The 280,733-nt window shown below is 30.8% G+C and overlaps 6 protein-coding genes across 6 annotated transcripts; 2 read left to right on the top strand and 4 right to left on the bottom strand.

The window, feature by feature from the left end:
• Nucleotides 1-26,125: 26,125 nt before the first annotated feature.
• Nucleotides 26,126-27,493, bottom strand: LOC129964164 (uncharacterized). Its single transcript, XM_056078872.1, has one exon. It carries the CDS (start codon nt 27,491-27,493, stop codon nt 26,126-26,128), a length of 1,368 nt encoding a protein of 455 aa, XP_055934847.1.
• A 14,886-nt stretch (nt 27,494-42,379) lies between these two features.
• LOC129962703 (39S ribosomal protein L15, mitochondrial-like) lies at nt 42,380-55,901 on the bottom strand. Its single transcript, XM_056076636.1, has 6 exons — nt 55,683-55,901; nt 54,174-54,325; nt 49,798-49,963; nt 47,216-47,375; nt 44,386-44,552; nt 42,380-42,574 (listed from the first exon to the last, which is right to left on the bottom strand). Exons 1-6 carry the CDS (start codon nt 55,785-55,787, stop codon nt 42,437-42,439), a joined length of 888 nt encoding a protein of 295 aa, XP_055932611.1. The 5' UTR covers nt 55,788-55,901; the 3' UTR covers nt 42,380-42,436.
• Nucleotides 55,902-56,137: 236 nt separating this feature from the next.
• Nucleotides 56,138-70,418, top strand: LOC129962704 (glucosamine-6-phosphate isomerase 2-like). Its single transcript, XM_056076637.1, has 5 exons — nt 56,138-56,439; nt 56,641-56,742; nt 65,632-65,814; nt 67,380-67,564; nt 68,339-70,418. Exons 1-5 carry the CDS (start codon nt 56,316-56,318, stop codon nt 68,558-68,560), a joined length of 816 nt encoding a protein of 271 aa, XP_055932612.1. The 5' UTR covers nt 56,138-56,315; the 3' UTR covers nt 68,561-70,418.
• Nucleotides 70,419-70,551: 133 nt separating this feature from the next.
• Nucleotides 70,552-179,775, bottom strand: LOC129962705 (vascular endothelial growth factor receptor 1-like). Its single transcript, XM_056076638.1, has 22 exons — nt 179,484-179,775; nt 123,663-123,796; nt 119,753-119,948; nt 114,385-114,684; nt 113,159-113,304; nt 111,293-111,485; nt 109,327-109,641; nt 107,395-107,745; nt 104,654-104,818; nt 103,641-103,796; nt 102,543-102,839; nt 101,387-101,511; nt 101,117-101,267; nt 98,627-98,731; nt 86,404-86,523; nt 86,026-86,249; nt 85,002-85,259; nt 83,769-83,891; nt 80,268-80,338; nt 79,734-79,874; nt 78,251-78,356; nt 70,552-73,633 (listed from the first exon to the last, which is right to left on the bottom strand). The coding sequence occupies exons 1-22, from the start codon at nt 179,542-179,544 to the stop codon at nt 73,157-73,159; spliced, it is 4,215 nt and encodes a 1,404-aa protein (XP_055932613.1). The 5' UTR covers nt 179,545-179,775; the 3' UTR covers nt 70,552-73,156.
• Nucleotides 179,776-204,523: 24,748 nt separating this feature from the next.
• On the top strand, nt 204,524-225,958 carry LOC129964279 (uncharacterized). Its single transcript, XM_056079033.1, has 8 exons — nt 204,524-204,881; nt 205,532-205,580; nt 210,170-210,336; nt 210,960-211,021; nt 211,815-211,928; nt 214,571-214,715; nt 219,416-219,556; nt 222,495-225,958. The coding sequence occupies exons 1-7, from the start codon at nt 204,841-204,843 to the stop codon at nt 219,519-219,521; spliced, it is 684 nt and encodes a 227-aa protein (XP_055935008.1). The 5' UTR covers nt 204,524-204,840; the 3' UTR covers nt 219,522-219,556; nt 222,495-225,958.
• A 159-nt stretch (nt 225,959-226,117) lies between these two features.
• LOC129964278 (SPARC-like) lies at nt 226,118-275,935 on the bottom strand. Its single transcript, XM_056079032.1, has 8 exons — nt 275,832-275,935; nt 247,641-247,712; nt 242,636-242,813; nt 240,846-240,961; nt 239,439-239,577; nt 232,799-233,009; nt 230,193-230,341; nt 226,118-226,451 (listed from the first exon to the last, which is right to left on the bottom strand). The coding sequence occupies exons 2-8, from the start codon at nt 247,698-247,700 to the stop codon at nt 226,411-226,413; spliced, it is 894 nt and encodes a 297-aa protein (XP_055935007.1). The 5' UTR covers nt 247,701-247,712; nt 275,832-275,935; the 3' UTR covers nt 226,118-226,410.
• Between the last annotated feature and the right edge of the window lie 4,798 nt (nt 275,936-280,733).

Below are 280,733 nucleotides of genomic sequence, written 5' to 3'. Positions count from 1 at the left end.
AAAATAATTTTTAAATCCTCTTAAAATTAAGAAAAAAATATTTTAAGGATACCAATTTAATTGTCATACAAATATTGTTTAAATTTTAGCAACTTTTTACAATATTTTTTTGTCCAATTTCCCCCCTTAGGGGCTTATCTACTATAGATGAGTACGGGTGTCCCAATCCCGAGGTTCCCAGGGATCTTTACTCCCTTTCAGTTCTCTCTCTCCTAAGCCTTCTGCTGTCTGTTTGGTCCTTCTATCCCTTGACGGCAAACGAGGGAGTTCTGCACGAAAAGCTGTTGCCGCTCTGTTCGCTTCTTGCTTCTCATGGACAGACAAAAACCCTACGTGTTGGCCATGCGTGGCGACTTATTAGATGGGTGGTGCACTGTTGGTACCCTGTGCATCAGTCGGCAGGTAACTAGCTACATGAGTGGTTGGTCTGCTAGGGATCAAGCGAAGGGGTCACCTTCTGGGGCTCTGCCTTAAGAGTGGTAGACGCTCCTGGAAGTGGCCCTTAGCGTATAAGTTCCGGTTAGCTCCAGAATGGATACTGAGGCTGGGAATTCCCAGAGCCAGCAATTGCCTTCCCTTGTTGGGCTCCGTGGTGGGCGGTGCCGTCGGGGCCCGAATTTGAATTCCTCCTTGCATGGTTTTTTTTCTAGCGTCACTGAAGCAACATCAAATTCTCGTTATTTTATCATGCATACAAATGAAACTTTTCATTCACTTTCTCCGTTCCTTGTTCATAAATTGATCCTGTCTACTATTGGTGAAGTATCGGATGTTAAAAAGATGCGTTCTGGTGATGTACTTATTCAAACGAAATCCAAAAAACAGGCAGATACTCTTAGTAAGCTAACTACTTTAGGCTCATACGCAGTAAAAATATCTCTTCATAAGACATTAAATTTTTCACGGGCGGTAATCTCAGAGCAATCTCTTGTACAACACTCTGATACAGAATTAGTGGAAGAATTACGATCCCAGGGGGTCTCGTCCTATTCACGTTCGACGGGACGGACGATTAATTTCCACAAACCATGTTGTTGTCACTTTTGAGACACCTGTTTTCCCAAGATTTATACGTGCTTGATATTTACGTTGTAACATTCTTCCATACATACCTAATCCTCTGAGATGTTATCAGTGTCAGAGGTATGGACACTCCCGACAAACATGTCGTGGTAAAATGGTATGTGGCAAATATTCCTCATTGGATCAGGATACTAATGCATGCGATTCAGAAACATTGAAATGCCCTAACTGCGCATGCGCTCATGCAGCATCGTCTAAATTTTGCCCTAAATGGCAAATGGAGAAAGAAATTCTGGCCATTAAAATTAAAAATAACATATCCTTTAGAGAAGCCCGCCAAATAGTTAATGATAGAACGCCCAAGTCCTGTGTATCGTATTCCTCTCTTTTAAAATCGAAACCGGAAAACACAAATGCCAGTTCAACTCAAACCGAAGAATTATTAACGAAGGTCGTTTGCCCTCCCCTCAAAAAATTACAACCTTTAAAAACCAATACAATACCGACGTAAAAAATATCAACTAAATATGCCTATTATGTGTCTAAACTTACAACGCCTGAAGATGCAACTTCCAGTCTTACTTTGTCTGTTGCAGCTACTGCCTCACATACAGACTCTGAGGCTTTTCATAATAACAAACCGACAAAAGAACTTCGAAAAAAATTGAAATCTGCTGATATTAGCAATCCACCAACTTTCGAAGAAATTCTGTCTATTAATCCATCCTCGACTGACCTATCTGAAATGGATACGGAGCCTTCTACGCAGCTTAGCGATATTACTGCAGGCAAAGTTAAGAAAAAATCGCTACGCAAACGTTAACTTTTATGGCCACACTTATTTCATGGAACTGTCGTGGCTTTCGCAATAAAATGCACCAAATTAAGGACTTTATTAACAGTTATCACCCTGTCTGCATGGCATTTCAAGAAACTTACTTGAAATCAAACGATCCAACAAAAATTAAACACTATAGTTTGATTCAAAGAGACGGTCACTCTGATAGAGCCTCAAGTGGTGTTGCGCTCCTCGTCTCTCATAACTATCCCTCATCTGTAGTTACACTTCACACACAATTGCAAGCTGTCGCGGTCCGTATTGCGATTCCGCGTTTAATTACAGTTTGTTCTCTTTACTTGCCTCCTAATTCCGCCATTGATAAACATGAACTTGATAGATTAGTTGCTGAATTTCCAGCAACGTTCATAATAATAGGTGATTTTAACTCTCACAGTCCTGTTTGGGGTAGTAATAGCACAAATCCTCGAGGAAGGCAAATTGAGGAATTTATTTCTGATCACTCTCTTTGTCTTTTGAATAATGGTGACCATACCCATCTTCATTTGGGTAGCAAAACTTTCCATTGTTTAGATCTTGATCTCTGCTCAGCGCCTATTGCTCCCTTTTTCACTTTTCGAGTGGGGAATGACTTGTGTGAAAGTGATCATTTCCCGATTTTCCTCGCCCAAGTTAATATACCTGTCACAGTTCCGCAACGACCTGAGCGTTATAGTTTTGATAAAGCTTATTGGAGGAGTTTCGCTAGCAAAGCCAAAATATCAAAGGATATGGTGGAACACCCAGACCTCGATGCTGTTGTTGATAATGTGACTTCTTCAATACTTAGAGTGGAAGATGAATTTATTCCGAAGTCTATTACTGCTTTCCCTAAATTTCGGAAACATTGGTGAAATAGCCAATGCACAGAAACGCGCAGGAATCAGCAAATTGCATGGAATAAGTTCTGAAGACGGCCCTCTACGACAAATTTTATTTTACTTCAGAGAGCTAAAGCTATAACTAAACATACTCGGCGTCAAGCTCATCGAAGCTCCTGGATTAAATTTACATCTAATATTAATTCTTCTGTGTCAGTGACAGACATGTAGGTTCTAATAAAAAAAGCCCGTGGAATTTATTCTGATTATCCTGTATCATATTTAAAGTGAATGATCAGGAAATTTGAGACTTTCAGGAAATGACTAATATTTTAGCAGAATCATTTTTATCTTTATGCGCAGCACATAACTATACAGAACAATTTCTATCATATAACAACAAAACAGAAAAAATTCCCCTTCGATTCCGCACAAAAAAAAATTCTTGCATATAATGTCGATCTAACTATGGAAGAATTACGTAAATAATTATCCACAACTAAGCAAACTTCACCAGGTCCTGATGGCATCACTTATTCCATGATCTCACCTTTGTCAGATGACTGTCTTGGCAATATTCTATATATGTTTAATAGAATATGGAAAGAGCATTATTTTCCATCGAAATGGAAATATGCCACCGTCATTACAATATTGAAGTCTAATAAAGATCTTTTAAATCCTCTCAATTGCCGTCCAATTGCATTGACAAGCTGCATGTGCAAACTCCTTGATAAGATTGTAAAGGCACGTTTGACCTATATCTTGGAAAAAATGGATGCATTTCACCATTTCAGAGCGGTTTCCGCAAAGGTTGCTGTACAACAGATGATTTGATTTTATTAGAAAGTGCCATTCGTACGCCACCATCTGGTCTCAATTTTTTTCGATATAGAGAAGGCTTATGATAGAGCATGGCGATATGGGATTTTGAAAGACCTCTTTGAGCTTTATTTTCGCGAACATTTACCTATTTTTATACAAAAGTTTTACAACATCGTTATTTTAGAGTTAGATTGGGAAATACTTATTCTGATGTTTACTGTCAAGAAGAGGGTGTTCCTCAGGGCTCTGTTTTAAGTGTAACACTATTTATTTTAAAAATTAGTAATATATTATCAGTTTTACCTTCCTGCATACAAAGATCACTTTATATGGACGATCTTCAGATTTCTTGTTCTGGTAGAGATATGAGATTTATTGAAAGACAGCTGCAAACAGCAATTAATAATATGATTAATAATATGATAGCTTGAGGAAAACAAATAAAAATGGTTTTACTTTTTCTGCTCAAAAAACTTTTGGTGTTTATTTCTGTCAAAGATTGTTACACCCAGATCCGGAATTATTTATTCAAGACCACCTTTAATCATGCAGAATTAATGCAAATTCCTGGGTGTAATTTTTGACAAAAAATTGACTTTCCTTCCCCATATTACATATTTGAGGAAAACTTGTCTCAAGTCTCTAAATATTTTAAGAGTTCTCTCAAACATTGCTTGGGGTGCTGATCGCATATGCTTACTACGCGTATATAGAAGCGTCATACGTTCAAAACTGGATTATGGGTGCATCGTTTACGGATCCACGCGACTTTCATACCTTTCACGGCTTAATTATATCCTCCATCAGGCTTTAAGACTATGCTCAGGTCTTTCCGCACCTCTCCAGTAATGAGTTTGTATGTGGAAATTTTTGAGCCATCTTTGACTCGCAGAATACATATGCTATCCTTTCGTTTTTATTTTAGAGTTTTATCGACCCAAAATAACCCTTTGAGGAAAAATTTTTTGGATCACAGTATGGACAGGTTATTCAATAACTGGTCTTCATGTATTCCTCCTTTGGGACTATGAATTCGCAAATTATTTCCAGATGAATTTCAGATTCTCGATGTCATCAGTAATAACTCCCCCTTGGATCTGCAATAATGAATCCTTTTAAGAATCTATATAAAGCAGAGATTTGCAGCTCTATTTTTCTTTTCCCACAGACAAATATTTCATGATTATCTACCCATTTATGCAGATGGCTCTAAATCTGATACAGATACTGGTTGCGCTTTTGTTTGTGAGAATGACATTATAAGTTATAGACTTCATGATTTTACCTCTGAATTGACAGCACTGTATATGGCACTAAAATATCTTTCAAAAAATATCTAGTAAAAGCTATTATTTACTCTGATTCTTTGAGTGCTTTGGAATCCTTGAATGGTAGTAAGAATTCCCATGGTCTTACACGGGAAATCAAACTTTTGTAATCCCCCCTGCATAGGAGGGGCTTTAGAATTTTGTTTTTGTGCATACCAGCTCATGTCAGCATAACAGGTAATGAACAGGCAGACACTGCAGCTAAATTTGCTACTACATATCGTCCTCGGCCTCTTCATTATACTGATATCAAGAGCGCACTAAGTAAGTGCATGCTGAAGACTTGGCAAAATGATTGGAATCAAGAAGTGAATAATAAACTCACGAAGTAAAACCCCGTATTACTACATGGACTTCATCTTTCAACAGGAAATTTGATGTCATTTTAACTCGACTGCGTATCGGCCATTCACGTATCACACACAGACACTTACTATTTGGTGAAGCTCCACCTGTGTGCGGTTCATGTAATGTTCCACTGACTATACGCCATATTTTAATTGAGTGTTCTGATTTTTACAGAGACCGTGTGAACTTTTTTAACTCCTCTAATTTTAACTTGTCTTTACTTATAGGAGAAAGACCTCACACAAATTTATTCCCGTTCTTGAGGAAAATCGGTATTTTTACTGAAATTTAAATTTACTATTATACTTTTACCTACTGTTTTACCAGCTTCTTTACGATGAATTTTATGGAACTAAATAGAAACTCGATGACTGAACTGTGTTTTCGGTGCAGCATATCCCAGAAAAGGATCTTGCGCCAGAAAATTATCACATCCAATCCAATTGTCCAATTTTCAACAATAGATTAGATTGTTATTCTGAAATTCAAACTGTTTTCATTATTTCATCAAATAATTAATCTCGTAATTTTCCACCATTGCTGAAAATTCAAGAAAGAAGATTTTGTTTAATATTTGTATCGCTTACAAGAACGAATAAAAATGCGGAATTACAATGTAGCGAAAATTGGCTGATAGATGATTAGAAGACAGATTAACAACTTGTTATGGGATTCTTCTCGATTCGCAAAATTCATAAATACAATAAATAGAACTTATGTAAGGCAATTAAATTTACAGGCTTTAATACTTGTCAATTTGGCAGAATCATGAAATCATTTAAACTACTTATTTGAAATTAAATATAATCAATATTCCTGATGAACCAGTTGGTCACCGGAAGCGATCTCCATTAATTGTAAAGATGGAGATGTAAAATGAAATGTGTACAGGCCAACTTTTTTAAATTTGAACTATTATTGACTATTTTGGAAAGTGGAATTATGCCCTTCAAAGCAAAATTTTTTTTTTGAAATTTTAATTAAAATTTTAATTATTGAAAAATTAATTAATGGAGTATTTCTTTAATAACTTCCGAATAACTTGGAGTTTCAATAACTCCGGAAAATATTATTATGCAAAAATGACTTTTACATCAACTTGGAATTTAAAAAATTATTTTTTCAAGTATGACTTTTTTTTTTTTTTTTTGCCTTATGCATATTTTTTTTTTTTGTATTTAACTAATTTTTTTAAAAAAAAAATAGTTTAAGCTTTTTTTCTTTTTTAACAAAAAAGGTAAGAATTTTTAGCAAATATTAAACGAAAGATAACACAAAACATAATAAATCTGGGAGATCACCAAAGTTATTGATAAAAGTTGCTATCAAATTTGTAGATATTTTTTTTCATTTTTATTTTAAACTTCGAATTACTATCCTGACATTTACATAAATTTTTATTGACAAAATAGGTTTCAAGAAAGCAATCAATAAATTTAGTTAATTCTGGGAAGAAGCTAAAAAATTATATTTATACTATTATTAACATGAAGAAAAATGCCAAATTTTATATTGTTTTAGGTTAGGAATTAGGTTATATTGTTAAAAGGCTACAAATAACAAAATGTTTCCTTTTTTAATGATTTTGGGGAAATAACAAAAAATTAGGGAAATGCATTGTAAAATGAGCAAAACAGCAGGTCTTCTAAAATAGTATGAATCACCCACCAAAATTTGAAGCTTAAAAATAATTTTCTGAAGAAGCCATTAAGACCAAGTTATATAAAATAATTAAACATTTTAGCGACAATTTAGCCTGGAAAACCATCAAAACTGGAACGATTAAATAACTAATGCATTTTAAAATTTAATATTTTAAATTTAAAATTTAAAAAATTACTTTTTAAATATTTTTAAAAAAGAAAATCCTCGTGTTTTGCTACTATTCTTTTAAATTTTCATCTTACATACGAGTGGCTTATAAGCACCTTTTAATTGTTTTATTTTGAGACATCATACATGAACGCTGTATAATTTTTATTTTTATTGTTTTTTCAACAAACATTGAGTATTTCAAAAATTAAAAGGTTATTGTTGATTGTCAAAAAATTAGCTACTATATTAAGTTTCCCGATTTAATTCGAATATTACGTCACTTTCTTAGATTTTTTTTTTTTTTTTTTTTTTTTTTTTTTTTTAGAATTTTTAGATTTTCTGAGACAGGAATTTTTCTTACATCAAAATTCACATTTCATTCAATGTTTTCGCCAGCCTACTTAAAGTTCGACGGCATTTGAAGCATATAAAAAATATTTTATACTTGCATTGAACGAATATAAACAGTCTCTTTTTCTACTTTTGTAACACCTCCCTTTCCCCTTGACCAAAGAACGCCCTCTTGTGGTGTTTTGCAGAAGACAACCAGTTGGACGGCAGACAAGCACCCTGAGGTCGACTTTTTCCCCATGCGCAACCCTTGCGCTAACGCCTAATGCTTTCGGCTGGAAACCGTGGAATCCCTCCACCATATTGTTTTTCAACCTAATTTTCTATGTGTGTCTGTAGTAATAAGTGTTTGTGAATTTTGTAGTGTAGCTGTGTTTGTGAAGATTAAAAATACTGTATTTAAAACCGGGCAGTTCCTTAGAAAACCACAACACACCACTATACTTTCTTTTATTCTGAAGTAATGCGAAAGATTTTCATAATGCTTCGCATTGACATCAAGTTTAAATATATTTGTGAAAATATTATTCGGAATATTTTTTTTTTTTTTTTTTTTTTTTTTTTGTTAATAAACTGAATTTGTTAAACCTTTGAAAGCTCAAACAGCTAAAGAAAAGAAAAAGGTTATTTAAAAATGCTGCTCCTTCAGATAAAATATTATTTGCAGGAATAAATTTTTATTTGTAAGAATACTATTTCAGCAACCAATTTTCATCTAATCGCAGTCAATGGATCAGCACTTGAGTTGACGATCACTAAGAATGTCATTCTCCAGAGCATGACGACGGACGCTAAATCAAGTGTGATAGTTTTCAAGAATAATTTCAAATAAATTACTATTTTCTAAATAAGATTTAATAAATAAGTTGTTATGAATTTTTTTTTCTACAAGTTTAATAAAAAAGAAACTTGCCACCTTAATTTTCATTGTTTTGCATAGATTCAAGTCCTTTTTATTGTTTTAAGATATATTTAATGAAATGCTTGAAATCCATCGTTCGAAACAAATAAAGAGAAATTGTTGGTTCTTTAATAATACTCTATGTAGATAATGAACATTCTGTTCTGCGTAATTTTTCTTCTCTCAAAGTACTTGAAAGGCTCTTAAAACAGATATTTATATTTTTTATTATTTCAAACGCTTGGGAGGATAAGGGTAAGAAAAAAGTCAATTTAAAAATTTTCTATCAGGAAAACCAGGTCCAGGAAAAAGTGTGAAATGGCATACAATATAGATTTTTGCATACTTAAATCTTAAAAACGCTATTTCAAAATCAAATTCTCGGAAAGTTCAGTTTCGCAGATGAAACACATCATAAATGAAGCACAAGACTTGTTAAAGCATTCAGAGCTACAAAAATCAAATAACTTATTTTTGGTATCTAGATCGTATGGAGATTGTTAGTTTTTATTTAGCTCTCTAATTTCTTTAAATACGATAGTTGATTCACCATATTTTTCAATACCAATGAATTAATAACGATTGAAGCTGTTTAATATTAAATAGTTCAGGAGAATACACGAGTTGGTTGATATTGATAGTATACACGAGTTGGTTGATATTTTAAAATTTAAGGAATGACAATAAAATTACGTTAATTATGATAAGTACAAATTGCAAAATTGCAGATTACTAATTTATAGAATGAGACTACGATAATAAAGTTCAGAGCTAATATGCAAGTTCGTCTTTTAAACAATACGTCGTAATATTTTGTCTCCTTCGTCTTTTTAAACACGTCGTTATCACCTCGCCTCGTCTAGGCGTCAACTCAGCGTCGCTCTCGTTTCCTCCACCAAAGGCGCTGCTTAGTGGCGGGAAGTGAGATCAGAAGCTGTTTTCAATGGCGGAAAGTGAAACACCTGACACCATGGAATTGAACTCATAACCCTCTGAGACCGTGCCATGAAGCGATAGTGGCTTCCTATTTCCTCTGTATATTTCTGATCTAAAATGAAACAAGCACTTTTGCTCAGAAAATAAGCAACAAACACAAAGAAACCAGATATACATGCAAAACGGTGAATTAAACATAACTTATACACAAGACATCGCCGTATGCAAATGGGTGACCAAAATTAGCATAAAACGCAATCCCGCAGTCATGCCATAGCACCTTAAAAAAGGACTTACCGAACGTATGCTTCAATTCACAGACAGCGATAATTCCGATAGCGTTGGAGGTCTATCGGTTTGTTGCAAACTGTGCAAGACAATCTGCTGTTGCCAGAGAGTTGAATGTGCCTCGTAATACCATCCACAGACCATGGAACCGTCACCAAAGGAATCAAAACGCCAGTAGAAGACATGGGTCTGGATGCCAGAGTATCACCAAATCGTCAGATGACCGCTACCTGTTGCAATTTACCAGATGCAGGAGGACACTAACAGCGCGACAGATGGTATCGCAGCTCTTATGCGTCGTATCTCGCCAAACTGTATCACACAGACTGCATAAAGGGGACTTGTTTGGGGCCTTTGTCCCCAGCGCACGTCAGAGCGCAGTTGCGTTGGGACCATGGACATCGCAATTAGACACTAGATCAAAGGAACCACGTACTCTTTAAGAAGGAGTCTCAATTTAATATCCAGAACGATTTCTGAAGGACAAGGATATGGCGAGTGCCAGGGACACAATATCAGGATTAAAATATTGTCTAAAGGGACCATTACAGAGGTGGCGGTTTACTTGTATAGGTAAGCATAGTAATGAACTACCGAACCGACTTCCACTTGTTCGCTGGGGGTTCCATCACAACTGTCCGATACCGCGACGAAATTCTACAGCTTCTTGTGCACCCTTTTATCGTTACAATAGATACTGATGCAATATTTATGGACGGTAAACAGATAACGATAGATCACTATTTGTGATGAGTTTTCTAGAGAGTGAAACCATTCACAGATGGAGTGGCCTCTGAATCACACAGAGCATGCGTGGAACGTATTGGGAAGACTGACTGCAGACCAAAGTGTACCATCCGGTACCTTCCATGAGCTCCAACAAACCTTATAACACAAATTGGCATTACTGATAAGAAGCGATCAGCGGCATTATTGCCAGCATGCCTCGCCATTGTCAAGCATGCATTTCAGCTACCGCTACAGCGTATCATGTCTGTAATGAACGTGGAGCTCCTATTGCACATTCTGCCTACCAATTGGGGCTGCCGCGCCACGACGATCGTAATATATGAATTTTTGTTTTATTAGTTGACATGTGGTCTAATAATACCACACCTACCTGGTGTACACTTTTCACTCGTATCCATTGAATAGTTTTGGTTTTACATTGATTGCTTATTTTTTGAGCAGAAGTATATATTATCATGCTTTTATTTGGGAGGTTATTTATTCTTAACTCCTGTAGCACATATCAAAAATACTTTTATTACAAAAGTTGCTTATTATTGCAATTATTCGCCTCATTTGTAAGGTCTTCCAATCATTAATTGTTAAAAGCTTTGAAGAAACAAAAATTTCAACCTCTCACCATTTGCCCCCCCCCTCCTCCTCCCTTTAAATATGCTAATTCGTCCGCGAACTTCATTCTCCATATAACATGCTATTTCGATCGAGATTGATTGGGTTCTACTACTGTTCACTTAATTTTCAGCAAGTAATTTCCTTAAAAAGAACCTGTCGAAAATGGAGACCAGTTTTCAATTTATTCAATGTTCAATTTAATTTTTTTAAAAACTATATAACTGGAAGACAGAAATGTAATTTACAAAATTAAAACAGGAAGCAAATTTATTTCCTATAGTTTAGGACCCATACTTGTATAGATTTAAATTATTAATTAGTATCAAATGACAATGAAATGAGTCAACAAAAAGATATTTGATTTAATATTTTTTGAGCTATTGTGTGAATGTACATCCATATCCCCATACTAACTACGTTGTGTAACTATATTGTGTACCTATACACATGTCGTTAATTAAGATGTTTCATTTTGAGTCTTGGAATATTTCTAACACAGCGATATTATTCAAAATTTTAAAATTAATAACGATTAAAGACACAATATTTTAGGAAGATTTTTACACGGACGAATTCGTGCGCGATGATATAACGTGTAATTTATGCCGATAATGTATTTCTATAGAGTGACCAATGTTTCATTTTGTCAGTGAGATGCATTTTCTTTCAAGTTTTGGAATGCAATATTGCAGTTATTACAATATAATTATTTGCTTCATTTAGACCATTTTAATGTATTTATTTCTATTATTAAAGGTTTACAAATAAGCCGTTGGGCCTCGAATTGAAAAATATTAAATCATGTTTGCTTTAAAGAAAGCTGATTTATTGAATTAATAATATAGATATTGTGAAAGAACACAGAAAACTTTTCTTTGCATTTACTTTTTAGAAAAAATTCATATATTATACTTATTTTATTTCATACAGACACGTGGTGAACGTTACATTTTTTATATGTTTAATTTCCAATAATAGTTGATTTATTTTTATAATTTCAGCTTTTATCAATGTGATGGCATCATATTAATAAAGGCTATTTTTTCCCTTTGACACGTAATGTGCTTGGGCAGGTAAAATTTCATTTTTATTTTGCGCGAAATAAACGGTTGAAAAATATGAATTTTTTTTTAATTTATTAAAAATAGAAATTTAATTTGTTAATTAAAAATTTAATATCATTAAAATGATAATTTTTTGATCTTCAATATGATGTAAAAATCAGTTTTGTGCTGTAATATTTTTGGAAGTTATAGCGGGAAAACGGCAAAATTTCACTTAATTTTTAATTAAGATTCTAAATAAAAATTCAAAAAAATCGCTCCGAGGTGCACATTCCTGATCTCCAAAGTATACATGTGCCAAATTTGGTAGCTGTGGGTCAAGCGGTGTCACCTGTAGAGTGCCAACACACACACATTCTGCACACTTAAGTATAGATGGATGTGTAAAGCAATGGTATTTATGGCACAAAACCGTGTCAACTCAATTATAATAAAAGGATAAATGTGTCGCAATTTTTAACGTCTTATTTGAAAGACGCTTTCCATAAAAAGGAAAAATAAAGCTATAGGATAAATTATTTTAATTGAGAATGAATTCTTCAGAAGTTGGCATTTTCTTCGATTTAAAATATTTTTTAGAAACTGAAAAAAAGTCTATTATTTTTGTAAGGGCATATTCATAACATGGGTTTCTCCAAATTAATTTTTTTTTTTTTACTGATCATTTTTAATTAGAGCAAAGTTCATAATCACGCCGATACAATTCCGCTTAATTACATCAGATAACACGGGGTAATAGGGAGTGAGTATTTGAGCTTCTAATCAATGAACTAATTAAAAGAGAATGTATGTATTATAAGAAACTAACTGCTTATTGCCTCAGAATTTAATTTACCACCCAAACCCAAATGCCCCAAAATATTACCATTTCACTGCTTTACAATGAAAACACATTCCAATTGATGGAATATAGCTTGTAAATTAGCATAACTTTTTAATACCTTCATTTCGAAGTCATTTATGAAAATTCCATCCTCAATTTTGAGGGAAAAGGCGGGAAATGAATCTTTATAAAAACAGAAATGGCCGAATATTATGAAGTGTGAGAAGAAAATATATAAAATGAAGAATTTATATTGATATGAATAAGAACTAGCAGTTCTATTTATTAGTATAAAATTAGGTTCCAGTTTCAAATAGACCCCTCAGGGGCTCACCTTCTTTAGGTGAGTACGGGTGTCCCAATCCCGAGGTACCCAGGGATATTCACTCCCTTTCAGTTCGCTCTCCTCTCCGCCTTCTGCTGTCTGCTATGTATTTCCTTCCCCTGACGGTAAGCGAGGGAGCTCTCCATGAGAAGCTGTCGCCACTCTGTTTGCTTCTTGCTTCTCATGGACAGCCAATGTCCCACGTGTTGGCCGTGCGTGGCGACCCATTTGAAAGACGGGTGGTGCACTGTGGTCCCCTGTGCATCGATCGGCTGGTAGTTAGTCACCTGAGTGGCTAGTCTGCTAGGGATCAAGCGAAGGGGTTACTCCTTGGGCTTGGCGTTAAGGGTGGTCACTGTCCCCGGGGGTAACTCCGAGCGTATAGGTTCCAGCTAGCACCAAGGTAAGCGCCGAGGCTGGGAATGGCCAGAGCCGGTGGCTGCCTTCCCTTGTTGGGCTCCGTGGTGGGCGGTGCCGTCGGGCCCGAATCACTCTCAATATCGTATGGCTCCTCCCAAGAAGGGTCCCTTTAGTGGGCGTCATTCTGTTCCAACTACATTTATTTCTGCACACCATTTTGATTCCTTTTTTGTCATTAAACGCATTTCGGAGAAAAATGAAACTTTCGCAACAGTGTCTCCTTTCCTTGTCCAAAAAGCTATTTCAGCAACAATCGGTGAAGTATCATCTATTAAGAAGATGCGTTCTGGAGATTTATTGGTAGAAGTAAATTCTCGGAAACAATCCCTGAATATTCAAAAACTGAAAGCCTTGGCTACAATAGCTGTTAGTGTAAGTCCTCACCAGTCGATGAATACCTGTAAAGGAGTAATTACATGCGGTGAATTACTGAATGTACCTCTAGAGGAAATAACATCACAGATGAAATCGCAAGGAGTTATACACGTCCGTCGTATTTCTATTAGACGTGATGGTGAACTTCTTGAGACTAAACATCATGTTTTAATATTTAAATCGCCAAAATTACCCGAAAATGTATATGCAGGTTACATACGATTACCCGTCAGGCCTTACATCCCTAATCCACTCCGATGTTTTCAGTGTCAGAGATTCGGCCATTCAAAAGTTAATTGCCGCGGGACACTCGCATGTGTCCGATGTTCTGAAAGAGGGCATGATAGCCAGCAATGTTCTGCGCTAGAAAAGTGCGTTAATTGTGGCGGCAAGCATCATTCTTATGCTCGATCCTGCCCGAGATGGATACTTGAAAAACAGGTTGTGACAGTTAAAATTAAAGAAAACTTGTCATATCCTGAAGCCCGACGTCGGGTACAAACTGAAACTCCTACTGCTGGTATTAGCTATGCATCCGCAGTTAAAAAATCATTTTGCAAAAATTGTTCATGCAATAATTGTAAAAAGAATTTATCAGAACCAAAAATTGATGACAAACAAGAGTCCGATACAAAAAATTCCACAACCAGTCCAGTTGAAACTTCTCGAACCGAAACAATCAAACCAAAACCAAAGAGAAAATTGCAATCTTCACTAACTTTGAAATTAGCTAAACGTGGACTTACACAAAAAGACCTTAGCTGAAAATTTAAAAAAATCAACAACAAAAAATTCCGTCGCCCTAGGGATGGCGAAGAAGGGTGTCGCCCATAAGGACTTGCCGTCCATTTTTAGTGGCACGATAAATAGTGCCGACATCAAATTGCACCCATCTGAGGATGAAGATGACCTGGAGATGAGTTGTGAATTTTCAGCAACTCGTACCAAAGCTTCTAATAATTCTCTTTTAAAATCTGTCTCTTAATGGGTACCTTCCTCTCTTGGAATTGTCGTGGCATTCGTTCCAAACTTCATGAAATTAAATCAATTTTAAACAAATTTCCTCCAATCTGTTTTGGTGTTCAAGAAACATTCTTGACACCCAACATTCCAATTAAATTGCGTGGATATAATTGTGTTCGGAAGGATACAGACACGGGATCTCACAGTTCTGGTGGCGTCTGTATCTTCACATCTAATTTGTATCCGAGCACACCTCTAAATTTGCATACCTCTCTTCAGGCTGTGGCTGTGCAAGTGCATACACAAGCGCTGGTCACAGTCTGCTGCATTTATCTTCCGCCAAATAATGTTATTTGTCAACGAGAACTCGACAATTTGATTGACCAACTTCCTTTGCCTTTTTTGCTCGTAGGTGATTTCAATGGCCATAGTGTTTTATGGGGTTCAAACAGTACAAACTCTCGTGGGCAGCAGATTGAACAGTTTATTTCTAATAACTGTCTCTGCTTGCTGAATAATGACGAAAAGACATACTTCCATGAGCCCACACGTACCTTCCATAGTCTAGACTTGGCCATATGTTCTCCTGAACTTCTGCCAATGCTAACCTTTGAGGTTAGCAACGATCTATATAATAGTGACCATTTTCCTATTATTGTCTGCCATGCTGATAGCGGCGGTGCGACTTTCTGTCCTCCGCGTTTTCTATTCCAGCGGGCAGACTGGATTGCTTTTAAGCAGCTGGCGGAAATCACCGAGTCTATGGTCAGTACTGCAGACATTACGGAAGCAATGCGTCTCACCGTTGAAGCCATTTTGAATGCTGCAAACACCTGTATCCCAAAGTCTTCCCCACGGCCCCGCAAATTTCGTAGACCTTGGTGGAACGAAGCCTGTCGCGACAGTCATAAGAACCAGAAACGACTTTGGAATATATTTCGAAGGTACCCTACGACAGAGAACTTAGTAGCTTTTAAAAGAGCAAAAGCCATTGCACGTTGCATCCGCCGTCGATGTCAGAGGGAATCGTGGATTAGTTTTGTTTCTTCCATCACATCAAACACTTCCAGTAGAACCTTGTGGAAGAAGGTAAAGGCTGCTAATGGTATCCATAGTGAATCCTCTATTCCTATTTTAAAAACAGAAAATATGACGCACTTCGCTCCATTAGACATAGCAAATATTCTCGGTCAAGCATTTGCACAAGTTTCCGCTATCGATTCTTACATCCCTGCCTTTCTGGCAACTAACAATCGTGTGGAACGGCTGCCATTGCGTTTTAATGACCGAAGTACTTTTCTTTACAACTGTAAGTTTAGTATGTATGAATTGGAAGCAGCATTATCGAAGACCCACGATACCAGCCCCGGGCCATATGGAATTACGTATAATATGCTTCGCCATTTAAATTCAATTTCCCTTTCCAATCTGTTATGGCTATTCAACAGAATTTGGACTGAGCAAATGTACCCAGCTCAATGGCACGAGGCTACTGTAATTCCTATCCTAAAACCTGGCAAAGATTCATCAAACCTTCTGAATTACCGACCAATTGCCCTGACGAATTGTATATGTAAAACTTTTGAGCGCATGGTCAATGCCCGCCTTATGTACGAATTGGAGAGACATGGATGCATCTCCCCGTTGCAGAGTGGTTTCCGCAGAGGCAGATCTACATTTGATAACCTCATTTTACTGGAAACCCAGATACGCAACACATTTGTTAGGAGGAATCACCTTGTCTCCATATTTTTCGATATTGAGAAGGCTTACGACCGAGCATGGCGCTATGGCATACTTTCGACACTTTATAATTTTGGTTTTAGGGGAAATCTTCCCACATTTTTACAGAACTTTTTATCACATCGGACTTTCAGAGTCCGTGTAGGCAACTTTTATTCTGATTCTTTTATTCAAGCTGAGGGAGTTCTGCAGGGAAGTGTCCTCAGTGTTACACTTTTTATTGTTCATATTAGTCAAGTTTTGTCTGTTTTACCTTCATCTGTTCATGGAACTCTTTACGTTGATGATCTGCAGATCTCTTGCCAAGGCTGCAGTATAAATCTCATTGAGCGTCAATTACAGAATGCAGTTAATAAAGTGGTAACTTGGTGCAACAACAATGGGCACGCGATCTCTCCCGAGAAGAGTAGGTGTATTCACTTCTGCCGAAAGCGAACCATTCATTCGGATCCAAATATCTATATTCAAAATGTACTCATTCCTGTGGTGAGTGAAGTGCGGTTTTTGGGAGTGATATTCGATAGAAAGCTTACATTTCTTCCGCATATTTTAAACCTGCGGAAGAGATGCGAGAAAACGTTAAATATATTGAAGGTGCTCTCCAGAACATCATGGGGTGCTGATCGAACCTCCCTACTCCGTATTTATCAAGCGATTATCCTCTCCCGCATTGACTACGGCTGTATGGTGTATGGTTCTGCACGCCCTACAGTTTTGCGGCGACTGGACACCATCCACCACACTGCTCTGAGGATCTGCTCCTGAGCATTTCGTACTTCTCCAGTTGAGAGTTTGTATGTCATTTGTCACCAGTTACCTCTAAATTTGAGGCGTAAAAAGATATCAGTTTCATTCTATTTCCGCACATAGTCCGTGCCTCATCACCCCATTTGTTGCAACAAGTTTCCAGTTGCTCTCCGTAGACTTTATGGTGCCCGTCCTGCTTGCATTCTGCCATTCTGTGAGAGAATCAAACCCATACTAAACGACTCGGACCTCAACGATGTAAGAATCAAAGTTAACGACCCATTTATGTTTCCACCTTGAGATATCCCTCAATTTTCTTTTTTGAATCCCTTCACTGGTTTCGACAAATCGTCAACAGCTCCTGTGGTTTTCCAACAGCTCTTTTTGCTTCATCGCTATCGGTATTCTTCGTTGGTTCCAATTTTCACGGACGGCTCAAAATCAGCTGGTTGTGGTATTGTACTGCCTTCTGATATACTGATCCACCGTCTTCATAATTGCTGCTCTGTTTTTACTGCTGAATTGATGGCAATTTTCTGTGCACTCCAGAAAATTTCTCCTTCTCTACAGCGTAATTTCCTCATTTACTCCGATAGCATGAGTGCTTCAGAAATGTTGTCTAACTATAATAATTGTATGCACCCAATTGCTAACCGCATTTTACTCATTTTGCTCTCTTTGAAAAATGATGGTTTTAATATTATATTTTGTTGGGTTCCGAGTCATGTTGACAATCCAGGAAATGAAAAAGCAGATTCGGTTGCAAAATCTGCTACAGCCTTTATGAGGACTGGACTTCCATTTTGTGACGTTAAGGTGGCATTCCCCCGTCATATAAATTCCTCTTGGCAGGAGGCATGGGGTCTGCAGATCCATAATAAGTTACACTCCGTGAAACATATCATTGGTTCTTGGCCTGTTCTTCCAATACGCGAGATCGATGTTAAATTGACTCGTCTCCGTATAGGACACATTAGATACACTCACAGGCATCTCATTTTTGGTGACAGGAAGCCAGTGTGCCCTACATGCCATGTTGATTTTAGTACAAAACACATTTTGATTGAATGCCCTGTATTTAACCATCAACGTATATATTACTTTCATACATCATAAATAACTTTACAGGACTTGGTGGGTGAAAAATTCCACCCAAATATTTTTAACTTTTTAAAAGCCATTCATTTTTATACTTGTATTTAGCACTTTTTACCTTTTGTGTTTTGCATTGTCTCATTGTTTTACATTTTCATATGTAAACACATATGTTTATTTTGTAATATCGTATATTTAATTTTTGCAATACTATCTTTTATAAAGTTCTATATTAATATAGATTTTAATATTTGGCTTTAATTTTACCGTTTGATTGGAGCAGTATAACCAAATATGGTTCTTGTGCCATAAAACAACAATCAAACAAACAAACAAACCAGTTTCAAATAGAATTTTCAGTCTTCAATTCAATTAAGTTCTCTTTTAATTTATATATGTATGTATATATATACCCACATATATACAGGGGGGTTATAATTAAAGTTACCCTGTTTAGACCTACGTAGTGTCCACTCTAGTGGAAGGATGTCGAAGAAACTTGATACTTAGGTTGTATGGATCATGGGGAAAAGAAATCTGCAATAAAAAAAATAGTTCAAATTTCGGCCAATAGATGGCGGTTTTCATGTACGATAAAGGCTGTTATGCAAATTTAGAGTAATTTAAAAAGCCAGTACTCACTGCTACAAAATCATTCTTCGCCATGCCGTTAGAGAAGAAAGGAGGAGCTTTACTGATAAAGTTGTTTTATCAGAACAGCATAATTTGTCCGCTGCACTGCGACAATATCGGCGCTTGAAAGACTTACGGAAAGGGCCTATGTCCAGGCAGGCTTTGAAAAAGATGATTATTAAATTTGAAGGGACTGGAGAGTTTGGTGTGGTACAAGGAAGCGAACGGAAACGTTTCAAATGAAACTGCGGAAGATGTCGTTCTTGCCGTGTCAAAAGAGTGTCTGATTCGTAATATTCTTCATCAAGTGTTCAAGCAGTGACACGTGATTTGTCCCTCCCTTGGTCTACAGTACGAAAAGTTCTTCGACCCATTGTAAAGTGGTATACATGCACATCCATCATGTGCAAGCCTTGAACCCTGAAGACCCGGAGAAACGAAATCAATTTGCTAGAATTTTTTAGCCAGAATAGCCATTGACAATTCATTGCCTTGGAACATTTTGTGGTCGGACGAGGCTCATTTTACCCTAGGTGGAGCAGTTAATACTCAAAACTGTCGCATATGGGATATTGCAAGTCCTAATGATGTTCATGAACAGTCTCTACATCCTGATTACATTACTGTATGGTGTGATTTTACTGCTGATTTCATTCTTTGTCCCTTTTTTTGAAGAGAGCACACGTCATGGCCCTCAAAGGTGTTCCGTTACGGGTGCCCGTTACCGCGACCTTCTTCAGAAGTAAGTAATTCTTGCGTTACAAGAACGAGAATGTTTAGAGACTACTGCCTTCATGAAAAATGGTGCACCACCTCACATTACACCACCAGTGACGAATTGCTTCGTGCCTATTTTAAAGATCGACGGGTAATTTCAAGTAGTTTTACAACTGACTGGCCTCCGCGTTTTCCGGACATGAATCCCTGTGATTTCTTTTTGTGGGGATTCCTGAAAGATCATGTCTATGGAGGAAACATACGGACTCTGCATGAATTGAAAGCAGGTATAACACGTCATGTTGCTGCAATTGATCGAGTGCCACTGTTGAACACGCCATAACATGCTTTGAACATGTGCTTGACGTAAATGGAATGCACATTGAACGTATATTGTAATTAAATAAAGTTTTTAAGTTCCAAATTGGGTTTTTTTTTTCATGCGCCGCTTCTCACCTGGCGGTTGAAATATGAACTAATTTTTTTTATTGCAGATCTTTGTCCCCCATGATCCATACAAATCCTTCCACTAGAGCGGACACTACGTAGGTCTAAACAGGGTAACTTTAATTATAACCACCCTCTCTCTCTCTCTCTCTCTATATATATATATATATATATATATATATATATATCGTAGTCTATTTTCTTGATTATCCCTGTTAGCACAAAATGCTAAACAATATTGTCACGATATCTCATAATATAGCCCGGCGTTTAGAATATCGAACACCGTGAAAATGTCGAGTAATATCTTGTGCTACCAACTCAACAAGTTACTATTACACTATATTAATGTTCTAAGGAAATCTTCAAAGATTTCATGTACTTTGCGATAAAAAGGAGTTCCAAGGGCATAATTGGAAAGATTACTATTACGTATTAGTCCACGTTCCAGACTAGTGTATCTCGTTCCGAATACCTACAAAAAATCCATATTTTTAAAGGCAATTTTTGATCGAATAATTTTGATTTAATATCGCAATGAGATTTCCGATATAAAATAATTCTCTAAATATGTCATTTCAAAACTCATTCAATTATTAAACTCATTCTTGGGAATGCAAATAACCCTTGAATATGTAACAAATAAATACTTCCCCTTGAATATATAGCCGTGCAAATGCACGCTACAAATATAAACTGCTTGGGGCGGTCGCAGCGCACGCTTCACCTTCTCCGCACCGTTAGCATTGTACATAAATAAAAATGTGGGTCAGCAAACCGAGAAAAAAAATTCAGAACAATCGTTTCCATAGGAATTATTTTTATAGAATCTGCATATAAAGAAACATAGCGGAAAAATCAAAAGTTCGAAAACATATAAAGCTAAATCTTCCATATATATATATATATATATATATATATATATATATATATATATATATATATATATATATATATATATATATATATATATATATATATATATATATATATATATATATATATATATATATATATATATATATATATATATATATTCTAAATTTATATTTAAAAAATTGATTTTGGTTTAAAGTAAATGTAAAAAAAGAAACTTTTCTTGGCCTAATTAATACGAAACAAACTGAAAAAAGTTGAATTTTAATCCAATCATTTATGACAGAGATAATAGCTATTCTGTAAATAGTGACAGAATTCTGTAATAGAGATATGCTTTGCCGACGAATTGCAGCCCATCAACCGCCTCCTACACGTCTACCGGAACTTCGGAGAGCATTGCTTGATGAGTGGTGCATCAGATCGATAATTTAATACTCAGCATGCTTGCGCGTTGTACGTACTGTATTGCATCGTCTGCGAGACATACAATGCATTAACTATTATACCAACCATGTAATATTTTTTTTATTTGTAATTTGCTCCAGCGAGCAAAAAATCGCAATTTTTATTAATGATATCAAACATATAGCATCTTTTTTGCTCTTTACCTTTTGTTTAATAAATAGGCTTTACAAATAAGTCACATTTGTTTTGCTTCTGACTCTTTCTTTTCCTGAACTTGCATTATCGCTAATTTATGGACATGAGTGAAGTAGTGAATATTGCAAAAATACAGCAGTATAATAAAAATGTTGTATATCTTTGAAGTTTTTGAGGTGTCTTTTCGATAAGTATTTTTAGACTATTCAGCTGAGTTTTTTTATCTTTTATTTTATTAATTTAAGAGCTTTCTGCTTAAATAAATTTTAAGGAATCAACGTTACCTGCTATACACGTTAACCAATTCTGAGAATTGCTATTTTTCTTTTCTTCCTTTTTTTCTTTTTGAGACATCGATCGAAAGTTTTATATATTTGTCAAAACATCTCTATTAAGTCTCTCATCTATCAGTGTTTAATAGCAAGAGAGTAACAAAAAGGAATATAAACATAAGTACTTATGCCTGTGCACATTTCTGAAGTTTTTTTGTATTTATTTGATTGAAATTTCTGATATTTATTGACAACAGGAATAATAATTTGTAGAGAACAATTTTTATGCGAATAATTTTTTTTAATTTTATAAATATTATCTTAATATAAGTTTGCTTGCCATAAATATAAATTACTAGCTGACCCGGCAAACGTTGTTCTGACTTATAAATTATTTCTATTGAATATTTTGGTTGTTAACGAATGTATTGTAAGTGTGTAGGGATGGGATCTATGACAGAAATAAGAATGCAGCACTGTAGACGATGATCGCCGATAAAAACTAAAAAACACCAACCATTCATTTTCTCAATACAATGTATTTCCTTAACGTAACGAACATATACATTTGTTCCGTTTTCGTACTTTGTACTTTACGAACCAGAAGTATATTAAAACTCGATGTTTTGTGTACTCATAAAATGGATGAAACTTCTCTTCTTCCACATTAACACAAACGTTTTTTATAGTTCAAATATATACTCTCTTTGTTTAACTTCCCAAATTTTGACTCAGAAATATATATTTATGGCGTAAATCATGCTTATTAATATCATCAAAGTAAGAAACTCTACTCAAAAGCCATTCTCAAAATACCATAACATTATTCCATTTTTATTACAGTTGCCATTCGGAACTTACAAAATATTAAAAAACAAAGATAATAATCAAGTAGAGCATCAACGTGACATCCTCCCACCTAAGTTAATTTTTATCTTAAAATTTAACTTACAACAAATTATAGTAACTATTACAATAACAAAATTATATAGAGTTCACAAATCCAGTTTATGAGGCATTTTAATGATACGACCACTTCTCGTTTTCCTTTCCTCCTCCGAAGGTTCAATATTGCAGTCCACTGAATGACTAACTATTGGTTGCTCACTTAATTTTGCACTTGGCAATTTCTCTCGAATTAGAACTGACTCTGTTGCTGACACTTCCAAAGGGTATAGGCGTTGTACCGGTCGAAACAATTCCCCTCTTGAAGTTTTCAGTTTTACAAGTCTTGTAATACCATCTTTCCCTGGCATTACATCTATTATTTTGCCAAGTGGCCAACTGATGCGCTTCGTATTGTCATTTCCAATTAATACAACATCACCCACTGCTACGGCAGAAGCTGTTTTACGTTCTGGTCTTTGAATCAGAGCTCCCAAATATTCCGACCGAAATCTGTTTCTTAAGGCTTTCTGTAAATTTTGCCGATACTTGACACGTTGATTAAGACTCTGGTGATCAGCTTTATCACAATCAGGAACACCACTCACTTTGATATCCTGCAGGAACATTGACGGGGTCAATGGAACCAACTCTGCATCATTATCCGTGACATACGTCATCGGTCGTGAATTGATTATGGCTTCGCTATCACACAACACCGTCGTCATCTGTTCATATGTTAAAGAAGATCGACCTAAGACTCTTCTTAATAATCTTTTAAGAATACCGATCAGTCGCTCCCACCATCCACCCCACCAAGAGGCAGTCGGTGGGTTAAACTTCCACTTAATAAGATGAAGAGCAGTTTCACTTACAATAAGGCTCCAATCCAGCTTACTCAGCAGATTAGAAGCACCCACAAAATTACAGCCATTGTCACAATAGATAATGCTGCATCGTCAACTACGGGCTATGAATCTGCGCAAAGCCAGTAAAAATGATTGCGTAGATAAAGAAGTTACTAATTCGATGTGTACAGCCCTATAGACAGCGCAGTAGAAGAGACATGCCCAAAACTTCTTATTATCTCTGAGAAATAGTGGCCCAGCCAGGTCAATGAAACAGATCTCAAACGCAGCAGCTTCTCGGATTCGGTCCTCCGGAAGAGATGCAGTAAGAATATCAAGCTTCTTTGCAGAATGTCTCTTACAGACAACACATTTTGATAAGATGGATCTCACTGTCTTTCTACCATGTAGAATCCAAAATCGCTCTCTCAAAATGTCAAGCAACATTTGAGTACCGGCATGAGCGTTTTTTACGTGATAGTATATCACTATAAGCTTTACAAGCTCATTTTTTGATGGTAAAATTGCAGGCGTCTTCAAGTCCTCGCTATCTGGTAGATATAAAATCTTTGTTTTCAAGCGGATGATGTCGTTTCCATCTTTGAAAGCACTCAGAGTTTTCAACTTTTCATCTTCTTCATTAACGAAGCTTTCCTTCTGTATTATTCTGATAACTGCATATTCAGCTACAGAAATTTCCTCGGAATCAAGGATTCCATATTTTCGATCATCCCTAGAAATACGACTGTTATTAATAAATCGAAGTATCCAGGCAACGATTCTTACAGTCTTGTGATAGTTCGAAAACTTGTAAATAAAGGAATTGTCAGTTTTTTGAAGGCTCACCATAGATGATACTATTTCCTTTCTCTTTTCCTTCAACACTTCTTCTTCATTTACGGAGAATTCAGATCTAGGCCATTTATCAGATGGGTAATAGAGCCAAGCAGGACCATGCCACCACTCTGTCTCCGAGAGCTGTCGAATGGAACAACCTCTGGATGGTAGATCCGCCGGATTGATCGATCCAGGCACATAATGCCAATTTTCGGGTTTACTCGCCAATCTAATTTCTCGTATCCTGTTATATACAAATGGTGTCCAGTTTTCGCTACCTTTTATCCAACACAAGGCGGTACTGGAGTCAGTCCAAAAGAAAATTGGAATATTTTCTAATTTTAAATTTTCAATAACTTTTTGCACCAGTCTGGTACCAATAGAGCAAGCTAACAGCTCTAGCCTAGGAATTGTAATAGCTTTCAGCGGAGCTACCTTACTCCGTGCTTGAACCAACTGACATGAAGTCAAGTTCTTACTTTCACTTCTTAAATATATGCAGGTAGCATAAGCTGTTTTGCTTGCGTCACAAAACACGTGTATACTTAAACTGCCAACATTATCAGGATCTCTTATTAAACATCTAGGGATAGCAATTTTCCTAAGTAGACTCAACTGATTTCTCTACCTTTTGAACTTCTTAGAGATTTCTGTTGGCAATTTGGAATCCCAATTTTTTTTCATTTGCCATAGTTTTTGTAACAACAATTTCGGGTATAAGGTAACTGGACAAGTATACCCAATAGGGTCGAAACTTTTATGGACTTCTGATAGTATTTTCCTTTTAGTAACAGGTCCATTATCTTCACAATCTTCTTTTAAATTTACAGAAAGTGTATCCGAGTTTAAAGACCATTGCAGGCCTAATACTGGGACAATTTTATTTGTCACACAGGAAACCTCTTCTGTTGAGGAGTGGGAATAATTATGCTCCCACCCTCTTAGGTCGAACTTTCTTTCTAGCATAACATCTTTAGCCACTTGAATGAACTCATGTAACTCAGTCTCAGTTTGTAAACTAGTTATACAATTGTCCACATAGAAACTATTTTTCAGCTTCTCTACAACACCAGCAGGATATTTTGAGTTACCCATTTGTGCTTCCTCCAAAATCTTTTCTAGATAGTACTGGATTACGGAATTAAGCAAGAACGGACTACTACAAATTCCGAAGAAGACACGGCGGTGTCTAAAGTATTTCAGCTCATTTTTTTTTTCGTTATACCAAAGAAATGTTTAAAAAAAATCTTTCTCGTTTTCTTTAAGGCGAATTTGTAAAAAAGCTTTACGGATGTCTGCAGTGACTCCAAACTTGTTCATCCGAAACCGTGTTAACAGAGTAGGAATCAATTCTACAAGATTTATTCCTTTCTCAAGACAATCATTTAAGCTGGGGGAGGCTTTCACTTTCGCCGAAGCATCGAACACAGATCTGATTCTCGTCGTGCTGTTTTCTTTCACGACATGTCTATGGGGTAAATAATGAGCCAGCAAATGAATCTCGTGCTTAGGAACTTCCTCAATTATACCCTCTTTTGCCCATTCTTCAAATATTTGATTATAATCATCATACAGATTTTCTTCTTTTAACTTTCGTACAGTATTGGCCAGTCTATTTAAAGCCAAATTAAAATTGTCAGGCAGTGGAGGATGATCTTCCAGCCATGGTAAATGTACCACAAAACCTGAACTGTTTTAAGAAAATGCTCTCTGGCGGATTCATGCAAGTCTTTTTTAGTTTTCCTATCCGATGGGTCAGTAATTCCAAGGGAGTCAAGAGTCCACAATTCTGTTATTGTTCTAGTAGTAGAAAGCATAGAATTAGCAATTGAGATTCCATTTTCTTTTGAAGAAATCTGGGGTATTCGTCCCATAATGGTCCATCCTAAACGTGTTTCCATTGCTGTTAAACAACAAGATAAAGATTTGCAACCACCGGTAATGAGTTTTCCAGCTACATCAGCTCCTATTAATATTTCGATAGGACCGTCATAATCATCGTTCACATGAATACCATAGTCATTAAGTTCCTTTAAATGAATTGCAGGAATTGTCGGTGGGACACTTTCACAGATAACAGGTTGACTCAGTACTTTGAAATGACAGTTATAAGATTCATCACAGCTTGTCAAATACAATGTAAACACATCGTGCTTGCACACTCCTGTATTTTCTCCACCAAACAGAGAATGTTGAAGATATTCCCAGCTTTCCCTTTTATATTTCATCTCTCTAGCAGTATTTTTTAAAACGTAAGAGCGCTGCGAAGCAGTGTCTATGATGGCTCTTGCCTTCCGTTTTCTCTCATCACCTCTGATGAAAACTGTTAAGGTTAGTAGCATAACACTAGGACTTTTGGATACATTTGCAAGCGCTTGATCACCATTCGGAAGACTATCTACTTCTGCAGTTTCTTTTCCAGTAGAGAAAGATGTTCGTTGGTTTACGTTGTGACAGAGTATAATGTGATGTCTTTTTCCACAGCCTAAACAAGTTACTTTTGAATAACATTTACGAACTTGGTGACCCGGTTTTAAGCACAGGAAACAACAACCTGATTTCTCAACAAGATTCTCTCTGTCCTTCATCGGCATTTTCCGTACCTTCAAACAGTCAGTGGAATTATGTAAATTGTGGCAAAATATACACTGTCTTTGTTCTTTCGACGAAGTTAAAAGATCAACTGCACTAGCTATTTGACGAGTGTCCCCATATTTGTGTTTATTATTTGCAGCCTTTTTCTCCTTGAATGATTTAAAATTAGGCTTGGTATCAAATCCAAAGTTTTGTGAGGCTAAAATTATACGTTCCTCTGCTTGTATTTCATCTTGAAGAAACTCAAGAATTGAATCTAGATCAGTTTTTGTAGTAGTTTTACTATTTTGATTTTCCTCATCCTGTGATCTACGATTTGTAGACCCATACCGTTCCCAGGCTAGAAGTGTTTCCTCAGGTAAAGCAGACTCAACAAGTGGGAAAAGCATCGCCGCATATTTATCCCTTGTTACTCCTAATATCTCAAGCGCACGGAGCTTTGTTTCCAATAAATCATAAAGATTTCTCAGAGATTTTTTTCGGCATATTCTGCTTTTGAAGAACCAATGATAAAAGATCTCTAACATACACTTGTATAAGTAATTCTTCTCGGCCGTAACGTAATTTCAATTGTTCTATAGCTTTCTCATAACTGTTTCCTCCTGGTGGAAAACTTTTAATTAATTCTTCAGCGACACTTCCTTTTTCCATACATTGGGATAGGTATGCAAATTTATCATGTAAATCTAAATTTTGGTCTTTATCAACTTTCTCAAATTGACCCCAAAAACTTGCCCAGCTTCTTATATCTCCATTAAACGTAGGTAACTGAATTTTAGGGTAACGTAATAATGTATTCTGCTGAGAAACACCACAATTCGACGAAACTTCTTCCATTCCTGCAATTGAAAGTTGTTGCAGTTTCAACTATAACAACCGCCAACGGTCTATATAGCTTTCAGATTCATCTATCTCTTTATTTATAACATCATCTTCAACGTTGTCAGAAAAAAGAAACTCTTTAACATTGTCTTCAGAATTTATCATTAACATAGCTTTCTCCTCGATAATTTTTAATTTGATTATTTTATCAGAAGTTTCTAAATTTGTTTCTTCAGCATCGAACTCATTACATGCTTTAGTAAACAATCTCCTCTGCTGAGTTCTATTTTTCTTTGCGGTTTCCATTTCAGCTCATAAATATTCAAATGCAAAGACCATAAATGCTCAGCTCAAAATAATATAAACAAATAAACGAAATAAAACTCACTCAGTAATGAGCAGACGAGTCCTGTCACGGACGCCAGATGTTCCGTTTTCGTACTTTGTACTACTTTACGAACCAGAAGTATATTAAAACTCGATGTTTTGTGTACTCATAAAATGGATGAAACTTCTCTTCTTCCACATTAACACAGACGTTTTTTATAGTTCAAATATATACTCTCTTTGTTTAACTTCCCAAATTTTCACTCAGAAATATATATTTATGGCGTAAATCATGCTTATTAATATCATCAAAGTAAGAAACTCTACTCAAAAGCCATTCTCAAAATACCATAACATTATTCCATTTTTATTACAGTTGCCATTCGGAACTTACAAAATATTAAAAAACAAAGATAATAATCAAGTAGAGCATCAACGTGACACATTGTTTGATCTCTTAAAAGTTAAACGTAAAGTGAAAAAAAAATTATATATATTTTTTGTCCTTTAGTATAAAAATGAAATAAAGAAAATCAATATTCATTTCGAAGAGCAATTGAGTGTACGATATTTTTTCTCAGTCCGTCTTTAGCCAACACAAATAAGCTCGATAGTTTGCCCAAGCGAGAACATGCCATGTGTGAAAAACATGGTGTAAGCGTCATACTAGTTGCAACTCAACTCCGCTCCAAAGTGTAATTAATTCAGATTTCGCTTTCTCGATGGAAATATGCTTTCGAAACTTTGCTATGTAAATAATCGCAAATAAAGTGTTCTCTCATATCACATCCATAGTAATTATTGAAGATATATTACAAATTGGCGTCCGCGACAGGACTACGGATTATCTAAAACGGGAGAGAACACAACTCAGGCGATTATTTACCAAATCGTTGAAAGAAGTTGAAAATGCTGTGAAAACGGAACCGGTAAGTAAAATTGAATTGATACCGGTATTTAATATTTTAAGTGATAAAGCTGAAAGGTTATTTGTATTAGATGAAAAAATAAGAGTAAAATGGTCCGAAATGGAAAATATTGACGAAGAAGAATTTTCTAATGACCTTGACATAGCGGAAAATTATCGCGATCAGTGGATTGCTTTGAAAACGAAAGTCGATTTTGTTTTGGCTACGAAAGAAGAAAATAGTGATACTTCCTGTGTATTAAATGAAACAAAACGAACTTTTCGCCTTCCCAAGTTGGAATTAAAACGTTTTGACGGCGATATAAAGAACTGGCTCGGATTCTGGGGACAATTCAAAAAAATTCACGATGATGATACTATTGATTCGGATGATAAATTTCAATATCTTTTGCAAGCGACGGAAATTGGTTCATCGGCAAGAGATTTAGTAGAAAGTTTTCCGCCGTCGGGTGCGAATTATACTAAAGCTATTGAACAATTGAAATCGCGTTTTGCTAAAGATGAGTTGTTGATCCAAATTTATGTTCGTGAACTTTTGAATCTTGTTTTAACGCAAGCAAAGAATGGAGAAAATTTCACTTTACGTGCTCTTTATGATAAATTAGAAACCCAGTTAAGAGCATTAGAGACATTAGGAGTGACATCTGAAAAGTACGAAGCAATGCTGTATCCATTAGTAGAGTCAGCTCTTCCAGAAGATCTTATAAAAGAGTGGGAACGAACACGTAGCAGAGTTGAAAAAAAAGTCAAGCCGAATATTTTGGGAAACTTGTTGGAATTTCTTCGATCGGAAGTCGAGAGTGATGAGAGATTACAACTTGCTCGATCCGGTTTTGCGAAGGATCAAGAGTTTCAAAGAATTAAACCGAAAGATAAAATTCCTACGGCAGCTTGTATTGTATCTAGTGAAAAGAAAAGAGCTGAAAAAAATGACAAGCAATGCATATTTTGTAATAAGTCATTTCATAATACAACAGAATGCTTTAAAGCTCCTGATATGTCACTGGAAGAGAAAAAAGAAATATTAAAGAAGAAAGGTGCGTGCTTTATTTGTTTGAAACCAGGTCATAATTCGAAGATTTGTAGGGCCTATTTGAAGTGCATTATATGCAAGAAAAAACATCATAGTATTATGTGTCCAAATATAAATCAAACAAAACAGAATCCATCACCTGAATTAGATGCCAAGATTCTCTTGTCACCAAGAAATTCATCTACATTATTGTTAACGGTATTGGTGAAAATCATCAATAAAGACAGATCTTTAATTATCCGAGGATTATTCGATACCGGTGCTCAGAGATCTTTCATAAAAAAAGATATTGTGGATAAACTAGGATTGGAACCAGTAGATCAAGAAATGTTAAGTCATGGACTTTTTGGGGGCAGTGAAACTAAACAAAAGGCCCATAATGTGTATAACATTACATTGCAAAGCTTGTGTTCAAATTTCAGGCACAACATTTCCGTTTTAGATGAAAAGAAAATATGTGGTGCTATTCCTCGTGTAAGTAATCCTGACATTTTCCCCATTTTGAAGAGAAAAAATATAGAATTAAGTGATATAGGGGAAGACACTCCTGAAATAGATTTATTAATAGGAGCAGATTACCTTGGTGTATTGCTGACGGGATCAATTGAACACATTGATAAAAATTTAGTAGTCATAAAAACAAAACTCCGATGGACACTTCAAGGTAAACAAACGAAACAGTCAAAATCTTTGGAGAATATTATTTATGTTGCCAATTTAGATTTGACGGAATTATGGAGTCTAGATGCCATCGGTATACGAGATCCTGTAGAAATTAAATCAAGGCAGGTAGCCGATGAAGAAACAGTTGAATTTTTCCGTAAAACTATTAAGAGAAATGAAGACAAGAGATATGAAGTATGTTTGCCATGGAAAAGTGGATATCCAGAGTTAGAAAGCAACAAAGAATTAGCTACTAAGCGTTTGATGTCAACTACAAAAAATCTTATTCGATCAGGACATTTAAGCGAATATGATGATGTGTTTAATGAATGGATTCGAGAGGGAATTATCGAAATTGTAAATGAAGATAAGAATAAAGGACATTATTTACCTCATCATCCTGTAATAAAGACTGGAGATACAACTACAAAGATTTGCCCTGTTTTCGATGCCTCAGCAAAAGACTCTAAAGGAAATTGCTTGAATAATTGCTTAGAAAAGGGTCCAAATTTATTAGAATTAGTACCAAAATTGATAATGCAATTTCGCAAAAATGCTATTGGAATAACATCAGATATTAAAAAGGCCTTCTTACAAATCAGTTTGAACCCAAAGGATAGAGATTATTTTAAGTTTTTATGGTGGAAAGATTTTTCAAGAAGAGAGGAATTGATCACCCTGAGACATTGTCGAGTGGTATTTGGTGCTTCTCCTAGTCCATTTTTACTTGAGGCGACGATAGCTCATCATCTAGAGAATGTCTCAGATGGAAGGAAGGAAACAGCTCGTCAACTTCAAAAATCCTTTTATGTAGATAACTGCATAACTAGTTTAGAAACTAGAGAAGAGGCAGCCAAATTTATTTCTGAAGCTAAAGAACTAATGTCTGCAGCCAAATTTGATTTGCGAGGTTGGGTTACTTCTGCAGAAATTGTAGAAGAAACAAAAAAGAGATATATTCCAATACTAGGACTTTCCTGGGATACTGAAAATGATGAACTTTCTTGTAACAGTGCTATTAAAATTTCAGAAGAAAATATAACCAAACGAACATTATTATCTATTGCTCAACGAATTTACGACCCAATAGGATTTACAAGTCCAACTACTCTAATTCCAAAGATCATTCTACAAAAAACATGGAAAAGAGAAATTAATTGGGATGATGTGCTTCCACCAGATATATGTAATGAATTTTTAGCCTGGTACAAACATGTAAATCTGCTAAAAGATTGCAAAGTTCCAAGAAGACTAATTTCAAATCCCTTTAAAGATTGTCAGATAAGTCTTCACTGTTTCAGTGACGCCAGTGAAGCCTCTTATGCTGCATGTATTTTTTTACGTGCTGAATATAACGGGAAAGTTTCAGTTCAATTAGTGGCAAGTAAGTCAAGAGTGTCACCAACAAAGGAAATTACAATTCCTCGATTAGAACTGTTGGGAGCTCTTATATTATCCCGATTATATTGCCAAGTGGCAGATGGACTTGAGGTAAATTTTAATGAAGTATACTTTTGGACTGACTCGACTGTTGTCTTAACTTGGATTAAACGGGATAGTTCTTGGAATACATTTGTAAGAAATAGGATAACTGAAATAAGAAAATATACCAATTCTGATAACTGGCATTTCGTGCCAGATCAAATGAATCCAGCAGACCTTCCTTCAAGAGGTTGTGATGCAAAGATTTTATTGAAGAGCAAGTGGTGGGAAGGTCCAGAATGGTTATCAAAGTCACAAGAATACTGGCCTTTGAATGAAAAACAAATTATTGATGAAAATTTAGTTGAATCAGAGAAAAGGAAAACAATAGTCAGTAATGTGGAGCATGAATCAGTTAACTTTACTGACAATCTACTTTATTTCTCGAAATATACAAAGATTTTAAGAATGCTGACTTGGATACTACGTTTTATTAAAACTGTCGTCTTAAAGAAAAATGTAAGGAAACCGAACTAACCTATGAAGAAGTCCAATCAGCTGAAAACTGTTTGCTAAAGCTAATTCAAAAGGAAAGTTTTGCAGGAAGCAAGATGAAAGCATTGAAAAATATGCAAACTTTCAAAGACGATTCCGACATTCTTAAAGTTAGAACTAAGCTCATACTGGGAGATGAAGAAGAGAATTTTAAGTGCCCTATATTGTTGCCAGGTAACCATGAAATAATTCGTCGATTGATACACCAGAAACATTGTGAGTTGCAGCATGCCGGACTTCGAACTCTCATTTCCAATTTGAGGGAAAATTACTGGATTATTTCTGTCAATAAAATAGCAAAACAAGTAAGCTCTCATTGTATTACTTGCAAAAAATTTAAAGCCAAACCTACGGAGCCACCTTTAGCACCTCTTCCTAAAAATAGAATAAAAGTTGCTGCAGCATTTGAAGTCACAGGGATTGATTTGGCAGGCCCATTGTTTTTGCGTTCTGGAGAAAAGACATGGATTGTCCTTTTTACCTGTGCTATTTATAGGGCTGTTCATCTTGAGTTAGTCAATTCCTTGTCCACGGAAGCCTTTATAATGGCTTTAAGAAGATTTTTTGCTAGGAGAGGTCGAGTTAATATAATCTACACTGATAACGGCACCAACTTCGTTGGTTCAAGTAATGCCTTGAAAAATCTAGATTGGGAGAAGATCATGTCGTTTTCCACTATCAAGAAAATTAAATGGAATTTCAACCCTCCAACTGCTGCATGGTGGGGTGGATGGTGGGAGCGGATGATTCGCATGCTAAAAGAAATGCTAAGGAGAATTTTGGGCCGAAAGAGTATTGATTATGAAGAATTGGAAACTCTTATATGTGACTGTGAAGATACAATAAATTCCAGACCTCTCACATATATTGAAGATAATTCAGAAGGTCTAAGGCCATTGACACCTGCTTGTTTCTTGCAAAGCATTCCTAGTAGTGATACAATTGATTTATACGAAATCGACAGTAAAAGCCTAAATAGAAGATTACGTTTTGTTCAAAAACTACGGCATGATTTAAGAACGAGATTTCGCAACGAATACTTAGCAATGTTAGTGCATAAAGGTCGTCACACCCGAGATAAATCTTTGAATGTTGGAGACATAATTCTCCTTGAAACTGATGGAAAACGCCTTCACTGGCCCTTAGGAATTGTAACTGAAGTCCTCCCTGGAGCAGATGTTCATTCAAGAGTCGCCAGAGTAAGAACAGCTCAAGGGGTAAAATTAGGACCATTTCAGAGACTTTATTCCTTGGAAATCAGAAGTTCTGAAAAATTACCATTCATTGCTCAGCAAAAGGATAAAGACACAAACACTCAACTTCCTGCAACTCCAGCTGTTTCAGATCAAGATTCCAGTGAAGATGATGATTATATAACCAAAGTAACTCCTGATGTCACTAAAGCTGGACGGCGTATTAAAATTCCCAATAGACTCGATTTATAACTTTTGTTGCAATTTCAGGTACTCCATAAAATTGCAAGGTGGGAGATTATGTAAGCGTCATACTAGTTGCAACTCAACTCCGCTCCAAAGTGTAATTAATTCAGATTTCGCTTTCTCGATGTAAATATGCTTTCGAAACTTTCTATGTAAATAATCGCAAATAAAGTGTTCTCTCATATCACATCCATAGTAATTATTGAAGATATTTTACACATGGTACGCCCAAATTTAAGCCGTAAACAGACATCGTTTGGCCTTGCGACTTATTGATTGTCACAGCGAATGCGAATCTAATAGGAAAATGAACGCGTTTGAATTCGGTTGGCTTTTCATCAATTGTTTTAATGACCAGTCGCGTTTCATTGTAAAGCCATGGTGGGTTCAAATTCCGAAGTAAAATAACCGGAGATCCAACTTTCAATCGTAGAAGGTGTGGTGACATGCCTGGCAAATCCAGTGAGTTAAAAAACTCTGTTGGATAATTTACAGCTTCGTTAGCATCGCAAACTGTATCGATCAATTTGTATGATACCAAGTCGCCTGGCAACGACTGCTGTATCTTGAAGTTTAAATCATCGAAGTCCACATTTTCTGCTGCCAAATTGGCTCTTTCTGCCAGCCGCGCATGATATATGTATTATGTGCGTACATCGGTATGCGGTAAATGAGAGCATTTTACGAATCAACGATAGTGCAGAAATTAATGGGCAATTTTATGCATCCAGTACTTTCATAGACAGCAACTTTTCCATCGCCGATATCTAACAATTGGTCCGAGAATGTGTCAGCAGATGGATCTTGTAGCATCTGGATATGCGTGCTTATTTTTAGCTGGACTTTTTCAACATTATGTCACAGTGGCGATGATTTCAAGGAATCGTTAATCTGCTCAGCGTACGGTGAACGTCGATAGGAACAGCCTAATTACCTAGCGTTGAGAAATATACTTTACGACCTATTCTCATACCTACGAAATACACATAAAAATTTTTATGAAAATCGGTCGAGCCGTTTCAGAGGAATTCGAACACAAACACCGTGACATGAGATTTTTATATATTATATAGATTAGCTGGACTATTTCAACATTACTCCACAGTGGCGATAATTTCAAGCAAGCTCTCTTGATCTCCTCAGTGTACGGTGAAGGTGGATAGGAACAGCCTAATTACCTAGCGTTGTGAAATATACTTTACGACCTATTCTCATACCTACCAAATACACATAAAAAATTTCATAAAAATCGGTCGAGCCATTTCGGAGGAGTTCGAACATAAACACTGTGACATGAGATTTTTATATATTAGATGTAACAATTGCAGCAAAGAAAATATACCAAAGTTACAGAATTGGAGTTGAATAGCTTTGCGAATAGTTTTTTTTAACTTTTGAGAATAGCTTTAATTTTTTTTTTCAAAGATAACACATCAAATTTCTGCTTTGTAGTGCCATCTGGAAGTCATCCTGGTAGTTAAACTTGCAACCACAATTAAAGGAATTTATTGAGAAACGTTATATTGTAATTTTAAAAACAGCAGGAGAAATATAAAACATTCATCAATAAAATTTTCCTTTAAGAATCAAATTTTAATTTAGATTTGGAGATTAATTGCTAATAATATTTATCAAAAAAATGTAAATGTCTTATAATTTAAAATTGTTTAAAGTTTTATTTTTTAGATAACCAAGAGATGCAATGTTCAGTTTTATGCTGCGAAAATTATTTGACTATTTTTAATTGTATAATAGTTTTACTGAAAAGCAAAGCACTGTTCCAAGAGTAGTCAGTAATCCACTAAGGGACTTCGGGCTCACCTCAGTTTTTATGTTTTTTTAATGTGTAAGTATGGCACGTGATTTATATAATTTTGCGCATAATATTAAAATTTATCAACAATCTAATGCGTTCCCCCCCCTTTTTAATGCTAAAACTCTTTATGGGATATACTGGAATAAAACTAATATTCCTAATTTCCTTTTCGGCGGAGGCGTTCTTGAAAATTTTCACTCATCCCTTTCGTTGCCAAATCGGCTTACGATGAGTGTGTTTACGACTCATTATCACCTGATCATTTTTACCGCCGAGGTTGTGCATTTGAAAGTGATGCGTAAGAGAGCAGTTTTGGCAAAATTAAAAACAATTTTTCAATATTTTTCTATCGAGAAGTAATTCGAGAGTGCAAAGTATAAAAGGAAATACAATTAAAAATGAGCAGAAATCGATTTCATATAGTTAAGGTAACTGCCTACATTAAGAACATTATTTTCGCCCAAATATTCGAAAACCTCGTGAAGGCCCGATGGATTGACTTTACTGAACGATCTGCATAGAAAAAATTTTAGCTGGATAATATTTTCGAACTCCGCAATATTCGCGACTCCGAAGTTTTTAAGCTGGTTCCTGCAGAGCCTTAATCGAAAAGGTTGTATCTCTAATCAAGATTACTGGACTAGTGGATAGCAAAGATATCGATAAGCCAGTGCACGAACGTTCTCAGAACTGATGGAGATCGCTACTGTATTCTGTAACTGATAAAACTGCCAAACGTAATCGCAGTAATAAAACAAAAATCTCCACGACATCATCTCTTAAAGCTTGTCAAGTAAATACAAAGCAAAGAACAAAAAAGAAAGCATTATTGAATCGACCCCTTGTGGCAGAGGATTTCTTGAAAACTTATACATTGTCTTCTGAGTTCTCCGATATGGAGTTAGACCCTTCTACTATCTCTAAAAATCAATCAGGTGGGGAAAAAAAGAAAAAACCTCCAGATAAATCTTAATCTTGATGGCCAAATTTGTTTCCTGGAACTGCCGTGGTTTCCGTAACAAAACAACTCATATTAAAGATTTAATTAATGAAACCCATCCGATTTGTATAGCTCTGCAAGAAACTTATTTGAAACCGTCAGACACTATGAAAATCAGACGTTATAGCTTTATCCGAAAGGATAATGAATCTGACCGAGCTGCTGGAGGTGTTGCTCTCCTTGTATCCCATAATGCACCCTCGTCTATCATTCCATTACGTACAAATTTGCAAGCTGTTGCTGTTCGAGTCTTGAACCCTTCTTTGACGACAATATGTTGTCTTTACTTGCCACCCAGTACTTCGGTAGAATTAAGAGATCTTAATGCCTTAGTGGATGAATTACCATCACCTTTCATCATAGTTGGTGATCTAAATGGTCATAACCCTCTCTGGGGAAGTGAAGATGTTAACCCTCGTGGGCGGCTGATTGAAGAATTTATTAATAACCATTCACTATGCCTGCTCAATAATGGAGAAGAAACATTTTTTCATCAAAGGAGCAAAACCTTTCATTCACTAGATCTCGCTATATGCTCACCTTTAGAGTAGGAACCGACCTGCTTGATAGCGACCATTTTCCCATTCTTTTAGATCATTTAACTGGAAGTGGTGTAAATATTTCACATCTACCACGATATATTTTTCAAAAAGCTGACTGGATAGACTTTACATCAAGGGCACTGATAACACGTAATATGGTAGAGGATGATGATTTAAATAGCGTTGTAAACTTAATAACCGATACTATTATAAACGCTGCAGATGCTGCTATCCCAAAATCGGGATCAGGAACAATCAAATATAAAAAATCATGGTGGAACCAAGATTGTACAAAGGCACAAAAAGATCTTCAAAAGGCCTGGAACACCTTTAGGCAGCGTCCAACAACGAATCATTTGATTCTTTTTCAAAAGGCCAAATCTATAGCACGACGAGTTAAGCGACGAAGTCAAAGGACTTATTGGATTAAATTTGTATCGAGCATCAATTCTGATGCAACTTCCAAATATATGTGGACCAGCATTCGAAAAGTATGCGGAATATATCCTGATCGTTCCATCTCTTGCCTGAAGAAGAATGGGGAAGTTATTTCCAGTGTTCAGGAAATGGCTGATGCTCTTGCAGAAGCTTTTGCCTCTGTATGTTCAGCGAGTAATTACACGGAACCTTTCCTCGCGCACAAAAAATACCAAGAAAACATCAAATTACGCTTTAAAACAAAAAACCGTTTGTCTTACAATGCTGATTTTACTATCTTGGAGTTGAGCAGAGCATTATCTGTCACAAAACAAACAGCACCGGGGCTGGATGGAATTACTTATTCAATGCTGCAGCATTTATCTGATAGATCCCTACAAAATCTTTTGTTCCTGTATAACAGAATTTGGACAGAGCATATGTTTCCTGATAAATGGAAATTCGCTATAATAATTCCCGTACCAAAGCCTGGAAAAGATCCATAAGAGCCATCTAACTATAGACTAATAGCTCTGACCAGTTGTTTGTGTAAAGTGTTTGAAAAAATGGTAAACGCACGCCTCGTTCATATACTGGAGGAAAATGAACTTATTTCCCCTTTTCAAAGAGGTTTTCGAAAGAATCGTTCAACAATTGATAATCTTTTGGCCTTGGAAACGGATATTCGAACGGCCTTTATGAAAAGGAATCATTTGGTGTCAGTATTTTTTGATATAAATAAAGCATATAATCGAGCATGGAGATACGGGATCATGAAAAATCTTTAAGACCTTAAATTTAGAGGGCATTTACATCTTTTTATTCAAAATTTTTTACACCAGAGTGCGGCTTGGGAATACCTATTCCGATGTTTATTGCCAGGAAGAAGGTGTCCCACAGGGCTGTATATTAAGTGTGACACTCTTTGTTTTAGCTCTTAATCCTATTTTATCTGTTGTACCAGCAACTGTTAGAAAAACGCTGTATGTAGATGATATGCAAATTTCTTGCTACGCCCGTGACATGCGATACATTGAGAGACAGCTTCAGACAGCGATAAATAATATTGTAGAGTGGTCAAATAAACATGGTTTCACATTCTCTCCTCAGAAAACAGTTGCAATGCACTGCTGCAAACGTCCTCTTCATCCAGAGCCAGAGTTATTCTTGAACGGTAATATAATTTCCATTCAGGATCAGCACAAATTTCTAGGAATTATACTTGATAAAAGATTTACTTTCCTTCCGCACATTACATACTTGCGGAGTAAATGCCTGAAGTCACTAAACATACTGAGGGTTTTATCCAATACTTCTTGGGGTGCTGATCGATCGTGCTTGTTAAGTCTACCGAAGTATCATTCGATCAACAATTGATTATGGATGTGTTATCTATGGCTCTGCTAAGCAATCTTACCTTAAACGTTTGAACGTTGTTCACCATCAAGCTCTCCGATTGCGCATTGGAGCATTCAGGACATCACCAGTAGCTAGTTTATATGCTGTAGCGTTTGAGCCTCCTTTGTCTAATAGGATATTGAAGCTATCATTGTTTTATTTCTATCGCATTCTATCCAATAAACGCCATCCTTTTCATGAGAAAATCCAGAATGACGTTAACGACCGTTTGTTTAATTCACGCAAATCCTACATACCTCATTTGGGATTGCGTATACGAAGAATATTACCAAATGATTTTACCGATATACAAATATATGCGGATGATAGCCCAAATTCAGCTCCATGGATAGAAAATAAATTACACTATGAAGACCCATTTAAACAATTTAGAAAATCAGACACTGATAGTTCGGTTTTTATTTCACTTTTTAAATATCATCGGTAATTTTATTGTTCTTATGAACCCATTTTTACGGATGGCTCTAAGTCACCTCATCATGTGGGTTGCGCATTTGTTCATGGTCATCGCATTATAAGTTATAAACTCCATCCTTTTACTTCTGTTTTTACCTCGGAATTAACTGCTATTTACTTAGCCCTCAAATATATTGATGAACAACAGATCCATAAGTCTATTATTAACATGGACTCTCTGAGTGTTCTGCAGGCTCTAAACTCTTCATCTCTCGGTCATCCACTTCTACAGGAAGTGAAGAAGATATACCGTCTTCTATACTTGAAAAATATTAGAATTTTGCTTTCCTGGATCCCTTTGCACATGGGTATTTCTGGAAATGAAATCGCAGATACAGCAGCTAAGTCAGCGAGCGTAATTTTGCTCCAACGTATTTCTTATAAAGATATGCGTACAGCTATTATCAGTTGGTGCTATCGCCAGTGGCAAAATCAATGGGACATGGAAACTAACAACAAGCTTCACTTTATTAAACCACAATTGGCCAACTGGTCTTCAAAACTAAGCAGGAAATATGATGTAATTTTATCCCGACTACGCATTGGTCACACTCGCTTGACACATAGATTTTTACTTTTTGGCGAGCCACCGCCAGTATGTTTTAATTGTGGAAATGTTTTAACAATCCGACACATTTTGATAGAATGCGCAAGTTTTACCGATCTTCGTTGGAAGCATTTTAAGTCCAACAATTTTACCTTAGATTTTTTTATTGGGTGAGTCGCATCATCCAAACGTTTTTTCGTACTTTAAAGATGTTGGTATCATCCATGAAATTTAACTTGCAGTTTTAATACCTTCTTTCCTTAATTTTTGACTAGTTTAAACACTGTCAGTTGCACTTCTCGTAACGATAAACTACTTGTTATCTTGCTGTGAAAATTTTAAGTTGGATTATTACATATAACAGTTATCCTGTTGCAGCATATTCTGCAACAGGATCTTGCGCCAGAAATCTAAACCTAAACCTAATCCAATAAGGTATAGAAATCAGGGAATTCATTTTTCCTATGTTACACAAAGAATCAATTTCACCTTATCTTCTATTGGGAACATCATTATTGTCTTTACCAACATGGGTAAAGACAAACAATGACAACGACGATAAATACTATATAAATATTTTTACTTCAGACACATTAGTAATCTTCCTTTATGTTTATATTCATATCTATTTCCATGTAAGTGTAAAAATTAGCATTCTTGTGTTTTTCAGCTAAATACAGGGTATTAAATGAAAAATCAAACCTTACATTAAATTATTTTAATAATTAACATATCCTCATCCAATTTTAAAATATTTAATAAATTTTTTGAAAAAACAAAATTTAGATTTTGATAATAAAAAAAGTTGTACATAAGTCTATATTCAAAGGAAACATAATAATACATATAATCTTTGTATATAAGCTTATATATCAAGGGAAATAGCATAACTAACAGAGCTCTTACAAATCTTTTCACCTTTTTAGATAAATTTTTATACACCTCTAATATATGCATGAAATTTGAAATTTTTCCAAATACATTTATAAATAGATCATTTATGACGAATTTCATAAAAATCCGAAACAGTGGAACAAATTTTATCTTACAATTGTAATGATTTTACCTATAACAGCACATTTTAGAATTTCCTTACGAAAAAAATGCGCCAAAACTTCATTTGCCAAATTTTTATAAAGCTTCCGTAAGCATTTCAAAGAAAATGCAAATGATGAATAACTTGATTCATGCATTCCTGTAAAAAGTAATTGCAGTTTCAATTAAAATGAAGCGCTTCATAAAATAATTTATATAGATATTCCTGATTATCATGTACATCAGCAATAACTTTTATAGCTTTTACAATTGATGAAATATTGCTTTCTATCATAGAATCTAAACCTTGTGGTGAATAACTGTTATATGTAATAATCCAGTTATATTCCAAATAACCACAAACAATAGCAGAAGCTCAAATCAGAATAAGATTTGATAATCAATGCCTTATGCTTTTAATGAAATCTCACTGTTTCTTTACTAAATACAGTTCTCTTATTGAGAAAGTATGGGTAACTTTTGAAATAAACTAGTTTTAAACAATAAGCATTAAGTTAATTATGAACTCTAAAGCCAGTCATAGTATAAAGTGTATGAATATTCAGAATTTTGAAAACTGAAAAAGTAAAATAGATAAGGGACAGAAAAAATACTTTTAGTATACATAATATTTTAGTATGCATATACTTTTATATTTAATCTACATAATATTTTAATAACATACACTTTTAGTGTACAAAATACTTTAGTATGCATATACTTTTAGTGTACATAATACTGCAGTATACACATACTTTTAATGTATATTTAATCTACATAATACTTTAATATACATATACTTTTAGTATATATATATATATATATATATATATATAAGAACAAAACATTAATAATAAAATTAGCTATCTTTTATTAAACTACTATACAAATGGATTAAAAATGATCAATGTTTAGGATAAATCATAATATTTTTTCCAAACATCATCTGTAGGTTTTAGGATAACTTTGTCTGCCAAGTTAACAACCCAACCTGGTTCTAATCCTATAAACACTTGTCTAGGATCCTTTTTGGTAATCAGCATTTCAAACTATAAAAAAAGAAAGAAATTTATAGTCATGATTTATGAAAATGGATTTTAGAAATATTTATTTGAGAACACAACTTTCAAAATTAAAAAAAAAAAAAGAGCGAAAAGAAATTATTAGTCGCATTTTAATAGTACATTATACGGCTATACACAATATACTTAAAATACAAGTAATATATTGAGAAAAAAAAAATTTAAGTCAATTTCTACTTAAGTCAACAATAACAACAACAACAAAAAAAAAGCTACTTTTTATTAAATAATTACAATTAATATAAATATGTAAATATATATGACAGAATTACAATATTAAGTGGCGAAATACATTATTAACATCAAGTGTCATTCACTACAAGTTTTATACAATACTTTTATATTACTGATTAAAATTTTTAGCTTGATGACCATTTGGCGACTCTATTTAAAGTATTAAAAATTAAATAAATTTAATTAATGAATAAATATTTGGAATTACATAATAAATGAAGAATCATGTCAAGCAATATATATATAAAATTTTTTATCGAATTCCTACTTATTTTCTTATATTATTTATAAATACCTTATATTATTATATTATTTATGATCGGGTGTTGCGCCAGTAATGTCAGAGCTTGGAGACCATTTGGCGACAGATTAAACTAAACAGATGACAACTAAATATAAATTACTGGACTAATTTAATTAATTAATTAATATTTGAAAAAAAAAACTGTATTAACATCAAGTGCCATCCACTACAAGTTTTAAAAAATGTATTTGAACTTGAGTAGATAAATAAAAAGTATTTTATTAACAATTAAAAATTTGCATATTATATATATATATAGGGAGAGTGTGAGCTAATAGTAGGAGAAAGAGATTCCAATCATTGTATATCGATTACATTTTTTATATTAAATACATTGATTAGATTTATGTATAATAAAATTTTATATACTAAACATATCAAAATACTTAGATATATATCAATAGCTTTACACTAAAAACTTTTAAAAATGAAATATGTTTCTTTTCTTTTTTTCTTGGATTATAACTAAAAATAATAACTTAATCAAGAAGATTAATAATAAGCATATATTTCAATTTTTCTCACAATTCTATTACATTATTCTATACATTGGAAACAAAACAATTTTTTAGAGATATATATAAGTTATAATATTTTCTCATGTCTTTTAAATAAAATAACTCATTCAGTCAAAATACATATATATATATTAATTCTTCATTTTTTAAAAATTACATGCCATACACTTCAATCTATAAAGAAGAATTAAAAAGAAAAAAAGAATTAAATCTAAAAAAAAAATTTAAAATCCATTAAATATTTGTTCATAGATTTTTCCTCCAACATTTAATGAGCTGGTAAAATTAATAAAGTTAGGTAAAATATGGAAATTTAAAATGCCATGTTCATTCTCTGAAATCCTAGCTTGTAAAAATGAAAATAAAGTTATCATTAAAAATGGAAGGAATTATTATTATGAAGAATTTTCTTTCTAGAAATAATTTCAGCATTATTCTAGTAAAATGAAATACAATATTATGCAATTCCAAGGAAAACAATTGGTACTGTACAATCGATTGATTTTAATTAGTTCAGAAAGAAATCAAAATTACTTGTATAATGCAAATGTAGATTGCATTGTAACTTCAATAGCAATATATATATATGTGTGTGTGAATACCAAATATTAAATATAAAAAATAAATAAAGAATGCAGAAACATAATATTTATTATTAAAATTTATAATTTAAGTTTATCCCATCTGAAAAGCAATGATGATTTACGAAATCTAAATCTTACCTCAGGATCTTTAGAAACATCAGGCAACTCATAACCGTATTTCTGTGCCAGAACAAGTCGCTCATCAGCAATTTTTTCAGGATCAGCCAAATAACCACGGCTTTTAGGGTCCATGTAATAAGAAATAGTATCTTCAGGAGGCAACTTTCGAAGAGGAATGGGTTTCCCTTTTATAAACAATAAAAATTAGAACCATTGATTCATGGACATATACTAATTTAATATACATTAGATTTTAATTAAATATGATTATTGAATTAAAAAATCAATGCAAATGAAAGGCAATATTTAAGAACAGACAGAAAAACAAGTAATATATATAAGAAAATTTTTTAAGTCAATTCCTACTTAAGTCAACAAATTTCTTTTTTATTTTAGTTACTTTTTATAATTTATATATATCATATATTATTTATGATTGGGTGTTGCATCAGTAATCTCAGAGCTTGGTGATCATTTGGCAGCATGGCAACAGATTTGGCGACTTAGGCGACCAAACAGAAATTACTGGACAAATTTAATTAATTAATTAATATTTGAAAAAAAAACTATATTAACATCAAGTGTCATCCATTACAAGTTTAAAAAAATGAATTTGAACTTGAGTGGATGAATAAAAAGTATTTTATTAACGACTGAAAATTTGAACAAGATATATAAATATATATAGGGAGAGTGTGAACTAATAGTAGGAATTGAATAAGACAAAAATTGATGTTGAAAAAAAATTCACACTAGCAGTGTGATTCTAAACATACAAAATGTAATTAAAAAAAACTAAATGATAATTATTTAATTTTGTAGCAGAATCAGTAGAACTACCACATGAATATTTAATACATAATATTTCTGATGGCGGTTTTAGAGAGATATATAATTCTCCACATGTTGCATATTTTTTCTTGCTATAATGCAGGTCAACAATATTTTTGTTTCTGTCTTTGGTGCCTGGAATACTTTTAATTGATTTTTACTTAATTTGGTGTGCCAGTTTCAAATATTAAGTGCATTTGGTTTTTGTGATTCCTAAATAGTGAAATTGCCAAATTTGCTAACAGTGAAGTATTTAAACAATTTTCAAAAACTCATATTCCTGCAAAAAAAAAAAAAAAATACAATATTACGATTTTTTTTTTTTTTTTTTGGTAGGAAATTATGTCATTTATGAAAGAAAAGTATACTTTATTTTGGCCAAGAAGAAAATAAAATTTCACCGTTTATTAAATTAAGGTTAAGTTTTCCTTGGTTAGTATGCATGTGAATGGAGGGGGTGGGGGTTACACTAACATCCTTGCTTGCATTGCCTTCATCCAAACAATGGTATTGTTTGTATCTGTGCCCATAGGATTGCAGATACAAACAACACCATTAGGTAAGAAAAAGTTGACCAAGAGCAAACATGTTTGCTAGAGAAAACAATGCCATTCTTGAGCTCTCGGCCAGATGAATCACCTTATCACTGCTGCATTTTTTCAACAGCTAATGCCTTGTATACAAAGGGAGGAGAAAAATGCTTATAATTTAGGCATTTTTGAATTATAGGTGTGTTGTGTTTTTTCTATTAATAAAAGTATTTTACAAAATTTATTAATTAGATGCTTATAGCTTATGCCTATTTTAAAGTGTAATGTATATAAAGCTATTGTCATATAACTTATACACAAGAGACGATGAATAAAAATTAATGTTGTATTTGTTTTCAACACATATTATATAAATAAAAAGTAGTTACAAAATCTATGACATTAAATCTGATTATTTGATTTTAAAAAATTAATGCAAATGAATTGCAATATTTAAGAATGTAAAAATGTATATATTGATCTGTATAACGATAATAAACAAGAAATAACTAAAAAAAATTAGGTTGTCCTTGTTTTCTTTATCTAACTGAATATATGAAAAAATAAAATAATACATAAGTTTAAAGAAAAACATTGCAAACTAATAAAAACTAAATTCCAGACCATATTTATTTCACGGTAATGTTTCCAATGTCTCACCAAGATATTATTTTATGCATTTTCTTTTGCAGTGAATTTAAGGCAGAACTATTAATTAGTTGCTCAAATCTTTCTACAAAGCAAAGTTTCTAAAAAACTTTATATTACACATATTTTCAATCTGAATGAGAATAAAATAAATCAAAATATATTATTTTGAATAAGAACACAAGTAAAAAAGGAACTTCTAAATTTAAGCTGGATATTAAAATACAAATTTTTAGACTGAAAATTTATCTTTTAAAAAACTGCTACATTTATCTGTATGTTAACAACTTACCAATTTTTATTATAAAATATTTTAAATAGTACTTCTAATGACCTCAACAACTGTCAAAATAAAAATTTTCATTTAAAAGGATCGAGAACAAATATTTTACAAATATGCATCATACAATAACTATGCCTCAAAAGGAATTGAAAAAAATCAGGTTATATAATAGGAAGACAACAATAAAGTACAAGTATTATATTTCAAAAGCATCATAAACTCTTTAGAAAAATGGACATTGATATATTAATAATTCAGAGATTTCATTATGAAATGCTTCCAAATTTTGGGCTGTATTGCAGGTTTCAAAGTAATAATCTGATATGAGAGGATATTATCATATATATCAAAATTTAAGCCATAAATAATCTTTATTACAAAAATTTCTTTCACTATATTTGTAAAACATTTATAACTTAAAAATAAAAAAATAGAAATAAAAGAAACCTAAATGATATAAGACAATTCTGAAGCAGTAATGAAAAACAAAGCAATAATGTAAAATAAAAAAATATTTTATTATAATTTTTTTTTTCTAATAAGAACTGCTTCTGACCTGTCTCAAAAAATTTTTGAGGATTGATCAAAGCTTTCACGCTATCAATGTCATAATAAGCAGTGGTGATAACACCTCCATTTCTCTCAACTGCTGCAATGACTGTCTCCTTGGCATGTTGCACTTCAATGTTTACTTTTGCTGTAAATCCATCTGCTCCCTAACCAAGAAAAATCCAGAAAATAAAAAATAACAATACATCATATCTGAAAAGCCATATGACTAACACAAAAATTACTTTCTTTTATGGTAAAATGAATTAGATTATTTTGAATTTTTCAGCAGTTGTTCTTTGTGAATGTTGTTTGAAAGACTGAACATATCTTGTATAATTTTTCACTAGAATGCATATATTAAGCTAAAGTACATTAAAAAATAAGTTTTCCGTTTTCTTTAAAATTAATCTACTAACTTTAATTTTAGTTAATAAATTGGTATTATGGAGAAATTTACAGATGATTTGTCAGCTTTGCAACCCTAAATTGTGAGTTTTGTCCTGAAATAACAATCGTACCTTCAAAATGAGATGCTAATTTAATTAAATGGGGAATTAATTAATGGGGAAACAAAATGAAATAAATTGCTGTCTTTGCACTTCTTGAGAAAATTAAGCTCTTTTAAGGTGTTTAAAAACAGATTTCAAATTTAAAAACTTTTCATGATGCTATGCACCCTGGTTAATATGAAACCAGTTCAAAATGAGAAAGACAACTCATACAGAGATTCTCTTAAAATTCCAAGATGGTACTTTTGCTTTGCTTTTAATTTAATTGTAGAAATGATTCAGGGTATAAAATAATTAGTATTAAATTGTAGAGCCTATTCAAGGTTTCTTGATTCAATGTAAAATAACATTAGTAATAATAAATTATTTCACATCATGTATTTGATCTGTAAATTAATCTAATGGAAGAATAGATGTATGGCAATCGCCAATAAAGTGAAATGAGCTTGAAACATATTTTAAAACATCTATCCTTATTACCTTATTTTTAACTAAAAAACTTTTAGTCTCATTCTCTAAGAAGTCAAGAGGTAACATTCAGAGCTAGACCTTTTTAAATACACTTTCATTCTAAAGTAATAAGTAAGGAAGATAAGTTTTGCTTTAAAAAATGAATATATCTCACGCTCTCAATGAAAACAGAAGTAATTACATTTAAAGTTGATTATAAGTTACAGAACATAAAATATATAATCAAAACAACTTAAGTTAAAAGCATATACAAAGGAAAAAGTCCTCTAAAGATTAATTTAATATATATTTTTAAGAATCAAAAGCTTATAGAAAAATCACAAAAAAAATAAAAGAATTATAAAGAAATAAAAGTTCAGTTTTAAATATAGTATTTTATTAACTAGAAAATAAAATTATGATGTTTAAAACTAAATCTGACTAACAATTTAATCATTTTTTTTATGCACATTGATTAATTTCACCTCTATTTATCTGGGTATAATGATTGAGTCCATTTCCTCACTTCAATTGTCACCAATGTATCATAAAAATATGCAGAGAAAGCCACATTTTATTCGAATTTTTATTATTTACAAATATAGACAAAAAGAAATTAAATTAGTTATCATAATCAGACATAAATAATTTAGTACTGGGTAACATATATGCTAGCTACTTTCAGTGACCAGCTTGATTGTCCAGATTATTGATTTTTTAGCTGTTGAACCTTGAATGTGTTTAGTTTTTTAAAAATTTCATCTAATTATTTTATATGACTGGAAAAATGAATTTAATTGAATCAATGTTCTACTAATTACTATGAGTGTAAATTATATATATATATATATATATATATATATATATATAATGAAATAAAAGCAGTAATGCAAATCCGATTTTAGAATTAATGTACAAAGAAACCAATCTTTTTTATTTTAACATAGGCAAAAGCATACAATTAAATGCCTTAATAATAAATTTGAATTTCATCATAATTTTGAAAACAAGAGTTATAGATGCTCTTGAATACCATTTTTGGTATTTTGTTCAAATAACAAAATTTTGGCTGAAAATATTGTATACTGGATTTATAACTTTGTTAAAAGGCAAAGCTTTGTTTTGACAGCATCATAAGATAGAAAATTCAACTTATCAACCATTATTTAAGTTTGTATATTGCATTTAAGAATTTTATTAAAAATAAAGAAAAATGTACAGAAAATTATATCATTAAAAAAATAATTTTTTGAGTTTTAAGATAAAATAAAAGCCATTTATACAAATTAATAGTCTTGGAAGATATGGTCATTAATTTCTATTATAGAATCATCAATCTGGTGATAGTTAAGCTTACATTCACGTTTGATTATAATTTTTGTTTCATATCTATTTCTTGATTTCTTTTGTACCTTTCCAAATGAAGTTTTTGGTGACAGTTATCTCCAAATCATTTCTAATAATATTTTTCAATTCAATTAATTAGTAAAACATTCTACAACTGTAAAACATATTTGTTTACATCTGAATGTTGCCATTTGACATCAAATAATAAGAGCATTTTCTGTACCATAGGCACTAACTTTATATCATATATATATATATATATATACGTACACACACTTACTTCGTCTGTCAAATGAACGCCAAAGTGACGATCAAAGGGCTCTATTTTGTAGAGTTTTGTATTGCAGATCATGTTTAAATCAATTGGTTGTGATGCATCAATTCTTCCTGTATCAATCATCAGCTGAAGTTGACCCAGACTAAGTGGAGGATACTGACGTCTTCCTCTGCACATGAGAATCATTAGAAGAAAAAAAAAAAATTAATAATGCATAACATTTACTATGGACTATAGTGCAACACTTACCAATATGAAATTTGCATTACAGTCTTGTCAAATGTAAATAAACATCTTTCATAAATATATGTACATCTAAACCAGTCTGCTCAAAGACATAGGTAGAATGTATCAGCACAAAAATTCCATTTGCATTAAGTAATAAAGTTTTTGTAGAATAATCATAAGGTTTTAAATAAATAGTCATATTTAAATTGTTTGAAAATAGTGTTTAATTAAATGCATACTACCTATGAGAATTTAGAAAGTGTGAACAGTCAACAGTGTCCAGAGGGAACATGAATGAAGGATAAATGAATTGAATGCCATTTAAAAGGGAGCAAAATGAAAGCAGCACTGAAATGTAAAATGCGTCTTTCTTTTCTTTTTCAAATTTCTATTTCTCAGGTTCTTAGAAATCAGAATGATTCCAATTAAATCAGAGAAAAAAATACAGAATGCAGTTTGTTAGAACTTGGGAGTTATTACTGCAGATAAATAAGTTTTATATTACAGAGATCTGACGACTGAAATCCCATGTATGAAAAGGCAAACCCAAAGTTCTTCCAAAGATTTGTATCTCACTGAGAATGAAGAGTATACTTAATCTCCCTCAGATATTTTTTTTTTAAAGAGAGAATAATAAGTTTATCATCTCCACAGTGGATCTTGAGGTTTCTCATTAGATAAATGGAGATGAAATATTATAGCTTTCATATTCATACCAATTGAATATTGACTAAAGTTCATGGTAAATAATGTAGAATAAAGAGTTATTCAAATTTTCAAACAAATACTTTGATTTACTAGGTGAAATTTAAAGGGAATACAAGTTATTAAAAGTTAGAGTTTTTAGGAATAAAAGAACAAGGGAGACTGGACACCAATTCTAATTGCGAATTTTTATTTTTTTTAGTAATGAGTAAACAGCTGATATGTGCTCTGACACATTCTTACATCCTTTGACTAATGTTTGGATTGGTTTGTATTTTGAAAATGTTTGTATTTTAATAATATTTACATTTATTATATTTTGTGTGGCAGCCAGTTTTATTTCTGGTGCCATCAGACTTATCTTTTTGTGAATGGAAACGTGGTGGAAGCGAGAATTAAATATCCATGGCCGTACTGTACTGCAGGCATAGTTTTCTGTATTTTTATTTATGTACCATCCTTGTCTTGAATGTCAAAAATAAACTGTTTGTGTGAGCAAGAATTCTCATCATTTAGTACAAAGCAACTAGTTAGTAGAAAATAAAAACAAAAACAATGTGGTTAAAAAATAAGAGAAAAGTATTGAGTTTAATAAGCTAACTCCACTAGTTTCAACTTGACCTGGGGCTGGGATATGTTGGCACCGTTTGCAGGACAGGTTGACATTATGCATTGGTACTTTTTTAATTTTTATATTGTAGGTATTTATTTAAATAGGAAATTTTATTAAAAAAATCTTTTAATTTGGAAGTTTTATTGAACTAAAATTTAAATAACTGAATTTAATTTAAAATTGCACTCTTTTTCAGAATTAGGAACATTTAACCAAGATACAACAAAATGCAATTGACTTCAAATTGTAAAAAAAAAAAAAAAAAAAAAAAAAAAAATTTTTTTTTTTTTTTTTTTTTTTTTTTTTTGTTGTTGTTGTTGTTTGAATGTCCAAAGGCAGTGGTAGAACGATTTTTAAATCAGCCCATGACAGCTACTATTTCAGTGTTATTGGGGAAAATAAATGTGTTTGTCATTTTAGAACTATTTTTGAGGAAGCTCACTTTCCATTTTGGAGGGCTTTTGGTTCAAAACTTTAACCAAGAAAAATTTATTTTCAAGTACCAGTTTCACGAACACAAAATCATTAACCTCTGGATCTTTTTCTAAATTTCAAATAAGCCAAGTCCTTAATCAAATCACAGTTAATCAAAATCTTCATCTTTGGTATTCCCATTTTTTTACTCTCAGAAAGAAAATTTGTCTCCTGAATTTCATTTTCTTTCTTTTTATTTTATCTTTTGCTGCTTCCATCTTTTTAGCTTGCTTTTTTTATTTTTATAGTGTAAAACTTATCTTACTCAGTTAGCTTGTCTTAGTTTTGCACAGTTGTTTTTAATCTTTTTATCATGTATCCTTCGCAGGAGTATCTGTCAAAATAGCAGCCTGCTTCTTCCTTTGTCTCTTTCTTGTCTGAGCCTTTAGTAATGGCCATAGTTCTTCCAATGGTGAAGCAGAATATAGGATCAAAACTTTGGGATCTGAGGATGTTAACACCTGCAGCATTTGAATGCAATTTCTTTCATCCTCTTCTGTGGAAATTTTGTTGGGCATTAGATTAGAACAAATGCAATCCAAAACCAAGACACATTCTGAGATACATTAGATGTGTCTTGAGAAAAGTCTGTTATGTATCTCGGAAGAAATTCTAAATTGGGAAATATATCTGGTTTCAGTGAACTTACTCCAGAAGCTGCATAGTCAGTGGGAAAGCAATCGCTACAATACTTGGGATATCATAAATCGTCATTGTTTTTCCGAGATTGCTTCTATGCTATGAATCACATGCACTGTTCACATATTTCTTTAGTGGGCCATATATTTTGTGATTTAGCGGTTGCAGCTTATGGCTGCAACAAGGTGGGAAACTTAGCACCACAACTACATTTGCTTTTAGGTAATTGAATTCTGAACTCAAAAGGTGGGAGTCATGATTGTCCAGTAGCAGTAGTGTTGGACTTTCTTTTGTCGACTTTGTGTACAAAATGAAGTTTTCAGTAAAGTGCACTGATAAACTGCAACATTCTGTGTTCCTCTGCTGCCCCATTAAGGAAGTGATTCCTGAAATTCACATGCAGAAAATAAAAATCGGAGGGATCTTGTTTTCTATAGAAGATATAGCAACAGCCAAACAAGAGCTCCTCTTTCAGCAGAAGTCATTTTAGCCAATCTGTTTAACTCACCGCCAAGCTACAACCTGGTTCAGGTTTTTGAACAGTTGACATCCTTGTCACATCCATATTCATTATAGTCCAAGTTTGAAACCATATTTGTTTTAACACAGTGCCAAAAGTTTTAAAAAATGCCTCAAAGTTTGTTTCATTAAATGAAATAGTCCGTCTTTTCTAATGGATAAAGACAAGTTTTTTAAAAAAAATAAACTGAACCAGTCCTTGCCTGCTTGTTTATTTTCCTCTTTTGAATTCTTCACTTTTCATTTTAATGAAATAACAAATTGGTAAGCAAATTTGAATACCTCTTTTGGACTTAAACCAAAATAAACATCTGACACTCCTTTTATACATTCTGCAAGATCTGGTACCTCCTGAAAGCTGAAAATTTTTCATGTTGGCAAATAGTTGAAAGTTAAAGGATAGACATCTCCGGCGTTTGAATCCTTTTGGCAGTAGCATTTTAAAGAAAGCAAAGGTATCCCATATTTTCAGCAGCCTTTGAATATGACAAAGGGTTGGATAAATCATATGAGCTCAAATATACATACATAAATATATATTACATTATTTAGTTTGAAATGCTTTTTTAAACTTAACCTTCCTTTTTAAAAAAGACATTACTTAAATATTTGTCTATTTAAGGATTATTATAACTACAGAAGGTTTTCCATGAAAAATATAACTAAATAATGAAACTCTATTCTAAGTAATCTATTTGCTTATTCAGATAAAATTTCTCAGCTAAAACTTGACTTTTAAAATATCTCTCAGGCAGTTACTGTTTAATTTTATTTCAAACTTAAGGGAAACAATTATGAATGTGTTCATGTGTGAAACTACTTTTTAAGGAATGCTTACACTCAATCATTCAATAACTGACAGGATTAATGTAAGTTTTACCAAATATTTGTAATATATTACCAAATGCTAATTCCACTATGTAGAATCCATAATGCATATATTATCAGCTTTATAAAAGCATTCTAACTAATAAAAAAATTTTTCATTGTTTAAGAGTCATAAAATAAAATTTCTGATACTAATTTTTAAATAAAAATGAATGAAAATGCAATACAAATTAGCCTTTGATTACAAAAATAAGCAAAAAAGACTCAATGAAATTTAAATGATTTGAAATAAAATTACAATGTAGAAGATATGCATTTCAATCAAAAATATGATTTCTGATGATCAAGATATTTATAAATAAAAGCAGTTTACCGAAAATGAGCATAGTAACGCTCTGAAGGCATTTTCAAGTAAAATGGTGTTTGATAACCTTCAAATCCAACTCGTGGATAAGAACATCGCTGTTTTGAACCTTTATTTCCATGTCCATGAGTATCTCCACCATGTTGTCCCCTATTACGAATCTAAAAATGATAATAATTAATAAAAATAAAAATGCATATCTGTGCTGTTATCAGTTTATGAAATTATATGACCTGAAGTCACCAAATATTTACAAAAATATAATTTGGTAGGTGAGAATGATAACCATTGGTACTCCTACAAAAAAAATTTTTAGTAACTATTATCCTGTAAAAAATATTTTTCCAATATTTTAAAACACAAAAAAATGTATTTCTAATTATATAAATTTATTTTCTGTGCCATTTTTATTTGAATTTTGTCAACTTAAAAAACATCCTCTAATTAGTATTTATTCTGTTTTCCTAGATATGCATTTTAAAGGTATTTATAATAAGCCTATACCATGAAACTATTACATAATAATTTTATTTACAAAAATAAAATTGGCTTTGCTATTCAATAACTAATGTTATTCACAATAAACAATCTCTTCTTCTTCTATTTATTAGAAAATCAATTCAAATAGCAAACTTCTTTAAATCACATATTAATTAAAAACAATGAACTAAGCTCATGCAAACAAGACTATAAATTTATTTAACAGATTGAAAAAAAATGTCATAAAGAGAAAGGCACTTGTGTATAAACTGAATACAAATGCCAAACTTTAGGCTTAACTTGCAAGTTATTCATACACATAATCAAATATTAGCTATGACTAATATGATATTTTTGAAAAATTTTTGGTGATTAATTACTGTTACAATAAACATCTTGCCAATCTATTGACAGCATATGATTAATACACAAGTAAAAGAGGAATGTGATTCTTAAAAGTTTTATTGCTATACAAAGATTGGGGATTATGCTTGAAGGATGTACATATAATTCCCAAATTTCTTGTGAATATCTTAATATAAATAAAAACAATTGTGTGTATCCCTATTTTTAGTGGATTGATTTTATCCCCTTTGAGATAATTATTAGTTACCAACTGACTAAACTTATTGTAAGTGTTAAGTTATCTATATTGTGATCGCCGCAGGAGGAGGAAGAACTTTGGGAATATACTAGAGTATAATGTAAGCCTTAAAAAAATTATAATAAACATATTTGCACACTTGCGTTAGTTATCTTTTTATTTAAGCCATATTAATATAAGCAGATAGGTATAAATGGTTATATTCAGTAACACACACGAGCACTTTGAAGAAAGAATAATGTTTCCAATATAAATATTTCCAATATTTGAGGGCAATATAATGTTTCCAATATCCACAAGAATAATGTATGTATACAATCAACAGAACGTACTTTTAAAAATATGAAGTTCAAAATAATCATATAATCTAAATAAGTTGCTAATCTACATTATATACATCGTATTTAAAATAATATGATTACGATGAAATTTACCTTCCTACTGAATTCTTCGCGATTAGGAAATACATTATACTTATTAACACGAGGCAAATATTTTAATAGTTCTAAGGCTTTTTCCGCTCCTTTTGATCTCGCCATTTTTTTTTAATCTCGGAAAATTAAATGTTAATTTTTTTTTTGTCTTTAAACGAACATTCCGCTTCTCATGCACATTTGTTTATTTGTGTTCATGCATTTCACATTTTACACCAATTGTTGAGTTGTTTTCTGCTGTTAGAAACTTTGTGAATAAATTTCATTGCCATTTCAATCACCAAAAAAAGTTTGAAAGATTTTGAATCAGAAAATTTATTATATATAGTTTTAAAATTTTGGAAACTGAATCCGAAATATTTTAAAACATTCCATTTGTAAAATTTTGTAAAATAAAAACTTCAAATACATACTTTTACTTTTATGCAAGGTTTAAAGGTCATTGAACTATCAATGCAATCTGTCACATGTTTTGAAAAGTGTACTAAGTGATTAGATGTCTGGTTAGATTAGCTAACAATCTGTTTTATGTTTCTAACCAACACCCCGCTGAGATTTGATGGCAATATAAGAAGCAATAGAAATAATTTTAATAGTGAACTTAATTTTTTTAGATAAAAATATATTGCAAAAATGAGACTTATAATCTTAGATGACTATGAAAATGTTAGCACATGGGCAGCAAAATATATTCGTAAGCGAATACGACAATTCAAACCTGATGAATCTCATTATTTTGTTCTTGGTTTGCCAACAGGTAATTTAATTTAAAATATAAATCGACTTTTACAGATAACTACGCAAATTTCAGTCTGCTCTTTCTCGTGTATTATTTTGATTTAGAAGTTTTATGCAAAATAGCATTGTTAATATTGGAAGCTGCATTTTATGCTGTCATTATATCCAAACTATATTCCAAATTATTTTCATTAAATTATATGATGCAATATCTTTACAGGATCAACACCGCTTGGAACTTACAAAAAATTGATCGAATTTTACAAAGAAGGCAGTGTCTCATTCAAATATGTTAAAACTTTTAACATGGATGAATATGTAGGTCTGTGAGTTCTATTATCTTATTATGTAGTTTAATTAAAATATGTAAATTTATTTTTAGTAAATATGAGACCCAATTATAACAAACATATATTTAATAAAAAACATTAATTAGTGATTTCTTTATATTTTATCATTGCCAAATTCTATGCTTTATTTATATGAAGATATCATTTATTAATAAAATAATTTATTGTTATTAATCGAATTACCTGACTAGGCAATTTCATAAAACTTAAAGTACTTCAAATGATAGGGAGTGACTAAGTACTTATGATAAATGTTATTGAATGAGTTAAATTTGGCATTTAATATATATATATATAATATGTAGTGTATCCACTTTAATTTTAGCTTATTACCAAATCATTACAAAGAGATATAACTTCCTGTTAGAAGTTGTGCTAGTAAAGGGAATGCTGAAAAAAAATTATGTAATTTAAATTATATATATTCATCCTATCACTATTGAATTTAGTAAAATCTTAGCTGAACTTCATGGTAGTGTCTATGACATGCTGAATATCAGTGCCATTAAAATGACAATAACATTAAATAAAGTAATGAAAGTATTGATTTTACATTATTTATCGATTTTATTTTACATGAAAAACTTGATATTGTACTGTTACGTAAGCATGTTGCCCCGCCTCTCACTTGTAACGCCCTCTAGCGGTATATGTAAAAAACGATCAGTCGTTGTAACATCATCGACGAAGCAGCAAAGCCGAAAGGCAAGGCTCAATCCAACTCCCGAAAGCGGAGAAACAATAAAATCTTTAAAATACAAAAAAGGTCCGTCATCATTATCGAACCTCTCCATGTACATTGATAATTAATAAAACAAATGCCAGAAAATGGAAATAAGTTTTTTTTAAAGTGAAAGGAAATAAAATACTTGCTGCAAGCACTGTTATTAAAATTTAAATTTATGAAATTGATTCTTGGAATTCATTCTTGAAATTTTCTTGATTCTTGGAATGAGCATAAATTCTCTCCCTGAAGTGGAATAATGGTTCAATTAAAATTGTTGGAATATAATCTTTGCACATAACTTGTAATTGTTAATATTCTAGATGATATTGAATATTTTGAATTTAAGTTTCTGAATAAAATGATTCCAAATTTAAGAAAACATGGCTATAAATTCTTATTTAAAAAAATAAGCTTATGTTTTATACAAATTAGTTTTATAAACAGAGCAGAATGTTAAAGGAAGAAACCTTAATAAAATTCTCTGTGATTTCAAATGAATGAATACTATGATGGAATGAAAGAAATTTGTGTGTGTATCGAATCTAATAAGGCTCAAAAGGTGTATCTTTGGATGCTAATCAATGGAAAAATATTTTTAAAAAATTATGTTGCGAGTCATCAGTTCCCATAAGAAAGTTAAAATCTGGAAAAAAAATAACAAGAAGCACTGAACTTCACTTTTATCCTAAAATATGCAAATTATTGTTCTCGGTTTCTAATAACATCCAAGTGTTTAATTTTGTTTGGTAATAAAATGAATTATGATTAAAAGCCATGTGCTACAGTTTAAGTTTATATATGAGTGCTAAAATTTTTAAACTTTCATAAAAAAAAAATTAAGGATCTTACCAAAATGTAAATATACTGAGTATTATAGTAAATGATAGTTTACAGAACAAGATATGAACCAGTTCATATTTAAAAAAAAATAAAAGAATATACTTAAAAAAAATAGTGTTATCTCTCAAGGAAAAATAGAAGCTAAAATAAAGGAAAAATTCTCTGATGAGCAATATATTAGTCAAATTACACTGGCAAGTGGAACCTGAGTAAAATAGCCAAGGGCAATTAATTGGAATAGTTTTAAGATAATGATATTGATATTAGGAAAATGGAATCAGTTTGGGATTAATCATGATGACCAGTAAAAAATGCAAGATATAAAATGGTATTATTTGTAGACTGAAGGTTAACATTCAGAATCATTCATTTGCATGTTTAGTACATTGAGTTAACATTCAGAATCATTCATTTGCATGTTTAGTACATTGAGTTAACATTCAGAATCATTCATTTGCATGTTTAGTACATTGAGTTAACATTCAAATATTTATGTGTCTAGTTGGAAAAGACCTGTACCATTTTCTGGAAAATTTAGAGAATAGTTGTTTGAGTGAAAGAAAATGCCCATTGTAAATATTGGAACAAATTCTTTTGAAACTGATCTTACTAGAGACAAACAGTATCTGCTAAATATTGTTAAAGCAATTCAGATAGAATAATAAGCTTTAGATCTAGCTATTTGAGATCTTGGATTTCTCAGTTACTTTTGATTACTGTCTAATAGATGTTCATTTCTGAAACAAATCCTACAAATGAACTCTAGGTGATTATATATTAATGGCAATGTTATATTTTTCTACCTTGTTTGGCATTATGAGTCTGTTAAGATTCTAAATTTATTTTAAAGGTTGTATTTGATGAGAAGTTAGCTGAACAACATGAAAAGGCTCATTGAACCTTTGATTACCCTGGGAATATTTTGCCAAATATGGTAATAGATAAAAGACAACACTTATGAGAGTTTACCAAGAAAAACCATCAGCTGTATTAAACTGTTCAGATAAATGTTTTTCTCTTTCTAATGATGAAAATCTTAACAGGAGGTATTAGTCAGCTCAAGTAGATAAAATTCTGTTGATTTTTAAAATTTTTCATTCCACATTCTGACTGTTGAAATAATCATCAAACTATTCAAAGTCTGTAGAAAAAAAATTTTTAGAAAGGGAAACTGAGATGGCTACAACAGATACTTTTAAAATCTACAGTGTCAAATTTTAATTAAAAAAATCTAAATGCAAGACAACTAGGTAAGCATAATTTAACACAGTTGGCTGAATAGCACGCATTTCTATATTCCAGGTAAAAAAAATAATTTTAAACAAAAATTATGCTAAAATGGCTTTTATTTTAAACTAATAAAATTTTGCTTCTTACAGACATATTTTCATTTTAAAATGGAATGATTTATTATTATTCACCATCTTTTCAATTATTTAATACACGCAAGCAGAATATTTTATGCTTCTCTGTTGAATATCCAGATAAATAGGGGAAAAAACTAATGACATTTTTAATAATAATTTAATTTTTTAAGCTAATTATTATTTGGTGAAGTAAATTTGTATATGACCCAATTCACTTTTAAAAATTATTGTGCAATCAGTTTTAATAATAAAACAATGTAGCTTTTTTGGTTTAAAATATTAATTTGCAATATCATTTTTTCCCTTCTGAATTTGACTATCAAAAGGAGGACTTAATACATATATTTAGTAATATTTTCAGCTGTCCATTTATCAACTGGAAGTACGAGGGTGGGATGAAAAGTTTCCGGCCTGACCTAGAGGTGGGGCTCTCGGAATTACTTTGATTAAAGCACTTCAAAGTGCCATCTTTGTTTGATACTTTTTGTATATTTTCAAAGATTTGTGTTAGTTTGTTTTTTTAACTGTGCTATTTTAAAATATTTTTCTTTAGCTTTTATCCAAATATGGAGAAAACTAAAGTGCAAACTGTGATAATATATTAAAAAAAGGCTTATCTCCAACGGATATTAAAACTGAGCTAGATAATGCATGGGGGGAATCTGTTCCTTCATTTGCAACTGTTGAAACATGGGTTGCAGACTTTAAAAGTGGTCTACAAGCGAACCATTCTGGAAGACCAAAATCAGCCACTACAGATGAAATCGTTAGAAAAGTTCACAAAAATAGTAGGAATGATCACCAATTGAAATTGACAGAGGTTGTAGAGTTTGTTGGTACATCTAAAGAATGAGCATATCATATTTTAATTGATATTTTGGATATGAGAAAATTGTTAGTAACATCTATCAAACATTGCAGCGCATGAAAATATCAAAGCTGTACAATTCAAACCCAACTAATTTCTTGCAGCTTTTCGTTACTGTAGATGAGACATGGATCCATTACTATACTCTAGAGATCAAAATAGTGGACATCAAAGAGTGAATCAGCACCAAAAAAAGCAAAAAGTGCATCATCTGCTGGGAAGTTTATGACAACAGTTTTATGGGACACTAAGGGCATTTTATAATTGGATTATCTAGAAAAGGGCAGGATCATCAATGTTGAATATTATGCTAATCTTTTGGATAAATCGCATTCCAAAATCAAAGAAACAAAAGACCAGATTAGGATAAAAAGAATGTCCTGTTCCATCAGGGCTCTTGTCCACAAGGCTGTCATTGTGATGGCAAAACTTCATGAATTGAAGTTTGAAATTCTTCCTCTTACTCCTTATTCTCCTGAGTTGCCCCCCTGAGACTACAGCCACTTCTCCAACCTGAAAAAATATCTGCTTGGAAGGAAATTCTTTTCAGATACCAAAATCATCTCAATAGCGAATGCCTACTTTGAGGCCTTAGACGAAAGCTCTTACAGATAGGGGATCCAAGAATTGCTGCACCGCTGGAGCAAGTGAATATCTTTGGAAGGGGACTAGGTTAAAAAATAAAGCAATCATTAAACATTTTTTTTTTTTTTCCCTTGTTAGGCCAGAAATTTTTCTATCCACCCTCATATATTCCCAGCTCCAACAGTTTGGAAATAACCTATTGGATTACTATGAGAATAGACAGTGTGTGTATATATATTACAAATATTGTTTAAAAGCAACTTGTTTTAGAGAGTAAGATGCTGTACTTGCTTTGGATTTTACTGTTGTGAACAAATAAGAAAATATCTGATTCTTGTGGATTTTCATTACTAATTTATATTTGTTTGTTGGTGCATTCTTAAAAATGTAGATAAAAAAAAGTTTAACTGAAATTCTTTTGAATTTGCAAAAAGTACAGAATTTTCAACTTTCCTGATCTTATTTTTAATTATGTGTAGCTTCTTCACATGATGCATGTATTAAAGATTAATATTGTAAGAAATTTTGAACTTCTCAAAAATAACACATTCCATATTCATGTGCAGCACATTAAATCATGTTATCTGATATTAGACATATTTCATTAGAAAGTATTAATAACTTTACATTTCTGAATTACAATTTTAGATTTTACTGTACTTCTTTATCATTAATCTATAGACTTTTCTTTGTTTCCATACTTTTCTTTAGCTTGGCTCGATTTATTACTAAGCATAAATGATTAATCAATATATTGCTTTTCCTGTAATATAGCAGCCAATAATTTTCCTGTAATTAGTCTGTATATAGCAATGTGATCTAAATATGTTCCAAAGTGGGGGAAAATCCTTACAATCAATGATATAATTATTATAAATTGATCTGATGCTTTTTTCAGTAGCTGCTGATAGGGGTTTTTTTTCCCCCCATTTCGTTGTTTTAGTTTTATGTGTCATTGCAACATAGAAATTTAAATGTGCCAATATGTTTAAATGATTGTTTATTGCATTATTTTTAAATGATTGCAGGGTTTGCTTTATTAGACACCAGATACTTTTCTTGCACTCAATTCTTTTAGTTTTTGCATCTTGTCTTTTCTATTGTTTTAAATTTATGATTCAGATTGATAGTTAAACACAGCCTCTCTAGACGTATCTCTATAGATATGTTAATGAATGAATACTTCAATTTGAAAACTAAGTATCAATCCTCGTGTATATATCTTTAGTATTTAGCTTTTTTAAAAGTTATTATTAAATTTAATTATTTGTGTGCGAGTGTGTGTGTGTGCGTTTATTCAATAATATATACATGTATTTTATCCATTTGTTAATTTGACCTTTCAATTATTTTTGATCAGCAGTTTCTTCAAGGTCATTTAATCCAAACTTCATAGATGAATAATTCAACTCAAAGTTTTGATATTTTTATATAAACCTGACAGCAATTACTGAGCAGGGATTCCCAAATTGGTGAGCCATAAATCAATTTTTGGATGTTGCAAGAAGATCTTAATGACTATGTATCTTTCTATTGTTAGCAAATGTGTGATTTGGACTTGAAAACTTCATTAAACTACAATATTAGAAATATTTTTGTAAGGTTATGTATAATAATAAATGTATTTTTCATTGCAAAATTTCTTTTGAGACCACAGAACTTCTTTTAGAAAGAATGTGTACTGTTTATTTCAGGAAAAATTCATTACGCTGAGGATGAAGTAGACTGCTATATAATTCAGGTTCTATAAAATGGGTAAAAGCATTTAAAAACTCTGAAACCCTGCCTCTAGAGTATGCATAAGCTCAAAATGACTTTTTGTATTTCTATCATTATAATATATATAAAATTATCAAGAATATAAACCTGAAATTGTATTTGTATATTTTATATTGGTGCATTTTATTTCTATTACTCTTGATTAAAATACTTTTCATCAGTATTTCTGATATTTGGAGCAAAATAGTTCTCAACTATCTTTTATGCTTAGCAAATATAAAAACTTGATATTTATTTGAATATAATAGTCATGGTTGACCCAAACAAGAGTGAGTGCTCTACCATTTACTTGCAAGGTCTTGAAACAAATCTCATACTAAAAATAATTTGTTGCCCTATTTATTATATTGCACAAATTGATATAATGAAGAATGCATGAAAATGATAATTGATTAAATAATTTTTATAAAATTATTTCAAGTGCAAAATAATAGTTAATAAATTTTGGAAAATTGATTTCTCCATAAATTTTTAAAATGTAATCTAATATACAAATTACTAGAATTTTGTTTTATTTTTTTTTTTTTTTTTACTGAAAATTTGATGATAATATCATCATAATTGATTTTCTTTTTTTAATTCGTGACTAATACTGAATCCAAAGAGCTATTAGGAAGACTACTTGTTGCAATGGTTCTCATGATAAGACTTTGGAAAACTTTCTTCCATTGTTCACTGGTCTTGATCCCTAGAACCTGAAAACCTCTTCATCTAAAAGTTATATATATAAACTTTTGGATGAAGAGGTTTTTAGGTTATATATATACTCTTTGCTCATGTTATCCTGTGAACAAGGTAACTGGAATAATTTTGTTTGAATTTAACTGACTTGGAATATGCTATAAGACATGTAAAAACCTCAGATGAGTTCGAAGAAGGTCCATTTAGCTCAAAGGGGTTGGAAATAGTGGAGTGATTGAAACGCTATAATTTCATTAGTTTTAAAGATAGAAAAATAAATCAGATTAGCACTTTAAGATGAACTACTTTTGGATTTGAAATTTTTCGACAGTTGAAATTGCTTCAAAATTAGGGGCTAAAAATGATTTTCAAACCCAAATTTTGACTGTTTTTAACATCAATAATTTTTGTTGCCAGTTAAAAAAAAAATGAAAAACTGATGATGAATTCTCTTTTACTCCAATTAAAAGCTACAACTGAAATATTTAAATGTGCAACAGATAAAATTTTAGTTCCAATATTAAATAAGAAAAGCGGACAATTCTTTTTCTCCAATATAATTGAGGAATTAAACCATAAATTTGTACTTTTTATCATAAAATGTTATTGTTAGCAATTAATTGAAAAATGAATATTTGCAAATGGTTGTTAATTTCTTCAAACATGTTAAAAATGCAGGTATAAACTTGCAGTTCTTATCAATTAATTAAAACTTTTGGCATTTGCTAAAATCTTCGAATCTTTTCAAATAAACTTTGTAGTAAGCTTATATTTGTATTTTATCTTTATAATTTGTACTTTATTATTTATTTTGCAATAAATACTGGATTGCTCAGTAGGAATATAAACATTACCTATGGTTGCCTCAATATATAATATTTCATTTTTACTTTACCGTATACAAATTGTAGAGAAGGTATTGTAATCATCGAAAAATTCAAACTCAAAATTTTAATGATTCTTCCTCCCAGAATCCAAAAAACAATTTTGGCATTGTTATGTCTATGATAAGGATAACTCAAAGTTTTGTGATAGGTGAATTAAATTTCATATACGGTCCTTTCATCAGATTTGTAGATTTCTAACAGATGTTGAACAAAATCTGTTCAGAGGAAGTCTGTTTTGCTGTTTGAATACAAATGGGCTCAATAATAATAATAATAAAAAGAGTAAAAAGCTATGTAAATAAAATTTGGCTCTCAGATTTAGCATCTAAAATAGATTCATGTCAAATTTTGAACCAAATTTGTGAAGCAGTTGACCAGTCTGTAGTTTCTCATGCAAACATAACGACATCTCATTCAATCATTGAAATCTGTTATGTTGCCTTGTGATTACAAATTTAGTTCTGTGTCAAATTTTGTTCTGAGTCGGTGAGCTAAAAGATGTCCAAAACATATTCTCAAAATAAATTCAGTAAAATGCTGGATTCATGCCAAAGATCAATACTTTCTAACTATCACTAGATCTTTAATTTGTAACTACTTTGCATGTCGATAATGAAAACAATGCAGGATATTCACCACCTTTTCTAAGGTCCATAATTTTATGCAGAGTGAGGGGGGGGGATGTGTGAAAATGTTTTGGGAAGACTATTTCCTTCCCCCTCCCCCATTAGAATTGAAAGGAATTTGAAAATAATAAGATAGATGGAAAGGAGCCTAGCTTTGCTTTCCAGCTTGCCAAAAGGAAATTTTTTTATTATTATAATTTATTTTCTTTCTTGTGATGGGATTTCTAAGCACACAACTTGCTTTGTTGGATGTGAAATTTTCAAAAACTGCAGGATAATATTCAAATATGCATTCCATTCAGGTATTAAAAAGGAACAAAGAAAAGGAGGCATCATTTTTCTCTTTAAAATCGGTTATTGATGCGAGGCTTTGTGATCTCACACCATTTACAGTTCTCTTGGATCAGCCTTGATAACAACTTTATTTTAATTATTTTTTTTTAATTTAAAAAATTAATTCTTTTTAAATGTTTTATAATTTTAACTTTTTTTACCTTTTAGGTTTACCACGTGACCATCCTGAAAGTTATCATTCTTTCATGTGGAACAATTTCTTCAAGCATATTGATATCCAACCTCAAAATGTCAATTTACTTGATGGAAATGCAACTGATTTAAATGCTGAATGCAAAAATTACGAAAAAAAAATTGAAGAAGCTGGTGGAATTGATTTGTTTATGGGAGGTAAAGCTTAAATCCTGTTAATTACGTTATAAGTTGTTTTGTTTGATTCTGATAATTATATAAGCAATTTAAATCTCAACTAAAAGTTTTAATCTCAACTAACTTTTGTTCCTTTGCATTTCCAGGAAAACTGAAATAATTTTACTTCTTTTAGACGAAATTACCTCAACCATGATAAACTTAATTTTAAAGTTTTAAATCTTTAAAAATAAAAATAAAATGATACTGTGAAAGGGCAATAAAAAGGGAAGATGGCATGTCTATACTTATTTCAATCAATTCAATTGTAAAGTTCAATTATTTAATCTTATATGATTCAAACTTTTTTCCTTCCTTTATAGATTGATGTTATTTTATGCATCTTTAATTCAAAATGCACTAAAGCAATATGCTTTTTTTTTTGTTGTTGCTATAAATAAATAATGTCACAAGTTATTAAGCATTGTTTTTAAAACCACCTTATGACTGAAAATAATAGTATTTCACTAAATTCAAGTGCATTAAAATTTGTCTTTCACTCAAATTCAAGTGATGAAGTAATTTTCATTGCATTTAAAGCCATTGATTGTTTTGGATGGGAAAAAAATTTGTCATGATGAAATTTATTTTTTACATGTATTAGAAATGTAGTCAAACCTTGTTTAATGAGCACTTATTATAAAGAATGACTTGCATCTGGAGTAAAATACAATTCAATTAAACTCAACAAAAGGCAAGGAGACACCATGACATCACATGCTGGATTAGCCTATATCAATCTGTGTTGATGCTTGTTTTAAGAGAACTCTTATATCTCATGAAAGGACTTTTGGCAAGACACGGTTGCTGATTGTGATCAGCAACAGTGTTGCTTTATCCACAAAATTATGCCTATGACCAAGATTGAGGTTAGTGTTGGGTACAAAAGAAAAATCAAAGAACTGGTGGAAGACAATTGCCAGAACTCCTGAAAAACTCATTCTGTGTCACAGCAAAATGCTGCACAGGTTTCATCTGGAGAAAATAATAGACTCAACAGAGCAACAACCATTCAGCGAAATGCAGGAGGTGGGAGAAATTATTTCATTGTCTATTGAAAGGCATCACTTTATTAAGGCTGTAACTTTACCAGCTACAATATTATTTAATGATAATGCTGTGTTTAACTTTATTCAAATTTTGAAACATAGTTAAAGCCAAGATTTCTTTAGACAGCTTTGTAGTAAGTAATATATATATATATATATATATATATATATATATATATATATATATATATATATATATATATATATATTGTAAATAATAAATTACATTATTATATATTTGCTTCAGTATTTCTTTATGGAGTGGAATGCATTATCCTGTTTTACATGGATTCCTATGGAAAAATTGTTTTGCTTACTGAGTGTTTTGCATTGCAACTGAGATTTGGGAATGGATTATGCTGATTAAGCGAGGTCCACTGTAAATTGATTTAAAGTTTACGATTGGGGAAATGTTAATAATGTGGAATTTTTCTGAATTAGTTTCTTTTGTAATAAATTAGATTTTAATTGTGAATTATGTAATCATTATTATTATAGGAATTGGCCCAGATGGTCATATTGCCTTTAATGAACCAGGCTCTAGTCTTGCTTCTCGCACTCGTCTAAAGACTTTGGCTGTTGATACTATTGAGGCAAATGCTCGCTTCTTTGGAAATGACTTATCAAAGGTGCCTCATGAAGCACTGACTGTTGGTGTTGGAACTGTAATGGCTGCAAGAGAGGTCATTTTTCTTTTATTTTGTTTAGAATTTCGTGAATGTTTCATCTTAATTTTTTATAAAAATGTAATTATCTTGTTTCCTATGGCAATGGAATTTTATTTTTCCATTAATACAAAAAATAATTTTATCATTGAAATAGTAGAAGTAAGCTAGTTACATTTAGAATTCTTCTATTATTGATTTTACCAGTTGATAAAAACTGATATATGTTATTTAGAAATTTGGCTATATTCATAATAGTGACAAACATTCACAATTTCAATTTTTGTAATGTAATATGCTGTATTTAGGTTACATAAGTATTTTAAAGAAAATTTTTGTATTAGTCAACTTTAAGGGCATTCAAGTATCTATATTTGATGAGGTTTATCTGAAACAAACATAATTTAAAAATATGATTATAAAGATTATAAAGTATTTCATTTTAACTAAGAAATGGGTAAATTTACTTTTTTCTTGTCACATTTTTAAAGAATATTGCAAGTATATACATTAGATATGTTTTATTGCAAGTTTCCACACCTAAGCATATTTCATTTGAAAGATAAAATTTTAAAACTGCTATATTTTATAAATTTAATGTGGGGAAATTTAACTTTTTTCAATTATATCTGGATATTTTTAAAACTGAGCATAGCATAAATAATTACAACTTTACATAAAAATTAAATACTGTAATCTAAGCTAAAAAATAGAAGTGATACAAATATTTTCCTGTTATATAAATTTAATTTTAATGGAGTTGTTTTCATAACTCTTTGCATTTCATTTCAGGTGATGATATTGATTACTGGTTCTCATAAAGCTCTAGCCTTGTCAAAAGCAATTGAAGAAGGAATCAGCCACATGTGGACAGTATCTGCTTTCCAGATGCATCCCAATACTATATTCATTTGTGATGAAGATGCTACTCTTGAATTGAGGGTAAAAACTGTGAAATATTTTAAAGGTTTGATGCGTGTGCATAATAAACTTATACAGCTAGATGAGGAATAAAAATTATATATTTTATAAGAAATTTTGTCCACTTTTTAAACTTTACCTGTATTATGCAATTTGATTTTTCTGAAAATGTAGTTGATTAGAAATCTGAGTTTATTATTCAATTTTTATATGCAACATTCATTTTTCTCCTTCTTCCCTTTTCTTTTTTCTATGCTTGTTGCATTCTAAAATACTAATGCATTTAATAATATTTGTGTTTTTGTTGTACTAATCTTTATAAATATATTTTGATTTATTTGTCTGTTTTAAAAAAATTAGATGTTTGACTTCATGTTCATCATGCTTAACTTTTTTTTTGATAATAGGAGTGTTATGTGGGTTAACATCTGTATGATCCTATATTTTTTATTTCCTTTGTAATATTTTTTAATGAAATACAAGAAGATTTAGCTTTAAAACTATTATTTAAATAACATGATCTTTGTCTAAAGTCATATTTATGTTCCTAACTTGATATAGTCAGTTTTATACAATATTTTCTGTCCTTTATGTGCTTAAAATTGGAAGCTTCATTGCTTCTTATGCAGTTGTTCCTATTTAATATTTTGTGTTTAGACTTCTTATATTTGTTTATATATATTTCTTATAGAATGTCTATATTCCTATGAAATATTATATTATTTTATTTTACAAATTGTTAAATCACTGAAATGTTTATTGTTCAAAACTAACTAGTGCCATGCTTCTATAATAATCTTGTAAATGCCTAAAAATATATATACTATTATCATTTTGTCAAACCATATGCCAATTATGAAGTTTTTAATAAAATGAATTCTATGTTTGATATGACCATTGCAAGTTTTATTTTACTCTTAGGAAAACCTGACTTTATCCATTAATCTAATTCCAAATGATTTATTTTGCTATACACATGTACTCGCATTCTAATATAATTGGATTTTTCTAAATCGATTATCTCTCAGACTTCTGAAATTTACTCTTTATTCAAATGTAATTTTCTAAAAATTAGCATATCGCTTGCTTGTGACATTCAGTAATATAACTTTCAATTCTGTAAGGTATTTTAATTTATGTGCAGTGCATGAATAACATTATTAATATGAAAGAGTATGGCATTTATGAAATTGTTTGTGTTTTGGCTTTTTGATTGAAAAGTGAAGATTTTTTTAGAAATTAATAAATTAAGTTTTAATCTAACTTTTAAATTTTAAGATTACTTGAAGGAATTCTTTTTCCTGGAATTTATAATGGAAATCTTGGTATAGTTTATTCTCCCATCAGGTTTTATTATGTTAATGACTAATATAGCATTAAATGAAAACATTTTTTTTTTTTTTCTTATTTTATCCTATGTGTAATTTTTTAACATGTGTTATAAAATAATGTGTAAAATTGCATTTATATGATTACAGTAATTTTTTACTAATACTAAAAAAATCTTTTATTAGATGAAATCTTACACATAAAAATTGAAGTGTATAAAATAAAAATTCAAATATAGATTTTCTATAAATGTTAAATAGTAACATTATTGAAATAACCAACATTTGTCAAAATATAATTCATAAGACTCAAGATAAAAAAAAAAATAGAGTATGCACATTGAAAATCTTTTGTAATAATTTATATATACATATTAACACAAATGGTATAGCATAATACATTTCAGTGTTAGTAAGACATTATGAGATCAATCGAGAATAATGCAACTATTATGGCCTCTCTTCTCCGTAAAAGATCTGGCAATACATGACTAGAAATGAATGATGTGCGTCACACTTGGTTTATGCTCAATGTTTATGGTTTCGTACATTTTATTCGATAAAAGTATTGTTGTAAGAAATAGCTTATAATAAAGTATTGTTAATATTTTTTGCCAAATTAATTTAATGTATTTATTCATAAAAACGATCAAGTTATTAATAGGCTAAGGGAAGTTTTTTTAAATTTATAAATAATAATTTTTCCTTCCTATTAGTTCTTTTTTCCATTTTAGAATTTTTCCTAAAATGTTTTAGCTTATCTATATTTAATGCTAAAACTAAAAAGGAAGAAATAATACCAAAAGCAATTACGGAAAATTATGCAGAATAGAATATATTTTGTATAATTATGGATATTTTTTTTCTTATTCAAGTAAAGATAATGTCTTTATAGTTGCCTTACTTTTTATTATACTTCTTAGATGAATGATGTATATTATTTTACCTAATTAGATAAATGATATATATATTAGATAAGTTCAAAAATTAAAAAGAAAAAAGTTTTCTGTTTACTTTATATGTATTGAGGCATGATTACTTTTTTCTATGCATCAAATTTATTATTTATATGACTTATGAATGCAAAGATTGATGACTTTTTTCCTGCATTTCTAACACATCAAATCAGATTATTTTCATAAAAAAATATTTTCCTGCATGAATGAAATTATACAATTCTTTTGCAAATTTTTTAAAGGTAAAATTCAATGGATTGTGCCTGCAACCTTGACTGCATCTATCATTTTGATCATCTTAAAAAATGATTTAAAATTATGAAGTTAATATTTTTTAAATTTCAAAACTTGCCATATATCCTTTGTATTTAGCTCCTCCAACCTGCCTTCTAAAGACACAAATAAATATTTAGTTATGATATTGGGGAAAATTATATGCAAATTCAAACTCTCAAGACTGGACAGTACTGAGTATATTACCAAAATGTTTTGTTAGAAAATAATCTTAGTCTTGACTTTGTGTTACTGTCAATCGAAAGTGAATTGAATAATTTCTCTATTAATTTTTTATGTTATAGACAAACTAATATATTCTTGGAAAATTTTATCACAAATCTACTTTTGTTGAGCAGGATTTTCTTTTTTATTATTAATTAGCTAGTGCATGTATTTTGTTTGCTTCATTTTAAAACACTATCATTGTTGCAGAATATTTGATTAAAATTGCTTTGCTTATTTTGTTAAATTATATGTATATCAAAATTTAAATATCATTTTAATACACTTTACAACTTTGTTTCAATAAATATTAAGTTTTCTTATAAGATTGGGAAATCATTTTTTTTAGAATTGCTTTTTAATGTATGGTTTACTTAATTCTCATTCATTAAGTAAATTTGTCTGAAACTAATTTTTGTTTGAAATCTTCCTCATATAACATCAACTCTATCAAATATTTAACATATGACATTTATATACAAACGATAATGAAATTGAGCCTTTATAATGAATGGTTGATATGTACATGAAAAAAAAACAACTGTACACCATAATGACCCCAGTCTTGAAGATTTCAGCACCGGGTGTTCATTTCTTGCTCCTGCATGTGGAAGCCTCCTAAGTTCAATAAAAATATCATCATATTGCATGTGCTATAAAGATTTACAATAATTTGTTCTATCACCTCGATAATGCATCATGTATTGAATGATTTTTATTGCTTATATCTATGAATAAGCAATAAAAGTAGTCATTATCAAGACTCATCTGCTTTTCTTTTTGAGAGTGTGGAGGTGGAGGTAAATATATATAAAATCTAAAATGTTATTTAATTTTTACTGTAGTTTATTACATTTGTTTTAGCACATAATCAAATAAATGCTTCTTTCCAATGTTCATGTGCATTTCAATTCTGATTCAACAATTTATTTTTGGAATCTGTTTTACATCTTATAGGGGGGGGGGATTGTCTTGCTGTCGCAACACAGTGTCAAGCAATATAATTGTGAATTATATACATATATAATTTTGATTATGCATGCAGTTACTTTAGTCATGTGACAACAGCATCATGTGAGTTATTTATATATATAACATTTGTTTGGAAAAAAAGTACTTTTTTTTATTATTGGAAGACTTCAAATAATGAAGAATTTTTCGAGATATGGGATGTAAACAAAAGTCAAACACTTCTGTAAAATTTCAATTTTCCTTATTGTAGCAGTCTTTTTTTTTTTTTTTTCAGAATGTGTGATAGATATATTTGAATGTGATACATTGTCGAGGTTCAAAATAAAATATTCAGCATCCATCACCATTTTTGGACTGTAACAGAAATTTTACCACCACTATTAAACTTCATGCAACATAATATCCAAGTTTGCATTCTTCCAAATGTGTATAAGTGAAGTTTTATAACAAATTTATATCATTTTCCTGAAAACAAAATTCCATCACCATCATTTAAAACTGCACATTCTACCTGAGTAGCACTAGCATTTTGATCATATCAAATTCTGATGTTCAGCAATACTTTCAATAATATTGGCTGCTGTTATTTAACAGGCCACAGCAAATTTACTTTTGAACTTTTGTGACTAGTGTAGCTGAATCTTATGTTATTTGTTATGGAAAAGAAAAAATATTATTGTAGGGGGGGTTTTGGGGGGGGAATTAACGGTTTTTATTGAATTAGTATTTTACAACTGAATGACTACTTTGACATCTGTCAATATTCATAAACATAATTTTTATAATATTTTATGATCTCCGTAGTATTTTGTGCTATTTTAATCTACTGATCAAGATTCATGTGCTACTTGGGTAGATCATCCAATATATAATCTCATCCGACATCCAATATCTGTTATTGTTTTCATGCAATAACAAAAATACCACCACCAGAATTATATATCATGCATCTTAACAACCCTCTGTTGCATGCGATTTATAAGTAAAGGTATTGAAGTGTAGTCACCGTTTTCATAATGGACTCTCTTCTCAGGAAAGACTGAATCATAATCATCTGTCTCATCCTTTTCGGAAGAACTAGTCATGTTCAAATACGTTATGTCCGTCACGTTCTGCAGGTCTTCTTCACAGGATAGCTCCGAAGAATGATTCCGGTTTTTGGTAGACCTCTCTCTCAGAACTGCCGGATTGTCGAGTCGGATCATGGGAACCGCCTCTGCTGGAGAGGGATTCATGGACATGATGTTGGTGTATGTGTTGAGTGGGACAGATGCCAGGGGCTTCGGATCTGACAAGTTGACCATATTGGTATACTCTTCCTTGCTGACACCTGTCATTTGAAGATAGTCGTTGTTGTTTGATAGCAAGTCTTCGTTCATCATTTGGTAGGGAGTGTTCAATTCTACATAATACTAGAAGCATGTTTTAAAAAAAATGTGTTACATTCAAATAAGCAGCAATAAACAATAAATATTTGTATGATGCCTTTAAGAGAAAAATAAATTCGTAAAAATAAAAGTCCATATTTAAAAAAATCTCGAATTGTTAATTCCGTAATTTTTATGGCATTTTAGAAATCTTGTGCCTCATAAAAAAAGAATCGATTTGTTTCCAGTTTTTGATAAAGAATGCGAAAAAGCTTCTTTTTTTTTTAATTATTAGAAACATATTGAATTATTTATGGAGTAAATAAAATAGCTTTTAAATGGTTTCAGCGGTAGTCAAAATTATCCTAACTTTTCCCTCGAATTTAAGACAGAAATTCTTCGATATATGCAACTATATAATATAGTTATTAATGTTCGCAAGAGATTCGATCTTTTTTTTTTTTTAATTTAACAACGATATTGGTATAATTTGCAACTTCGAAATTCCTTTTATGTATGTCATAGGGGCAACTTTTTGTCCAATAGGCTGCAGCAAAAATATGCTAGAACTTTTTCAAAATAAAATCAAGCATCGGTTCATTTTTTATCATTAATTTTGAGATTTTTAAATTTGCTTACTGACCTATGTGGTTCATTTTGTTGACAGCTGCGTCTGTAAAAGAGAGAAAAAACAAGCACGTCGTTTAGTGACCTGTCGCAAGGGCCGACGCTTCTTACATAAAAGGACAGTCCTTGCCACAGGCCCATATAGCCATACAAATTCTGAGTGACCCTCAGAAAAGATTGTGTGTTTGCAACCTAAATGTTATTGCTTCGTTGTTTATTTGACCGAGAGAAGACGCGGGAAGTTTCTCTGCATTAGTTAATTCTTTCCTTTCTCTCACACACGTCCTGGTGGGACCTTATGAGTAAAGGGGAGACGCCGTCGGATAAGCTGGCAAATTGACCAGTCCATCACTGGAGTGACTCGATGACGCCTTCATTTGTGAAAAAGAGATTCGAAGAAACAGACCCAAATATATGCGTGGCCGGGAAATGCAGTTGAAAAACCGCTTTTTTTTTTTTACTGTTATTTTGAATTGTTAGTGAGATTAAGCAGCTGAGAAAACAAAAGCCTTCCAGTTCCATTACAAAAAATGACGAAGCAGAAAAGGAATTCTGATCATACATATATACCGACCTATACACTTTTTTAAAAGTTTATTTAATTATTATTATTATTATAACTGCGTAATTTTGAATGTTTTAATTTGTTGGCAATACAAATTTTTCTCTAGTGCCTTTGAATTTTCTTTTAATGCAGTCTTAAAAATAGCCTGTGTAAGACGAATTTATATTGTTTAATATAAGGTAAGACGAAACACTGGATTTTTTTCGTATTCGATTTTCATTCATTAATTGCAGCGTTACTTTCAAGTATTTCGATAATGAATAAATAACTTTGTAAAGTGCTTAATTCTTTTTCGCACTTGACTGCAATTTAATAAATCCATAAAATAATGCGAATTCTGAATTTTTTTAGGAATATAAGTTTTGTTTATTATAAATATTTTTTTAACTTTCAAACTTTTGTCATAATGCTTTATTTATTAAAATTTTAAAATATTATGAATGATTCACTCTTTGCTAATTTTAAGTTAAAATATTCAATTTCTCTTGCAATTTTAGACTTTTTCTTCTTAATTTAATTTTTTAAATAAATTGATTTTTTTTTATTAAGCTGCATTCTTTACATTATTTTATATTACTTTTTTTTCGTATTATCTTCTTATAAAAATAAGATTTGCTTTAATAGATCCAAGCTAATTTTGTAAATGCAATATTTTGTATATGCAAATATAAATTACTATTCGATGTTTACGATTAAATGCTTAGATCTAAAAAGAAAGATTTTTCAAATATTCTGCTAATTTTTGTTTGTTTGTTTGTTTGCATGCCATAGCATAATAGTAATAATGAATGGTAATTACGTTTGAGTTGAATTCAGAAACAGTTTTTTAAAAATCCATAAAGAAGAGGGTCTCCCCCCACCCTCCTCCTTTATAACATTTTCAATAGTCTATAATAATACGAGAGTTATCCGGAAAAAATATTTCCCAAGGCACCAAAAACGGTACTGCAAAAGGAATAAATCGCTGAGGCGCAAGCCTCATAGATTGTGGGTGTGGCAGTTGCATCTTCCCGATCGTTGTAGAGCGAAAATTATGTCCCTCTCATTTCCTCTCTCGCCGACTGCGAGGTGAGGCCCACAATAAAGTTTTTGAATGATCGAAACCCATCGTGAGTTGCGTTTAGTCCGTGGACCGGATGTGATGAGCAAGCCGATGGTTCCGAAGGCAGGCAAAATGCCCATGGAAAACAGTGCTGCCGCCGACAAACTCTCATCGATGACTGGAGCGAGTGTATTCTGCAGCATCGCCGCTTTACGTTTGCGGAGCTCAGTAGCCATTTCCCGCAGGTATCACGAATTGTAAAGCATGAAATCGCCACGAAACACTTGTTGTTATGCATCGCTTGAGTAGCGAAATACCTTACACCCGAACAGCAAACATTTGCCTCAGACATTTCACTGGGAGGTTCTTGACCACACATTCTATAGTCCCAATCGTGGTCCCACCTGTTCTTGCACCTGAAGAAATACCTGTCAGGACATCACTTTCCCACAGACAAAGACTTGCAGACAACTGTGACACGTTGGCTCTATTCTCATGTGTCGGAATTCCATGAAACTGGACTATAAAAAATTATCTCACGGTATAAAAATTGCTACAGTTCTTATGTTGACAAGTGATATACTGCTCTGCCTTTTGCAATAAATCTTTCCGGGTTATTGTGTTTTGTTTCTTTTTATGGGGCATGGGAAACTAATTTTCCAGATGACTCTCGTACAATTTAAATTTTTCGACAGAATCATTTAAATAATAATAAAAAGTTGGATTTAAATCTGGAAGTGAGTTATTTTATAAATCAGGTATTTGATATACATTACTTATTTTTCTTTCTAATGTACTTTGTAATGGAATTCTGTAATTCAATGAATGAAATGAATAGAACTTCTTTCTTTGGAATGAAATTTTTTCATTCACTTCTTGATTTGATAGTTTTGAAATAATACACTCGTTTCTACTTTATAGGACTCGTTTGTATTCAGTTTCTTTTAGAATTTACTTATGAATTGATTTATCGGTTTATTTAAATTTAATTTCAAATGCGTGATACCACCTGGTAGTGAAATATCGAGGAAAAATAAATAATTTTTTTAAGATTTCATGACGCATATAATAATAATTAAATATTAATAATTAAAGAAAAGAATGAAAATAAAAAAAAAACTTCTTTCTCTTCATTTACTAATAAATGTGGTTTATAAAAAATTGTGTCAATATTATTGCTATTATTATTATCATCATAGGAGAAGATGATGATGTTTTGGTTTGGCGTTTTCGAAGCCTCAAAATGTACAGGGGGGGGGATTGGCTATTTATGACTTTTGAGGCATCAATTTTTCGCTTTTAGGGCAATTAAAAAATGATAAAGAAGATTGTTACATTTGGCGACTTATGACCAGCAAAAAGTGACAGTTTGGCGTGAATGTCCTCCATATACCAGATTTTCCTGCCTGACCAATAAAGGGCAGGGTCGTAAGAAGATATCGTCCGAAGTAGCACAGAGAAGAAAATGATAATGAACGCGAATAAGCGAGGGATGGTATGGAAAGTTATATAATTTTTTTTTAGCTGGAAAAAAATATTTTGAGATGAGGGAAAAAAAACAAAAAAACATCGCTTTTCATAAAGGTGATGATCGCGTAATACAATAGTTACGTGATCATTCCAAACTAGTTTAAACCGGATTTTAGGAAATAAATGAAATAAAACTTCGGCCTCGAGATAAAGTTTTGGAACTCGAACAATTGGGAAAAAAATGGAATAAATGGGGGGGGGGCATAGTTTTCTAAATATCGACGCTAACACAGTCTGATAGTCACGTGATTGTTTAAAATCATTTTAAATTGGTTTTTTACGAAAAAAAATTTGTCCCCTAGAAAAAAATTTTAGACCTCGATTGATTTTGAGATTTGTTTTTTTGAATGTTGGTGATTGCAAAATATGAGTCAAGTGAGAGCATAATGTTTTACTGTCGGATTGATACCACATGACTTAATAAATTAATGTTCTGGCATGATAACTTGAAATTTGCGATAACAGATTTAAATTTTTTTAAATTAAATTTCTTTTATGGTTGAATGTGGGCTGCTAAGCATGTACTGTCGAAAATTGTTTCTAATTGGGTCCCACAATTCCTAAGGCCAGCCCTGTATGTGGCCAGTGAAATAAATTTTCATCGCAATTTATTCCATTTATTAATACGTCTTTTATAAAGAAAATCTGTTTTCTTTTTATGTGTTTGAATGCAATTCTTTGAATGATATTTTTGCTACTATTGCGAGCCTTATGGCTAAAGACGAACTATAATGAAAATTTTGTAACTTTTTACTGCATAATTTTTACAAAATCCTCTACGTTCAAATTTGTGAACTATGAATGTGCATACAGAATCTTTAAATAAGTTTGAATGCGAAGTTTTGTTTAAAAATGATATTGAAATATATTATCATTTAATTTTCTTGTTTCATTTTACCTTTCTAACACTTGACTCAAGGAGTCCTCCAATCTGCTCAGCCAAACTGATAAAATCTGGTCTTTCGTTAGGATCATCCAACCAACAATTCTTCATCAGTTGATATCTGAATAACAAGAGAAGACATTTTTAATCAAACTATTGTTATGTGGTTACAGAGACATTTCTTCATTCTTTTCATCGTCAGAAGGCGAATCAGCCCATAGATATTATGTAAACTATAAAATACTTATACTAAATGGCGTTTGCTATTTAAAAGCAACCAGTCGGAGACATCTCCCCAAAACTTTCTCGTATGCGGAGGTTATTCCAGTGCTTGGCGTTGTTGCACAATAATTACGAAATAGGAATCTTTGGTGTGAATGTAGCAATTTTACTGAATCTATCGGGTGATCCTTGGCGAGTGTTTTAGCGATTCATTCAAAGTATCCAAAAATAGAATTTGGGTTTCTGATGCATTCTACCCAATCGTTTGGAACAAAAAATTGATATAAAACTACATTTAAATTTACAAAATCACATTTGTAACACATTTGATAAATTTAAGTCATTGAGTTTTGAGTTATCGCGTTTACATGCTCCTGAAAGTACAGGGCGACCAATAGTCAACCCCTTGTTGGATTTCGCTCAAACTTTGACATGCGTCTATACTAAAGATGTTAAATCTGTGCACCGAATTTCATTTATCTAGTTATCTTCGTTTTGTATTTAATGTGCTAACTTACATTAAAACCGCCGAGCAGGCAGACTTCCTCTGACCGGATTGGCATAAAATTAGACAGAAATCTACAAATTGGGTCATAATTCCATGCACCAAATTTCATCCCTCTAACTCAAAGTGTTTTTGAGTTATCTTTGCTACAGACGGACGGACTTTTTCAAAATATGTATTTTTGAACTCAGGGAGGTCAAAAACGTGACGATTCGTAAAAATCTCGAGTTCGAATTTTTTTGATGACTAATAAAAGTAGTCATATACTTTGTATAAGAGAAAGTAAAAGAAGGAGTCGCAAAAGTAATAAGTTATTGCAAGGTATTTTAACTGTTTCGCAAGAGCATTTTAAGATAAATTATTATATTCTTTAAAAATTAAAATTATAATTTAACAGACACATGAGAACGAAGTGGCAAAAATAATTTTCTAGGTATTATTATTATTTAAAAGAGAATAATAACTTTTCCCATAAAAATTAAGTGAATGCATACATGTTAACTAAAATAATTTTAAGAAATGTTTGAAATTTATTAACTTATTTTACGCTCGAAGATGTTTTTTGCTGTTATAACATTTTAGTTTATCCTTTAAAATATTAGCCTCTGAATATCTTTTTCTACAAGTAGGTCCTCCGTAAACACTTAAAATCCTTTTCAAAATTCGTATATACTTGTTTAAGCATCTACTTTAAAGGGGAAAAAAAAAAATAGAAATTGTTAAGCTTTTCGCATTTAAAACTATTTTGTTCCCATTATTTAAAATACCTACACTTTCTCTGGGGCATATTCCGGTTTTTCCATTCTGTATCCGTTCTTTAATTTCTTGAAAAATTCTTCGTTGATTTCTGCTCCTGGATACGGATTGCTTCCTAGAGTGAATAGCTCCCAGAGTAAAATGCCAAATGACCATCTATGAAAACAGAAACGATTAGAATTATATCTGTGTGTATGCATTGCAGACAATATGATTAATCGATAACTGGTTGTGAATATAAGTTACAGATTATATTACTTTTCAAACATTTTTTCTTTGCCAATTAGCCTATATAAAACAGATTCAGCGAGCTAATCTAAATTAAACAAGCATCCCGCTTAACCTATTCGAGATGGCGCATTTTCGCGAAGATATTAAATTGCAGTGATATTCCATGGACACGCGGTGTGCAGTTTTGAATGCTTTGCTTACGCCTGCAAATTACTCTGCTTTGGTCTTCATACTTACATTTAATTAATTATAATTTTTTTTTAAAAAAAATGTATCAATAGGAATAATATCGATATTTTAAAATAATTTTATACTCACATGTCACTTTTCGTTGTAAAAACTCTGTCTCGAATCGATTCAATCGCCATCCATTTTATTGGCAGTAATCCCTGCAAGCAAAACCATAGATTAACCACATACTATCACACTCATAAGTACATTTCTATAGAATGAAGTAATCTTCAACTCCTTTAACTGCATTGACGAATTTTTTCGTACTCTCATTATTTTCTTAATTTAGTACTTTTGGCTCCATCTAAATATTATGTTCAGCTGTTTTCTTTAACCCTAGGGGGGGGGGGTGAGAGAGTGGAAACCAGCTATTTGACGTCTATTGCAGCAACAAGCCGAAGGCGAATTTAAGGCTTTGGTAAGAGAAGAGACCTCAAAACAACGTTTCTCCTGTGGACAAATATATTAAAATTCATCACTGATGACTTCACAGTCACATGACAACTGTGATTAAAAGTACTTTGCATCTGTTTATTTTACAAACACATATTCAGAATTTGTGATATCTGTAACATTTAATTAATAAAAAAATGTCGATGGACGCTAGCTTCGGACATTCCGAAAACTTTCAACTTCATAGCCATAATACTTAATATGGGAATAGCTAAACTGCCAAGGTTACAAGATTACTAGTCTCCCAGTCATATGTTTGGAAATGAGAAAAATGAAACGGACCATGACAAGAGGCATATTTTAAGACATACAAATTTTTTCACCACTCAGATAAAGAAGATAAGGCTTCTAATGATGATTCATCATTTCATATTATGCAGAAATAGGACCCTTTCATGACATGTTTGCGATGAAATTTTCAAATGTACTTTGAATCAATACTCATTTATCTATAGATGAAGCTATGGTAAAGTATAAGGGTAGAGTGGACATAATGCAATATATGCCGTATAAACTGGTAAAAGAGGCATTAAAGAGGTTTTGTGCGCATCTTTCTTTGGCTATATATTTTCAATATAGCCAAATTATCTTTTTTATTATGGTAAAAAAGATAATTGGGCTATAATATAGTAACTTTCTTATCCAAAAACCTTTTTAAAGACCACCATATATACATTGATAGATTCTATACGAGCGGGGTGCTAATGAAGATTTATTTCAGCACTAAATCTATGTAACTGGAACAGTGAGCGCTAAGAAATAAAGTGAAAAATGTTTCAAAATATTTCCAATGCAATAAAGAGACGAGCTTAACAAACATTATTTGGAATGTTCTTTCTTTCTAATGGTGCGAAGAACATCACATCCGTAGGTGGAAATGTGTGCTAAGTAACTTGCCCCAAAACTGTTGCAGAATATAATGCTCGGAGTGGACTTAGCGAACCAGTACAGAGAAATATTATGATATTCCGAGAAAATCACTAAATGATGGATTAATATATTCTGGTCTTTAATGAATACCACTGTAAGTAATACTTATTATTCAACGACGATTATTATTCCATCAGGATAGAAACTCCCTTAGATTTCAGGATATCATTAATGGACAGAAAAGAAAATAACCCCAACAAAGTGTTATCAAAACATGAAACAGAAATAAATTAAAATAGGTGACAGAAGACGCATACCTCGTGTTTCGTTAGAAATAAAAATGGTTTCAAATCATATTAGAGTTACTCAAGTTGTGATATTTCTTAAGTTTTTTTTCTCTTTTAAACGGATTTTTTTTTAAAAAAAATTTAAACTTATCATGATGAACATCATTGGGTAACATATTCCTCAAAAATGTATTTTTCTGTTAAATGATGCAATTTAATATTTGGAGGGGGCCTAATTTTTTTATTCTTAAAAAAATGTGATCTTTTTTTAAATCTTTTCTTGTATCTTGAATAAAGGATTTGTAAAGACTCAGTTATAAAGAAAGAAATTTTGCTGGTTTTTAATCAAATAATTTATTTAAATGCACACCGTTATAAAACTATTATCTTGTAATAAGGGAAAGTTTTGTTTCTTAGAATCTCAGTCTTTTCTTATTTTCATTTGAAATGTATTTTTCAAGATGAAAATTATATGTATATTGGTTGAATTCTTAGTTATATATAAATTGTTTCTGGAACTGTTTATACTTGATACTGAATTTATTAAAATATGTTTATCTCTAAAATTTGTAAAATGTTTCTTTGATTATATTGGTTGAAAACAAGACTACAAGAAATTTATAAAAATGTCTAAAAAGCACTTATTACTTATTGTTTCTGTTTGTGATATTTTCTAAAATTTTATTTATTTTTCTTATTTCAGTCCATGTCTTGCTGCGGCACGCTGAGGAAATCCGATTGTTAAAGGTGACACTATTTAAAAAGTACTTTGATATTAAAGAGTTAAAAATACATAGATATGCAAGCGTCTTTATTGCCAGACATTAAATAAACAAGTAAATGCATAAATAAAATCGTTTATATTAACAAGACGTACATGAAAACAGTTGATCGCAACAATAAAGAATTTAAAAAACTGTTGCACTGACATTTATGACAGTTTATAAGAAATGCACCAACATGTCCGGCATTTTATTTTCTCGTATACAGAACATACCGTGAGAAAGTAGTGTTATCAACTAAAATTCCAGCTTTTGACAAATCTCCCCGTTTCTGGCTCCCCAAGTTTGGAAAAACTTATTTTTGGAATTGTGTCTGTCTACGAATAAAATAACACAAAACCGCTTTGAACTATGCGGATTCAATTTGGTTTTATCGTTGCAATAATCAATCGTTATATTGGTTATTTGTAGAAAATCCATTCACAAGAAGTTCACTTATTTGTCCGAGTGCAAGTGAAGACGATTAACTACAAAAGGTGACAGCTGGATAGATAAAATTTAATACACATCTTAAACTCTATAATCGATCCGTTTGAAATTTTGAACAAAATCTATCTAAGGATCGACTGTCTGTCGTCTGTACTTTTGTATAAATGATTACTCGAAAATTCAATATCTTAGATAGATAAATTTTGGTCTGCGATCTTGTTATTAAAACAGTAGTTTCGTTTCAATCAGTTCACAAAAAGGCATGCAAAATGCTACCTTAGTTTTCTCCGCTCTACTTCGAACCGTAGAATGTTCATATGGCATTCGCGCCATTGCCCAGGGAACATCATTTTTATGCGGAGAGCGCTTTTATTAAAGAGTATATGGAACATTTTCGTGAATACTAATGCCACTCGTTCAACTTCGTCATTCATAAAATAGCATTAATAGCACTCTATCTTACCTCTGAATAATGTTGTCTCAATTCCTAAACTTTTCCCTGTAAACTGTGAAATCTATATGGAGTAAGGCCAGAAACGATTCCTAACTTGGTCAAAAATTTCCAAATCTGTTAACAAGGGTTTTTTTTCCCCCCTTCTTTTTTGTGCTGTGACAATATTTTTCAAGAAGTGTGATTCATACTCCTAACTATAACAGCATCACTTTTTTATACAAATATTTTTACCAAAAAAATTACCTTTTAACCATTTACAAAAGAAGTCTCAATAGCCAGAAGCAAAAACTAGTTTTAAGAGCATATTACTTACATCTGTTTTCTTTATGTAGTTGGAGTACTTGTAGCAGTCTTTGGCCAATCCGAAGTCGCAAATTTTTACCACATTGTCTTTGGCCAACAGCACATTTCTGGCGGCGAGATCTCTATGAATAAGCTGCAAAAGAGAAAAACCGTTGAAATGGTTTTTAACTAAAGTGACAGAAGGTATCTTGGCGCTTTTGTGCGTGTGTGTGTCGCATAGTTCCAAAACTGCTTGTTAGAAAATGTGCATTAAGTGTTCGATGTTTTTCTTTGAAATCAACGTGAAAAAATCAACTTCTATTTTAATATTTTAATAATATCAAAATTTAAAATCCCTTTGCAAATTGTACAAAATACCTGTATCTTTTTCTTTCCTAAATGACTTATGTGACAGTTGGATAAATTAACTATTATGATTGAATTTCATAAATAGTAAGTACACATATTGAGAAGTAATTTAAATATCGATTCGAGGAACAAAACATATTAACTTTTTCAAATCATTCTTTTAAACTAATACATTCATAAAAATTGTATGTCTATCAAAGAAGTAACAAATAATATTTTCATGTAGGAATTAAAAGGAAAGAAATGTCACATTCATTATTAGCAAATTTTTATCGAGTCTTACAAAAATGTTAAAACTCTATTTTAATGCGAAATACTTGATTCCCAGCCAATTAAATTACCTCAAAAGTAGCTAGTACGTTAGAGTTTCAGTGTTTGACACCGTATACACTTTATAATATAATGCTTTGATTATACATAGAATGTATTATTTTCGATCTGCTAGTCGCCTCTATTTATATTAAAATAAAAATCTATTTCAGTTTCTGGCGCATTGAGGGGCAGTTTAAGTAAGTAATTATATGCCACTTCTATAAAACGGATTTAAAATTAGAAATAACTTCCTCTGGCCCCATACAGCTGTATAACCCCTTTGACCCTTGAAGACTGACTTAATGTGAAGGTACGCACACGCATTGCATCTATAATGAACTCCGACTTCAGACTTGCAATTCTCAGAATATTATTGCCATTATTCCATGGAGATCCTCTTAATTTTCGGCTCTATCCTGCACTAAAATATCCTAAACCTACCGAAATATTTATAGAACTGGCGGAGTGTGAAAGAGAGACAACAGGCATCGAGCTTTCTATCAACGGCGGTTACACAGCATTTTTAAAACAGAGTTCCTATGAAAATGGAGTCTGCATAAGGCGAAAAGCAAGGTTCTCTTACCTTTCGAGATGCTAAATACTCCATCCCTCTGGCACACTGGAAGGCGAAACACAACAGATCACAGGTTGTGATGAAAAAATTATTCGGCATTTCTTCATTCCATGTGTCAAGTCTTTCACTTTGACAGTGTGCAGGTACTGAATTTCTGAGATATCGGTCACTGACACTGCTGCCGGAGGGGTTGGTGAACACAGAAATGCCCGTACCAGAATCATTGGTCACTTGATCGTGAGCCAGGTCAGCATAATTTAAAGATTGCTCTCTGCAAATAAATAAATAAGTTAATGTAGTGTAATAAATTAACCATTGAAAAACCATTAAAATTTGCTGTGATAAAAAAAAAATTGAAAATTTATCCATTTGGGAAATGGCATAAAATTCATGAAAATGAAGGGCGCAAAAACTTGAAAGTGCATCAAATATATCTATGGCCGAGATTATGAGACATAAACTATAAAAAAAACCCCATTTTCTTTGAATTGTTATTTTTCAAGTTTCAGTATTCTTCGAAAAAAAATGAATTTTAGACCGCTATCATTTAAAACCAAGGAGCTGTAGAATTTTTTTTATGAGATGATTCGAATCAATTAAAAAAATTTAATGTCTTTCTTAAAATATTCTGATTAAAAAAATTAAATTTTTTTAAGTTGATGACACTTTAAAAAATAATGTCACCTAAATCTTATGCGAGTTAATCTGGTAAAGTTACCAGAGCGCGTCTAAAAAGATTTTAAGAATCTGTAAAAAGAGAAAAAAAAAAAGCATCTATTACTTGAATTCGAGGAAGTCACTAAAAGTTCTTAAGATCCATCCTATTTCGTGTCTTAATTTTATATATAATTCAGATTTCAATAAAAATAAGTTTGAATTTCAAAGTACGAGAATCCTCTCAAGCTGATGTGATGATTTAAAAAAAATACTATGTGCATACATGCAGAGATTATTAAAACAGCGTTTGGAATTCGAATTCACTCGCTTCCTAAATGCAGAAAAGAAGCTTTCTTTCCTTCGAAAGCTACAATACTTGCCTGTAGGTGGGGTTATCCATTCCTATGCCCAAAATGTTGGAATAAGAGGTCATGGTATCGTTGGTGTTGACAGAGAATGGACTCCCCGGCAAAGTGGATACCTGGGGATCCAGTTGTCCCGTACGATGGTCCAACTGATCGATGTACGAACCTTTGTGCTTCAATAAAAAGTGCCTTAGATTGCCGAAACAGCAGTATTCTACTATCACGTACAGTTCTCCTGTAACAGAAGTTTAAAATCACATGCAGAAGGAAAAATTAAATATTGTTTGATATTATAAAGGTTTCTCAGCTCATATGAGATTTGTAAGGAATTTATCTGTGGAAATATCTGGTTGTTGAATGATCCTTCACTAGGATAGAATGAACCTTACCTTTGGATAAGTTTTTTGTGACTGCTCCTAACAGGTTTACTATGTTCACATGTCTTCCAATGTGAATCAATATTTTCAACTCTGCAATCAATGCTTTCCTCTGTTCTGAATCAGCGGCCTCTGAAAGAATGAAGGAAGTTCATAAGTAATTGATCCTTAATGCATTGTTTCATAGCACAATTTATTTCTATCAATATGCATGTGAAATAATATCTAACGGCAAATAAAATTATCTTCAATTACCTTCAAATATCAATCATTATATATATATATATATATATATATATAGGGAGATCGGTAACGTACTAACGTACTTTTAAGTCTTTTTAAATTCAAAACGACGCCTCCTATAGTTGAGGAAGTAGCGCATACCTATAGTAAAGTGAATTTGCTACTAATTGATTGAGGCAGGTTATGATACCCCTGACGATAAAATAAGGAAGTTTCCAAACAATAACTCAAAAAATAAAGAACAGCCTAAAAGTTCAATTAAAAACTTTTTTAACTGATAACTTCTTTCGAGGGTATGGAATTCATTAAGTTCCACCAAATAAAGAGACATACAATCATGCTACCGAAAAGTGCATGCTATCAAAAAGTGTCTGGAATGCTTCATTTAAAGTACATCTATAGTAGATACAGTCGCAAGCTTTTATCAAACCTTTTTATGGCTTCTCTAAGCACTTCGCAATGGACACAACATTTTATTTCTTCTTATAGTCTAAAAATAAATTTGTTTCAATTAGATAAAAATTCTCATTCTGTCAGTTTTCCAAAATAGCGAATATTATTGAGCATTTATTTCGTTTTTAAAACAAAATTTCTGTTGCAAAAGCATTTGTAATAATTATTAAAAAAAAAAAAAAAAAAAAAAAAAACCTCTTAAACATGACTGTTTGTCAAAAACAAAATGTTTCAAACAATATAAAAATCTTAAAGATGATAAAGAATCCACTGTGGCTGGTCCATCTGGTAGAGCGCCAATTCGGTTAATAAACCAGACAGGAATAAAGACGAGAGCACTGATATTAGGTGATCGACGATTGGCAATAAGAGACATTATTGAACAAGTTCCCAAATAATTTGCATCCAGTCAGGCAGTTTTAAAAGTTTATTTAGGGTTGCTGTGCATCTCGAATTAGTCCAAGAATTTCGAAAATGTTCCAAAAAATAATAACATGCTCTAATCGCCCAAGATATGCTTTCTCAAAACGATTCCTTTCTAAAATTATCATCTTCATAAAACTTGGATAGACGATTTTGATAAGGAAACAGCTCAACAGTCAAGTGTGTGAAAAGTGAAGCAAGTTAAAAAAAAAAAAAAAAAAAAAAAAAAAACATTTGTGCATTCTGCATTTCTACCAATATGCCAGATAGTCTATAAAGATTATTATCTGAATGCTTCAAGCCATTTGAATGAAAGAGTTCGTCAAGAAAGACCTGAAATGAAACGAGAAAATGGGGGAATTTCGAACCGTGGTGGTACGCCTCCTCGCAGTGTAATTATTATTCACGAGTTTTTAACCTTGCATTCAACAGATACGGCTCCCCAAGTTCCGTGTATCGCCGATACGGCACTGCTTGATTTCTTCCTGTCTCCTCGGTCGAAATTGCCTCTTCGTAGTCACCATTTTGAATGTATTAATTCGGTAAATAAAATCCGAAAGCAACTCCGAAGGAGTTTAAAGCATGCTTTGACGATGCGTAAAAACGTTGGCAGGAGTGCATTGCAATCGTAGGAGTTGAACTGAAGAAGATGTCATACATTTTGACCAATGAATCGATACTATTCGTTTCATGTCACCATTTTGAGTGCTTTCTGATCGCAGCAGTAGAAAGATGCATCCGACTACTTCTGGGAACTTCTTCGGTTCTACACGCATGAAAAAACAGTAAAAGATATACATTCACGTTTTCAAGTTCTTTGTTTCAACCCCCTTTAAGGGGCCCTCGTCATCAAAAAAACACTTAACTAACTACTACTCTAAAGCTTCTGGATATACAACAGTCTTAATCTTGCGCATTGTGTAAAGGTTGCTTAGAGGTTTCCGCTCTAGAGGTGGAAAAGAGTACAGTGGAGACGAGCAGTTCTGCTTTGTGCAGCGCTTTGCGAAATTGAACGTGTTGAAAATCGAACGGCATATCATTGGATGTAAGAGAATTGAAGGGAATGTTAATGCACTCTCTGACTTATAAGTGTTGTTATATGATTTACATACTACATAAGCTTTTTATACTATGAATAACATTTTAAAATTCTAACAAGATTTTTCGCATCCATTTCTTCAAAGTGAAAACTCATATTCAAAAATAAAATGATCAAAAATTAAATTTGATATGACAGTTACGATTAAAAGAAAAAAAATGACTGAATTGTAAATACTATGAAGTTAAAAAGAGCCCAAAGATTGATTGCATGAAAATGCAAAGATTGAAATTAAAATCATAGCCACTACGATTAAATATAAAATAAAAACAAACAGATATTATATATATATATATATATATATATATATATATATATATATATATATATATATATATATATATATATATATATATATATATATATATTAAAACTCATTGTATTTTAAACCTTAAGTAGAACCAATAATAATCATATCAGTAGGACGATAAAACTCCTTCAAGTTACAAAAATATGTATCAACGAAATTAAATAAAATAAAAACATCATGTTCTCACTGAACTCATATTTCGTAATCGCCAACATTTAAAAAAGCGATGTTTTTTGACCATCTCAGAATTAATCGAATCCTAATTTTTTTTTTTGGTTATATGACAATTGCTTACAGTACTCTTTGCGTACCAGTCATAAAACTGTCAATCAATAGTCTCGTTTACAATGCGGTTGTGTTACAGATAAGGGTCAGTTCTAGAAGAGGTTACAACATTTTAAACGTTATCTAAAAGTGTCATATTTGACAAGAATTAGCATGATATTTGAAACAATTTCGAATACTTAACGATACGTTCATTAATACAATTTCATGCGTTTTAATACTATATGAATAATTTCCACTTTGCTTTTCATGAAAGATGAATTGCTTTTCAATGCATTTATTCAAAAATGTACGATAAAAATTATTGAGAAATGATATTTCTTCTCATATAAATAGTGTATCCACTTAGAAATAATAATCATTTATTCTAGATTTTAGATATAAATGCATTACTTTACAAAAATATAAAGTTTTGCATTAAACGAAAGAGCTTGCGTTTCAATTTTTGCTTTATTTATTCTTGCTTCGTTTATTTAATTCAATAAGTTTGAACATTAAAATATATGTTATTTAATATAGGCACTTAAAAGAAGTTGTTTATTAAATTTAAAGTACAATTAAATGAGGTTAATGGTATTAGAATGATTTGTAAGGAGGGAAAAGTTGCAAAAGCAATTCTTGAAATGCCGTAAGTAGCAAGAAAAGCTTCAACTACGGATGTTAAGTTTCTATGCTATATCAGTTTTTAAAAAAATCAGTTTCCAGAGTAGAACGCCATTACAGATTTTAAACTTTTCTGTTTATCATAGTAGATTTAATTTAAATGTTGTTACATTTTTTTTAAATCTGTACGCTGATAAAGATAAATTATTTTTACGTTAATGTATGTAGTATATGTTCTTCAGAAACTTTAATTTTATTAAAGATCGTTCTTATATGTACAATAAGTCATTAAAAATAGTGTTGAATGAAGTTTTGGTAATACACACTTCAACAATATACATCTACACCTTTATTGAAATGTTTACTGATTAGCTATGCGTTTTTTTCATATGTTAAACAATGTAAGTATTTCTAATGTCAGAAGAATTCATGGCCATTTTAAACCTTCCAGAGGCTCTCAGATGTTGAAAATCTCAAAGCCCCTTTTTCTTTCCAAATTTTTTTTATTGATTTTAATTTAATTTTTATTCAGCAATTTTAATAGTAAATTTTGAAAACTGAATTCGCAAGTCCCTTTCTAAAAAGTCCATTTCAATATTGTACAAATAAAAAAAGTGCACATTCAAAATGTAAAATTAATTTTAAGCAAAATATCGAAAACAAAAGGCAACTTTCTATAACACTCTGAACAATATTGTAAAAGGAGGGAATATATTTTTTTAAACTGTAAAGCTCCAAATTTTTTAGAATTATAAAATAGCATCACGAATAACTCGTAAATAGTAATTAGGAATATTACTAGAATAAAGTTCCAAAATTAATTTAATCAATACTTATGACTTGAATAAACTTGAATGCAGGGCTTTCTGCCATTAAATGAAAGTATAAAACTAAACACCTTTCTACAACTACTAAAAATTATCAAGAGCTGAGGGTATTTTTCTTTGTTGCTTTTTTTAACTTATCACTCTTTGTTAAAGTTTGTCATTTAATTAGACTCGTGATATTTAAATACTTCTTCATCCAACTAGAATATTATGTTAACTTACCTGCATATGCATTTTGCGATTAATATTTATCAAAAGTATTCTTTATAAGCTTCTTATTCATTCTGCTTTCAAAATTTACATCATCAATGGAAAAGTAAGAGAATACAGCGTTTCAAAATTATCTGAACTTGTAACAATGTTACAAAAGATAAAAGAAATCACACTGAGAATATTTTAAAATAATACTCAATACACTGCAATATTATAAAAATCAAATGTAAATGCGGGATAAGTTTAAAAAATAGTAAAAAATGCTTTCTTACGTGTTATTATTCCATTTCCAGTTGTACTGTTCCATTAAAATATCCTGAGTTTTATTTTTAATTCGTAAAATAAAATAAGGATTGTTTTTAAATAACAAACTACCTGATAACATCCGCCCACACACAAAGGAGGGTGGGGATGGAAAAAATTGACTTTTAAAGCGGAAGCATATACTTTAAATTTCACAGATATCTCCAAATTTTTTATTTAAAATTATTCAGTTACTAAAGTGTGGAATAATCTAAAAGTTTTAATTAACAAAATAAGATTTTCTTCCAAGAATAAAAGTGAATGTGTATATATGCGACTATCAGTCTATTTAAAATATAGACCATTGCACGTAGAGATACTAAATTTAACACACGTATATTGGTAGAAAGAAACATGCAATTCAATGCATTTAAAAATATTAATACAAAATATAGTGTTATCTGTAACGTAAATTATCTTAAAATAAAAAAAAATCATTAATTTTATTGGTTTATCATTTTTTGGCGTATTTTTATTCTGTAAAAAGAATACAGATCTTAGATAGCATGTATGTTTTATTGTCAAGATCTTTCGTTTATATTTACGTATGAAAGTTTTTATATATACGAAAATATTATTATTTTAAATATAAGTTCAATATATTTATAACTATATCAGGCTTGTTAAGTTATTTATTTCATGTGTGTATGAATTATTTATTTGATTACAAAATTTATCAAAAGTTCTGAACAGATTTAATTCCAAAATAGTAGGAAATTTATCAACTGTTAATTTCTCTTATTGACTTGTGTGTTATTAATTAGTTTTCTAATCCACTTACCTTAAAACAATTGGAATCGTTTGTGATGGTAATAGTTAAGTTCAGGTGAAATTTTTTAGAATGGAATTTCTGTTTCAGATTTTCTTTTAAAGTTTATTGATTTTTCATTTCAGAACTATATTTAGCTTACTTTGACTGTGAATGATTAATGCAGAGAATTGATATGATTTGAAAGTAAAAACTATTTTTTATTGTAAATTTTTAGAAAGTTATCACGGAAAAAAGTCAATATTTCTCTTAGTTTTTAATTAATTAAAATTCTAATTAAAAGTTCAAAAAATCACTTTCCTACCATCCAAAGTATATATTTGCCAAATTTGATAGGCAGACGGCCTGGTGTGTACAGAGCCAGTATATACACATAGAGACAAAAGACAGTATATACACATAGAGACGTTCCTTGTGTTTATTCAAATTTAGTTAAAATACCAATACATTTTCTCACCAAATACTCTTGCCAGCAGATAACATATGTTTTAGCAAACCTAGACTAATCACTCCCTACCCCCTACAAAGAGCTACGCGTGATTTATTGGCCTTTTATGACCTGTACGCCAATGTTCGTACGCATTTGTCCCACTATCTTTTTTTTTAAAGCTAAAATATTTTTTTTAAATAAAAAACCAGCTTAAACCGGTTTTAAACAATTCACGCGACTATGCGACTATCAGATTACGCATAAGACGATATTTAGAAAATGATTTTTTTTTGTATGTGTGTGTGTGTGTGTGCTTTCCCATCTCAAAATCGTTTGAACACCTAAACTTTTTCCTCGAGGGATTTTTTTTTCTTTTTTTCTGCTTTTGCAAAAATTAGGTTTGATCTGGCTAGGAAAATATTGTAAAGCGAACTATTGTATTGCGGAATCGTCAACTTTTAGAAAAGCAATGAGTTTTTTTTCTCCCACCTCTTCTTTTTTTTTTTTTTTTTTTGCCAGCTAGAAAAATTGAAAAATAATATATATATATATATATATATATATATATATATATATATATATATATATATATATATACAAAAGTATTAGAATCAAGTTAATAGGAAAAACAAAAATCAAATAAAAATTAAACCAAAAAAATTATTAAAAAATATTAAAAAAGAATCCGGCCTGAAGACTTTTTCAAGGGTCACCCTCAGGCAGGGATTCAAATAAAGGGATTTTTTCTGTGAGGACATACAGACATTAAGTCTAATAATGATTCCTCGTGACCCGAAAATCCCCCGAAATTATGCTCAAGAGATATACCATTTTAACAGAAAGGAAATACAAAATAACAAATTAGAAAAAACCACAAAGTAAAAATACAATAAAAACAATAACAATAAAAACAAAAACAGCATTAAAATTAAAATTAAAATTAAAAACGAAAAGGCCAGAACATACCATCCAACAGTGAATGAAACTTTAAACAATCGATTGTGATTTCCTGTTTTTGAAAGTTAACGGTAAATTATGTAAACAGAGGTAGGCACCCAGCGCCATCTATTGAGTGATCCAATATGCAAGTAAATTTCTATTTTTATTTAAGCCAAAAGATTAATCCCAAACCATACCTTGTTTAATTAAAAAATTGACATTACAGTAATTTCTAGGAAAATCATTTTTAATTAAATTTTTAAGGAGGATATTTGATGCTTCAATATAAGAATTTTTATTATTGCAAACCCTTTTGATCCTGTTAACTTGTGAGAAAATTAGATTTTTGAAAATTTTAGAGTTTAGATTGGAATGGTAGTTACATAGTTTTGTTATTTTAAAGTTGAAATCACCCCTTTTATCGTATATACCAACTATTGTTTTATCATTAGCAATTTCGATTTTTAAATCCAGAAAGGTAGCCTCAAGTTGATTTATATTTGTATCTTTTAGAATTAAATCTTTTGGATAGCAATTAGTAATAATATTAGTATTGTCGAAGTTAATCAAAAGTAGGTCATCAATATATCTCCACCCGTTTATTAAATTATATTTAATTATTTTTTTCTCATAGTAATGCAGGAAAATATTAGCTAAAGCACTTGAGAAAGCTGTCCCCATTGGAATGCCCTTGACTTGTTTATAAAAATTAATACCATTAAACACGTAATTTTCAGTAATATTAAAATTACATAACTCAAGCCAGTTATTTTTAGGAATGATATTTTCATTTAAATATTCGTCATATATAAAAGTGCAGACCTTTATTAATTTTTCATGAGGTAGATTAGTGTATAAATTTTCGAAATCAAAAGTATTAAGTTTATTAATGTTGTTATCTTTAAGAAAATCCAATACTTCTTTGTTACTAGAAATAATAAAGTTGTCTTCATTTTTTATTTTGTCCAGGATAATTTTTAAGTATTTAAAGAAATGTTTACCCGTATAGTAATTATAACTACCAGTGCTACAGGTTACGAATCTGAATTTTAATGGATTTTTATGAAATTTAACTGTTGGGAATAAATAAGGATAGTTAAGAGAGCAAGTCTTAGTTTTGGTTTTTTTTGCGAAAGCTAGCATTCTTTTATCTAATTCCTTTTTCCCGGTGTTCTTTAACATATAAGTTGCATTAGAGTTATATTCATTAATTAAAAGTTCTTTATAATAATATTTACAAATTAAATAGAAATTATTTGCTGATTTATCTATTACTGAAATAACAAATTTTTCTTTTAAATTTTTTATTTCATTTTTTAATGTTTTACTAAGACCAAAAATGTATTTCCTAATTCTGTGAATGTTTTCACTATTGTGTTCCAGATTACAGTAATTTTGAAATTCCTCAAATATAATTTGAAAATTGCCTCCTTTCCCTTTACCTCTTTTAAATCTTTTAGAAAAGTTATCTTTATTTAGAAAATTTTTAAAAATGTTAAATTTGTTATAAATGCAATTATTGTTTAAATCTGCATAACCTTCCCCATTTAATTTACTATTGAGACCATAAGGAAATAAAGTTTTCATTGGTCTTAAAAATAATAAAATGAAATGGTTTTTAAATAATAAATTCGGGGAATTAGAGTTTAAAAATTCGTACACTAAATGTATTATTCTAGATCTTATTAAATGTAAACTTAACATTGGAAAAAACGATTTACTTTTTAATAATAAAAATAATGTTTACAAAGAATACTGTGTGATTAAATTCTTGGATATTTACTTCGAATATCTAAAATTACCCAAAATTATACATAATAATAATATATTTTTTCCTCTTGCAGATAAAACTAATGTATCAATAGCGTTTAGTTACACTTCAACTTTAAAGAAAAAAATTTGTAATTATAATTACTATAGCAAAAATTTAGATAAAATAACTAAAACAGATTGTTACTGTAACAAGGAAAAATATAAAGATTTTATAGATATTGATAAAGGTCATATTATTACAGGTAATTTAAAAATTATTGAATCCAACTCTTTAAGAGATTTGATGGGAAGAGGAACAAAATTTAGATTAAGAGAAAAAATAAACCATAACAAAATTTTGATTTCTATTGGTAATGATTTGGATGTTTTTATTGCCAAATTATCTAGAAAATACCACTGGCCTGCGGAAGGTTTCGGGGAATGGAAAGTGAGAATTTTAAAGGAAATTAAAATAAAATTGAATACTGATTTTGACAGATCTAAAGAACGTGGGATTTATTTTAGTAAAACATTAAAAAATGAAATAAAAAATTTAAAAGAAAAATTTGTTATTACAGTAATAGATAAATCAGCAAATAATTTCTGTTTAATTTGTAAATATTATTATAAAGAACTTTTAATTAATGAATATAACTCTAATGCAACTTATATGTTAAAGAACACCGGGAAAAAGGAATTAGATAAAAGAATGCTAGCTTTCGCAAAAAAAACCAAAACTAAGACTTGCTCTCTTAACTATCCTTATTTATTCCCAACAGTTAAATTTCATAAAAATCCATTAAAATTCAGATTCGTAACCTGTAGCACTGGTAGTTATAATTACTATACGGGTAAACATTTCTTTAAATACTTAAAAATTATCCTGGACAAAATAAAAAATGAAGACAACTTTATTATTTCTAGTAACAAAGAAGTATTGGATTTTCTTAAAGATAACAACATTAATAAACTTAATACTTTTGATTTCGAAAATTTATACACTAATCTACCTCATGTAAAATTAATAAAGGTCTGCACTTTTATATATGACGAATATTTAAATGAAAATATCATTCCTAAAAATAACTGGCTTGAGTTATGTAATTTTAATATTACTGAAAATTACGTGTTTAATGGTATTAATTTTTATAAACAAGTCAAGGGCATTCCAATGGGGACAGCTTTCTCAAGTGCTTTAGCTAATATTTTCCTGCATTACTATGAGAAAAAAATAATTAAATATAATTTAATAAACGGGTGGAGATATATTGATGACCTACTTTTGATTAACTTCGACAATACTAATATTATTACTAATTGCTATCCAAAAGATTTAATTCTAAAAGATACAAATATAAATCAACTTGAGGCTACCTTTCTGGATTTAAAAATCGAAATTGCTAATGATAAAACAATAGTTGGTATATACGATAAAAGGGGTGATTTCAACTTTAAAATAACAAAACTATGTAACTACCATTCCAATCTAAACTCTAAAATTTTCAAAAATCTAATTTTCTCACAAGTTAACAGGATCAAAAGGGTTTGCAATAATAAAAATTCTTATATTGAAGCATCAAATATCCTCCTTAAAAATTTAATTAAAAATGATTTTCCTAGAAATTACTGTAATGTCAATTTTTTAATTAAACAAGGTATGGTTTGGGATTAATCTTTTGGCTTAAATAAAAATAGAAATTTACTTGCATATTGGATCACTCAATAGATGGCGCTGGGTGCCTACCTCTGTTTACATAATTTACCGTTAACTTTCAAAAACAGGAAATCACAATCGATTGTTTAAAGTTTCATTCACTGTTGGATGGTATGTTCTGGCCTTTTCGTTTTTAATTTTAATTTTAATTTTAATGCTGTTTTTGTTTTTATTGTTATTGTTTTTATTGTATTTTTACTTTGTGGTTTTTTCTAATTTGTTATTTTGTATTTCCTTTCTGTTAAAATGGTATATCTCTTGAGCATAATTTCGGGGGATTTTCGGGTCACGAGGAATCATTATTAGACTTAATGTCTGTATGTCCTCACAGAAAAAATCCCTTTATTTGAATCCCTGCCTGAGGGTGACCCTTGAAAAAGTCTTCAGGCCGGATTCTTTTTTAATATTTTTTAATAATTTTTTTGGTTTAATTTTTATTTGATTTTTGTTTTTCCTATTAACTTGATTCTAATACTTTTGTATCAATTCATCTGTGTTTTAGAAGTAGCTGCAATTGCGCTCTCTAAATACTATGAAGTTCCTTTTTGGTTTTAGTTAAAATAGTTTATAAATTTTAGTTGCGATTTCGAAACTGTTTTGTTTCGTTTTCATTTTAGTTTCGTTTTCAAACTTTTTCTTACTTTAGATTGGTTATATATATATATATATATAACTTTCGATACCTTCCTTGCTGTTTCGCGTTCATTACCATTTCCTTTTTTGTGCTTCTTTGGTCGATAACTTCTTACAACTTTGCCCTTTATTGGCCAGACAGGAAAATCGGGTACATGGCCGACATTAGAGCCAAGTTGTAACTTTCATTGACGATAAGTCTCCAGATGTTACAACCTGCTCCATCTTTTTCTAATAACCTTAAAATCGAAAAATTGATACTTCAAAAGCGATAAATCGCCAATTTTCTGCCCATGCATTTTGAGGCTTCAAAACCCCCAAATCAAAACATCATTATGTTCTCACATGATAAAAATTAAATTAAATGAACATGTGGCGCTAAAAGAATCATTAAAAAGACATATGATATATCAAAGGAGAGTAGCAAAAATTAAAAAAAAAATGCAATGCTTGTGATAAAAATGAGCGAAACACTTCAGGAATTATGCCAATTTTAAAAGACAACGTTTAAAAGTAAATTTTTCTGCATAATAAAAGGGGCTTTCTTTTAATACGAAATAAGACGAAAAAGTCAGAAGACAGCAATTTATCTTCATTAATAAAACCACTTGGCTAACATTAACATAACATTAATAACAACTAACATTAATAAAACCACTTGAATAAAAAATGTGTTTAAACAGTTACAAAAATTTTAAATTAAAAAATGGAAAGAAATACTATAAACCGCATTCAAATTTACTTTGAAACATTTAATAAAATCGGAGAATCATTACATGTGGATTGAACTATTGGTTATTGATGATATATCTAGGCATATTTAATTTTTAGATGAAATAAAAATTAGCACAATCGGAGCATTGGTTGTGGTAGGGGAATTAGTTCTTTAGTTTCCCTCATTATTTTAAGCGTATAGATAATTGTTATTCCATAGAGTTATGTAAGAGCACTGAGCAATGCGTTAAAGAAACACGGTATTCGAACAAATTCCTTTTGGCAAGCAGGAAAGCAAAGGTCTATTCTTTCTCGTTATTCCGCACTAAGTGCATGCGTTCCTTCTTCGAGTCTTGAAGTCTGCCACGACACCACAATATTTTAGACCAGTTAATGACAAAGCTTAAACGCTAATTTAAGCTTTGATTAGTTGATTAGTTTTATCTGTGACTAAAGTTGCCGTAAATTCGGTATCTATTTTCAGAACATTATCCTTAAAAATATTTCATTTCTCGATATTTTTACCTTTGAGCATTTTCACGGCAACTGTAGTGGAGGCTTCTCCGTCAACCAATCCTATGGCTTCAGCTTTCACAACTCGCCCAAACGCTCCTTGTCCTAAAGTTTTACCTAAATATTGGGAGTGTTTTTAAAAACTTTTCATCAAAGTACTAATATAAAACAATACACTTTTAGGGTTTTTTTAAAAAAAATGATAATCAGGATTATTTTTACAAAATCTTAAGAATATTTCAGTGATTGAATGTATCTTTTTTTTAGAACATATAGATCGGATATTTGCATATGCGTGAGTTCAATCAATAGAAATGCACCAATTTTCACTAAATAATATTTAAATTATTGAAGTCACATTGTTATCGTAATTTAAATTACAGACGCACTTTATCTAAAAAAGGAATTGTGATTTAGAAAATTTTAATTCATTTCTTAGTCCGATTAAAGTATTAGTTTGCTTTGTTTTTATAATGAAGGCTGCTTTCTTTCGACATTTTAATTCTCACATGTCATTTATGCTGATGTACTTCAGAACTAATGCACTGCGACTGTTCACTTTATTCTACGCTAGTCGGTACCCGGCGCGTTACTGCCACAGAAGAAATAATTTTGGTAATATCGTTTGAAATTTGAAATAGGCTGTCTTGTTTAATTAGGAAATATAGAAAGAATGATACTTATTTTTTTTATTGGCAATGAATACATTCATAGAAATTGAATGATATATAAAGGGGAAGTACGAATAATATTTATTCCATTCTTTTACTATATTATGCAAGTGCTTTAAGGAATACAATATTTTTTGTTTTTCCATCTTCAGCAAAATTAAATAAGTTTAATGGCTGCCCGACTCGTAAGCATCCAGCATACAACTGGTCATGTGAAAAACATGGATTCTCTAGGTTCAATCCGCACACTTGAAGTGACTAACCTTGCGCCTTTTGATGGTCATCGAGAATGCAAGTCGAATTGGGTATTTTCTTCGCTTTGTAATGCTTTGTATTTTCACCTTGTATTTGTGTCAATCATTTATTTTTCACTTTATATTATGGGATAGATATATGATTTTAGATACTGGTACATTGCTTGATATTGTGGTATAGTATACTATGTCTTCCATCCTTTGAACACTGTAATATTATTTTAATGCTTATGCGTGTTACTGCTTTCTTTATGTACTTTTCAACTTAGTCTATAGAACCCAGAATTTATTTGCTAACTATTTAATTTAAATATATTATTTTAGTCAAATAAACTAAAATGTATACCCTTATTTACCGCCCATATTCTTCTCTCCCCGGCGACTTCAAAGTCTTATACCCTTTCGGGTAGGAGGGTCGTAGTGAGGTAGACCAAGTCGAATGGGGAACTGCAATCATTTGAAATTAAAAAAGCCATGTCGGTGGGAATAATGGGGATGCGAGGAATGAGCACATCTTCTCCAATCGACTTTCCGTTAAGAATAATTGTCTCGCTTCTAGCCGCATGTTAGTCTTTTGATTCTAATGCGCGTGATCAAGTAGCATATAAATGTTGTCTTTCGATTCTTGCCGCATGTTGATCTTGAGATTCTGAAGCACGTGAATTTGCAATTCATAAACGATCTCCTTTAGTGCTCGCTTATCGATCCTCGTTTGTTTCAGATGCTCGAATTGACTTATTTCTTTGTGCTGCGCTGGTAGATCTAATAAGTGACGAACGTTTGGTGACATATTTTCTGTCGAAGCGATCAACACGATATACGCTTGTATAAACGAAATTCGTTTGTCGATTCACTGAATAAATGGAAAAATTACTGTTTGCACTGGAAGATTTCCATTACATATAACTTAACTTGATCGGCATCGTTAATAATAATTCTATTTTTTATGCGTGAGCTAAACTCTGAATAATATGTGCGATTTGCCTCAGACAAAATATCGTTTACGATGATGACAACATCCTGTGTAGATGACTATTCATTAATGAAAAGACAAAAATTAGCGCTTGCACTAAGTACTTTTGATTTTATTTCACTCGTATTAATTGGATTACAATTATCATAATAATTTTATTTTGTTTGATGTATGTGCGATTCACTCCGAATGACATGTGCCGTTTACCGTTTACTCTTTGCCTTTTTTCAACTGTCAATTCTAAAATATAACCTTTGCGCAGGTGCGAGCAAAAAGTTGACCAAGTTTCGTCGCAATCAGTTGAACGGTACGGCAGCGCATAAAGTACGAACAAACAAAAATTCATTTTTATATATCAGATTATTTATGCAACTGAATAAATAATATGAATATTATATAAATGTATCAATTATTTATATAATTGGATAAATTTATTTTTATTGCTAAATAGTGTAAGATTTTTTAAATAAATGAAGTGAGTATATTCGATTCCAAAATTTTCACTAACGCCTTTCTATAATTCTAATTTGGGCACAAAGCAGTGGTTATTCTTTTTTTTTTTTTTTTGCAATGCTGTGATAAAATAATCTTTATATTTACTCACCGAGTTTTAATCTTTCTTTTGGGAATTCATAGTTGTGTTTATAAGGCAAAAGATCAATTTGATCTTCCAAAGGTAAATTCGGATTGAATATGTCGATGTATCCTCTTTCGAAGAAATTGTGGCTGATGAAGTCCAGTTCTTTCTTCTGTTTCTGAAAATTGGACCAAAGAATAACATGAATATTTTTCGAAAGAAAAACAACGGAAAAAAGAAAATTCTATTTAATTTGCTGGGGGAAATATTGAGAGAATAAAGTAACGATCTTTGTACCTTCTCTTTGATAATTCTCTGTATGAGGCAAAAAACAACTAAAAACAAAACGATGGCCACGAACCCAAACACAACTGCAGCGACTATCTCCCCGGTAGTCAAGCTGTTTTGAGCATCTTTGTCGTCTGAAAGAAAAAATATGAATAAGAGTTCTGGCGATTTTCAGTTTCAGAAATCGAAGTGCCAAAACATAAAACTAAGTCAAGTTAGAACTCACACACACTCAAAAAAAAATTTAGCTGATTATCGCTTAAATCATTATCTCTAGATCTAAGCATTTACAAATAACACCTGGTAAAATATACTATAATATCCTTGAATTTTACATCAATTTTTTAAAGTACTTCTTTGATCTTTTTATTTAAAACCAAAAGACTTTATTGAATATTTTTATGAAAACGTATGGCTACTCATTCTAATTAGCTATTACGATGAATAGATGAACAAAATAATATATATATATATATATATATATATATATATATAGAGAGAGAGAGAGAGAGAGAGAGAGAGACTCTAGTTTGATCTTCTACATTGAAAGCTCTTATCGCGATTCAGATGTGCAGCGGTGAAAGTCTTCGAAATTAAAATGGTTGTAACTCTTCAAAGTTTGAAACGTTTTTAATATCATGTATAAGTGCTCAGATTGAAATATTATCACTCGCCACGCTATTTTCAAACAGGAAATCTTTTAGCGATCATCAGTGTAGATGTACCAGTGAGAATATAAAAATATCCGATTAAAAAATATGATAAATATTTACATGAATTGCTTCTAAGGGTTACCGTAAAATTCATTAAATAGCTAAAAGGGAATACAGGTGAGTCGCACACTAGTCGTAGAAGAGCTAGAAAGATAAAAGAGACGGCTTCTTTTATTTTATCAATGGAGAGCCGTAATCACTTAAATATTAATACTATGGCGAAAACTAGGATATACTCAGCCTTTTCTATTTCAATTGCTTTGTTTTCATTAGCAATATTCGTCCAATTTAAAGTCATTATATCATATTTATAAATTGGGATGTTTTCATTCAATTCATTACTATAACATTAAGGGCTGCGTGCCATTTCATCTGGTAATTATCATAGTCATAGATCAGCTGCTCCGTTTTCACCTGAAAGCTAATCAACTTATCTAAAAATAATTCCTCACCCATGAGGATGTCCAAGGTGGAATTGGCTTTTACCATTCCTCCTCTGTTTTCTATGATGCACTCGTAGAAACCCGCGTCCCTTTCGAGCACTCTGCGTATGGTCAGTCGTTGGCCTTCTTCGGTCATTTCCACTCCTGACATGTTGCTGACGTCGAATTCCTCTCCATTCTTGGTCCAAGTTACTCTGGGGAAGGGCACTCCGTCTACGTAGCAGAAAAATTCCTGGAGGGATCCCGGAGCGGTCAGAATGGACACGCCGGCCATGTTTGTATTGTTGAGAATAGGTGGGCGGATTTCTGAAAGCAATTCAAAGTTAATAATTTCGCTTTGATGTCGCTACGAAGAGGTTAGGTCATAATCAATGATTACCTCGCTCGTATGACGGACGCGCAAATATTAAAGATCCGCAATAGAAATTTGCACATCAAAATGTATAACATTGTTACAAATAAAACTTGGACCAAAGCGTAGATTGGAAAAGGTGAACTCCTTTCGTGTTTTTTATCCCTGCACATTGAAATCAATAGAAGCTGAACATTTACTTTTAGATTGTTATTTTTTCAATTCCTGCTTCGGTAAACAGCGACAATCTAAACTTAAACCCGTGTTGAAATGTGACTCGACGCAATCGAAGCAAATGGATTATAAAAAAATCGTATTCATTCCCTGAAAGCTGAAAAGAAATCAAGAAAGCGAAACAATAAAAAGTTAATGGTAAGCAGTTTTTCTTATTTTAAATATCAGTTTATTACTATATTACTATTCAGGGATAAAATTTCTAGTAAGAATAAAATTTTGAAAAAATGTGAACATATTCAAAAAAGTTTCGATACAGGAAGCTTATAAATATTCAGATGTTACTAATTTCACTTATTAAGTGCCCTGCATAACAAATAGCAAGGCTAACTTAAAATGTAAAATATATTGAGGTGAATTTTTTCCCCAAAAAAACTTTTAAAATGATATATGAATCGAAAATTCCGGCAAACACTCCATTTCCGCATTTTATTTTCTGAATTTAAATTTGAAACTATTTTGTATCTTTGCAAATTTGCATAGGAGCCTTCAAAAATATAAAGAAAATATGAAGTTGTCACCTTTAACGTCAATCGTGATGTGCTTCACTTCCGTGATATTCTTTCTGTAGCTTCCCGCTACACATTCGTATTCTCCACTTAAATTCAGGCGAATGGGGTGGAATGTCACCACAGATGTATGGGAGTACGTGGAACTGTTAGTGTAGATATCGACACCTGTAAAAGAGGGAGTTTTCTGAAGAGCGTACGATTCTAACAATTCATTTTTTTACCTATTCAAGTTTTCACCCATCTGATAAATGAAAATCCACATATCATATTCGAGTGAAAGAACGAAGAGTATCGCATTCTGAGTATTAAAATAAGAAGCTTTGCGTTAAATAATGAATCATAATAGTTGAAACAGAATAATTTAATCGGTACAATTCTTCTCCGGCATTATTGAATAAGTAATATTCTGATAAATGCGTCAGGATTCTATGAAAATTTTAAAAGGGTGAACCCTCTCAGATAAAAAAACACCAATAATAATTTCCTATAAATATATATAAAAAATTGTTAATTACAACATAAAAAAACTACATAAAATCGTAAGAAATAATTAATATAAATATGTTCACATAAAAATAATTAATTATAAAGTGTTCACGTAAAAAAGGATAAATTATAAAGTGCAATAAAAAATGATTGCACCTAGATGAATACTCACCTTGGGCAAGTGTAACATATTAAAATATATTTGTAAATCTGACTTTCTTCTCGTTTAACCGCATAGTATAATGAGAAAATTAAAATATATTAGTTTTTAGGAAAAATTTATTTTTGCGTTGACAGATTTGTCCAAATTTGTTTGACATTATTTTGGAAAAAGAATCACATGCGAATTCCACCCCTTAAAGCTTTGTCATTTTGAATTCTACATACACCTAAATAGATATAATATCGAAAGTTGATTCCTCCCCCCCCCCTTACTAAAAAATCTCGAGATTGGATTTTTCGATGAATGTAAAACTTTCCTATGTTCCATAGTTTAGAGGCCGATTTTAATGAGACTGAAATAGTCGCGTATTTACCTGCAATGTGATCTAAAGACATTAATTCCCCCACGGAATGCATGGGTCTCCACTTCCAATGAATGTAACTGAAATTGAAGGTATTCACTTTGCAAATCAACTGAACGAAATCCCTGTCGACCGGTTTTCGCCTTGTTAGAGAGACTTCAAATCCATCTTCGGCATCTAAAGAAAGAAGATATTAAATCATTGAAGTAGTTCATAATAGTGAAGCTCTTTTTTTTCATCATGACACGAATCAATCCTTATGAATGCACTCAATGCTTAATGCATTTTTAAAGATTTTTTTTAAATGGATATTTTTATTTCAGATCAATTTATTATAAACATTTATAACTTTTCACTAAGTTTATTGTGATTTAATATTCAATTTCTATTGCATCACTTTATCTAAATATATTTTAGTCTATCTTGAATAAATGGCATGTGGATCATTGTAAAAACTATCTTTCTCTTTCATCCAATACGATTGCCGAGGAAAAACGCTTTCACATTCAACTATGATACAAGCTAAAAATTAATTTATCAAGCAGCATTTCTAAAATATTTCTTTTCTAATTAGGTTGTAAATAAACCGTGAAATAACAATGTGTGTTTTATTTCTTTAGTTTAAGGTTTGACCTCGTTGTAAAGGGAACATGCACTTCATTTAAAACGGTTAGCCTTGTTGTTCATCGTATGCAATTCAAGTCAAAAGCGGTGTGAAATTTTTAATTAACAGTATTACGCACTCTCTATTTGAATTAAAATATGTATATTCTTTACGAATACAACATTATATGTACATATTTAAAATAATATGGAAAAATAATCAACCAGTCATCTTACTTCAACTACTAGAAAGATTTCTCCAATTTTTGTTTCACGAGTCAATTCTTGATTTCTAGATATGTTATCAAATATCTAGATATGTTATTATTAAAAGAGCACTGCTTCACTGCCCAATACTTATTTACCTTTCATTGATGCATTCCACATAGCCACTTTTGATAGTGTTATTTTATATGAATGCTTATGACGTATAAATATATCATCGATACCCGATACCCCTATACCTCCCATTTCAAGAAATACTGCAAAATAAATTTTTGACAAAACCTTCAATACCAATGAGTGTATAATATTAGAAATTTTTACCGCCAACTTGACAATTTCACCATTCTAAAGTGTCACTAATTATTCAGAATGCTCTATCGCTTTTTTAGAATACTTTTGTTTTTTTTACTTATAAAACTGCAATTATACTATTATTGCATTTTTTATAGTGAGGTGTAATTCACTATAAACAATGACATGAATAAATCAAATTTTAATCATACTAATTGGCTTCGACGATTATAGTTGATGATATTTGTTAGTATAGTTAACTGACCGATTTCTTTGGGGCACATATTTTTGTATGTTTCATAAAAATGCTATATTAAATTACTATTAAGGATATAGTGTCTTAAGGATATAGCGTTCTGACCGATTAACTATACTTACGAACTTTCTAAATTAATTGAAGATAAAAACTGTCAGATTAGGTCCAGCTGTTGAAGCTGGGACTCTTTTTAAGTTTTAGTTTGTAATATATCTTGAAAAGGGAAGCAGAAGAGCCTTGATTTCATATCTACCTATTACATCTTTTTGTTTGAAATAAAATGTAACGAAATAGTTCAACAGATATTTCATTTTATGATTATGAATGGAGAACTCTGCCAAAACGCTTCCCCACAGAGAATGTACAATTCAGCAGCGTTTTTGAGATTTTTCTTGAAATTGGACAGTGGCTTATAGCAGATGTCCATATGTCATCTGCTATAAGCCACTAGGATAATGCATCTAGGTTTCATTAATTTTCATATGAAATAAAAATTGACGGGATGACTAAAGTGGTTCTGTTTGGGGAACTATCCCATTGGTTTTCTCAATCATCTTAAATATAAATAATCTGAGCGAACAGCAATTCGCCGAAAGTGGCTAGTAAATTTAAATATAAAATATATATCTAAATTAATTTCATTGCAAAAAATATTTATAAAATACTTTAAAAATGAAGACATTTAAGGAAAATATTTTAATATGTTAATTTTTAATGCTCATAGCATATATGATTTTTGGTCATGTAAAAACTAGCAATGCTTTATTTTTCTTGCTTATTAGAGACTTGAAAATTATGATTTTCTTAGTGAAGTAAAGTTCATTATTTTTAGGTAAATGTACGATCTGAATTTTTCTTAGACCTAGAAAGGAAAAGTGGATCATTATGATTCACCCCCTTCATCTTCCCACATTTTTAAGAACATGGTTTTCCTTGTGCATAGCAGATAAGTGAAGAGTATCTCTCGCGTTGTCTGAGAACGAGTGCTTCTGTCCTTTATGCATTGATGATGTCTCTGATCGGTCAAAATGCAGATGACCTTTTTCCATGAAACTAGAATGATACACAAAACCTTTTCAACAGATTACTTATAAAATTCCCCAATCCTTTTAGTATAAACTAATCTCAGAGACAGGGCCAAATTACTCTCTACTTCCAGTGAGTCATAGGAATGGAGGCATTATTTTAGCGGATCTCCTATAAATAAAGAGTGGAATTTTTCTGATGATGGAATCCCCCAGTGTCATTATGATTTACTTAATCACAATTGATTAATTTGATTTATGTTAGTTTGTTTCACCTTGTAATTTCAGGACAGACTTTTCTGACATCACGAATGCAATCTTAAGGCCGAGTCTTCAGACATCAGCGAACTTACCCGAAACAACAAAAGGGATAATCTGATCGTCTTTTCCCATCGCGTTGCTCGCTATGCACTTGTAGTGGCCGCTTTGGTGCGCTGTGAGATGCATGAAGGAAACCAGCGAGAAGCTTCTTGAGTAAGAATACTCCAAAGTCACGTTTTCCTCGTTCGAAAGATTCCCGTTGGGTTCCACATCAACCCACCCTCGCGAGCCTCCAGGTATGCAATCACCCTCGAATCCTTCGCAAGCCTTCCATCGCCACCAGACGATAGGAGCAGGGTACCCATCGGCATGGCATTCTAAGGATACTTCTTCTCCAACTTTGTATACAGGTTTCACGTTTCGTATGGAGACAACGGGTTCATCTAGATAAAAAAGAAATGGCAATAGATTTCGATAAAACCCAATCTTACTATTGAGCTAGCTTTTCTAAGATATTAACAGCAAAATATGGAAATGCTTTGGTTTATACAAATTTTACATAAGAAAATGAAATCGAATAATTTCTTATTAATATGGGTGGGCTTAAAAATGTAATTAGAGATTTCTTTTTCAAAGATTATACAGGAAAAAATGAATAGAAAAAGACCACATTTCCTTTTCTGATTAATAGCCTGAAGACTAATTGAGGTTATCGAATTTAAAAATCCAAATGATACTATTTGACAAAGAATTTTTGCTATTACATTCTCTCAGAAATGAAGCTTTATAAGATTAAAAAGTAAACAAAGTTTTATAAGAATAAAAGGTCGAAATTATTTTCTTATTCTATTAGAAGTTATAATGTAAGTAGAACATTAAAAAAGAATGAAGCATGAAAATGCAATAAAATACTTAAAAGGAAAAAAGTAATTTGTTGGCTGTGAGTCATCAGTTAAATCCAGTCATGACTTCTTTTAGAATTGAATACATGATTAAGATGTAAAAATTAAAATGGCTATTCTCTATATTTGCTATTATATTTAAGATTAAACTACTTATTTGTTCCCTTCTTATTTTTTCCCACTCAGCAGAACCCCAACAACAGCAGGTAATATAGAAATGGCAAACTGTGATAGAATTATGATGGTCAAAGGAATACTATTTCAAGAAAGGCAAAGAAAAAGAAAAATATCTATATATGCACAGTTTTATTCAAAAAGAAAGAGCAGATTTAAAGTATTTATTTTCAATGAACGATAATAAATAGAGACGATATAATTGCGATATCGATCATCATATACAGGAATGTTCATATACAGTATGCGATCATCATATACAGGAAAGTTCAAAGCTCTTTTTCGATGATCCCAGTAAAAAGGGCACAGTTTACGAGAAAATTGCTACTTAGGAAAAACAGTTCTGTGTGCTGCAGTATTCTAAGAGTGAATCCAGAGCAGCAAATTTTCCATTGTAGTTTCAACAAAGAGTTACCTCGACGAAATAGTCTGACATTAGGTGCAAGAAATTCCTCGAAGGTTATTATAACGGGAAAAACGTCTTTACACCTCAGACGAAACACTGAACCTATCCAAACTATTTCAAACGTGGCTCTCATCTCGTTCATCTTAGATGATCAACTTATATTAATATCCTGACGTTTTTTATCTACAAGGGTACATGAAAAACAGTGCGTGCATACAATTCATAACTACTATGCTTCAAGATCCAAGAGATCAAACTATTACAGCAAACAGTTCAGGAATTGCTTAATCCAACTATGGAGAGAAATAGACTCTGAATTCGACGTCTTTTACATAACAAATGGACCTCATGGTGAAGGCGTAAACTAAAATTTTGAACTTCACGCTTTCTAATGATGTATCGTGTCTTTATGTAATGCAGTTTATAAAAAATAAATATATTAAAAGTGTGCCTTTTTTTAAATAATTCTTTATATTCACTATTTCTTGATTTAGTCTGCTAATGGGGCAATATTTCAGAAAAAAACGGTCAGGATCTCCTACCCTTGACTTCCAATAGAATAGCGAGACTGTTGTTGGCGTCTTTAGTTCTTCCATGCAGAACGTACGTATCCGCATCAGCTCTGGTGAGCTGCTTGATTTCTAGCACTATTGTAGAGTTGGTCCTATTCACGTGGTAGTGGTTATCTTCTCTGAGCCTTCTGCCCCCTTTCTCCCAAGATAACTCAACCTGATCCGAACTAGAAGGATAAGCGGTCACGGTTACAACAAATCTGACATCCTCTCCGGCCTCGGCGACAACAGGTTGCGAAGTATCAATGTCTGTAGTCAGATTGACATGAGAGGGTTGAGGAGAATCTGAAAAGAAAAGAAAATTAACCCATTTGTTATTGCAAATACAGTAACAGAGCCAAAAAATCTGCATAAGGAGAGAGTAAACTTTTGGATGACTGAGTTTGAGTTTCCTTGACGTCTCTAACTTGTGGGATCCTACCAATTCAGTAGATGGCATCCTTTTCTGATTACATCACCACATGCACGATAAACATATGTAATGCTTTTGAAGAAAAGCAATATTAGATAGCCACTTCGATTACTCAGAACAAGAAGCAGATCATATCTATTTTATTGATTATAAAAGAAAGACCCTTCCTAAAGTCCAGTTGTAAGAGGGCAGTTCAAATTTCGTCCGCTTCCCAATTTAAAATAGCTGAAGAAAATGAGAATAGAAAGAGAAATGACGAAACGGTGACCACGTTTGCCTACACTTATTAATAAAATCTTAGCCCAGATATTGTAGGATGATAATGTTTGTGGCTTATTCATTTTATTTTTAAAACTTGCGATTCATTCAGCGAGGACATATAAAAAGTGTAATGTCTTCACAATAATGAAGAGTACAAATCCAGAATCTAAAATGTTAAAGTGTCGTTGTAAAATGTGCTTAAGAATATTTTCAATTATTAAAATATGCTGGAAAATTTGTACTGAAATAAAATTGGTTTTATTGAAAATCTTATTTTTTAGTATTTTTATCTAATAACATGCTCCGAAGGTTTTAAAAGAACATGCTAAAATTTTATTTTAAAGAATTAAAACTTAACTGAGACTTATAAAAACACTTTCTTAGTGAGTACTTATTTCTTGCGAAACATCTAAGTACGAATTGATAATACTGACCAATGAATTTTTATTTTATTAACTTCATGATATAATGTACAGAGTACATAATATGCATGTAATATAATGTATAATGTAATGATAATGTATATAATGTATAATGATATAATGTGTAATGTGTAATGTATAATGATATAATGTATAATGTAATGATATAGTGTATCACCTTTTGAACGTTTTCACGCCAAAAAACATCTTTTTTTATATGATATGCTTGCTTCCTTTCTTCTCTTTAAAACTAGATTCACAATTAACTTCAACATTTTAATCGAAGGATTTCCTCAATCTGCTTTTACTTTCAAATATTTGGCAATATGCAGTTGAGTCTCAATGTGACACACACGCAATTACCTAATAGTGGCCACTACCTCCCTATTATTTTATTCCATACAGCAAACCTGTCTTAAGCATCCTTTCTCCAATCTGGTGTTCTAAATTTTGGAATCCAGCTGAAATAGCATTCTCCTATACACACAATTCAAAATTTCCAGGTTTATCAGAAACATTTCATTTCCGATTCTGCAGAACGCCGACAACTATGAATCTTTATAAAGCGATGTGCTAATCAGGGCGTTAATGAGCTGCCCATGAGAATTATAGTCTGCTAGCACTCAAAGAGCTCTGTCCATATAAACTTGATTATAAATCCCCAAGTCACTCGTATTAATACAGATGGCACGCTGCCTTATCGAAATCGAATCATAATCCTTTGCTGTGATCCTGTGTAGACATTTTACTCAATTATCCACGGAATATTTTTTGACACATATAAATGAGTTTACGAGAGTTCTCTCATTTGGGGCATTGTTCTGATAAAAAAAACTCTTACCGTAAACGTAAATATTAACATCAGCACGTCCGGTCTTCTGCGAATGGTCCGTCACGGTACAAACGTACCTCCCGCTGTCGCTGGTCTGGGCGTTTTTCACGATGAGACTCGTAGAAACTTCCTGGTGCTTGTAACTCCTCGTGGTCTTCCACTGGGAGAAAGGCTGAGTCTCGTTAATCCGGCCTTGGCTGTTCTGCAAAGTGGAATTCTAATAAGTTGATAGAAGCATTCGAAAATTTCATTTAATGGAGTATTCTTAGTACTGAAATGATAATGTTATAATCTCTCATATAAATATGCATTGAATTTTAAGTTAAAAGAGATATCGGAATCAATTCATTTGATGCCGTAGTCATATGGTGTTACTAAACGCTTAAATGCAAAGTGTGCGGAGCCACTTCTCCTGCAATGCATTCTGAATAGAAACTGGTGCGGCGAGTTTGAAGTGCATCACGTAAGCATGACTTTACTCCATAAATTCCAAAATTTTCAAAATTTTTTGGAGTTTCCATTTTTATCGATACTTCAAAATTTTTTTTCGTCTGAAAAAACTTTCTACTCTAACTCTAGCTTTTCTCAAGCAATTTCTAATATTTGAATATAACTTACAAGAAATAAATTCTTAATTGATTTTAGTTATTAGATTCTTGCTTATTTTCGCTTCTTGTTATAAGGCAAAGTTAACAGTTTTTACTTGAATTTAGTGCTAATTTAGAAGTAAGTAATATATATATATAGAGGATATTTTAAAACTCGTTGTTGTTGCATTAGGAAGAGATAAAGAACATAATAAAAAAAAAATCAAAATTCGTTATTATTATGTACGCCTGCAATTCTAGTAATCTGTCCCATGTTACATTGAATTTCTTATAAGAATAATTTTGATTGGGTTGGAGTCAGTGACGTGTATACTGTAAGTAGCGAAAAAATCTCGGTGAAGTTCGTAAATAGTAAATCCATTTCAAAAGGGTGTTGAATGACTGACATTTTTATTTTTCCGTGATTCCGCTCTTGAAGGTAGAAAGACAATTCAACCTGAATGAATAATTTTCTCATCATAACGAATAATTTTTAACTAGGAAGTTTTTTTTATAGATGTCATTTCATACGAGTTAGAAGGAGAAAACTGATTTTCAAACCCTTCATTTCGATCGCTTCTTAATCTATTTCAAAAATTTTGATAATTTCGTGATATTGCATTGAGAAGCTTTCATCCATTTTAGTTTTCTCCATCTTCTTTCCTCCTCAGAACTCAAACCTCTCACAAAAATTAAGGATATATTTGGCTGAGAAAGGTGGCTTTTTTCTTTCAATCTCTGAAAATTATATTTCAGCTGAGGAACGGCATCGGTAAAAATAATAATAATAATAATAATAATAATTTATTTCAAAAAATTTTCATTATGATGAGGAAATAATTCCTCTAGCTTGAGCTCTCTCTCTCTATAAAGTAATTTGGGGAAACGAATGTTTCAATCATCCAACAATTTTCTCCTCTCTTTGGCTTGAATGTCTCCTCTGCCAACTCTGTTGAGATTTGCACTCTCCTTACAACACATTATTCGGTTCAAATCGAATCATAATTTATCTCTTGCCTCTTGTTCACAAGATTAAAAGAGACAGATTGCTGAAAAGTACGCCCATCACTGACTTTTAAGCATGCATTACTTGCTGTATGTTGATTTACGTTTGTCTATAACTGTTTTGTTATTCTCGACTTTGAACTAAGTTGCATATAATTTTCTAATATCATTTTTACATTGTGAGAGAATACGCAAAAAGTGAATGTGAAATTATTTCCTCATTTGAAGCTTAATTGAGAATTAAAAATGAGTTACAAATATGAAACTAAAATATGTTTCTTACATTTTTGTTTGGATAGCTCCAATCAATAAACAGCCTCGTATCTGGATCAACATCCACGTTGCACTTGAGTATGAATGTACCGTTGACCACAGGATGCAAGGCCTCAGACGTATTGATGTACGGCTGGGGTGCATTGTAGGTATCCGCTGAGGAAAAAGGAGCAGAAAATCAGAACCTACAACTTTGATTTGTCAAACATTTCTTCTTCATAGAAGAACGCAGTTATGGACTGGTAATTCTATTATAGAAAAATATTCCTCTTATGAAAGATATAGGTACTCAAGTCAACCTCAAAAGATACAATTCCAGAGTTATTTATTCGTAGCGAATCAAGCTAATGCAGTGTCTTAGCCTAGGGGTAGTGTGTCTTCCCCGTGACCTCGGCGTTCCGAGTTCGAGTCCTATTTCGAGCATGATTGTTCTTTCCCCTGTGTTCGATCTATGAGGAGTATGAAAGACTTCCCCTCCCACTCTAAAAAAGGGCTGTGCAAGCGAGTGTGTGATTGTCATCTTCATATGGGCTAGAAGTCAAACTTCTGCTCTCGGGTGCTCAGAAGCTACTGCATCCCCTTTCCGTTGTAAAGCGGACACGACATCATCATCTAGTTAATAGGAATTTCATAAGGTTGAAACGTAAAATGCAAATTTTGCATCTGTCGGCCAAAGCGAAGAGTTTAGATTTCAAAATATATGATATCTCACTATACAACGAAGTTCGAAGGGAAAAAACTAAACACTGTGAAAGTCGTGGTAGAACACTCGCATCCATTTGAATTTCATCTTCACTAATCACTCACCTTCGAACAGTCTGAGTACCAACACGAATGTTGAGTAAGGGATATAGTTCCAACTTTGGATTGCGCTACTAGGGGATAAAGAGATGAAGAAAATTTGCAGGAAACACAAAATTTTGACAACAGAGACATAGTGGCTGATTTCTATGGTCATAACGGTGGTGATTTCTGTTTTCGATTATCGCACTATTAAAGTACCAAGAGTTTCCAGTACAAGAAATGAAAAGTCAAGCGATTGGAGTTACGATCTGCAAGTCCAGAATCAAATTAAGGGATACTTTTGTTACTTAATCCACCCCTCTTTGATACGTTACTCGCACAATACAGGCTGTTTGAATTTTTTATAACGAGGTAGAACGGCAGTAATTTCTGGGAATTAACCAATCGTGTTATCATGATTAAATACAAGTCTTAAAAGAAATGTGCACTCACGCATATAGAAGAGTGTGAGATTGATGGAATCGTAGATCCCTCCGAAGGAATAGGCTCTGCACTGGAAGAAGCCATTAAAGAAGATGGTCGGATAATGGATGACGAATCCGATGCGGGGATCGAATTCGACGTCAGTTCCCATGGAGACCATTTCTTCTTCTCCCTCTGTCTTCCAGAGAGTGACATTCAAGCCTGAACTGGTGGGTTGGCAAGGAAGAATGGCCCTTCGGTGCTGCTGGACTGGGATAAGCAGGTGGCCAGTGATGATGGCAGAAGTCTCCACAAACAAATGAAAAGGATCTGGAAATGGAGATATTCTTAAAGATTTTTCGCAATTTATAAAAGATTGATTATTATTGAGTATAGTGACTTATTATTTTATCTGAGGATCATTTGTGTATTATTGTTTATTTCTTAAATTTTGCCTATAACGCTTCTTGTCTTCATATTCAATACATCTATTCAAAATTTTATATCGCTTTCTGTTCGAATGGCAATAATTGAATTCTGTACACGAGCATAAAAAAAGAAATCCAATTCGTTCGTATTCAGTAAAGTAAAAAATGATTGTTTAGAAATCTCAACATTATAATGTAATACAGATGATCTTTTTTATAAAAAATTTCACACATTTGAGCTTATAATGTGCAAGTAAAATATAAAAGTTGTATGTCATATAATATATGAAAAGTTTTTTTGAGAATTCTCATTTTGAAATCATCTCAGTTTTTAAAGATTTAAAGAATTTTAACAAAAAGTGTACTTCACAGATGTTAAACTGACTAAAAATGTCGTTTAAGTGTAACCCAATGAGACGCAAGCAAGGGAAGACTTGCCATGTTGCTAGCTTGCCCGATAGCAAGTGATACTTAAGACAATAGGGATTCCCTGGATGACGCGAAGTTGGTTCTCCAGCTCTAACTGTCAAGAGTTAATACTGCGGCCGAACGAACTTTGGTGATCGAGGACAAAATAAGAATCTTCACAAATAGTTTCTCTCCTACGCGGGTATTTGAAAAAGGGCTGCAAATCGTATTACATATCGATGTCATATATGAAGGCTAGAATCTTGGAGTGCATTCGGATAGTAAAAAGATTATTTTGATGAGACTGCCCCTGTGTGGGATCAAATATCAAAAATTCCGATATCTTATACCTAAAGATTTCTAAACATCATATTCGTCAGAAATTTCATGAATTTTTAATGTATTCTTTTCTGTATTTTTAAGGAATAATATGCCCAATTATTATGATAATCAATTAATTTCAAATAAAAAAATTCATCATCATCATAAGTGTTAAAAGAGAATTTCATATTTACTTAGATTTGATTTAGTTAATATTCCTAATTGTATTTCACATACTTTATCTGCAATACCAATAATATAATTGCTTTTGTTCCTCCATTCAGAATTTTCGATTTTCTGTTTCCATGGATTTTAATAAGACTTTCGGCATAAATTTTTTAAAATCCATTTCTGAAATATAGAAATTGTAGAAATAAAGCTTTCAAAAATATTTTTGACAATATAGACATTTGTTGAATTTCTGATTCTTTCTCTGCAAAGTCAATTATTTTTAGTTCTCATTTGTTTATTGTTAATATATTAATTTATGATACAACACTGTACAATTGATTTTTTTTGTATTCCTTTATGTAGTGGACTGCACAAAATACACTTCCGTATTTTGAATTTATAATATTTGAATAAGAAATATTTTTTTTAAATATTAAAGAAATTCTTAGACTGATTAAAAATTCTCAAAATATCAGTATACTGTATAACCATCAAAATCTTACAACATCTTCACACCTAATAATAATTTGTTTTCTACTTTCACTTCCGGTACATGTTAGGGCATATATATATATATATATATATATATATATATATATATATATATATATATATATATATATATATATATATATATATATATATATATATATATATATATACTGTAATCAGTTATATTTTTATAATATGTATAACAGAATTTTGATGAGGATTAGCATAAAATTAACTCGCAATTTTAACGAAGGCTCACATTTAAAAACCTCCTCGAGAATGAAAAGCACATGTTTTGCAAGTATGTCTCTCTGCCTGTGAACGAGTCACCTTAGAAACGATGTGAACTAAAAGGATTCAATTTGATGACATCAAATGCGTAGATTTCTATTAAATTTTGAACGAAATCCTTTCACAGAATGTCTGGCTGGCAGTCCGAGTACTAGTGAACACGGTAATTTAAAAATAAAAGGAGCTAATGTGTAAGTCTTAATACACATGTTTTGAATCTCTAATATAAAGCTTTATTTCGAATTTTGAATTGAATTCTACAAGAGATTGACCATCTCTCTGTATTTTTGTATTCACTATAACTCAATACGCAACGATCTATATAAATGATAATTGGTTCACAATTTTAGCATCTAAAGTATAAAAAATTTGAATCCTATTTATAGAAACTGATCGTCTGTCTGCCTGTAATTTGTAAACTGGGTAGCTCAACAATTTAAATAAATAAAAATTTGTTTCGTGCTCTAGTCAATAAAATGGCAGTTCTGAGTGAAATTTTATTTTCTGTCGATTGTAAGTTTTCAAAACTCAAATTCGGTTTTCTTTACTTTCCTACGAAGCATACAGTTTCCTTTTGTGCGGATCTTTAAACATAAAAATCTGAGCACTCGCGGTGTTCCACAACCACCGTTAGACAAAGCCGCCACAGAAAGTCATGACGTCGCCCCGAGAGGTTACACGAGTGGGTGTGAATGGAGGGACTGAAGAAAGAGTCAGTGTTTTTTCCTTTGCTAAAGAGGAAGAACTTAAAAAGAAATGGTTAAGTGCCATACATCGTGATGGATTTTATCCGATGCGGCATAGTAGGTAAGCTCATTTAATTGTTTGAAAGTAATGCCAAAGTTTCAAAATGAAAAATCATTTATTCTCACTTCAGAAGTTTAACTGCTCGATAATACCCATTTTTCGTGATTTTAAGCAAGTACATTATAAAAAGAATTGTTTCATAAAATGCTGTAATGTAGGTAGTATTATTGTTTATAATAATTATAATATTTGCCATGATTTGTTTACTATTATATTGCTATTCAATAATTAAGTTTATATTGTTAAATTTTATTATATATCATAACGATAAATACCTCAGAGTAAACAAAATAAAAACTCTCCATACCTATGATTATATATTGTTTCATGTTGTATATTTGCTACTGTATTTAAATTAAACATGAAAGGGAGTCATTATTTACGAATTATTTCCTTTACTGTAGGTCTGTGAATTGCATTTTAGAACAAATGATATTTAAAGAGAAACTAATCTATTTGATTCAAAGTCAGGAAAATTATTAAATGCCCCTCTTAAATATCCCAGACTAGTCACTGGAACAATTCCATCTCAGATGCCAAATTGTGCCTCTGACATGTCATCTTCAACATTTCTGAGAGAAAATCCAGAAATAAAAAAAGATGAAATTAGAGCAACAATATATAGAAAAGGCTCTCGAAGAAAGCATAATAGAAAAAAAAGAAATACGATAAAACAAAAGAATTTAAAAATCTCGAAGAACTGAAGCATTGCGTTATCTATCGTAATAAATGATTTATTATAGTTGTCAGCGTCTGTTGGAAAAACAAGCTTGTCAAATATTCCAAATATTTCTTTACTAATAAAAGTCAATTACATCAACAATTTAAATAAAATATTAGAGCATCTGCCAGAAATGAAAACAAATAATTCATTGCTGAATTCAGACATTTTTTCCCCAGATTCATGGTTTCATGGATAATTTAAATACAACCCAAGAAAATTTTACCAAAGTTATCGCATTTATTAACGAGCAATCTGCCTTGATTGTTCAAAATGAACACAGTAAAAGGTACTCCAATAAAATGATGATATTCTGCTCATTATTTTATTCAATGGCTCCGCATTCATATAAATTTGTCAGAAAATCTGGCTGTATTTTGTTACCTCAAAATTACTTTAAATTTAGTAAAGTTATTTCCAACAAAAAAAATAATGATAAAATATATAATTAAATGGCAGCCAAAGAAAGCTCTTCTAATATTTCAAAGATATATTTCATATTTTTTGAAGCGTCAATAGAATTAAATATTGCTTTTATTGCTTATTTGGAGTTGACGCCACAGCAAATATTCATAAAACATTTTCATATGGAGTTGTTTGAAATTCATCAACATTGTTTTCCATTCATTTTTTCTTAAATAAATTATTTTAAATCGTAAGGACCTAAATGTATTCGAATGTATGTAAAATATTTTTATGCTTTGCATTTACAGAATATTAATTACGTAATTGTCACGAAACATTCAATTCAACTTTTTTTTATTTTAAGAGTTTATAAAATAACATTCACATTAGGACCATACATTTATCACATCAGATCAGCTGCTGCAGGGTGTATGGCATAAACATCGTTCGAAAGAAAAATATCTGAAATAATAGTATTTGATAGAGTACCAACGCATATCCAAATAAATGCATTATATATATGTGTGTGTGAAAAATACTGATATACAAAATAAAACAATTTATCATTGTAGAAATTATATTTTCATCTTTAGTTTTAATTTATACCTTTTTGAAAGTTACAGTTATGTGTTGTAAAAATGGAATGATGGTGTTGTGAGTGTGAATGACTTCTCTTGTCAGCCAATATTTTCAGACCGCCGCTGGACGTGTGTGTGTGCTGATATACAATAAGGAAACAGCCATCATTTCTTGGATTTTGGGTTCACCATTGTAAAATGTAACTAAACGCTTGCAATTTCCTATGAAGAATTGTACTAATGTCAGTAACACAATGTATTTCATTAGATGAATAATTTAGAGTACCTTTCTATTTTCTTGGCTGTGCTAAATCAATCTTAATGCCCATTTAGAATATATATATTTTATGAGGAACCATATTAGCAGCTAATAGGATTGTTTGCAGCATTGTTCTTATTTGGAATTATATTTAAAATGAAAAGCCGTAAATGACGCATTTAAAAGGTAAAAATATTGGAATTATCATTAAATTTTTTTTAAATAAAATTTTAACAATTATAAATTAAAATGACGGGTACAGATTTTCAATGAAAGGGAAGAAAGATTTTATTTGAACTTTTTGGATTACTTGATTCCCCCCTCCCCCGAAAAAAAACATTCCAAATAAAATCAAAACCTAGTAAAAGTAGTTATGTATTGTAACTAAATGATCCTTTATAAAAAATTAAAATAATTAAGAAGAAAAAAAAGTATTTGTGGACTTCAGTCGGATACATAAAATAAATAAATAAAGACACACATAAAATAAGTTAAGATTCACAGATTAATTACCTACCATTCACAAATACATATATTGAAGTAGAATTTTCCGGAGAAGTGATATCACTGGTTCCCTCATAGTAACACACATAGTATCCAGTGTCGTTGAAGTCCAATTCTTCCAATGCTAATGTGCTTTTATACTTATTAAAGTTGTCTGAATTATTTACAGATGGAACGATAGATAACCTGCTGCCATATGTCAATATATCCTGCAAAGGAAATAAAATCCTTCAGTGAAATTTAATACATTGTTAGTTTATTTGGCATCGGTCTATGCAATACGAACTGCGGAAATTTTGATTAAATGATATTCTTATTTAATGTATGAAGACTTTTAGAAGAAGATTCAGAATGTTTATTTGCAGAAAATTTATGAAATTGCAGCCTTCTTTTGATTTTCGATTGTAAATGGTAAAGAGATTGATGTCAAACTTGTTAGAAAATAAAAGTTACTCTTCATAACAACATAAATCTATTATCTGTAATGAATAGCATAAATTTATCTTCAATTTTCATTCTATCTTATTTTCACGTTTTGCATGCCTTTATTGGTTGATATTATTCCCAGTGTTAAGTTTTCATAAAATGATATGAATATTGAATGGACAGAGAAACAATAAAGTGGTTGTGCAAGAATTTAATCTGTTTATATAAAACATTAACGTGTGTATTACATAAATCATTCTTTTCAAATTTCACAATGCTCACATTGGATTTCGTGAGACTTGTTTAATTGTGTGTTGCCTAAATTTTGTAATTGCTAGCGTTCTGTTGTCGTATCATTTCAAAGCATCTCATTGTAACAATCCTTTGCTCTTATGGTTTATTTCGTTCATTCTTCTTTGCGGTCGAAGTTTTGGCGATCTTTCAAGCCATTCATAACTGCTGACAATAGTTTTTGTCTTTCAAGCTTTAAAATTTTTTTCTTCTAAGTCATTGAGAGTTATTCATAGAATACTTAAAGAAGTTTTAATAAGAACAAAATTAAATTAAAACATAGCATTAGTTTTACTATAGGACATTTAAATATTTCTTGGAATGAAAAGGCTGATTCCCTCTCAAAATTTGTCATGGAGTAGAAAATATATAGGCCATATTTAGAATGTATTACCAGTGAAATTATGTTACATATATTAGCAGAAAATCTCGCTCCTTATTATGTACTACTAAACTCATCAAAATAGCAAAAACCAAGAAACTCGAGCCGATACTCTTTTCTTTTAAACCAAAGGCAATGGCTAAAAAATGAAAGACAGATTATAATAACAATAAGCTTAATGCTTAACTTAAGCTTAACAATAAGCTTAAGTTAATATTCCGGCTCAATTGAATAAATTTGAAATTTATGACAACATTTACATTATAACCAAAAAGAATGACATTGTACTGTTCTCTTAATATTGACAATATTCTCTTGAACTGTTTGAAATATTCAGTCCATCGAATAAATTTGAACTAGAACAAGGAACTTGAAATGAGTTAAGCCCTTCAAAAAATTTTTCCAAAAAATAAAATGTTTTAGAAAGTGCCATTTCACTTTGACCATAGGAATTTTTAACTTCTGCTCATTTTACTTTCTTGGCATCAGGGGAAGACCGTTTTTTCTAAGAGTGATCTCAGACAAAAGGTATATTAAAAAAAGTATGTATTAAATATCTGAGTGAGTAGATATTAAGTACTTGAGATTCAAACGCTTTCGGACACTACTTTTCCCAGACATTGCTAATCTTTTAAGTTAAAATTAAATCTCTTAAAAACTGTCAATTCCATATTTCTCCCATGGCCTATTATATATAGCCAAATTCTAAAATAGAAATTCAAATCTTTACATTCATATGCCAAACTTTAAAAGTAAAAATGCTTTAAAAAAAATCCGGATGCATTTTGAATTGTGATAATTTGGAGGATGAAGTTTAAATTTTCCATTCATGATTATAAAAACTGCACAGCTTAGAAATATGTGTATTTTGCTTTTATTTTACATAAACAGTAAATCAGGATTAAAAAGCGGAAACAGAAAGTGAAATTTCCAAAACTGCTATAGCATTTGTTCCGAGACAGCATGCAGGAAATGCTGTAATCCTACTCGCGATCCGCAATAATTTCACCCCTGCTAAGCAATGAATGCATTGTTTTGAAAATTTTCATTCTATTTCCGCTTTTTAATACTTACTTACTGTTTATTTCCACAACTGCAGCGTTTTGAGATTTTTTTTTAAATTTCAATTCATTAAAAATTAAGCTGAATTTTTGCGTTTTGCACTAAAATAAATTTTGCACTGTTTCAAAATTTTAAAAAATTGCCTTTTTAATGATACCAATATAATAGTAGTGCGAATGTTTCTGACTTTGGCAATTTAAATAAAAAAAAAATCCTGATTTCCAACCTTTTTTCGCACATTTCCATTATTTCATAAAATTATTAATTGCATGATCTTCTTCTCCTGTTGAAAGCTAAAGAAGATGGAATTTGTTTAATATTCATGTAGATTACCAGAAAAAAAAATGAGGTTACAATACTGGGAAAATTAGAAATTAGATGAACAAAATATTTACGTTTTTAGCAGCATAATGGTGTTATGGGGTTGTCTCATTAGAAAGTTTCATATACAAAATAAACTGAGCCTTAACTAAAACAATTAAAAGAACACGATTTTCATGCCAAACAATTAAGCCTATATTTCTGGTGAACCAGCTCGTCGTCTGAGGCGATATAATTTAAATATTGATGAAACATTGTGTTTCGGTATTCATATTGGATTTTTAGAAGCTTAACAATATTAAAAAAGAAATCTAAAAATTCGCTGATATCAGAAAGTGTGTCTATGTTTTAATATTGATGCAAACATCTTAATATAAAGAGAATCCGAGCAATTAAAAATTCAGATAATGGAAAGTATGTAATTTTCATAAAGTAAAATACAACGTGGAAGTTGAAGAATGCCAACGTATAAATAAGCATATATTTAGAAAATATTTTTGGTAATGCCTTTTTGGAAACATTTTTCACATAATGTAGGTTTTATCCATTGCTTTATATCCGTAATATTTCAAAAGCCTTAGCCATCAAGCTTTTTATAATGTTTAATCAGATATTCAAAATCTAAAATTTAAATTTTGAGCCTGATAAAAGGGAAACTATGGGGGGAAAAAACGGATGCATTTTGAAAGTACGACTTTATTGATGACGCAATAAAACATGTAAAGCCGACAAATTTAACAAGTGAAATAAAAGTTTATTTAAAGATTTTAAATTAAAAAAAATAGCAAAAAAAAGGACATATTATATGTCAGTTGGGTGAGTTAAAATATTAAAAATAAGAGACAAAGGCCAAACTGTTAAAAAAATGCAACAATTTAAAAAAAAAGTGTGTAAGGGCTAATAACAACATGCCCATTATTTTAAATTTTATTCTACGTATTAAATGTAAAAATAAAGATATCTGTAGAAAGCAATGTATCATTATTGGCATTAGCACACGGATATAAGAGATTAATGTGTGAATATTGGTTTATATACTTCGACAGAAAGCGGAATGAATAAAAATTATGTCTAAATTAGCTTTGAAAAATGGATCAGAAATCAAGAAAAACTGGCCTGTAGTGAAAGTGATGCCTCTAAAAATTTTAATTTTTTAAAATTTTTAAATGATGTAAAAATATATTTTGTACAGGGAATTGTTTAGAAGTTATTTGTGAAAACATATTATATAACTTAAACTTCCAACTCTAAAAAACGCAAACTTTTAATTCTCCTCTCTCGATTTCACTGTCTTCGGAGGACAGTGGGAAATTTTTAATTTTGCAGTTATGTTGTGTCAAATTTTATTGTGACGTTGAATTGATTGTGCATGGTTCACACAAATAAATGGTTTTCAATTTTATATATATCTATCTATATATATATAAACCTGTAGCCTTACCGTCCCCGGCGTTTTCCATGCGAGAGGATACTTTCCGATGCACACAATCTGCAAAGTGGCGTTGCTATGAACATTCACGTAAGCGTTGTCGATGTCCAAAGAAGGAGGGTGAAACTGATGCACCTGTGCGAGACCTGAGGGAAACAGAAAGATTAGATTCCGTTTAAAATTTTCAAAGAATTACAGAAAATTCGTAATCATAAGAGACCCGATTATTGCATGACATGTGTTATTCAAATTAAACATAAAAATAATTGGCTGGACCTCGTTATTCTGAAAATATTTAATTTATTTAAAACGTGATTCAGTGAAATGGTGATTTTTGTTGTATGTTATGAAAGTATTTTTATATTCATATTCTTAAAATAAATATGAACGTTTTAAAATATTGTTTCTTATTCCAACACCAAATATTTCCAATCAGGGTCTCTTTTCACAGTTGCGCGTCCGCATCAGTAAAGTGTAGAAATTTTGAAAGCCGTTATTTCAGGAAAATTTTCGAAAAATAATTTTAAAAATAATTGAGATCCTCGCGTTGATATTTAAAAAAAATGCATTTAGTAAATTATTCTATTAAACTATTTCGTATTTATTTTTTTAAAAACATATACTGTTTTCAAGAGGAAAACAAGAAAGTGAGGGAACTATTAATACTCTATGGTAAACGCGAGTATGAAGATGTTGGAAACTATTGCTTTTATGCAATTGAATTTCCTTAGTCAAGAACAGTACTCGAAGTAAATGCATTATTTCCTATTGAATGCACACAAAACAATGAATAATTATTAAACGTAGGCCTATTTTCCTTAATACTTTCTTTAATTCCCATATATACTAGGATGGAACGAAAAAATCAATTTTTGATTTTTAATTTGTAATAGCGCGGAAAAAATCGCCTTTTGGCGTAGATAAAATAAATTATAAATATGGAAAACATTGGAGTAGGTCTTGAGGTGCTGCAAGGACGTTAAAGTTCCATAAAACTGAAATTTTGTTCTTTTGAAGTGTTTTTACGAAGTAATCAACTTTTGATTTTTAATTTGTTATAAGTTGTTGAGTTGCCTTTTAGTATAGATAAGATAAATAAAAATTATAAAAAATATTAGAGCATATCTTGAGGTGCCGCAAGGACGTTAAAGTTTAATAAAAACACATTTTTTGCAACTTTTTAAGGATTTTTGCATGCCTGGATTATACAGTAAAAAGTATCATTAAGCATTGTCATATGAATAAAAGTATATAAAAAACAGTTTTGCTATTGCACTGGAATAGCACTGAGTCATCAATGAAGTGGTTGTTATTGAAGTAAGGTGGATATTTGTTTGCGTCCGGTGACAAGGACAGAGCTGGTTTCAAGTCAGTATCTTTGCCGAGTTGGCGTCTCCCCTACGTCTATTGTGCAACTGATTAACGTAACGAATTTGTTTGTTTGTCCTTGCGTGCTTTGCTGTGAGTAAAAATGGCTCAGTCTAAATTCGTGAGGGCAAGACAAATATCGGAGTGTTCTATTTTTCGGAAATGTAGTGATTTGCTTGAAGTTGAGCACACTGCTGACGAATCTATATTATATTAGACATAACCTCAAAATTGCTTCAGAGAAGGATCCTTCTGTAAGCGAAATATGTGACATTTTAGTTTCTATAATATGGTCATGAGCTTCTATTTCCGTTGCTTCTAGTAAAGGAATTTCACAAATAATAAAAGCTTATCACGCTGAATACTGGAATTTATTAAAGTCTAAAAGCAGAAAAAGATCAGATAAGTTTGATTCCAACCTCACAGAATTTAGAGAAGAAGCTAGACGTTTATTTGATATTGGTGACTTATATATTAAAAAAAAAGCGCCAGTTATGGAATAAAAGATTCTAAACGATCAATGCTCTAACAGGAAAATGGTCATAGGGGGTATTGATATTGCTACCACAAGCTCTTTGAGGAAGAAAGAGTAAAGATCTACAGAAAAAAGTTAAGTTTTTTTCAAGAACGGGCAAATAATAATAGTGCATCAGAAACGATTACTGCCGACAATGACAACGCTGAAGAACAACATTGTTCTTTCTAAAAAGAGGTAAACCAATGAGATCCATCAAATAGGCATGAAGCGATAAAACTACCAAGTGCCTGTGCGATTTAACATTAAGTTAAAACTTTATACATCTGAAATTGAACCAAATAGTATAGGGGTACTCGGTTATCGATTTTTCCCTGCTTCCTTGTCGCATGCAAGCAGTGGAAAGAGCTGTGAGACTGGTCTGTGGTTCAATCACAAGAGAAGGATGCATAAGAGCAAAAATTGACTCACGGGTGAATATGCCAAAATTTAATTTAAAAAGATAATTTAATGTGGCAATGAAGTAGAAACAAACATTTTGCGGCTGTAACATTTGTAATCATTAAGGATACAGAAGTAAGAAACGCAAAATTTGGCATAAATTTTTTTTTAATTATTATTATACTTTGTAATAAATAATTTTTTCCAATTGTAATGCTTAGATATGCCTTTAAAATCATTTTTTGTAACATTATATGAACGAAGATATTCTTAAAAATATTTTATAAAAGTTTATAATTTTTAATTTTTTTTTACAAACTTTAAACTCTTTTTCTGCACCTCGAAATATTGTTGTTATAACCAGAATTTTTAAAAATTCTTTTTGAACCTAAAAGTTAACTTTTCACCATTATTGCCAAACTAAAATATAAGAAAATTTTTTTATTGCCCTTTTTAAAAATTCCCATTTTTTTTTTCAATTTTTTTTACAAATTTCAAGCTTTTTGTGACACTTTAAGATGATATAATATTGCAACCAAATTTTTAAATATTGTTTTTGAACCTAAAAGGCAACTTTTCCGCACTATTACCAAACTAAAATCTAAAAAAAAAGGTTATTTTCGTGTATATATATATATATATATATATATATATATATATATATGCTATAAAAAATGATATAAATGCTATAAAAAAGACGCAACACTCAGAATACAGCATGTCAGTAAAGATTTTTATTAAATTACCCATAACAAAAATTTAATAAAAATAGACACCGCGCTTAAAAGTTTACGCATGAACGCATTTTAAGATCCTGTAGCATTTTATGAGAAAAAGACAAAAAAAAGTTGCTATATTATTTTCCCATAAATAAATTTCCAAAAAATATATTTTATCATTAAAAGCATAATACTATATTTTTGTAAAAATATAATATATCAAAACTGAATTAAATTATTAATTAACATATTAAACAGTATTTTCCGTTCCAAAAAAGAAAAGAAATTTTTAAATTCTTACAACCATTATGTTTTTAATATGATTTTTATTCTTCAAGTAACGTCAAAGTTTTATTACGAAAATAAAATAAAATTTAAAATGCATAAAATTTACATTTTACTATTTTTTCAAAAACATTTACTATCTCAGAAAGTTTAATTACACTTTGTTAATGACAATGCACGATCAATATACGTAAAAAAGAAAAATTCGTTTATTTGTTTAAACCCTATATAATTCCACACCCCTTGAAAGATTCGAGCGAAAATTCACACACCAGTTCCATAGCACTTCCACAGAAGGATTAAATGTGTATAAAAACTTTTTATTAAATTTTTGATTAATTTACTAGTACTCTCTAAAAGGAGTTGGAATGGGGTTCTAAAGATTATGCACTTTCCCAAGAGAACACTTTCCCCATTATACATTTTTCCAGAAGAGTTCGTTTTGGAATATGATTGAAGGAAAAAAGCTAACAAAGAAATGTGTGCATCCTATTTATTGGTTTTAATTACAAAAAATAAATTTGAATACCGTGAACTGACTAATTCAATGTTGAACTAAACATCAACAAATTTGGAAAATTTTAAAAAAGAACCCCACTTCCATGTTTTGAACATGCAAAATCTGGAAGTAAAAAATAGGCCGTTGGTAATTTTACATGTCTCTTTTGCAATAAGAATTTTAATCCATTAACTTGCGATAAAACAGTTGACGAGAAATTGCATAAATTACATTATGAAGTCTGGTTCCAAAACTTTCATGTCAGTAGAAATTGTAGGTTCAAAAGTAATTGTTAAGAATACAGTCTGACTGAAATCGCGTCATATATCAACATGCATAAAAAATCTAATCGAATTAGCTCAAACAGTAATTCTAACAGGTGTTGATTATTTTTTGACAGATCATAAAGGGCGGGGAGAGGGGGGGGGGCGATATCCAGATGGAAAAGGAACATGAAGCGGTTTCTTTTTATCTTCAGATATATTCCGGTGGGTCTTCAATGTGTGGAGGCGGACTTTGCTTATTAAATATCTTTAATTATTTCTTCGTTGCGTGCATGATTTTTTGAGGTATTTATGGAGTTTAGATTTAATGGGCTTTACAGATAATTCACCGATATTCAATGAGGAAAAAGAAATATTTTTAGAAGATCATAAATATTCCGTTGGCTCATTATGGAAATCTGAAGTCAAGTCGATATATTAGAAAATAACTTTGAAGTGGAATTGAAACGATTTCAAAATTTCAAAAACTGATAAAATAGGAATCCGGAGATTTTTCAGTAATATAAAAACGTAATCGAAGAGCAAATAAAAGTGGGTATACTAACAGAATTTAGAGGGAATAACAGAAACGTCGTATTTTATGTCACATAGAGAAGTAATAACCTTAATGAAACTACGAGTTTTAGCATTATTTATGATGCTTAGAATTAAAGGCTTAAACGTTCTAAATAATATACTTGACGTTGGATTGATTTAAAGCCGCTTGGTTTGGACATAGTTTTAAAATTATCTAAGCTTGAAATTGCTTCCAGTGAGGACATAAATAAGGCGGTTTTAATGAAGTAAAAGATCGGGATTGCTTAAAATTCCTTCGATTTCAAGACAATGATCAAGTGAAAAAACTTTAAGGTTTAAACGTCTTCCATTCTGACTTAGCCCAGCTATTTTGGTGATATAAAAAATTTCAGATTAAATATATATATAAATGTATATACAGGGTGGTAAAAAAAAAAAACTTCCCCTATATATGAAACCCTAGCGGCCTATCCACTCAACCAATCGAACCAAAATTTCAGACATGGTTGTTTGAAGGTATGTGCTGGGGATTCTGATGATTCTAAACAAAGCAGAGCTCACGGTTACGGTTACAGTGAGAGAATTTCGAAATTTTCGAATGGCAACACCCACTTTTTCCTTGCGCAAATTGATCAGCGTATTGAAAAACCACAAATGACGTTGGAACAATTAACGTGTGATGAAAATTGCCGGCGTAAAGCATTTGCAAAGAAGAGCATTATAAAGGACTAATGACAATACAGAGAGGAAAGAAAAAAAAACTTTTATTGGAGTGGAAAGTTATAATTACAGGTTTTCAACGTGTTCGCCTTCGCAGGAGACAACGCATTGCATTCGGAAGATTGTGGACAACAATGTCGAACGTAACATGGAAGAAGGAATCTGCATAACTTCACACGTGTTATGACATCTTGCAATTCTGACACATCTCGTGGACCAGGCGTGTACACCTTAGATTTCAGATAACCCCAGAAGCAGAAATCCATAGAAGTGTGATCGGGGGATCGCGATGGCCACGAAACCGCAAAGTTATGAGAGATGACTCTATCACCAAAGTGTTGTTGCAGCACTGATTGAACACATTGGGTGACGTGTGGAGGAGCTCCATCTTGCATCCATACAATGCCACTAATGACATTTCGTTGCTACTGTTTAACCCTGTGAATTATGCAAAGTGCGTCAAAGCGCCTCCTCTCTGTGTTGTCATTAGTCCTTTATAATGCTTTTCTTTGTAAATGATTTAGGCCGCTAATTTTCTTCACATGCAAATCGTTCCAACGCGATTTGTGGTTTTTCAATACGCTGATCAATTTGCGCAAGGAAAAAGTGGGTGTTGCCATTCGAAAATTTCGAAATTCTCTCACTGTAACCGTAACCGTGAGCTCTGCGTTGTTTAGAATCATCACAATCTCCGGCGCATACCTTCAAACAATCATGTCTGAAATTTTGGTTCGATTGATTGAGCGGATAGGCCGCTAGGGTTTCATATATAGGGGAAGATTTTTTTGACCACCCTGTATATATATATAAATGTAAACCTGGAAAGTTATGAAATGTTAAGTACCCCGCAATAAGCGAACGCGTTAAGTATTTCAAAGATGTGGAGAGGGGGGGGGGTCGAAAACTGAAATTCAATTCCGCGGAACTAATTCCTTGAGGATTGATAAGGGCTTTATGTGGGGTTGTTAAATGAGTCTAAGTTTTTGGGGGATGATTTGGATTCCATAGACGGAAGAAATAAAGTTAAATTGCACCTTTTTAGATAAAAAAAAAATTTAGACAATCTTTTCAAAGGCACAAAGATAATAATTTTACATACTGTGACTTGTGCATATGGCCCATTACGTGCAACGCAACCTTTCCTAATGAGAATGAAGATTTTATCGTAAGAAATCTATGCTTTAGGACTGGACTGGGACGAATTCCTTCTGTCAGAGACAAATAATGAATGAATGTAATGGAAATCGGAATCAAATGTGCTTGAGAGTTTTCCACTTCCCAGAAAATGCTTTAACAGTTTTGTAGAAATCTGATGTCATTCCCCGTGCGTCTGGTAAAGTCGGGCCGAAAACACACGCACTTGTAAGCTATTTCAAGTATCTACAATATATTTGTACCAATTCCATAGCTACTAAGGGTCGCATGGCTCCACTGACTCTCCCTCGTTTAGAACAGATGGCTGTTTTATCAACTATTCATTTGGCTAAATATTTTATTGGTTTATTTCTTGAACTGTGACAACGAATGTTCCTTTAAAGTGATAGCCAAATAACTGCCATTGCTTCAGCAGAGATTGGAAACCCTTTGAATCTTAGATACCCTATTTGAACCCAATCTCTCACTACTCCTAAACGTGTTTTCCCTGAAGTGTAAAGAATTCCATTGATTTGTTACCTGTCGGAAAAAGTGTTGTTAACCTTGTGAGAAGTTGTCTTTGGTCACAGGGAGTAGTTAGCCTTATCAACCTGAGAGGTTTTTATTAGTGAGTCAGCTGAAAGATGTACCCAAGGAGAACTTATGAATTTAAAAAAAAAGAAAAAAGACCGCAGATAGTCATCGCTCTACAAATTTCTTTTCAAGTTGTAGAAATTTCTACATTATCAGGTTCAACTCGATTGACAGCTGTTAAAAGTGTATCAAATTACAGCGGTTATATTATTGATTTATTAACAATATTAGAAGGAATTAAATGTAATTAAGTGTATCATTAAGCTTTAACGAGATGTTAGAGTCAAAAAAAAAATTATTGGATAAAGCATTTTGCGAAAGAAGGAATTTCTGATGAAAGGTCCCAGAATGAAACATTTATTATTGACTCATTCAACCCCTTTGTAAACGAGCACGGTGTTTTACTTATAAAGGATAGATTTGAGATGGACGCTTTCTCTTTTCTTTATTTCCGGGCAAAATAAGACAGATACAGTGAATTTGCGATTTTAGAAGCTCACAATAAACCGCTTCGTGAGTGAAGTCAATGTAGTTGTGAAAAGTTTTGGACTGTCATCAAATATGCTTTGAATGAGTGCTTCTTTGTAAAAGGCCTTATGCATGCGTCATGGGAAAGAAGAGATTGCATCTTTACTACTTGATTTTTTTAGGATCTTCTCCGTGATAGGAAATTGATTATGATTCCGTTTTACACAAAACATAGCAATAATAAACACTTGTTCGCGCATGCCACCATTCTTGTTTTATAATCAGAACTGGTTTCCTCCATGAACGCTAAAGAATTTGTGCTTATATTCAGCGACTTTATTTCTTGTCGTGGAACTTCGCGCGATTATACAATATAATAGCGCTAAAAGTTTCGAATATAGGGACATCGAGTTAAAAGGCTTTTGAAATCTGTATGATAGCTGTCTATGCAAAATTTGTTTTCTTTCCATGACATACAATGGAAATATCTAGTAGAAAAAGGTGCAAGATTCTAGGAGAGACGTTCTAGAACCGTTAAAACAAAAAATAGATGGTCCTTCTAATCTCTCTTTTTAATGAGTTAGAAACGTTTCAATTTATAATTAATTTAGACAAAGGAAGTACATCTATGATGAACTTCTGTACATTTCTCAATAGGTCATATGTTACTGTCTTTTCCAGTCGAGAAGATCTTATTGGAATTCCATAATTAAAAATATAACCACTAACGAAATTTATTGAACCATTTTTGATATCGTTGAAGGAAGCATTACTTTCTATGATATACATGTTCCCTATGAGAGGTGCCAGTTCAGTTTAAAATGGATGATGTTGTACAAGTACATAGCGAACGCTACTCCTGGAATATACGAAAGATGGGTATGATTTCAGAAACTTTCCTGAAATAGATGATAAGATCCATTTATGTTTTATTAAAATGGTAGAGATCAGAACAGTCATGGCATACTCTTGAGGCTCATAATAAGGAAGAGGAATTTAATGTTTTTCGATAATATTTTTTATCAACATATACAACATTTCCTTATTATATTTTTATTTGTGTCATTTTGTTATCTGTGATTTTCGTCGAAGTAATTTATTTTATACACTTTTGCATAAATCCAAACAGATATTCTAATTAGTGTTGCTCAGTTGAGAACTTTAGATATTTAATTAAAATATTTTCTTTATTTTTCTGATTAACGTGAAAAATGCAACAAACTTATAAATTATTCAAAAATGTCAACGGGGGTAGGCAGGAGACAGAGTAAGCGGTAGCACCCTATTTTGTACTATTAGAAAGGAGGAATGTAAGGGGAGAAATGCGAAATTTCATTTCGTGCCTTCTTAAATGAAGCGAATCTCGGTCTTCATTCCGAAGCTGAACCTTAACGACGTGAGCAGTTCTCACGTGTTTTCTTATCCGACACCGCTTCATCGCGTGTTTTGGAGAAAGATCGAAAAAACTTCCTTTCCCGTTTCCGGAGTGCTCGGCCCCGCTTTCGACGGGGGAGGAAGAGGGTTCAGGGTCAAGAAATAGCTCTCGTGAGAAAGAGGCACGAAGACAATGGTGGGAAAAACAGTGTCCTTCTCCCGTGAAGCCCAGAATATTCCGGAAGCATCGTTCCGATAGACAGAAATGTCAAACCAGAATGATTAAATCATTAATGTTAATCACAGGACTGATGGTAATATTTTCCAGTAAATATTCACTGTGATAAAAGTAGAGAATTGCATAGTTGTTTTACGCAGTGTATCTTGCGAGGCATCGAAATATCATAATTTCAGATTTTTTAAGCCGAAAGAAGTTCCTGTGCACATCATAAGTGCAGAAATCAATTGGCGTGTCGCTGGATTCTTATTTAAATCACTGCCACAATACATCCCCCAAGACCAAAAGCATCAAATGATCAGACGGAAGTGAAATGGAAGCAGAGTTAAAGGATTTGCTCACTCTCTTAAGTGCTTCCAACTAATTCTATTTTTGCTACGAAGAGAATCTCTATTTGTATGCGACATCATAAGTACATAATTGGAGCAAATGGTATGGCATGATTAGGAAGTCATGTCTCACTATGTTAGAAGGTTCAAGAATAATAGACATTTTAAGTATGGTATCTTTGACAGCTATTCCTGAAGGAAATTTAAGTAGTAATAATAATTAAAAAAAACTTTATTAACATTTATTTATGATTTTAACATTTCGCTACAACAGATTTTTTAGGAGACATCAATATTCCTAAGAAAGATTATAATGATAAAATTAAACAAATCATTAAAAATATAATGCAGCATTGTCATTTTTAAATCCTACTACATTTTACTTTAAATTAACACTTTTTTTTCGTATGTGCAGTTATGGCATATTATGAATTTCTATTAAAATATATTAAGAAACTATTATATATTTAAAAAACTATCAGAAATATTATAAAACATCCTAATATATTATATGATAATATCATAAAATAATTACAATGTGTCATTCCAGCGCAATTATTTCGAATCATTTCTCTACTTTTTAAAGCAAGAACAAGAGCTCTTAACTTTCTAATAAAAATGCCATTTTAAATGGATATTAATAATATGTCAAAATTATTTCATTCGTTTACAATTCTTTACTCGGGAAAAAATGAAATTAAGTTTTGTATTTTAAAAACATAGGTAATCAGCTGCTTTTGCTGCAAAGATTAAAATATTGACTACACAACACATATTCATTAATAAATAATAGAGTTGGCTCATTCGTTCCGTTAAGTTTCCTTTTCCATCATCGCATCAGAAAACCGTGCAGGAAGCAACCAACTGCGAACAATAAACCGGTGAAGACAAAAAAAAAAAAAAGTCCCCTTGATCAGAGATGCGTATAATGAATAGTAAGGGAGAGCCTCAGTAAGTGGAAACAGGTGTGCAGAGCGCCATCATTGTCCATCGAAGTATGTGTTTTGGAGGACATCATGACGAAATAGGAGTAAAAAACGTAGCGCAAACATTACGGCTGCTGCTGGTTTCCTGGATGGTAATAACACACTGTGTTAACAAAATGAAGTGATGATTGAATGCGAGTGCCATCCAGGAATGTCGTTTTATGGCGGATGAAAACTATCGCGCATTTCACGTTTTTGTATAACCGCCATGAAGAGCGGAAATTTAAAGGATCATGACTGAAAATATCGGTTTTGAACCATCTTTTGTAACAGTAAAAATAGTTGCTTAATAGTTGAGCATTCAGATTATCTTACGGGTTGGTAATATTGAATGACGAGACAGAACAGCGGTTCTTCGGTGTCCTGAGGAATCTTCACGCTGACGTTGCGAGATGTTTTTGTAATTTTATCACATGAATAAAAAACTTTTTGCAAAATGTGCACTTTCTGCAGTTTGGAAATATCTGTACGAAATAAATTTTGCAGACCCCATGCATTTGATAGGTAGTCGACACAATCGTGACTCAAATGGATTTTTTTCTGCTTAGAGTCTTTTTTTTATAGATCTAATAAAAATTCTAGATTTAAATACATAGTTTCTAAATGGGACACCCGAGTTAGGTTATAAAAAAAGCAACAGATTTGTCCGAAACATGGAAATTTTATTAGATATTTAAAATATCTAAGCATTGAAAATGATAATGCTTAATGATAATGAAAATTAAATTATTTGTATTTCCCTTCACCTTCCAAAACAATGCTTAATGCACTTTTTTTTTTGCATAATTACAATTTATTATGAATCGAACTACAATTTACTATGAATGAATCATTTTAAGATCACACACCAAACCAAATTTCACTTATTTAGTCGCTGCTTTTCTCTGTGCTATGGTTATATGCACGCGCCGAGTGTGTTGCAGAGGAGCATCCAATACTTGGTAAAATTCCATTCATTTGGCATGATGACTGCCTGTTAAAGTTCCGCCATCTATACTTTTCTGTTTTTGTGTTTCAACGCTTAGTCGCACACGGACAGGTGAAATTCTAAAACTGCGTTTTATTGAATTATGGAGGTATGAAATTTGGAGATCCTTTGAAGTTTCAAACTTTTTGACGAATATAATCCTTTTTCATCATAGGTGTATTTTGTATGCGAAAGAGTAAAGAACTGTTGAAACATCAAAGATGATTAAAAACTTTTGTCAGAAATTTCTGTTTATGCAATCGGTTCATTTTGTGCCATTACTTTCAAGTGCGCGTAAACTTAGTTTTCAAAAGTTACACCTTCATTTTGCTTATAAGCTTTCATCACCGAATGCAGACGCGGTTCTTTTGTACTTTTTTCATGTCACCGTAGATATCATATTTCAGGAGATATTTTGCAGAACCCCGCATCACTTTTGTATCTTAAATCGGTATTGCGCTCACTCATTTATTCAAGAAAACATACTGACATTCGTCGGAATTTGATTTTTTTCTGAGATTTTTTTTAATGAAATGGAAACAAGAATAGACTTAAAAAGTGAAGCAATCTTCCAGTAAAAAAAGGACTACATGTTTAAGTATAGATTTAAACGCGGTAGAATGTATGCATAAAAAACGGAACAGACGATGTTTTGCATTTTAATCCGGTTTGGTTGAAAACAAGATCACGGTAAATATGGCAAACAAAAACATAAAAGCGATGATTAAATATCCCCAATATTTATTAGATTTTCTGACAGATGCACAAGAGAGATATCTATTGATTTTCGAACTAGATATCTGCCAATAGTCTTCAGTTTAATCTTATATTCCTTGGTTGCATATTTAAGAAAAATGATCATTCATTATAAATTTCGAGTCTGTCTTTGAAGTAAAAATTGGCTTCTGGAATTGAATGAGATGCTATTATGAAATTGGACACCAACTATTCGATATATAGCCAATTTCGCAACATACAGAATAAAAAAAAATTCTAACAATGTCATTTCTAAAAATGGATTATTACTTCAGAAATGATCATTTGTTCTACAGATTGCAGTTGGTTGAATTTTCAGCTGCAAATTTCCTGCACAAAAATGAAATTTTCAGTAAAGAAATCGTACGTGGCAGTCTATTTTCTATTCATAAATATACTGAATTCTAAATATTCAACTCTGTTCACATAAATCTTCTATTCACAGTTAAAAAAAATTAGCTTCCCGAAAGAAATTCAGCCGTGCTTTGCAAAATAATACACCCTATTTTCAACCATCTACTTATCCCAACAAATGGCGCATCTTGCTACAGATTTCATCCACAATCTGTGCGGTAGTTCCATAAACTACGGTTCATTCATTGCATCACAAAATATTTTTCAGCACAGAGAAACTATGTGAACTTGCAGGATAATCCTGGAGTTTACACAATCTGATTTGTCGCCGTACTCGTAACACGCAGCACATCAGAAACGATTGTCCAATAGAGGCAGCTGTATTTGAGCTGCCTATAAATGGATCTCCGTCTTCCAATTAGCAGTCAAATACGCCGACTGTCAGTTTGAGTGCTTGGCTGGACAGATGAACACACATGATCCAAACAACACTAGATGCTGCCATCCTGGATAAACAAATCCGGAGCACAAAATATAAAACAAAAGCATTTGTTATCGACATAAAACGTCCCGAAAAATGTTCTGGGAATTTAGCGTGTAGGAAAAACATTATCCAAAGAAAAACAGTGTTATTTTCCCCCCATATGTGTATGTGTGTGGAATCAGAGCTTATTTGTCGTCTTCATTTGGATGAGTGCCATTTTTTGCTAGGAAACGAATGAAAGTAATTCCACAAATAAATATGTTCAAATATGATCTCATTAGTAATGTTCAGAATGAATGGTAGAAAAAATATAATTTTTCCAGGCGGTGGTATATACGGTTATGTATAATATGGTTAGATGACACCTGAAACGCCCCTTCTCTCCACAAAAGCGAAAGGATATGAAAACAGTGAGAATGGTGACATGGATACATGTTTATGTTTTAATAACTAAAATCTGCTATCCCGGATACTTAAATTAAAATCACATCAAGATATCTGCGACTTTAGATATATTTTTGACATTATTCTGACATGATTATATGCATGAAAAAAAACTTTTAGTGTGAAAGTTATATTATGGATATTGTATTACTATTCCATTATATAAGCAAGAAAGGAACGTGTTTTTCAGCTCAGCTTAGATTAAGAAAAAAGGGAAAAAGAAATCTGAGCAACCCGAAAGACAATCCCAGAGGCTAAGAAAGAACAAATGTATATTCGATTCTCTTAAAATCAAAAATGCCTTATACGATCAACTCATTTTAAGATAGTGATTTTCAGTTACAAAACAGTTCCTTTAAACGTTTTACTCTTTTTTAATGTCCAGTAGGATTTTATTCTTTTTTCAAAAAGAAAAATAAAACGAACTTTTAAACAAGTTAGTATCTAGAAAAAATAGTTCAAATTTTTTATCCCAAACTTGTGTTTGATTAAGATTAATATAAGAAAAACGGAAGTTACTCAATTAAAATTACTTCATTAATGTTTTTTTTTTTTTTTTTGCTTCAGGTTAAAATTTTAGAAAATAAATCATTCTGCGAATTAATTATTGTCGATTGAAAATTAATTTTAAAATGATGATACTAAGTATACAATTTTTTGATACACTTTTACAAAAATATCATAAGTCCGACAACTTATTACGAGGCTTCGGTTATCATCAACCTACGATAAGATAAAAAAATGAATTTCAACAAAATGTATCATTTCTTACGTAAGCGTTTATTATGTTCATTCATTACCAATATAGATATTCCTTTCATTGCTAGTATCAAAGAAAAATTAATTTTTATTTTGGATAACTAAATGACAAAAAAACCCCATCTAATACAAAAAATGAATGTATATAAAAAATGCAGCATTGTTTCTCTTGTTGGCATGCGATTGTCCAGAACAGACGGTTGTTGAAAATAATAAAACGAATGAATTTATAGATTTGAATATAATGAGAAAGCACACATGTTTAAAATCATAAATCTTACGCTTGACATTGTTAGAAATTAATAAGAATTTATTTATGAATTTATTTATGACATTTCAATATTCATATTTATTGAAGGGGCGCTGAACTGAATTTCAGTTTGTTTAGCTAGATTGATTAGATAGGTACAGGAAAACAAACTGAGATCTCACACTTCTTAACCATGATCTGATGACGAGAACATTATCTGAACAACCACTCCTTCTCCAAATTTCTACACCACGCCAGAGGTTGCGCATTTCTCGCCTACGAATTTTATGTACATTCTGCCCAAAAGCGCAGTTGATCGTTGATGGAATAAAGTCGATAATATCTCTGTGCCTATTTATACATTGTACAAAAAATAACTCGAAAGACCCATTTACAATTAATTCAGATTTAAATGTACTTAAATGCATGATAAAATTAGAGTTTCATTGATTAAAATTAAATTTGAAAAAATCTTCAGAGTCAAGCAATTAACTGGATAAAAGTACACATTTGAAAAGAATCCTGATGATTTTTTTTTTTTTAATTCTGAGTATGAACAAATGCGTTTTTGCAACAGAATAATAATAAATGCATAAAAGTTTGATAGGCAAGAAATAATATAAATAGAAAATGTTCACGGAGGAAATTATATATATTATATATATATATATACTTGCATAAATACATTTCAAAAGTAAAACCATATAATTGCTCTTTTCTTATTTTGTTACAGTAGATACAGCATAAAGAAAGCTTCTCGACAATTTAGAGCTAAAAATGGGAAAAATACATGGAGCTTTTGCCTCAAGCTATACTTGGTTCCGACTTTAAAGGAGAGGGGGGGGGGCGTGCTATCTGTTATGAGTTCCTTTACATCGGCAAGATTCCGTTAGTGAGGTTTCACTTCTCTCCCGATCGCTGCCAGACAAACCGAATAAAGATATTTTAATGCTTTAAGCGTCAGTACGCGTGCGGACCTTCCAGTCTCAAATACATGAAAATACTTTTCTACATCATAAAAGTATCCCATGTTTAAAGGAATGCTTCTGAAGTAATGACTTCGAGCCAAATTGCATTTATGGGTGTTTTCCTTAACTTTTACGGTGGCGACTTTACGTTTACAGCAAGGTCAACAAGGAAGGAGGAAGAAAATAGAAGAGTTTTCTAGAATTTTTTGCATATCAAATAATTTTTTTTTGTGCAAAAAGTGAGTGTGTGTAAAATGTATGTATGAAGTAAAACTGCTATATATATAATAAAGACAAAATACATATACTTCTAAGTTACAAAGTTTTTATGTGTAATCCTTTAAAAAGATTTGAAGCTTCCATTGTTATTAATCACTAAACTAATGATTTTGGATTAACGGTATTTTTTAGCCTCTAATTTGGGATAAATATGCAAAACCTGCTCGGAGATCTTTTTATGGAATTTAAATAAGGATCATTTTAGTCACTGATTTGGAATATAAATGTAAAAACTACTTTGATCTCTTTTACAACAACTACTGCCGAATCTGACATCATGTAACTGATCGCTGAAGAAGCACTGAGTTTCCATGCTCAAATTGATTATTTAAAGAGAATAAATTTTATATTAAAAGATTAAAAAAGCCAAAAGAAGGCAACCTAAATCTATCAAATAATAATTCCTTAGTGTAATAATTGAATAAATAACATACGGAGATTTTTTTAATAGAAAGGTTACTAAAGGAACAGAATTTCAGCAGTATCAAATTCAGTCTGCAAGTAATTAATATTCACGGAATAAGATGCAGCGTGTGCGTTAAAAAATGATCTTAAGTTTGTAAATAAACATATATTAGTGAATATTTCTGGTAGTATTTTTTTTTTCATTTATTTGTTTTTTTGTGGGAATACTTTTGAGTTGATGCAGGTTTTATGCTCATATGAGCTCTATTTCAGTAACCTTGTTATTCCAATGTTCCATAATGTTTAATCGAATATTAAAAGAAGATAAAGATTGCTTCTTTGATTTTGGAATAAAGTAAAATGATAAAAACTCCTTTTTCAGAATTTGAACCTGATGATATAGAAACAATAGTCAAAAGGGGAAAAATGCATGAATTTTAAATATAATGATGAAAAGTAAAAATTGTATGCAATTAGAAAATAAAAGGCTGAAAAAGAATGTTCGTTAACACATTATTAAAAAAGGAATTTGAAATTGGTGCAATAAAATGTAGAATAAAGATATGAAATCACTCAAGCTTATCACGTGAAATTATATCTCATATAATGAACTAAAACTAAAATAATAATAAATAAATAAACAACATACAGTCCATCAAAAAAGACACACTATAAGTTCACAGGTTTTTATCATAATATTTCATTTAAATATATAAATGAAAAAAAAGAAGTAATTATAATTTTCATATATGCAAAACATAATAATTCAAACAAAACTCTCATATTAATGCATTTATGGTTATAATTGAAAATAAAAGAAATCATGTAAAAAAACGTGCTGAAAAAAGTATTGGGCACTTCTCAATAAATAAAGAAAACCAATATAAATTTAAAAGTTAATATCTTGGTGGGACGCCTTCACTTTTTATGCCCTTTTGTAGTTTGTTTGGCAGGTCCGGGATTCAATCCTCGGACTGGGCAAAATGGACTCGGCCTTTCATCCTTTCAGTGAGTAGATAAACTGAGGACCAAAGATGCTAGGGAACTAAACACTGGGGGTTCCGCGTTACCCCACCAGGACATATGCCTCGCACCCCAGGGCCCTCGGTCAAGAAAGTAGGTATGGGCACTGTAAACCTTGACCCACATAGGGGTGTCGTGCCACTGAGTTTAGTTTAGTTAGTCTATTTGGTATGGATTTGAGCAATCTTTTTGCAAAATGATCCATCGATTTTGGCCCTCATTTCTACCAAATGTTTTCTTAAATCCTGCTTGTTAGAAAATTGATGTTCATATAGTTTTTGTCGAAAATAATCCCACAAATGCTCAATGGAATTAGGGTTTCGATTTTGTGCAGGAGTCTTAATAACACTAGTACGGTAGACAGCGGTAGAGGACCCATTATTTGCAAATATCAATAATAAGTCCTTTATGTTTCGGGTCATTATCTTAGAACAATTTAAAATGTCTAGAGGTTCCCAACTTACTCGCACTTAGCTTTAAATTTCGCTTGACAATGCGAGGATAAACACGTTTATTCATTTTTCAACCATTAAAATTGAAGTTCCCGACACCAGTGCTTGTCATACAACCACAGACCATTTGATTGCCTCCTCCATATTTGACAGTAGGCAAAAAAATTTTGACATGTAAAGCTGTATTTGGTTTCCGCCAAATGTTTTGCTTGTCATCCTATCCGAAAATATTATATTTGCTTTCATCAACAAAAATTACATTTTCCCAAAATTCTTTTGGTTGCTATACAAACATTTTAGCAAATGTCAGCCTAGCTTATCGATGGTCTTCTAATTGGCATTCTTGCAAACATGTCCGGTAGAATAATTATCAACAATATTAGAGAATATTTTAACTTGGAGCTTTTGACAGTCGAAGTGCAATCCCAGAATATGAAATTCAACATTATCTATATGCTCCACAAGGTTTTGATATTGACCAAGTAAAGCACTTCTTTGATTCTCTGACTTTACCTACTTTCATCTTCGGCGATTTTAATTTGAACCACACTCTTTGAGAAGCATCCCGTTCGTCAGCTTTGAGCAACGATTTCGTTGATTGGCTAACTTATTCACATTTCATAATTCTCAATACAACTACGCACAGTTCCTTTAGAACTCAATCTATCTTAGATCTAACTCTCTGTTCATCTGATAATCATAATCAAACATCTTGTTTTGTAATGGATTCAACTTTCGATAGCGATCACAACCCGATAGTTGTTTCCTGGCCAGTTATAGAAAATGTCAGTAGCAACTTAAAAACAATTAATTGGACGAGGATCACACAACAAACACACGAATTTTTTAATGATGCCAACCAATGTTCCATTGAAGAAATTATGATGAACGCAACTAAGATAATAACCCAAAATACTTCATTTAAACTTTTGTTGCATAAGTCTTATCCTCCTTGGTGGAATCTTTTTTGCCATAATTATGAAAAGCTCAACAAGTACTTTCAGAAAAAAGCTATCAGAAACATTTCTGAAATAGATTGGATGAAACACAAAAAATTTATCGGTTCGTTTTCGTCGGTTTCGTTTTCATGTTAAAAAGGCGAAAAGAGAATATTGGGAAAAAATTTGCACAATATCTCGTAATTTAAAAATGTTCTTTAAAATTCTAAATGAACTTTCGAATCATACAAATCCGAACTCTAAGCACAACAACATTATTATACAAAACAATCGCTATATTTGCGATCCTGCTCATCAAAGTGAATTATTTGCAAAGACTTTTTTTTAACCAAAATACAAATATGGAACTTATTCCCTTGGATTTCTCTGGAATAAATTCCTTCCTCAACAGTAAATTCGAAATTTGGGAACTTCAGAAAGCAATTCATAAAACTGAAAACTCTACTCCTGGAGCTGACAACATCCCAGCCATCTGGTTCAAAACTCTCAACAACGATCAATTTCAAATTATTTTGAAACTATATCAACATCAATTTGATTCAGCTGACATTCCCAAACAATGGAAATACGCTCTAATTATCCCGATTCCGAAACCTAACAAAGACAAAACCAAAGTTTCTTCCTATCGGCTCATTGCCCTAACCTCAGTTTTTTGCAAAGTCTTTGAACGTATCCTCACTCAACGCATTACTTACTATCTAACTTGTAACAAAAAGCTTCACAATAGCTTACATGGTTTCAAACCCTTCAGAGATAACCAAACGGCAATTTATAATATTCAGACAAAAAATCACTGAAGTTCACGAACAAAAAAAAAATACTTCATTGGTGTGAATCTCGATATCAAAAGTGCATATGATTCGATTGGTATAGACAGCCTTATTTTTAAATGCTTACAGCTTGGTATAACAGGCAACATGGCAAAGTGCTTGTCCAACTTCCTTCAATCCGGAACTTTCCATATTCGCTGGAGGTACTCCCTGTCTAGTAACAGGACACTGAACAAAGAGTTACCTCAAGGCAGTGTTCTTTCACCAATTCTGTCGTTATCTTTATGCACGACTTCTACGAAACCATAGAGGAAGGAGTCGAATGTACTCTCTTTGCGGATGATATCTTTTATAGCCATCATACCTGGGAAATCATTATCAAAAAACACAATGGAAAACATATACAAATGGTGCAATTACTGGAAACTAGAAATTATTCCGGAGAAAAGTGCAATAGCTGAATTCTCCAAGAAAAAAATTTCAATGTATCCACGCATTTCTTTTGCGATACGCCCTTTAAAATGGAATGAAACGATTAAATTTCTTGGCGTTCATTTTTCTAAAAAGAATCAAAATTCAATTATCTTTAAAAATCTTAGAAATCATGCACTTAAAAAGATAAATGGTCTCAAGATATTTGCATCAAAAAACCATGGCCCTAGAACTAAAGATATTATTAATATCACAAATAATAGCATTTTCAGCATTTTTTATTATGGTTGCACAGTAATCAACAGGTTTTCCGAGACTCAATTTAAAGCATGCAACACAATTCAAATTATTGGCCTGAGAATTGCTTTAGCACTCCCAAAATGGACCTCGAATGTTGTCATTCTGCAAATTGCTTCTCAGGAAATTCTTTCTGAAAAAATCAAGAGATTAGTTTCCCAGTTTTTAATTAAGCAAATTGCTAATGGTTTACATTTTCCACTTTTAACAGAGCACTCCCATAATAATCGGGAAATTCAATTAAGTACCAAAGACAAAAAAAATCCATTTAATTTATTCTCAATAATTTAAACGTTTCTACCAGCCAAATTATCACCTTGTCTGAAAAACCATCGAATAACTCTAATCACTTTGAAATTTCCTTTGCGGATTTTAAATTTCAACATAAAAATCTACCTTTGATTGAAATTAATAACTAATTTAATGAATGCATTCGGAATTGCTTTCCTGATCATTTTATTATTGCTACTGACGTATCTAAAACACTCCAGCACACTTAAATTGCTGGTTTTTCTTCCATCCAAAAATTCCTGTTTCGAGTTCATCCTGTCAATTCCATTTTTACTGCAGAAAGTTTAGCCATTGCTGAAGCACTAGATGTTCTCATTGTTCCTGTTAAATATTGTCTGATTCTTACAGATAGCTACTCTGCGCTTACATCGTTGAAAAATATCTCCATCCAATAGCCAAAAATCATTCAACGTATAGCCTCCAAAGTTGAAACTTTAAACAAACTAAATCAAAAAATATCCTTCCTGTGTGTACCTGGTCACTCGAATATAATCTGGAACGAGCTTGGAGATCACTTAGCCAAAAAAATACAGAAGATGCACCTTGGATTGAATGGGTCACTCTTGAAGATATAATTTCAAGCCTCAAAAAAGAGTCGTATCAGATCACAATCAATAATTATAGAAACAGTAAATATTTCATCGACTTAGGAGACATCCCTAGCATTGAAGCATTATCTTCCTGGTAAAAAAATCGGAGGGAAGATGTTGTTTTGGCCATATTAATCAGCAAAACAATTATAAGACCAGGATTGTTGAATTGTTTTAATCTCCAAATGATCCCCTTTGTCATGAATGTAATTGTATTAATGATATTGAACGCATAATTCTCTCGTGTAAAAAGTATACATATTATAGGGACAAGTTGTGGACTTTTCTACATTTAGATAAGCAAGATATCTCCTTCAAAAATGTTTTGGTTAAAATTACTGCAAACAAGACCAATCTGCAAGTTTCTTTTCAAGCACTGAAGCACTTCAACATCTATTAATTTAATTCACCACATTCTGTTGTGGTCTCTTTGTGTCTCTTTTCCTTATTAACCATTCCGTGTTGCGGGAACTATCCGTCTTATTGTACCTCTTCTTTTCACTGAAACTTTAGAATCTCGATTATGAACTAAATCTCATCATCGCAACTGCTTCTTAACTGTTAACTGACTGAAACTTCATCTGGAAATAGGGGATAAAAGCCATTCGCAATAACCTACGTCTTTGAAGTTTCAAGTTTGGCTTATCGATTTGCCTTGCTGATGTGGGGATTTCTTTGAGAATACTCTGTTATGATATTTATGCTTTCTTAAAACATTTCTGACAGTTTCAGGATTTACAGATTTTCCGAATTACTTTTACATTGCAGAGTTAATTTTACTGCTCTAGTTTTTAGATTAAAGTGAACTTATTTCACAATCCACCTCTTTTCACGTTCATTAAATGTCCTTGGAAGGCCTGATTTTTGCTTGTTTTAAACACTATTTCGTTTCTTCAGTTTGCGAATAATGTTAAAAACAGTAAACTTACTCAATTTCAAGATACGTCTTATATACCGAACTGGATTTCCCTTTTGCCAATGATTTAATACAAGATTTTGCACATCAACAGATATACCTTTGTTTCTCGCCAATTTTTCTATAACTAATTTTATCTATTGAAAAGTTTATACTTAAAATTATAATCTAAAATGTGGTAAATTCAATTCTATTGATATTTTATATATTTGTGGAGTTTTTCATTTCAAAAGTAGCCCAATACTTTTTTGACTCATGTTTGCCTTTGAATTATATTTGAAAAGCCAGATCAAATTATAATTCCGAAATACCGATAAAATTTTCCTCCTTCATTATGGATTCTTGATTCATTTTAGTTTTATTTTAATGTGATAAATAGTATTAAAAATAGCTTTGTAATTATTCAAGCCAAATGTGCCAATACTTTTTCGAGTAAATGTACATGCTCATTAAAAATTTTAAAGAGCTAAAAAAATGTTACAAAATTGAACAAAATAGTTACAAGAATTAGCAACCATTTTTAAAAATAATGCTTAATAGAAAATCACTGCATTCTATATATATTAATGTTTCTACTTTTACGCCACGTAATAAAGGCAGAAATGAAAATGTTTGCCAAAAATAATTTATTTGTAACATTAGTGAATGTGCGGGAGTAATAAATTATTTATTAAAGAATGAAATAAAATAAATATTTCGACAAAATTAATGTGGAAGTGGAATTAATGTGTGCCTAAATTAATTTGGAAGCATTGAATAAAAATGAAGAATAGGATGCAAGGAAAATGCAATTGGTTACTGCTGAATGGATATTTTTTACATTTAAGATACATAAAATGAATGCAAGTGAAGCAATTCATTCTAAATTTAGAACAAAAAACTTTTAAACTCCTTTTCACCTCCTTGAGGGGACCACAGGAGCTCTTTAATATTGCAACCAATACTTCTCATTGATGAAGAACGCGTGCGCCGAAATTCGAAGGTAGTGGAGTTGCGTGAGGTTGAAACAAACGAATGGAAATTTAGTTTTATGTGTATAGATTCACATTACTTCTCAAGCATTTAAGAGCCCTGATATTTAAAATTTTACTGATGTTTTATCAAATATCTAAGAGAACACTTATAATAAACACTTATTATCAAAGTAAAAATTTATAATAAACACCTTTCAAGGACTTATGAAGTGAAAATACTATTCAATAAATTCAAGTTTTAAAAATTCAAAAAAGACATATAATATGACATCTGAGCATATTAAAATTTTAAAAGTTCCAAAATATAAAACAAAATTAGAGCAAACAGTTAAATAAGTAGCAATTATTTAAATGAAAGTATCTAAAATACATTTCAAAAGGTACTTCATAACGAAATAAACTCAAAATCAAATAAACGAAACTACGTTACAAAACCCAAAGCAAAAATTTGCATAGAAAGTCAAACGGCACCGCAAAAGCGCGCGATTGAGAGATGCAATTAAACCGCGAAATAAGTTTATGTTTCATCTAAAAAATTGTAACTGATCAAAATTACTTCGAAAACTTTAATAAAAGACAGGAAAAATAATATGGTGATTAAATAAATGTCACTGTAAAGCTAATTTTTTTAAAAAAAATTTTAAGGTGATGTTAAAATCATTTTGTGCAGTGATTTGTTCAGAAGTTACATAGGAAAAGCGTAACATTTTTTAATCCCTATTCCATCCCGTCCATTTGGAGGAACGTGGAAACTTTTGAAAAGCGCAATGTAAGGAACATGTGTGCCGAATTCGTCAAGTTGCGTGGAATTATATAAGGTTCAAATATTCAGCTTTTTGTATATATAATTCAATGCGAAAGTAAACTTTGACATAGAAAAGATTTTGTTTAAATTCAACCGTGTGTTGCCAATGCTAATCAGCGTCACTATAAATATAAATCTTTAAATTTTAAAGTGATAGTAAAATAATTTTATGCAGTCATTCGTTCAGAACTTATATCGGAAAAGTGTAAATATTTTTAATCCCCATTCCACCAACTCCATTTAGACATCTCAAAATTTACTTGAGGAATTTTCAATGCAATTTAAATGGTTTGATTCATTAGAGGGATTTTTCTATCGGTATTTGAAGAATATGTATGGTAAAATACATCAAAGGAGAGTCAAGAATATTCGGTCCCTAATTCGAGAGTGAAAGGCCATTGTCATGAATATAAATAAGAATCGATGACCACGTGTGCCAGCCAGGATTCCACCCTGGTGAGTCGATCGTTGCTTGATATGAACACTGCCACAAATCGCGATTGAAACGAACGATAACACTATCAATCGCTCCACTGACGGAACGTTACAGATAAAAGCAGTTACAATTTCGATACATGATAATCAACCGAGAGTCCTTCTTATTACGTTCTCTAACGGGAACGTGGATTTTGCAGACAGTGATAGATACAGAATCGCGTGTCAGTACCGAACAAGGTCCAATCACATCCGCCAAAAGACAAACTTAACCGTACCGTTTGTGATACATGTCTCGGAGCCCTTGGAACAAACACGTGTATTTGCAGCTGCGGGACGATGAGGAACCACGCATTGATGGTCATCGTGTTCGTGGGCGGAGGGGCCATTTTATAGCTTATTGTTTATTTTTAGTGCTGGGCTTATCTGGTGTTCCCCCTCTCCGTAGTCTTGTGGTACAGGTTTTTTTTTTCTTTTTGTATGTGTGTGTTTCCAGCAGGTTCCGGTTAGGAAGTGTGGTCACTATCGCTCAAGTACAAGGGCGAATTCTGGGCTGGCAATCGAGCTCTGCCTTTTTTTAGATTGCTGAGAAAGGAAGAACTGATCGGTGGCAAGTGCGAGATCGATTTCTTATATATAATAGAAACAGAGATTGTGCTTTAAATGCTGTTGAAAAACAGCATAGATTTTACGATATGGAGAAGCTAATTTCATATGCTTGGATATTACTGTACTGTTATGTCTTAATTTTAATACTGCAGGGATAAAATGTTGCAACCTAATAATAATAATATAATTACAATCAACCAATACTCATTACTAGTAATAATGATATAATTTCAGTAATAATAAATGTTACAATTTAATAATAATATGTAAGTTTATTTTCTCAAAGCTTTGAAGGAAACTTTCCTCATTTTGGTAGTACGTTATTTTCAGCATTATATATTGCAAATCATAGTAATAAAGTATTAAAAATACTGAAAAAGCGGTAAAGAGTCGAGTAATAAATACTTCGCTTTTTTTTTTTTTGAAAAAAAAAATACTTGATTAACTTTATTAAGGAGCGTTTTCCGAAGTAGGAAACTCGAACAAAAGAATGCTATGTGATTTTAGATGGTCATCGGTCTAATTACAGATCGACGGTCACCGTATCATCAGTTTAATTGCATCAACATCTCGTTCTGAAATAACACTAAAACCATGTTGAGGCGGACATCGTCATTTTGAGTCGCAGTTCAGATGACGAAGACGATACCTGGATCGGCATACACCTTCTGCTAGTTTTTGCATCACTCTAGGAAGAGGACATTTGACCAGCTAATTTTGTTTGCCCACTCACACAGAGGTCCGTTCAATGAAATCGGATTTCAGAGTCTTACAGAAGCCAAGTTCTTACTATCACGACCTCACCACGTCATCAGAAACAACAGAGTTCGATGGATTTTTATAATTATCAGATGAATGAGCATGATATCAGAATTTACGTGGGCCCAAAATAAAATGATGGGCCATGTCATTCATATTGGCAACATAGCAAACTTAAACTGGATTATACCAATCAGAATTTGTTTATGGTTTCTGGCAATTTAATGAAGTTCGAGATACATGTAATTCTCCCCCTCATATTTCTAGATTTATACAATGCATTCTTACTTCCATGAAAAATTCTCCAAATAAGAAAAAATTAACACATTTCACTCTATAATGAAAAAAAAAAAAAATAATAACACGGTATTCTCAATTAATTCGATAACCAATGTAAGCAAGCATCGCCATTAAACCCATCTGACCTTGTTTGACATAAGAGCAGTTCCGAAAATCGAAGAAAAGGAAACGTGATAAGCTTTAGTAAGAAAAATGAAACTAAAATTAGCAGAATTCTCTTAGCTACCAATTTTTCTGCCCCGATAACACTACTCCGCACGCATCACTTGGAAGGCATACTCTGTTTTCATGCGGAATTTCTCCACTTAATCAAGAACATTTTATTTTGCAAATACATGAAGCCCTGCTCACTCACTACTTCATTCACTCGGCTCATTTCGGGAGTTTATTTATACGAGAAAATTTTCGTTTCTACCTTAACGCATATTTTTTTAAAAATGGAAGAGCAATGAAATCATAAACTTGCAATTATAAACAACGAGAGCGCCTCAACTTTCGACTATCGCACATCTTTCGGAATCTTTTTATTTTCCCTCTGTATTATGCAGCCAAATTTTCTCAATTGGCACCCATGATAGTGATATTAGGAGCATCCAAAATTGCCCACGGACGACTTATTGTATTTTTTCTTTTCTTCTTTCAGTTATGATGTTTTCTAGTGACATTTTCGAAAGAAGAATATATTCTTAAGGTTTATAAAAATTATTTTCAGTAACGTCAGATAATTTGCTAAATGACTCTTTCACTGATATTTTTCAAAAATTATATTTAATTGTAACCAATGAAAAAAATAAATGCATCATTTGACCAGACATAAATGGCGCTGCTTGCATAAATAAAGTGTATTGAAAAAAAAAAGGACCCTCTCATCATTATAATTAATTCTGAGAAGAAGATACCTGACCAAATAAAATTCTCTTATCGTAGATAGTCTTAGTGTCAATGAATTAAGTTTGAAATCTAGAATTTTTGGTTTTACTTCGAAATCCGAAATTGATTTTCATATGTTTGCTCAAAAATATTAAGGCTGAATTCTCCATTTCGAATATTTCAATATTATGAGAAAAGGTTTTGATTGAAAACAAAATCACAATGCAGGTAAAATGAATGTTAAATTTGTGATTTTAGGAGAAAAATTATAAGTTTGACTATGTGAATTTTGCAAAGCTTGTGTTTAAAAATTATAAACAATATGAAATTCTATTCTCATTAATTTTTGTGATTTTTCAGTGAAGAGTCTTTTTTTTAAATTCATACAATTCCCCCCTGGATGCTGAAGTATTCATTTAATTCTAACTCACAGCGAACCGATCTGTGTATTTTACAAACTTAAAGAGAATGCAAACAGAAAAAAAAGCTAGCATAACCGTAGCAGTAGTAGTTGAACTGCAACTTTTCCATCTTTATATTAGGGCGGCCTCCACCTCTCACTGCTATACTGACCAAGAGAAAATAATTAAACTGCAGGGTGGAGTAACCTTTTTCGGATGCTTGTTGAAAGTTAAGAGCCTGGAAAATTGGTCCATAAACTTGTCACATCCTTCTGCAGAAAAAACACGACAAAATATCTATCAACACGGTTTCCTCCTTTATGGTCGGAGCTTCCGATTTGCTCCCGGATGGCGAGAGGGAGCTTTTGTTCTTCTACTTTAGTCTCAGTTCTCTTCTGCCCACCACGATGGACTGTCGACAACGAGGTTCCAATCAAACACCTGACTGCTGCGTTGGTTTCAGTGAGGCGATGAGACGTCACTGCTTAAACCGTTTTTCTTTACGGCTTTTCAAACAAAAATACAAAAAAGAATCGTTCGACTTTATCTGGTACTGAAAACATGTTACAAACAAGCTGTCAAAACAGTTGCTACATTGTAGTTCTTTTCAAAATACCTCGAAGCTAAAGACATTTTAAACAAAAAGCAGCTAAAAGTTTCAAAATTTGTCTCAATCTACTGTCACTATGAAAATAATAATGAAAAAAATATTCCTCCAGGTGAGAGAAATTGCCTTCGTTAATTTTAAAAATAAGCCATATAGTCTATACAGTTTTGAATTTTAAATGCTTCATTTTTGAGCCTGTCTGCGCATTAAAATTAAATTTATTTTGAAATTCACTAAATTATATCTTTCTTGAATACGCTTATGTTTTATTGCCCTCTTCTACTTTCGTATTTGCAATAAAACTATTGAAGCCCCACCACCACTATTTTATGGTAAACACCTTCATTGTTTCGAATTATGAGCTCAAGTCTGAAATAGCAAATTCTATGCAATATGTTATGATACACTACTATAAAGAAACGAAATCAACAGCTGAAATGAAAGCACAAAAATGAAAATAAAAACCAGTTGTTATATTTGAAAGCACACAAGAGTTGCCAAACAATCGCAGGTTACAAAAAGTTACACGATTGCATACTTTTTTTTAACTATTACTCATTCTAATATTAAATTCAGTTCATAAAAACATTTGCGCTCAAGAATATCCATAAATGTACTGAGTCACCAATTATAATAGACATGTTTCATTTAAGCATCTGAAAAAAATTAACTTTGCTTTCTGGACTACAATTATAAGCTACTACTTATATCTCTAGCGCTACCCGGGATTAAAACTCTTTCACGTGTAAGTTTTTTTACATAAAAATTACATTTGTATAAAATATTGAGGTGGTTTCAGGTTATTCAGTCCTGTCTCTTTTCAATACTGTGTCTATCTATTCCCAGTATTAATATAATAAAATCCTTTTGTCGTCTAAAATGCTTCATGATTAAATTTAAAATATCAGTTGAAGCAGGTAATTTTTTAAAACCCCAATAGTTAATTTTCCCGATAAGTTTGTTATGTTTGTTAACAAAGTAAGAGAGACAGAGGCTAGTTGTAAAAAAGAGTAAGTTGTAACATACATGTCACACAATGCTTAAAAAAAAAAATTTTTTTTAACAGAAATGCCTTTAAACTGGATTCTTATGACTGTCTCTACTATGTCAACATAATCAGTAGGCAACTGAAACGAGTAATGAAAGTTTTGAACACGTGCTCTGTTTTAGCTTTTAGCTAATAAGTGGGAAAAAGGTATTCCTTAAATTTGAATTTAAATTAAGTTAATGAATCTCTTTGGAAACATTTTTACTTAGCTATTTTATGGATATATTAAATTTTAAAAGCTGCTTTAATTTTTTTTAAAAATATAAATCAACAGAAAATATCCGAACCTATATGATTGGCACGTGTAACGCAATATAACAAGCAAGAATTATCTTCTTTGAATTGATTCATGTAATAGTTTGACTTTCTTCTTTTAACAGTAACATTCAACCTCCAAGATCAGATTTATGTCTTAAGATACAGACATCTCCCCATCTTCATAAAAAATCTAACAATAAGCACTTAGTAAAAAAAAATAAAAATAAAAAAAAATTAATCTCGATTCATCCATTTGATGAAAAACTTTGGTAAAAAGAGAGTTACAACATAAATGAAATGAGAACAATAAAAAAGGATAAGACAAAGGGGAAGGTTTAGGGGGGGGGGGACCAAAAGTGAAAACAAAACAAACAAAAAAGAGAGAAGAGTATTTTGAGCTAACGCCCACAGATTCTGAAAAAGAATAACAATTTTGCTCTAGCTTGCGGAGATGCGTACAGTTCAGACGATATATTATATTCATAATATCATCATTTACGTTCCATTATGATACAACTTTAAAAGGTATTTTAGGAAAGATCCCTTAATTATATAGTGAGGTCAGATTATAAGGATGAGTGATGCTGGCAGTATCTTGATAAAATACTCCTCAGAAACAAGTGAATGTCTAGTTAAAAGATATGTATTAAAACAAAACAAAAAAAAACAACCAGTGATAAATATTTTAAGGCTAACATTAATTTTGATGCGCTAAGTCTGTAAAAAATTAATTTAAGTAAGTCTATAAAAAATTTATTTAATCACTTAAATGTGAAAAATTTGAATTTTATATTAAAATGTAAGATTATTTGCTCCAAATTTACTGCGGAAAATGGATAATTTCAGTTAATTTCTAATTAAGTGAATGTTTAACAACTTTTCTTCTATGAAAAGTTTTTCTCTTGTCTCAAAGAATACATGTCCAATGTTTGGTTTAAATCGGTCCAATCTTTTAGGAGGAGATGAGCGTGGAACATAATTAAATACATATATGCAGGATTGTTAAAATGAAAGTTCGCCTATTCAGAAGGGTCTGAAGCTGGTTCTATGCTTCCAAACGGAACAAAATTTCACTAACATGCAAAAATTTCAGAAAAAAAAATCTTTTCAGATTTTTTTTAATAGGTGCCATCAAGGTGATTTATTAAGGAATTTCTTGTAAAACACAAAATAAAGGAAAATTTAGGTAAAGTCAGCGATCTAACTCTCCGACCCGCCACGAAGGCACACGGATTTAAACCATAAAAACTGAATAACCGGACCGCCGCAACAGCAACATTGGCGGGAACTGTGGTTGAGTCCTAAGGGCCGACACCGGCCACGGTACAACCCTCCCCGAAGGAAGTACGTCCCGTCATCGATGGGAGGAGTCAGATTCCCCACCTATTAGTGTATCCTATAAGGTGGCGAGATCCACCCACCATGCCTGAAGCATCTCATCCTCATTTCGAGGTGCCCCCCCCGGGGGGATAACATAGGTAAAAATAAATTTCGCTAATTCAGAAAGATCTAGAACTAGATCTATTTTCCCAAACAACATAGAAAAGAAGGAAATAATTTCATTTGATGCCATTTGCGTCATCAAATATAAAGGGCAGCGACTAAATAAATAAAAACATGCACAATGAACTCTTTACAATTTACAATCACGTATTTCATTCTCAGAACTGTGTCTTTATTACATAGCGTAAGGTGACCTGTGGGATTGAACGGATGTAAAGCCTAGAACTGTTCATCAGATCAGAGATCATCTGACATCTGTCTTTAGGCCCAGAGTCATTGTCATTCAAAATTCCTTTCAGCCGAAAATCGCATGGTGTAAGGTCAGACGATCGTCATGATCAGATTATTTAAAAACAATAACTTATCATATGACCTTGTGTAAAATGGCGTTTTAAAAAAATCCAAATTATTTGAATAACGTGGAGGGGTGCACCTTCGTGCATAAAAACGCTTTTGAAGGCCGCTTCGCTGATGCAAATCAAGAATCACAAAACTTGACAAAAAATTGAGAAATTTTCTTCTATTTACGGAACATGTAATGGAACCTGAGCATGCTGATTCCTCAAAAATCATGTCGCTATCTTATACGTAGCTGCAAAAATGCATCACACTGTCTCTTTAGCTCTATGAAATGAAACTTCTTGAATAATATTAGGAATTCGCTTTCGTCCAAATCCGACTGTTATATGTATTTATTTGCACGTTTAAATACAAATGCACTTCATTGCTCCACAGAATATTCTGGGGCCAAGAGTCATCCATATTTATTCGTGTAAGAAAATGTAGTACAAATGTTAGCGACTTTTTATATCACTTTGTATTAGCCATCGTTTCCTCTGAATCTTGTATGGATAGTAACACAAAATGTTACGCACCATTTTCCTCACCGTAGAAATCGACGTGTCGATTTCAGTTGCAGTAGATAGAGCACTTGCATTACCATATGGCGAATAGTTTGGCAAATCCATGGCAGCAGCGACAGCAACGCTAGAAATGTCCGTTTATTTTCGTCCGCTGCTAGGAAGAATGGAATGAGCCCTGCCGCTGCTCATATTACGTATTTACTTTTATGAGAGCCACGATTCGACATGGGTCTGCATCTAACACATTTCTGCAACCAGATTTCCCGAAGAGCTGCGCTGCGCTGCGGTGCTGTTACTTTGATAAAATAAAATGACGAGAGAAGCCTTTTCGTTCCAAGTTTCCATTTGCCACAAAACATAGATTCTAATGCTTTTCAGGCGCCCTCTGTTGACTTGCGTCGAATCGTCAGTTAATCTGAAGCTGTTTTAGGTTTCCGAAGTTCTGACATCACCTTCATTTCTGCACAGTTTGTCCAAGATTTGAATAAAAATTGACCTTCTTCAAGAATTCGCTGAAATTTTGTAATTTTGTAAACTTCGTTTGAATTGACTGAAAGTGATAAAATATATCAGCAAAAATTTACTTTTAGCACCTGTGGAATATAGTTTCCTTTATTTCCTTTTTATAAAAAATTTGCAAAATCTGCCCTAGATATTGGCGCAACTTCATCTATTGCCAAAATTTGAACTAGTTTTTTTTCTTTCGATTTTTTCAGAAAGCATCACTTTTGCTACATTCTAGTGAAAATTTGTTTTTCGTTTGGAACTATAGAACAAACTCTAGAGACTTCTGAAGAGGCGAACTTTAACTATAACAACCTTGTACAAACATTGTCACAATGACTTATATTAAGAATAATTTTGGTTTTTACTACACTTCGTGTAGTTTCAAAACAAAGACTTCATTTCAAAAAATTGTTTAAATGAAAAAAATAATATAATATATTTTTAAAACAACTGAGAGTGCAAAATAATTTCTCTTGGCCCTATACAGATTTAAAGCACCAGGCGGATTGACCTGAAATGTTATGATTGTGAATTTTTAAAATTCACAATTACATATTTTCAAGACGATTTGTATGAAGTTCGGAGAAGTTATATTATACTTTTTTTTATCCGTTTTAAAGAAATAGTGAATCATCATTTAAAATTTAAATAATTGTTTACTGTTTATTAGTCTTGTGTGTATGAAATTTTGCAGTTTATTTAAAACTAACTTCCTCATATGCTATCCACTCGGCATGTCACCATCAGAAACAAAAGCATTTAATTGATTGCAAAATGTATGTTAATTAAGCAGAAAATAAAGTGGGTTAATATTGCATTGTCATCCAATTCTGAAATATGTTAAAAGTTTCAAATATCTAGCCCATGGGCAAGTTAGTTTAAATTCGATTGCAAAAGCGAGAGAGAAAGAACCTTAGTAATAATAATAATATCAAATTCTTTTCGTTCTCTTGAAGAATTCTCAAAGAACTGAAAGACGGATCTCTTCCAGGGAGAAAGGCTCAGTTATGAACCCAACGAAACAAAAGTAAGGAGGCAGCAGATGAAAAGAAAGCTTAGTCGAAATATGAGTTTCAAGACCGTTCGGATAAAAAAGCAATGGTAATTCTTTTTCTTTGTTAAAAGAAAATATCTACATTTTTACCTTGAAGTAAATTGTAAAACAGCCCAAAAATTATTAATATGAAATAGTAGGTCCTTATTTTGACAGTTTGAAGGGTATAGCCATATAACACCTGAACACTAGTAATATAAATAAATATATCAGCTCTAGGAAATGAAAAATGCAATATGCCTTGCGCGGAAGCTGCCGCAAACGATTCTATCGATTGATTGCGTGCTTGATCTTCACAATGTTAATGTTTGATTAATGAAAAAATTTATCATTTTAATTCCTTAACTTCTTTAATTTATATGCAATTCTACCCATCCATGTGTGAAATATCAAAAGTAAGTGAATGAGAAGCCGCAAGCCAGAACACGTTTGTGCGTGTGTGTGTGTGCCAATGTTTCGGGGTCGAGACATCTCTATTCCAATGACGGGCATACCTCTTAGAGGAGAGGTTGAGCAACGGTGACAAATATGGCTGTCTCAACCATCGCTATTTGAACTCCAATTTCTCGTTTTTTGCTCGGAAAGTTTGATGTTATTATTGAAGGTAATTTTATTTTTGAAAATGGGGGTTGTGGGTGAAAGCATCTAGAAGGAAATAAAAGCTAATTGTGTAAAACAGATGCTGTTAAATTTTGAATTTTTCAAAATAATGCATGCCATCTCATTTTTGATCCTCATTCGGAATTGAATGAAAATGATCTAGTATTTTCGTAATTATGCTCCTTGGCAGATAATTAGCAAGTAAACAGAAAAACTGATACAGTAAAATGATTCATTATATGATACTATCACTTATAGTCACATAAGAAGTTTCCAATCATTTGAGATAAGAGACAACTCACATTTTTCCATGAAGATTTCACCTGAGATAAAGAAGTCCAATATCCGTGTCTCAAACTTGATAACAAGCTAACTTTCAGAGGGTATGTAAAATATAACGCAAGGAAGTTTGTGTCCAAAATAGATAACAAAATCTTACGACATTCGTTCTTCTACCAACAAGAAAGAATATGTACTAGGATAAATTCCGCCTAATAAAATATAATTAACATTCTTTGTGGGGGAATCCTATACTTCCCGTGAAGTCATAATTATGTGATCACCGTGCCTGCCATATGGCATACAACTGTTAATTGTATAAAAAATAAAAATTTAATGTAATCTTAAAATTTTTGATGAAAGATAAGCTTTACACATTCATTTGTTTTTTATTTTAACAGATGCAGTAAGAATCTGCAAAATTTTATGTTATTTTCATCACAGAAACTGCAATTTTACTACATTTACTACATGACACTAAAATTTTTACTACATACATTATTTTTCTTTGTTTGAATTCGGGAGTTAAATTATTCCTCATTTATAATTAGTTTCAATAAAATACTTTCATGTTTAATAAATAAAAAAGTAATAACATTTTAAAAATTTCTTTTGAAATCAGTTTGTCGCATAATCATTGTCACGCATAGAAGATTGTAGAAGACGTGGCTTGTCAGAATGAAAATAAGTGAATGTACTTGGAAAATAGAAGTTAAAAAAATGACATGTAGGAAATTCAGATTAAAAATCTTTTCAGTTTCCTCTTTTCAACAAGAGTATAAAACTTTGGCGACAAAATCTTCTTTTTAAATAACATGGCAACACATTTTTAATTCGAGAATTTCACTGTCCTACCAGTTTTAATCAATTTGATGTGATAATATATATCAGCAAAATATTCTCATTTTTTACGATGTATCAACTATCTAAAATCGAGCACATTTTATGTTTATCTTTTTTTTTCTCAGCTTTTATCTAATGTCTGTACAGTACACAAGTTTTTAAAACGTATTCGTTGATGTGAATACTACTCCTTTGACTTCCAGAATTGTAAAAAAAAAAAAAAAAAAAAAAAAAAAAAATGACAAACTCGTTTTACAGATTTGCGAATTCTTCTTCTTTACTGCTTTCAATTTTAATGAAAGGCTTAAAAGCAGAAATAATTTTCTAAATTGAAATATCTCCATCATTTTTAATCGAGTTTGAACAATAAAAAATTTAAGAAGCATCAAAATGAAATCCTTTGTGTTGTGGCAAACAATTGTCGTTAAAAAACCGGAACTTCCTTGTCTAAAATAAAGACAACTTCCGTTATGATTTTTTTTTTCTTTACCCAGCAGTCCACTAGTGAAATGCAATGAATGTTAAAATAAGAGTTCGAAAAAAAATGGCCTATATAATTTTCGTGAAAATGAAAATAAATATTTCGGTTTCTTTATTTGATTTTTTTTATTATAATTTTATTTAACATTTTAAATCTAACGTCTTAATAAATTGACTTCAATATAAAGCCTGTTCCAAATTTAAAAATCTTTTCTGCTAAAAGCATAATTCCGTATTTTAGATGGAGTTGAGTCCTTATGCTGTTGCTTATTGAGCAGAATGTGCAGTAAAAAAATATATATATCTTAACATTCGCTCAAAAGGAGCCTAGTGAGACCAATGAGAAGGCAGGCACGCGATCGCCGGTCGGACACGCATCGCTGGATTCGACCTTTCCTGCATTCAATCTGGGGAGATCTCAACTGCGAGAAGGAAAGAAGACAACCCTTTCCTCCACTGCACGCAGTGGCGTAGCATTTCATTTAGGACCCAAATTTCCGCTTCACTCATTAATTGATTTTGGAATTTCAAAAAGTCTGTCATATCACTTGAAAGTATTTATAGCCCATGAATATACGTATTACAATAAATTTGAATTGGCAGCGGACTCTTAGCCACTGTGTCCATTATACGCTTGACAGACTGAAAAATAGGTTCAATTTGTATATCTGACAGACGATAGTATATTTACGCATCATAAACCTCTCTCATTGGATGTTTTAATCTGTATCAATTTATATCATAATATGAGGAATTTTAATTACCTAAATAAAAACGCAATTATAAGTCGAAACTCAACATCCATGACTCTATTTCAGTTTCATTGCTGTAAACTGCACCTGTGAAAAGTTGTTAAGCCAAACTGCGACCACCGCAGTTTTTTAAATAACAGATTATTCATGAGAATTTCTTCCATGGCCATAGATGAAAATAACTATATCTACGAATACGTGTCTTGTTCTTCATTGCGTGACTGCACCTCTGATCATAACATTCATTAAGCAATTGTTGCATAAAAATAATATCCCTGCAGAAACTGAAACTTTTTACGACCTGTTCTAACCGAATCCCAGGAATGTAGAGGAACTTTATCCGATTTAAATTCTAAAGGGAGGCGTTTAAATTTTGCAAATGTTAAACTGCCAGATTAATAAACATTTGAAAATTGAAAATTATGCCATTATATAACTGTGGATTGAAATCAAAATAATTATTATATAAAAATATTGACTGCCATTTAAATTTTGTAAAAATTATAAATTGTAAAGTTTTCTCCATTTTTAAAGAATAAGTTTCCATTTTCGAATGAATAGAATAAAACATCTACAAACTTCGTTTCAACCGTTGGCATTCTTGGATTGTTGTTAAAAAGTCTGCTTTCTCTTTATAAATTCGTGTCATAGGTAGCGCAGGAATGGCAGAGAAAAATAAGGTCAGATCACTATTTCATTCAGAAAAAAAAATCATTTCAATTCATGGTTTTAATAAAAATTTATTTTATTTATTTTGAATTATTTTGTCTACTTTCTTTTCAGTTCTGGTGAAGCGTTTTTCTTTTTTTCCTCAAAAATGTACTCAAAGAGAGAGAAAAAAACTGTATCCTAACTTATTTATGAAACCGGCCATTCACGATCATTCCAGACCAGATCAAAGAAATTGTGGCACTCCACACCTTTCTGTCCGTGTATTTAGATCCACTCCCGAGCCAGTTGCACTGCATCTTGTTCGGAAAACGATGAGCTGGAGCACAAAATTGCTTTCATGCATCATAAACTCTTTCACAACTGCATTCATCGAGCAGCCGGTTCAAATAACAGGATTGAAATGTAGTAATAAATATTTGAGAAGACTGGACGTCCACTCGAAACAGCGCTCGTTCTATGGGAGCTTTTGCAGGGACGATCGACGTTGAACTCTATGAACGCGGCAGGGATTCCTCTTGAATTTCAGATTTTAAATCCACTGACAGTTAGAGAAAAGTTTTCATAAAATATAATCGTTTTTTTTTAAATTCCATATTTTCATACGTTTCCAATCTATCAGAAATATTTCATTAGGTAACAAATATTAAAACTTACGAGTACCATCCATTTCAATGAACATTTGAAGATAAAGAACCTGAAATAATGTGCTACTAAAGCATAGAAATTTTTCTTAAGAAATGATAGCTTAATATAAGCAATGGAAGCATCATTCTGATAATAGCAGAAAGAAGGACTGAAATGCCTCCAGTGCATTTCTGTAAAGAAATCCAGCACTGCCTTTATTTTATATTTACTTCAACGCGTATTTCGAGTTGCGATTTGCGGTCCATATTTCTTCCTTAATTTCTTTTCGGAGGGAACTGCGCTCTGCCAGAGAGAGTATTGTGCAAGCCCTCCTGGAAGAATGTCAGTACTTTCTTGCCATACATCTCAGCTTTGGTTGGAATTTAAGATTGGGAAATGTAATCAATAATAAATGATTTCTGTGCAAAACATTTATTACACTTACTTCATGAATTAAAAAAAATATATATTTTCATTATTTTCTTTTCAAGTTGCATTCGGTATTACTGGCAAAAATGCATAAAGCAGAAAATTCTCTTAATGACTGTCACCAATGTCATTAGGATTCCTTTCTTATTCCTTTACATTTTGTTAAATTGTTTCATACCCGAATAATAATTTATTCATAATTTTTTATGTATTTATAAATACAGTCATTTTATTTTCATTTTCATTTTGTTGTAGAAAGAATTTGTTCCTTACCTTGTGTCCCGAAAAATATTATACATCGGAAATTTAGCAAAAATGTGCAAAAAAAAAAAAAGGCGCCCTTTAATTTTTAGATTTAATTAGAGCAAACACTTCTAATAATATTTATGAAACAAGAATTTCTAATCAAATTCATAAGGCGATTGTTTCCACTAAGGTTTATCGGAACTAGCTGTTACGATACAGTGAATGACTTGCAATTCTTTAGAATTATTCTATTGGAAAGCCATATTTATTTATAATTATTTTAACTCATCCACGTGCTTGGAGAACAATTGTAATGCCATTGACCGTGCGTTTAAAAACTAAACTTTCTTCTGCGTTCCATTTCACCAAAAGACACATTTTTTTAATTTATTTTACACCAGTCGCCTTTAACGACTGCTCATTCGCCATGAACATTGGTTGTTTTAAATTACAATTAAATATATTATGCCTGACTTGATTTCCAGGATTCCATAATTTTAAGCATCAAATTGGCATTAAAGTCATATTATAATGACAGCATTACGCATCTTCTGGTAATTGCGTTCATATAATTTTCTAATAGAAATCCCTTTCAATGATATCATTGCGCTTTTAAAAACTTACAGACACCGCATGATCCACTTCGGATTGCACTATATTTTTTGCAGTACCGCAATTTCACTTTCTGATTCCTTCCGCAAACTGTGTGAATAATTAGCAAAAAGCTTTTTCCCAGCTTCCGAAACCAGGAAAAATAAATCGATTCAATATTTAATGAAATAATGGAAATGGTTTACATTGCAACAATAAAACGTATGTTAGTGAAAAAATATTCATTAAAAATTGCCAAATTAATAGAAAAATATTCATACCATCTAAATTAGTATAATTAAAAAGTCAATTTCTTAAATATTAAAACGGGGGAAAAATAATTTTATACATCTATACTTTCGGTAATGTTATAGAAAAAAATTGTAAAACTCTTAGATGATTAATAAAGATTTCAAACAAGTCACTCCTAAATGTACCTTCTTACCCAAGATAAATCTATACTAAATTTAGTCTCTTTAGGTAAAATGATCTACCTATCAGTGCGCCAATACACACACACATTATATATATATATATATATATATGTATATATATATAAGTAACCAATCTAAAGTAAGAAATAGTTTGAAAACTAAACTAAAATGAAAACGAAACAAAACAGTTTCGAAATCGCAACTAAAAATAAAAATTATTTCCTATTCAAATTAAAACCAAAAAAGGAACAGGAAAAAACTTCTTAGTATTTAGAGAGCGCAAATGCAGCTACTTCTAAAACACAGGGGTGACCCTTGAAAAAGTCTTCAGGCCGGATTCTTTTTTATATTTTTTTATTTGGTTCATTTGATTTTCCTATTAACTTGATTTTAATACTTTTGTATATTATATTATATATATATGATCATACATATTTGATGATGCTGATTTGATATCATATTTGATTATTGATATTTCATATTTATCATCAAATTTACAACTTTAAAAATAGTTAAAATTATGAAAAATAGTTTTATATTTTTTTAAATGCATAACTTTTATCTAGTTTACTGATAATAGTCTTTATATACTTTCATACATAATATGAAAGCTCATTATATCTTGAAAAAACAAACAGGAGTTCTTATTTAAAATTAGAAATTCAAATTTTGAATCGCTTATAATTCATCAATTTACTCAAAAATACAAAATATTGTACGTATTTAAGTTTTTTTAAGCTGAGAAATTCAGATATGTATTCGAAACTGAATGTTGCTATTTTTTTAAAATTAATTAGTAAAAACCTAAGTATGGAGATGATTCCTTACATAAACAAATAATGCATACACAGAGCACATGTTTCTTCAGTGACAGGCATTTTTGTGCGAGAATTAGTTTCGGAATAAAGAGTGTATACGGATACTTTTTGGCACATTGCACTTACGTATTCACTGTGAATAAATAGTGATTAACAATTAGTGCGAATAATGTGATGATTAATCACCAAAAAAAAAGGTGACAAGAACCGACATTTTGTAGCTATTATTCACTAGTGTCATGCAATCAATACACAAATACTGGTTTTCTGTATAATACAACAAAGCACACAACTCTCATGCATGGGACTTTGCGAAAAGATATGAGCAGTAATGGTGTCTACAGCCTTTCCCAAGGCCCACAATTTCATGGGCGGAGGGGTGGCGATAACCCTTTTATTAGAGAGAAACTGTTGGGAGTCCATTCCGGCTGTTAAATACACAAAAGATTACAAATGACGTAGACGTGCTCATCCACCGCAGAAATCAAAGTAGCGTATTTCTTCTTTTTGAATCACAGAAAGAAAAAATGGAAAAACCAGCAATGCGATTGACAGAAAGTAGAGGTGAAAATAACGGAAGTTGTAACTGTGGAAATTGTTCATTCATTTCCAGTGACGCAATGAAAAACACATTTCTAAGCACCCAAGAAAAATTTAATAAATAGAATTGCCCTCAAGTTAACAAATATAAATTTGCATACAAACTTTACTTATCCTCGTTTTCTTTCTTTATTGACTTATATTGTTATTTATTTCTTTATTGTCTTTATTTATTCTCTCTCATAATCATTGATTTATATGATTTCAGTAAAAAATAAATTATTTTGAAATGTGTAGTGTTTTTTTATTAGTAGTAAAGACATACAACTTGATGCAAAGTAGTTCGACTTTTTCTTTATTTCGTGAAATGTATATTAATTCCTGTATAATGATAAAAGTTTTCGAACATATGGACTAGTCGGCTCAAAAAGTTATAAATATATGTTAAATGATGATACCTAAAAATATATATCTAATGACGGCATTATGTCATTTGAATGTTTTATTTCTGAATTTCTGACACAAAGTTTATTTTGAGAACACAAAATATGCCAATTAAATAAACTGCACTCTCTTACGTCAGAGTTGATTTATATGTGAGTGAAAGAGTCAAGCATGCTCCGTGTTGTTTGGCTCAATTAATGAGATTATTCAAATCTGGCCGACTGAGGTCGCCCCTCAAGCCTTTGAACAGTGGTTAGCAACAAGAACAGCATTTGTACAGGCAACCTACCTCCATAATACTGAAATACCGGGACTAGAAGGCTTTTAATTTGTTATCTATCAATGTATTTAAATTAATTAGAAAAGTCTAAAGAATGAGTTCCTCAGCCAAACCAGTTCAGTTCCGCCAGTGTGTGTTTCATATGAAAGCTTACATTTATCTTTTTTTTCATTTTGCAAGAAATCTCAAAAACACTAAAATTGCATAGTGCTTATCTTTTATTACGAGTCCAGCAATCTCCTTAAATTTTATATGGCTCTCTTCTGCTTACATAAATGTCACAACTGCCAATACTCCACTGACAACCATGACCTGTCTGATAAGTGGTCATTTTTCAGGTTTTTTCATTACCAAGGGTCGGCGAGCAATGCTTTAAAGTAATAGCCAACAAAATGTTCCATAGGTATTTCATTTTTTATCAAATTAATATTATTTTATATTCATTTTGTATTGAAATTATTTTCGACGAAAAAGATTCCTGGATTTTATGTTCTTTTAAATGGATGAGAAGAAGATCAAATAGAAAAAAAATCTACTGCAAGCATCTGTCAACCTCTTCTTCGAAAGGATATGAAAGGCTTTCTGAAGCCTGTATAGAAAGCGCGACCATCTTACCCGGGTACTTTAGGTTTATGTTTTGGTCGGTGAAATGCAATAAAGTAGTTTTGATTCTCTAAATTAATCCAGAAAATGATAAAAAAAAATCCAAAATCCCTGTCTTGAGGAATTTGAATGCATTTTTCAACTTCACCCTGATTATGGAGATGATCGTTTTTCATCTTTCCAGTTGTCGATGTTACTACTTCAGATAAGTGCTTTTTCTTGACTTTTCTTTATTCGTGAAAGTTGGATCTGGATTTGAAAATCAAGCATTTTTATTTGTAAATGCTTAAATCCTATTTTCGTATTCTAATCCCTTCAGATTACAATAATGCATCTCAAAATATTGGTAGAACAATGCAGCTGAACTCATTTTTGGATTGCCAATATTGGAATTCTTACTATGGTTTCTAATCTGAGCAACCATTTCAACTTCTGAATTTATTTAGAAAATCAGTTGGTAAATAAACATAAATTTAATTGAAAAGTCAAGAAAACACTTTGAACATTCAAATGAAACAAACAGAAAATGAATCCTCTAACTGGAAACGAATGAAGGAAAGCTTCAGGGAAAACAGACTCAAACTAAAGGGACGAATCATCGTGTGCTCCGTTTCTCGCCTAAAACTTTCTACTCTGAGCTACACATCCTGCTTTCTCTTAAGATATTTCTGCTCTGAAAAGATCTTGTTTAGAAAGGCAATACAATTAGAAATAAATGAAACCAAATAGTAAATATAGAGCATTTGAAATTTCCTATAGTAACTGAAACTCTGAGGCTCTTGCGAGGAATAAAGATGAAGTGCGGAAATTCTGAAAAGATTTAATAATGATATGCTAAAACTTCATACACTAACTTTTACTTTTTTGATACTCCCTAATATATATTCTATATGAAAAAAAAGGCAAAGTGCTGCAGTTCCAACCACTCTATCGATTTCACCACTTTTTATTTCATAATGACACTTAAACATGTCACCAATGGTCGTCGGCTCTCCTCCGGACTTTGTTTTAATTCGAGAGATATTGCAAAATAAAATATTGCCATAGTCCCAAGTCTCAATAGATGAGCTTATTTCGCTAGTTAACTTCATCACTCTGAACGTTTAATTAATCAGTGTGTTTCCTGTTTGTTGTGTAGATTAAACTTAAAAGATTACTTTCATTTGGCGTAAGAATATGAAGTTCATCAAAATTATTTAACATGAATAAATTGGTGCAGTTAATAAGGTAGATGAACAGCTGGTCGCAGAAGGTGGCTATTATCAAAATTAATACAAGCCATATGTGCATAATGGGCAATTTTGCGACAAAATCATATCCTAAACACACACTTTTCAGAAAACGCCGAGATTTCGTTCGCTATATATTTTGTTTAAATGTAGATAATTGAGAAAGCGAATAAAATTGGTCCGTTCGTTGATTTGATTCGTCTCATTATGTTATCAAATAAAAATAAATCCTTCTAATCAGCAACAACAATTGATAATGCGCAGAACGTTCCAGGCGTCGGGGTAACCTCCAGAGATACAGGAAGAGCTCCAAGCAATGAGGCAGCTTTCTTTTGCTTCAATAGGGTTACTTTACTTAATGTACATAGCTCACAAATCTATACATATGTATCATTGTTTTAAAATATATTCGGGTTCTGATCAGAATTATTTTAACTGGACCCACCACACTTTAATTGTAAAGTCAACATGCATTGTTGTTTACAGTAGCGAAGAAAAGGCCCAGTTTAAATATCGTTTGAAAAATGTCTAAACAAACAGCAGATAGATATTTATTCTTCATTGCTTGCTCAATAAAATAAAGATTTTTCTCAAACAACCATGGCTTTATTGGATTACAAATAATGCCGGTATAACATATTTTGAATATGGTAGTTTTCCATATTATGTTTCAAATGAAATCAGCAATTAATAATTATTTTCTTTGAAAAAATAAAATCTATCTTTAATAAAAGAATTTAAAAAAAAACTCATTTAAGTTTCCTAACATCTTATTCCATATTCAACTCACTATTTCGTTTCGAAGACACTTTTTACAAGAAACACGAAGACTGCCTGATGAAGGAGGTTTCTATTTAAGGGAACAAAAAAGAGCCAGCTTAATTTTTGAATCATCGTGTCTGAGATCGTAAGAAATGAATGCATCTAATGCTGATTTATTCACAGAGCTATGTTTATAGGACAAATGGAGCTTGAATTGACTCCATTTGTCCCATTTTTATGCCTATAAAGTCAAATTATATAAATGTTAAAATTCAAATGAGGTATATTAATTAAACATAATGAAAAGCATCAGAATATTTAACGACTGTCTATCAAAATAATAATCAAGAAACTAATTTCGATATGATACTGCTTCAAATAAAGCAAAACATTAAAATAATAATGTAAATAGGAAAGTGAAAGTAATTTGCAATGGAAAATAAAAGTTCAAAAACGAATTATGAAATAAAATATTTTTAATTGAATTTCAGAAAGAAATTTTTCTCTTTCATTAAATTTAATCTATTGTAAAATATAGTGATTTGTTATCATAGTAGCAGCATACTTTTCGATATTTAACATCCATAATATTATATATACATATATGTATGTCTATAATAGATTCATAGTTTAATTGTATAAAATTTTACATCTACTTTTACATAAGCAGATTAACCGTTTAAAAAAAGGATGAAATGAGAATAAATTTAATAAAATCAGTTATTAAAAACACCTAGAACTAAGTCTACTAAAACGCTGACATTTTTATTTTAATTACTTTCATCCTTAAGTCTGTAATTCGGAATGAAAAAATATGATTCAATCCTAAATTCAATGTCTTCCGAATTTAAAATCAGGCGGATACGGAATAAAAATGTACTTCACACTGATATGGAATAAAAATGTAATTAAATATATCGATTAACAAACGATGAAACTCGAAAATATGGAAATAATGCAATGATACCATGAACGAATAGGAGTACAACATTTCAAAATTAATGAAATTTACCATCTTACTTTCTCCGCAAATATGAGATAAAGAAAAGATAAATAAAAATGCCAAGATAAATAAAAATGTTTAAAAAACCACTTTCTAATATTCATCGATATTATGTTTTTGTAAAACGTTATTACTTCTGATGAATTTTTTAAAAAAATATTGTCCAAGTTTAATTCATCAATGAAAATCACTCTATTTTTTTTCTAAAATAATCTATCTATCTGTAATCTATACTTATATAGTTAAAAAAACTATCTGTTTGTCGTTGCGATGCATGCCCAAATAATTTCACGAGATCAAATTTGGCGTAGTCATGAATCAGTACACATGGAAGCCAACACTATAAATACAGTTCAAAATTCGAATTACTTTTTTAATCGTTTAATATTAAAATATGGATTTGTTTAGTTTTTTTCGTATTTTTGCAAATTCCAATTGCCAATTGGAGAACTATACTTTTTACATAATAATCAAGTACAAAAATTTTCATTTTCTAAATAGATGTAATTTTGCGTGCAATTTTTCTGATTTGTAACACATATTTTAAAAGGTGTCGATTCACTGTCCTTCTGCAAACATCAATGAGATTTAATCTCCTGTATTATTCATAACGAGAAAGGTAAAAGTTTGTCTTTTTAATCATTACTTAAATAATCAAATAATATTTTACAATCATATACAATAGTTTTTCAGTTTTATTTTACATTAACTTTATTGTCTATTTTATATCATTTTGGTTTTCTGATATCTCATTTTGCAGAGAAAAATTTTAATAATGATCTGTTCAATCTAAAAATCCTAAGATTGCTTTTTAATCAGATCAAATATGCTTCTAACGTCACAATCTTTGCGATCACTTGTCACTTATTTGTGTGCCTTCAAGCACGAATTTTAACTCATGTCTCCAAAAACCCGCTTTTCTTCGTAATCTACGAATGAAAAAGACACCTGAAGCAGAAGGACGAAACAGAAAGACAGATGACGACAGAGATGCCGTTTCAAGGGAGACATCTTAAAAGGAATGCCGATGGAAGATAGCAAGAACACTGGGTTTAATCGAATGCTGATCGGAACCAGCGAGAAACTGAAGAGCAACATAGCATGTGAGTTCAGATAGCAAGAAGATAATCTTATGACAATTCGCGTGATTTTGACTATAATTCCAGTTGTGCCTGTGAAATTGAAAGCATTGTGAGCACAGCATCGATGGAGAATATTTGCTCCCACAAGATAACCCCTGTCTCTAGAATCATTTGAGTCACCGAAAAGTCTATTTCTAGGCAAGAAAGAAAAAAAGAGGGGGGGGGGGGATATATGGATCTCGAGTAGTGCCGGATTATTAGTTACTTTATAACAAATTTGTTAAGACGAATATTCTCTGGTATCCAATTCACATTAATACTCAAAATAGTTCCGCATGAAACAATCGCAAAAATGGCAGAAGACCAAAAATAAAAAAAGTGTGAAAATTACAAAGTCTTTCATATACTATGTTGGATGAAATATTTATTGGGTAATTTAAATCCCTAGTCCAGATAAATAAAATATTCAGATTTGATTAAATTATTTCTTTAAAAAACAAGGGGGAAAATATAAGAAAATATCAATATATCATTTTCATTTTATGACTCTGCACTTTGAAAAAAACACCTGAGTGAATTTGCATTGTTTCCAAATTTTTGAGAACAATACATTGTGACTAGCGCCCTCTATGTACGAACTCTAGAAAAAGACCAGAATGAGCGAAGGAGGGACGTGAGGATGTGTGGTGTGATGTGCTTCGTGAAATATGGCCTCAGAAAACTGTTAACGAACGGCCCATTTAATGCTGAAATAACTTTATATCCTTTATATATGTGTACCTGTGATGTTTGCAATTCATTACTTATTAAATATATTGCACTAAAAGGTTGTGGACTATTAGGTTGTTGCTCTTAAGACACTTCACATCTTTAGAAACATTAGAACAATATTTTTAGCATGGAACTCGTATTATCTTAGCATAAGCCAGCTCCCTAAATTTCCTCGCACACTCTCCTATAAAGGTATTATCCGCTTCTCCCCACATGAAATGATTGAGCTTGGGTAAGGGCTGAAGCTTTGCATGGAATTGGCAAACAACAGTTACGAAATATTTGTCATGGATCCGACATTTTAACTTAATTTATAGCGTGAACGTGCAAATTATATGCCATTTTTTTCGGAGCTGTTGGAACTAAAATTGGACAAGATCTAGTCATATACTAATTTCAATTATTTAATTCATTGCGTTTACATGCATGCAAAAGTACTGATAGACAGGCAGTCAAATCTGATAAATCAGGTTTAAAATTTAATAAGAACCTATATTCTAAATGTTAAACCTGTGCACCTATTTCATCTACCTGCTCTATTATTTAGAATTTCGTAGTCATAGAGTTTATTTCTACTGGAACAGTCGGACGAACTTCCTCCGAATAGATTTCGTTCGAAATTTCATAGAAATCTGTGAATTCGGTCTGCATATTTATTTTACATAAATCTGCTTACCCTTCCAGCTCAAAGTGTTTTTGAATTGACGCGTTCATGGATGGACGTAATGCAAAAAATGTGCTTTTTCGGAAGGAAGTTTGAAACATAGATATTCGTCCAAATCTGAAATTCGAGTTTTCCCATAATTAGAATATTTTATCTATCCGTCATAGACGAAAAAATAATTCAAGTCGTTTTGACTACGTCATTATGTTCCGTATCTCCCCCTAAACAACAAGGCCAATTTCAATCCAACTTTACAGGTTTATTCTTTAAGACAAGAGAAAGAATACCGCCAATTTTTCAAAGTGCAAAAATCAATTAAATAAACAAATAATATGAATTTATGAAATTCCTGCAATTTAATGCAGTAACTTTAGAAAGAAGTTATTTTACAAAAAATATTTCAATATCATTTTAAATTACAAAATTTTGCCTTTTCATTGACATCATATTCCTTTCAGTGAACCTTTTTCTTCAATTTTATTTATTCTTTTAAAATTCAATGCAGCAGTTTTGAAATACAGTAACTTTGATCTACTCTACAGCTATTTTTTGGAATTTTTATTTCATATCCTTTCCGGTTTTTTCATTGTTTTGTAGTAGTCATTTAATGATGCTTAAAAGAACTAAAAGAAATAATAATTTATTCTTCAAGTAAATAAAGCCCAAAAACAGTCAATAAAGTTATGCGATGTAATAATAATGTAATGTACTGTAACAAATTGTACAAAATTAGTTTCTACATTAAAAATATTATAAAGAATGCACTTTAATTCCAGGGAAAGTCGGGTATATCAATTAGAAGATGAATAAAAAAAACTGGAAGCGATATATATATATATATATATATATATATATATATATATATATATATATATATATTGCCAATCAAAATAGTTATAGATATAATGATTAATTATATATCAAAATAGTTAATCATATAATTTTCTTTCTTAAAGTTTTTATTGTTAAATAAAGAAAATATATAAACAAAGGTTAAAATATAATTGTCAATTAAAAAAGATAAGCGATAATGGATATGGAAAGGAAAAAAAATGTTAAATGAATCACTTTTATATATTTTTTAAGCGAGTACTGTATGGGAAAAATATATGTTAGTTAAGGAAACGTCCATCAACATTTAGTCTCGGTTCATAGTAGGGGGAGGGGGGGAGGAAGAAAAATTGTGGTATCTTTGGGACTTCGAAAGAAGGATCGCTTCATTGAAGAATCCCCCAGCATTTCATTCCCCGAATCTCTTTACATAGATCAAGCACTGACGTGGTAAAAATGCTTGAAGTGTAAAGTACTGAATTAAGTATCGTACTTCTCATTTGATAATGGCTCATCTCCAAACAGACCACGAGTAACGCCGATACAGGATGTTAATCTAACTAAATCAGTTAGAACTATGTCATGATTTTATCAAGACAAAAGTTGTTTTAAAATGGGAAACTCAACAATCGAAATATGAAAACATTTAATCACTACTCTATTACAAAATATTTATCATTAACTTATTTTTCAAATCCCAGATTTATTTTTTATTTATTTTGAGGGAAGGTACAACAGTGTCAATAAAACGGTACGTAGAATATGATACAAACTGAACGTAATAATGAATGAATCCAGGGCAATCTCAACAATGCAGATTTACTCTGAAAATGTGAACAGGACGCAATTATGAAAGTACGTTTGATCATCGAAAAGCGTTTCATTTCCCAAGATATGATAAGCACTTGATGACTTCATGCCCACGCAACTAACAAAAAGTGTTTCCTCTCAAGAAAGGATGCGAGGTAGAGATAAAAATTTATTTTTCAAGTGAGAGCTTCAAACCACAAAGGTTTGTCACTGAGCATCAAATCTGAAAGGCAACTGTTATCGGCCTTTTAGTAGAATAGTATAGCTGTTATATCAGTACATGAATGTTGTGTTTAACAGTATGAGAGTAGTAGTCAGTATAGAATACACAGTTTTCCCGAAGCAAAGTCAAATTTAACCCGTTATAGCATTCGAAAAATTATGATACAATCTAAGGGCAAAAAGCTCAGAAATGACTGACTACGTGTCCTGGAATTCTTTAGTTTTAAAAATATTAATAGTACAGCATATATTTATAGTTATTAATATATCATATATAGCATACAGTATAACTCAGGATGATGCCCTACTGATTAAAGAATGAGGTTGCGAAAAGTAGCCCCTCCCCAAAGAGAAGCGCAAGTGCCACTTGCCCACGATGACGAAGACACCAAAACTCTTAGGTGCATTCAGATTTCCGGGGGGCCACAAACAAGAAAACCACATCAATCCCTCATACCACGCTTCAATATATGAGCGGGTGTTGTACAGAACACGCAAAATTCAACGGCCTTTTACTGGAAAACAGGCAAACCAAGCAGCTCTTTAATCTTCCGACTGGCACAGTCTGTTGGCCAATGCACTCGCCGATTTTGTTAGAGGTTAATGAACTTCATCAGTTCTTACAAGTCACTGAATTAGTAAACGTTTATGTGAATCGAGTGTGTGACTCGACTGTTTTTAGAATGCTTCCATGCTGTGTCGATAAAAGAAGAAGAATCATTACAAAAAAATCGCTCACAATGTACATTGAAATCTTTGTACACGACAAGATTTTTGCAAAACTATTTATTATAACAATTACTCAGTAGTAAAGTATAGCACTTTTTTTCGTGGGTAAACAAATTGCGCAGTCTGTTTATTAGTACAGCAGTATTGTGTAGGGCTATTACTTTAAAGTAAGAACGTTTCTTTTAACTCACAATTTAAACAAGATTTAAAACAAGGCAAAATATTTCATTCTATTCAGGTGTGTCTTTTTCAGGTTTATGCAGATAACATCGAAATAACATCTAGTCTTTGTTTTCGCAATCAAATTTTTCAATAATACCCATACATTTTTCCTTCTTCAAAATTGAGGGTGTCTGCATATATCAAATGCTAATTAACCTCGCGCAAAATAATCTGAATAAAAATAAAATGTTATATCATAACTCTTTTCTAAACGTTTTCAATGATATTTATACACTAAGCGACTTCAGCACTCTAAAAAAAAAATCTACCCTGAAAGAGTTGAGAAAAACAAATGAATCTAAAATATTTTTTTTTCAACGAGATGGTGCATAGAGTGTGAGCAGAAATGCGTGCATCGGGAAGAGGGTGCCTCACTCTGGAGGTGAGGAAGAACGGCTCGCTCTCAGCATCTCCGAGGCCGACACGCGCTCTCTAATCAGCTGCCGCTCATCAAACAGTCGTGAAGTGTGCCAGATAGTGGAAGCTGTTGCACCAGCCCTTGTCGTCGGAAACGAAGAATATCGCCACAGAGCCACGATTTAGAGAAATTCAATACGATTTGAAATATGAAGAGATTCTTTAGTTTAGTGTTTGAATGCACACAGATAGGATATCAAACACAAAATGTGTTGTTTTCACCTGACGAATATTTTTAAAGCCTCGGTTAGGAGCATCCTACTTTATCATTCTGATAGCCTGACTTTCATGAAAATAATAGTCAATGTCACACTCTCTCAGTATCATTTTCTTGATTTTCATTGAATTAACTGAAATGTCAATCGAGCATTTTGTGAAATGAAAGCATTTTAATTTATTTTTTTAATATAGATTTATATTATATATCAGAGAGAGAAAGAGCGAAACAACCTAAGCGTATTATCTAAAGAATTACACCTAAAGTAAACAAATGCTATTTTATTTATTTTATCTATTTATCTATATCGCGCCAATGTGATGCAACCTCCGACACCGAATTGAAAGAATTCAGTTTATTGCGTAACAGTCTTATCAAAATATAATAACTAATTTTTAGAAAAAAAGAAAATAATTTTTTTTCTGGGATGTTATGCAATAACAGTTTCGTTAAATTTAAAACAGTTTCCTGAACTTTTGTTCTAAATTTGGCTTAGAAGCATACATAAGAATATGATGCAACTTACATCATATTCTTATAAATGTCTGGTACTGCAAGAACTTCATTTGTCATTTTGTGCGAGTATGACTAAGGAATGGAAGTGACTCGAAATGTTCAGCGCATAACAATTTGGAAATCTCCATAAAAATACATCTTTGTTTATAATTTGCCAATCGTTAAATTGTTTTTGCACATTAAACACAAAATTGACTTGTTATATAAGTCTTTTGAGTGGTTCTTTAATCAACCTATGAATTTTTTTTAAATATATTCTATACCTAAATAAAGTAAAATTGGCGCATTTAATTTGAGCTTCAAATACTCTGTTCCTATCAATCAAGAAAACGTTCCTGTCAATCAAGCTATGAAAGGTCAACAATGCTTAGTTATAAAGATTTCCATTCGAGTTGTCCAAAATGATTAGGTATAAAGTATTAGCGCGGATTAATATTCAAATATATTAGCGCGGAAATAATATTCAAATCATGAGCTACATCTTAAATCAAGTAATTGAACAAATTCAAATTTAAAGTTTTCTTAAATATTAAACTGCCTTATTTTGTATCACAAAATATAACGTTGAAAATGGGTTGAAGCAATTTTTTCAAACGTTAAATTTGTTCACTTTAGAATGGGAAAATATCTTAAAATGAAAGAAAGTAATGAGTTGATATTTTTTAAGCATTATACTTTTTTTATAAAAATAAAAATTCTAATCATATTTTTTACCATAAAATATATTTGTCGTTCATTTAATTATGATCTATAAATAGCTTTTTAAATATTATATTATTTTGCCTCCATAACGTTTCAACATTAATGCAATGAATGCACAAGTGTTGCCGGTTTCTTAATACATAAAATGTGAAAAAAAATTCATACATTCATTTCAACAAATTTGCAAATCTTTATAATCCTATCTAGGAACTGTAATGTTGAAGTGGAACTGTCATGTTTGCACTAAAGGAGGGGAAGAAGAGCCGATTCATGCTTCCAGTATTTGCAGATCGTGTTAGGCGGATCTGAAAACAGAGCCAGGAGATAGGGTACAGATCAGATTACTTTTAAGCCTTATTTCAAACACGCTTATGAGGCATTAAACAGAGGACGAAGCTCACCAATAAAGATCGGAAAGATACTGGCACGTCACTAAACATGAATGAATTGTAGCGTTGTGAAAAGGGAAATGAGCGCTTCATAAATATATCCATATATATTTATAAAACGCGTTGAACAGAGAGGAAGATATTGACATATCTGCTTTCTTATATTTAGCAAAGAAAATTTAGGGGAAACAGGTCGTTTATTTGGTGTTCTTGCAAATCGATCCTGATCAACTCAACATTTTCATTATAAAAAATTATGTTGCCAAGCCAAAAAGTGACTTTTCGCTGTCTCCTCCTGCAAGCTAAAAGCAATGAGGTTGCAAAGAAAACAACTGATGGGAGATTTCCAGTGAAGTTTCATCAGCTTAGTGAAAATACAGAAGCATTTCAGAGATTAAAATTTATTTTTCAATCTCTAGCTTTTAGAAATCATAGCCATTCATAAATTTTCAACAGAAAAATTGTTGATGAAATGATAATTCGTTTAATATGAAAATTATTTGTAGTTTTTCAATATTAAGAGAGTTATAGGGAAACGAAGTTTTCGAAACCCTACTATTTCCATGTCCTTTAGTTTGGAGGACCCACTTACAATTCGGCCGTCATTGTCAAACCTTTTGAAAGCTTGTTATTCATTTATTCACATCCAATGAAAATTACTTTTCATGTTCATGAAACAACGTGTGTAAAGTGTTTTGTACAATGAGGGACGAATCTGGAGTCTAAAGACCGTGATCGGAGAAACTGTCAAGATGTTTTCCCGAACACATGCTACATCCAAGAAATATGTCTGTAAATTATCGAAGTAGATTTCAACAAAGAATATACCTTAGATAAAAGCGTCTAGAAAACAAATTATGAACGAGGAAAACCAGTGTTGTGGCATGAGATTGTATCGATGTAATAACCTATCATGAATTGAGTATTCCAAATGGCTCGTGCGATTGCAGTAAATTCATTCATCTCTATTTAAGGGCGAAAAGTGAAATATTTATGAGCTACAAGAGCTTCCACACATCAGGTTGGTAGAAATTCTGGAATTCAAAAAGATTCCTCGCTTTTTTTTTAAAATTCGAATCGGCAATGACAAATCAGGTTGATGTTGGCAGCAATTTAACACGGGGCATCTCGAAAGGTAGCAAGTAGTTAAAGGTAAGTCGGACGCACAGCAACAAAGCGTGAAGTCGGAAATGCATGGTAGGTGCTGCAGGGAGCTCCCTACCGCAAAATAAGTATGATAAGGCATACGTAATTAGGTAAAATGTTATAACAGAAAAAAGCAAAATAAATATGATGATAACTTGAAGCTGTCAACACGTGTTTAATGAAATACAGATTCACACTATGACAACAAGCAATGAACAAATGCTACCTCTATGAGCCATAGAGGTAGCATGACAGATACGATATTCAACCATCTCGGAGTCATTGGATTAATTCTTCCGTTATTTTCGTGCAGCAGCTTGTTGCGCTACAGTGAATTTAAGTTCCGATAAATCTGTACTGCACATTTTATCTGGCATGTCCTTTATTTAATTCACAAACAAAGAACACTCTTGAGAACCCTCCTTTCTTACTTTTGCGTCTCAAGTTCGATTATTAAAATGACTTTTTTCAATATATACTATCTATCCTCGAAATTTGGAAATGATCTTTCAGGATACTTTGTACTATTTCATGGCCTTTTAATGTGTTTCATAACATTTTTGCTAAAATTCGGATCAGCAGAGTAAGCAGATACTTTAATAACATTTCAAGAGATTCCTTAATAACAATTTTTTTTTTACAAAAAAATGAATAGAAGGTTATTAAATATATACTTTGTTGAAATTGTAGCTCCTTAAGAATCTGACTTTCTTGATTGAAAACAAATTTATTGAAAACAAAACCAATTAATTTGTATAAAACTTTTAATTTAATGATTTAATAATTTTAATTAATCAATAAATCATTAAATTAAAATTTGAATTAATTTGATGTATATACTCTTGTTTGAAGTTTCATGGCGTCGAAATATGTATCTGTTATTATGTAAAAACATTTTTAAGCAGTTTCGTGGCCGAAGAGAGGGAAGACACTTTTGAATTTTTAGAACTTCGTTTTATTCCATCCCGGGAGGCATCATTTATGTATAAGAAGTGAGGACAAAAAACTGGCTTCCGTTCAGAAGCGATACAAGAATAGGAGAGAGCCAAATTTTCCCTTCAGTAATTGTTAAAATAAGATTTTAATAGAGATTCTTTGACACAATTTAGATATCTTTTAAAAGAATTCGCTTAGCTTGACAGATTTTTATTCTTTCATTTGGAGAGGGTAGAAATGTTGATTAAAGCAGTTTATACAGAGCTCGTATAGCATTAATGAAATAAAAAAAAGATGGAATCGGATCAGGAAATCAGAGAACGTTAAGGGTTAAATTAAGATAAAAATTAAGAAATTAATTAAAATTCATATATATATATAGCCGAAGAGAATGTTTTATTTTTCACACAGATGCACAAAAGTTTATTAATTGAAGATGTGAAAAAAAAACAATAATACGCTTTATGATTACAATAATTACTCTTGTTCAAATTTTAATTATAACCGTGATTAAATAAGAATAACTCTTTCTTTTTTTAATAAAACCCAGCCTACTGGAAAAATAAGTGTTAAAATCGATTTCTTAATAACATGGGAGAGTTGCTTTCAAGTATGGTTCATCAATAGAATAAAATTTAACAATGAATATAAACAACTGAAACAGGTGAAGTATTTTTTGATAAAAATGTGTAAAATGGAGGTTTAATTCCTTCGATATTGCACTCTATAAAAGTAAGGGAGAGATGAATGTAAAAAAATGAAATATATGATTGTATGAGTGATATGGTTTGAATATATCTTAAGCTCATAAAATTTGAATTTTTAAGCATCAGCTTGTTATTTTCCTACATTTAAAAATTGAAATAAGTTATGAGAAGATAAATAAGCTTATTATCACAAGATAGCTCTACATTTCACTGAAATAAATTCATTTCTTGTTATTTCCTAAGAGAAAAGAAAACTTTAAATTCCATTTTTATGAAAACAATATGACAAAATTAATGTTTTTGCCTTTTCTTGTCGTCCCACATACCTGCTGATTAATTTAAAGCAAGAATTCCTAATGCCTTCATTTACATGCCTATGAATTTATGCAAACCATAAGAAATTTTAAGCACAGTTTTATTTCTGGTAAGGGAAGAGAGCTCATTTTAAAGTCAGAGAAGTGGTAAAAAAGGTTTTTTAGAAATAAAAAGATGTGCATTTACAGTTATCAAGAACTAAAACCTTTTAACATTTGTGCAGAAAATTCTGCATAAATGTTAGTAATAAGTAAATTTTTAGTAATGTTAGTAATAAGAAAATTTTCTTTATACTTACATATAAAATTAATTACTAAACTATATTAAAATTAATAATACTAATCTCCATGAGACGAAATTGTCGGTTTTTATCGAAAAGATATGTTTTAACTCAAATACTTTTAAAAAATTATTTTCGTATCTAGCATTCATTTGCATTTATTTTTCTATGTCTTAGTAAAATTAAAAAATCATCAACTTTCAGATTATTGTAAATATCGTTAATTTTTTTTTTCTTTTTTTTTCAACAAAAAAATAAAGCATGCTACATTTTTCTAACTCTAATAACAAATTTAAAAAAAAAAAAAAATCGAAAAATTGCAGATTTTTACTATTAGTGCTTCAACTTATAAGGATAAAATACAAGCATAAAAGAGACCATGATATATAAATAAATGTATAAAAATTTAATACAAGTACAGCTTCTTACCTTGATCCAGGAAAAAACTACTGAGCGAAAGTAAAAGCAATGTTTTTATCTTTGGGTTCATTTTTAACAGAATGTCAGAACAAATTCAAAATACGAATACATGAGAAGTTCATTATCATCTAAGTAGCGTGCATATTACGTCATGGCGCACGAACCCAAGGCGGCGAAGTCCGCCGCGGCTCTTGAAGTCATGCCACTCTTTTGTTGAGCACCGAAAACGAAATGGGAGGGAGAACGAGAAAAAGAGAGCGCAGGTGATTATCCCTCCGCTGTGATCGCAGGACTGTGTCAGAATGAGAACCTGCCATAACGATAACAAAAGCTAATCTGCTTCCTCCTGGGCGACGTCAGTTCCTGTTTTCGGAGGAGGTTGATTGCAGCCTTTTATCGCTTTTGTTTCAAAACGCGCTGTTCCGACGTGCGTTACCAGAACTTTTAAAACATATTTTGGGGAAGAAAAGTGCTGATTGTCTGAATTAGGGAGCGGCTGGATTTTGAGAAGGAAAAATTATATCCATCCCTCAAAAACAACAGAAACGCTTTTCGAGAAAAGTCAATGTTTCTTTTTACTTATCATAGAGGGGGCAAACATAGATTTCTATCACTAGATTATCCGGAAGTTCGTTATGGTCATTTGGTATTTGTCCAGGGGGAGGGGGGACCAGAATTTGGAATTTATGCAATACTGTTCAGCTTTTTAAAAAGTAAAGCCAAATTACTGTTCGAAGAGCTTACCACTTAGATGAGCTCTTAGCCTCCTCGAATCGCTAAAAGATATTAAAGAAATTCCAGAATTTTTCCTGAGAACAAAATCATTATATTTTTATTATTATTATTATTATTATTTGAAACTTACGCACATACCTAAAGATGCACCTCACGATCCTCAGAGTATCGACCCGCGGTCTCATGAGATAAGTAATTACAAGAAAATCTAAATGGAATGTTCCACATCTACCCATTTTAATCTCCATATGAAAACGCGACGCATTTAATCTTACTACACTGGTAAAGCAGCTGAAGTTGAAATGGGGAATGTTCCTAAATAGAATCGATTATACTTTCAGGGAAGTTATTCTGAAAGGCACTGAATGAGGCAAGACTGGCGCTCTTTTTCATAATTGAACCTGAAAGATCTTCTGGCACTGATAATTAAAAATTGCATTAAGATGGTATCAAGGGAAGGAGGAAAAATAAAGAAGTGAAGAAGAGGCTAAACATGAAGGGGGTAAAGAGCCCTGGGAACCTCGAGATGGGATCCCCGTACCTCACCTATAAAAGTTTAGTCCCTGATGGGACATAGGAGCGGAATCAATGAAGTGAATTCGGTAGGCGAAGGATAGCTATATAAAGACGTTTAAAAATGATACTAAAACAGAATTCAAAGCAATTATGAAATTTAAATAACCCGCTAATAAATAATTTTCAAGGATTAAGATGCAATGAGAAAGTCCTCAGCAATTTGAAAATATTATCCTGGTCGTGTTTATTTATTTATTTATAGTGAAAATATTTTTGTCTTGCCGCATATTTTATTATCAGCATTCACATTCCTTTAGGGACCTTGCGGCAAACACAACTGAGAACATTAGAATCTTAAAAGTATTAAAATAGGGCAGAGACAGATCTGCCTAAAGTTTAAAGAAATTGCAACAATCTTAAAACACAGGGAAAATCTGAAGACGAATGACTACAAAATCATGCCAATAGAAACAACGTAAGAGATTCGACAAAAATTCAAAAAGCTGCATAGCAAAAGCAAAAGTAAAAAAGCGGGATCCATGGAAAACGCGCGTGAGTGATGGATGTTATTATACAGTAAAAGCGACTTATTATTTCAATGAGAAGATAAAAATAATTTGTCAATTTTGCTATAAATTGTTTTTAAATGCTTAAAATTAGAAAAAATGAGCGTACAGAGAGAAAATTTATGTCAATGGAAAGTTAATGTTTTAAATTTTAAGATAGTGCGAACTGAAGAAAAATGTTATGGCGGAAAACGTAAAATCTTTCCACTGCCATTTCACCTCGTTAAAGGTTAGGGCTATTTATTAGAGCAATAAACCCTTCTAAGTACCAAGGAGCATTTGTAACAAATCTCGTTCTTATCTATAGAGGGATTTGGAATTGTACATGGTTTGAACATGCAAGCAGATTTTCCATTTTAAATATATAGATTGAATATCCGTTTGTTTGTTTGAGCCAATGCCAAATCTCTTGTTAGAATAAAATTTAAAGCGTCGATTCCTTAGCAGCTGTAAATATTAAATGCCTTCTTAAAATTTTCTGCAGTCCTAAAAGAGGTAAATTAAGAGTTAAATGATTTTCCGCTTTTTTTTCAGTAACTTTTGAACAAATCAACGCTCAGAAATTATTTTTAATCTAGCCTATAAAATAATCTAAAATTAATCTCATTTATAAGTTAAACCTTCTTTTTCTTCATGCATTTAACATTTCCCCCTTAAATGAGCTGGCAATTTTCTGTATGAACTTTAGTAGACGGTATGGAGAATCTTTTTGGATTGTAACTAATTTCGTTACCGAAAACATTTTAGATACTCTTACGTATAACTGCGAACATTCAACTGCAATTTATTTAGTAATTTAATGAGCCAGTTCCACCTGCATTAAATTTAATTATTGCTAATTGAATTGTTTTTTAAGGGGGGGGGAGTGTATTCCAAAGCAAAATCTCTTTCAGAGCTTTCACCCTGCGTACTGCGGTGGCCTGCTAATAAGGTTTCAGCTTCAGGATCGAGGGCTCCATGCTCAGGAACCAATTCCATTGAAGAACTGTCGTGCACACAAAATCCACAGAAGCCAAATGCTTTCGCGGAAATTTGTGGTGCTGGGATCTGTATCAGCTACGGTACCGTCCACATCATCTGATTTCAATTTTTGAAATGTCAACTACAATATGAATTGCTCAAGGGAATGATGATGTCGGGAATTAACACCCAGAAACTAAAATCACTCCACTCAACGAATTATATATGTCCACTAGAACGTCTTAAAAATATTATTCGTAATTTAAAACTAAGGAAATATTGTTTTAAAAAAAATGCATTTTACAGCGACTTTCAGTTGTAGACTGGTACACCAGGTTAACTTAGCAACAGATGGTAATTTTTAATCAGGTATATTTTGGCTTTTAGTAAACATAAAATGAAAAGAAAAAACACTTTTGAAGAGGAAAATGTTAGAATTAAAAGATTTTTGCAAAAAAGTACTTCTTTGCTTTCATAATCGAAAAATACTATTTTCAATGTAGGCAGTTATCTTAAACACAATTTAATACAGGGCATTTTTTTTCTCTTCGAAATATTAAGCTTACCACAACTCTCACTCGACTAATATAGAAAATGGATTTTCTTCATTTTTTAGAAGCTTTTAATTAACGAACTCGGTAAATTATCTTTAAATTTTGTTGTTTAAAGTCGTTTATTAATTTATTTTATTATTTGACTTAATTCTGTCACTTATATTAGGACTTTCAAATTCTTATCATCTTCTTTGGTATTTAATATGCCTTTTTTATGGAACTCAATAAGTAGGATTTTATTTCTCTCTCAGTCATATCGTATGGCATTACTTTTAGTTCTTTTACATATTGTCTTTTTTTCGTAATCTTATTTTTTTTTTTAAAGTTGTGCTAACGGATGCATATTTCTTTCACAAACTTTAGATTTTTGGCATCGATTTAACTTTGCAATACTTACAATTTAGAAATGTTTTCCTGTTAATAACTATTGTCGTATCATCAGGCCTCAAAACTCAAATACTGGTTTATGAATATTTGACTGAATATTAACTAAAGCTTGAATAGGCAATGTGGGTGCGAATAGAGGTCTGCACGCAATAAAGATCGCTCCATAACCTTTACTTACAATAAAAATGGATATGTGTGCATTTGTGTGTTGGCGTTCTACGTGTTAGAACTTTGACCTACAGCTATCAACGTGGCAGATATATACATTGAAGGACAGGAATGTGCATCTCCAAACATTTTTTTTTTAATTTTTAGTTAATGTTTTAATTAATTAAAAACTAAGCAAAGTTGGCTTTTTTACATTAAAGATGTAAATATTACAATCTTACATTACAAAAAGGATTTTCACATCACCTTAAAATTCATAAAAATTATTTTTTCATTTGTGCTGATTATTTTGCCGTATAAATTTTTTTTCTATTTTTAATAAAATTTTTAAAATGTCTTTTGGACATATTTTCTCCCAATGTATTTCATCTGTACTTATACTAATGATTAGTGTGTCTGGGTGTCTGTTGCGCTGTTTAGACCAGATTGTTTGATCTACAGCTAAAAAATTTAGCACATGTATAACCCGAAAATAGAGAATTTGCATCTCAGAGTGATTTTTTTTTTTTTTTTTTTTTTTGAAATTTGAATTACTTAAAGATTAAGCGAAATTTTGGCTTTTTCCGCAATTACTTCATAAAACATTACTTCATACTGATTTTTGCATCATCTTAAACTTCATCAAGTAACCTTTCCAATGATACCAATCTTTTTACCTATAAATTATATTTCTATTTTTAATGCATTTAAAAAAATTAATTATATTTTCCAACAATTTATTTCGCAATAAAATTTAACTAGCACAAGTCTGTAATGAATAAGTGGGGGAAACTAGCTTTTATCAGCGTGTTGCCATCGCGTTGAGAAAAACTCGAAATGAAAGATTAAGTTAACTCTTAGTGCAAACTATTGTTAATATTCAGCACGTGTTTGTATGAAATGGAATGAATATGAAATGTTATATTTTATATAAAAAAACAAAGGCGGGAAAAATTATCTGTGACGTTTTAAAATAGTTATATTATTAATTCAATAATTCAGTTTCATTTAATGCATACATAGTTCAATATTTACAGGATACCCGCTTTAATCAGGGTCCGGTAACAAATTTATAAAACTTGAATAATTGTTTATTATATCTAATAAGAAAAGGGTCTAAATGAACTGAATCATCAATTTTTATGCAGTTTGAATCAATAAAAGTTCGGATGAATTTCCACTTTTATACAGATCCTCTGTTCTATAAGTCATGCTTAATAAAATATTCTTGAGACACAAATATTTTAAATAAAGAAAGTCCCACACTTTGCAATTAAAACTTATTGAGTTATGAAAATTAGAATACCTCTATTCTATCTCTATAACAACGGCAATTTTAAACCTCTCCATCGGCAGTCTTGAAGAAAACAGCCCATCAGCACTTTTACATTTTCAGAACTAGATTGCCTAATATGATGAAAGTTTTGATTTTCCTAAAATAATGATATTCAAAGCTTTATATTTCAGTGAGTTTGATCGAAGAAACGTGAGATTGTCAAGATACTGAATATGGTTTATAGGATCGGAAGACTATAAAAAATTTAAACTTTATAATTACTTCAGAAGTACATTTATTGATAGAAATAAAATATATATATATATTACAATATTTGAAACTTTTTAAAGATAAATCTGAATTTTATGATGAATCAGAGAAATTTATATTGAATAATTCTGTGGAAGATTGCAAAATTTATATAAAAATATATTATATGGTACATGTAAGATTACAATGCAGGAGGGTTAGATTTTCTGTTGTCATTTTTAAAAAAGATATGCTTTGTTCTTTCAAAAATACTTTCATATTTATCGAAGATTTGTCTCATCAATTTCAAATTCAAATTTAAATCTTTCGGCTGTTGGAAGCAAATTGGAGAGATATATAGTACATTAAACATCGTAAGCTTTCTGTAATAACGTGAATTATGTGACTATCGAAATACGAAGGTTAAAAATATCTTGTTGAAGAATCTGTTAAGAGACCAAGGTGCATAAATATTTAATTAAAAATTTTAAAAAGCATTACCTTTGGAGAGACAGCTGGTCGCCAAAGGCGGCTAGTATAAAATAAAAAAATAAAATCTAAGCTGCACGACCATGTTATGCGTGAATGAGAAAAAAAAGTTCTTAATATCTTGTCATCACAAAAGTCACCGGCAAAAATCAAATAAAAAATTAAATTAGCTCTTATTTCTAACTAAACCTAAATAAGTGTAATTTTCCGATCATGTATCTATGAAATGAGATAGACATAAAACAAGATATTTTCTAGAAAAATGAGTGCAAAAAAAGATTATTGTTTTTTATTCTTTTAGATCAAAAAAGAATATTGATCTTTTAAAATGTTTATATTAATTATTCTATAATCCTATATTATTGAAGGCAAACATGACTCTTTTATATTATTTTATATTATATATATATATATATATATAGGGTTGTCACTTCTTTTCGGTTCCAATAACTTATGTCAAAGTAACTAGTATTAAAAATATATATCTAACGGTAAAATGGTATAAATGATGTAAAGAACAATATTTGATGTAGCTTAAGCTACAATAAATGTTCTGATGAATTACGAATTTTATATTTTTGCACAAATCATCGGACCAAAGAGTTATACTTAGTAAAATACTTTTGAGACACTAACATTTTAAATAAAAAGAAAGATCCACTCTATCACGTCTAAAGCTGATTGAGTTTAAACTGATTGAACTTAAATACAAAAATGCCGATTTTAGAGCACTCCATTGACCGTCTCAAAGAAGATAAGCTTGTCAGCGCTCGGAGTTTCTCTAAGTCCAATTAGCGTGAAATTGTGAAATTTTTTATTTTCTAAATGGTAATATTCAAAACTTTAAAAGACAGACAAATTTGGTCGCAAAAGGAAGAAATCTTTTTTTTTTTTAATTTTATTTAAAAGTGGAGTATTAAGAATGTGTCATTAAATATAATTCCTTAGGACTAAAGGATCATATGAAATTTAGACTTCATAATTTCTTCAGACGTACATTTATTGACTGAAACAAAATAAATTATCATTTACATCACTTAGATCTTTTTGAAAATAAAATTGAAAATTGAATTTTAGAATGAGTCAGAAATAATCCCTTAAGATATTGCATAAATTATATAAAAAAATTATTCTGTAGTACACTTAAGACCTCAATACAGAAAGATTATATTTTCTGTACTCGTATTTTTAAAAGATATGTCTGGTTTTGGCAAGAAAGTTTATACTAATTTATTTCAATTATTTCCGCTTCAAATTTTAGTAGAACTACAGAAGGTAAAATGCACATTAAAATATACAGAGAGGCGTAAGGTTCCTAAAATGTTAAGAATTAAGTATCTATCAAAATTTGAAGCTTAAAAACATTTTACTGAAGAAACCACTAAGACCAAGTTTCATTTCAGCGCATTAAATAGTAGCCAAAAACTACTAATATATAAATAAGTAAAACAAAAAAATTTCCAAAAAATATAATAATTTCCCTACACATTGTCATTCCATTGAATGCACGCTGAAATACACTCCATGAAAATTATGCATTTGAACTTATCAGAATTTTGCGATTATTAGAATTCACAAAGCAGAGTAGCAATTAATATTAAGAGAAATTGGTGCGTCAAATCAAAGAAGCATTAAATATTTCTGACCGAAGATCTGTTTTTGGTTTTCAATTCTTAAAAACTGATATTCTTTCAAGTTATCATTTTTATCTTTGAAGTTGCCAATAACAACATATTTTTCACACGACCAAAATATAAATTTCTATGTTCTACAGAGGGAACTCCAAGTAAGCTTTACATACAGTGGGGAAAAAAGTTTCCGTACGTAGCTATGATTGTTAAAGAAAGTTTAATTTTCGACACAAAACATTTTGTTATGAAAATAAAAATTTTAAAATTGATTTAACACAATTTTATTTATTATTTATGAATATTATAAAGGAAAGGCCATGGCGAAAATCAAATACATTATTTGAAACAACCAAAAATGACACTAATAAGGAACAAAAAAAAATTTCAGTACGGTATTTACATAATATATGAAAGATCTTTTTCATGCGATCATGGCCAACTTGCATTTAATGATCGGTAGGCCCTCCTTTGGCCTTTATCACTTCACTCAAACGTTATAGCATAACCCCCACAACTTTTGTTTTTGTAGAAATATTGCTCCAAATGCCCTGAATGGCAATTTGAGTTCAACCTTGTCCTTTGTGTCCTATCTTTTTCTTTTTTTAGTTCATTACTGATTTCTTCCCACAAATGTTTCCGCAAGGTTTAAATCGGGAGACCGGAAAGAGCTGTGAAGCTGTTCTTTTAACACGGTGGACAAATCTTGGAGGATCGTCGTAGTGTTGAAAAGTGAAGTCAGTTCCGAGGGACAGTTTTTCTGCATGGGTTAAAATCCTGCCATACCGTGCTTTACAGTTCCACATAACTACTCGTAATTAACATCTGTTGATTTGGTATCCTCCAGATCGTAACTCACCATCTGACCCGTGGATATTAAATTTTAATTATCACTAAAAAGCACAGATTCTCAAAAAGACAGAGGCTTGTTTATATGCTTCTTTGCAAACCCGAGGAGCTTTTTACTGTTGCAGAGACTTATAACAGGCTTCTTAGGAGCCGCATGTCCATTATAACATTCTTTTTTAATGATATTACTCACCATTTGAAGTGCGACTTTAATGTTATAATTAACTATTAAATCAGTGGCCAGTTGAGATGCATTAATCCGCAGATTATCTTACACCTTACGTGTGATATTTCGTTTAAGTAAGCGATTTAACTTCAGAGGTTTTCCGAACCGATCTCTCTACACAAATGTTTGCAGCTCAATAATTGACAGCACTGGAGACTTTGGCTTATTAGTAATTTCATTGATCTCTTTTCATAGATAATACATCCTTTCGCAACCGTATCCTTAACTCTGGAATGGTTTTCTTCACTAACAACTATTGCTATGTCGTGCTCTGCACTCTGACAAACTATCAAACCATATTTACTGAGAGTCAATTGTAAACAACGTCAGAAAGAATTTGCATATTGCGTACGGAAACTTTTTTTGCATGGCACTTCGTCATTTATTTAAAAAATTGTAAAAAGACATGCCGAGTTTTGTAAAAAAAAAAGGGAAATTTATTATGAAAACTTTTTTAAAATACTCATATTAATCATATATAAGTAGTTTACAAAGATAAAAAGCAAAGATTGGAAATGACGCTAGTTTATTTTTGTCTCCCGTACGGAAGCTCTTTTTACCCATTGTATATGTGACAAATAGTGAGACTACGAGAGATATAGTTATCCTTGATTTTTAATGCTCATTCATTAATTACAATTCAAATTACTTTTGGAGGCTCTAAAATATCTTAAAAGTTTCGATATAAGAATTCCAAACGATGTGAAAGTATTTGTATTTTGCGTTTTCTTTGCATATGTACAGAACGCAGGCGAAAGTGCAGTTGCAGCGAGTAGACAATGTAAGTGAAAATTATTGCGGCTGTATATGTATTGACGTACATTTCACATCTCCTAAGACTTGGCGGATTTAAGCCATATTCTGCAGGGTTGTTCTTTAGAACGAGAGAAAGAATACCGTCATCCTTTCAAAGCGCAACGTTCATTAAATAATCAATCCATTGGGAATTAACTGAAATGTTGCCATTTTTCGCAGTAACTACATAGAAAATTATTTTACAAGAAATAACTATCTTAAGATTCAAAATTTTTGCCTTTTCAGTGATTTAGTTTCCTTTCACGGAAATTTTTTCTTCGGTTTTTATTTATTCTTTTAAAATTTAACGCAGATGATTTTGAAATACGTTAAAACTCTAAATACAGTGAGAATGGATCAGAAACAGAATATCTCTTCCTGATCTACTCTGCCACAGATTTTTAAAGTTTCTGTTTCACATCTTCTGGAAGTGCGTTTTTTAGTGGGTTAAAGTAGTCATTGAACGGTGCCGAAAAGTAAAGAAAAAAGAGAATGAAGGAAAGAAAGAAAGAATTGCCCTTCATTTTCAAGTGATCAAAACCCAAAGCAGACAATCAAGGTGTGGGATGATATAAAAAGAGGGAGTGGGGGAGATGCGTACGTGTCACAAAAGGCCAATAAATCATTATAAAAAAGGGGACAGGGAGTGATTAGTCTAAGTTTGCTAAAACATGTGTTATCTGTTGGCAAGAGTATTTGGCGAGAAAATGCATTGGTATTTTAACTAAATTTTGATGCTTAAACACAAGGAAAAAACTTTTGTCTCTATGTGTATATACTGGTTCTGTACACACCAGGCCGTCTGCCTGTCAAATTTTGCAGATATATATTTTGGATGGTAAGAAAGTGATTTTTTGAATTTTTAATTAGAATTTTAATGAATCAAAAATTCAGAGAAATATTGACTTTTTTCCGTGATAACTTTCTAAAATTTAAAGTAAAAAATAGTTTTTACTTGCAAATCGTATCAATTCTCTGAATTATTCATTCACAGTCAAAGTATGCTAAATATAGTTCTCAAATGAAAATCAATTAACTTTAAAAGTACATCTGAAATAGAAATTCCATTCTAAAAAAATTTCACCTCAACTAAACTATTATCATCACAAACGATTCCAATTGTTTTAAGATAAGTGGATCATTTAAATGTAATTAATAGCACACAAGTCAATAAGAGAATTTAACAGTTGATAAATTATAGGAAATTATTCATTCCATTTTAATAACACGATTACAAATATCTATAACGGAAATATACTGAAGATTGAATCAAAGTTCCAAGTATTATGAACGAAAGTAAATTACAGAAATAGAATAGCCGTTTGATATTAGAATACTGCAGTGGAAATGATGACAAAGATTGGGTCCGACAAAAGGAAAGGTTTAATTTAAACACAATTTATTGAGAGGAAATAAAATTGAACACATGATGAACTATTTACAGATATGATGGAAAAAACTTATACATACACAGACGATCATTACATGACCCAAGACCAGCACTGAACCCTCTTACAAACATAATGACACATATTTATACCATGTCTTAATTTGCATATTAGCTACGGTTACCAGGTTAAAAAAATGTCAAATACGATACCGATTAAATAGTTATATGTGTAATGTGAAGTGATTTACTCATACTAATGACGCACAATAGCAGGTTCAAAAATGCATTGCATCATTTTAGAATAAAGTACGGGAGACAAAAGAATTTGGAATTTAGAACCTTAATGCCAAAATTTCCTAACAAGAAATACTGTAAAACTTTCTTAAAATTCAACATTTTGCCATTTCAGTGATATGAATCTCATTTTTAAAAAATGTCTCCTTCAACTGTCATTAATTTTTAAAAAAATTAATGCATTAAATTTGAACTACTCTGCCATTACTTTTTTCATTTCTGTTCTATTCTATTTTTCAGCATCCTTTCATCGGAAGAAGACAAAGCATTGAAGGGAGTGCAACTAAAACTATTCACGTGAAACCGGTTGCGACTTTTCAATATCTGAGATCGGTGGCTATTTAAGTAAGCAGAAAATTTATTTTACATTCAGACCAACAGTTCACAACCTATTGGCGTTTGGTATTCAGCATTTTACAACCAATCGTCGCGTCATTTCACTTTTCATTGAATTTTAGAATATTGTGCAATCAAGGTAGAAACACTCTCTATATTACTGACATCCATTCGTAAAGATGACAAACTATTTTTATTATACACAGAATTTTTTTTTCATACGTTGTTTTCAATAATTTCTGTCTTTTCCTCCAGACTTTTTAACCCATAAAAAGGTAACTCACATTTGAAAAATATTGAAAACTACTTAATAATAAAAACTATAAAATTTCACATTATTAAGAATATTCATCAGATGCGCATGCTATATATACATAAATGGACGCTCAACAAATAGGAAGTATAAAAAATGAATACTTATAGTGTTATTTTCATACCCTCGTTTCTCGAAGATTTTTATCCTTTTGCATTCCAAGTATTTAAAAAAGTAATTTCCTCTTCTATCTTTTTTTTAAGGCAGGAGAGAAGTAATTTCTGAAACTTGCTAACAGAGCTTAAAGTTTAACCGGCTACACTAAAATCGTTCAAATTCTATCATTGATCCTGTTGGAGCTCTCAACGTTAGGAGTGAAATAAATATCTTTCAAAGATTTGCTTGCCTTGTTCTTGGCAATTCCGCCCTTCAGTTGTCCAGTTTGTAGCCTCAACAAACAGCAATTTGGCTGCTTTTATCTAACTAAGGATAAGAGTCCACCCTTGAACGTAAATAATTGTAGTAATTTATAAATTTATACTTTATGAAAAGTCTGAATGATATTTCTTCTAAATCTAGGTAAAGATAATAAATCTAGCTTTTGTAAATCAGAAAGCAATTCGAATTGTGTCTCCATTCAGACCTCAATCCTTGCTCATTGGAAAGGAAATGTCTAAATATTTCTCCTCAAATCTTTCCCATTAGAAATGCTTTTCTAAAATTTCTTTCATTTTAGACTATTTTTTTAATTAGGCTATATTTATTAAATTAGGCTATATTATTTTTATTAAATGAGGCTATATTTAACTTCAAGCTTTAACTTTGGTTGAACGGATTTCAATTTCACACACCTTAAATGCCTCTGTCAAGAAGAAAACTAGCGGCGATACATTAGAGATGCTGCTGAAAAAAATGCAATAAACCGAAACAGTATGGCTTAGCAATAAACTTAACGCAATAAGCGTAAAGGTATTCAAACCAACCTTGTCATCTTGCTAAGGCACTCTATCCTGTACTTCTACAATTGGTCTGATCGCTTGCTATACAACCAGCTGAAAAAAGTCAACCGCCAGTAGAATTCGTCTCATTCAATGTTGATAGCTCATTCACAACATTCCTGAGTCGAGCAGCCGTCCCTTTAATCAACAGCTGCGTATTATTTTTGGCATTTTTCTAAAGGATCGAGAAGAGTTCCCTCACGAAAGTAAATAATTCGGCGAAAGTTTCTTCAACCTGGGAATACAGTCTCAGCTTGAGTGGAAATGCGCATCAAACAAGTCAAGAAGGTCATGGAAAATACTTTACGGAGGCGTTTCAACCGAGCTTCATTAGCTTACTTCATTAAACTCTGAAGTTATTCTGTGATCATATGTTATAAATATTTCAAAACTAACAATAGCTTACAAACCTACAATAAGCAATGTTTATGAACACACATGTAAAGATTGCTGCAAATTTCCATACTAGAACTTGGTAACAATATGTGAGCACGGGAGAAACATGAGGTTTCCCCTCAGCTCAACTCGAAGTATCTAAAATCGTATTAAAATGTGGAAACAATACGTAGTTGCACTTTTATTAAGTTGTAGAGTTGCAATCCAAAACAGATCATTAAGGTCGCACTCGGAAATGTTAGGAATTTTGTGGAGGGAGGTGAAAGTTCAGAAACTGGTTTTCCTCCTTTAAATAAAACAACTATTAATCTGAAAGGAATGGTTTAAATTACAAAATTGTAAGAGTCATAAGGTCTTAAAAAATGAGCTGTCGAATGCCATGATAGTTTAATTAGCCAGAAGAATTTTTTTTTTTTTAAAGCAGATTTGCAAAAATATTTTCACCTCATTTTTTTATTTGCTCGAAATTTTCAAAATTCTGCAAAAGTAATTTTTATATTAAAGGAATATCTGATAAAAATTTCAGATCAATATTTCCTTTAGTTTTTTTGAAAAATTTAACTTTGTCAAGATTTATAGAACCATCAAAAAATACCTATAAGAACTTTTCTATTCAGCAGAATAAAGGGATCGAAAAAAATTCTTATAATGAAAGTATTATTCCAAGTCTTCACTTAGTATCATATATATCATGGTGGGTGGGTGATCTTTTGTCTTTAGTTCTAATGTAAAAAGTGAACATATATTTGTTGTATTTAATGCGTTTTTAATGTTTTGCTATGTAATATGTAATGTAAAATGTAATATTTTTTTCTGTTCTTTTTTCTTTTCTGGACCAATATGTTTTCTCCCTAGAGAGTCCTTAGTTGTTTGTAAGTGTCCAATATCTTCAAGTACCGTTTGTTCCTTCATGCTAGATGGAGTTGCTCTTCGTTGGCCCCATCAAATTTTCCGCGTGACCTCTGTCTAGGTCGGGGTATTTATTGCTTGCGAAATTACTGGCTTCCACTAACATGATTCATACATTCTGATGTGCAAATAAGTGTTAGAAAAGGGCAAGTGAATTTCGAAGCTGGAGTTGAGTGAATTTTGAAATTTTAGTAATTCGATATACTTTGAAATGATTTAGGCCTGAAATGAAAAATTTCAAAGAAAAGGACCTATTACTCATATTTTATATACTCATTATTATACTCATATATATTATTATATACTCATAATTATCATATATATATATATATATATATATATATATATATATATATATATATATATATATATATATATATATATATATATATATATATATATATATATATATATATATATATATATATATATATATATATATATATATATATATATATATATATATATATAACGATGATATTTAAACAGCTGGCACAATTTCAAGGAAGAATTTGAATTTACTCTTTGACTTTGAACTATCTGACGAACTCTGTGCTTTGAATAAAGAAATTATTCATTCAATGTTTCCTCAATTCGAAGTAAATCCTGGCAATTTTGATGCTGAAATTATTGCAGATGAATATAGCAAAAAAAAAAAAAAATCAAGCTACTGAATTTGATTTTCAAAAAAAAAAAAAAAAAAAACAGAGTAAGAATAGTCTTGATGAAAATCATTACACCAAGTCTGCGCACTGCATCTCCGAAAGCCACCTTCGACGGAATGAGAGGCATTTGGCTGAAAAATAAAAAATATATACTTTAGGGATAATTTAGTAAAATTATCCAAATTATTGGATAATTATTAAATAATTATCCATATATTGATTTAACTGATAATCTTCCATATTTATGCAAGCAGCACTGCATTTCAGTATAGCACGAGAATTAGCAGAAAGTTTTTCACTGTCGAGTAGGAAAGCAGTCGATTTTTAAAAGTTACATGTCAGAGGAGAAGCTTTATTCGTATAACTTTATATGCGGAAATGATAGAAGTTAGCAACATCTGTGACCAGAGAGTAAAACTTCCAATTTTGTAAGATCGGATTGAAATATAATTGAAAGCATTAGAAAGTTTAGTGATGAAGTGGAGAATGCTTTTCTAGAATGCTGAAATGCTGTTCCGCATTATTGAATAGCGTTTGCCCAAAGAAATTCTCAGAATGCGGCAAGGAAATAGTAATAAATAAAGGGAGAATTTTGGTTTGAGAATGTAATGCACTTCTTGAAAAATGATATGAAAGCGGAAGAGTGAATATCATGCTGGAGACAAAACGATTTTCAGTTAAAGACAGAAATGAAATGTGTCCAAAGCTGCCTGTTTGTTTAATAGAAATCAAAACTTTGTTCACAGTCCAAGCTGTGTATTTTGCAGTGCAAAGTATCTGGAAAGTAGCCTACAAACACGCTTCACATTTGCATTTACAAGAGAAAAAAAAAGCTTTATTGTTAAAAAAAAAAACATGAAATCATAAAAGTTGGACATCAAATAAAGCAATGTAGATGTAAAATAACTGGTCTCATTGTCAAAGACGACATTACAGTGCCCGTTAAACTCTAGAATTGGTTTTTAGATTAAGTAATTAGATTTTTAGTAACAAAAATCAATGAATTTAGTTTTGTTTTTATGAATTGCAGAAAATTCAGTTATCAATCATTTCTGTTACAATAGTTAGAAGCCCTGACTACATATTTTAACAAAAACGTTGTGATGTCGAGAATCTTGAATGTATCTTACATATATTTTTTATTAAAACTTGGAAATTAAACAGTTCGTCACTTTATATCTAGACAATTTCTTGCAAAATAAAAATTTAGTTAATTTGAAAATTCTAGATTAAACTATACAAATAGCTATATATTTTGAAATGACTGAATACATTACGTTACAGTGTAGTGTTCAGAACCATAACAGTTGTGTTTTTCATGAAACTATTTGTATAGAATATACTGGTATTTTATTTTTAAGTTTCATAATTCAAGTAATTTCTAAAATGTGTTTTTCTTTTTTTTTATTATACCTATAATATATAGCAATTAGATGTAGTGATGTAAAATAAATAAGTACTTGCACATAAAGATATAAAATTGTACTGTATATTTAACTGCGCAACAAAACTTAGAATGTTGGGGAAATGAAAGAAGCATCTTGCACGAGAATTAAAATGTCAAGCATGTTTTTAAAAATAAGTAAGGGAAGCTCTTTCCGCTTCAGAAAGAGTTAAATACATAGTGATTTTGGAGTTTACTCGAAAATCAAGACGGAACGGAAGCAGTCAACGGAATGCGTTAACGTCAGACGAATCTCCAAATGAGATGTGGATGAAACATCAGAGGACGTGAAAGTTTCAGATGTTATGAGACTTTCGTGCCACGTGAATTGTCCCTGTTGATTTAAAGCTTATCTTCTCCGCATTTTCTTTACTTGTGTTAAATTTTTGACTACCTATAAATGAATGCTCTTTGTGGAAGCCACATTCCTTGCCATGAGGAGTTTTGCCAAAACACTTTGGATGCTTTGGTTGGATTTTTTAAAGAATTAAATTGTGCCATCAAACTTTCTGGGGACTTATAAGGCCCTTTGCTGGGATCCTGAGATTCAAAGTACCTCATTATGTATGCGATCTTATCTGGAGTTTTCAATTTCACTTAATCTTTATTTCGCAAAATACTGCGCAGATATAAAGTGATGAACACATTAATTTTCGCATAATGAGACATAAGTTTTGTCAAGCCTACAAACACTAAGTTTTATAAAAAATATGTATAAGATATATTCGAGATTTTTGATAATCCCACTTTAAATGTTACAATCTATTGTTAAACTATCTAATCAGGGTTTCCAATTGTTGTAACAGAAATTATTGATAAATGAATTCCATGTAATTCAGAAAAACAAAACTATAGGTATAAATCTATGATTTTTGTTGTCATTAATCTGATCATTAGGTACAAAACAAAATTCTAAAGTTTAACAGCAATGTTTTTCTCAATAGTAATCAGAGTATGTTAAGTAAAATAACACATAGATAGAAAAATAGTTGACTTCATATTTTTCTGGTAGTCTAATATTTATTTCTTCATTCTTATCGCATTACGTAGAAACAGTTAACCGTTACAATGGCTTCTATTTGTATAAATAAACATGATTTAAATTTTAAAAAATACCTTTTTGAATTTTTAATGCAAAATACTTACAAAATTACATCATATGTAAAATTAAATACATTAGAAACCTTATTTACACCAAAAGAAGTTCGCTACATTTGAATGATTATCTTTAATAAAAAATCTTTTTTATATGATTCATACTTATATGTTCAGCAGATGTAAGTTTTCATCAAAGTTAGTTCTTTAAGCTGTCATATTTGTAACTGAAAGTTTAATTCACAGATAGCTGCACTTAATTATTTAACAAATTCATAAATTTACTGTAAAATAATAAATAACTTTATTGAAAAGTATTAATTTAATCTTCATAATTGTACAAATAAGACATTTTTAAAATTAATGCACGGGATGGTTCTTCATTGAAAGATAATTTCAGTTGTAAATGTGAAGTAAATCTTTTCTGAAGGTGCAAAATACTTCTCAACTCGAAAATGCTATGATTTCCATACTGCCATTATTCAATTTCACTTTTTTTTAAAAAGTGACTGTCTTAACATAAGAAACGATATTTTAGAGCTTTCTTCCTTCATTCAAATTATTATATTACTTTTTTACTAAGGATAAAAGTTATCTTAATTTTTAATCAGTTAATTTTGTGTATCTTATCATCAGACTTTAAGCTCATTAAAAGATCAAAATTTACAGCCTGTACATTTTTTATATAGTCATAAAATGGTAAAATATTCTGTTCAAAGATGCTTAGTTAGTAAAGCGAAAGTTTCATGCTCAATGCATTGGACTACACTTTCAACTTTAAAAGTTGTCTATTTTCAGTGCGATATTTTACTCATCTTTTAATTCAAGTCTACGAAAATGCTACTTTTTCTACTCGCGCACACCCAGCTTTTACTGTACGAATACAATAAAAATTGATCGAAGTTTGCCCAATATCAAAATGATAGTTCATACTATCAAAATTGATTTATGTGGTTAAATAAATGCTATAAATGCATCGATGATAATTAAAAATAACAGTAACAATGTGATGCTTACATAGAATTTCTGCAGATAAAGATGCATTCTAAATACATTTAATTTTCATTTTTAAATACCAGACAATTCTTGTATCAACCTTCACCGCCGCACAGAAATTAATAATTTGAATAAAATTATCTCGGTAATACTGGATCAAAGAAAAAGTGTCTTGCATTTTACCGATAGCCAAAACTTATCATTCAGCTATAACAAATAAGATACATGTTGGTTTGAAAAATAACTAATGATAGAAGATTAAAATATTTCTAACGTGAATTTTATTTTATTATACGTAAGAATTGTTTCATCAATCTTATACTCTATAATGACAGGTAAAATAGTTTTTAATGGATTCTCTTTTGGATTTTTTTCTCTGCGAATATGCAGAATGAGTCTATATGTTTGTCTCTATTTATCTGTAACAGTAATAAAGATGTGAATATGTGTGTGTGTGAGTGCATGTGTGATGCCATTCTACAGGCTAGAGCGCTTGATCTACAATTACCAAATTCAGCACATATATACGCATCGGAGGATGGGAGTACGCACCTAGGAGTAATTTTTTGAAATTTTAATTAATTAGAAACTAAGATGAATTTAGACTTTTTCCCTAAATAACTTCCGAAAATATTATTGCACAAAACTAAAATTTACACCATTTCAAAATTTGAAAACTTCGCTTTTTAATGATACCAATTTAATAGTCGCTCAAATTTTTGCTGAATTGTGAAATTCAAACCATTTTTATTTTTCCCAGAGGCGGCGCTAACAGGGGGGCAATTGCCCCCCCCCGTCGGCGAGAGATTGAGAGTTTCGTCGACAAAAGTGTTCACCATTTTAGGACGGTTGTAGAGTAGCGCATTATCGAATATGATTATTTAAAATTCACCTTAGTTAATATATTGTAAACAGGCGAAGTATCCCAAGTAACGGTTAAAGTAATTTAACTATATTCGGCGAAATAATCAATAGGGCGGTAGGTCAATAATATACCGTATTTTGCTGATAATTTTTGATAGACCGAATTAAGAACTGAATGCAATGGATGTCGAAGATATTAAGCTCGCAGATTTTCAGACACGTCGTTCATTAAGCTTATAATTTGTACTACTTTTAGTAATATAACCGACAAGGTAACAAGTGAATAAGATATCGACATGGTGATATTCTCATTTTGCTGGCAATTTATGGTCGGCCGACTATGAAAATGCGGTGAATTCCGAAGACATTAAATCTGCAGATTTTCAGACATTTGATTGAAATGTCGGTCATTTAGCTTATAATTTACACTAGATTTGGCAATATATCAGACAAGTGAATAAGATATCGCAATCTGCCGGCAACTTTAGGCGACCGACTATGAACTGAATGTCGGAGAATCTATCCACAAATTTTCAGACATTTGATTCAAATGTCGTTCATGAAGCTTTTAATTTGCACTTCTTTTGGCAATATAACCGACAAGACAACATGTGAATAAGACATAAGATATGCCCCATTTTGTCAAAAAAATTTAATCGGTCGACTAAGAATTCAATGTGAATGCTTGTTGACGAGTCCAAATTCTCCATCATTTTATTTAATGTCATAATGTTCATTCAGCATTTAATTTATACTAAATTTAGTAGAATATTCAATAAGCTGTCCAATGAATAAGACGTCACATTTTTCCTCACTAATCTTTGTACTTCGGGTAAGATTTTATCATAGATTATGGAGAAAAAAAAAATTGTTTTCATCACTTTGATTACCTCCAGTGGATTAAAGAAATTGATGCTTTTATATTATTCATGTATAAGACGATAGAGTTGTTTTCCATAATTCATCATTCAAATTCAAGTTCTAAAATTTACCGTCATCTTATATATATAATTATTACTTCCTCAGTAACGAATTGATAAATTTATTTTATTCATTTCACTATGAGAATTGTCTGACTAAAATCTAGTTAATGGTTAAACTAAATTTAATAAACCATTTAATACTCTTTTCTTTTGATACTCTTGTGAATATGCATGCTAAAAAGAGTTATTTTGCTGTAGTCACATTATGTGAATTCATTATAAATCACTGAAGTAAATTGTATAATTGTAAATTAAATTTATTTAACAGTAAAATATCTGTTTTCTTTTGCACTCAGAGGCGGCGGTAGCAGGGGAGCAATTGCCCCCTGTCGGCAGCCTCTTGCCCCCCCCGTCGGCGAGAAATTCAGAGTTTCGTCGGCAAAAGTGTTCACCATTTCATAATGGTTGTAGAGAGTTGAGCATTATCGAATATGATTATTTAAAATTCACCTTAAAGCTAATATATTGTAAACAATCGAAATATTAAAGTGGTTTGGCTATATTTGGCAAAATCAAGTAGTCAATAATCGATAAGGAGGTTGGCCAATAATATGCCATATTTTGAGGACAATTTTTGACAGACCGAACTAAGAACTGAATGCAATGGATGTCGAAGACGTTGAGTTCGCAGATTTTCAGTCATCTCATTCAAATGTCTGTCATTAAGCTTATAATTTGCACTACTTTTGGCAATATAACCAACAAGATGACATGTGTATAAAACATAAGACATGTCGCATTTTGTCAAAAAATTTTGATCGGTTGACTAAGAATTCAATGCGAAGGGATGTTGACGAGTCCAAATTCACAGTCATTTTATTTAAATGTCATAATGTTCATTCTGCATATAATTTATACTATGTTTAGCTGGATAGTCAATGATCTGACAAATAAACACAACGTTACATTTTTTCCGACTAATCTTTATCCTACGGCTAAGATTTTATCATAGATTATGAAAAAAAAAATGTTTTCATCGGGCACTTCGAGTGAAATTATTAGAGAAATTGAAGCTTTTATATTATTCATGAATAGGACGATAGTTGTTTTCCATAATTCATAATTCAAATCCAAGTTCTAAAATTAATCATCGTCTTTTTCATATAATTGTTACTTCCTCGGCAAGGAATTGATAAATTTATTTTGTTCATTTCACTAGGAGAATTTCCTGACTAAAATCTAGTTAATGGTTAAACTAAATTTTTTAAAAAAAAGTGTTTTCTTTTAACACTCTTGTGAGTATTCATGCTAAGAACAGCTATTTTGCTGTATCCAAATTATGTGAATTCATTATAAATCACTGGAATAAGTAAATTGTATAGTTGTAAATTAAATCCATTTAACAATAAAATATCTGTTTTCTTTTGCAATCTAATTTATCATGTTACAATTATTACGCTAAAGAAATATTACCGACTGCAGTTGACGACAAAAAAAAAATATTTTTGGTATGGCAGCTTTTTAGCTACACTAAAAAATGTATCCAAGTATGCACTAATTTTTTAAAAATAAATTATTACCTAAATGCTTAACACTCTGCATTCAATATTATGACTATGTAATCGGAGAACGTATCATTTATATATACTTTTCTTTCACTTACTATTATCGGCAAAAAGTATATAATTTCAGATGCTCCTAACTTTTAATAGACTTTGAATAAAGATGTCTTGATAAAAAGATGATTAAAATAGTTATTCTTAGAATATTCGTAAATAACACATTAACCCCTTGATATATGAATTTACTTAATTTCCTGATTAGATGGCAGATCTTATTTGGGACAATTATCGTTATCTTAATCCCCAGAAAAATATAAGGGCATATGAGGTAATGATTCAAGTGATTTTTCAAGTGATTTTAGCGTTTTAAATTTCTTAATACTTTCACTTAATTGCAGATTTAAAATTAAAAATTAAATAATTCATACCCGAGTTAGACTCGCCATTGTATATGAAGGGGTTAAAAAAAGCCTATGCATGCAATTGGGGGCATAAAACTCGCCTTTTGGTAGGAATATTAGCTTGTAATAACTTCGAATTAAGAAAGTACTTAATAGTACATAGAATAGTCAGTAAGTGCATAAATAAAAATGAAGATAGGTGAATTCATGCTCAAGATCTAATTTTTTTTTCAAATAAAATGCATTGGTATGCTAGGCTTTAAATGCATTTAAAGAATAAATATATATATAGAAAAATAAATACAAGGGGGATCTAACGTTTAAGCAGTCCATTTTTCATATCTTACATAAAATAGTAAGTTTATACATAAATTTAGAAAATATTTTCTCCAGCTTTCTTAAGGAACAATAACATTGTATCTTTTCCACATTCTATGTTGTTCGTGTTCGTTCTATTTTTGTTGAGCACGCGCACTTATTCTCCTCGGATTCGAAACACCTCTGCTCGTTGTTGCAATCCTTACTTAACAAATATTTTAGGTAGGGAACTACACTGAAAAATCTATTTTTGGAGAAAACATCGAATATGTTTTATTTATTAATCTAGATTTCTAAAAAATTACTTTTATAAAAAATTTTCTTTCAACATTCATTTTATATAGATTCCACGATAAGAACATGCATTTGTTCATTTAGAATGACACACCATTCTGGCGCAATTTATGTTCCTATCTATATACTACAGCCTGGAATAAAATATAACCATATTTTTTTCTAAAATTAGATCTCAATGCAATTAAATCTCAAGAGTCTCATAAAAAATAGACTAAAATATTGCGATATTTTGACAGACAGTAAAAGAAACTGAGAACAACATTTTTTTTTAACAAATATCTTTGCAAATTTTTAATAATGAAAGAAAGGGTAGGCATCTGAATAGAAAAGAAGCTAAATAATACTTTATTTTCTTTAATTAAATGTAAAATTAATTATTATGAATTATTTTGAAGCCAAATGAGAGATATTGTGCTTGCCTCTCCGTCGACAAATCTCTGCCGCCGCCTCTGTTATCCATCAAATAATCACGTGATTTTCTCCCATTGTTCAAAATTAAAGAAGGATTTTATTTAATATCTATATGTTTTGCAAAATAAACAAAATACTAAAGTTACAACATCACGAAATTTAGAAAATAGATTAATAATATATTTATGCTTTTAATATCGCTTATGATGTTATGGAGCTATCTCCATTAGAGAGGTTCATGTCTATGATAAAGTGAACTTAATTAAGAGAATTAAAATAACACGTCTTTAATGTTAGATAATTTGGCGAAAGTATTAACAAGAAATTAAGAAAAAAAAAGTGATTAATCTGAAATCAATGTAACCAATTTTCAAGATGAACCAGCTGGTGTCCTGAAGCGACTTAGATTAACCCAATGTTTATTTTATAAATTTATACAGATTAAAATTAGATATATTTAATTATATATTCACGGGAATTAACCGAATATTTACATGTTTAGTCTGAACTACCTTTAGTTTGAGAGCATTATCTCAAATTGAACTTAAGAAATCTCTATAAATATTCGAAGTAAGTAAAACTGCATTGTCTGCGATAAATCAGATAAAATATATACACTGGAATTTTCTAGGACATTTTAAAATTTAAACCTAAATTATAATGAAAGTAGAAACCAAAAGTCACCAATTGGAGTCGAGCCGACGACTTATCAGTTGACCACCGTTAATGCAGATCCTCTTCAGAATGTGACAGTGCCCCCCCCCCTTAAAAGAACAAAATCTTGAGATCTTTATACAGCGAATTATTTCCTTCTGGAACATATGATCAACCCTGTGTACTCCATACGAATTTTAGTAGAAAGTTAGGTCTAGTGTTTGAAGCACTACTAAAGGGAAATTCTCAAGCCTTTATTCAAGTTTTTTTTTTTTTTTTTTTTTTTTTTTTTAATTCTTCTATGCAATTAGCAATCAATTAGATCTCAGGCTGTTGTCTAACTGACTTAGTGCTTCTTAATCAACTTCTTAAAGAACTTGAAATCAGAAAAAGATGGGGATTTATAGCAACAATGTCTATTATCCCCTGGTTGCAAATTTAGAGAGAAATAATTGCATCAACAAACACAAGAGCACATACGGAAATAAGAAACAGCAAACTGATGTTTGCAGTCAGTTACAGAGCAGTTCCGCTGATACTATTTAGTCTTTATTCAGGTTTCTAAAGTCCAAATGAAAAAGTACGATAAAGCGGTGAGTTACCGAACTCAGAGCGATTATTAGGTAAAAAGAAGCACGCAGAGGTCACAAAACGTAACCAATGAGGTTAGTAGATATTGAAGTCCTTCATTGCTTGAAGAGAAACTTAGAAATTGGTTTTGTTTGCAGTTAGTTTTCCAAATATATTTTTGAAGGAAATATTATCTTGTTTATCTAATTTCAGAAAAGTCCGTAACTTATTTCTATAGTAAGTATACTTTTTGCACCAAAGAATTATGTGTCCAATATCATTAATGCTTTACACTCATGATAAAGGGAATCATTTATAGAGGAGGACGACTCAAAAGTCCTGGTGTCATAATAGTTTTGCCGATTAATCTGGCTAAACCAACATCTTTTCTACGATATCTGCACCAGGGAGAGAGTACTTCAATGCTACAATGTCACCTAAGGAGATGAAATATTTGATGTTTCGCCAATTATATTGCTATCTGATGAGTCGCTTTTTTGAAGATCGAAATAATATTCAATCCAAGATGTATTTTCCGTTAATTCTTCTTCTATAACCCACTTCTGATTTTAATTTTTAATAATTAATTAGTATTGTGAGAGATAAAATCGGAATATTTTTATACAGTATTTATTATTTTTCCGTGTTCTATCTAAATCTCACGGAGTTTATTTTCAGTCACAACTTTTCTTTATTTTATAAAGCAATACTAAGGTGGAACTTTTAAAAATAAACATTTTTAGATTTATATTATTTTTACCAGATACATTTTAATATGATAAAAGAATAAGTTAAAGAGTAAAGAATATTTGCTCTTCTGTTATTCTGACCGGCTTCATCTGTTTTTTTTTTGTTTTATCAAACAACAACTTAACTATAACTGGAAAACTGTTTTTGCTTTCTTTTCATCAGCTGGTTTTCTGTTCCTTAAAATCAATTTTCTGTAGTCGACAAAAATATCCCTACCTGTTATGAATGGCCCGACAAGAATGATAATCATATTCTTATTTTATTCGCTAATAAAAGGATACACCTGACATTTTAAAAACACCTTTGCGCTCTTCTGTTATTTTTTGCTCTGATTTCGATCGCTTTCCTGTTGCTGTTAATAATGGCTGCAAATCTAAATTTTTCATTTGTCCATGTCATTTGAAATGAAATATTATGTGTTAAATTTACTTTCGCTCTTATTTAAATAAGATTCATTAAGGCTATGGGGACTTGTTTTGGATGTTTCACAAAGAACAATATACGGTAAATGGTCATCTACAAAGATTAACCTTAAAAAAGCATGTTTACAATAAAAGCTTGAATGATTTATCATAAGCACCATTTCTTTGTTTTAATCAGCAATATGATTATTTTAAATGTGATTTACAAAATATGAAACTTGATGAAGGCGGTAATCGACATATTGCGACAGCAATTCTAGATTATTTCTTTATAATAAATATTTAATTTTACAGCATTTGATGTATTTTAGTTACTTGTTTTAAGCTCTTTGATTTCATATATTAGTTAAAAAAATTATGGTGTTAAAAGTTTATTCAACGATCAGTTCAATCAAATTTAAAAAATTAAGTTTTTAGGTATGAATTTGTTATTTTTCTTGTCATCTGTTTATTTTTTTATTTCTCACCCTGACATCAGCATGAATATCACACATAATGTCTTATGTCATAAGTTCTCAGCACATTCTTATTATTCTAGACCATTCGAGTTGGCAGTAATAATTAATATAATACAATTATTTATTATTACTACCTTGTGAAAATAAAAATATTGATTAAATTCTGTGTATGAAGCAACAGTTTGTGTTGTTATGTTGATAAATTCAACTTCTCTTTCAGTGAAACAATTGTTTTTCACTGTGGCTCTTTCTAAATGGTTATTTTTAATTTTAGGAAACCAACCAAAAGAAGAAAGTTTTTCATGATTGGAAAATCTCAAGAGGTATATGCTTTTTTGTTCTAGATTTAGAGATAATTTTCCCCTTTCTTAATTTAACTTTTAATTATATAAACTTGGATTTACATAACTGAATGAATTTCTAATAACTAATATTTTAAAGTTTTCAGAATAAAATTTTTGCTGCTAAATAATATTCAATGAAATGTTTCATTAGTACTTGAAATTTCTCTGGATTCTATTGATATTATAGATTTCTACTTAGTTCCTGGATTCTTTTCTTCTCATCATAATTAATTGGAATTTAGATTAGATTTTTGAAGATTGCCTATGCAGAAATAATAATAAATATAATTTACTCACTTTAGGGGCATTTTCATATTTTTTATAGTTTAAATCATGATTTTAAAAGTTATAGGAAGTTAAAAGTCATTTGTAATAGTGTTGAAAATGTATCTGTTTTATCTATAAATGTTGTGCATTATATAGATTTGTTTTCTGAATGATCAAATAGTTTTTATAAAATTTCTTGCCAGTTAAATGTATTAGCTTTAAAAATATAATTCTTAAATATCCGATGCTTTTTTCATTAATTGGAAAAAATTGATTATTTATTTATTTTAATTGTTGGTTTTAAAACTTTAATCTTTTTGCTATTTTACTTCAAAATAATTTTGTCTGAATAACATTTTTAATAGTATCTGTTAATTGTGACTTTTAATTATATGAAATAAATTAATCCTATTCTGTAGTGTCATAATGATTGCATTCTGGATTTTTCCTTGTAATTTTTTTTTTTTTTTTTGTTAAGGTTTACTTAACTTTTATGAGTTTTGTCTGGTTAGACTTAATACTTCATTATAATTGCCAATAAGTTTTTTTTTTTTTTTTTTTTTTTTGAAATGATAACTTGACAAATGTGAAAAGTGAAATTATTTTTATTGCAACTCTAAAGGATTAAAATTTAATATTATTTTAACAAAACTTTCTTAGTTATTATTCAGTTCCTGAATTTAGCAACAAATCCTTAGTGTATTCTATTTGAATCAAAGATATGATCATATTATTTAAATTTTGTAGATATGTGATGGAATTTCAAGAATCATCTCCCTAATAATTTAATTTATGTTGATTTTCTTAGAATAAATATATTTCTAATGAACATATTTATTAAATTTATTAGGAATTTTAGCAAGGCCAATTTATTATGAAAAGAAATTAAATGCATTTCCAAAGAGGTAAGCGTTAAATAAACTGCATGCTGAAGAAAGTTACTTCTAAAGAAATACTGTCATCAAGCTTAATAGTTTGAATCCTACTCCAGATGATAAAGCAACTTTTATTGCTTTTATAAATTGATAGATAATTTATTAAATGTAATTTCGTTCAATGTCAGGAAATCAAAAACCTACAAATAGTTAATTTTCTTAAATCAAAAATGCAAGTGTTATTTTTTTATTAAAAATTTAAAGTAAAGTGAGATTCAAAAGTACATTACTTAGTCTTGATAGCATTTTTATTTTTTTCCATGGGTCCATTTTTGAAAATCCAATAAGTTGTGGGGTAATATTCTGTAAAATATTATTATTAATTAATATTATTATAGGAAGTCCATTACTGAGAAAGAATAGACTATATGCTTTACAGGCCATTCTTGTATTCTGTAAATAGAAATTCATGTAAAGTTTTGAGCTAAAAAAAATTCTATAAAACTGTTATTGGTTAAGATTTTATAAAAAATGTATTGAATCTTCCATCCAAGATATCTCACGAAAATTCCTTACTTCCCATGAATATTTCTTTTCATGATTGTAGTTTCTTTCTAATGTCAATAATTAAACAGACATTTTAGTTTAATGAAAAGTAAATTCACTAGAAAGGTTAAGTGAAAAGTTATTGTCTTGATCTAACTGAACTTTCATTTATTGATTAAGAAAAGTAACTGTAGTAATTCTTGAACTGCCTGCCTTCTCAAAATATAACCCAAACTACGCAATCATTTAAAAAACATGGTAAATAATTGTTTCTAATGTTGCTTTTTTTTTTTTTTTTTTTTTTTGCCAAATGAAATTATTTGAAAACATGAAAATTGCAAAATTGTTAAATATCCTAGTCATTGTACTTAGTACTATTTAACAATCATTTTTCAAAATTATTCTTTGCCTTAGTAATGATATAGTTTTAAAATATGTATGTACATCACATTAACGTTATGCTCAGCTATTTAATCAGTTATTATTTTTAATAACTAGTAAAAAGTATTTATTGTTTTATAACATTGATCAGTTATTAATTGATACTAAATTAACATTGATACTAAATTAAGCATTGCTACTTAATTTAGTATTTCATGGTCATTCTAATTGGTTGTTGGTATTGTTAACTACTACCATTAGTAATTATAATGATTAATAGTTATAATTAATAACAGCCAATCACATTGACTGTAACATTCATATGCTGAATTATTTAAAATTATGTCCAATTTTTACTTCACTCTAATTTTGAAGACTTTTTTATTTGGAGTCGCAATAAATCCATGTTGTGTGTATTTAGATCTATTTGATTGTTTGTTTTTGTTAACAAGAGAATTTCTTCAAGTAAACCTTAGCTTTTAAATTCATATTTTCCCCTGCCAAACAATTAATCTGCATTTAATATAAAAATAAAATATATATGAAACAATTCTTTATTTCCACCTTCATTTCATTATTGCATTTTCTATTAAAAACTTTTAAGAATAATTAAGTAAAATATATATACATGCTTTGCATATATATATATATATATATATACTTTCCATCAAATCATTGAATTTCAAATATTTTGTTAATTAATTAATTTGAAGATCATAAATCAATATACTTTTCAAATTAACTGGACTAGATAGAGTTAATTTAAGACTGCCATGTACTTGAATTTATTTACTTTTGTTTGCAATTCACTTTTTTAGAATTTTGCTTTATTTTTTATTTAATTTACTCCTTTGCATGATTTTCAATTCACTTATTTTCATTTTATATTTAAAATAGTTTTCATTGCAGTTTTTATTTGGTTTGCAGTTTTTATTTATTGATTGGATGAAATGTTGATGTGAAGCAATTTGTTCATGATCATTTCCTCAAATGGGTAACTTATTTTATTTTCTACAACTTTGATTGTATTCAAATATGTCCTTTTTTTTTTTTCCCAAAAATTTTTTCCTGTTAAATAATCAGTTTTGTTATTTGAGGAAGCCCTTAAATAGACCAATTTATGGAAGTAAATTTTGTATTATTTCTTCCTTTTAAGCAATTGTTTCCTTATTTTATTTTATTTATTTATTTCTATAAACTATTTTTGCAGATAATTTTGCTATAAATATGGAGATACGTTTCAAATTGATTCATTTATACTTTTTTTTTGTATGAAAAAGAAAAAAGAGTGGTAAAAGTTAAAATTATACTTACTAGATCATATAATTTAACTGTGATTTATTAGATGTTGTTGGCAGTTATATTAATTGACTTTCTATTCATAAATCTAAAATTGATGATCCTGTTAAGCAGTTGTTCTATTCCTTTATTAAGTTTTTTTTCTCAAATTTCTTGCATTTCATAATTAATAGAATAAAAGTGAAAAATTTTGTTTTATTCAAGTTATATAAATTATTAAGAAGTAATTATTTTAATTACTAAGTTCCTGAAGATCTGTTTTTATAATGAGGCTTCCAATATGGCTCATTTTTACTGTAAAATTGAAAAACTTTAATTTAAACTGAAAAATGTATTTGATCATTAAACTGAATACATTTTACTTTATTATTATTCCAAATATTGGTGCTTGTACAAGCCTAGCATCTGTTTGTTACCTTAACAGTTCTAAAAAGTATAAGCATAAAATAATCATATACCCTCCCTACAAATTAATTACAAAATCATCTGAATTACTGAATTTTACCTTTCAAATGAAAAAATCATTTACAGTATTCCCTGTTGATAAAGATATTTGATGCACAGTAATCTAAATTTCATTTATGTTCCTTATTGCATTCTTGAATTATCATTGTCACATTCATACTAATAAACATAAAGTCTATCCTTGGATGCATTTGGTTTAAAATTGAATATAAAATTAAAGATTTGGAATAAAAACCACTTTTCAGATTTCATCCATATTGCATATTTAGTTTATTAATTTTTTATATATTTTATTTATTTATTTCAGTTTTGTTCACATACTCACAACCTTCTTGTTAATAGATGCGATCCAAAATTTGATTAAAATCTACATTTATAGCATAAAAGCTGCATGCCAAATTTCATCTAACGATTTGTGTTTTGAATTAATATGTATGTTACGTAATCATAATTCCTTCCCTTAAATAAAGGGAAGAATGTTGGTCTAAAATATGAACGTTTTATCAAAATTTAAAATTTTTATTGTATTTTTTCCATATCTCCTATTTGAGAATAAAAGGTAAAAAAGGATTGACCAAAATTGTCCTGTTTCTTATCAAAAATCTCTTTCATTCCAAATATAGCTGAAAGGAATGAAATAAGGAGGAATTAAGATTTTTATCATATTTTAGTTTATTTCAGTTATCTGTTAAAATTATAAAATACTTAACATACCATGAATTAATAAACCAACAGGTACCTCAAGATGAAGAATTTTTGGAGCTTGAGCAAAGAGCTGAAGAAACAACTCAAACGCCCACCTATGGTAATGATGGAGCTTCTGAAAATGTCAAACCTGCTAAATTTAATTGCAAAAGGACAAATTTTGGTTGGCTAAAGAATGAAAATGAAATGTTTTCTGGGTACATCTTCTAAGTTATTCATTACTGTAGTTTAATCTGCTTAACAAAAAGAGAAAAATTAATTTAACTTTTTTGTAATTCATAGAAGATTACTGTCATTTGTCATTTTATACTACTGTCTACTGAAGATTACTGTCATAAACATTTTAAGACAGGAAATTCTAATAAAAATTTTCTTTAATATCTTATAACTAAAATCATACAACTTTTAAAATTTAAATAACTTATTTTATTAAGTAGTATCCTATATTTTATTATATTTAATAATTTTCTTTCCGTAAAAAAAAAATGTTTTCATACATGAAAGCATAAAGTAATTCATTTTGATATACAACTTCTTGAAATATGATTTTTTAATTTTTTCTTTTTGTCATTTTATAATTAGTGAAATAATATATAGATTTGTTTTCTGCACCTCAGGTTAAGAACTTGTTTTTAAAAATGTTTATTTATTAAGTGGGAAAGTTAATTTATTTTAGTTCTTTGTAAGTGAAATGCATAAGATCTAAATCAGTATGTGAGTGAAAATTATGTGCAGCTAATCTGTGCATACATGCAAGCAAAATTTGTTTTACGTCTGGAGTAAAATACTATATGAATTTGATTTGGGACATTATTTTCAGAGCTCTGAACCATCTTAAGAATATGAAGTCACCTGTTGATTCTATTATGCCACTTTTAAATAGTAAGTAATTTAAGCTGTTTAAAAAATTTTGTTTTACTGCAATATCTGAAAATGATATTTTGAGCGGCCATTCTACTGTTTCATTTGATTCAGTATACATTTGGAGGGGAAAAAAATACTTTAGATGTATTTTGATTGTATATCTTCTAAATAAAGTAGTGAGACCTTTATTTAGAATATTTAGCCCTGCTTGGTTTTATTAATTTTGCTCGAAATTTTCTGGGTTGCTTTGTATATTTAAACCTAAGCATTTGTTGTTAACAAAAAAACTTATTCTATTTTATTTGGGGTTTACCATAGGTATTTTTTATTTTCCTTCTTACTGATCATAAATGAGAATTATCATAAATCTGTATTTCATTTCTGAAATAATTTCAAACTTTATTTTTAATTCATTATTTAAAAATCTCTTGAATCCTCCAAATGTTCAAAATCATATCAAAATATTTCATTTCCTGGGGAGTTAATAAAATTTATTATATTATATATAAACTTTACTTCTTTTATAAATCATATTTAATACTTATTAAAAGATATTTGAATAGTAAATGTGTCATTATTCTGTATACATTTTGATGAAATTTGTCATGCCACTTAGGACTTGCAAATATGCATATACAAGTATATAGATCAAATTTCAATTTTTTTGCTATTGAGATGATGTAATTCTGAGTAGAATTGTTAAATGTAATATTTGAAATATTTTTACTTCAGAATTCTGTCATTAGTTAAGTAATGCATTTATCTCATGTATTTAAATCCAATATTGTGTCTGAATGAATGTTCCTTATAGGAGAAAACTCTTATGCTGACACTTACAGCAATGCTGGCAGCCAAAAATGGGATCAATTAAGCACTGGAGCAACTCCTGGTTCTTCTGTTGATCTGGAATGGGAAAATGAAATTGGTAATTTTTAATTCAATATGTGCATTTACAAATTGCTTGTATTCTCATTAAACCATTAAAAGTAATTTAATGAGTATTCATATCCAGTGGAATTATTTCCATTTATGTTGAATTATTTTTATTGAATTGACAGGGATGTTTTGTACACCACATTTATTTTATAAAGCATTAATTGTTATAAATAGTTTTAATAAAATTTAATAATTTAAGTTTTAATTTCTATATTTTTAATGCTCCTTATTGATAGGATTAGTTGGTTAACATTCATGTTGAATTATTTATATTCTAATTAAATGCTTACATTGTAAATTTAGTATTTGAGACTTTATAACTATACTTCACATATAATGCATACTAATAAATAAAAGACTAATAGATGCCATTATGTTTTGTTCTTACATGTAAATAATTTTTATAATTTTGAACTGTTTTCATTTTTATTATTTCATAATAAACATGACAAAATTTTGACATTAATACTAACATTGTTTCAACTATGCCAATTTACTACTTTTCACTAATTTGTTTAGCACAGAATTTACAAATTATCAAATAATGGCCTTTGTTCCATATGTCCCAACCAAACCAAACAAAATTATTCATGAATAAAAAAAAAGTACTTCTCATTTTGAAATTCTTAATTTTGTTATTTATCTTTCTAACTTCAACTTTTGAATTCCATCTCTAATTAAAGCACAGATTAGTAATGTGTATACACATTTTTCTACAAAATTGAATTTTTATATATTAAAAATAGGTTTGAAGCATTTGCGAGGGAAAATGCAGATAAATTACTTATATATTGCTCAGAATATCATATATATGGCATGTACAATGATTAGCAAAAAAGTAAATAGAAAAAATTGAAATTAATGTAAACTCTATTTTTTTCCCCTCTCTCTGACATTATGAAAAGTATTAAATGAAATTTTTAAACTAAATCTATCTGGCTATCTCAGAATTTTCTTTTCTTTAGATGATTACTAAAATTCCCAACGTTTTATGCAGTTTGATTGCTTTTTAAAGTATATTGCATCAGGAATTTGTAAAATCATAATGATTCTTTCCTTTAAACATCTGTTTAATATTTGCCTTTACTTCTTTGCTCTTTAATTTAAGAAATTTGAATATATATATTCAAAAAGAGAATGTTAAAAGTTTTTTTTTTAATTCATTGAAGTATTAAAAATATAAAAAGTATTTAAAGATAATTATTTTATTACTGTGGTGAATTATTGTTTTCTATTGATTTTTGTGTTAAGATGTATAAAATATTTTAAAGTTGCAATTATATTATGTAAATCTTTTTCCTTATTAAACTTTGATGGCCGAATTCCTTGCCTAATTTCAATATGAAGCTTCATAATTTAAATAGAATATTTGAAATTCCAGAAATTAATTCATTAAATTTGTCAAAATAATATGAATATCAAATTGTATACTGCATATTTCAGTTCATAAAAATTCTTGATGTCAATTACAACCATTTTCAGATTATCTGCTTTCATAGCAGGTTATCTTACATAAATGGTAATTAGTTAAATGAATTACTTTAAATGTTTGTTTATTACAATGCACATGGATTGTTTATCAAAGAATAATCTCCTATTAGTTTGTTATTTTAGATTCTCTCCTCTTTTCCATATTCATTGACTCTTAAACAATTTTATCCAAATTTTATTGCAAGATACCTGGAGCAAAATTGTTTCAATACAAATTGATTGTATGATTATTTCAATACCATCTTAGTGATTTAGTCTTTTTTTTAATATATATATATATATATATATATTGAAATGTTCATAATTCTTTCTATCAAAAGTTATAATCATTGTGTATTCAAAATTAGGGTTATTGAAAAGAAACGTAAATTCAAAGCTTATAAATTTGCCATTACCCCCCTATAAATACTGTTGTAAATTTCTATTATCCTTTTGATTCTAGATTAGAGTTTTTTTTAAATGTGTTTTGTTTAAAAAAGTTAAGAGCTAATTAAAGTAAAATCTATTATTATTGCTTTTTTTAAAATTCATTTAACAAAAATATTTTATATATATAAATGAAAAATTATTTTTTATTACTTCTTAATATCATTAATATTAATGTTTAATGTTATTTTATTACTTCAACATTTTGTTATTTGTTTTAATTTAACATTAAAATAAAATTATATTGTTTCTCTTTATTGATTATGGATCATAATTTTATATTTTATTTATATTGTATTTTTTAAAATATCAAATTATAATTTAAGGATAACAAATTATTCTCAGAATTTAATGATAATAAGTGAATATCCTATCCATATCCTGAATTTTAAATTTTGAGTAGTTGTTTAAACAGATTTTTGAAAAATCTTGGTTCATTAAATACATTTATATTAGAAACATGAACTTAAATATACTTATTTTATTGTGTAGTTTTATTTTTTTATATTTATATCTTAACCTTTTTTCAGAATTTTTGTTAATTTTCTTTTTAATATGGATTAGAATAATTTTGATAGTAATTAATTTTGATTGAAATTTTGAAACATTTAAGTCTTGAAACCTAATCAGTAGCTATATTGTAAGATTTATAACCTTTTTACTTTAAAATCTAGTAAAATTCACCAGATGTGAAATTTCAATTTATTTTCCTAGGTTTTCATTCCTCATCCAACTTTGGTGCTACAGAAGAGCTCCAGTGGACGGTGCTAGCAGAAAATACTAATAATACTAATAATTCTTACAGATCATCACCTCTTTCAAACAGCAATGGATTAGAATGGGATGGAGATTTCACCAGGTTTGTTTTATTTCCTTCATAATTAAGAGAATAATTACTATAGCAAATGATATCTGATCCTGACAATCAATGGAATCATGTTCTTTCCACTGCTACTTTGAAAAAGTTACTGAAATGAGGCATATGGATAACTTATTGTATGTGTATAACATTTATATAAAATTTTGAAAATGCAAAATCACTACTCGTTACAATTTGCTAATCACTAAAAAAATATTGCCTGAACATTTATGCTAAAATATGCATAGATAATAATAAGTAATAATTGTATGAATGTCATATATTTCATTATATCATTGCTTGGTTTATAACTAACTAAGCAAATATTAATGCAAATAAAAATTATCTATTTCGGAGAACAATATGAATAAGTTAAAATTTTGTATTTTTACTTATGTATTCAATAATTAACAATTCCAGGCTGTTCTGTTAATTAAAATTGAATAAAATTTTATTATTCTTATAATCCAATAATTTGAAAGTTTGTTATCTTTTAAATGAGTGTATTAATTATAATTATTATTTCACCATTAGTTTTTTCTAAATTTTATCTATTTAAAAATAAATTAAAACTATATACATTAATTATATGAAAAAAATTATGAATAAGATTGATTAATATTTTAATAAAAATACTAAATTATAATATTAATTTGTAACTTGAAATTGTTAATTTCCAAAAATATTAACAACAACAACAAAAAAAAAAAAAAAAAAAATAAGATACATCATATATTCAATCGAACTTTGACCATTTATATGACAGGCTATTTCACTGCTGGCCTTCAATGACAATTTAATAATGTATAAGATATATATCAAAAGCTTTATTTAAGGCTTTATTTTATTTTTTATTAATTTTTATTTTAATATAAAAAATGTAAAATAAATGCATCAAAAGCCAAATTTTCTAAGGTGTATTTCTGGTGAAAATTAAATATAAAATTTCGTACATTTTGAGTCATATCATTCTGAAGGAATTCAAATACAAAGTTTCTATGGTTCATGAAACTTCTTGAATTTTATTTTGCTGTATTTGTTGCCCCCATCTCTTCCTGAAAAGTACTTGATTTTTTTTTTCAATTCATAAAAAAAAAATCCTATTTTAAAAATCTTGCTCTCTGATTTTAGCATTATATAATCAATTAAAAAGTATAGGTGAAAATTAAATTCTCTGAACACATTTTCCAATGATTTACGTTCGGGAAATTACTATTTAGTTTTTTTCGAAAACCAAGTCAACATTAAGTAAAAAATTTTTTAGATTTTATTTTCACCACTTTTTTTAATGATTATATCATCTGAAATCGTAAAACATATTTTTAATTGGTACCCGTCCCCTCCTCCCGAGTCTAAATTCGAACAGATAGGAGAGTACTTATTGTCATTTTTCAATAACCGTTTTTTTAAACAATGGTGAATTTTTCAAACGGTACACAAATATTAATCTAAAATTTTTATTACACTTTTCCTTTTGTTTAAATCATTTTGAAATAGAATTACAGAAAATCTGATATTTTTTCAAATTTTTTAAAAAAATTTATTCCTGATATAATTAAACTATTTTAACGGGCAAGTCTTTTAGGCCTTTTTAATATCTGTGACTTTTCAATTTAAATTTTTCTTTTCTGATTAATAGCTTTTTTTTTTTTTAACAGAAAGAAAGCAATGTTCCAACTTTCTCCTTTCACCCCTACTCTAAAAACATGTTTCAAAGCTTGTTTTTAAGAGCAACATAATTTAAACTAATAAAGTGGCTGTCATGTATTCTTTTTTCTTGACATTTTCACACTTTTCATAACATTCAGTTGGACCGTTGGTTTTGCTTTGAGAATTCCACCAACAGAAAAAAGCTGTTGATATGGAAGAGTTGTCAATCTTCCATAATTTCTTTCTGTATCATTGAAGTGTAGGGGAGTTATTATTTATATAATTCTTGTAAGGATGCAATTATATTTGGCATTGTTCCATGCATTCAGAATGCTCTATTTAAGAGTCTGACTGATCTTAATGTATATAGATTAATACTTAATACTTCAGCCAATCTTTGAAACTTTACAGATGAATTTACACTTTCTGTTTTGGAATGTATATATTGTAAAACAAGGAGATTGAAACAAGATAAGTGGCTTGAGTTTTAATGCACCATTCCACAGTTAACAATATTTTACAAAATGTTCATGTTCTACCTAAAAATTGGATTTCAGAAAGATTTTATGTATCTCAGTAGATAAACCATCAGTAAATTAAAAATTTTTGACCTATTGAACGAGATAATTTAAAAAGAATTTTCAATTTTATTAATAAATGTAAGTAGCTATGGCCAGCATGGCATTTTGATCCTATTTTTATCATATTAGTAATATTTAAAAGTTCACCAGCAAGAAGAGAAGATTATATTTCAAATTTTTTTAGAATGGGAAACTTCCTAAGAAGTGAATAAGAATTTTAGAATTACTTCTTGAGAATAAGAATCGCATTGTGAACTTGAAATCCACTTTGAGCTGTAAGTTTCAGTTTATTAACTGAAGACGAACAACTGAAGTGATCTTTTTAGTGTTCTTTTATTAAGCATTCAGAAATAAAAAGCTAGCAAGTAAGTAAATTTATGGCTCATTAATTTTCTAAAAAAGTCATTGAAATTGTTTTCTTCTATAAATATGGAAATCCTGAAATATTTATATTTCTAATGGAAAATGCTTTCTTAGAATTGAAAATAACCAAAATGAACAAATAGTAGGCATCAAAATTAAAGTTTTTATTTCAATTCATTATTATTACTGCTTGATTGGTTTGTTGAATCGGTTTATTTCTCAAAATGTAGAAAATATATGCTGTTAATTTCTCATTAAATCACCAGAAAATCATAAAAAGATCCAAAAAATTTCATTTATATATTTTCTCAAGCCATTCTTTCTCTAAAAATGAATATCTTGAAAAATTCATTCAAAAACTGATAATATATTGAATGAGTCAAAAGGTATTATAGTTTAGTAAATTGACTGTATTAACCTCCCACTTACAGAATAAAGAGAAAAAAACGTGGATCTTTCTATACAACACTATTGTTCTCTTATAATATTTTAGATCAATGACGGAATGTGGAAAAAAGATCAATATTATCCCCCCCCCACTATTTTTCTCTCTTTTTTTTTATATGAATACAAGCTGTAAACTTTTGTATCTGAATTCTTCTTATCCTACTGTTGTTGCAGTTTTATTGCTAACATCAACTAATGTTGCAAATGTTATTCCTAACATTAAATAAATAAGAAGAACAATATTGATTTGGAAGCAAATATGAAAGTCTAAAATTAAATGATAACATAATAGAAATATTTGAATTGTGTTTAGAGTTTTAAGAACATGATCTTTATTTGAATAAATTGAAGTACACAATTTTCATAAATCAAATTATGGCACAAAATGTCATTTTCTGAAAATACTATAAAAGAAATCTTAAAACCCTTATATAGCTTTTTATGTTACTTCTGTGATATCCAGGCCCTCTCTGCTTCAACATGCAAAATAATGTAGTTTTAAGATTTTAATTAAGTATATAAGAAAAATGATTTTAAATATCATTTGTGATGAAAACATAAATGTATATTTTTCTGGATACTTTTGTTTGGAATTTGTATTGTGTACAAAATTTTTTTAAAAAAGAATTTATAAAAAAGTTGAATAATGGGACAAAAGCATTGCCTTGCCAATATATAAGTATATATTATTTTCGTTACTATTACTTTTTTTTTATCATGCATTAAATCTGAATTCTTGTATTTTCATTTTTCTGGTAAAGAAACAATTTTCTGGGTTATTTTTTTTTTAAATTTATTACCCTTGGATCATCTGACCAGCAATTATTTAAGTGCAGTTCAAAGAAATTTTCTCACAAAAATTCAAGACTTATTCATGAAATTATCTAAAAAATATATTCTTTGAAATATTTTATATTGTATTCATTAAGATTATTTCATACAGAAGATTTTTTTAATATTTGAACTTGACCAATATGTTGGAAGCAAATATTGTTTATAATGTAAGTACCTGTACTCTTCTATTTCAATTTCATGACTATTTCTTATCCTACAAAGTCATTTAAACTCGGGAATTTTCAATCCTTTCAGGTAGGTCTTCAATACACTTTCAATATATACTTTTCAATCCTTTCAGGCCTATATATCTCGGAGATCAGACTTCATTCTACATTGTTTAAATATGACTTTTATGTAGGTTATCATAGAAAGAAACATTTTTACATGAGATTTTAAATTTTAATCGTGCAAAAATCTATTCAAAAGGATTAAAATATAAGAATCTAGTTTCATAAGATTTTTATGATCATTTTCCATTTTTATATGTTTTGTAGCCTTCATATATGGTTTGCTTGTAACTGTAGAAATGATTCTTTTATCTAATTAAGACATTAATCAAATATAATTTATATGAAGGAATATTTTACATATTTCTTTTGAAACAGAAAAAGATTAAATTGTGAATGTGTGCATATTTTTGAAATTGAACTAATAATGTAAAGTTATATATAAACTGCCCTGTAGTGAAGTAAGATAAATTTTATTGCTAATTCTTACTTTTTATAATATTTTAAAGGTATGGTTTTTATTTCACATTCTTTTTGCTTTTTGAGTATAACTTATAGCTGTCTTGAAGAGTGATTGTTTTCAAATTTATTTCAGTGTTGATGTATCAGAAATAATTGCCGAAACGCAAAGGTTAACTTCAGAATTAGATGATAATGTCATTCAGGATAATACAGTTAGAGATATAGAAAACAACTATTGACCTTGTTTATTGCATGGCATGCATGGGATCATAGAGTAAGTGTTCTTAATTTTTTTTCTGGTCATTAATTCCTTTTATTTTAAAAGAGACATATTATTTAATGGGAGTTTAAATTGCCTTTTCAGGAGCATAAATTCGTTCAAAAATGAAATCTGATTAGTTGGTATAGATCTGATTGTTTGGCATAGACAAGTATTAATATTTATTAGTCATGATCATATTGGAAAATTTATAGATTACTATCATATATTATATTCATTAAAACGGTACAAATGTTTTTGAAGGTCATATTTTTTAAATGTTTCATTGTAGAGAAAAAATTTTAATCACTATGTAAATTTTTCTTAAAGGATGTAAAATAAAATCAGTTATTTTACATCATCATCATAATGATTACCTAAATTAGTACTGTATTTAACTGTTTCTTTGTAAAAATAATTAAACACAGTATTAAACATTTTAAATTCAATCATAATGCATATATACAGAAGAGATTTGATAGTGTTAGTTGGAGGAATGAAGTGATATGCCATTGGTTAAAGTAAATTTCTTTCCTTTCCTTTATAGTCATTCCATTTTCTTGTTCTATATATATATATAAAGTATTTAGTTACTACTTTTAAAAATTATTTAGCTACAAATGATTTTTGAAATTACTTTTGAATGTTTGGAAGATTCTGCAGCTTTTAATAAATATTTTTTCTCATTCCTTTATTCTAAGTATTTCTTAAAAGAATTTTTAAGAAAATATGTTGTTAGCTTTTTACAAGAATAGCGTAAAAAAACATAAATTTGGAGTTATAAACAGGTTTCTCTTCATAATATTTTATTTTAATGATAATTTTATTTGCTCCTTTGATTGAAAAAATTCCATATTAGAACAGAGGGGGTATAGTATCAAATTGCATCACAGTCTAATTCTGCAGAACTTCTATTAATTAATGCATATATTCACATATGACTTTACACTCGCTTAAAATTTGCTAGAATGTTATGAGTACATAAATTGATCAAATTCATGGAAATGCTAGAAATTGGACAGACTACAGTTCATTAACTCTAGCAAATTCTTGCACTTGGGCATGCAAATGGCAGATATTTGAAGTGTGGTATGATCCAAGCCATAAAAAAAAGTCTTCATATAATAGCTGTGATTTTTTAATTTTTTTTTTTTTAAATGGCAAATCTATATGTTTTTCAACATTACAAAATATTGTACTAGAATTAAGTTCATGAGAAACTAAAGTTTCAGTGCACTGGTTTTGATAGAAGTAATCTTTAAATTTTAGTTTACACAATTTATTAATTTTTTTTATTTCATTAAGAAGTGAAAAGAAGTCAGAAATGTTTTTTAGTGGTTAAATATTTCTAATTTGTATCTTTGTCATTTTTTTTTTTTTGTTTATTTATTTCTGTACCATGTTATATAAAAACTTTTTTTATGCATGAAATTAATGAAACAAAAAACAAATAGAAACACGTTTATAGTAGTGTAATGAATGAATGTTGAAAAATTATAGGGTACATAAACTTGATTAGTTTTGAAAAATTAATATTATTTAAATTCTTAACTCATATGCAAAGTTGAATCAATATTTTTTAAAATTATTTTCAGCATGCAATTTGGCATAGACTTCAAAAGTTTTCCCATCTTGGTTCCATAGTGGTTTCTAGTTTCATGTTTAGAGTATGGCATGTTTTAATATCGCTATCTGTAATAAATATAATAAATTTTTGCACTTTAAAGATTCTGAGTGTAGTTAAGATCAAGGCAGTAGATTAGCTATTTCAAATATGCCTGTGTTCATATCATTATTTACTCTTTTTTTCTTAATAAGCAGTTGTGTTGTCCTGCTGGTATATTGTGTCTACTTTAGTGATCAACTGAGAATAATTAAAAAGTTTATCATCCAGTATTAATTAATAAGTTTTTAGCTTTTTTGTGTTTTTCTTATGTTAGATTATTCTAGTATCTTTAGAAATGCCAACGTAAACCATCATGGAAATTTCACCAAAGTTTTGTTGAAAATTTTGTACTCTTATGTCAATTACCTGTATATGCAAAATTGATTTTTTCTTTTTTTCAACTGACCAAACAACTGAGTTCCAAAAACAGGTTCTTTAGAACACTTGTTATTGCTTCTTACAAATATTTCATTAGTATTGAAGTATGACATTGGAGTTTTTTACAGCAGTTCTAAGGGTTGAAATATTGATTTGCCATTCTGCGAGCATCCATTCTTTGTGGCATTTCAAAAACTTTTTTAGATTTCAATAAACCTAGAAATAGTTTATAACATCTTAACAGAATAAACAATATATATATTACGAATTGTCCTAAATATAGATTTAAAGTCAGACATAAAAGAATTTTGATAAATAGTCTGAAAAAAAAAAACTGTGTCAAAATATAATTGAAATTAGTACTAATGAGAGAAATCATTTGCTTTATTTTTATTTTTAACTCATAATTTATTATTTAATTTTTTTTAATGAGAGGTACGGATTTGAGCAATAGCTAATTGTAAGAGTGATTGTTTTGAATCAAAAAATGCACGTATGTAAATAAAACATCATATGAATTTTAATTTAATTCATATTTTATTTCTGGGCACTATTTGTAGAAAAATAAAGAAATAATCTTTTTTGGCTAATCCGATCACTTGTGAAGTGATCTGAAGTTGAACAAAAAATATCATAATCCAGAATTTCATACTTTTGAGTTCATAATTATATTTAGATTTATGGTCTTGCTAAACTCATCATTATTCATCTTTATTTCATTGAAGTAAAATTAGGATTGAAACAAAATGGAAGCTTCTTTAGTTTTTAATTTTGTCCAGTAATGTACCATTAATTTTAAATACATTAGTATAATTATAGAGAATATTTAATTAGTTGTTACAAATTACTCTGATTTCCAGCTTGAATTTCCTTTCAATGTAGTGAAAAATTAATATTTTTCTTTTATAGTTTTTAGGCGACCTAGAGCTTATTGTAAGCAGAGATATGCCAAGTGTAACTGTACATGAACTTCCCAATTTATTTTAAAAATTGCACATGTGCCTATTGTCTATGGAGGGTCCAACTCCTTTCAGATTGATGGATGTTTCTCTGATAAGCATTTTGGTTGAAGATGTCTGCAATGAAATGGTATGAAAAATTCTAACAAGTGTATTTTTCTACAGTTGTGGAAGAAATGAAATTGCTTTTTCAAAATTCTAATTTCAGGCAGTTTTTTGTTTCAAAATTATATTGTCAAGTTATTGTATAAATAACAATTCTTATACTTACTTGCATATAATGCACTTTCTCCAGTAAAGTATGTTATGTCTTTGCTTATTTTTAGCTTGTACTTTTGTTTTCAATCTTTAAATGAAAGTTCCCCTTTCTCCCACCAATCCTGTCACAATTTGCAATATGTAAAGTTAACAAAAAAAAAAAAAAAAAAAAATTGATTTGATTTTTTTTTTCTGTTAAAGAATGAAGCAAATATAAAATAAATTGCAGAAGTACTTATATTACAAATTTTATGATCATGAGAAACGAAATTAAAGTTGTTCGACATGAAATATGTTTTTAGAATAAAAGTAAATATGATTGCTTTTAATATATGCTTTCGATGTATTATATTGAAAAAAATCTAGATATTTCATGGTATAAAGGAAATTAATCATAACTCTTTTTTTTTAAAGAGATTTACAAAGAGTTATATAGCATTATATTTTCTTGAGTTTGTGACAAGATTGATGATTACTGTAACTCTCATTTTTAGTTGCATTTGTTGTTTAATATATCTGCTGAAAAAGTTTTTGAAAAAAATAAATAGATAATTTTTTTGTTGTGTATGTGTGCATACTAGCTTGTGTGTGCATCATGATCTGTTATTTATCAGGCTGATTTATTCATTGAATCTTGGCTTAAGTAACAGGTTTTTGGATTTAGTTTAAAACTAGTCTGTTAAGACAATGCTTTTGATTTTTTTTTTTTTTTTTTTTTGCAAGCTTAAAATATGAAAACAAGTGCAAATGTTTGAAGAACAAATTATAAAGATGTCCTTTTGTCGAAATTTCCTTTCATTTCTGAAATCATTTTACATTCTTTTTCTGAAATAATTTTTAAATGTGTATTAGAAACAATGAGATCAGATTATTTTGTATGTGTGTGTATCTGTATGCAAGTAAATATAATATTTGTTAACTAAAGAATATGGAACTTACTGGTTTTCATTTATATGAAAGAAAGAAAATTCATTATAATTACTCAATATTAAACAATATTTTTTACAATATATAAATAATGAAATTACAGTAGTAATTGATGAAATTTTTCTTAAATAGTGTTCCAAAGTGTTAAGATAACAGAAATCTGTAACTGTCTTGAAAGTTTGATCTTCATTACTAGTTCACTTTAATTTAAAAATAATGGAAAGTTCAAGTTTTTATTAAAATATTGTCATTATGCTTTTGTGTTCTTTGTACAATTTTTGAAATTTTTTTCTAGTTATATATATGTAGAGAGTATATCTAGATTTTGAACTGAAGGCAGCTGAAATTATTTAGAATGATAGTATATTTTTCATAATTATTGCATGCAGAAATCAGTTTCTTTTTTTTTTAAAAATAAATCAGCTTTTTTATGAATTTTCATAAAAAAATTTTGTAATTGATTTAATTTCTAAAATCAGGTTTTTTTTTATAATAGCACATTACTTGCATTTATATTTATAACAGCAAATTATGGAAAGTTTTGCTGAATGTATAGATACAATTACATATCTTGAATTTATTTTTAAAGGCTGTTTTTGTAGGAACATGCTGTGCCTGATGAGCATTTTTAAAACATTTCTAAATTATTTCCCTTCCCCCTCTAAAAACAGCCTTCTCAAAATACCATATCACTGAATCTTCCCACAATTTTATATTGCATATTTTCTCTGTTTGTTTATATACTTTTGTAAGGTTATTTTCAGTTTCCTAAAATATTTAACTTCATTTTGACTTTAAAATTGCTGTAAGGGGGGAAAAATTATGAATTTTTTCTTCATTGCATTCGTCATTTGATTAAGTAATGATATTTTCTGAATTGACCGTAATATGTATTATTTCAACTTCTTGTTTAATGCTAAATAAATCTGTATCATAGGTTGATTTTACATTTTTTTTCCCCCTTGAAGAAAGGATTTAAATTTATTGTATAGTTCCATTCTTCAGTATTTTAGTTTGTAAATATATATTTTCTTATTCATTTATTATTTGAAAGATATTAATGTTCATTTATTAAAATTAATGGTAATAAAATAAATCCAGAAGAGGATTGTGTAAAAAGCATGGAATTTTATGAAATTAATTTACTGTTTGTTACTAATCTTTAAAGTTTTAAATTTGTTGTACCAAAAAGGTGAAGAACTCTGAAAGGGTGTCTAAATTTTTTCAATGTTACTGTAAATAAAACACATTTATCAATTGTTGAATCTTTATAATAATGAATTATTTCAAAGATACTCTTTCTTTTTAATATTTTCCACAACTGTTATTTAAAAGTTTATGTATATGCATTTTCTCTTGATTGTCAGGTTTTCTTGTATACATTTATGAAGAACAAATCTGTGTTTGTATCCATTGTCAATGTTCATCTGTAACCAGTCAAGTAAATCAATTTGTAAAATCTCTTCATCCATTTGTGCAGTGAAACCTCTACAGATCTCTTAGTAACATAATAGTAATTCAAAAATAAATTTATTTATTCTTTCTTCACCTTCCCCTTTCAATTGTTCTTCTTTTAATTTCACTACTTTTGCCTAAAATTTCCCATAATTGAGCCAAAACTATAATTCTAAAGAAATATGTCAAAATTGTGAAATAAAATTGTTTATTTTAATCTACTGAATTTTATGTTGGCATTTTCAGCCTACTTAAAAGCAACATGGAGGCTAAAATAAAATTTTAATATAATATATATTTTTAATAGATAATTTTTTAAAAACAGTTATACTTTTAAAAAAATGGAATTTCATCATCATATTATTTCCTTGGTGATTTTGTTTTAATGTTGAAAATTATTTTTCTACTCATTTTGCCACGTTGCTTATTAGCTGTACTTCTAAAGATGTGATTTGTATATTTCCCACTTCTTGCCCCCCCCCTTTAAATTACTTAGAATTGAAACCTTCAAAGAAATAAATTTCAATGATCACAGTGTATCTTTTTCCCCCTGTCCCCTCACACTTTTGGAATACTTGAATGCCTGAAAAGTTAGTTTTGAGATCAAAGAGGTTTCACTATCCTCCTCCCTTTAATTGTATTTAAGTTTGTATTTCCTGCACTTCCTGGTGTATAATAACTTTAATCTCAGTCATCAAGAGGACTGTTCTCATTCCTCTATATTTCACCCATTTATATTCACCCTAAGGCTCACCCCATTTTTTCCTTTTGTGTTACGAAAAAAAAAATCAAAGAATGTGTAGAAATCATAATCATATTTTAATTCACACAACTTGTTTTTCAAGCTGCAAAAATTTGTAATTCAAAGAATTGATAAATATAGTTGTATATCAAACACAATTTGTTACATATTGAAAATATTAAATAAAAATGTCTATGAAAAAAGTAATAACTTTTATTGGTTTTTATAAAAATTACATACAGATTGTCAAAATACATGGCAGTGACAGAAATTTGATCAAACACTAAGAATTGTATTAAAAATCTTGAGTAAATCGAGGAAAGTTTCAATATATTTTTTTTTCTCCCTGTAAGCATTTTGATAAATTCGTACCATATAAGCGTTAAAAACTGCAATTATGAGTATTTCTACTATTTGAATTGGATGTCAATGTCAGCAAATAAGCTCTCATTTGAATGCTTCTTTCATTCATCATTCAAACATTTTATCCTCTATGCATGAGCTCACACTTATCTTGAATCTCATCTGAAACCAAATACTTAAATTTAGCAAATAAAGAAACGTTTTTCTAATTGATAATATAATAAAAAGCTTAAAAATGAAAAAACAAAAATATTAATGTAAATCCATCTTGAAAACTAGTAATTTTGGATATTTATAAGATTTCAATTGATGTTTATTAGAAATGTCAGGTTTCCTATGGCCTACAAAAGTTATTTTTAACTGTCTATTAGAAGTGCCCTTCTTATGTGGAAATATTAAAAAAAAAAAAAAAATTGATGTTAAGGCACCTTTGGTTATTTGTACAGCTTTAGAAATCTTTGTTGTAGTTCACCTCACTGGGATGATTAAATTTTTGAAAGTCAGTTTCTTTGCAAGAAGAAACAATAGCAATAGTGGATATATTATAACTAAGGCTATCATAAAGTCTAGATGGGACAGGAAACAATTGTGTATTGTTTATTCTATAATAATTCTTCCTATTTAATTTAATAAGCCACAATTTTTTATTTATTAAAAAAACAGAATATTGTAACAGAAATATTGAAAACATTCATATAATATTCGTCATAATTATTAAAGTACCCACCCCCCATCCAATAAAAAGAATCTCTAATAGTTGATATTTTTCCCTAGTGGAAGAATTTTTGACTGGTAAATCTGAAATAAACTGGTAAATCTGAAATAATTCACCATTTTTCTTCAATAAAGAATTTTTGGTATTTGAGAATTATGTTAAATTGCATATAAAGAAAAGTTGTACAGAGAGTATTGTATCATGGAAATATTCGAACTTAAGAGTTTGATGTTTCACCAAGTTTTAGATCTATGTTCTGTTAACCAAGTTTCGAGAAAAATGTGTTTGAAAAACACGTTTTTGGCATAAATCTGTCTGTGACATAAAGATAACTAAAGAAATACTTTGAACAGAAAGATGAAATTTTGTGTCAAATCTTTAAATCAAATTTGTTGAATTCTATTCAATTTTGTTTGAAATCAATTCAGAGAAACTATATTTGGGTGTTCGAATATAAGTGAGCAAAACAAAGAGTTTTAGATGAACGAAATTTGGCATACTGATTCAACTGCCACATCAAATGAGGCATGAAATCTGACAAGGAGTTGACTTTCTGTTGGTCTATATTTTCACAAACATGTAAACTCAGAAACGCGTTGAATTAAATATGTGAAACTTGATGCGTGGTTTTGTGACTGCATTTTGATTTCAGTCGATTGAAAATAAGACATCTAAAAAAAATTCGCTTTTTCTAGTATCCGTTGCTAAATTTCAAGAATTGCTTGATAGATTCAATAAAAGTGCTAAATTCACACCAGAGATCAGTATTTCATTCGCCAATGTCATGCAAGGTGTTAATTGTCTCATCTAGGATTCACCATTTTATGCAGGGGGAGAGAGATAGCATCAACATTGGAGTGAATGAAAACAGTTCTCGCAGACATTTCTTTGAATTAAAAGGGGAATGTGTTGCCGATTATAAGAAAAATTAGTTTTCCATTATATAGAAAATGAATGCAACGTTCTGATTTCTACTTTGATATTAGAAAATTAGTTTTTAGATAGCAACAATCTTTATGTAATGCTTGGATGGGGGGGGGACATTTTTTTACATGAAATTTGATTACAGAGTACCAAATGAATTCGTGAAATTCTTTTCTCTTTGAAACAAAGAAGATTTGCAATGCTTAATAGTATTTCCATGAGAGGATTTTATCACTTTGATTAATAAATCAGTGAAACGATCCATTTTTGAACAGTTAGCCATGATCATTAAAGCATAACACAAAGATGCAACAAGGAGAAAGGTAAGAAAATTCTTGTAAGGAGAAGGCTAGTCTTGTTATGTGCTTTATCTATACATTGAATTTATTTTAGGTGTTCGATGTTAATGCATCGTTATTTCTCCTGTTATGAACAATGAGTGTTAAACCGGCAAAAAATATGCTGTTTGCATCACAATAGGCTGCTTTGTTAAGAATAAATTTCTCAATGAAATTTACGAGAGTTAATATTAAAAACGTTGGATTTTTTTTTTTAAATTGAACGGTTTGAAACTATAAAAGCATCCATTAATTCATTTAAAAAATAGTTATTGTCCATCTATCATTTATGATTCTTCTTATGGCATTCCCATTGTACAACAGGCTATTATTTTCATATTTTGACATATTTATATAAAATTAAACGTAAAAATATCAATACGAAATAAATTTTATTCTATAATTTAGCTATCACAGTTATCATCTGATTGATGGAGGTGTAGTCAAGTTAACTAATAATTGTATCGCTTTATTAGTTAACACGTTACCGAGTTTGCTTGAGTACCAAAGGAGAAGAAATATTCGATCGTGACGAGAATAAAATGTATTCGATTATATATATATTGTTACAAATCTGTAATTTTGCTGCCTGACATGAATAGTGCCATCGTGAGAAAGACCGTTGTAAGACCTGTGCTGAGCAGCTGCCGCGTCAATGACCTGAGAGCTTGGCGACGAATTTGGCGACTAAATGGATAATACCGGAAAGTTCGAGAAGTTTCACGATCCATCGAGTAATAACCGAGGTACGCCCTGATTGGTCTGAAGATTCTAGCTCCGCCTCCCTTAACTATAAAAGACGAGCACTCTGAAGCCAGGAAGAAGAAAAGACTGAAGATCGAGTGGAGACCGGTGTCACTGAAGAGAAATTTCACCATCCGGAGGATAAACCAAAGTTCAATGAGGAGATGCACGAACAGGGAGACTGTCAAATACCTGCAGAGCTGAAACAGGCTTCTCCGAACGAGTCCCCTGAAGTGGAATTGAAGGTGCAAACACTTGGGGATGGAGAAGATGAACTCTGTTTGGACGGGTCTGTTAGTGGCGAACCGTGCTCGATGCCTATGAATGCAGGTTTTAAAGAGACCCTGTTTGGACTGGATTCATCCCGAAGGTCGATGGGACAACCTCTTAGCAAGCCTCTTAGTGTCTCCTTGCATTATGATACGAAAGAAGACTACGTGGTTGGAATGGCTGATCCCTGTAGTCTCGGCCTCGACTTACCTCGAGAATCCGGCCTTGCTGAGGATTTTTCGAGGGGTGTCATGAAAATAGGAGCCGGTGAATCTCCTGTGTATCCGGACAAATTACGTCGCCGCAAAAGAACTCTCCCAGCAAAGGCTGATGAGCTCTTTAGAAGATCCTGTGTTGAGAGCTGCGAACAGTTCTCAAGTGTCGGGAATGAGCCCGGAATAAGCGGAGATATTCCTGCGGAAGCTTTGGCGACGAGGGCGAATCCCTGGCTTTCGAGTGAACTCCAGAAGGCATTGTTGGACCATCCTGATATTCGGTTGGTTCTATAGAGGAATTGATAGCCGGATATGAGGAAATAAAGAATGAATTAAAGAAAGAAACTTTAGAAGATCAAGTCAATAAAATCGAAGACGTCCAAGATATGACAGAAGAAATTGAAGGAAACAGCGAGAGAAGTGGTGTGGATCGTCGGTTGTTGTGTGGATCGTCAGAAGTGGTGTGTAAGAGGAGTCGGAGTCGCCGACACGTAGAGAAACTGGAGGATTAGACAGCAAGAAAGCTGCTGAACTTGCAATTAATTGTGCTGCGTCATTACGATTTATTGGCGGTTTTTGTAGTAGAGAAAATTTTGTAACAATATATATATATATATATATATATATATATATATATATATATATATATATAATACACACACGACGTTTCTTCTGCGTTAAATTAAACTTAACTCACCTTCCTTGAGACCCAGGCAGTTGCCCCACTCCAAAAGGGTGATCTTGTGATCATCATTGACATCGCAGCTGTCCAAGAAGGGCGCAACGCAGTGTTCCATCGCCATGAGGGGAGCGCGGATCGGAAAGAGTTCGTGTCTCGAAACATGTCTGCAGGAGAAGCATTTATTAAAACTCGTGCAGAAAGTAATTTCACAGTAATTCTCTTTTAAATGGGGGAAAACGTGACAAATTGGAATCAGTTTTAACCCTATCAATGCCAGTTTTTTTCTTTTCCAAAATTAAGATAATTTAAGGCTCTAATGGGTTAAATAAAGTATAAATAAATATATTATGCTAAAATAAAAACAAAAATTAACTATAGATGCAATTTTGGAGGTGGGACATTTGTATCTCGGTGGTCTTTTTTAATGGGACACATGTGTCTCATTGGGATTGAGGTGACGATATTAAATACAGTGAATACGAAAAAAAATTATTAATTATATTAAAAATTTGTTTTAACATTCAGCTAACAATGTTAAATTGAAATTTAAATAATCTATTATTATATTCTATTGAAATTGTGTGGTTTTATTTAGAAAAAGTCGTATTTTCGGGAAATTGTATCAAATCTTATATTTTAAAGAAAATTGCAGCTGAATGATTAATGATTTGGTGAAGTGAAAATATGAAAAATTATCAAAACTCAGGTTATATTCTTCATAAGATAGATGTTGAAGAATTCGGAGGAAAACAACATCACGCCTTTTCTAAGTCATTCGTTCGAAGGCAGTCGTGATTTGCCAGCAGATTAACACTGATTTGGTCAATTTGAACCATGCAAATTCGTCCGATGGCATGAAAAGTCCTGATTGGAAACACTGAAGGGAATCATCTGTCAATTCATCTGCTACAATCACAAGATGTAGCATTTTTGACTATCATTCTTACCAGAAGATGATAAATTAAACAAATCACTTCAAAAATTCGTATTTGCTGGAAAGTGAAGCAGAGTCTAGCTTTCCAAGCAGCATGCTTTGAATTCAAACACTTTTCATTATCCCAGAAATATTAATTTGTTCTTTTTTTTTAAGTGGAACTGATTTTTTAAACCCACCCGTTTGTGTTTTAAAAGTAATCCTTGCGAAGTTCAAAAAGAACTTCAGTCTTACTGGCTATGGCACGTTATGTTTGATAATGTACAAAATAAGCATGGGGTGATACTAAAAATGACTATGAATTCTTCCTAGATAATGAAACAGTGAGATCGTAAGTCACGATTGAGTTCATTTCAAACGAGAATGGTAGAAGTTATTCTTCTTGATAACGTCACGCGACTAAAAATGAATGTAACAAAAAAGTTTGGTTTCGTCCGCAGCTTATTTTTCCAAGCATAGAGAGTTTCGTGAACAAAGGCGAGAAAATATATAACCTAGGCAACACCGTTTTTCAGAACAAGAAAAGTGAAAGATATCATTCCAAAGAGAACTCTCTTCTGCAGTTCAGTATACATAAGCAGTATCTAAATTTCGCAGATGCTATGCTCAAGTATCTTCATAGTATTTGCAAGCTTGGTGCACGCAAAATTCGAAGTCGATCTTCTGCTCATGTCTGGATGGAGAGTGCCGCATTCTCGTCATCTGACCGGATTCGAAATCGTCTCTAAACAGCTCTAGCATTGTGTTCAAAGGTTATATTAATAAGACTAATATAATTAAAGTTCATAAATGTAGCCCTTACATCATCTTGAAAAATGCATACTACTTTCTACTAAAAACAAAAAAGCAATTTTAGCAGTCCTGGGGCCAATACGATAAATGGAAAAACTAATAACTTACTAAAGCTACTGCAATAAAATAGTCCATTTCCACATATATCTTTTCCGAGGGCCTATCAAATGGACCCTGTCTTCTTTTTAATGCTAAACCACATCAGATTTCTGCTCTAGCTAAGAAATCTGATGAAAATGAGTATATTACTTGAATAAATTGGCTAGTGTGCTCTTGTTTTTTAAATCCCTTTAACCATGTGTGGAATGCTTTGAAAAGTTGCCTTAATGCACATTCATATTCACTGGCGAGTGAAAAACAATGCTTAGTTGTCATCGCAACGAAGACAAAGACTCATTAACAGGCACCGGTGTGTTATTCTTCCTTTGATGACTTATGAGACTCACCAAGTTCAGAACTGAGGGAATATTGGTGCTCTTATCCTAACTATGAACATTTAGAAAATTTACAAAAATATTATTTAAATTTATTTATTGAACTTTTTATATACGGTGATTTTATTAAAACGCCAAGCGTCAAAATATTTAGAGCTGCATAGCAATACTGGCTTTTTTATAAATATAGTAATCCAAGAAATTTAATTGCCGAAAGAAAAGAAACTGTCGGAACAATAAAAAAAAAATGTCGATAACTGAGGAACCTAGAAGGGTTCCTTTAGTAATTCATTAATTATTATTCAATATTAACATAATAATAATTCCCTTATTTATGAATTATAATATTGAATTATTATAATTCATAATTATAATAATTCAATATGCAGATTAATAATACAATATTGCCAAATAATGTGCAATGCTTAAACCTCCTCATTCCCCAGCTCGGGGACATCTACCTGTCGTGGGGATGCACGTCCAAATCGCAGAACTTCCAGATGACCGCGTTGACCCATCTTCTGTCTTGACTTTTCTCTGCCTCCTTCTCCAGTTTAAGGGCTGTTCCGTGTAGAGCGTCTCTTCGGGCCATTTCTTGCATCACGTTGAACAGCCAATCACGCATGCGTCGAGGAAAGTCCTCCAATTCATCAGCAGTACACTCACCTATGTCTGCAAGGGAATTTTAAAAAATCAACAGCCGTCCTGCTTTCAATATTCTGCTAAATACTTGTGTAGATTTATACGTTAGAACATTTTGCAGCAAAATCATTTGTAGCATCGTTTCACCCTTTCAGACAAATTTCCGTGGCAAGATCTTTGACGTTTGACAAGAAAAATGCATCATTCACTGATTCACTTTTTATTGGCGAAGGACCAGCACTTGTCAAGCTGCGCCAAATGCACGTTGAAATACAAATCTTTATATATATATATATATATATATATATATATATATATATATATATATATATATATATATATATATATATATATATATATATATATACACAGTGACTCCCAAAATTGAGTATACACTATACTCTTTCTTTATTTTATTCTTTTTGATCTTAACATTCCTATTTATGGCTAATATTCATAAGAACGACAAAATATACATTAACGAAAGTATTAAGCAAAAAAAAAAAAAAAAAAAAAAAAAAAACGGAGGAATCAATAATATTTTTATTACAGTAATTTTTATGTCAAAGTTACAAATACCAAAGTCGCAAAATTGAGTATACATCTAGCAAAATCTGTCAACAAAAAGAGAAAAAGATAAATTAATATTTTGTTGCGTATACTTTTACATTTAAAACAGCTTGTAAACGGTGTGGCATTGAGTTGATAAGAGTTGGGGTTGTTTCGCCGGATATTTTCCACCATTCTTCTTGTAGTACTCTTTTTAAGTGTTCCTTGCCCCTAATATCGTGTATTTGAACTGATTTTCCTAATTCTGCCCACAAATTTTCACTCACATTGAGATCTAGAGATTGAGGAGGGGTGTGCAATTGCATTTTACAATTATACAACAACCATAACTTAACTATTTTAGCTGTATGTTTCGGATCATTATCTTGTTGAAACAGAAAACTTGAGTACTAAACCCAAATTCTGGTCACTTTGTTTAAAATTTTTCTTCAGTATATCCAAATATTTAATTTTATCCATGATTCCATCGATGAAAATTAAATTTCCCATTCCTTTTGCAGACATACAGCCCCATACAAGAAGTGTATGGGGCTCCACCACCTCCATGCTTGACAGAAGGATTGGTGTTTTTAGAAAGAAATTCAGAATTGGGCTTTCTCCAAACATAACATCGACCGTCACTATCAAAAACATTGAACTTACTTTTGTCACTTAATATTACTTGTTTCCAGAAGTCAGGAGGCTTTGAAATATGACTTTTAGCAAATGAAATTCTTTTCTCTCGATTTACTTTGGAAATGAACGGTTTTGTTCTAGCTACGCTACCATTACAATTTGCTTTTCAGATTACTCTTCGAATTGCTTCTGCAGAAACACACTTTCCAATTGTTCTTGAAGTAGATGTAGCAATTTTCGTAGCACTCACCTTAGGATTGTTTGCTACCTCTCGAATAACTCTTCTCTCGAATTCTCTTGGTCGTGGAACTGAGGATTTCTTTTCTTCCTCTTTCGTGTTTATTAGCAATTTGTACATACATTTTATACTTCTGGATAATGTTTTGAACGCATCCGCGACTGCGTTGAATTTCCCTTGCAATTTCTCGTAGAGATTTACCATCTTCAGACAATCGAATAACAAGTTTCCGAATTTCCACATTTGTATAATTTTTGGAGCTCATTATGATAATTAAAACGTTCGTTTTCGCTTGGAAATCAATGATTGCCAATTAAAGTAACAAAACTGTTTTACTTATTCATTTGAAAATAAATAGTGATAGTCAAGTCGCATATTTTATAATGTGTATACTCAATTTTATGACTTTGAAATGTGAAACTTTGACATAAAAATTACTGTAATAAAAATATTATTGATTCCTCCGTTTTGTTTTTTAGCCTAATACTTTTGTTAATGTATATTTTGTCGTTCTTATATTAGCCATAAATAGGAATGTTAAGACCAAAAAGAATAAAATTAAAGAAGAAAGAGTAAAGTGTACACTCCATTTTGGTAGCCACTGTATATATTGATATTGCCGCATTGAAGAAAGACAGTGGAATCTCCATGGACGAATGGTCATGGCACTGGTCTCATGATCAAGAGACCTGGGTTCGAATCCCGCTAGAGACAATGCGATTAATTGTATATGTAAATACTTAATTGTTTGATTTTATGTTTTCCTTTATTTCATGTTCCAGAAGATACTGGGCATTTCTTTAGTTTACCAGACAAGTGTTCTGGACTTTTCTTACTGTCTCCAGAAGGGTATTCTGGAACTTTCTCTGCTTGTATAAAAGCAGAAGATTTGTCAGTTACTGTATTCTGAGTTCAGTTAATAAATTGGTTTAGCTCTCCTACTTGTGTGTGTCATTGAGTTCTATACCATAGTATCTACGTGACAATATAAAAAAAAGCATATTAAAACAAAAAATAAAAAGGAAGGTCTGAATGTAATGGGAAATTAAATACCATGCATGGAATTAATGTTCGGGAACAAATGAGAAAGCTTTAGTACGGTAAGGTTCATCTAGTACCTTTCTCAAATAAGGGAGAAACTTTGCCCGAAATATTTTATTCTTAAGAATTGCTATTTTGGGCATTTACTTAAAATTTATCGGACAGAAAGGATTGTGTTACATCTTGCTTGCTTTTATGTAATGGGGACAAGAGAATTTATAATTACGAAATCAAAGGAATATTTATTTGCAAGGAATCCCTTGATTTTATTTGAATATTAGACGACAAGTTTGTTCGTCGTCATTTTGATATTGTTTCATTGCAACTCAATCTCTTACGCACAACTGATATTTGCGGTTTTTTTTACAAAGTATTCTTCAAACTGTGATAGATATTGACTCCCCCCACCCTTTTTTTTTTTTTTTCAGTACCTATCCCAGTCATAGCCTGTATGAATGCTCTTAAGTGAGTCGTGTTTCAAATGAGACAACCAACCATTCATGTCATTTAATATCTAATTGCACCTTCATTTTCTTATTTCCCGTACACAGTATTTGTATTTAATTCTAGCATTCTAAAAGGACGCGAGCTGATAAAAAGGTGTGTTACTATTTGAGCCTCTGGATGCATTGCCATCTTAAAGGACCAATTTCACACACACACACAAATTTACGAATTGAAAAAGTAATTTTTATTGATGTTATGAAAAAGGAAACAAAAGCTTCATTCTTTAGTATTCAACAGTGGGAAAGAAAAAGACATTTAAAGATTTGTATTATCTATTAATAATAAAAATGAATGAGTGTGGTTCTGGCGCTCTGCTAAAGCTACAGCTACCAAATTTGGCACTTATATACTTTGAAGGGGCGGAATATGTAATTCAGATCGAAGTTTAAATAAATTAAAATTTACCCTGAATTTTTTGTGTTTTTTCGCAGTAACTTCCTAAAATATTTATTATAATGCAAATATAATATTGACACCATCTTAAAATTTTTAAAAATATCTTTTTAATGGTACCAGTTTAGTATATGTTAAAAAACTTCATAAATTTTGAATTTTTATTTTTTAAAATATTAATTCTTGTTTATTTATTGTCTGATTTCCAACAATAGATTACATTGTTGCCCTGAAATTTAAATCGCTTTCCTTATTCCATCTGCATTATCTTCTTCCATTGTTGAAAGCTCAAAAAGAAAGATTCTGTTTAATATCTGTGTGGTTTGCAAGACGAATGAAAAGTTATGAAAACGGTTATAATACCGCAAAATTTAGAGCCGTGCATTGACACTTTTAACGGGGCTACGATGTAATTGCATTGGTCATCATTAGAAGTATTTATGTATAAAATGAATAGAACATGTATCTGGAGAACCAGCTGGTCATCACAAGTAACTGATTATAGTATAATAGACCAGCGAACACTGGATAGAGTTAAATATATCATTGCCTCTTTGGTGCACAACTCGCAGTTTCGTTTTTAGCAATGAGCAAAATCGTCGACTGTTTTATTATTATTATTACATAAATTGGCTGACTTACCGATAGGCGAATAAATTTAAACATGAATAAAATGAATTATGATATCATAAAATTCACATTTTATCAAAGAATTTTAAGCCAGATTGTAACAAAGATCAATGAGCTAAGGTCTGAAGTTTTTATTATTTTATATTTGTGCTCATTCATTGGAAGTTATTTCTAATATCTTTTTCAGCATTATTTTTATTTTGTACTAGTTGTTTTAAGCGATCAACTCGTCTGAGATATGGTTATGCTTGATTTCATTTAAATAGTTTAGATGTAATTTCTTGTCCATGATTCTGACAGAATGTTTGAAATTAAAGCCATATAATTTTAACTGCCTTATACAAATTCTGTTTGTTGTATGCATGAACCTTTCTAAAGGAGAAGTCCTAAAACATCATAGTGCTTTTAAACATGCAAATATCCATTTTATCTATTTTCTAAATTTTGCGATATTGCAACTTCACTTTGTTATTTGTCTTTTAAACTGCACAGATATTAAACAAAATACGCCTCTTTAGTTTTGAACAAAGGAAAAAATCACACTATAAAATATATTAAGAAACAAGGAAAATTGTGTTCACTTTAGAGCAACAATGCAATAAAATGTTGGGAATTAATAATTTTTTTTCAATTTTACCAAAATTCGGGAAATATTCGCACAGCTGTTAAATTAGTTGCCTTAAAGGGATAATTTTTTAAATTTTGAAGCTCTATAAAATTTATATTTGCGCAACAATATTTTCGAAATTTAACGCGGAAAAAGTCAACTCTCATCTTAATTTTTATTAATTCATTTTTTAAAAAAAAATCGCTCCGATGTGCACATGTCCACTTTCCAAAATTTATAAATGGTAAATATGGTAACTTTAGATCAAACGTTCTGAGCTGCAAACACCATTCATTTTTATTAGTAGTAGAAATTTGGCGTAAAGTTTTTCCCGCTAATGGATAATAACTATTTGTTTCAATCCGTTTTTAGTAATTAGTTTTGATTTGAATATTTGTGACCTTTATGAAAAAAGGGGATCTCATGGCAAGGAAACAAAATTTTATGCTATTTTACATTTGCATTCAATTTCACTACACATAATATATACAGGTTGATCGGTAAATCCTTTGAATTCGAAACGGTGTCTCGTATGGCGAGAGCACTTGAAATGACAATGCCAAATTTATCGAGACCGGTTACAGTGCTCCAAACAGCGAAAATAACTCAAAAATTAAAGGAGATCGGCTAAAAAGTCCAATTCAAAACCTGTCCGCTATCAAAAACACTGGAGAAAGTTTCTTAGGATTGCTTGTAAAATTGGCTGAGGTATTTCCGATTAAAATGATGAACTTTCTATTGGAGAAGGGTTTGTACTAAGATTAAAAATTGTGTTCTTCGATTCCCCCCCCCCCGAGTGCGTTTTGCAGGGGGGGGGGTTTGTTGTTGTTTTTGTTATTTTTCTTTACTTTCTTCATTGTTCAATTTTCACTTCGTCGCTGCTTTATTCGGAAAAACTGTTAGATAATAAAGAAGAATGCATTTTTCAATTTCGGACGAACCCTTCTGAACGAATCTGCGACAATCTAATATGTATGGTATGGTTCAAAGCATAACAGCTCTTCGAAACGGACACATTTTCTGTTTAGAAATGCTGTTTTATAAATTTAATTGCAACAATAAAATGTATTGTAGCAAATTATGCAGCAAATATTTTTAAATTGGGCAAAATTGCCCGCTAATTTAATTGGTTTAATAGAAAAATATATTTTTAATTTTTAAAGTGGCATAAAAATGTTTTTATACTATCCCAGTCTCAAAGTTGAAAATGAGTCAAAAAATGAAAACTTTAAATTTATTTTTTAAGTTTTTTTTTTTTTTTTTTTTTTTTGTGATGATTAAAAGTTCGAATAATTTAATTGATTTTAAATGATTAAAAGTTCGAAAATAAAAAAAAAATCTGTGAGGTGTACATTTGTATCAAATTTGATAACTGTAAGTCGAACGGTCAGCCAAGCAAAGCGGCAACACTGGCAGACATACTTTCACAATTATCATTAATAAATAATTTGTAAAGGCTTAAAAATAACTAGTTTTCAGTTATTTTTAATCCTTCCAACTGAACTTTTGTATCTTGTTATAGGTAATAAAGCAACACACTACCAGGACGGTAGAAATAAACCTGCTCCTTGTAACAAATTTAAAATATTTGGGATTCATTTATATATTTTTTTCAAAAAAAGAAAACTTAAATGTACTAGCAAATACTAATTCAATCAAACGTTACTAAAAATTTTTTTAAAAATCACTCCGAAATTGCTCGCACTGTTTTTAACCAGTTTGAGCTTTAAGTTTGCATTTCCGTGGAAAGTTTCAGCATGTCCAGTTTGTGAGCAGATGCTTTCAGTCTAAGACACAAAGAGGTATCGAAGATGCTTGCACCGAAACGATACGATTGTCCGGTATAGTGGGCACGTACCTTTGCAAGGGCCATAATAGTCGATGTGTACGTGCTTGTACTTATGCTGCCTGCATTCGTCGGCCCCCTCCGTGCAGAGACATCTCATGCGGTACAACTCGCAATCGCTGGACCAGGTCTCGTTGTGGTTGCTGCACACCTGGAAAGATGATCGAAATAAAGCAAAACGTAATTCGAAAAGAATTCTTGGCTTATTGGAGGTCTAAGTGACATCCAACTGACATAAAGCGGGTAAATCAGTCATGGATTTTCCTACGCGCAGAAGAGCTGATGTGCCTCTTACTAATACGACTTCTACGGCATGATGTAGTAGTCGTAGTTAAGCGATTACCGCCCATATGAATGTATTACCTGTTCAAATACATTCATATGCGTAGCCAAATATGTCCATATTTGATATAAATATTTAATACCGTCCTTCGAGCGTAAATCCATTCTATTAATAACAATCGTTTAGTAGTGTCAACCAAATTCGATGAATTAATCTTAGTGATAGCACCTGAAAGTAATATACTTGCACAACAAACAAAGAGCACTCTGATTATATTGCTATGTGCGCAAACTGGGGTGATTGCTAATGAATAAAATTGCCGAAATTGGTTCAGTTATCGAGAACTGTGACAATATTTTAGTTTGTGACAAGTCGAAAATGAAGGGCAGGCAGATATTGATGACATATTTAAAAGTCGCGAACATACAAATGAAAAATATAAAAGTCATCTCATCAAAGTGGAAAACAAAGGTAGATTCCGTAATTTAAATTGCTGTTTTTCAAATTCCTTTCAATCCTTAGATAGAAAAAGAAAAATGGCTGACTTATTTACATAATATTGCTTTAAATATTTTTTCTCTTTCATTGATAATCAGTTTTCTTCAAGCTATTTTGTCTACGCGTATCAGACAATTTCAAAGTAAAGAAAAGAAGTACGAATGTAAGTAAGAAGTAGAGAGAAGAAGCTCTTGTTTTATCACTCACTGATCCAATTTTTATTTTGTTTGAAAGCTCACGAACCCTGGGTGTATCATTGATTATTATCTGCCCCCCCCCCATCATGTACTATTTTTGAGAGCAATATCAAAAACACTACTTTACTATGAAAAATCTTGGCATAGTCCTTTCACCTTTAGCCACTATACTGATTTCGCCCATTTTTCATAAATGAATGCTCAAAATACCTATATATACATTATCAATGAGCTGCCAGCTGCAGTTGCAATGTACAGCTAAGTCAAAAACAAAATGTAGATGAAAGTTATCAACACTTGTTTTTAAAATAACTTTATAACAAAAGGCAGCTAAGCTATAAATCCGAGAAAAACATTTTTATAATATAAAAAGTAATATATATGATCATTTGGAACACTTTCTTCTTAAAATAATAATTGTTAAAAAAGAAAAACACGAACCTTTCTCCTTGAATCGTCTTCTTCGGCACATTTTGGTACACAAACACACTGAGCTTTTCCATTGTCATCGATTTCGCATTGTTTGCCCGGGCCGCATTTATGTTTGAGGCATGGATCTGGAATTAGTGGAATAAGAGGAAAATAATATTTATCAAACCACAGAAAAAAATTTGAAACAACTTTTAAAAATTTATATAACGGAAATATTATTTCCATCTAAATTTTAACTTACTAGACATCACTAATATTTTTTAAAAATCCAAAACAAAAAACGTTCAAAACTCGAAAGTAAAAACATGTATTTATTCAAGTACTTTGAAAGTGAATTTCGAACTTGCTAGGAATTATTATTTAAAATAAAATCAAAATACATATTTAAAAAAAAATCAAAATCAATTAAAAGTATTTATTTAAAAACTGTTTTGAAAAGGGTGAAATTCAATAGTTGCAAAAGAAAGAAAATGTTTATAAAGTTAATTTTATGAAGATTATTTCATTCTTAATTTTTTACTTCACAATATATCTTGTTTATTTGGCCTTTTTACAGCATAAATTAAAATGAATAGTAACTATTCTATAAATTTCCACATGACTACTGAGATAAAACAAGGATTAATATTTATATAAAAGTTGAATAATATGGAAGGTACAGACGGGGAAATTGGATATTTCTAATTCATTAAATCAAAAAGCTCAGAATAAAGAAAAAATACTCCAGATTAACGGATGCTCCTATTGTGGGTTAGATACTAGGTCGCTATTTAGAAGGATTCTTTGTGTAGCCACGGTTCTCTTTCCTTGAAATGGTAATGTGCAAGATTTACTGGAATCGCCGAACAAATTAATTTTAAAATGAGAACCAATTTTATTTCCTCATAAAATTTTATTTCCTCATTTTTTTCTTCGGATATTGCTCTACAAAGGGGTCGATTTTTCTTCTAATATGCTTATACGACTTTCAGTTTAAATTATCATCTGAGGTGTCATCATCAGCAGCTCCATGAAGTCAAATTATGTTCACACTTATTTCAATACGCAACGGGAGTGTATAGAAAACAACTGTTATATATTTCCAAAACATCTCAAGTTTATAGTGATGTGTTAATAATACATTCACTTCTGACTAATCCTGTCTTAAGACTAATCTTAGAAAAGTTTTTTAATCTTTTGGATATGAGTGATCAAAATCTCAAAGATACCAACTCTAAAAAGGGGGATTCGGGTAGTGTTTTCCCTTTTCAATTCATCGGAAGATAAAATTTTATTTATCTTCAAACGATAGTGGGGGCTCCTTTTTTCCTCAAAGGAATCACACATGAGAATACACGCATCTAAAGAAAATAATTCCAATGAGCTACGGGTACGGCACTTAAAACATCCAAATGCAGAGAGGTGAAAGAGAGAGAGAGAAAATATTGGGCATCTGTGCTGCACGCATAAATGTCGTACATCACTACAGTTCTACAATTTTATTGAATTTTCTGAACTATTCTTCATTAAACCTGCAATCAAACTCTTTTGGACCTCTGCTTTTTCTACATAGATCGTTTTCTCAACAAACAAACACTTATATATTTTCACAAATTGAATATTTGAATTCCTGTGTTATAAACATTATTTCAAAACGGTGTCGTCTGGACAGTATTAAACATAAATGATAAAATTCAGTATCCATCTTTCAAAAGTCTCTGTGAACTTCTTCAAATTTTAAATGACTCAAATCATTGTTTCAATATTGTGCATTACAAATATTCCGATTAAATGTTGCTGAAATTTCATAAAAGAGATACCTTCATTATATCCGCCCTTCTCAGTATCGAAGTTTTCCAGCAGGAGCTCGTTCTCTAAAGTGTGCTTCTTCTTCGTATGTTCTTCTTCATCCTTTTCGTCGTCTTGCAAGAAATCCAAGATATCTTTCTCGGCCGGGGTTTCTTTCAAAAGGTGTTTCTTTTCCTTTTTTCTGTGAGCCTTGAAGCATAATCGAAACCAAAAGTAAAAATAACGGCAATATTTTATAAAAGGACAGCAAAGGAAAGAGCAACGTTATGTGTTTTTCTTTGATATAGTAATTCATAGAATCATGAATCAAATATGTCATCAACCCAAAATCAAATATTTTGTTACCCCCCCCCCCTTTTTACCGAAGACGTACTGATAAATTATACAAGCTTTCATGGAGCTTGTGAGGAGAAAGTTTTCAAGTAAAGTCGCCTGATCAAACTGAGCGTCGATTCATAAAAAGAAAATAATTAAAAGAGACATGAGCCTCTAGTCCAGGACAGAACAGCATGATAATGTTTTAAGCCTGATTCGTCTGCAGTTATATTAATTCTGGAAATTTACATTGAATTATAATAAGTAGAACATGCAAACAAAAGCATATATTATCGTAGCGCGTATAGTAAAATAATGGAAAGTATTTTTGTAAAATGTACTTTAAAATATTTTTTTTTAATTTTTCGAAATTAGAAAAAAAAAAAATTATTATTGAAAAGCTTTTTTTTTTTTTAAATTTCAAAATAGTATAACAATGTTTGTGTGTGTATGATATTATGCATCAAAACTATATTTAAAAAAACCATTAATATTTCGATGAAAACATAGTTAAAGTTTTCAATAGTCGTTTTTTATTGAAGCATCTACTAATCGAGAAACAACTGCGCGTTAAATTTGCTAATCCTAAGTTCAACAGTTTGCCGCGTAGAGTGTTATGAGCGACTTCTCACGTGTCATCGTTTTAAATATATCAGGCATAAATAAATAAATATTATACAGTTTATAAATATTATTATGGTAAATGATACTTTTCTGCGTCCGTCATTCTTTCTTACAATTATTCTTTTACGTTAGAAATAATTTTTAAAATAAATAAAAGCCATTAAAAAAACACGAATATCATAGCACTCTGAATCTACCGAAGGATAGAAGTCATTCGATACACTAATTTGCAGAAATATATGAAACTCGATTCATTTAATTTGCACCTTTGTAAACGAGAAATAATTTTTCGTCTAAGGTCACCAATAATATTTATCAATATATCATAATTTAGATGCCAGACATAGTAAATTTTTATTCTGATAAACATATTTTAGTTAACAAAAATCAGTCAATTTTAGTTTAACGAATAAATCTTTCGCAAGAGACAGCGCGAAACTGCGTCTTACTTACTATTAGACACTTGGGAACAAACCATTCTATTGAACCGGTTCATGTCAATCCTCTTCAGTCCAAAGATTTACTCGAAAACACATACATGTATAATGATTAAAAATAAATATTTAATCTTATACTTTTTCATGAAATAATTTATTTTCTAAGCTGCTTTAAAGATAATTTTGCGTAGGTGAAATAGAATTAACTATTTCCCAGACATATAAAGAAAAAAAAAATTAAGAAATTTCCCGAATGCATGTGTTTACAAGAAATTGCACCTGATACATTTGCAGTTTTGATATCTTCGGGAAATAACCTCGAGAATTTTTATTTTAAGAAAATGATATTTGTACCAATTTAAAATTTTAACAATTATCCAGGCAATGTTTGTTTTTCGTAACTAAGCAGTTTTCTCACAATACTTTAAGAAAATAACTTTTAATTATGGTCTCAAGAACAAATTGTTTTATTTTATACTTCAAAATCTTGACATTAAAATATCAACAAATGATGCTTTTAAAAAGAATGTAACGTTTTAATTAGGTAAGAAATTAAAATAGTCTTCGTTAGCACCGAATTGTTTTATTTAATGGCATAATAAAGAAATATTAAAAAATAGTCATCCCACCCATCTCTTGCTTGTCTATACTTGAGACATAGACCTAAAATTTAGTGACAACTCACAAGAAAATCGTATTTATTTCGCTTCGTGTATTTTAAATTTTAAACATATTGGTAGAGAGACAGTCAAACTTTTGACGAATTAGGCCAAAAATTTCATTCAGATAATCGAGGCTAAAACCATACACCAAAATTCATCCATTAAGCGTGTTGCAGTTTTTGAGTTACTGAATTGTTTACCTACGCTGTCAGAAGCAGACAGCATTCCCGTTCATGGTTTTGTCCCACATTTTGACACTATTCTACCATTTTCATGTTAGAACTATACATTAAGTTTTATTCCTCTAGCTTGTCCCGTTTTTGAGTTACTGAATTGTTTACCTACGCTGTCAGAAGCGGACAGCATTCCCGTTCATGGTTTTGTCCCACATTTTGACACTATTCTACCATTTTCATGTTAGAACTATACATTAAGTTTTATTCATCTAGCTTGTTCCGTTTTTGAGTTACTGAATTGTTTACCTACGCTGTCAGAAGCGGACAGCATTCCCGTTCATGGTTTTGTCCCACATTTTGACACTATTCTACCATTTTCATGTTAGAACTATACATTAAGTTTTATTCATCTAGCTTGTCCCGTTTTTGAGTTACTGAATTGTTTACCTACGCTGTCAGAAGCGGACAGCATTCCCGTTCATGGTTTTGTCCCACATTTTGACACTATTCTACCATTTTCATGTTAGAACTATACATTAAGTTTTATTCCTCTAGCTTGTCCCGTTTTTGAGTTACTGAATTGTTTACCTACGCTGTCAGAAGCGGACAGCATTCCCGTTCATGGTTTTGTCCCACATTTTGACACTATTCTACCATTTTCATGTTAGAACTATACATTAAGTTTTATTCATCTAGCTTGTCCCGTTTTTGAGTTACTGAATTGTTTACCTACGCTGTCAGAAGCGGACAGCATTCCCGTTCATGGTTTTGTCCCACATTTTGACACTATTCTACCATTTTCATGTTAGAACTATACATTAAGTTTTATTCATCTAGCTTGTCCCGTTTTTGAGTTACTGAATTGTTTACCTACGCTGTCAGAAGCGGACAGCATTCCCGTTCATGGTTTTGTCCCACATTTTGACACTATTCTACCATTTTCATGTTAGAACTATACATTAAGTTTTATTCCTCTAGCTTGTCCCGTTTTTGAGTTACTGAATTGTTTACCTACGCTGTCAGAAGCGGACAGCATTCCCGTTCATGGTTTTGTCCCACATTTTGACACTATTCTACCATTTTCATGTTAGAACTATACATTAAGTTTTATTCATCTAGCTTGTCCCGTTTTTGAGTTACTGAATTGTTTACCTACGCTGTCAGAAGCGGACAGCATTCCCGTTCATGGTTTTGTCCCACATTTTGACACTATTCTACCATTTTCATGTTAGAACTATACATTAAGTTTTATTCATCTAGCTTGTCCCGTTTTTGAGTTACTGAATTGTTTACCTACGCTGTCAGAAGCGGACAGCATTCCCGTTCATGGTTTTGTCCCACATTTTGACACTATTCTACCATTTTCATGTTAGAACTATACATTAAGTTTTATTCATCTAGCTTGTCCCGTTTTTGAGTTACTGAATTGTTTACCTACGCTGTCAGAAGCGGACAGCATTCCCGTTCATGGTTTTGTCCCACATTTTGACACTATTCTACCATTTTCATGTTAGAACTATACATTAAGTTTTATTCATCTAGCTTGTCCCGTTTTTGAGTTACTGAATTGTTTACCTACGCTGTCAGAAGCGGACAGCATTCCCGTTCATGGTTTTGTCCCACATTTTGACACTATTCTACCATTTTCATGTTAGAACTATACATTAAGTTTTATTCCTCTAGCTTGTCCCGTTTTTGAGTTACTGAATTGTTTACCTACGCTGTCAGAAGCGGACAGCATTCCCGTTCATGGTTTTGTCCCACATTTTGACACTATTCTACCATTTTCATGTTAGAACTATACATTAAGTTTTATTCCTCTAGCTTGTCCCGTTTTTGAGTTACTGAATTGTTTACCTACGCTGTCAGAAGCGGACAGCATTCCCGTTCATGGTTTTGTCCCACATTTTGACACTATTCTACCATTTTCATGTTAGAACTATACATTAAGTTTTATTCCTCTAGCTTGTCCCGTTTTTGAGTTACTGAATTGTTTACCTACGCTGTCAGAAGCGGACAGCATTCCCGTTCATGGTTTTGTCCCACATTTTGACACTATTCTACCATTTTCATGTTAGAACTATACATTAAGTTTTATTCCTCTAGCTTGTCCCGTTTTTGAGTTACTGAATTGTTTACCTACGCTGTCAGAAGCGGACAGCATTCCCGTTCATGGTTTTGTCCCACATTTTGACACTATTCTACCATTTTCATGTTAGAACTATACATTAAGTTTTATTCATCTAGCTTGTCCCGTTTTTGAGTTACTGAATTGTTTACCTACGCTGTCAGAAGCGGACAGCATTCCCGTTCATGGTTTTGTCCCACATTTTGACACTATTCTACCATTTTCATGTTAGAACTATACATTAAGTTTTATTCATCTAGCTTGTCCCGTTTTTGAGTTACTGAATTGTTTACCTACGCTGTCAGAAGCGGACAGCATTCCCGTTCATGGTTTTGTCCCACATTTTGACACTATTCTACCATTTTCATGTTAGAACTATACATTAAGTTTTATTCATCTAGCTTGTCCCGTTTTTGAGTTATTGAATTACGTGTAAACAGACGGACAAGCATAGAAATACACACCCATAAGCCTAAAAAGGAGACTCAATGAGACGTGAAACGTGAATTTCAGGCGATTACTCAGATAAGATTTTTTGGATGTATGTTCACCACCTTCTCTCATCATGCTTCGTTAAAGTAAATAGTATTAAAAAAATCCTCTTCAGTCCGAAGAAAATAGTTATTTGTAACAAATAAGAAAAATGTATAGATAGGACTTATTATTAGACTTACCTTTTTAGACGTAACTGTAGTAACTATAAGCAGAAATATGAAGACTTCGAGGAACTTCATATTTTATAGAAACTAAAGAAAAAAACAATAATTTTAATATTTTTGAAAGATAATTTTTCACAATGAATAATGAATTTTAAAAACGATAGCAGTCAACCTCCTTTAGATGCATTTTTACTTCTAAAGTCAAGGATTCTTATTTTTTTTCCACTTAAGATCGGTTAATCTCAATAACCAAACATTTCATCAATAAGTATTGTTATAAAAGTTAGTTTTCTTAATTATTCATTTTGTATTTCTTACACTAGTACCCAGAAAGCTATCTCTCCGACCAGCCTTAGCATCCAGGTTCTATGAAATCATATCGATCAGCAGATCTCTAACAAGGTCTTCGACAAATTTGGTGCAACTGCTTCCCCAAGAAAAGACCTCCAACTTTGATAAGTCGCCATAGCCTACCACACACATAAAAAAAAAAAAAAAAAAAAAAAAAAACCCTTTCCGATTATGTTTTTGTGTCGATAAAACTGATTGCCAAGAGTCCCAAAGAAGAGAAGTTAACTAAATTACCTAAAGAGAATATTCAATAGTTATTTACAATCCTAAAATCTGTCAGATAATACCAGCTGAGTAATGTACACATTCCTCTTGCAGGTCTCGAATTGAAAATTTTAAACTACAAAATCCAATATACCTGTTGCTGAAATTCCTTTAGAAATTTTTCTTCGTCGTAAATGACAGATCATGGATGTCCATAAAAATAGGACAATTACAATACCAGCATGCATCCGTTCCTTTCTCTCCAAACAATCTGCTTTGATAAAGTAGGAAAACCCCATGGGACGCAAGTATTTGATTCAAATAAAAACCATTAAAACACTTCACCCCAACTTCGACAACTTAAAAATCGAGAATTGTCAGTATTTTCCCATCTGTCTTGCCATTGTTTTTTAACCAGTTATTTTTGAGATATTATTTACACTATCTTTTGCTGGTTTTCAACTACGGCTGTGCCGATTTTCAAGAAAAAGGCTTTTCAGAGAAAAAGGCTTTGCTCAAAATTAGTATAGCAAATAACTTTCAAATTCTATTTTCCAGATACAAACAAATATAGAAATAGCAGGGGGAAATAGAAATTTCCAGTTGCGCATTGAAGTTAAAAATGTAGTATAAGTATACTCTCAAAGAATCTGGAGTTAAAAATGCAACAGCCTTTGAAGTCTTTCAGATCTCCATAATACATTTAAGAGAGATTAGTATCAGCGTTTTTAATGCAAGGCAAAATTACAAAGCTTAATTATCAGCCATAAAATGCATTTTATACATATAACATCTGTTATACACTTGTCCTAACATGTAGCTTTTTCATAAATGGTAACAACATATGTGAAATGAAACTTTGTGTAAATATCTTTTCGTGAATGGAATTTCCTTCAATGGACAATGGAAAAGAAATCAACATCTCCTAAAACGATGACTTTTAGAAGTCTAAAATTCCAACTCTTTTCAAAACTAGCTTGAGTGGTCGATAGATCATGATGGAACTGCCGATACTTATCGAATTTTTGGTACATATTCGGTACATACTTCCGATACTTATCAAATTTTCGATACTTACCAAATTTTTGGTAATTTCGAGATTTCGATAATCATCGAATTTGCATGACGAAAGAGAATTAGTCTTGGCAATATTTCAGTGATTTTTTTTTTTTTTTAATTTCAAGGCTTTGTTTTGTATATTGGTGGAAAATATGTGTTGTTATTCCTTTCTTTTCTTTTTGATCGGAGTCTTTTCTGTAGTATGCCCCTTTATATTTTTAAAAGTATATAATATTTATTGTTTTATATCATTAAAATAGCTCTTTTCCTACATCATAATATATTTTGTATTACAATATTTTATTTTGTATTTAAGATAAAGATTATTTTTAATAGATAATTTTTGTGACTCGGATTGGATTATACAATTTTTTTAAAGAGTTTTCTTTTTTTTCTATTTTTATGCATGTGCTTTTTTTATTTTCAAATATACAGTATTTTGAATTCATTTAAAAATTTCTGCATTCATTTGACTAAAGAAATTTTTTGAGAAGTTATTATTTTTCTGTTTTTAATGTAAAAATATTTTAGAGATAGTTTTTCCAATCTTTTGACAGTTTTTTATATAATCTTTTTTTACATTTCCTTCTCCATTTTAATTTTCCATGTTTTATTTTCGTTATTTTTTTTATTTTTTTTCATTTCGAATTTCCAAATATACCAAAATGTTAATAATGAAATTAAAAATAATAGATAGATAATTAGCTAGAATTTTGATATTCAGAAACATAGCATTTGAGTGTTGATTATTTTTTCACTGAGTTTATATTAATGATGATATTTAATGGCATATTTTTCTTTTATTTGATCATGATCAGGACCTTTTCTAAATAAATTCACCCTTCATAATATTTGTTGTTACAGTTTTACCCATTTTGGAACTACTATTTTTCGTCTCTTTTTGAATTTTGAAACAGTAATTTGAATGTTTAATTTTTATTATGCAAAATACCTGTTGTTAAAATTATTGTGCATATTTAAATTAAATCTGCCAATAATACTAGTATTAAAATATGAATGCAAATTTTGTAACCCATATACAAAATTAATTTTTCAAATCATCAGATTTCGAATTCAGGTTTTTATTAAAATTACTTCATTTTACTTGCTAAAGACATTATTATGTCACCTCCGCCTTTTTTAATAAAGAATGAAAGAAACTGAAGTTTTTTAAATTAGCAATAAAAAAATGAATTTTTTTAAAAATATTATATTATTTGAAAAGCGCAAGAGGATAAGAATTTGATCGAAAATAGAAAATTGCATGCCAAACATATTGCATTAGGTAATTTATTCTTTCAAACTTCTAATTTTTTATTTATCAATATTTTGTATGACATAAATAAATATTTAAAAAGTGGTGAACATTTTAGAAATTTTTTTATGCATTTATGACAACAGTATATTTATTTTTATGCATCTATCTACATATAATTATATAATGATTTTTTTTATTTTATATATTTGAATAAAATCTAAATAATTTTCATTTTTGAAAAAAAAAATTATATTTCTAATATAAAAGAGAATATTTAATATTACATTATAATAAAACACAAAAGTAGAGGTATGTCAAAAGTAATCGCGCGTGTTACTATGTATCAATTTGATTTCTTGCATAGCCATGTAATTTACCACTTTTGCAAACTTAGCAGTGCAAATAATTTTTAAGTGTCATTTTCGGTCAATCAGTCCACACTTATTTAACGTTAAGAGAAACTGCAAGTTAAAAAAAATGTTGGTAATGTTAAAGCTAATTCTTTCTCATGATAATCCATCCGCATATAATTATTTCTTGTTTTCACAAAATAGTTTCCTAGACTGCATGAAACATTAACAGTTGACAGTGCCAAAATAGTATAATCAACCCTACTTGATTATTTGGCAAATCCAAAATGTATGTTGAGATGCATATGATCACATATTTTGGAATGCGAAGAGAAAATCCACGTTGCGGAGAATTGTAATATTAAACTGTATTTAGTGCAGAGAAAAAACCTCAGGGATATAAAAATTTCCCCGGTTCTTCTCAAGTTTTGCGGTTTCTTCTCAAGTTTTGCCCTACCCTCAATTTAATTATTTGATCTTCATTCTTGAAAAAATAAATATATACCGAAAAAATCTGAGGCCTCAATGTCAGATCTATTATTGTTTCCAAAAGCCTCATTGTACATCTCGCAGAGACGCATTAATAAAAAGAAAAATGGAGTGCATCTCATTATCAGTGCGAGTCTGGAGGAGCAGTCGCCCACAGACTTTCTTAACTGGGTTAAGTGCTGGCCTCCAGACATCTACAGAAGTCACTCACTTTTCCCGGCTCTTTTCACGAAGATAAAGCGTCCAAGAAATGAGGCGGAGTTTTATTAGAAGAGGGGGAGGGGGATTAAGACTAACATAACTTCTCGTTGAAAGATAAGCTAAAAAAAACTTAATTGAAGGCGTTTCTTACAAGTAGATCTTAAAAATTTATATTGTCTGTTTCTCTTTCCAAAATTCTTTCAAGCTTCAAGATAAGAGAATCCAAACAATTTTACTGATACTTTCTAATGGAGTCTTAATCTTCTTATTCATTTCTGATTGTTGTTTTTTTTCACCTTGAATTCATTGTCAAAATTCCCAGAAATATCTCAGTTTTTCTTCAAACAGCTGCATTTACAAGTTAAATCGTGTTTTCCGATTTTCCTATTGAGGAAAGAATACCGTGCGTCGAATTTTATGTCCCACTTTTAAAGGAGTTATTCTTTTATTAACAACTTTTCATTCTATCTCCAAAACAAAAATATCATGAACAAATATCTATAATTTCAAAAATATTCTTTGCCAGCGTATTCTCGCGTGATTTTATGCTTCTATTTGGCATGATTTAGTCAGCATATAATTGAATCATTAAATCAAACAAAATAAACACTTTTACACAGTGTGCTTTAAAAAATACATACACCATAAATTTGGAACAAACTATTTATTAATCCGGAGCAACTGCATGTATACAAATATATAAGAGAAAATGATCTGGATTTCACTGAGCAACCTCGTCTTTAAAAAAGAAAGAAAGAGATGGATTTAATATGGTGTAAAGAAAGGGCGGTGGCTAATAGAGTACTGAGCGGGAAAGTAAGCGGGAAATTGGGGTTGATTTTCTTATTGTCATAGAGAACCTGGACTGAGTTCACGCCGTGCTGACATGGGGATAAATACAGAGATCAGAAAGACAGAAAATTGCCTAAAGTATTTCTAATGGGAAAATTATTGATTTATTTCTAAACAGAGGAACACAGTGGAAAGATTGATTTGAATATCATTCAATAACAAATCAGCTCCGTTTGGCAAAGAAATTTTCTGCTATGGAAATATCTTGATCTGAAAATGTTTTTTAATAACTAACAAAATTTAAAAATATTCTAGCACATTTTTGAAAATTCTATACAAAGCACATCATAAAATCACTGATTATTTTCCTTTCTGCAAATTGTGTAGGCCAATTACTCGGCATAAAAAATGATAAAAAGAGAGGGAAATCCCTGTTTTCCTGGCGTTTGCCATAGCAATAAAACTAGAAAATGTGTCCGTCGAGATGGGCTGCTAATAATATCTAGGACATAAATGACACAAATTAAATAACGAATATCTCTTGCACACTGGCAGAGTGCTAAAGAAATTTTTTTAAAAAATCCTTATTTGTAATGCACTTTAGATGTAAGTAAACTGTAACATTAAATCTTTTTTTTTTGCTTATAGTGAGACCAGTTTTGTTCATATTGCTCACAAATACTCAAATCAAAAATAATTATTAACATCGGTTTAAAAATAATAGTCATCCACTATAGAAAGAAATTAGGCATTTAAATATAAAATTACAGAACAAAAATTGAATTTCATAAAATAATGAATTCTAACAAACATAAACACTGAGAAGTAAAATAAGTACGATTAAATGAATAATAAAATATGTAGAAAAAGTGTTTCGGGTATAGAATTATTATATAAAAGAAAATGAATTGATTTCAAGAATGACAAAATTCGACTGCAAAAAACGCTGCAATCTGTGTCCGTTTTTCCGCGAAAAAGCAGTGTCAAATGCAAAATAAAAACAATCCTGAAAGAAAATATATACAGACCTCAGCTCATTAACTTTTGATATAAACCAGCATAAAAAAATGTAAATAAAAGGCGAAGCTTACGAACATATAACCACATAATGTTCAGGAACACTGAAATTAAAACTAAATATTAAAATAGGATTGAAATAAATGGTGATGTACCGACAGGAAAAATGCACTGCCAAATAAAAATAAAAAAGTTGCCGAATAGAAGAAAAGAATTAACTCGGCGTTATCCATGTGCTCCATATGTAGGGGATTGAAGTCAAGGTAGAGAATACTTCAAGTTGCTGTTTTTCTATTTTTTAATTTTAATATTTGTGTTTATGTGCTTTATTCGATTTTTTCCTTATTTCTTTAATGTGTCGATTGATTTTTAACTGATCCATCCAATGTTTCACCTTGCTCTATTTCAGCACTAATGTGTACTGTGACGTCGTCATAGGTGGCAATGCCGAATTATGCAATCATTCCTCTCACATCAACTTCGCCGAAGGAAGGTAACTTTTCTCCGCTATCAACTCTTGCACTGACGACTATATACAGTCAAAATTCGCTTAACAACGCCTCTCATTAATGAGCAAAATAAAATGTAAAAAAGTGACTCCCCTCAATGAGCGATGCTAAGCAGATGGAGTGACACCGTGACTTCACAAGCAAAATTCTGCCTCTATCTCGGTTATTAGATTGTGTTTAATACTTGTTTTTTGATGTTTTTTTCCTTCAATTTAAAAGCGGAACTATAAAATATATAGTTAATTGAAACATCAAAAGAATTATGAGACATATTCATTAGTGTCATGGCTTCACAGTGCAGGAAAGAGGAAAAATGTCTCAATAAATGTGAGCACAAAAGTAAACAGTCAGCAGTGCATTCTGTGTCACAGTAAAAGGCTGTGGATGAGAAATCTGCTTCAGAATAGCATCAAATTCCAGATGAAATAAGGAAGACGCCGAAAAGCATGGAGCATTGCTGCATCGTATTTTGAGAAGAATTATCCTAAAAAGGCAGCATCTAGGCGTCTACAAATTTATGTGACGATAATGCTATGTTTCGTTTTCATCAAATTTTGAAGCGTAGACAAAAACACGAGTCTTTAAACATTTTTTTTTTTTAACATGAAGTCTTCATTATTATCATGTCCAACCACTTATTCATTGCCGATTTCTTAAATAAAAAAAATTAGATTTTAAATTGTTTTTCATTTGCACAGACGCATACATCAAAGATTAATCTTCGGCAATGCAATCTCCATTGCGAACGATCGACAGACAATGTGAGATCTTCCAGCAAAATCTCACCAACCGCATTTGTACACAAATGAGTAATTTTAAAGCATGTCTTGATAAACATTTTTTACAGGAACTGTTAGAATCCGATCGTAATTACTTCCAATTTAAGAAAAATATTCAAAAATCTTAATTGTCCCTGTTCATCACGTCCTTTTGTCACAACTTCAAATTATACAGAGTCAAGTTAATAAGCATCGCATTTTATAGCAGAATACTAATGTGGTTTATAACAGCACGTTTCAAATGAAATATGTTCATGATTATTCCTAAAACTAATATCGATTGAATTTTAATACAATGTTTCATAAGTATATGAACACAGAAGACTGTAATGGAATGGGAATGAATGCGTGAATATTTTGCAAAGCAGAACTCTAAGGCAAATTTCAATTTCATATCTCTTAAACATTTTGATGACATGAACATCTATTTAAAAAAAACAATTCATGAGCAAGCATTTGCCCAAACGATATAAATATTTTAAAAGGACAAAAAAAAAAAAAAAAAAAAAAAAAAATGGTTGCGATCAAAGGTTGGAATTACTTCTACTTTTCTTTTATCTGGCCCTAAAGTAAATTGAGGAAATACCTTCTTTACTCGAGATAACTGATACTGATATTTGGTTTGACACTCCACTTTCATGTTCTGTCTAATGATAAGAATTTTTATTTCCAAAGATGATACTTTGAAGTCCTCAAAAAACAAACTGCAGAGACATAAAAATGTAAAATACTGTAGAAATATGAGATTACACGGAGCAATCATTTTATATAGTCTGACCACTGATTAATGTGATTTTTAAGACTTCTGACCACTGATTAATGTGATTGCGTTGATTGTAATGTTAAGATATATTTAAGGTATTCTTCGAAGAAAACCGCCCTATATTTCCTCAAAGGAAATAAAAAACACATTCAGTGAAATATTTATTGAAAATTTTTAGCCTTCAGGAACACATTTAACAAATTAACAATATGTCATGTTATAATCTTTAATTTTAATTTATTGATGGCCTAATCGCTCATAATTAAAAAAAAAATGTATGATGCAATCAATGTAAGAATATACTTTTAGAAGCAATAATTTAGAACAAATGAAAGTTTGACTTTCGAAATAATTCATTCGATTTCTCTTATTACCTAAAAAAAATGCATGTGTATGTGTATAGACGTATAATTATGTATATGTACGCATATGTAAATGGATGGACATATAATTACTATGTAACTTATTAGACATACTATATGTATGTAAGTATAATACAAATCGTATGTATATATACAAATACATGAGAGCACACTGAATGCATACATGTGTATACGCACAAATCTAATACATTGAATACATATACATACCTAGTATGTATGTACTCATTGTACTCACTGCACACTCAGTCATATGTACTCACTGGAATGTTGATGTCTTTCAGCATCTTCGTTGAATTCATCTAGAATTTTTATATAAATTTTTCCGAATATTTGGCATTGCGCATGCGCAGTTGAAATTTAGTTACTAAACATACACACATTTCCTCAATAAAATTTTAAAAAATCATTCTTCACGATTTTTCATACAATGCTTTGATATTATTCTTTGTCATATATTCTGTACGTTTTATATAATTTGGTTGAAAATCCTGTATTTTATAAGCAAAAAAAACTTGCAAAAGATTTTGAATACATTAAAAAAAATTTTGAATACTTTAAAAAATTTTTTGATTATGTTTCTAAATGTTCATGATATTTTTACAAAAATGATGTCACTTTACTCATTTCAAATAATACTATTATTCAAAGTTTCAAATTGTTATCTGCTTTCGGTTAAACGGAATGAGCTAACATCTTTTTTCTTCTTCTAATTCGTCATTTTCTGGTAGGTGAGCTGAATGCCTCCGTGATCAAATCATCACGATATAAAATGTGACTTCGTGTGAATTTTTTGCACGGTCAAAGCTCAAAGACAATCAGTCCTGCTTTCCTGGAGATGAAACTCCATAGATACGAAAGTGCCTGGATACTTTTGATCACATGGCACATGTTTGGGAAGACATAACGAATTTATTGAAAGAAATTCCAAAATTTTTCTCCATTTTCCGAAAACGTTTCGATAAAATAATTGCTGCTGTTTAGCGTGTCAGCTGCCGATCTGCGATTCACGTCCGCTGCATCGACAGTGAAATAAAGAAATGCAAATGAATAAAAAGAAATAAATGCCGATACTGATCCTCTGCATTTTGATGACAGCTATTAAAATACTCTCCACTGCAAGCAATGCATTTATCTGACCTACGAACACACGTTGGCAGCCATTTTTCTTACAAGACCTCCAAAACCGCCTCCGCATCTCTTAGGATTGTCGCCGATGAACAATTGACCCGAAGTTTTTTTTCCAAATTCGTGAAAAGAAGAAATGATACGGTACTGAATCAAGGTTATAAAGAAGAATCCCAAAATAAGGAAGGCACGTGAAATCGATTTTTTTGCCGTAAGAGCAATGTGTGAGTGGCACCCAAACAAGTGTCTCTTAATGTTACTCAATCATATGTGTAATATTAACTTTATTTTTCTAGATTTTTAAAAATGACGATTCATTTTATAAATGAACAAACCTCGTGTCTAATTATTTAATACCTACTGTCTAATGAGATGATCCATCATATACTGCAGATACATGCTGTAATGAATAAGTTATCTAATTGGATAGATGATCCGAAACACGGGCATGAACAGTGGCAGCGAACGAGTTAATACTCTTTCTGATTAAAAAAATTAAATTTAAAAAATCTTACAAATGATTGAAAATATTACTCAGTAGGAAGTTGAACATGCGCATGAACTGCGTTGCCGTAATTTTGTTTCATTTATAAGGCCCTTTTTCAGAAAAAAACATTTGCCTTTTATTTTTAAGCTGCTCAAAGTTTGTTTTTAAATGTAAGCTTGTATCATTGATATGAACAGTTAAATTTATCTAGAATTTTTGATTATTTAAACAACATGCCTCGAGAAGGCTATTTAATTATTTGTATCTGTTACTAGCTGTCCTTGGCGATCAGGATTCGTCGAAATGGATGTTTGCTAAAAATTTTAATTAAATATTTTGTATAATTATTTTTGATTGATTTCCACAGCAAAAAAAACAAAAACAAATCTTCGCGTTTTGATGGACACATAACTCTTATTATTTTAGAATCCTTATTCCATTCTGTTTGTTGCACTACGCATTTCCTTGATTTTCAGCCCATATGTTTATACATTCAGTTATTACGCAGAGAAAGGCAGCAATATCTGAAAATGGGCGCCATTTAAAAATTTATCTCCTATTCAGATTGAAAATAAAATTCCCTTCTCTGAATAAATACCGACAATTTGATTGCTTTCAAATGTCTTAACGATTTTCGCATCCCACCCATTCGCGATTTTTTTTAATTTAAAAAAATGAGATAATCTACGTATTCATTCGCCATAAAAATATAAGATGTCTGTCCATTTGTTAGGGCGGGATCAACTAAAAAAGCCTAAACGATGAAGTGATTTTAAAAGTAGTGGAAATTCTTCAATATTTAAATTTAAAAAAAAATATTTATAATTTGAAAATTTATACTCATAATAAGGATAAATCTGAATCGCGTTATTTATTCTTCCGAAATTCTTGGGAATAAAAGTGCGAAAAGAAAGTCTTATTTTGCTATTAACAAAATGAGATTTCATTCATATAGGGTCCCCGGCGAATTGGCTCTTCTTGGGTGGATACCCCATTTATCTCAAGAATTGCCTCGAAATTTGATACCATTGAATTTGTTACGAATTTTGAAACGAAATTTGATACACATACATAAAAAGACTTGCTGAGTCGAATGGTTATAAAATCTCGATTTCCGTAATGAAAACATTTCGAGATATTAATTAATTAACTACGTTCATCCACTCGGTTCATCAGTTTATCTGTCTCCATACAAACCTATCCCTTTAATCCATCGACACCCATTTTGTGAAGATGCGATAATAAATAACAAAATGACAGCGATGTTCCTTTTCTTTTTGACGACTGTATCATCTATACTTATATATAAAGCTCAATGTGTGTGTGTGTGTTGGCGCTCTACAGAAAAGACCATTTGACCTACAGCTACCAAATTTGGTACATGTATACCTTAGAGGTCGGGAATGTGCACCTGGGGTCCCTTTTTTACAAATTTTAATTAGAATTTTAATTATTAATTAAAAACTAACTTTCCCGCCAAAAAAAATCCTTTCATTTTCCCTACCACCAAATGAGTAAGGCTTCAGTTTTTTTTTTTTTTTTTCAACAGCAATGAGGCTAGGGCTAACATTTTTCGACCGATTATTTCAAACAATTCTGTTTATTTTCTTAATGTTTTATCCATTTAAAATTAAACATTGTTAATGAATCGATCTTTCAGATTCATTCTGAAGTACTTTTGAATTAAAATAAAACAGATTAAAGGAAATTAAAAATTTCTAATCTTCATAGTATTACCCCAACTGGCGTAGAAAAATTCACGCATTTGCGTTACCGTAACTGGCGTTGAAAATTCACGCATGCGCATTGTATTCTGATTGTTTACATTTCAACGGAAGCGGACTCGATTTAAATTATTTTTAGGTTAGTTGTATGCTTTTGTAATTAAAGTGTATTTATGTTAGTTTAAGTTCATCGTTTTTTAAGTAATTTTTTTAACCTGTTTTCGACCGATTATTTTAAACGATTCTGTTTATTTTCTTAGTGCTTGATGCATTTAAAATTAAACATTGTTAATTAATATACCTGCTCAAGATGAATCTGAAAAAATTTTGTTGACAAATTCTTGAGATATTAGATATTCTTGAGAGATTGAGATAAATTAAGAAAGATATTCTTTTGTGCTCATAAGGTTTAAATGCTCAATGACTCTGTTTTCAGTAATCATATTACAAAAAAAAAAAAAAAAAAAAAAAAAAATGCTTCGTTTCAGTAAAAAATATTATTATATTAATTTCAGATTAATCATTTCCACTTAGTTTAAAGCATAAATTCTACGGGAGCTAAGAGAAAATTGGAGAGATACAGATTACGTTATGACTGAAGGCTTTTATAATTATTCTGAGTGAATTGAAATTTGAAGTTTTAAAATATTTTAATGAAGAAGCTATTAAAGTAGAAATTACATAAAATAGTTATTTATTAAAGTTTTAACTAGCATTAAGATTGGCGAACCGGCTGGTCGCCAAAGGCGGCTAGTAAAGAAATAAAACAACAATAGTAATAACTCTTCAGTGCAATAATTTATAAATCTTCGGATTCTGACGGACAAAATAAATTATATAGATGTGAAACAAGCAAATTATATTCTTCGTGAACCTTCATGCGATGAATTTAAACGACACATGATTTTGAGTGACAATGAAATAGAAATTATTATTTAACTTCTTCTTATGCAATAGCGTGTCTAGTGTGCACATCGAGGGACAGAATATTTAATAATTAAACCTGTAATGAAAGAAAGCATAAATTAATTAAAAATGCTGAAATCGTTTGCCCTTTAGGAAGTGCCAAAATATCTAGCATCTAGAATGCATTCATTAATTAAAGATGTGAACTGAAAGTTATGCACAGGTCAAGTACTTAATATCCTACAAACTTCAACGATATTCACATTTTATGAATGCGTCATTTCTCAGCGAGCGACGTTTTGCATTTAGCTGAGAATAAGCTGGAGATGCAGTGCACTGCCTTTTGTTCTCGCAAAGCTTTCATTTTACTAGTCTTCATTTTTTAAGCATTCAACAGCAGTGGAGTCGAAGTGGAGCCATCTGAATGGCGGCAAACAGAATGCATTGCAAGCAAATGTGTCGCGTTTTGCAATCAGGCATTATGTATGGTATTCATTAGTGTAGTCGCAACAGTTTCGAATTTCGAGGGGTTTTTTTTTGTTTGTTTCATACAGAAAATTTGTATTAAATGCGCTATATAAATTCGATTTTTAGTTGACGCAAATAATACATCTATAAAAAATTTACTTTTGCATCTTTATAAAATTAGACTCTCTACAATTTTCTTTATCAACTTTTAATTTACATAAATTAAATGTGCATTTGAATTGGCCATAGGAAAATTTAGGATTACTACTAGCAAAATGTATTCATTTGTTTTCTTCATTTCTTCCTCTTTTTTTTTAATTCACAAATATTTTTTTATTTTAATTTCTTATACATTCACTTATGCATCTTCGTTCAATACCGCCGGCAATAAACATCATTATGATCCTTGACATCTTTGCTGAACTGAATAACGCCTCATGGCTTCCATACAAATACATGTCATCGAACGCATAAATAAAAAAACTGAAGAGAAAAAAAACTGGCATTTGAGATTGCTATGTGATAAATATTAAAACCGAATGAGGAAATATTTCAATTTTATTTTTAAATCGAAATTTAAATTATTTTCTAGTTTAAAATAGTCTACTTAACACCACATAAACGCTAGTGACTTGGGAAAAGGGGGGGGGGTCGTATTTTTAACAGACATTCGATCTTCAACAATTGTCACTCAATGTTGTCTATTATTATGTTATGAAATTCCTGATTTAAAAGTATCTCCCGATTTCTAAAACACAACTGCATTCGTTTTAGAAAAGAAGTCTAACAGAATCTGATAGATTATCAGCAGTTCGTTTATTTTATTTTCGCGCAATAAAACGATATCTGGGACCGACGACAGTTTTCATATTAAAACAAAGAGTTATTCAACAGTTACATAATCCTCACCGACTGGAAGATTTTTAACCTTTCTTGATCCGATTTTTGAAAAGATAAAATGAAATTAGCGTTATCAAGATGATGCTCAACAGAGAGCGTTTAAAAAAAGTGACATCCATCAGCGCGTTTGTAACACCCTCTCAGATGCCCAGTCTACTTTCTTTCGTAATCAAATTAGCTCCATTCGCACAGGAAAAGCATAAAATGGTCTTCTGAGAATGAATAAAATTATGAAGAGAAACTCCTTTTATTTCATAACAGACTTTTCCTTTCCATCCTTTAAAACAAGAAGATGCAATTATAAAAGATTTTCAATCGGTTGTTGCACATTCATCTCGGCATCATCATGCTATTTTACATTTCTTTTTTCATTACAATGGTTGAGGAATACTTCCTGTAAAGGGAAACAATTATAAGCTTTAAGACTTTTATTCCGAAAAAAAGTATATAGTGAATATGGCAATAGAGTTCATACTAACTAAGGTCATTTTCCTCGAAGCATTCTTTGCTACTTTTTTAATTTTAAATTGTTTATATATTTTCTCATCAAGCGGATATTAATTATCTGCGTTCTCCGCAATAGTTGAAAGAACACGGAAGAACGTTCAAAAACGACAGAGAAAGATGTACAAAATTGGAAAAGGGAAATAATGCAGTGCTATTTATTTCCCACCTGATAAATAAAACTTTCTGATATGGTTTTTTTTTTCCTTTTTCAAGGAATTCTTAAAAAAGTTGTGAATTCTTTAATATTTTCTATTAATTATTTAAAAACACTGAAATAGCAATACTCTATGATCTAATGTACCCCCAATGGCATGTACTTTCTACATGTCATTAGCCATCTTAAAATAGCCATGGCGAAATAAAATAACCTATAATAATAAGTGATTTCTCAATCTTAAAATGACCTTGCGGGTATTAATAAGTGCAAAGGAATTAGCTTAATCAGAACAGAAAGTACAGCAATGCAGATTAGTACGGCAGTGTGAATAGAAAATGAAGCACTTAGAATAACAAGTCTTTCGTTGAATCGCTACCATTTCATTAAGTTCTTCAGAACTCAAGTTTACGTTACTGACAAAATGAGAAAGAATCACACTACCTACTCTTCACTGTTTATGAAACTGAACAACACATCCGGTGAAGGAGCCGACTTTAAAGACGGTTTCACTGTTCAGGATATCGAGAAGTGAATTTCCGTCAAAAACTATGCATTTGTTTGAACCCTCAAAGCAATTTGTCAGTGAACAAGAAAACTCCGATTCTGATCCATGATTCATGAAAGATCTGAATCAGCTGTCAATGCATATCATTGGTCTACAACTTTAAATACGCCTTGCGAACGGTAGTTTAAATTTTCTCTTAAATATTAGCAACTCGACTACTGACAACTTTTATTTTTTAAGTATTGTTTATTTTCAGAGCACATTTATTTCCATTTTTAACAAAGGAGTCAATACGGAGGCACTTTCAAACAGTAAAATTCAATAATACCATTTCAATTCCTTTACATAATGTTCTGTTTTCAAACTGCAACAACATCAGAAATCGGGCTCCAAACGTTTGACGTAAGACATGATTTCCAATTCGCCAGTTCTATATATATTAGACTCTCTCAAGCTGTGGAGTATTTATTTTTTTAACTAACTACTATGCGTATCATTCTACTTTTGGCAGAACTCTAATTATAAAAAAGATTTAAATGCGTATTCAAAATGGAAAAGACTCATTCAATTCAATAAACTGTATCCTTTATAAACGCTGATATTTGCTAATATTTATTATTAAATTTCTATTCTTTGCAATAGAATAGTATGTAATATATTTTATTATTATATAAAAATTTAATTTACAAATATAGTTGAATGCTCTAAATTTTAAATATTTTATTCTTTGATTATAAATTTCTCATTCAGAATACGTTAATTTTTAATCGGAAATTGCTCTTAAAAAACACACACACAGAAAATTATGTGAAACCAAATTTAAAAAAATGTGCTAACTTTAGCCGCGTGCAATGACCCCATCCCTCTTATTCTGGCGTAGCTATTTCTCGTCAATACTGTTGAAAAATCCTTACTACTAAAAACAGCACAAATCTGAAGAATAGGTTTTAAAATAATTTACTCTACCGAATAAATTTCCAGTCGTCAGCATTAATACTTGTATAAAATATAAATTTAAAAAAAACAAGGTATCATCAAAGGGAAGAAAAAGCTAAAGTCGAATTTTTATATATAGAACTTCCGTAGATAAAGAATCTCTATGCATAGAACATTTTCTAGGAAACTGGGTTTTTTTATTGCAAAAGAGCTTCGGTATATCGAGTGAAAATTCTATGTGCCGATCAAAAATATTCCTAGAAAAAATTATATAGGAAATCAGCGATCAGTAACAACCACTTATGAAAAATTTTACATAAAACTTATTATATTATTTGTCAGAAAAAAAAATTATAAAAAATATTAAAAAAATTTTGTACATTTTTCCTCGTGTAGATTATATTAAAAGAATTTATCTATATTTGTAATAACCTAATTTATGCTGATATACAATATTTGAAATAAAATCTGATTACAAATGCATCTTTTTAAATTTAGGTATTGTATACTTTATTTTTTATTGTTGTCAAATTATAATATTAGAAATAAATTTTCTTACATTTTCATTTCTATCTTATTAGTTATTTAATCTACAAGAATCACAATTGTAAAATACTAAATCATTATATTAAATGATTTATTAAATCAGACAACTTTATTCCAGATACATTTTTCTAAAAAAAAAAGCCATTTGTGGTTAATTGTGAAACATGATGCAAAGTTTTACGCAAATTTTAGAAATCACAGAGATATCGATGTTGAATCCAAATCTCTCAAATGTTCCATTCACTATTTACTTCGTATGTTTCTTCGAATGTTGTCTATCTGAGGTTTCATCTGACACCACCAGCTTCATAAACTCCGGATAGCGGCGGAAAATCGCATTTATTTTTTTCTGTAGAGTATATCTCGGCACGCGGTAATGACCCGAAACGGCCCTTCCAGACATTTTGTTTTCTTAAACATTTGCAACTTAACATTGTTATACATTTGTTATTTCTAATGCACTCAGCCAATGTGAATGAGATTTTCTATTACAATTTCCGTTAGTTTATTTGTGACAGTCAGATCTGAGATATCATTAAAGGGACAACAAAAAAAACCTGCTAAGACGAGTACTTATTCTAGTTAAGCACGATTTATCACTCACTAAATCTGAATAAGCAGTAACTTATGTATCGCAAAGAAAGCAAAATATTAGATTATTCTGAGGATTAGAAAAAAGTATGCTTTTAAAAAGGAGAGAAAATATCCAGAACGAAAATTTGTTACTAACGTTAGATAGAATTATTTTTTAAAAGTTGAAAACATTCAACATGCATATGGTGACATTCACAAGATTATATTTCTAAAATTAACAGAAACTGTTTTTCTTCTTTCGCTGGAAACTTTTTACAATAAAGTTCACGCAGACGGACAATTAAAAAAAAATCACAGAATTCGTCTGCAAAAGTTCAAGAACTTTTATTTGAAAGCTTGTAATTGGTGGTTCTCTGCTTCTTTCGAATATTTTTCTCTGCAGAAGAGGAAGTGGAGCAGACGACAGCTTAACGCAATATTATTCTTTCTCTAAATAGTCCTTCCACGTGCGCATATTTGCAAGGGAGATGCTCACTCAGCAGATCAACAATGCGTTAGCGATGAAAGTGTTTGCAGAATGAAAATATTCCTTTTGTTTCTTCGAGTGGGTGCCGGATATTGTTCCTCTGTGTCATCGAATCAGTGGAATGGCACATAGCATAGTTTTTGTTTTTTGGCGATTCATCAAAATGTGTCTGAAGCATTTTCTTCTTTTGCATAAAAGCATTTATATATATAGTATATATATAATTCTAGTGATTAATTCACGCTCAGTATAATAATCCAGACGAATACACACAGACTTCTTACAATTTAAATCTATAATATACAGTATTGCCAAACAGGTCAATACATGCTCACATGATGCACATGAAACGGAAAATGGTACTTTATTTTAGAAGTCACTACATTCCCTACTGTACGAAAGAAAGGACCGGACCTCACAGGCCAGTGTAAGACAATTAATAATAGATAGTAAACTTTATTATATTATTGAAGCATCAATCAAATTGATTCCACTGGCATTCTTCCATAAATGTAAGCATTATTTAGCGTGTAAAAGATTTCATCTGGAAACTCTGTGCGGCATTTTTAAATATTTTATTTATAAAATATTATTTTTTTAAAATAGCGTATGAAGATTCGCAAACAGTCTGTAATATGAGTTTAAACTCTAGAAAGTAAGTGCCATTGAGGGAAATTTCAAACTTTGAGAGTGAGCATGGAATATATATATATATATATATATATATATATATATATATATATGAAATAATGCTCTATTATATGCATTTCAGAATATGTGGTAAAAGCTTTCCAAAATTAACAACAGAGAAAAACAGCATTCATAGTTGCTATAATATTCAATAACTATCATGATTTATATTGATTATATAACATTGGAGCAAATAAATTGTTGTAGAGATTTGGTTAAAAAAATTATTATTATAAAAAATAAGAATTATTTAAAAAAATTATTAGTAAAAAAAAAGGAAAAAAAAAAAGAAAAAACCTTATTTAGTCATTATAAAAATCTTCAATAGCGTTATAAAAATCCTCAAATATCAATTTAATTACTATTTCAAGATTTTTAAAAAAAGTTCCAAAGTAACTCTTGTTCATTGACTTTGTATTCTCCGTTTTCGTATTTTTTCAGAAAATTTCGTTCTTGTTTTTTTTAATTAGCACATGAATGAACGCATTACGTCTAACATTTCGGTTTGGAGCCATTTCTGCCTTTAGTAGAGGCAATCTGTAGAAATATACAATAATCTCCATGATCGAGCAAAATTTCTTCTGAAAGTAAAATACCTTACAATTTCGTAAAAAAAAGACTTGTATTTTTTTAAATTATATGTTTCATGTTTTGCTTAGTTGCGGATATTTGATTCATATTAATGTCAAATTACTGGACACATGAAAATTGGACTTAGTTATCACTAAATAATTTTATTTCACTTACAGGAATAACCATCCTCTATACTTTGGCATTACATTCGCCAGCAGGCGCAAAATTCTAACTAAAATCAATCAAATTCAAGGAACTATTCACACACATGCAAAATACATTTCTCCATAAAACATAAAAACGGTCGATATGTCAGTCCTCTAATTACACATCATAACAGACAATAACACATAATACAATTTGATTATATGGTTTTTTTTCAGGAAACACACCATTTCTCATATACTAGCACTACATATAATTTCTGCAGAATTAACTATCTTTCCGTTTTCGATACAACACGGAAACAATATAGCTAGGCCGCACGACAGACACACTTAACCGCTTTGACCCAACTTTTGCATGACTGGAGTTTTAAAACTTAATCTTAAAGTGTTCTTTCTGCGATATTCCGTATAAAACTCAACAGTAAATGAGTTCTAATCTCCAGAACGTCAATGCGCATCAGGGCGATAGTGTTAGTGTTTTTTATTGCAACATGTTTAAAGGAATTTTTATTTTTAATTCTGACATTCGTTAAAATAGTTTCCATCACTTCAGACAGCAACCATTTCTAACTTGACAATGGAAGTGTGTGAAATGAACGTGTATGAAACACGTTGAAGATAACTATACAAAGTTTGCGATATTGCTATATTTTACTTTCCACGAAAAGAAAGGAATGCAAGATGCAAACACAGTATTTTTAAAGAAAATTAGAAAATATATATACTATATATCAGATGCTATACATAATATTGATATTTATATTATATTAAATAAAATATTTTAATTTATAAATTATATCTTATTTATATCTTGCATCCTATCCTACATGATTTTTTTTTCAACAAAAGTCGTGCAGTTCTAAATAAATAAAGATATATAACGTACAAAAAATATTTATGATATTTAATTTTGAACTTATTTTGTGAATTAATTATTTAAAATCACATAAAATCTTTCTCACCATGTTTGAATTAAAAACATAGAAAGAAATTATTTTATTAACCAGTTATTAAAATAGTGAAAATGAGTTGAAAAATGGAAAAAATATGAATCAAAGAAGTTGTAGTGCGTAAGGCTCAAAGAAATGATTCATTATGCATATATAGACATGAACTGTTTTTTTTTTTTATTTTTAAGTAGAATAAAAGAGAACAAGTCGAAATAAAGAAGCAGACAAATTTTTCAGATATTTGGAATTATTGAATAGAAAACATTTTCTGCTTTTTCCTATATAGAGGCCATTTTTTTTCCTTTTCCTCTTAATTTTAAGGGCAAAATTCACGACACATCTAATGGCCATGAAGTACGCCAAGGTGACAGAAATGTGGGCGAGTGCCTACATAAACGCGACTGATAGAAAAAACATAAAAGATGGCTCCTCCAGTTAGAGAGTAGAAATGTTCCGCAATAACCGCTAAAGAAACTGGTTCATAGATTTTCCCCTGTAAAGGCTGTAACGTAAGATTTAGAATCTAAAACTTTGTTGAAATAATAAAGCTATCAGCTTTTTATAGGAGCTGGAATTTTTTATCTTCCCTCATATCAATAGAAATTTCGAAAGATTCGTAAATGAATTTTGAGAAACCTATTTCACTTTATTTGATAATAACATCATTATACTTTTTTTTTGAGTAATTCCTCATAATTGAGTTCGGTCGGTATTATTTCTTTTAACCAACTTCTTGTTTGAAAATTGAATTTAAAAAAATTATTCATGTGAATTGGGAATTATTTTACTCTAGTACTAAATCTTTGAGTTTTCTTTTTCATAAGAATTTTAATAAAATCGTTTCGTCTTTACATCTCTATTTTTGAGCTGATGAAATATAACCTTTGTAAAAGCGTGCATCTTTTCCAAGAAAGTATATAAATTCAATGATTCACGGAGAAGAATGTTCTTTCGATCAGAAATGACACTTGCAATCATGGCTGCTTCTAAGCTGTGCTGAATAGCAAGATCTTAGAGAAATTCAGAAAAATTGGGAGTATTCTCTTTCGTATAATTGTAATCTAAATTCCAATGGTCGAATGATATCATTTCAGACATTCGTTGCACGTACAGACAATGATAGGATGCACGTATAAACAAACCTGATTTCATGGTCGTTTCTAGATATTAAAATCTTCGAATTTTCGACATCTTATTTAAATGACATATCATTATGGTAAAGACCAGACTAGATAACTGAAAATTCGCAGAGTTATGGGTTATTGGTGTATAATAATCGTGACTATGGAGATGCTCTTCACATTTATGAAACATCACCAAAGTTTTGTTTAGCTAACTGGCCATTGTTTCATCAACCAACCATGACCCATTTCTATTAGCATCGCTTCCATTCCATTACTCAGAAGGGCGACTTAATCCATGGTTCAGGAGAGTTCCCCACAATAAGGAGAGAATTATATATATATATATATATATATATATATATATATATATATATATATATATATATATATATATATATATATATATATTGTACATTATGAAATGCTTCTTTTAATTATTGGACAATTTATTTTTACATTTTAACAGAATTTTAACTTTTCTATTATTAATGGTTTGTTTTAATTTAATACTATTCGACTTTAGCGACCAACTATTTATTCATCATCTATAGATTAAAAATAATAAGCAAAACCAAATAATCATTCTCTCAGTTTAAATGCACTGAACCTAGTTTGGCAGATTCATCTGAAATGAATGCCATCCATGGGTCATATGAATTACATATCAAATCAGTATGGCTCTTCTCTGTCAAGATATGTTTCAAAAGCATTCATTTTTTCACTGCATGACCAATGCGGAGGAAAATCTTCGCCAGTCACAACAAATATCATTCATATCGATACCGAATAACAATATCATTAATAGGATCGCCCATCAGGGTTCTGTTGACCAGATTAATTTATTGATGGAAATCAACTTTGATGATCTGCAACTTATCACAGCACCTACATTTTATCATGATAAAAGTATAATAAATGATAAACGCAACAAAATAAGTTGTACAATAATGATGAAACATACTGACTGGTTAAGCATTCGTAAATAGCTCAAAATGGTGAAATTGCGTTGGAGAAGAAAACTGGCGGAATCATTCTATTTGTTGAGACTGAGGGATTTGACAAAGTTTCATATTGCAATATCATACCGATTGTAAATGTTGTTCGATTGTTTAATTTGAAATTTTAGGCACAAATCTTTCAAGTACAAATACGAATGAGAGAGAGGCAGCATTTTTTAAAACCTAACACGGATATTAACTATTCATAATTTAATTATCTTTAATGAAAGTATGAAAAGGAATCATACATCAAACTAGAAACTGTTTATAAAAATAAAATATTTGACAAAAGATTGTTAATTCTAGTTAATTAACAAACTGCTTTCAGATTTTCTTTTTCTGCTGTTGCATTTTTTCCCTTTAATTTTAATTTCGTACGACTTTTTAAATAACAAAATAACAACAAAAAAAATAATAATCCCTTTCAGATAATTAATTTTTCAAAGTTCACAAGAAAAATTTTTTTCACTTCAAATGCGATGAAGGAATTGAAATTTTCCGAAAAAAACTGTCTGCTATAGAAAATAATACCTAGATTTGAACAAATTTTAAGAGCATTTAAATTTTCAAATTTATTAATTCCATGAATGCGTTTTTCATGCCGCATTTCTTCCGATTTTTAAAAGAACCTTTGGAGAAAATATCAAATTCCTTTCGTGAATCGCAGAATTCCTTCTCTCATCGAGCTTTAAAATTGTAACGGTTAGTTATTATGAGTCCAAATGAACGACTGAAGAAATTTACACCATAGATCAGGAGTGCCGAACTTCTATGGATCAACGAGCCATTTTTGTTTTCTAAAGAAACGTTTAATGAAGTATAGCGTGCCGTCAAATAATTTTGTCTCTTGATTATTGTGATAATAATAAAACTAAATAATAACAACTCAAAACTCTTTATTTACTACGAAAAAATACATTTTACACTGTGTAGAAGTAAAGGTTTTAATTATACGAGTCATTCAAATTAAAGTATCGTTAGTGTGACTCCTGTAGTTGCAGATGAGATGACAAATAACTTATATTAGGACTGTAAGATGTTACTTTTAGTAGAATGCATGCTGAATTGTTGTCATCTGCCAAACGGTTTCTAAGAGAGTCTTTAATGTTATTCACCTCTGAAAATAATGACTCACAGGCATAGATAGATGAAAATATGGTTAAAATAGCACGAGCCAGCTTTTCAAAACAGTTAAATGAGTTTGGAATCGAATTCCATGTTTCCAAAATTTCGTTGCTGACATTTTTATTTATGTTGCTTGTTACTCTTTTTGTTTCAATTCAATTTCTTTACCTTGCTTCAATAATTTTTTGAATCTATATTGAAATAGACTGGAAATCAATCAGCTGCATCTCAAATTCTTTAATTTCCAACTAATCGAATTGGGACTCATTCAATTTATCAAATGAAGTCAAATCAGGGTACATAATAAACTTGAGCGTTTCCGATAATTCTTTGAACCGAGAATATTCCTTGATTGAAGAATCAATTTCGGAAATAAATTCTTCAATAACTTTTTCTTCGTCTGGTTTCTCATGTACGCCACGCTATACTTCATTAAACATTTCTTTAGAAAAAAAAGGGCTCGTTGATCCATAAAAGTTCGGCACTCCTGATCTATGGTGTAAATTTCTTCAGTCGTTCATTTGGACTCATAATAACTAACAGTTACAATATATATATATACATGCAAGCATTATTTACTAGCGATGAGCACACATACAACACAGAACGACACAGACAGGAATGAGGGAAAAGCTCTTGAAAATTTTATCCCTGGTCTTATATAACCTGAGATCTTGATAGGGAGAATATTTCTTTACAGTGCTAATATATTATTAAGATTTCGATAGGGATTTTTGCTACACGCTTCGACAAGGTAATGGAAAACACAGGGATCTTTTAAAAAGAATGTGCTTACTGGACATTTTTCTATCCCTTCTGGCGGATAGTGGGAATGTGAGGTTTTTAGCCGATTCAGCAATTTTACAAAGCTTCTCTTGAATTAATTAAGTAGAGAAAGTGGAATTGGATCACGAAATAAGAGGTTATATTTTAGAATGAAGTTACTATAGGCTAAATTAATATAAAACCTTGGAAATGAATTAAATTGAAATTAAAGTTTAAAATATCATTACATATACATTTCAAATTTAGGAACTACTTGTAATAATATTGTTCCTGGAAACATACAGTCCAGCTTCAAATATTGATGATATATATTAATGATCCTATTAGCCATTTCTGCAAACGCTGAAGCCAAAGAGATTTTATCACTTCTCCGGAGATGGAATTTTCTGTTAAATCTTTCATTGGACGCAATAAATCGGATGGGCGTTTATCTCCGTGGCTAAGATCGGTCAGTACTTTTTTTAGCCTGGATTCGTCAGTGTCGGTTAATCTATACAGAATGGATTTTTCAAAGTGCCGTATTTATAATCCGTTGATGGATTTGTTAAAATATCTACGACAAAATCTAGCACATTTTCTTCTAATGCAGCAATGACGATGTTATATTTGGTTAAATCTTGAGTGATATTACTGTTCGAAAACTGTGCCTCAAGTTTCTAAAACCATAATTTCGGTTTATGTCACTAAAAAACTGGTGGTTTTACAGCCACTCTGTTTATTTCTGGATTGATATTATTTTGCATAGTTAAACTTGCGTTATCGATCATATTTGATAAAAGATATAAATCAGTCAATAGTATTTAAACTGATAAGCTCATACCTTCGTCAATCGAACTAAAGTATTTCAAAATGAAGAAAAGATCACGTTCTAGGTCACTAGTATGTGATGACTAAAGCGAAACTGAAGAAATCGTGCTGCCATACATTAGGTGTGTTCTTGTTAAAATAATTCAATCCAAAGTGAGACGACATAAACATTCAATATTTACATTTAATTTATATTTAAATATAACTATCGTAGATTAACAGAGGTAACGCTGATGTGTATTTCAAATCTCTCGAACGCACGTAAATCAACAAAGCAGAGTTGAGTTTTCGCACGACTTCTAAGTTCATTAACGAATTGTTTTAAGTTGCGCGTGAGTTTATTTTTGCTTCATCGGTGCACCACAGTACCCCCCACCCCCAGTGAACTACTCGAACGATGAAGAAACGTCACTTGTAACGAAATCGAATGTGGACTGGACGTCCAGATCTTGTCACTAGTTTTGGAGCAGCAAATCGCACTCTTTTGTCGCTGGTGACTTGCTTGGTCGAAGGTGTTTCTGAATTTGCAGTGAGTGATACAGCTACTGAATTCTTTTTAACAGTTGCTAGAATTTTGGAATTTTGTACTGTGGTGAAAGCATAAGCTACAGCTACGGGATACGAGTAATTACTTTTGTCTTGTGGTCTGCGAACCACAAGGTCCCAGGTTCTATTCTATCCTATCCAACATCCACAGTGCCTTGAAGCGTTACTTTCAATTCGTTGAAATGCTGGCATATGTCTGTAAAGACATCAATTTTGAGAGCCACATAACATCCAACAACTGTGAGTATTGTTCAATTCCCCCCCCCACATTTTGCAGAAACAATCTGATTTCTTCCAAGCAGTCAACAAATCTTTGAAGTACGTTCCCGCGGCTTAACCAGCGAACATTATTATACATTAGTAAGCCATTATACATTGAGTTGACTTCATGCACAAAGCCTCAATTAAAGTCTTTTCGCTTACTTTAAACCTATTCTATTATTATTAATTTCGCTTATTTCAAGCCTACAAAGATATGAGGTTGACAATTTTTGTGAAATTAAGCAATAGTCCATTATAAGAGATGATTATAATCATCATATAAGAGATCCTTATATATTATGATATAAGAGATCCATTATATATCATTATAGTGTGGACATTATATTATCAAAAAATGTTAAACCACTCTTAGAACACAAGGCTTGTTAATGAATAATGCAGTGTAGTTCAAGAATCGAATGTCCTACGTCTGTTGGAAATAAACTAATGAAAACATTTTTTCCCACCATATTTGGAGCACCATCAGTTACTGAAACAATTCTTTTCAAATCAATTTCTTTCTCAGCAAGCGAATTTTTAAAAGCCGTACAAATATATGTTTTTTTTAATGGAATGGGAACACTCGCGTTTGTTCGTAACACTTTATAGTGAATTTTGTTATTTTACTAAAATGCAAACCGTTTTTTGATCGGCGGTGGGCCCAAAATATTGTGTCAATTCTACTTTCATCAATGGCACGTATGCCACTGATGAAAGTAGAATTATCATTTATAGCAGATGACATCCCTGCTATAAATGATAAAAAGTAATTAAAAAATCACTTCACGTAATATTTATCTTATATTTAAAAAGGGTTGTAAAAAAGATGGAATCATTAGAAAAAAAGCAATTTAATCTTAGAAATCTTAAAACGATTTTCAATGAAATTTATTTACGCTCATGTGATATACAGTCTTGCCGCAATAGCCAATTTAACTTCGAAATCTATTACACTTCGAGAGAGAAACATAAAATAAAGTGTTAGATGATGGACGTGATAAAGACGTCTCTTCATTATTCTTATAATTAGTTTAATTTTGAGAAATAAATCTTTATATCAATATTCCTAGTATGCAAGAGAAAAATAAAAGGATGAAAAAAAAAAAATGATACGACGCAGAAAACGATTTCTACTTTCACTAAAGTGAAGGGATTAATATGGTGTAGTTACAAGTGTTTGCTCGACATTAATATTTAGAATGTTTGTTTGTTTAAATTTTCACCATTTTTATAATTCATCATTTTTACTCGCTTGTTTAGCGTTAAATAAGCGGAAAAATTCATATAAAGAGAAAGATTTTCCAAAATAGGATTCTATTCTTCTTTCCGTATATTTAAATACAAAACCGATCTCTCTCTCTCTCTTTCATAAATTGCATTCGTTTCTTCTTCAAAACAATATATTAATAATTTTTCCAATACCATTCCCATTTCTGTCTTTTAACAAAAATCTTTTTCCGTTTTAGCCGTCCCTTAAAACTAACTAAAAATAATTCTACATGATGTTGTACAATAGCCTGAAGCTCTATTTTGACAGAATTTTTCTTCGCATATGCACATTACGAAAGAGCAGAACTTATTAATTCGATAAGATGATACAGAAATTATTATTATTATTATTTTTTACAAGAAGAGTTACTCCCGAATTGTTTAAAGTAAAATAAGTATTCAGTTCGATTCAAAGAAAAATTTTCTGATGCTTGAAAATTAAATCTGCGATCGTTAAAACGTATGAAAACGTTTTAGAACTTCTTTTACAATAACAAGCTAATACTCATTTTTAATTTTAAAAAAAGAAACTTTATACTCTTTAAATAAAAAAAATCCGAATTGAACAGGATAGAAACCAGAAATTAAGCAATCAGACATAAAAAGAAAATCTTTAACTCTTTAAATTAAAATTAAGGGAATACAAGGCGCAGTATAATATTGAAAAATTTACAAAAAAAAAAAAAAAAAAAAAAAAAAAAGCCCTTTAAGTTATAAGTTACATACATATATATGAATTAAAATTCGAAATTATATACGAAACTAAAGAAATTACAAATTCGGATAATAGGAATTGCGCATAAGTGGATCAGTGTCATTCTATTGCACAGATTTATCAAACAAAATAAGATTTAAAGTATTTATAATTATTAATTAATAAATAATACATCTTATTCAATCATTATCTCTGTTAAAGTATAGAGATCTCAGCTACTCTTTCTCAAATTCTTTTATCAGCTGAATTAAATGATATTCATATTCTAATATTTAAAAAATAAATTTTTATCGAAATGAATTTATGATAACTATAGATAAGATTAAAACTATGTTTTTTCAACTTGTTTATAAATGTACTTAAAAAGTAAAATATTGAACACTTTTGCATGTTAATAAATACTAAAAAAAAAGATTTCCCCCCCCCCCCCTCAGAATAGCTCTAAAATCAGTATTATCAAAATTCGCATTGCTCTATTCGAGACGCGAGCGTACACCTTCGGCCGATTACCGTACTTGGCAATGTATGAAACGTGACGATGAATATTTTGAGCAACTGTTTACTTGGACCTGTTTTGCGGATGGGAAGTAACAACAGTCGTGAAAAGAAATCTAAAATTCTAGTCTTTTGCTTTCAAAATTCAAAAATAGTTACGGTGAAAATTGTCAGGACGTTAATTCATGACAATGAAAAGAAAGAAACTAAAACTCTAAAATTACCTGTGGTGTGTTCCGGGTTTTAAAAATAAACGATGATCGCAGACGACATTCGCCGTGATGCCACCGCTCTCTTTTCTTGCTCCTGCCAAAACCCTGTCCCGCGGGATGAATGAATAAGAAACATTTTAGGTTTGCCAGAAAAAATTCAAATAGCGCCAAAAGGCGCCAAAGCAGCTAGCTTCGACCCCTTAAAGGCATGAAGTTACGAAATGATGGACGTGAGCTGTAATACCTAATTATTTACATCTAATTTTCATTTATTGTTATGAATGAAAGTCCAGATATCTGATCTAATATGAGCAATCTGAGGCATACTTTTTAAAAGGTGGACAGATTAATGCTTTAAATTTATTTCTTTTGTGAATGAACTTTATTTTAAACTATAAGAATGTTGTTAAGAAGGCTATGTTGTTTCTTAAGAAGCCTGGAGAAAATATTTTGTAAAAATATGTACAAAGTTAATATTTTATGTAAGATATGAAAAATATTCTTATGAAAAATGGGCTGTTTAAATGTTAGATTGTATTTATTTTTAAATATATATTTAGGCTTAAAAAAAACCAATGTATTTTATTAAAAACAACGACATCTTGAATATGAATTTACCTAACCATTTTCAGGCATTTGTTCTTATGATGAAGTACTTTTTTAATTCGATGTTATTGCAAGCTAATATTCCTCTCAAAAAGTGAGTTTTATCCCCTCAGTTGCATATATTGGTTTTTCTTAACCTCTTCGTATACAATGGCGAGTCTGATTCGCTTATGGAATTACTGAATTTTGAATTTTTAATCTGCAATGAAATGAAAGTATTAAGTAATTTGCATGAAAAAATCACTTGAAAACACCTCATTACCTTAAATGCCCTCATATTATTCTCTGAATTAAAATAATAATAATTGTCCCAAATAACATCTACCATCTAATTAGGAAGTTAAGAAAATTCTTATATCAAGGAGTTAATGTTCTATTTATGATTATTCTGTGAATAACTATTTTAATCATCTTTTTATCAAGACATCCTTATTCAAAATCAATAAAAAATTTAGAAACATCTGAAATGATATTGTTTTTGCCACGAATAGTAATTGCAATAAAAAAATATATAAACAATACGTTTCGAGATTACATAGTTATAATATTGAATGCAGAGCCTGAAGAATTTAGGTAGCAATTTATTTAAAAAATTAAATGTGTACTTGGATAAACTCTTTTAGTGTAGCTAAAAAGCTACCATACCACAAATATTGTTTTTGTCGTCAATTGCAGTCGGTATCATTTCTTTAGTGTAATAATTGTAACCTGATCATTTAGACTGCAAAAGAAAACAGATATTTTACTGTTAAATAAACTTAATTTACAATTATACAATTTACTTACTCGTGATTAGGGATTGCAATATCGGACCAAAAGTCCAATACCGGTATTCGGTATTTTTTAGATCTTAATACCGGGATACCGGTTTGAATACCGGTAGTAGAAATTTTAGAAAACCCAGGTGTTTCTTTCTTTTTTTTATTTACCAGTTTTATTAGAGGGTGTAAATATAACAAAAAATAATTTGTAACTTATAAATTATAACAGTATATAAAGAATCACAAAAAAAGTAAAGGAACATTTTATTTATTAAAAGTGTAAATATCACTATTCAGTCTGTGGTACTATTACAAATTTTTCAAATGTGATCTTAAAAAACATAATGCATCAATTGTACTGTCATTAAACCTGGAACGTAATTTTCTGCAAAAATGACCAGCTGCCGAAAACGCTCTTTCGGCATCTACGCTAGTGGGTGGTACTGTTAGCAATGCGCGATATACTTTTTCCAAGTATTTACCTCTAAATCGTTCATCTTCAAATAAATCCATTTCTCGTCGGATGGCTTTGGATATAACTGATTTCTGTATTGTATTTTGATTTGTAATTTTTTTTTATTATTATTATTTATAGCTCATTCTAATTTTTGTTCAAGAGGCAATTCCTTTTCACTATCGACATTAGTATCATCGTAATCTTAGATAACTGTAGCGAATTCTTCTGAATGTGAATAGGTTTCTTGGTAAAAAATTTTATGAAAATTTGCTATAAACTTGATCAGATTTGAATTGGTTAGCCTCTTTTCTTCTTTTTCATTTTTATTTTTAAAATCATTATAATTATGTAAATACCGAAAGAAATTTTCTATTTCGTATGCCTTTCTTCTGCATGATTTTTCAATGTAATATATAATTCTTCAGATAGTGATGTGTGCTGTTCTTTCTGATAGCATTTTATTTTAACTCAAAATTTCGTATTGATATGTATAGCCAAAAGTGATAGTAAATCTTTCAGGAATTTACATAAATCATTATATATTACATAATTTTACATAATATCATTACATATCGTGACCAAGAAGCTGAAAACGGGGAATTAAAATATTCCTGACAAAAATTTAATAACATATAAAAAAGAAACATTTTAATATAAAAAAAGATCATCATTATTTTGTAAAAAAGTAATTACCAATTTTTAAGAACAGAAATTTTTCCCTTATTCTTCATAATTTAATGTTTATGTCCCTTATATTAAATAAAAATTGCTCTGAAATATTTTACTGTACATTAGTTCCTTTTTCCTTCTGTATTACTAATTATCTGTATTGTTTGCGTCTCATAAAACCTCGAGTCTTCATTGTTAAATGAAAACATCTCCTCCTTTCATCTTTCCTCTCACCTCTATTTTGTCGAATTGAACCCATTCTAACGCATGAGCAAAAGCTCGGAGGGTTTTACAATCCGTTGTCAAACAGTATTTTATCACTTCTCTTGATTGTACGATGCAATTTTGTATTCACAGTCTAATTAATTTTGCCCATTAAGGTGACATAAAAATAAATACGTATACTATTTTGCTATGTTGGTGATCCCTGAACATATAATGGAGACAATTTTTAAAAATTTCTAGTAAATACCGAAAAAACAGTATTTAAACTTGTGAATACCGGTATTAAAAAAATGTACAATTGGCTCAAAATACCGGTATTCGGTATTCCGGTATACAGGTATTGCAATCTCTGCTCGTGATTTATAATGAATTAACATAATTTGGCTACAGCAAAGTAACTCTTTTTAGCAGGCATATTCACAAGAGTGTCAAAAGAAAACGTTTTATTGAATTTAGTTTAGCCATTAACTAGATTTTAGTCGGACGATTCTCATATTGAAATGAATAAAATGAATTTATCAATTCGTTATTGGGGAAGTAATGATTAGATGATTATTAATTTTAGAACTTGAATTTGAATGATGAATTAAGGATAACAACTCTATCGTCCTATTCACGAATAATATAAAAGCATCAATTTCTCTAATGATTCCACTTGCAGGTAATCGAAATGTCCAATGAAAACAATTTTTTTCCCATTATCTATGATAAAATCTTAGCCGAAGGACAAAGATTGGTCAGGGGAAATGCCAATATCTTATTCACTTGCCAGCTAACTGATTATTCTGTTTGATATAGTATAAATTATACACTGAATGAACATTATAACATTTAAATCAGATGAATGATAATTTGGACTTAACGCCGTGGACATCCACCGCATTGAATTTTTAGTCTACCGATCAAAATTCTTTTTACAAAATGCGACATGTTTCCTGTCTTATTCACATGCCGCCTTGTCGGTTATGTTGCCAAAAGTAGTGTAAATCAAAAGCTTGATGAACAACATTTGAATCAAATGTCTGAAAATCTGTGAATATAGTTTTCGACATTCATCGCATTCAGTTCATTATAACGCCCAAAAGTTGTAGACAGAATGCGATATCTTATTCTCTTGTTGGATGTATTGCCAAATCTAGGGCAAATCATAAGCTAAATGAATGACGTTTCAATCAAATTTCTAAAAATCTGCAGGCTTAACGCCTTAGACACTCACTGCATTGAATTCATATTCTACCGACCAAAAATTGCTAGCAAAATGAGATTATTGTCATGTCAATATCTTTTCACTTGTTACCTTATCGGTTATATTAGCAAATGTAGTACAAATTATAAGTCTAATGTCGAAGACGTTAATCTGCGAACTTAACGTCATCGACATCCATTGCATTCAGTTCTTAGTCGATCTATCAAAAATTGTCCGCAAAATGCGGCATATTATTGATCTGGCACTCTATCGATTATTTTGCCAAATATGGTCAAAACACTTTAACCTTTACTTGGATATTTCGACTGTTTATAGCATATTAACTTATCGCCGACGGGGGGAGAGGGGGAGGGCAATTGCTCTCTTGCTACCGCCTCCTCTGCAATATTGCTTACCGAAACGGCTATTTTCATAAAAGTTGTCGGAAAATTGCAAATATGAAACTTGCATGGAACGAGATCAGGGCACTAATATTTCTAATGCAACTATTTCTGTTTCAAAAGATAAAGTAGACAAGAGTAGAAGTTAGAAAATTGGTTGAAGCGGCGAATGTATCCGCCGTAGATGCAAAATCCGTAGATACAAAATATACTAGCATTTCTAGAATATAATCTACCTGAGAATTTTGGTCCCCTTTGCCTGTTGTTTTAAGCAACTACTTGATAAAATAATAATAAATTGGCAACTTTCATCCAACCCTATGCAAATTATGTAGTTCATTTCATATTATAAAATATGTTATCAATCAAAGAATGTGTTAAATCATCTTTTCCCGGTTAGCTGCTCCATTTTTTTTTTCCCCATTCAATGCTCAATTTCCTAGATTGAAAATGCTCTTCTGGCTCGGACATCAACGCCCGCTGCATTGAGAAACTGTGGCTTTCCATCCATCTTTTCGAGTCGCCGTAATCATCACGATGCCTAAATAAAACTGTTATTTAGTGATGCATTTAACGACTGTTTTTCACCTCTTCTTCATTTCAGTCAAA

Source organism: Argiope bruennichi, chromosome 3, assembly GCF_947563725.1.
Source record: "Argiope bruennichi chromosome 3, qqArgBrue1.1, whole genome shotgun sequence".
Taxonomy (NCBI): Eukaryota; Metazoa; Arthropoda; class Arachnida; order Araneae; family Araneidae; genus Argiope; species Argiope bruennichi.
The sequence above is the reverse complement of the archived record's forward strand: the minus strand, read 5'-3'. Positions and strand labels throughout refer to the sequence as shown.

Coding starts and splice junctions, on each gene's coding strand:
- LOC129962705 (XM_056076638.1), bottom strand. CDS start 179,544: ATGAACCCAAAGATAAAAACATTGCTTTTACTTTCGCTCAGTAGTTTT. Junction 114,685..119,752: donor AATATATGTATTTGTGAATG/GTAGGTAATTAA, acceptor CTCCATTTCCAG/ATCCTTTTCATTTGTTTGTG. Junction 101,512..102,542: donor CACCTTGGACATCCTCATGG/GTGAGGAATTAT, acceptor TTTTTCTTTCAG/ACGACAAAGATGCTCAAAAC.
- LOC129962704 (XM_056076637.1), top strand. CDS start 56,316: ATGAGACTTATAATCTTAGATGACTATGAAAATGTTAGCACATGGGCA. Junction 56,440..56,640: donor TGTTCTTGGTTTGCCAACAG/GTAATTTAATTT, acceptor ATATCTTTACAG/GATCAACACCGCTTGGAACT. Junction 65,815..67,379: donor AATTGATTTGTTTATGGGAG/GTAAAGCTTAAA, acceptor TTATTATTATAG/GAATTGGCCCAGATGGTCAT.
- LOC129964278 (XM_056079032.1), bottom strand. CDS start 247,700: ATGAAGTTCCTCGAAGTCTTCATATTTCTGCTTATAGTTACTACAGTT. Junction 242,814..247,640: donor CTACAGTTACGTCTAAAAAG/GTAAGTCTAATA, acceptor TTATGCTTCAAG/GCTCACAGAAAAAAGGAAAA. Junction 230,342..232,798: donor GACGTGCATCCCCACGACAG/GTAGATGTCCCC, acceptor CTTCTCCTGCAG/ACATGTTTCGAGACACGAAC.
- LOC129962703 (XM_056076636.1), bottom strand. CDS start 55,787: ATGGCGAGATCAAAAGGAGCGGAAAAAGCCTTAGAACTATTAAAATAT. Junction 47,376..49,797: donor GCGTTCATTTGACAGACGAA/GTAAGTGTGTGT, acceptor TTTCTTGGTTAG/GGAGCAGATGGATTTACAGC. Junction 42,575..44,385: donor ATGTTTCTAAAGATCCTGAG/GTAAGATTTAGA, acceptor CTTTTTTTATAG/TTTGAAATGCTGATTACCAA.
- LOC129964164 (XM_056078872.1), bottom strand. CDS start 27,493: ATGCTTTTCCCACTTGTTGAGTCTGCTTTACCTGAGGAAACACTTCTA.
- LOC129964279 (XM_056079033.1), top strand. CDS start 204,841: ATGGGGACTTGTTTTGGATGTTTCACAAAGAACAATATACG. Junction 205,581..210,169: donor TGATTGGAAAATCTCAAGAG/GTATATGCTTTT, acceptor ATAAACCAACAG/GTACCTCAAGATGAAGAATT. Junction 214,716..219,415: donor TGGGATGGAGATTTCACCAG/GTTTGTTTTATT, acceptor AATTTATTTCAG/TGTTGATGTATCAGAAATAA.